The sequence below is a fragment of the Falco punctatus genome (assembly GCF_963210335.1).
Source record: "Falco punctatus genome assembly, chromosome: 3".
NCBI classification, from domain to species: domain Eukaryota; kingdom Metazoa; phylum Chordata; class Aves; order Falconiformes; family Falconidae; genus Falco; species Falco punctatus.
In genome coordinates, this window is record NC_137582.1 from 74,628,189 (window position 1) to 74,916,546 (window position 288,358).

The 288,358-nt window shown below is 40.5% G+C and overlaps 3 protein-coding genes and 3 long non-coding RNA genes across 6 annotated transcripts; 3 read left to right on the forward strand and 3 right to left on the reverse strand.

The window, feature by feature from the left end:
- The first annotated feature begins 59,217 nt into the window (after positions 1-59,217).
- On the forward strand, positions 59,218-120,722 carry IRX4 (iroquois homeobox 4). The gene is made up of 6 exons (XM_080379659.1): positions 59,218-88,765; positions 93,584-93,742; positions 94,589-94,840; positions 95,457-95,563; positions 96,548-96,864; positions 97,055-120,722. Exons 2-6 carry the CDS (start codon positions 93,698-93,700, stop codon positions 97,804-97,806), a joined length of 1,473 nt encoding a protein of 490 aa, XP_080235785.1. The 5' UTR covers positions 59,218-88,765; positions 93,584-93,697; the 3' UTR covers positions 97,807-120,722.
- A 495-nt stretch (positions 120,723-121,217) lies between these two features.
- Positions 121,218-124,834, reverse strand: LOC308060659. The gene is made up of 3 exons (XR_013926824.1): positions 124,704-124,834; positions 121,553-122,369; positions 121,218-121,509 (listed from the first exon to the last, which is right to left on the reverse strand). It is a non-coding gene; the product is annotated as an uncharacterized lncRNA (long non-coding RNA).
- Positions 124,835-124,868: 34 nt separating this feature from the next.
- LOC308060657 lies at positions 124,869-158,031 on the forward strand. Its single transcript, XR_013926822.1, has 2 exons — positions 124,869-124,980; positions 153,821-158,031. It is a non-coding gene; the product is annotated as an uncharacterized lncRNA (long non-coding RNA).
- A 255-nt stretch (positions 158,032-158,286) lies between these two features.
- LOC308060658 lies at positions 158,287-174,362 on the reverse strand. The gene is made up of 3 exons (XR_013926823.1): positions 163,732-174,362; positions 161,644-162,993; positions 158,287-158,617 (listed from the first exon to the last, which is right to left on the reverse strand). It is a non-coding gene; the product is annotated as an uncharacterized lncRNA (long non-coding RNA).
- Positions 174,363-182,611: 8,249 nt separating this feature from the next.
- NDUFS6 (NADH:ubiquinone oxidoreductase subunit S6) lies at positions 182,612-189,810 on the reverse strand. Its single transcript, XM_080378333.1, has 4 exons — positions 189,626-189,810; positions 188,717-188,770; positions 184,678-184,800; positions 182,612-182,756 (listed from the first exon to the last, which is right to left on the reverse strand). The coding sequence occupies exons 1-4, from the start codon at positions 189,770-189,772 to the stop codon at positions 182,691-182,693; spliced, it is 390 nt and encodes a 129-aa protein (XP_080234459.1). The 5' UTR covers positions 189,773-189,810; the 3' UTR covers positions 182,612-182,690.
- MRPL36 (mitochondrial ribosomal protein L36) lies at positions 189,805-190,805 on the forward strand. The gene is made up of 2 exons (XM_080378334.1): positions 189,805-189,929; positions 190,039-190,805. The coding sequence occupies exon 2, from the start codon at positions 190,049-190,051 to the stop codon at positions 190,373-190,375; it is 327 nt and encodes a 108-aa protein (XP_080234460.1). The 5' UTR covers positions 189,805-189,929; positions 190,039-190,048; the 3' UTR covers positions 190,376-190,805.
- Positions 190,806-288,358: the final 97,553 nt, after the last annotated feature.

Consider the following 288,358-nt stretch of genomic DNA (forward strand, 5'->3'; position numbering starts at 1 on the left):
CACATTGTCTTTTTAGACCAGTCTGTAGGCAACATAAGCACGTCCTGGGGCCCCAGCACAATGGTTGGGTTTTTGCTTGGTTTCTAAAGACTCATAAATAGCATCTCAGGCTTTAGTTCCTAATCTGGTAAAAAAAATATAATGGCTTGTACTAAACTGAAACCAAATTATTTAAAAAATGCACAACTGACTTCCCTGCTTTCATTCCTATCAACTTCCCTCTCATGTGGATTATATTAATTATTTGTTGTACACTTATTGCTGCATATTCAAATAAGCCAAGAAGTGGGAAAAGCATAGTCTTAGACCATTTGAGAACTTTTCTGCAGGTAAAAAAAGCAGAAATTGGAAAGAAGCAGTTTCTATTTAGCTAGTACTTTTAAAAACAATTGTAAATAAGTTGATGAAATCTCTTGTGGAGTAGGATTTAAAATTTAAGAAGCCTTTCTTAGCATGGAGGAGTTAGTGTAAGTTTAGACATTGTAAGCCAAAATCCAAAGATGAGTACGTCAATCAAGGAGGAAACTGATTTTTCTAATCCTCTTTCTTAGCAAACCTGGATAGGCTTCTTTGATACAGACAAGGTTTGGCTTGGTATTGAAACCAATCCTTCCTTGAACAAACAAAGAACTATAAAAGATCTAAAAGGGCTACAACACAATAGTGTCAGAGACCTGCAGAAGTCAAGATGCATATGATGTCTCAGCTGCATGAAGCCACAAGGGATGCAGATGCATTCGCTGTGGAGGTAGATGGACCCCTGACTGCAAGGGAGGGAGGAAGAGAGGAAGACCTTCACTCACTCACTGGCTGAGCTCTTTGCAATTTGAGCTGCAGAATGAGGTAGCCCTTTCCAGTATCAGACATGCCTGGAGGCAAGCCCAGAGAAGGAAATCCTGCATGGAAAGAGGGAGAAGGAAGGAAGTAAGGAAGGCTGAAGGTTCTCCTTCAACCAGGAGAACCATATGACTTAATCTAGCAAGCCATTGTAGTTAGAAAATGTTGCCCTTAACCTCTTCTTCCTGGCCGAGAGCTTGACGCTACCTAGGCTGTGACTTTCATCAAAAGGCATCCTTTTAAATTCTTCCATTATTTTCATTGCTGTGCTGTGATTTTTCAGCTCATAACATAATTTTAGTTGTAATGTCTTTATTTTACAGGCTACTCAGAAAGGAGACAAGTTCCTTTTTTCCATTCCTCTGCATTTAAAAAGGCCTATGTTTTTTCTCTTCTCCTTTTCCATATATTCCTTCAAATTACTCCAGGAGCAACAATTTTATTAGCTGATTCATCTGACATCTTACTTAATCTATACTTTTCCTTAGTTCAAAGTAGACATAAAAAATAGGCTAATTATGGGCGCAGAGGTGTTGAAATCACATAAAATTCATATTTATCTCTTGGAATAGCAATAGTTACATCTACAATTCAGGACCCATTCTTCCTGAAAAAAAGATTCTGCATTGACTCCAAACAAGCTACAAAATATTTTCTGCAGATGTGGAGATATACTGGTGTAGGAAGAGTTTGGAGAGATGTGCATAGACCATGTAGAAATGTATGGGATATGGTTCTACTGGTTCATATGTTATACATTTTAGGTGACAGTCTCTGTGTTTCAATAACTGTGGGAGGAAACCTGACTTTAAAAAATGCATCCATCTTCCTAGACAAAAGAAAAGATCAACTTCCCAGAAACTTTTGTCACAGAGTCAATTCTTACACAATGACATGTAATGCTAAATAAATCATTTTTTGAATTACAAATTGTGAATCCATCACCCTGGACAAATGTTATTCATCTGAAAGGGGAAAAAAGGATGACCTAAGAATAATTCTTTACAAGTATTCAAAAGAGAATCTGATTTGTCATTCCCATTTTGGAGTGCCAGTGCTAAAGTTGTGCCAGCTTTTAAAGTCTCTCCTTTGATTTTCAAGTAATGTGTGTGCAGTTAAAAGCCAATTAGGAAATAGTAGTATGATTTGGTGATGCAAGGCAAGTGGCATGGTTTAAAGTGTCGTTAAAAATCTACTGTCTTTACAGACTTAGGTAAGGCCTTTCTTTCCTTTAGCCGTGCTTGGGTGTCCTATTCAGCATACTTACCAGACTGATATTAACAAGAATTAATGTGTAAAAGTAATGTCTTCACTTTGCATTTTCTAACACAGTCTCTTCAAGGTAAGTTTTTTCCAGCTGTTTAAAAAGTGCGATGACTGACTACATATTCAAGCACAAGGAACTGTTCTCTCCAGCCAAAAAATGTGAACCCACCCTCCATCAATGCCCTAACCAGCTGTAAACCAAAGGTCGTATTCTTCCCTCCAGTTCACACTAGCAGAATTTATCTACAAGTGTCAACAGGAAACAGTCAATTTACCTGAAAAAAATCACAAAACAATATTTTGTGTTGTAAAGAAACTTCGGACTCTGCCAATGTATGTATGATGAATCATCAAACAAATATTTGAGGGCATGGGGAAAAAATAAAATCTAGGTTTGGCCCAGATGCCAATCAATCAGAGATTGCCTGAAGAATCACAGAACACATTCAAAGACAAGTAAAAAATTTCTGGACTCAGCCAATCAATCACAGTGTGGCTGATGAATCATGAAACACACTCTGCAGCATGTCAGCACACATACATGGTTGGCACAGTTATCATCATCCTGAGTTTGTCTTGTGGTTAAATTGACTGAAGGTGAGTTGTAGGACTGTTGTTACTCCCACCTACTGACCTCTGCAACCAGCCACTCTTAAATCCCTTTGCCCTGCCCTTCATTAAAAGTGGAGATTCAAGACAAAGGTTCAACACGAGAGCAAATACGGTTTCCATGTCAGATGGGTTGTTAACATGCTGCTGAAAGCTGTTGAACACATATTTTGACAACAGAACAGACACCTACAATGTGGTATTCTCTTCAAAGTTTTCCATGTTGTTTACATGGAAATGTAATGTAATACGTAATGAATATGTAATACAATACATCATTTAAAAAAAAAATGATAGAAAGTAAATCTGGAATTTATGTCATTGTCCCACCAGTAATCTTTTTGTCTAAGCAACAACTATCTCTACAGTGATTCATTACACTAGAAGAAGGTGGGGGACACCATGGCACTGCTATTATTTTTATTCTCATCTCTCAGCCATAATTGTTCAGCACGAAATATTTCTCCTGTGGAACAACTCAACTTTTTACAACTTGTATCAAAATCATCTGGATGAAATTAACATTGTCTGCCAGTCTATTTTCCTTTGTCTTGCGGTCAGCCCCTATTGCAAATGTTGTAATGGTACTCTGCAAAGCATTTTCCCTGATTACATGAATACTCATCTCGTGTGACATTTTCTAGTTAACATAACATTTTTTAATTAAGAAATGTGTGTTTGTAAGAGTAACATTTTTACCAAATCCTAACTCTTGTAGAGTTTGAATACTTATTGTCCCCCCCCTAATATTATTTCAGGGTGTATCTTTCTAGATCAAGGCAGAACTTACCACACCAGCAGCAATGACATTTGCATAAATAACAGTGGCAGTCACTTTTTAAAAAAAAATTAGAAGCAAAGAAAAAGCCTATCCTCAGACCGAATTTTTCCAGCTATAGTCAGCAAGGCTGTGTGGTGAATTGGTGAAAGGTTCTTGCAGGTACTCCAGCAGAGGTGTTCCATTTTTGTATGAAACAGTCAGTTTAATGAAAGAGCAATCTGAGTCCTGATTCCCCATGATGCTATCCAGTTTCTTATGGACTTTCTAACATCATCATCATTTCATTAAAAAAGATTTCTCAAACTTTCCTAATGGCTTGTCAGCATTCATGCAGCATAGCAGAGAGAATCCTGTTGTTCAGATTTCTTGATACAGCATTCCGAATCATCCTAAGGTATGGGAAATTTAACTAAAACTTGTTGTTCAGCCATATATAATATTATAATAAATTTCACAGAAAGAAGTTTGGTTCCTTATGCCAGCAGATGGGAAATCCATTACTAATTTCATAGGAGTATGTAAACAAAAAAGGGATATTTTGAAATAAAAAAAAAATTAATTCTCATTATCAAGTAAGGAAAAATTTGATTTGACTTTTCCTGTAACTTCTGTTACTTCTTAGTACCCAGTGGTGATTTTTTTCCTTTTCTGATGGTTATTAGCATCCTTATGATTTTTCAGAAATTGAAATTTATGGTGGCAACAGGACAAGAAACAGTTTAGGTTGCAAAATGGACTGTTTACAGAAGATTGCACCTAAAATGTAAGTTGGTAATGACAGTTTTTCATTGATGTCAAGTTGATGGTAAGCATGTTGCAAAATTGTATCTGTGAACAATATACTACTATTGGAGGAGGCACCTGGAAAAGATCATAAATTCTGAAAAAATATACATGTATATACATACATACATTCATATACATTCTGAACAGAAGTGTATATATGTCAAAGAGATTTTTTTTTTTAGGAAATCAAAGGATGGGTGATATATTTCATCATTCTTCTTAATAATTAACTCTTGTCATCATTAAGGGCTCCCAAATGCTTGCACATATAGTCCTGTGTCAAGTTAAAAATATGCTGATAAGAATAAATAATGATGGAGAATAAATAATGATAGAGAAATTACATAAAAAGTATTACTTTTGAGTCTTCAGTTTGAGTAAAACTTCACTTTTCACTTTTTGGTAAGGTACATTACAAAATACCCTCCTTCCATCCTATGCTGAGAATACTGGTTAGATAATTAGATGAGGTAAATCACTAGGGCTATGCTGATTGACATTATCAAAGAATACAACCTTTTGTGTTCATTATTTTAAAGAGCAAGGACTTTTCCTACTGTGGTCAGTAAATGTCCATCTCTTTATTTCAAAATGAGTTATGCCACATTGTCAGCCTTGTTTACTTATGCTTCACTGAATTAGGCTGAAGAGGATGCAGAAAAAATGACTGTATAATATTTATGAAATGAAAACCTAGTCCGTTTCTCTCAAGGGTGAAAATGTGCATTATCCTTTAAAGGCATCTGCCAACTCAAAAATACGCTGATTTGCCAGCCACTGCTTGTTAAAGCCACCACTTTTAAATAAACAATAAAACCTGGAAAAGCGAATCCTTCCCAAACCTAAATTTGCAAGGCTTATTGTATACAGATGCTGTTTTATTCCAGAAAATATGTGCCAGATATGCACAGCTGTCTTTCTGTCACTTTTGATCCACCTCAGTATGTCTCCCTTGCTAGTTCTGTCTGTACATTGTTGAATGTCTTAGAAGGAAAAAAGTTCACTTCTCATTTCAAAACTTTCACTTCTCTAATATCCCTCTACCTCATATTTCTGTGAGGCTTTTATGTCTCTGTGATGTGGAAGCCACAAACAGATGAGAAGGTGTTCAAACACTGATCAGATATAAAAGCTTTTATCTGAGTTCCCAATGAAATTAAATAAAAGCCTAAAATAATAATAAGGTGGAGCTGCTAGCCCCTCCTCTAAAAAAGCCAGACACTGATACTTTTCACTTAACTGCCTGAAGCTTATGATTTAAAGGCTTGTTTTCTCAGCTGATAGCCCCAAGCTGTGCCCAGTTTTTCTACAGACAAAAGGATAAGAGATGGTGACACGCAGCCACCCCTTTTATGAATCAGAGAAACAGTGCTCTTCTTGTTCCCCAGGCACCAGCCAGTTGAAACCTGAGCCTCAGTTTTACAGCTTAGCACTCACCAGCTGGCTTTCACGTGAAAGGCTTTTAAAATATATACAAACTACACACACACACACACACACGCTCACACACAGAAAAAAATATTTTTTTTATTTTGATGAGAGTTACGGAAATATAGGAAAAAAGCTCTAAATTTTATTTCTCATTGCGCTGAGGCTCTTTCTATCTTCTCCTGTGCACCTTGGACAGGGAGAACAGATTGTGCCTCTCCTCTTTTCATCAATCTTTTGTGTATTTGAAGGCTAATGTCAGATCTCCCTTCAGACGTTTCTTCTTTAGGATAAATTACTCCAGGTTGTTCAACTTCACCTCATAGCTGGTATTTCCAAGTGGCCCAGGCTAGATAGTTTGTTCCTGCTAATACTTGGAGCATGTTGATAGAACAGAAGGTTTACTTACATATCTTGGCATGGCATTTCCATATTTTATCATCTCAGTGAGTTGAAACAGCCTCACATTGCTTCCTAACCAGTTCATCCAATTTGCTGCCCCCCAGCCAGTCCAGCTCTACGCTTGGTAGAATGGATGAATTCTTTAAGTACTTCCACAGTCAGCCCAGACTGAAACAGGGGAGCCCGCTACATTGAGTTTTCTCTGCTTTCTGGATTTGTTTGGGCAAAACAATACAATAGACTTCCTCTCACTTTGTAGATATTTATATATGAACTAATCATCCAGTATCCCTTTGTGGTTAATGGCAATAAAGAGAAACAGGCAATTCTGTGGTACAACTCATCTCACTCTGCTATACATATCTCATGTAGGTCAAATGAATCACCCACTATCTGATTCAAAAGTCAGGAATGTGAACAAGGAAAACTGGGAAATATGAAAACAGGTTTACCAGGGAAGATGGAGAAAACATTGAGAAGAAGAAAGTGTTAAGGAAAAGACAGGAGGGAAGAAAGTGGATATAAATTAAGAAGGTTTCATTGGTCTTTTATAAATAGTTGCTAAGATCAAGAAAACAAAGGGTGTATTTCAGTATTGAAGGGGGAAAATGCAAAGTGAAAACAAGCTACAAAAAATGTAATAGATTCTGTACATATTAAGAACTTCTCAACTAAGAAACTTGGCTCACATTCTCAACTACTGTTGAGTAGTAGTACTTCCTGTTAAGGAATATAGCATGTCTACTGGAAGAGGAAATTGTTTCATCATGGAAGACACAGGAAAAAGAAATAAAAAGTAGATGCATGCAGGAAGCAAAATTTGGGTCTTTCTGAGCTAGATACTGAGGTGTGAGAAAGAGACAACAGTAGAGAATGGAGGAAAAGTGAAGTGATTCAACTGGAAAAGCATCAGAATAAAGGGAAAAGAAATGCAGAGAGGAAGAGGAAGAGAGGTGTAGAGGAGGAAATGCAAAAGCAAAGCCATGGACTGAACGTGGGTTAAAGAACAGCCAGTCAAATAAGGTTGGATTGTTTTATCTACCTCCAGGAAAAAAAACGTGGAGAAGCATTACATGTAATTACACTGAAAATATGCTTTTGCAAATCACTTTTATTCTTTATGTGAAAAAACAAGAAGCAAATGTATTACAGGAACACTTTTGTACTTGTTCATCTTGAAATATCACAGAACAACATTTTACATTATGATGTCTCTTTTGCAAGATATGTTAAGTAAATGTTTTAAGTGTTCCTTACTCAGACTAGTCCTTAATTAGATTAAAACAGTAGAAAAATATATGAAACCATTGTAAAAATTGTTTTGAGTTCTATGTTTTCATTACTTTAAACACCTTACCTGGAGGTTTTTCTATATTCATCTCATGCACAGAAGAAATTGGCCCAAGAAAAGAAACATTCCTGGATAATGGGAAGCAACATGTGTGTATTTCTAAAAACAGAGAAACTCTTTGAACGTCTTCCAAAAAAGTCCAAGTATATGCACACATTCTTCTAGCTAAAAGGAGAGGTAACACTCACTATCTTCTTACATGTTGCTTTATTTTATCTTTACGTTTTTATATACTCCTGCTTATATCCTGCAGTTGACCCATTAAGCATAGTTTTGGCTGGGTGCCCTTTCCCCCTGCCCCCATCCTTGGTGGATCTTAGGGAGGAATTGTGTCTTAAGGGAGAGGGAAGAAATTTTTTCAGGTAATCCTGTCAGATGGGAAATGGTCACCCCTCATTATAACATGTCTTAATCCTACCATCTCTTATCCTGTCTTCTGGTTCAGCCCAAGAAAGTAGAAAGGAACAAGGATGAGAGCAGTACTTTCCACCCTGTTCCCCCTCCCCATTCATACTGCTCACATTTGAAGAAGTAGGATAGGATCGCTTAAAGAATAGGAGACAGCAATTACAAAAAAAACCACGCTGGAAAGCAACTGCTGTTGTGCTTTCTCCTTTGCTTCTGCAGTCATTTCACACTCACGCTCTCATGGTCAGTGAAAGTGAATGACTTGGAAGCATAATTAATGCCAGGTGTTACCTTCTGACAATAAGTTTTAAATCCTGTCTTATATCAAATTATTTAAATTATCCTCATAGAAACTGGTAAAATGTAACACAGAGGCACAGTTTAAGGAACGAAATTTTGTGACATCTGAAGTAATTCCTTCTCAGAAACAAGTTCAGAGATATCCAAAGAAAGGGGAGCTCCTTCAACCTCAATAAATCATGATCTTGAACAAGAAGCAAATTCAGCAGTTCTAAGAACAGACAGTAAGGGGCCAGGTCGTGGTAGCTATGGTCACATGGCTCCAAAACTTATTCTTGTGGTCAAAATCAGTGTCCCACCAAGGGATATTTAGAATGCAAATATTCCTTAGAAATACTTTAAAGAATCAAGAAGGTCGTTAAAACATTAAAATGAAGGTAAATAAGTCATTCATGGGACAGAGTGCTTTAGAAACAGCATGGATTTTCTCTTCATGCCACTTACTATTTCAGCCAGAGGTGTCTTACAAATGAGAAAGGCAGCCAAAGACAATGGCTCACTTTTACCTCCTCATTTTGGCCACATTTTTATAACTTCAGGAATTGACAATGCAGAAAAAGCGATGCTAATGGAAAGGAATATGGTACATACCATGTATGTTGACAGTTGTGGTTGGAAGTTAGGAGGATACTGAGGAAAGGTGAGAGCGAATTTGAAGGGTCATTGAGGAGCATTTCATAAACAGATGAAGTCAGTTATGTCAAAGAGGTCAGCCATCTGTGTTTTTGTAGATTGTAGGGCAGAGATCTTAAATTTTTATTTAAAAGGCATATGTAATTGTACAGAAAGCACCAGAATAAAGAAGTAAATATCACCTGTACCATATGCAAGACCAGTCTCTCCTTGGAAACTGCAACAGATCTACAAGATGTATAGGAAAAAAAACTTTTTTGTCTTCAACAACAGACTCAACTGGAACCTAACCTGGTATATAGAAATAAACATAAGCCTGCAAAGGCATCCATCTTTCTGGTTGAGTTCTGCCTGGTGAGTTGCTCTGCATTTGGATTTTCAGAAACACCACATATCAATTTCTCCTCTAAACAGAAGATGGGAGAACAAATGGGCCATGCATCACTGGAGGTGTCAGCATAGTTGTGTTCTCATGTCCGGAAATAAATCACCTTATAAAGCTGAGAATCCTCACAGAACTTTCTGTCAGATTTCCTAGTTAAAAGAGGGCTTAACAGATATTGAAGGCTTTCAGATGGTCTCATTAAGGGAAATAGCAGTCTCTGATTATATGCAGTCCTGATCTAATCTAATATTTTGTTTGTTTATTGCAAATTATCTATATTATTTTGCTTTAACTTACTTGGGTGAACATAGAAATACAAATCAAGGCAATATGATTTTTTAAGTTTACTCCAAGTATGAATGAAGCCTCATGTACTCATTCAGAAAATAACATTATGTAAAATCCTGTATCAGCAAATACATAATTTATGCACAACTTCTGTTTGGGAGGTGACTCCTTTAAAAATCTAGTGTCTTTCTAACACTAGTAGGCAGCTCTCACACTTCTTAGAATTTCAGTCATAGCCTAGAACAAAAATATCTATCATTAATGTTAACATTGGAATTGACTGAAAGGTGGCATTGCCAAGACCAAAACAATGCAGGCAGGTGTGTTGGAGAGAATGAAACACAAGGAACACTTCTGTATGTACTCTTTGGCTTCAGTGGATAGACAAAAGAGTTACTTGAAAATGTCCTCAGAGGTAAATTGTAAATGGTTTCAGCAGCAGGTTTTATATCGCCTTAACAATAAGAACTGAGAAAGTAGGTCAGTTGACTCTTACTACAGTTTTAGGGAGAACTTAGTTCAGGATAATCTAGTTAAATTGAGTTTCATTGGTGAGCATGTAACTGAGACATATTGTGAAGTAAGACTCAAGCCTTGTGTTTTGGTTGATTTGGGATTTTGACTTACTGTTTCTTTATGGTTCTGCCACGGCAGTTGAATAAGTTGTTTGAGTTCGTTGTGTCCTTGTTGAACTAAAGAGTTACCAACTGGAATATTTTACCTTCACAGCAAAGAGTTCTGTCTATTTCTATGTCTTGTTATATCAAATGCTTGGGAATATAAATATTTCTCAGTGTAATTATGGAGTTATACATCCTGGTACCCATGGTTTTGTCCCAAAGTGAAGTATTGCAGCACCTGCTCATTGATTTGAATTTTTCTCATCATACTTATACTCTTTAATATATTTTCCTTGTCTGTAAAAAGTTTCAGAAGTGTTTATTCTCTAGGTCAGGTCTTCACATTCTTATTTATCAACTTTTCTTGGTTTCATTATTGTTTTCTTAAATAGTGCTAAATAACTATGCCTGAGGACTCCATCTCCCAATCCTTGTTTCTGCTGCTTTTCCTATTTCATGAGGTTCTTTAATAGACTCCAGTCATGAAGTGATGTGGAAGCATGAGCTTGTCATTTCTGCCCATTAGCTCTCTGGTCACCCACTTCTGTCTTCTGGTCAAAGACATCATTTGCCCTCAGTAATACAATTTGTGTGAGGCCTGCCCATAACAAGGGATATTCCCTCCAGGTGGGAAGGGTACTCAGCTTAATGGAAGAGAAGAGCACCAGAACCGGCTTGCTTTCATTCCCAGTCCCACCTGCCCACCAGTGTAGAGAGCTGGCAGTAGGTCTTTCACTGATTTTCCTCTGTGCCACAAGCCTGCTATTAGGTTACCCAGTTTGAAATGCAGAAGGCAGCACCAGCGCCTTCTAGAAACCATTTAATGTATCAAACAGACACAAGTTGGATTCCAGTTTTGACAGCTTTTCTGTTTGCTGTTATTGGCTGGTTACTTAAATAAAATATTCTCCAAACATGGTGTGTTCCAGCAAAAAATAAACAATGTTCCCTTGAGATGAGGATAATTTGTATACTAAGATGACCAGAATCACTTAGATAAAACAGATCTGTATCAGATCAGACCAATGTTTAATTTAATCCAGTAGATGCTGACAATAGTCAATGGTGTATTCCTAGCCAAGAGTGCAAGTACTGGACAAGCACAGTGGGATTTAACAGTCTTTTCCGTAAAATTGTACAAACACCATTCAAACTATGTGAACTTTTAGCACCCACAATGTTCTATATCAGGGAATTCCAGACTTTAATTCTGTGTTACAAGAAGAATAACCTCTTGTTGTCTGCTTTGCAGTTACTATTTGGTAGTTTTCACTCCTAGGTCTTGTAGAAAAGGAAAAGAGAGGACAGAGAATTCCCCTTCTATTCTCTTACTGGCACTCATGATTTAGTAGACATCTGTTGAGTACCCCCTCAGCCATCTCTCTAGTCTGCTCTGTGGTTCCTGTGTGGCTCAGAAGCCATCCCAGAGTTTCAATTGTCCTTGTTGCCTTTTTCTGAGCCTTTTGCAGTTCTATCATTTTATTTTTGAGATGGAGCAACCAGAAGTACACAGGGTGTTCAAGCTGTACATGCCTCAGGGATTCATCACCATCAAGTGATGGCAGACTAACGTTAGTCTTCTCTTCTGTTTTATATTACTTTCCTCAGAATCCCTAACATTCAATTTCCTTCTTTTTTTTTTTTTTTTTTTTTTTTTTTTGGTCTACTACTGAATGAACCTGTTACCTCCATATTTTCAAGGAGCTACTCCTCAAAACCCCAAGATCTTGTTTCTGGGTGGTAATGGCCAACTCATGACACATGCAACATTAGGATTTTTGTCCCATGTACATTATTTTATATTCATCTATAGTAATTAGCATCTACTAGACAATTGTCTAGTAAACCAGTACTGTGAAATGCTTCTGCACCTCTTTTACAGCTGACTTTTGGTTTCGCTGCCATAAATTATCATCAACAAACCATCACCAGTGTGAATTTTTCTAGATCATTTATAAATCAGTTGAACAGTATAAGCCACACCTTAGCTGCAACTGTGTTAATTCCTAAGTCACCAAGTGATCCACAGAAAGCATGAAATTATATAAAGTCTTTCTTTCTTTCTTTATCCTTATTCTTTTTCTGGATGCATTAGTTCTAGCATTAAGGAGGCATGTTTCAGGTGGTGAAGGCATTGAGGAGCCCAATCTTCATTCTTTTGTGACTCCTATAGGTGTCTCATTTTGGTTTGGGAGGTAAAAAAATAAAGATACATACAATGAAGGAAAAAACAAAGTTCAGAAACAAGAGTTGGAGGTAGAGAGCAAGAGCTTACAACTTAGAGGACTTTGAGATTGAAATAGATGTAAAACTAACATAGCCTAGAACTGCGGGGATGAACAGAGAGAGCTTCAGTACCAGAAACTGGCACAGGGCAAGTGAGGAACAAAAAGGAAGCTGAAAGGAAATAATAAAGGCAGAGGTGTTCTCCAGAAAGATACTTGGTACCGAGGGACAGAAAGGAATATCACCATCCAGAAGTAGAAGAAAACACGGGCAAGGAAAGGAGGAATTCATTTAAAGGACAATTGTCCCCAGTCTTTGCACATAAAACTGTAAAGCACATAATTTAGTTTTGCAAAGAAGACAACTTGAGAGAAAGTAGAGTTCTACAGGGTATAAAATCACCAGTTCTTCCATTTGCCATTACAGCCTAAGACAAATCTCACATCTGCTGGCACTGGCTCTGGTAGAAACTATAGAACAAATGTATGTGTAACTTTGCAGTGCTTTAACAGTTGAGGAAAATAATTTTACAAGAAAGAAAATGGTTACAATTTTTCCTAAATGGCCTCCAAAGGGAATTACCCGTGTTGCATGCTGTATAGACAGTGCTTGTTAGGCAACTTTCTCAGCAAGACCCAATGGATAGAAAGTCTAATTGATACTGTCAAAAAAACGCTGTTGCCACATTTCTAAACTCAAGAGTTGTTCACAAAGCATTGAAATCTGTGCATCTGGCAAAACCTCCCTCTGACCCATAAAATTGCTAGTTCAAACATCATGCTTGTGAGAAACAGTTGAGTGCTGATGTTAAAAGTTCCTATTACAGGGCTTTCTCCAAACTGCAGATGAGGAAGTTATTCAAGAGATGGTAAACTCCAAGTCAGAGTGTACTTCACATTCTGTTTTTTTGTTTCTCATTAGCTGAGTTGATATTTCTTGGCTACTATTTGTATCTGTTTAATTAGTAACAAGCACTAGAGTGATAACTCCAAAGCCTTTGCATCGTCCGCTGTATAGATAGAGTACTGCCAGCAAAAAACAAGATTTCCAATTATGAGCTGCCAAATTCTTTTAGCCCTGTTACAGAAGATCCACTCAGAATGACAAATTAATTCATTTTCCTTGCCAATCTAGTCATTGTCCTCTCCACTGAGACTGTCAATAACTGCCAATTGTGACACTGAAAATTGTGACATTTTATGAGACACTTGGCTTGCTTGCTGGTGGCAAGGGATAAGAAGTAGGTTTGTTAAAATCACCTGGAAATTTGTGATTTGTGCCCTACAAAGCTGGTAAAATCTTGCACCCAAAGAAAAATTTTGCGCCTGAGTGGTGAACAATGACCCCCCTAAAATATATCTTCAAAATAGAAAAGAACTGATTAAAAAAAAAAAAGATGTCTTTTAGAGGTCAGAACTATCAGGATAAAATTATAAAATCATTGACAAAAATGATGCTGTGTTAAATTTTTCGAAGACTATTAGAAAACAAAATTCTTTAGCTGCATGAATTTTTAAAAACTGAGAAAAATAGGAGAGACAATGGTAAGAAGAAAAGGAATGGGAATGAAGTGACAATGAGGTGGAGATTAAAGATAGCTGAAATATGGCTCCCAAACTAAATCAGTAGCCTACCTTAGTTTCTCAAAAATTAATAAGATAAACAATATAATGAGATGGTGAATGGGAATGGGGTTTGCGGAAACAGAAATCACTTCATCTTCAGTGGAAGAAAAACTGAAAGATTTAAATGGGGGAAAGAGTGAGGAAGAAGAAAAATGAACTTTATAATCTCCATTCCAGTATTCTGAGAAAATTAGCACTCACGACTAGCATTTATAGTATCACGGTGTGTTCGGCATAATACCGTCTGATTGGATTACAACATATGTAATGTCTATGTTTGAGGATGAAGGGTGAAATAAGCACCCAGACAAGTCTATGTCCGTTAAGTGATTGCCATAATACATTACACATTAGAACATAGTTTGAAGAAATTAGCGATTAATAAAATGGAGATAAGTAGAAAAGGAGAAAGAATGTAACATGGATTTAGCAAATATACCGCTCTTACTCAGTAGTAGGTACAACTCAGGATGGAAAACTATTAGATAAGTGGAAAAAAGAGAATGATGACTTGAAAAACTAGAAAGGAGGAGGAGTAGGTAAAAGGAAAACAGCAATGAGTAGTATTGAGCATTGAAAGAGAATGTATCTATCTAAAGTGAGGATTAGTATAAAAGTTTGTTATGGATTGGTTCTAGGATAGCTTTCTATTTACTCAGCATTTTCATTAATTGTCTTGGCACAAGAAGCAGGAGTGAGCTAATTAGATGACAAAACATGGGGAAGAACCGTCAGTAAAGAGAAGAATCGGGACTCTGTAGGAACTACTATTTTAATAAAATAAGATGAAATTCAGTAGTGGAGAGTCACAGTGAGTCATTAACAAAGGCAAGGCGTTTCTGCTAGGGCCTGATCACAGCAAGGAGTGAGAGGGAGAAATGCCTGGGTGTATGAGGCAATCACAGTACTTGCCTTAGGAACATGGGGCAGTTTTACAAAAGAGAAATGCAGCTACAGGATGTTCTGGTACTAATGCTATTGATAAAGGCAATTGGAAGGAAATTTTTGTCAAAGCAGACACATTTCTGGCAGGATTGACTAGCATTTTTCAGTGAAATAGGTTTTGTTAGCGCATTTCCACCCTGCTCCAGCAGTGCCACAGTCCTGGGGTGTCAACAGCATTCTCTCTTGGGGTGTCAACGGTAATCTCTTAGCCTCTTCATGATGCTTTTAAATTACTTGAGATAGATGGTGCATCCAAGCTGTACCCACTGGTGAGCTGATGGCATCATTTCACTTCCCAGAGCACACTCAGTAGCTCCTTTTTTGATTGTGTTTGCTGCCATGCTTTCTTAGAGTTTTGTTAGCAAGCACAGGCTGCCAGCTCTGCCTCAGAGCAATAGCTGCAGTTCCTTCTTACCCCCTTCTTCGAGGATTTGTAGCACTAGCTGCTTTGAAGAGCTGGGGCTGTTTGGAAAGAGCACAATATCTAAGTGTTCCTTTGCATTTCCAAATGTTTGTAATTGTATATTATTATTGGCAGTGGCTCAAAGGTTGACAGGACTTCCAACATAAAAATTTCAAGATTGTAGCTCAGCTTAATAAATTCATGGACTTCCTTCACACCTTTTCACATAGGCAGTTCCATAGTGGCTCTTAGACTCTGTCTGGATCAGTCTCTTGGAAGGCAACAGGTGCTTGATAGAGACAGCATTAGTCCCCCTTGGCTACATTTTTCTTGCATTTGGCACTCTTGCTATCTGCTTAAAAATAAGCAGAGTTTTGTCTCTGAATATTGTCATAGAGTAAAACCAATCTAAACTCAGGACTGCACTTCCATGGAAAGGTGCTTCCCACCCCAGGCACTTTATACAAGACTGACAATACATTACAGTTCAGGGCTCAAATGAAAAAATACATGGTGGGAGGAGGGGATTGTCTTTCCTTAATGGAAAATTAAAACATTTCTCTCTTTTCTCTTGAATGATGTAGAGCACAGAGCAATCCTAACTCCTGGGAAGTCTTTGTGCTTACCTAGGACCTGAGGGCAGCTTCCCAGGCAATCCCCAAGGCTGCATGAGCCTTGGAAGTTCCCTGGAGGCACAAGGATCACTCTCCCACCTCAAAGCCCTTGGCTGAGTCCCCAAGAGCTGTGGGAGCATCTGCACTGCCAGAGCAGACATCTCTCATTCACAGCAGACTAAGCTCTCTGCCTTCCCTCCAAAGTGTTTGACAGTACTGTCCAAAAGTGGTGGGTTATCCAGCCTCAAGGGAGTCATCACCTTGGACCTGCAAGCTGTTTGTCTGATCAGAGGCTGAGAAGCCAGACATCAGTTTAATGGCACTTTGCCTTCATCCTCACAAAAGCATTTCAACATGATGTTTTGCTAAAGCCTGGTTTGATTTTGTTGAATTGGTTTTAAAAAAAAAAAAAACTTTATCCAAAAATTCCTAGGCAGCTGTAGGCAATAACTCTTCCCAAAAGCACAGATAACACTGGAATAGCTCTTGGGATAAACTGCTACTTATAGAAATGACGGTATAACCATATGTCATGGTTTAACCCCAAACGGCAACTAAGCACCATGCAGCTGCTCGCTCACTCCCTCCTGGTGGGGTAGGGGAAGAATTGGAAGGGTAAAAGGGAGAAACTTGTGGATTGAGATAAAGACAGTTTAATAGGTAAAGCAAAAAGAATGCACACAAGCAAAGCAAAACAAGGAATTCATTCACCACTTCCCATGGGCGGGCAGGTGTTCAGCCATCCCCAGGAAAGCCGGGCTGCGTCACACCTAAGAGTGACTTGGGAAGACAAAACACCATCACTCCAAACATTCCCCCCTTCCTTCTTCTTCCCCCAGTTTCATATGCTGAGCGTGACACCATGTGGTACGGGATATCCCTTTGGTCAGTTGGGGTCAGCTGTCCCGGCTGTGTCCCCTCCCAGCTTCTTGTGCCCCCCAGCCTGCTCACTGGTGGGTGGGTGAGGAGCAGAAAAGCCCTTGGCTCTGTGCAAGCATGGCTCAGCAGTAACCAAAGCATCCCTGAATTGGCAACACTCTTTCCAGCCCAAATCCAAAACATAGCCCCATACTAGCTGCTACAAAGAAAATTAATTATATGCAAGCCAAAACCAGTGCACAGTACCTGCTAAAGGATGAGCCACAGGTTGTCAGATCTACTCTGTATAGTTCATAGGGAAAAACTAATTCTTAACATAAACAGCAAACTTTTTTTTTTCTTTTTGCCCTGAATAAATCAAGTAGCCAGCCTGCACTCATTTGTAATGTTTTATAACTTATTGCCATTACAGTGCTTAGTGGTTTGGGTTCAGTGCAGATCCTTGAGCTTATCTCTAACCTCTTTTTATCTCTCACCTCTGCTAATGTGAAGATTAGTTTCTGTGAACATTGAGACGCTTTGTCTCTGCAGACTGCTAACTTCTTGTCCCCAATTCCTTGCTTTACAAAGGCTGAATTTTAGAAATTTTGCTGGCTTTTTCCATTTTAATCTCCCTCCCTCACAGTCCATCTCCCTAAAATATATTTCATGCTCTGGCAGGATGCTGGACAACAGAGCTGGTTTTCTCTCACACTGAAGAGGATCTGGTTAGCTGGCATTGCTCACCGCCTAACAGTGGGAGATAATATTGTGTGTGTCACGTATGGTGCTGCCTCTAATTAACCAAATGTCTGTGGTTCCAAAGCCAAATGTGGGTGCTGAGAGCCTCAGCTCTGTGATATAAGTTTCTGTGCCATCTTCAGCATCTTGGTTCTGGGCTTAAGGAAAATGTTTTTCTAATTTCTCATTCTCAGTGGAGTTTCAGTGCTTGTCAAGCAAGATTTGTTTACAATCTGTTGCAGTGTTTCAGGCATTATTCCTGGCAAAAGTTTCTCACTGTCTTCTCAGTGAAAGTGAAAAGCTTTACATTTATGATCACATCTGTATTCACCAATATCAAGATTATTATATACACAAAATATCTTTTTCTTCTTTTGGCTTGTATTTTTGCCTGGAAGACAAGTATACTTTGTCACTGAACTCCCTCCATGCTAATACTGCCTATTTGGTCAAGTTTTAAGGGCTATTTTCCTATTAAATACTCACTTTTTTTCTGTCCTAAATCCTTACAAACCAACCATTGTTACCTTATTTCATGTGACAGAGAGAACTGTGTATTTCAGCAAACTGAACCAGTCTGTGGGCCTATTCAGGTAAGAACACACAGCCTTACAGACTTCTATATGGATCATCATACAACTTTGTAACAAAAAGCCATAGCTAAGTACACCTATGCATTATCAAGCTGTGGACAAGTGGGTCAAAACAATCATGCAGGATGAACTCAGGCATTGGCAGATAACTGACATCCAGCAATGAGATGTATTTTCCCATCACTTTGTTATGGAGGGACTCTGGCATCCCTCAGCACAAGTCAGTTTATCCTGCAGGATAACTTCTCCTTCATTTGGAAATCTGCACTTGTTCCTTGACCTACACCTCTTGCTTAGTACACCTTTGGCTGCACCTTCAAACAGCTTCCTCTTTTTTTTGTGTCCACCCCACTGCTGAAAGTGTCACCAAGGAAGTAAAGTCAGAGAAAGCTTATACCACAGGTATATATATATACAGACGCCTCTGTATCCTGCTGAGGGCATTTGTTTATCTCTCTGATCAAGGCTAAGACTGTAAATAGGGGCAGCTGAGTTGTGACCATATTTGCCCTTTTTGTACATCATATAGGACAAAGAGAGTGGCTGTAACAGACAGCTGATCATTACAGCGTCTTAAATGTCATGGATTAAATATTTCTTTGTATACATCTTCAGTGCTTAGCACCAGTATTGAGGTGTTCTTGAAAAGCTATAGCACAGCTTTCTATGGATTGGAAAATTAAAACTGAACCACAGCATCATACAGTAGGCAATTCAAAAAAGCCCTATCTTTATTAGGAGAGCTATACATGGTAGAGTAAGGAATTCATAATATTCCATTGAAAAGACCATGTTTCCTTCCAACAGTTAGTCATCTTTAATAAAACAATTTAAAACAAAGCTTGTTCTCATTGTTAGCTTGTAGTCCAGATTTAGTACAAACTTTCATTTTGAGAAGCAGTATTTTTTAAACAGACCAGGTGAAGAAGGAAGATAGCACAGTACTGTTATAAAAAATAACAGTAACAGGAGCTAACAAAATAATTCTTAATTATTAATTTTATCCTAGGAACGGATCTTACCAAGTGTTAATAATCTCTTCAAACTGAACTGAGCACTGAGCAGATACCACGTGTGGCTAGCTGCACAAGCAATATCAACAAATTGTTCTACCTTTTTCATTCCAAAATACCGACTTAATCAAACCCAAATCTTTTTCCAGATACATTTTAATTTCAGCATCTTTCCTTTGGATTTGTGATTAAAGTTCTGATCCAAAAGAGAGAGAGTGAAGCAGAAGCTATTCCCCAAGTGACTGTTGAACTGGGACATGGAAGCCACAGGTGCAAGTTCCTGTCTATATCAGACAAAAAGAATTTCACTGTGGTACAAGTATTTCATTTCACATGAGTGCCTCTGGTATTGCTATTCTGAGAATAGCTCTTTTTTCAGGTTTTACACCAAGAAAAATATGCTACAAAGTCTCTTGTTCTTTTCCAATAAGGAATAAAAACAAATTTCAAAATCTCCAATTTTTTTTTTCTCATGAACTCAAATTCTTATTTTTCAACTAGCTCTACAATCACATGGTCCATCCTATATTTTACTGCCAATCTTACACATGTCGTAAACAGAGTCTCCAGCTACAAAATGAATTATTTATAAGAAAGGAGTGAATCCCAGAACGTTGCAAGTTTCCTGCATGAATACTTTTGTGCCTCTCATTTGTCACACACTTCATCCCATATTTGGCTCTTGTCAGATTGAGAGCAAAGGCCCCCAAGTAGCTGCCCCAATAGGAGCATCTGCTCTTCCCCTTTTTTTCCCAGAGCCCAGAGGGGGTAAAAATATGACACTGCTATTCTGGGAGTGTTTTATTGCCCCTTTTGTATCTGCCCTGTCCCTGTGCTTGTAGTCAAGAACAGAAGATGGAAAGATTTCTTCATTCTTAATGGCTTTGCTCATGGGTAGGGTGAGCTCTGGCACATTGGCCACATCTGCCTGACCATGACGATATGGTTTATACAGGTCCGATGTGACTACAGAAGGTAAGTGGAATAGCTTTTATATTCCCACAATTAAATGGGAAGGAGGTTTTCACAGTTTTAATATAATTTTACTATTTGTTAAAGTCTTTTTTTCCCCTGGTTCTATAAAATTATATGATTTAGTGCTCAGAATGCTCATGGGGTGAGTGGTCACCAGCAGACCCTGAGGTGTCAGTTCTTCATAGCATAGAAAGACCATATATATGAATTAGCCTATTTGAATTGCAGAATTCTCCTCCAAAACTACAAATCTGGAAGAGTCTGTAGAGAACAGGAAAATGCATGAACTATGAAAAAAAGGCCTTAATGAAAAGGAATGAACCTGCAGAGAACAATCTTGGGAGGTAAATACAAATTGTGGAGGGTACCTCCTTTCAGCAACACCAGGAGCAAGCCAATATAAATTACATGCAGAAGAGAAATAAATCTAACTGTAATTAGATCACAAGTACATGTGTCTGTAATAATGAGCTTCTCAGATGCTGCTGCATATTAGGCCTGTTAAGTACTACCCTTGCTCCTCCACTTCGATGCTCCTCCCCAGCTCCAGGCTGTGGCTCCAGGTTTTAGATGTGTTTCACCAGGAGCTCCACAACCTGTTGCCTGCAATGGCCCTGGTGCATCTCCAGAAGGCTTTGAGTGCTTTTTGTGCTTTAACTGACAGGAGCAAAGCCTTCTGGGATAATTAGTGCTGCTTCAATTGGACAGGTAGCGGATGGGAAATAAACAGGTTCAAGAGCTCAGGGGACATCCATGTTGCCGTAGGCAGGGAGGCAGTGGAAAATAAATACAGCTAAGCAGTTGGAAAAATATTTATTTATTTATGCTCCTTTCCTTTTGAGATGTGAGATGAGGGCCAGCTCCAATGTGAACGGAGTTTTTTCTGTGCAGTTGTCCCAACTCTCTCCAGCCCTTGAAAATGGCATCCCACATACGTCCATGGCCAGCTACAGTGATGACCCATTTGGAAATGCTTTTCCGTATTGTTAACTGTGAAAGGAGATAATTTGTTACATAAATAATGAATTAGATGTGTATTAATTTAGAAATGCTTGTCTGAATGGCTTGCAAAGCAGCTGTGTGATTTTAGGCAGTCATATGCTGTCAATTAACAACTTATTCTAAGCCAGATCTGTTTAAGCTTATTATGCGTATCACACAGTGTGGAATTTCTTCATAGGTTTTACTAATTCTAGCTGTATACTATTGGCTGCGTAGTAGTCTAAAACTGCTAAAGATTAGTAAAAATCCCAGTTAAATTACTGATGGGCAGAGGGAACTTCCAGCTGCATTCCACCTATTAATCTGCTAGTGATACTTTTCATGTCCTTGAGAGGTTGGGAGACCTCATTAAAATCCCCAGGTTTTCTTTATGGAAAACTTAATGCAAGTCCAGGAAGGCAAAAATAAAACTGAATATTCATAATATATTATTCAATTAAGGGAAGGAGCTTTTCAGTTCATAGTTAAACAAGCAGCATGGCTTATACTTAGAAGTCAGATTGCTCACTGTCTTTTGAAAGGCAGTATGCCCCAAAAATTTCAAAGGACTGATCTTGTGCCATTACAGAATTTGGGAATATCTGAGATGTCAAATTTCAAAAATGTGCTTCTTCTTTAGATGAGATTAATTCAAACCCTTGAAAATTTTCTTTTATTTTTAAGTGTACCATGTATCAAATCAGGAATTCCACATTTTGACTATCCTGACCTTGTTGGAAGATAACATGACCTTCAACAAATCTTGAAGAGCTGCCACTGAACAGTACAATTATTCAAAGCCTCTCTTAACAATGCAAGTTTTCTCCACTCAGTATTTCTAAAAGGGTAATCCTAAAGATGATAGCATGACTGAGCTATGCTCTTTTATACTTGCCATTAGCATTTGCAGTATACAGCACTGTATATTTTGGGCTGAAGTACACAAGGATCACCATGGACCGTTTTCTGCAAAAGTCTCTTCTCATGAATGTGGTCATTCCTAAGAAAAGAAGACCAGCTTTTACCCAAAAGTCCAAGGCACTTTTTGCCACACAAATTTAGTCATGGTCTTCCAAGTATATGGGGCTTTAAGCACTTTCACAGTGAAACTTGTTCCACTAGAAAAATGGTGTAGAAGCTTGGTTAGGAGTCAGGCAAAACTCATGAATATCAAGACTGTGCTTTTCTGTGCTTTCCAGCCTAATGGCTCCCCAGTTTCTCACTTACACTATCTAAGCATGTGACCCTCAGCTGAGAAAGAGAAGGAACAATTCTGTGTCATTGCCAGGAACTGTGTCCTGCTGTAAGGAAATTTTAGGAGTTTCCCTATTAACAATGTTCTCTACTAGTGCTTTGGGGCATCTGCTTCTCTAACCATTGGAAGGAAGCTCTGCTTTTAATACAGTGTGAATACACTCAGTCCTGACTCCTTTATTCTTCTCCATCATGATGCTACTCATGTTCTCCGTTTCCTCTCTTCTCCATCTGACATTTTTCTTCCACTACCTATCCAGTTCCATTTTTCCTCCCTTATCTATCTGCTTCTTCAAAGAAAAATCATGTTTTTTAGATCTGGAATTCAGTATTCCTCCTTTCCAGATACATGGAAAAAAAAGTCCCCTCAAACATGTATTTTCAAAAAAAATGAGTAGGAAAACCTGCAGGAAAAGTTTAATTGTAGTTTAATTGTAAACGTCTTCGGGGTACAACTGCCTGCAGACAAACCATTTCACCAAACTTAGTCAATGAATAATGAGTTTCAGTATCACCACTCTCTGATCCCACCCTCAATAGGGTAATGCAGCTGCAGTTAAATGGGCAAAATTGCTGTTAACATGATAAAAGAGTAAACAGAACTGCCATAAAACTGGGAAGCAATAATTTTAAAACCTGATAAAAGGAAGTCTTTTCTTATGCAGAAAATATTTCACTCACAGTTTTCCTTGGAACATGATAACATTGACACCAAGAGCTTAGAGCAATACAGAGAAATACAGCAATTTCTACAGAGAGTGTGAACATCCAATTACATTAGACAGATATCAGTTCAAGACTTACATGGCTATTATCTAATCTACCAGAGTCAGACAAGAATGAAACTTTCCTAACAGCAGATTATTTTATAGTTTCCCGTAACAGAACTTTCTGAACTTCTGCTGGACCCTTTAGCAACTCAGACAGGTACGGAGAAAAGGTGGTATGCCGAATTAATAGCTTGAGTCTGCTTCATTGAAATCGTAAGCAAAAGAAATAGCATCCTATTAAATCATGTGGATATTTCATTTATGTTAGGAAAAATCACAAAGATTCATCCTGACTTTTTCAGGTCAAAGTTCTTCTTAACTAATCTGAGCTGCTTTTACAGTGCAATTCTTTCAATCTGCTTCCTTCTTTTTCCAGTTTGCCCTTTCTGCCTCTCCATGCCTCTACCTGTGTAGTAAAACCACTTCCTCTCCTTCTTCACTCAAACTGGCAAATTCTGATTCCTCAGCTAAGTTTCTCTAATGAGCCAAGCAGTCAGTAAAATTAATAAGATTTTCATAGCACTTCTTTTTAATTTGTTCTATTGCTCAATTTGCTTATATGATTGTGCAGCTGAAGAAGAGGGATGAAATGTCAGAATATTGTACAGATCCAAACCAGCCCCTTTGAACTCTGATTTTACAGCAGAAGCATCAAAGAAGAATTCCTACTCCAAGGCTTTTTATCAACAGAAACTATAAAAAAGGAATGATAAAAGAACATACATTCTTACCTCAATTTCCCATTCTAAGTTTAGGAAGCTCCTAGTGACTTTGATGGTGTAGGATTAAGCCTTTGGGCCCAGATCCTCAAAGGTACTTAAATGTCGCAAAGCTAACTTTTATTCCTTTTGTAACCTCATGGATTTCTCAACCCAAATACAACTTCCCAGGCAATGAATAGTGAGAGTGAAGGGTTGACTGAAAAAAAATAATAAGTCAGCTGAGTGATGATCACCTAAATCAGTGACAGCTGGAGAGCAGAGTGGGACTAGGCATAGTCATCTGCCTCTGCCTAGACTCAAATGACCTAAATGCTATTCTTCTCCACCTACATTCTCATTTTGGTGTGCAAGGGTGCTTGAAGGCTGTATCTGTGTGACAAAGGCTGACGTGCCTGATCCAACTGGAAATCAGCCATGAATGGAATAGAATGGAACGGAATGGAACGGAACAGAACAGAACAGAATATTTTCAGTTGGAAGGGACCTACAATGATCATCTACTCCAGCTGCCTGACAGATACAGTGGATAGGTCCTGGAACCCATGCAGCGTGCAGGAACCCATCTTATCACACAGGGCTAATTCACCTGGGTGAAACAGCCCTGATGCAGGTATAGAGATTCTGAAGCCAACTTGCTCAGAGTCAAGATACATATCTGTCCACAGAGCTGCACTATTCATTGCAGACCATCCAGGTCTCCTGTTAAAGCCCTTCCACTGTCTACAAATTATTACATGTGGATTGCAAGAGAGCAGGCAACTCATCATGAGAGACCTCACCTGATATGTAGGAAGGTGACATTCAAGCGCTTGACTTAGATTTAATCTAAAACCCAGTTGTGGGCTGAGGCAGGGATCTCAGCCACTGTTAACTTGCAGGTTGGCCTCAGCATTTAGGCTGCGTAGTGTGTGGTCACTGGTCAGCCAACTACAGGATTTAAACACCCATCCAGTCAAGTGGTAGCTTGGCAGAGATTTTGAGCACTTAAATGATGTGGAGGGGTGTATACAGGGATGCTGAAGAAACACCTTTGGGGACCTGGGCCTCAGTTCCACTAGCCTGGATAACATCTTTTTTCTGTTTCCAGCCTACTATGATACTTCAATGACAGGACACTCTTGCCTTGACCATGGACCCACCTCATCATCATGGGCCTGTTGAGATGATGGAGGCTGTGGGTTACTATCACCAGGCAGCTCTAGCCTCCTTGCTGGGGTAGGGCAGGACGGCAGCCTTCAGCAACAGGGCGCTGCCCTCCCATCCCACCACCATACCCTGCCCTTGCAGAGCACCTGCTTCTCCTGCTCCCCAGTGCATGAGACATCAACTAGCAGCACTGCAGAGGAATGAAAGATTTCCAGCTGTATCTATCCTGCTTCTGCCTCTGATTCCCTCCCCAGACGCATTTGTCAGGCCCACCATCTTTCACTGTGCTCCATCACTGCTCACCCTTCTCTCTAGCTCCGGTTTTATAGAAATTAATTTATAAAATGAAGACAGTTATATTTATAATGTAGAGCATGCTGGAATACTTAATCTTTCACTTCATTTTTTTCAAGTGTGCCTTACTCAGACGTGGACTGATAAGATGACAAGTGCTAAAACAATCTGTGAAATGATGCATAGTCTTTTAAGCAAATTAATAAGTGCCTCGGAGCAAAGATATATATAATCACAGAAAAACCTGACTTCTCATAGGAGATATATCCTTGAAATACTGTTTTATCTGGTTAATTAGAGTTAAGGGGTGGAAATGCTGGCTTTCCTGAGATTAAAGAGAAAACTTAAAATATTCAGATGGGAATTTGTTTTATATAATATACTACATACACACTTAAATATTAAAGTTTGATCCTTTAATATTTAACCAATGGACAGTCCACCGAGACATCTCTTTCATTTCCACTGGGGTCCTGGTACAAGCACCAGCTAGTTTTAATAGACATCACACATTTTAAAAAAATAGGCACAGTTAAGTCACAGTTCAGCTAAGAGCCATGGGGCACAATATGTTGCATGGGTCAAAAGCACACATCCTAAAGGAACTAGTGAACTAGAACAGTGTCTTTGTTATTAATCCGGAAATTGCATTTTTAGAACATATATTGCTGACTATATAAGTCTCTTTTTTTTTTTCCAGTATTTTTTTTTCCACATGAACAGAGCAAACATCTCTCTTTGTTCCTTATAAAGATCTTTTAACTGTGCTCCTGTTCCAGCTAGGCAGCAACAATCCCTTATGCATCTTAACATTTATGTTTATGCAGGCTAGAAATGTTCATGTTTATACTCATACTAGACATCTTTAACACACACTTCCATCTGCCAGTGACCTGCCCATGACCTTCTTCAGAAATGCAAGGTAACTTGGCTAGCTCTATTTCTGGTCCTTCTGAAAAAGGATTGTCAGGTCAAATTGTGACAGTTTAAGTGTGATGTCTGATATTGACTGCTGTCCAGCAGGGACTGTAAGCACTGTGTCTCCCACTTCATTCAGGATCTTACTATTGACTTGCACTATCATCTTAAGGTTAGACTTTCATCTCTTCTGCTTCCAGGCAAAGAAAGAAGTGGCACTGGGGCAAACTGCTGTACTGCAGCTCAGGGATACTCCCCTTGTGAAGCTAGTGGTTGCATGACTTCAATGCCCACAAATTAGCTGACCCCTGCACAGTGTGTTGGGGACAGCTGTAATTACTACTAAAGCATATTTCTGTAGCTCACTTTGAAGTAAAATTTCCAAGATATCTCTATGTATGTGTATTTCTGTGTAGGTATACTTTGGAAAACATAGGAAAATTTCATTTTGAAAGGTCCTAAAATGAGGCAGGAATGTAAGTGAGATATCAAAACCCAAGCAAGCAAACAAGAACAAAAAGCCCACTGTTTTTTGCCTTTTCTAACTGTACATTATTGCTGTAATATTATTATTTGACCTTTTTCTTCCCCTTTCCATCCTCCATGGGTGTCAAACCACTTTTGTAACGCCCATATTTGTGCTTGCCAATCCTTTCCAACAGCAGTGCATGGCCTCATGGTGACTTCACTTACAACTCTAATTTTTTGACATTATATTTCACAAAATTAAATGTGGGAGCTTTGAAGTAGTCCTTCTAATAAAGCAGGAAACTGAAAGAGCTCGGGAGTGCAGAGGTTCCCCACTGTTTACTGAACAAGGTCACTAGTAAAAGGGCAGAGGACAGAAACATCTTTATACTCTTACCTTTCTCCTTTTGTTTAGTGGATTTTCTACATAAATAAATCAGTTACAGTTAAAAACTGTATTCAAGAATTACAGCATTCAATTTGGTCTGATCTTTGACCTAATTTAGTTTAACAGTGGAATAACAGACTCTTCAAAATATGTAAATTATTTAAAATTAATAAATGTCTTGCAAATAGACTCAAAAAAATAATTTGTAAATCATTATTATTTCTGTTGTATCTAAGTGGAATGATTATTATTTAGACTGTAGAAAAGCTTGGGTCAATAGGCTATATGTACCTTTTAAGCAGATAGTTGCATCTTCTATCTTTCTGCTGAGTGCCGCAATTGTACTAACTGTATTGACCCAGGACTATTGGAAAGGCTAACTTGTGTGTATCATGATTTCTCACTCACTAAGAAACTTTTTTTGCCTAGGTACCACAGCTTTCTTATTGCCATTTTTTAGTTTGACCAGCAGTGCTTCTGCTGCAAAAGTGCAGAAATTTCAGGAGTCAGAGAATACTTTAAGTTCTCTCCCCTTTTTTCAGAAAAAAAAATGAAAGCAGTTAAAGGAATTTATTCATTAATTGCAAAACAATATTTGTTTCCCTGCTGTATGCAGGGGCAATACAACTTCAGTTTAAGTGGGTGACATTACACCATCTGCCATATTTTATCTCAGGGTAAAAACTACATAAATGTATTCTTCTTGCCCACTTTCCAGGTGCAGTTTCTCACTTGTATTATTCCATGGCTGGAATCTTTTTTCCTCTCCGTCACTTGACATGAAACTCTACCCAAACCCTGAGGAAACATTTACTGAAACAAACACATCAACAGCATTTCTTTTTAAATCTGGATTATAGCAAAAGAAAAGTTGGAAACTCCTGCCTCATTCCACACATGAAAACTTTGTTCAGTGTTGGCTTAGAATAGCTCAGTCTAGTTCAAAGAGATTAGCAACAATGGGGTTTTCAGTTTTTACAATGTTAATCCATGATTAATCTAAACATATTTTAATTCTCCAAGCACAGTATTATTTTCCTGATGCCAAATTTGCCTCATTGATCCCATCCTTGTTTATTTTTCCCACAAAAATTAAATTTATACAAGTCCATAGCTAAAGTCTTTACAGTTTAATCTGATAGTATATTATTATTATTACACTGAATGTAGCCATGAGTCAATAAGCTAGAAAGATAGGCCTTTTACTCTTTCCTGCCCTTCAAACACTACCATCACCCAGAAAAAGTACTGAAATGTGAAGTATTGATGTATATAATTTTTCTGCCTACTTGGTCTTCATGAGTATTTACAAACACTGTACATCTGCCATTTTAAAAAAACAGTTAACAATATACCATACACTGCTTGTTAAAAATTCTGCTCATTAATAGGTGTCAAAAAGGAGAACATACACAAGTTTTCAGAATTATTAGGAGTTTTTCTTGGATTTTTAATTATATCAGGATATTTCCATGAACACTGTTCTCTAATATTTTTTATTTCTTTCAGTGAACAATTTGCTTTACCTGAGGAGTCCTCAGTATCTGAAACAGTAGCAGATCATTAAGAGTGTGATAGTCACAAAATATGCCTTCAGGCTCAGATAATACCTCTAGAAATACAATGGTTTCCCACAATTATTTAAACAATTAAGACCTTTATTAAATAACAAAGGTAGGTTAATACTAAGGTTGATTCATGGATCATGTTGTTTAAAATTAAAAACGTGAAATGGCTTTAAATGTTTCCCATGGCTGATGCCTCATAACATCTGCAACACTCACCAAAACCACTGCAAAGGTCAGAACACAGGCATTATTTAGCCTTTGGGTTTAATTTGCAGGTTGTGAGCAAAGCCAACATCATGAAAACAGCTGAAAGTTTTAAAGAATTCCCTTTGGCTTAAAGTTTCAATGTCCCTTAGTGAAAACTAATCATATCCTTAACTATTAATTTTCCTACCTCCAGACTCCACTCCTTGTCATAAGTAATCTTTATTACTGCTGGAGTCTTTATAATCCCCAGCAACATTTAGGGTACCCAAAACATATTTGTTAACCTTTCCATCTCATCCTATCCCATCCCATCCACCACTACTCCTCCAGTGACTATACAGCTTGTTTTAGCAGGCAGGGTGTTTCAGCAAACTACTGTCCTCTTCAGACTGAGTGTAGCCATGCTACATTTAGCCCCAGATGGCTCTCCAGTGCCATGGTCAGATAGACCATGCGTGACTGTGAGCAGGCAGCTGCCCAGGCTGCCCACCCATTCTCCTGTAGCGAGAAGAGGCAGTGTCCACACACTCCAGCCCGTCCCAAACTTGCCTCCTGTCAGTCTGGCATCCGTGTGACTGAGGCTCCCCTACTTTGCCCATGGAGGACGTCAGAGCTGTCACACCACAACAGAACATCCAGCACCACTTGAGTCAAGCCAGCTGACAGGAAAAAATAAAATGCTGTCTAAATGAAGAAAAAAATCCCTCTCCCACCAGTGGGGGCTATTAACTTTGCTAGTGACTTCCCACACTGAGGTGAACAACGGCACCTCCATGGTTGCCTATTGCTTAGGGGCAATGTTATGGCCCATTCTGTAATTTATTTGCTTTCTACCAACATCTGCTCGTATCCAGGGAGAGGAATAACCTTCAGGGGGCTGTGATACCCTGCCAAAGTTAGTGGCGGTTGTGGGGAGGCTCTGGGCTCTACATGGAGGGTGGGAATGCAAATGACACAATGAGCCAGGCAGAGCCCAGGCAGAGGGTTCTCTCCCTGTCTATACAGAGAGGCCATGCTCACTCTCAGTTATCCCAGCAAAGGCAGCAACCTTCCAATATTCAGATGAGAAATGCCAGCTAAGCCTTGTTAGACCTGGTCAAATTATATTTAAGTGTATAATAGGTTCAGAGTTTTTAGAAATGAAACACATTATTTACAACTAAAAGTAATTATTAATCAAGCTAGTCTATCCATTCTAAAACAATATTTAATGGGTTCTGTATTAAATCCATTTTTTATGAATGTTCAAATAGTTTTGGTTTCTTTTTTCCTCTTGCCAACTAGTTTAACAGCCATGCTGAGATATAGCTTCATGTCACAAATGAGATTTCTGTTTTTCTTCACAGCTCAGAAATATGCTAAAATCAAAATAAATAAATATTTTTTCTGTGCCTTAACACTATTGTTCTTAAAACTCAAAGTAGTGTCTAAGCAAATTACATGTAAAAATGCGTTTAATATTTGATCGCCACATTCAGAGTTCATCTCTTGTATGGCCATTGAGAATGTAAATATCTATCTCACTGTTTTATCAGCTGTAAATGCAAGTGTATTTTATTATGAATTTCAGAAAAATGTTAATAAATATTCCCAATCCAAAAAGAAGCAGCAGCAACTATTTCACATATCAAGAGAAACCTGTAGGAGCTTATAAACCACAGAAGTGCAAAATAGAAGTATAGTGAAATACTCCTAAATGATATGCAGGATGTGAATGAAGAAGTTGCAAGGTCGTTTCCTTTAAAGCTGCTGTGCAGACATGAACTGTAACGAGCCTCTGACCACCAGTGAGATGACTGGCAGAAGGATGACACTTACCACCAGAGTGTGTGCAGAGAAAGCAGTAACTCCTGCCAGTAAGAATAAACAGTACCCTTAGGACCTACCCGTAGCATCAAAGAAGTGCCCACATTTGGAGTCTGTTCCTATAAATGCTCTAAAGAGTCCCTATAAATTTGCCTTTCTCATGTAACTTTCTTCATTTTTCTTCTATGGACAAGAATGGCAATCATGGAGTCTTATTTTCTGCAAATATTCTAAATATTGTATTTCTGCTATTCAACAAAACTGTTAGAATATCAATAAAATGCAAATGCATAGAGGCTATATGCAATGTGGAAAATAATTCACATTAAAAAAAACAAATGCTTTTAAAACAGTGGCTGCAAATATTTTCCTGAATCTATATACTGCAGCATCTTTTTATTAGTTTGTTTGTTTGTTTTCTTGTTTTCTTACTACACTTGTTTTCACATATTTTAATTTGATTGATTGTGCTCAGCACTTTTACTTTTTATCTTGCTTCCTTTTTATTTTAATGTATGAAATATTTGCAGCTGCAGTCTCTTTGGAATATCTTTTCTTCTGAAACAAATAGGATGCAGCATGACCTGCCCAGTGGAACTAAATTTTATGAAATACATTATATATGTAATGTAGGACTAATGTCTCTTTCCTGTTGCAACAAACAGTGCTAAATGTTGGATTATTCCAAGAATCATTTTATTAAAAAATCTCAACCTGATTGAGAGCAATGGTGCAAGTAGTTAACGAGTTTGGTTTATGTTTATTCTGTGAGTACCATTTATTATGTTTTGCTAAAGAGGGCTGGGCAGGAGAAAGGAAAGCAATTTGTCCTGGTTCCTGTGCTCTGGGGACCCTCTAGAGGGAGAACTACACCCTTCCTGGACATGTCCAGCATACAATGCTTCTTGGGCCCAAGCAGGAGTAGGGGCATGGCACTGGAGTCCGCAGGAGGAAAGATCTGGCACAAGTAGGAAACCTGTGTGGAGAAGGGAGCAGACCTATCCCTATGGCATGATGGAAAGAAAAAAAACTTCCTAAGCAAGGGGTTTGAGCAAACTAAGAGCCATTGACTGTTTCTAGTCTGAAAGGCAAATGAAGGGGAGACCTTGCCCTGTAAGGATAAACTGGGCAGGAGATGGGAATTTAGAGATTCGTTTTCAAAACTTCTTACTTAATATGTGTCACCTGACAGATCAGTGATCTCTCTGTACAAATAAATATCTTGTTCTAATTAAGCAGTTTTGATCTCTGATAAAACCTGTCTTTAGAGTCAAGGAGATATTTAGTGCCCCTGGACACACTCATTGAGAAAAGGCAGAGCTTTCCCACACCCTGGCTGTGGATTACAGGTTGGGTTCCTGTAATTCTGTATTTATTCTCAGCAAATGGCTTGCCTGCAATTAATCATGGATATTATTTTGCACCTTACATGCTTCCCAATAAACAAAAAAAGTTGGACAGCAGCATACCTGACATGTCTGTGACAATTTATATGGCTTGTGTTATGTCACAGCTTGTCGTGGAAAAAGCTGAAATGAATGATATACTCAATTCTGATACATTATGTTATTTATTAGAGGGTATATTTTTTATATATGTAAGAGTTTTTTTATACATGTAAGAGCAAAAAGGATGGCTGTTGCTCAGGACCATTTAGACTGTCACAGCGCTTGCATTTCCTAGTCTACCCACCTGCATAAAACCAGCCATATAAATTTATCTGAAGTTATTTGCATCAGACCACAAATTACATAACGCTACTTGCTTCAGACCTAAAAATGCTGACTGAACTGGAGGTTAGAGTGGAGACATATATAGGTTCCCACCCCTTTCCTAAGCTCTTTGTGAAAGCCCTGTTTCTTTGTGAAAGGTGTGTTAGAAAGCCCTGTTCATGGGAAGGAAGCAGCCGTGGGCCAACATAGTCATATTCTGGGTTCTAGTTTGTTGCTGCTCATATTAAAATACATCATATTACTTGATTGCTCCAAAGTTAAGCAAGTTATCCAGCTCAAACAGTAATTTACCCTGATTTACCAAGCCACAAGTCTCAGTATCCTCTGAAAACTTTATAGATATATATATATCTTATATCCTTTTCTTAATATATATATTCTTTCAGAAATTTGATTGAATTACATGGGCCATGCAGTGCTGCAGAATCAACTGCAGTCAAGAGTCCTTCATCCATATATATCAACAAGCAAACTTTTAATCTGTAGAACAATACATGCTCTCACATTTTGACTGCACATAGTAACAGGTTCTTACTGAAAACAACTATTAAGTCTGAAGTCAGCTTGCTGATGGCCAGCTACACTACATCAATGCAGTTGCTTTTATCAGTTGGATTTGTCCCCTCTAAAAAATGGAACTCAAATATTTTCAGGAAAATTTACTTCCACCAAGCTAGGATGGTTGCTAGCAACTCCTGTTCTGTCCTTTGACTCCATGTGTACAAGGTTCGGCATAGCACCATCAGGGTATTCCATCTGGTCCTTGGCCTCAGTGGCTCTTTCTTAGGGCAATGTGGGACTAGATGCATTGTCTTTGCGGCCACCATAGCTTCAGGAATCTCTCAGATGTCTCCCCATCATACCACTGTGCACCTGGAAAGCACTCTACCCTGTGAATATACTGGACAATCAGCATGAAGAGCATATGGTAGGTTTTAGTGCACACTGTAGTACATTCATGGCTTTCATTCTGCACCTTCTAAGTGAACTCACTGTAATACCTTCAGAAAAAACACTATGAATGGGAAGGGAGTGGGCAGTGACTTAGTCCTGAAATCACTGTTTGGGGGCTGTGAAAATTTGCATGTATGTCACTGCTTCACATTACTATATTGTGGAGTACCGTTTTGGCTATTGTCGTATTTTGTCCAGGATGAGCATCCAACTGATTAGCTAATATTAGCTGGTTTCATATTTTTAAGCCACTGTCACTCTTTTTCAGAACCTGTTATAACCCTTTCATCCTCTCTGTTTTCCTTAAAGCAATTGGCAATAGTGCAGTGATAATGAAAGTTCGTAGTTTTTATTTTTCTTAATTATATTCACTGTTATTCATGTTGATTGCTTATTTTACATTTTTAATTCTTTCTATATAAGTTGTACTCTGTTTCATAACTTACAGACATCTTTTTTGGTCACGAAACACAGTGTTTTTAAACAAATTCCACTTTCTGTTTAAGAGTCTGTAAACACCTTTTGTGTTTAAATGTCTGGATATTATGTTCTGATACTAATGCTGGATGATTTTATCTTGGGGTAAAACTAACTCAACCATATCTAAATTACTTTTAATACAGCAGCTACCACATTAACAATTACTTTAGTCTTATTCATTTCCCTTCTGCATAAACTAATTGCAGAAAACTTTTCTGAAGGTTATCAAGAAAGAGATAACATGCCAATATTTGCTAGTACATGCTGTTTCTAATGTAGGCTGCTCAGCACAGAAAGTGTATGCAATGAATGATGGAATGTCATTTGATTCTGCATTTCTGAAGTTTTCCAAGCTACAAGTTGAGTCTTTTGTCCTTTCTGGCTGTTGGCATGAAGGTAGATACACACATACAATTTCCTGTGTTTTTTTCATAAAACATGTCAGAACAGGGGATGATCAGTATAAAGTTGCCGAGCCAATTTCAGCACATCTTGGACAAAATATTTTCCAGGCAGTGCACTGAAATAATGTTTAGGGCTGCTATTGTTTGTTACTCTACACATGTGGATATACATAAGTTTGTTTTTATTTGTGTACATTTGTGGTTACCAGTACATATCTGTTCTATTCCTCTGCTATTACAGGATGCTTTGATACAATATTTTTTCATAACCTTGATGAGTCAATGCTTTATTAATCACAGCCAAAAAGTATATCCTTTCTTTATTATCTTTTTTTTCCTGTGGTTTTCATTTAATACCATGGGTTTTCCTGATTTTTTTTCTATTCTTGAGAAGTGTCTTTCCACCAAAGATATATTTTTATGCTTGAACTTTTGATGCATTCAAAATACGAAGTAAGTTAATGTTAGTTCTTATAATTTCAGTTGATTCATTTGTTCAACAAACACCAATTTAACTGCTATCAGTATATTTCAAGAAAATGTTTGTCAGACAATTGTTTCTAAATAACCTGGTATTTTAAAAACATGCAAGTTTCTAGTCTTACAAAGAAATCACAAAAACATTACAAATACTACTAGAAAATACTTTTTATAGATTTGTGCTACTTTGTTCACTCCTAAATATTCTGTGGGCTGTTTTCAACCATATTTACTGAGATTATCTGTTCTTTTTCCACTGAAATCATGTAGAGCCTCAGTTTTTTGGAACTGCATTTAACTGTGTTAGATTAGTATTAAGAGTTAAGACCAAGCAGTGCGTGATTACCGTTCTGAAAGACACTGATAATAATTGGTATAATAAGTGGTAGAATACACATATCAAGTGATGTCCAAACGTATAGACATTCACAAACTACATCTTATGGTTTGGCTACTGTGTTCAGATGATAGATGCAAGTCCCATCAAAGCAAGCTGAAGTTTGTAGAGTTAGACATCTCTTTCATTCAGTCTTGCTTTATAACTCATTTACTGCATTTGCCACAAGTTCTGCTGAACTCAATGACAATGACACCTGCAAGTCAGGGGAGGGACTGTTCCTATAGTAATTATGAATCGCAATGGAAAGAAATGAGCGATATTTGCTACAATTGCCCACTCATACCTAGACCAAAGCTAAAGCCTTGTCACCAAGAAATGCAGCTGCTGAGACAATAAAAAGGGTGATGCATGAGTCTGCAGGGCATTGCAGTACTTTGCAGTCTGTAAGTAATTAAGAAGGATGTTGAACGCCATCCACAAAGATAAATATCTTAAAAACAGAAGATTCAGAAAATTTTCAGCCAAGAATTCCATAAGAATTAGCTGAAATGCCCTGCTGGCTGATACTCATCTCCACTACAGCCTGCAATAACAAAAAGGTTTCAGATGCCTGGAGAGCATTAATTTTGTGAAAGCTCTCAATAGAAGGGCAAGCAGATGACCTGCATAACTGAAGACCAGCAATCCTGGTATTAATCCAGGATAGATTAATGAAAAAGTCGTGTAGGATTTACATCACAAAGAATTAAAGGATATGTTAATACTACCACCAGTCATCAAAGTATATTGGAAAGTACATCTTGTCAAAAAAATGATTTGATTCTTTGAGGACAATGGCTCACAGACAGGTTTCAAAAAGCTGGGAATCACCTACAGCAGAAGATGTTTCTAGCGGGCTTTGTATTTAGCCTGATGCTAGTAAACACTTTAATCAAATCTGTAGCTGTCACTGATCCTAGCTTAATGGCAAATGAAATTGAGAGGAGGGCAGCCCAGATATCCTGCCAAACTCTAACTAGTTCTGCAGCCAGCTGCTATCAGTACAGGCTGGGGGATGAAGGGTTTGAGAGCAACCCTACAGGGAAGGACTTGGGGCTACTGGCGGATGAAAAGCTGGACATGAGCAAGTAGTGTGCACTTGAAACCCAGAAGGCCAACCATATTCTGGGCTGCATCAAAAGAAGCGTGGCTAGCAGGCCGAGGGAGGTGATTCTGCCCCTCTGCTCTGGTGAGACCCCACCTGGGGTACTTCGTTCAGCTTTGGAGCCCTCAGCACAGGAAAGACATGGACCTGTTGGAGTGGGGGTCCAGAGAAGGGCCACAAAAATTATCAGAGGGACGGAAAACCTCTGCCGTGAGGAAAGGCTGAGAGAGTTGGTGTTGTTCAGCCTGGAGAAGAGAAAGTTTCAGGGAGACCTTATTGCAGCCTTCCAGTACTTAAAGAGGGCTTATATGAAAGATGAGAACAAAATTTTTAGCAGGGCCTGTTGTGCTAGGACAAGGGGTAATGGTTTTAAACTAAAACAGGGCATATTTAGACTAGATGTAAGGGAAGAGATTGTTTACAATGAGGATGGTGAAACACTGGCACAGGTTTCCCAGAGAGGTGGTAGATGCCCCATCCCTGGAAACATTCAAGACCAGGCTGGATGGGGCTCTGAGCAACCTGCTGTAGTTGAAGATGTCCCTGAAGATGACTTTTAAAGGTCCCTTCCAACCCAAACTATTCTATGAAATCATCTAGGAAAAAAGAATGTTGACTACAGCCACAAACTAAGGAATTGCATCCAGCGACAAAAAGAAGTAATAATTAAGGACACCTGAGTACAGAGATTTATGAAGGTAAGCTTCTATTATGGTGACCCAGCAAAAGAGGCATCTATGATCTTCAGATAACACAAAGAGCAATCAGTGGGGCAAAGCCAAGGTGATTTTAGCTACCCCTCATAGCAATGGTGAGACTAATACTGGAACACTTCCTTCAGGTTTGGTGGTCTTATTTAAAGAAGGATGTTGAAGATGCACAGAAAGTGTGACTCCAATTATTTGAGAGCTCAAAGAAAATGTCTTGCATAGAATAAGGAATCTGCTCAGCTTTCAAAAAGCAACAGTGAGAGATGGTTTGCTTACAACATATAAAATATCTACATGATAACAAAATATTGACTATAAAAGGAATTTTAATAAAGCAGGAAAGGCATAACAAAACATAAAAACCACCCAGCAGACAAAAGCTAAGCACAAGGAAATTTAGATGGGGAAATGTTCTAGTTAACTGCAAGAATGATTGATCCCTGGAGCAATGACTAATGGATGAAGTTTCCCCACATCTTAATGCCTTCACATAAAAATTGAAAGCTTTTCTGCAAGAGCTACATAAGTCAGATGCACCATATGCACCAATTAATAGCAAATTATTAATCCCATCAGAAAGGTAGAAGCTCATATTAAACAAGAGATAAGACCAGATGACCTACTGATTCCTTCTCTCCTTCAACCCTACAATTTCATGTAAAAAGCTGAACTCCCCTGTTCCAACCCAACTTTCATGTGTTACTGACGCATGGGTGGTTTATGACTCCTTGCTTCTCACAGAAAGCTCACTGCTGGAGTGACCATGCATGAATTACATTTTAATCCTATACCACTGACTTTCTCTGAGGTACAAGCCATGATGATAAAGCAAGATCAAAATATAATCATTAGGAACTTAATTAAAAATATTTTAATTGCAAATTACTTTCTGCAATGTGTTTGATCAAATAGTATGTTCTGCAGCTGTCAATTAGTTCAGAAGATCCATCATAGCATTATTTTTCTTTTGTATACAAAAGGGTTGTAATGAACCCCATTATGTAACCTGCTAATGAAATAAATATGATTTTACAGAAGGCATTGTAGAATTTGGTACAGGGAAAAAGGACAGACGTGAAGAATCTCTCTTTAACTTACAGTTGGAACTAATGATGACAGACTGTCAGGAAAGAAATATGAAGGTATATAATTATTGGCTGGCATGCCTCAGGCATCACCCAGGTGTTAACAATACATTAAGGCTGGGCATGCAAGGACTAACCTACTCCAAAGGTCCTGTGGTATCTATCCCCCAAATATTTTAATAGTGCCATTTGTTTCACAGTATTTTTGGACTAGCAACAATTGGTTGTAACAGAGTAGTAACAAGCATATACGCATAGAGTCCTTTTTTTTCCAGACATTCTGAGTCCATACTGAAGGGCACTCAAGTTATTAACTAAACTACACAAAAACATAACTTCTGAACACCGTGGGCTAGACTGCCAAGTGTCCCTGCTAAACTGATGGCGAGTAGTTCATAGGAGTGATTCTTTTGATTCAGTAGCACAATTCAAATGAGCAAATGTTACTAACATTACAGAAGGTATGCAACACTTGCTTCCCATTCAAGGAAGACTCACAAAGGGATTGAAATTCAAGTCCTTTAACTGTTGTTTAACTCTGACGTAATTTGATATTCATTGTTCAAACTTCTTAGAAGTTTTAGTTCTCCAAAAGGGAAGCTGAATGCTTACACTGTAAAATTGTTAATTAGCCACCTTAGATGAACAGCCAGTGGTGATACACTACAGCAATCGGTTTATGGACATTCTGCAGTCTGAAAGGTAATCACCCAGATTATTGAATTTAAGCTTACAAATAACAAAGCAGTAGCAGAAATCTGGATCCATTTCTGAGTGATTCATAAGCATGGATGGAAAATATAATCCAAATAACTACCCAACGAGCTTTGACACCCACGGACTGGCATACAGTCCAAAACAGTTCTCGCGGTTGCAAAAGAGTTTCCATTTATTCCCTGCTTTCTAAACTTAAAACTTTCAAAAACATTTCAGGCCAATAATTTATGATGCTTTCTCTTCCATCAGTAGATTTGGGGTATTTTTTGTTCTTAGGGTGGGTTCTTTAGAAAAGTCTGAGAGAAGATACGTAGTCAATTTAAAATAAAAAGAAGCTTAAATATATTTTTTGCATCATTAAAAAATAACTTGTGAAAAGAAAGTTGTCCCATTTCCTTTAAGGCCTGGAGCCAAAAAATTATTTAATTTTAAAATGTCAGCTTAGCAAGAAAATATTTCTCTATATGCACAGTGGGCTTTCCAGAAATATTTGTTTAAGGGCATGATCCACCTCTCATTCACTTCAGACTGATAATGACTTCAAAGACTTTAGCTGAGGCCCTACAGGTACATTTGGACAGTGGTGAGCTTTACCACACATAAATCTGTAGTTAAGTACACACAGAAACGCCAAGTCTCATTAATTACTCTGGTATGGTCAAGGCAACTTTTCAAATGCTTCAGGAAACTCAGGAGCCATCCAAAAGCCCCTCATCTCCTAAGTCAGTCACCTTCTGCAAACAAAATTGCCCTGTGAGCTACAGGGCTAAGCTCTTGAAGATCTCACAACTTTTATTCCTTTTTTTACACTTGGGACTGAACATACTGTTTCTTTGCTTTCACCACACATGCTTAGTTGAGTTAATTAGCTGAAGTACATGTGCTGAATCCAAGGCGTCATTGGGGATGTACTTAAACTCGATAGGCACTGGGCATGAGGAGGTCTAGCTCAGACATTGACAGCAACATAGCCTTAGTGTTGTTCTACTCCCAGACTAAGTGGTGTCACCCCTTGGTTAGCATGGATATATTGCTCCCAGATCTGGAAACATGAGCAGATCCCTGATCAGCACTGTCTGAGGAAGCTGAGAACTCCACATGCAAAAAAACAGCATTTCAACAGAGGATAGCTGGATCATCTTAACAGGTAGCCAAGTGTACATTGCATAGGGAGTGTTAGCCATGTCAACCTGTAACTCACGAGAAGAGTGGAGACAGGACTAGCTACTCACCTTCCTCATCCTTAAATGTACCAGCTAGAGCTCTGCCTTCAGTGCTTTTTTTACCCCCACCTACCATCCTGAACTCCTGCAAAATATATGACTTACCAGATGAAATCTGACATGTAGAAAACAACTTTGCAAGAAAAAAATGTCCTAAATGTTCTGCTAATAGAGTGGTGTCATTCTTCTGAAGGCTACTGAAACTCTTCAGAATTTATATTGTTTCAAATTTCAAAAATGGAATTAATTCTGTAAATTGATTTGCCAATTCCATTTCCAAATAATACTCTATTTGAAAATGTGATTCCTACATATGTCATCACAAAACAGAATTTTAGGAAGAACACATTGATTTATACGTCTCACATATCTCCCTGTGATCTATCCCTGTGATAGATATACGTCTATCAGTTACTTTAAAAGTACTCTCACTTTACATTAAAGGATTGACAAGTTCTGCTTTCTGAAGGAGCCCTGACTCATAAGATTCTAAAGTATATAACACATGCTGTTGTGATGATCCAATTATGAAATCTCCAACATCCTTAAATACCAGTTTTATGCTTCTGTTCTCATTTAAACCAAATTTTTGTTAATTACTTCTGTAGTTGGCTCTATTTGTCAATCTCTATTTTGTATTTTCTACCAAAAGTTTTCTTGAAATGTGAAGAGATCATATGGATTTACTTTTCTATTTCCTACTCTGTGACTACCAGAGCTTGCTTTCAGGCATGTATTTCACATGTAATGTTGATTGAGAAGCACCACACTCTTACGGTTAGTATTAATTCACTACTCTTTTTACTCTGTGTTTCTTTTTCATGTTGAATTTTAATGCATACAAGTGCCTTGAAGTAGATTGGTTGTTGAATTTCATTCAACATATTAAATTTTTAGCTGCTAGTTTAAGCTAAGAATCACAGCTCTTGCATACAGCTTAATGCACCCTCCTTCCTTCCTTCCCTTCCTAAGATCTGTTCGCGCCACTCATGCCCCCTAAGGCACAAGTGTCTGTTGCAACACTTTAATTGCTGTCACTCCCTCATCTATTACTTCATTTTCTCTTTTCTTTCCCCACTTTGTACCCCAGACGGGGTGTGGTGCATTTCTGTAGCAAAACATCTTCAGAAATATTGCTTCTTAGCATTCCTAGAATGGGTTGCAAATCTGCAGCGCCAGACTTCATTCCCCTATAACTCACACCAATTGCCCAACACCCCAGCCTTTGACTCTATACCACATCACATCAGCAGCCACAAATGTGCAACTTATCCCCCACTAAAAATGTGTCTTCCAGCAGTCATACAAGCAAGAGGGTCAATTATGCCTTCCCAGAGCGTGAGTAGTACCAGAAGGAGCTTATCCTGCAGATGTTCAATGCTTCGTATCTGGAGAGAGCCTCTAGCTTTCAGTATGTGCCCCACAATACATATGTTGTAACCCAAGACAGTACAAGCATGCAGTAAACTGTGATGGTCAAATTTAAAAACTCACAGCTTTGCATGCCTGTAAGGGGTGAGACAGTCTTGGTACACAAAATCTCTGCAGGTGCTTTCTCTGAGGGCCAGCTAAATTGAACTATTATATAGCTGCCACAGGCAAAGAACACAAAATTGGGCAGTTAGCACAGCTCAGCTGACGTGTGTTAACTTGCTAGGCTGAATGTGTAAGACTAAACATATCCTATATCTTACAGTACACATCAGATTTACTACACATCAAAAATTACCATGCATCATCTAAATAATCAAACAAAATTTAAAAAAAAAAAAAAGAACTCAAAACACCTTTGGTACAAATTGCCTTTCTGATTACTTGTCCAAGACAGGACAAAGAGAAGCATTCCCAGAATATGCTTAGGATCATGATGTCTGCCATCTGTAGTGAGGAGCAGACAAACCAAGTTTTAACAGATTTATTACAGAATGAAAAAGAGACAGCAAGAATACAGTGCAGTGGCAGCTGCAGCAGCTTAGCATTGCACCCTGGTGACACCTGCATGAAGTGAGGGGCATCTTCGTGCTGCAGAAGCATCTGCAGCCCAGCAGAAACATCAAGATCCCATGAGGTCTTTCCCAGAAAGGAGCACTTTTGGTCACTGTCTACAAATGCAGCATCACTACTTAGCAGTCATCTTCCTTGAGGGATGATGCATGTAAAAAATTCTTGTCATTTCCCCGCCATAAAAATCTTGGGAGACAACTCACTATTTCAGACCTGAGGCCGCTTCAGCAATAGCCCACTGAGATGTATGTGCCAGATCAGCAGGGTACAGCGGAGCCAGAAGCACTGCTGCCATGATAGAGTGGACCATCACCCAAGCTAATTTATCCTGTTTCTCAGATGTTTCCTCCTGGATGATCATCCCTTTTGTCCCTGTTTATCAGAGGTTGTTTCAAAGATGCTTCAAGAATGCTATTGGTGGCAGTTCAGTGCCAGCTCTTAGAGGATTTATGAAATAAGGGTCATGATTTCAGTGCCTGTTAATAACAAGATGAGCAAATAGCATAAGACTAAAGCTACTGATTCAAAATTATGTTCATTAATCTTTCTGCATTAATCACCGTGCTGCATGCTGCACCTTGTAAAGCTTGTATATCTCTTCGTAACTAGCCTCAGACCACTTTGTAGTAGTCCAGACTGGATGGGAAAAAGGCATAAATGACTATGTAAATGATTTGTAATCCATTTATTCCATTTGTTAATTTGTCATTATGCTAAGTACCTGCAAAACAATGTTTGTCAAATGCCACGTGAGTGCAACACATCAATCATGACAATCATGCAGGGCACACAAATGTGCTTTAGGATGTGCTTCAGCCCTCTCTTGCTTAGTCCCTGGGGGGGGGCTTGGTTGGTTATTTGTTTGTTTTCTTAATGGGTGTTGACTACAAGGTCTTTTTTTTTTTTTTAATTCAGGGCACGTTTTGCATTGCTGGGAGTGGTTTGGGTGGGGGTTTTGGTCATCTTTAAACATTCTGTACCTCCAAAATTTCAGAAAAATAAATCATACATGCAAAAATGATCGCATGGCTTTTAAAAAAATACATACTTTTTTTTCCATTTGTGCAATCATTTCAGCACAACATAATTAAAATGCTGTATGGAAAATAATTTCCCAAAATTTCTTTGCTATTAAAGCAGTTTATGGTTTTAATGTGGAATAGAAAGAACCTGTAAATAATCTTCTTACTATTGTAACGAATGCAATTTTAATACTAATTTTCCAGGATTTTAATTAATTAGGTAGTTCATTTTTTTTTTATTTATTCATTACAGTTTCATACTTTACAGTTTTAGGTGAGAGGTATTTGAAGCCTTAGGGAAACAAGTTGCAACACAATCCTACTCAAACCACAGACCAAGTTTCCTGAAGATATACATTTCATTGTCTAGTCCCTACTTACAGTCATAATTACCACTAGAATAAACAGGAGTTAAAGCCACTGTGGGTTTAAGTCTTTGTCCTTTATAAAAAAAGGGAATGAAACTGTCCAGATGTAAGTTGTGGCTGTTACTGTTCTTTCCCTTCCTAATCCTTCCTGCTCAGCTTACATTTCTGAAGTTAGCAGGCATTTAATGAGTATGAAATGTGCTTTTCCTTCTTGTACCTCCTCCTCCTACAGAAGAAAGGCTCAGATCAGTCTTGCTGTGGATTCATCAGTGCATTTCATAACTGTTAATTTATGCACTGCCTTCTAATACTGACATGACAAGAGTTAAAAAATAAAGAGGGTGTTCAGATCCTGAAACACAGACTTCAAGGTCCAGCGGAGCTCCACAAGCAAACGCTCTGGGCAGTGCAGGAGCCACTACAGCAAGCTGTGATACTGCAGTGTGCTTACAGGAGGAGCCATCTACCAGGTCCAGTTAGTCCAATCAACCAGCCTAGTTAACCAGCCACCTGTCCTTGCATGGACACATGCACAATTGCAGAATGGCTGGATTTCACAACTTCTGTTTAAGTTTACTGTGTTTGCTAATAATAATACAAAACCTAATGGGGGGCCCTAAGTACCTGTTAACTCAGAATCTGAGGAAAACTGGGGTGATGTGGTGGTACTCAATGTTGTTCTGTCCTATCATCAGGCATCTTACAAATATTCAGAGAGGGATGTTCCTTCTAGCTCTGCCCAGCTTTTCTTGCCCACTGCAGGTTGTGTACCTATACTTTTGGTCGCTTTGGGTTTTCTTTCAGGGAATATGACCCCGACTCCAGGCTGTTCTTTGGACTCTGGAAAGATACCATTTGGAGAGTTACAAAGAGATGCACAGGGAACTTCAGAGGTATTGTGGAAACACTTGAAAATACGGTTTGTGAATTCAAATTAAGGTGGCTGTGGGACACGTCACGTGGCATCTCTACAGAGGAGACTTATCAACTCAAATAGCAGACAGAAGCCTTGGGGAAGCAAATGTTCTCCTAAATGATTAAGGACCAAAACATTTTTTGCAGAAGCCTCACAGCAAATGCAAAGCTTGCCAAGAGCACTAGCCAACAGCTTGTTTGGAGTAGACAGAAGTCATGGCAGGAATTTGCAAGTCTTGCCAAAACCCTCATAACTCTAAGACTGATAATCAGATATACTCACAGGTGAGAAAGCATTTTCACAGTGGCTTTTAAGAATCTTCCTCTGTTCAATTTGCTCTTGATACACAATAGCTAGGTTTTTACAGTTAGAGAGGGTGTTTTCCCAGCTTGTAACTAGTACTCTTAATTTCTGTATGGATCCCTCTCCTGTTCAGATCCATGTGAACTGCCTCTTTTGAACAACATTCAGACAGTTTTGCTTGTGCTGAAAATTCTTCTTAGGAAATGACTGTTTTACTGCCTAGTTCAACAACCTTCAACACCATGTATTATGAATCATAAAATATTAATCTTGAGTCTTTAACTACACAAATAAGAATCTTGTTTAAACAAGAACAAACAATCATTGAACAGGGTTATGCTACTGTGAATGAAATTCCCATTATTTTGATAGTGCCAGACTTCCTGCTCAGATGTTTTCTTGCTAGTTCTTGAACTTTCAGAAATAAAAATCACAGGAAAAGAGCATAAGAGCATAATTTCATTTTAATTTTCATGATACAAGTGCAGACATTAGCCAAATACACAGATTTCAAGTTTAATTCAGGATCTATTCACTAACACAAAATAATTGAATGCCTTTAACTAATTGTTCTATTTATTTAACTAGTAGCTTGAAGTAATTTTAATATTACTCTAATTTTAAGAAATACTACCCCAAAATACCATAGCAAAAGAAAATTGAAGGGACTTCTAGCCAGCAAAATACATAACAAAGGGAAATGAATTACATTTAAAAGGCATTAGACCTTTAACACATCTGCTAAGCATCAAATCCAGAGAAATAATAAATAATGCACTATAGTTCATGTTAATTCTAATATTATTCATTCATGAATGAACAGGAATAGGTAGCTAACTCAGTAATGGCACTTTTCTAGTATATCCATGGTAATGTAAAAACTATGTTGGCGGTTTGGGTTGGGTTTTTTCCCATAAAATGCGGGTATCGTAAAACAATGTGCAGAGACCTAGCAAGATTGAGGACACTTAAAATAGTGTGAATTTTTTGAGTGAAAGCATGTGGGGATAAAAAAAAGACTGTATTTTCCACAAAGTTTGAATTCAACACAAGAGGCTGTGACAGTATCTCTATAACAGCTCACATTTAAAACCAGCACAGTTTCAAGCAAGTAATATGGACATGACATAAGATGTTTTCAAGCATTTAATAAAGTGGATGCTGGTGTCACGATTTTTAAATGGATAGGTTACCTTTTGTGTTAGCAGCATTGTTATCCACTCTTAGAAGGGTTTATATGTAATGCTAAAATTATAAAATCCCCAGGAATCTTGAACGTTTAGTCACTTGGCTACCTCTTCAAAGTAAGCAGCATTTACATTAAACTGGGAGACCTACTTACTGACTGGCTCATGTGTTATGTTGCACAATGAAATTAAAACATTGGATTTAGAGCATTTTAAAATATTTCCCCTATTTCTTTTCACTGTAATTTTGGGGATTTTTACAGTATGTAAATTTTTGGTTAAACTAATGACAACCTTATAAGATTAGAAGTCCTTATTTTATCCCCTAGTTATTACAAAATAATTCTTTGAATAAGTATAAAACTTCCTTTCTTAGCAACATATTTTCCGGGACCAAACAGCTGCTATAAACGTCAGAAAGAAAACACATACACGTGAACATCAAAGCCACCATTCATGTCACGTTACACTATCATTCTACTTTTTTCGATCCTAGGCCTAAATTTCTTGCATATTCCAAACTACAATTACATTTCTAGGGGCTTTTAAGTGCTCAGAACATGTATTCAACATCTATGTAAAATATAAATAAAAATGGACAGTAAGAGGAAACAACTTTGTGGTCTAAATACTTCCAAGGCTTAACTCAATTTCATTTGAAGGAATTAATAGGCTTTCCGTTAAGTGACATGCAAAACAGGTACTCATTCTTTTCCAGCGTGAGTTTTGCATATACAATGACTGGATGTCCAAGATCAGAAGGCAAATCTTGATCTGTAACACTCTAAATTCTAGTTCAAGACACTCTAAATTATTTTTTATATACATGTTAGTGTTACACAAATGACAAGTAACAAAAACGTGCATTTAGCAAAATTAAGGTGATTATTTCTTTGAGCAAAAGCAAATTCTCACTTTTGTAGAAAATGCTATAATCGGAAAATGTCTCACTAAGCATGGAAAAGTAAATCCATTTTATGGTAACTTAGTTTGCATCTGAAATTCATTATTGCAGTTTTTAAATTGTATAAGAGACTCTATCATTTCTAAAGGAACTGTTTGATTTAATGCCCTAGAAGTTGTGAAGTGTCTTATTCAGGTAGAAATACCAGTCAGATTTTATAGCAAATGACATTCCAATTCCTGGAGAAGTAGAAATTCAACTTAATCATATCATAAAGCTAATTTTTGATAAAAAAGCCACTTTCTGTAGCTGTAATGTAACTTTGAAAAAATGAACAATATAAAACTTTATTCAGACAAGAAAAATCTTTTATTTTATGTTACAGCGCAGTAAACTGCAGGTCCTCAAATATCTTTTCTGATTCCAAAAACATTTTTAGTTTTTATTTTTCCACTCAACCTGAGTGCAGTAAGGCTACGTGCTTTTTCTGCACGGAGGGAAAGTGGGGCTTTAGTGTGACAGATGAGTCTGGCGAATACTTTTGTGAAATAATAAAAATAAATATGTCAGCTTGTCATTAAAAGAAATAGGTTGTCATTTTTTGTTTATTAGTCCTGCCTGCAACCCAGGGTTACCTACTGTGTATAAATAGGTTTGCTAGATAACCTGATTTCCTGTTTCTTTGTAAAAAAAATTTGAAACAATTGGCTCATTTATAACATTTGTTAGGTTAAAAATTTGGGGTTGTATCCCTTAAAATCTGTACATTTTATATAATAGAGGAGATGCTATTCTAATTCTGGTTTATCCTAATATGGTCTATGAGAAAAGTAAGAACAGTGCATAGCAGTAGCTGGTGTGTCAAACAAACTTCATAGCAGAACCCAAAAGAGCCTAAATGAGCACATATATATAAAAAAAATACAATAAAAAAAATAGATTAACAAAACCAGAGAAAGGTCGGTGGTCACCAGAGCCACAGAATTGCTGGATACACTGTAGGCTTCTCCTGAAGCCTAATACAAATGTCTCTATTATAACATACACCTTACAGTGACACTGGTCCCTTTGTTCCTAAATACAGCCTTGTGTAAAGATGGAGCGCTGTAATTAAAGGAAATAACCAAAGTAAATTACTATTTACAGCAAATTGAAGTAATACAGTGCTTATTTTTCAAAATGTGCCTGGCTCAGGCGACTTCATTTAATCCTGATTTCAAATATTTGTGTCACAGACATCTATAGGTTTGATCTGCTAGTAAGAGAGATGTTTTGAGAGCTTGCTCCGTGCCTTTGCTCATGGCACCCAGGGAAATAAACTTAGGACAGCCATTCAAATTATCACTTTCTTCTATACATGGCCAAGCAGGCAAGATACCTCACCCAATTTCCAGTAAGGACAAAAGGAGGAAAGACAACAAGCCCTCATAATGAAAAGCACTGAAAGGTGTTTATTTTTGGACACTGTGTCCCAACCCTGGGACTCTCTCCCTGATGAGATCGTTGTGTGAAAAGGCACAGTGCAGCTTTCAGGCTGCATCTGTACCTTCTGGTGTGCAAGAAGAAGGTAGATTTTGATGCCTCAGTGACCAGATCTCCTTCCAAGTAGTTTGCTAAATTCCCACTGGCTAGGAACAGCAAAGCTGGAAGTGCACTAGATGGAAACCAGGGGCCACGATAATTGTACAAAGGTCTGCTGAGATTTTCCTAACTGCTTCCAGTAAAAGAAAAGAGTCCCCTAGTAACAGTGGTAAGTCCCACAAGAAGGAACAGTACACTATGTTCACTCATATATGAATAACACTTATTTTATCACATGAAGTTATAGATCCAGGTGCCCTAATGGAAAGAGGGCTTAAACAAATACATCACTGGGTAAAAAACTTGCCATTTTCCCTCAGATATGACTTAACTTGCAGTCCTGTGTTGTCTCTGACATAAGGGGTGATTTGTAAGCAATTAGATTCAGGAAGATTATTTATTTTATTTGGTGTCATAACCAACACAAACAGGATTCTGTGAATACCATCTTTTTATTTACACAATCTGGGGAAAAAAAAGGAAATCAGCTTAAAGGTCAATGTGATTGACCATTAAAGGTAGGAGAGTACATTTCTATGACAGGACATTGTGAAAGGAAAACCTGAGGGACCAAATTCTGACCTCCCTTGCACCTTCTTCTGACCTCCCTTGCACCTTCTTATGCTTGTTTATTTATCCCAGGCTCAGTTATAATACTAAATATAAGGTGATTAATCCCCGAAATTGTAATAAAGTTAAAGCTTTCTGATCTTTTTTTACAGTTTTCATTTTTAAAGGCTATGTAGTTTTCTACTACTAGAAAGATAAAATCCCATTGACCACTACCTGACTTCATACACATTTTCACTGCAGGGGGGAATAATCTGAAATCCCAGGAGCAAGAAATAAAAAGCTACCGGAGGTGAAAAGCTGTGCAGACCTAGCTGCAGGGATTCAAGGTACAGCACTGGTTAACCAGGAAATGCCACAAGTATGAATCATCTTTGTGCTCATGGAGTGCCAGATTTTGAGACTGCTGAGCATTAGACAAAGCAGAACTGCAGCTACTAAGTTGGTCTGCACTTAAAGTGTTGCTCTAAGATGAAGGCTAAAAAAAGTATCTTCAGAATGCCTGGTGAGTTCTCAGATGATTGAGCTTACTGTCACACAAGTAAAGGGATAAAAATCTGGAGAAGACAGAAAATGCACCATTCTACGCTCTTATCAGAATTGTTCGAGTATCCGTGTCTCAGTGGAAGAAAACAAAAACAGTGATCATTTTCTGAGGCAAGAAACCTGCACCTGGAACAGACTGAAGAATTATTTATTCCAGCATCACATTCCTAACGGTATCCACCTGAGAAAGGCCATGTGAACAGTGTACACAGTAGGAACGTAAAGAGCAACATCATTAAGTCAGACTGCAGGTCCCACCAATAACTCAGTATCTAGCCTCTAACAATGGTCACTTATTGTCAAGCATGGAGTGAGACTTTCCCTGAACACCCTCTGAGCAGCAGGTGATGCCTACTTTGAGCCAGAAGCATCTTTGCATTCCACATTTGTCAGTCTGGTGGGGTTTTGGTTACTCTAAGTTTGTCCAGTCACTTCCTGAACCTGTCTAAAATGACCTTTCCTTCTCTTACACATCCCACCTTCCAGTACCCTTGAGTTTTTTAAATTATTCTTTTTAATCTGCATTTTTGCATGCAATAGATCTCAATGGTTTTATCTACCATACATGCTGCTTGTCTCCCACTGCTAGAAGTCTACTCCACAAGTGCTAGTTTTTCTTCTCTCTCAAGCTGTACAAATTCTTCTCCTACAATATCTTATTTCTCCCTACAAGTTCTGCTTCTGGTTTTGAGAGAAGGTGAGCAAAATGAAAAGTTCAGAGTGAATCTCACCATAGGATCTCAATTTTGCTTACCCTTGGCTGTGGAAGAACCTGTAGCCCTGCACAGCTGGAAATAAACGTTAATTCACAACAGGAGAGAAAGGTGCCACTAAGCCCAGCTGAACCACAGGGTGACTGTGGAGTAGAGCAGTGGTCACACCATGGGGGTAAGCATAGGAAGATTATCTCATTAAGAGCTTAGATCTGTTGAGTAGGAACATGTGTCTTTGAAGTTATATATAAATTGAACATTTGTGGTATTATCAGAGTTAAATGAGTAGCTGGAAGAGATTATCAGTAACCTTGGATGACTGCAGAGCCGCTATCTTGTCCCTGAAAATCACCAGGTCAAGAGCAATATGGTGGTGCTGGTTAGCGAGCGGGTAGAAGGGGACAGCCAAGCAGCTGGAGGAGCTCAGGACTAAAAGGTGGTGTTTCCTGTGCACAGGACAAATGTGATGCCTGAAACTTCAGCCAGTTCTACTTGCTCCCCAGACATGACATAGCTTATTTCGACCTCTCTTATCTATTTATCTTGAGGGAAGGGTCAATTTTAAAACTAGGAAAAACAATTTTCTAATGCTTTCCCTGTCTGTAGGCTACTTGGAAGAAATTAAAGATGTTAATCAAAATTCTAGCTAAAAAAAGATTTTGGCTAACATTTCTTTTCAGAAAAATATTCCTGGCAAAGGAGGAAGCCATCACATATAAGGCCTCCAGGATCCAAGATCGCTAATTACTGGCATGGTTCCCTAGTCAGCATATCCTTTAACATTCTCCTCTCTGGGACACTTAAAATACTGTATATGAAACACAATACTAGAGAAGGGAGAAGAGAAATCTGTGAAGTATAATTATTTTAGGCATATTTGATTTTGACTTTGCCTCTTCTTCCTGACCTTTCATTGATCTGGATCCTCTGCTCCTAGATAACTTTACTTTCTATATCTATGCCTGCCTTTTATTATTCAAAGGCATGTGAACCATGAAGGCAACTTGAAAAAAAAAAAAAACTCCTTTCACTACTAAAACAAAATCAAATTATTTTCACTGATTATAAAGAAATTTTTACTGCTCAGTTACAAAGCCAGTGAAAAGCTAATTTTAAACTTAGGAGATGTTGATCATTCAAGTAACCTATTCGGGTTTGTGTAATAAGAGCCAGTAGTAGTAATCAGCCTTTCAAATAACTTATTCAGATGCATTTTCATTCAAAATATTTTTATCTCTGTTGAAGAACTCTTAAATGATTATAACTGATAAGTCTGCATTTCATTCAAACCATTAAATGACTGGAAAGTGGATGAAAAAAATCTCAGGGGAACTCAGCACATGAAAAGAACAGTTTGGGAAAAGCTTTTGGAATAGTCCTAAAACCATCTTAAATTGTCATATGATAAACAGCAATATCTGCTCTTCAGCTTTTGTTACTTTTTAGGAAAATTAAAAATAGGGGGAGGTGGGTGAAATCAGAATAAAAGCCGTTCAGACTGAAATTATATTTTGGTATTGCATACTTGAAGCATGTGGTCAGTACTGGTAACCAAGGTTTAAAATGTTCTAATCTAAAAACTCACAAATATTACTATCACATTTTCCTTTTCTACAAAGACAGAAGACTGTCTACAGGACCACAGCAATGAGTCCCTATGAGAAAAGTCAGTGGGAAAAATAGAATAGCAAGAACTGACTGTTAGCAAATAAGTTTCTAGTAAGAGGTCGGCTCCAGGTGGACATCTCTGTGATGAGAGAGATGATTGAAAGAGGGGTTCCAAAAGGCAGTGAAAGTCAGGTGGTGGCAAAGGAGGGGTTTAACTGTACTGATGATGGGATAAAAAGGGAAACTGGTAACTAAGGGGGTGGGGGCAGGATATGGTAATGAGCAGAGATGGGGTACCTGGGTGGATAGATGGTGAAAAATGAAACAAAAAAACCAGCTGGTGCATGTGGGGAAAAGTAAAAAGAAAATTAATAAACTGCATTAATAAAATTGATAGTCCAAAGGCCTGAGGAATGGCAGTCAAACTTGTAGGTACAAGACGTGTTTGATCAGGGGAAGGAACAACCACTCAGGCGTTGAGTAGCAGTGGAAAGGAGGCAGACAGCAGAGAGCACTGCGCACCCCTGCCTACCTCTGCCCCTCCCAGCCCCTGCACCATGAGGAGACTTCGTGTTACCCAGCGGTGGGTGAACTGGCAAGAGTGGGCAGGGGAGGGAGCAGGTGACAGTGACTCCACACTGCAACCAGCTTTGGGGTGAAGTGTGCTCCACCAGCCCTTCCGGGGGGGTTCTTTCAGAAAAGAAGCCAAGGAGCATGTCAAGGCACTGGGTATGCAACGGTGACTGGCATTCTGTTTAAGGCTTGAACCGTAGCTGCGACTGAGCCTGGAAGGAGGAAAATGAAAGCAAGGCAAAGCATGAATTATTAATGTTTCTACATTATTGGTCTTAGAAAGCAATAGCCAGGGAGCTGGATGGAAGGGAAAGGCCTTACAATGGGGAAGCTGGGGGGCTACATGTACCTCAGAAAAGGTGAGGTGTGGAGGTACCATTTTTATTATTACTCTTACAGCTCTGAAAAAAAAGCAATAATCACTTATCCTGGCCAGAAGTATAAATGTAGAAATCAAGCATTATGGAACTGAAGGCTACAGAATAAATTAAGATAGCATCAGAAGCAAGGCAGAGACTTCTTGTGTCTGGAACATTTTGATCTGCAACACAGCATCATAACAGCAAAGAGTTGATCTGGCCAACCTCCTGGAATTTTTCCATTCATGATTTATTTTTCTACGTATGCACTTAATCATAGCTTAAATGCCCAACTGTTTTCCCTACCTTATTACCACTCGAGTGTAGATAGTGATTTTGAACACCATTCAGAAGCATTTGCAACTCTGTGTACTTCATTACATACCCATCATTTGCTGTACTAAGATACTTTTATTGACTAGCATGCTATTTCAGCCAGCCTGAGACTTGCAGACCATGAGTGGGAACTGGGTGGCCATCATATACAAACAAAGATTCTTGAAACAGCAAGACATTTGACAAGCCTGCTCGCCTGCCTGCCTGTTATTTGGCATACTAAGCATAGGCTGTGGAGAGGAAATGTGCCCTCCTGTTTCTCCAGAGAATTTCTGTGGCAGTAGCTTCGTCTGCATCACCACACAGCAATTTTTTTCACATAAGGGAAAAAAAAAAAAGAATGCAATTTATAATATATGTTTTTCACAATAACTAGCAATACGATCAATAACTAGCAATAGAAATGTTCCGCTAGTGGCAAAGAACATTTTATGGTCTCAGCTCCATCAGCTGACATTACTAAGAAATACATGCCATGGTTTCCTTCACAAGACAAACAATATTGCAGCTACAAATTCTCTGTGTTTCTTACAGGCTTGTTGTAATCTTTATTTTCTTTCACATTTTATTTCCTAGGTTATAAACATATGCTTTGTCCCATCCTGCGGCACATCCACAAAACTTAACTGAACATTTTAATTTATATTTCTGCTGAATCACCCCAGTCCAAACTTGCTAATGAAGCTTTGGGAGTGCCTTAAGGAGGAGATATTTAAACCCATCTATAGGTAAGATTGTGTAAATCTAAATCCTCTCTGGCCATTAGGGTCCGGCATTAAGACCCTCTAGTAAGAGCTTTTAGAGCTCTCATGGTTAAAATCAAAGCTTTGTTGACTCAACCATATAATGGATGATGCCAGGTATTCCTGCATGTGTTGGCCTCAGGCAATCAGTGCCCAGACAATGTAGAATCTTGTATAAATGAGCCCAGAAATAGTATAGGAAATAAACAAGGGGGCATGTGATCCCCAGACAAATTGTGTAATGGGTTTCCTTTAAAACATTCTGCCTGTAGTCTCCATGTTAGTTCAAATACAGCTTATAGAGACAAAGGTCTGGAAGGTACCTCAAGAGGTCATCTTGTCCAGCCTCATTCCCTAGAGAAAATTTACTACATTCATGTTATTCTTGACAGGTATTGTCTGGGCTGTGGCACTTTCATCATTGGAGGTCTTTACATACAACCTCTTTAACCAATTTATTCCTCTGTCTATATAAGGAAACGGCTTTTAATGTTTTCCCTATATATTCCTTTCTGAATTTTAAACCCATTACTTTCTGAATCACCCACCACAAATGGAAAAAAAAAAAAACCACGGTGTTTTCATTTTTCTTAGCAAAAGCCTTTGTATATTTGAAGGCTGTTCCCCTTTTCCCCACCCCCAGTCTTCTCTTCTTGTGACAGACTATCTTGCCAAACTCCTAGGCTGGTACATGCTGCAGACCGTGGTTTTGGTCTTTGTTCCCAATTATCCATATTGTGGACCTAACTGAAACTCCAAAGGCTTCGATCAGCTTGCATAGTTGGTTTGCTTTTGTAGGAGTTGAGGCATTTAGGGGCTGACAGGAGGAGAAGGGGGAAGGATGTGACCTGCCCACAGAGACCACAAATAGCTGAGATCTGCAGCCAGACCCTGGGAGGGAAGGAGGACTTTCTGACTCCCACTATGTCCAGTTCCAACGTCCAAGAGCACACACCAAAGGCACCATGGCAAAAAGTGCTGTGGCAAGGTCTGAATTTTATGAGATAAATGCTACTGCAAGATACTATTCAGTGAAAATGACGAAGTTTTGGTCTCTCATGATAGCTCAGGAGATAAAAGTATTTCCTTCATCCAGCTCAGTGTGGATATACAATCCAAAGCTCATAGGCAATCACTATGGCTACACACAAACCAACCTGATTTACCTGCCTGGTTTGAAGAAAAAAAAAAAAAAAAAAAAGAAAAAAAAAAAGGTCAACAACAAACTATTAGCTTGTCTCCCTGGGTTGGTTTACTTTCATTCCTATTACCTGAATTCAATTGACATAAGGAAGACAGCAGGGCTCCGAGGCTGGGAAAGAGACCTGCTTCTTGTGTTGCTAGCAGGATCTTGGATTAACTCCAAGGACAAACTGTAATGTCCCACAGGCTTTCTCCCTGTTCAGTGTGAAGATCACAGGTGCCAGATTTGGTATCTCCTGATACACAAGTCCACATATCAAATGCCCTTTCTCAAGTCAGGAACTTGGCGCTGGGTGTCCCAACCCAGAGCCTCGATGGACAGGAGTCCTTCAGTTAGACTGACCCTGGAGTCACAAAAATGTTCATGTTTCTGAGCACAGCTGATTTCAAATTAATGGAAACTACACTCCCAAATAGCTTTCTGAATCTTATTCCCCCCGTCCACTTAATCTTCTGTCTATTATGCACTGAGAGCTTTTTCACTGCATGTTTGTAGGAGTACTGCCTACTTGGACAGCAGCCATTTGCTGACACATGGAGGGAAGCTCAGATTTGGTATACACACAAAAATTTAAATTTTAACTCATTAGACAGTGGAACTAACTCCAAGCCCTTACGAACAGATTCAAGGAACTAGCACCTGAGCAACAAGTGATTGCAGAGATCACTTGAGATAGTTGTAGGCATCTTTTAATGCTGTGAGAGGAACATATGAAAATATTTCCCAGGAGGATAAGCATGATGGAAAATGGATGGACTGAAAGAAAATTGTAGTTCTGTCATCTTTTCCATGGTGCTTTTGATTTTGAACCAAAAATATAAGTATACAGATTCAAACGACACAATAGGAGACAAAGGACAGAAATTACTGTCAGTGTTTGTTGTTGACTACATTATTTTAACACCCTTTTTTCAATGTCCTGTGCAAACCTAGTGTATAGAAATTAGGTGTGATTACCTTTCTATTTCTGGGACTTACCTCACTCTTTTTTGTTTCATGAATAATAGGTCAAAAAATGTATAAAACCTAATTTCTTCAATGAATTCGGTGGTCTTTCTAAAAAATAAAAATATAAAAGCAGGCATTAACAGGTACAACTACTTTTTATATACCAGGGAATTCTGATAAAACACAGTGTCTGTACATGGAACAAGGCTCTGGAGATATTTGAATGCACGCACCAGTCATTAATTAAATGCTTTATGTTGTTGCTGTAAGACAAATATCAGGAAAGCAACAGCAAAAATTTTGCTGAAAACCAGCCATCAGAAAGCATAAGAATACATACATCCAAAGAAATGCCTAGGAAAATCCCATAATGTTCCCTGTACATATAGCATTACAGCTGTGAGCAGTTACTCCTGCTAAAAAGAAAATTCCAAATTGTTTGTGTAGTGTCTAGCTTTACCCACAGCCTTTCTGAAAGTCTATTCCTTTCAGCTTGCTCCAATATGTTCGAAAGTGAAGAACACAGTGCTGACTACTGAGAATCAATAGAAATTTTTACTGTTGATCAAAGATATGCTCAACAGCTTTTCTTTTAGGACTTCTTGATATATGGTTGCTCTTCTAAAATGTTTTTAAGGTTATATTTTAATAAACTCATTTGGGAAGAGCACTTGTAAGTGCTGAACATCTTCATGGCCTTCATCTGTTTTGTTTCAAGAGAAAGAGTATGATTGAATATGGCAACTGTCAAAGGAAGACAAAAACATAGTAAGGAAATAAACATAAATCTGAAAAATTGCTATAGGTTAATACATTAGAGAAAAACAGTATTTTCCCAGACTTCTAAGTCTTTTGCCATCATTTAAAATGCAACAGAGAAAGCTGTATCAGCAGAGAGAAGATACTGCCCTCCTTCTCAGGCATCAGAATGATTTCAGAAGAAATAAGAAATAAAAAAACCAACAGAAATCTTCCTAGCTCACAATAATCAAAGAAAAACTATCTCACTAGCAGGGGAATGCTGTAGTTCCTCAGTATCTTCTCAAAAAGCAGTTGGTCCTTTCCCCCCTCTCCCCCCCCCCAGTTATTTTGAAATAAACTAGCATTGAGTTTTGGAAATATCTAAGGGTTGAATTTCTCTGTGCACCTGTTCACAAGGTCAGTTTTGGCTACTCCAAAACTCTAAGGGGCATGTACTTCCTCCATCTAGGAAATTACTAAGGGTTTTTTGTTTATTTTGATTCAGTAAGACCTTTATTTAAAATATCTAGATCCATCTATCTCTATATGACTCCCATCTATATCTTTATGACTCAGAACTTAGAAGTTGCCAACACTAATACTGCAGAAAACTAGAAGCCGTACTGCAAAAAGAGCTTCCATTTGATGTTGCTGGTGTAGGAAGAGTACCATCAACTCACTGCTCTACCACAATGGTGTTGAACTTACTAGAACAGAACCCAAAATGTTGCCCACAAGCCCCACCAGCATTGCATGCACACAGCCCCAGGAAATGAAAAGTTAAGACCAGCAATAGGAGCAAAGTCTGATATTCTCCATTGCACATTATTTACTCAGCAGCATTCTTGAATGCTGAAAAGACCACCAGCATGAAGTATTACTCAAAGAACTATAACCGGCAGTTGGTGTCCCTCATAAAAACTTACTTTTGTAAATATGAAGTACTGCAATACCCCAGCAAGGGCTACAGATCTGGCTCCTTTATCTCAAAGGTAAACTGTATGATGAACATGAAAGCCTCTTCTGGGCAGCTCCACATGTGGTCTGCCAGAGCTCCCTAAGCCAGGTGGGCATGTCACCTCCAGTCTTATCATATTATGGCTACATAAATCCCCACAGAAGTGAGGACTGACTGGTTTGAGACAGGCTGATTAGTGAAGGTGCAATGCTGAGTGAACAGGGCTAAGGTGCACCTAGATCTCACCAAGGATCTGCACCAAGTACTGCTGCCCATGTGTCATAAGGGTCATAAGGACTCAGTTTAGCCATCTGCATATTACACTGATGATTCAAACGTGGTACCTGTGTTCCACTGTATGCCCTTCTCTTTACAAATATTGATTTAATCAGGTATATAACTGGCTGACTGCTCATCCCCATGCTAAACACAAGCAGCTTCCCATACTTATGTTCCACAACAATAAAAAAAACCCTTCAGTTTCCCTGTGAAATTCACCAAATCCTCCCACCAATCCCTTAACTTTATTACTTTATTCCATGTGTTTTTTAACACACAGGTGCTACCACTTTGTGATTCATAGACTTTGAGGCCACAACTGTTCAATGACCTATTCTGATACTCTGTGAATATGAAAGTATGTCACAGGCAACAGTTCAAACAGAGAAAAAGAAATCAAGATAAAGTGGTTGGCAAGTGGCAGAGTCTCTACACAAGACAGTGTTGTCCTCATGATTATCTCCCACTCTGTTAGTCTATCAGCAATGGCCTTGTATTAGCTTCACAAACACTGAGGCAAGTGTTACACTGCGCTGAGCACAGTATCTGTCCCTGCAGAAGACCATGAGAAACACCTACACTCAATGATGGCTCTCCATTGACAACTACTTGTGTTACCTGTCAGCTAGGCAGATTTTAATCTATTTAACATATGTTTTATTGACACGGCATTTTTTAAAATCAGAACAGCATGTTGTACAAAGTCAAATGCCTTTTAAATGTCTAAGTGCATCACACCTACTCATTTATCATATCAGCCATATTTAGCATCATCAAGGAATAAAAGCAAGTTTGTTTAAGAAAGATCTGTTTTCTATGAAACCATGCTGACCAGTATTAATTTTATTCAGATCTTTTTGATTATTTATGAGCTACTATGGCCACAGGGTGTTCCCTTAATTTACCATAACATGAAACCCACCCTACTATTTCCCAGGCCTTGTCATACACCCTCTTGGAGTCTCAGGGTAACATGAGGGGCACTCTTTTGTCCTAGAATTTTCCCTAGTTTTCTAAAATGTATTGAAAACAAACATGGCTGAGGACACATAATTTCATTGCTCACTTTGTCAGGTCACTTGCATGCAGGTTTGGAGAATCTGATGACATCGTAGATTGGGTTGGTTTTTTCTATCTTTTGAAGAGAATCTAACTTTCTTCGTTGTAAATCTTAATACATATCACAGCACATCATTTATGCTCTTGTCTATCTAAGCAGCTAAACCCATTTTGATAGCAACGACGATTTGGTCGAGCAATTATGAGGGATAATTAAAAACAAAAAATAAAAAAGCCTGGACTATTTCTATAGGCAAAGTCATCTGCCGTGAAATCTTGCAAGGGGAAAAAAAAAAGTCCGCCCTCCCAGTAACATGGTTCACAAATCCAACACACAAAGGAACTGAGCGGAACAGGTGACTATTGGATTTCTTCTCTCCCACTCTGGGAAAAGGAATCACTAATGCACTAATCAGTGCAACAATAGTAAGTCTGTTCCTATCACAAACTAAGATTTTAAAAAAAAAATAAACATATAAGGAAAAAATGTAATGAAACAATGTTGATTTACTTACAGATTATTTCTCTTTCCTGCATTTTACATCAGTCTTGTGTAACTCCTGATCTGAAAAAGTCTCTGGTCACATGAGTTTAACTTCAACATCAGGAGCAGACCGGCTGAAATAGAGGAAGTTTCTTGCAAGAGAAAAGTTAAATATGTGCACAATTCTTTGCAGGACCAGCACCAGTGTTGTCAGTAACTGACTTCAACTTCACTCATAAAACAAAAAGGAAACATGTATATTTATTTTATAAGATAATTTAAAAATGTAATTTGAAACTAAATCTATGTTCTATGATGTTAATCTTTTAATTATCTGAATCTAGTTTTCTAAATGGAAACAGATTCAACATTAAAAGTTATCCAAAAGAACTGGCATGACACCTCTTGTTCTTAAATAAATTATTTCGGTTAATAAAATGGACTCAGAATCTCTGGTATCTTTGGTTTCTTTAAAAGGGCTATATTTTGGAAAACATTGGCTATCTGTTTGTACAGTACCCAACTCACTATAGCAACAACTAGGATGAGGGCATTGAAATCCAACTATGATATACTTCAGATATGAGCAATAAATTTCATCTAATTAGCCATTATAGTAGCTGACATTTTCCACTTTAAGTTCTTGCAATACATCATGGATTGCTTTTTATATTCTAAAACTGAATTCATAGCCAGCCTTTCAGTCAAAAAAAAAAAAAACCAAAACAAAACACACCAACAAGTGCCAGAGACTATATTTGGCAATAGACAGTACAACCAATCTCTGCCTGATTCATTAAGGTTTCAAAAGAAATCTTTTCAAGAGGAAGCATGGCTTTCAAAAAGGTTTGTTTCAGTAGGTGCAATTTTGAACATCAAGTGAGCTTCAGAATATGAAGGCTCAATGTGCAAAATTAATCCCCAATTATTTTCAATGTTTCATCATTTCTAGAGAAAGGGTATTATTAACATCAAAAACATTAATACCAATGTACATTTTCAAAAACTAGAACAATTACCAGATTTTATTTTGTGATACTTTATCCAGTGAAGTACATAATTCAAATGTACTTTTAAAAAGAAACAATGATCAATTCAAAAGCCTCCTTTTCTCCCTATGAGCAACAAAATTCAAAACAAATACGATGTAAAATCAGTCTAGATATGCTTGTAGTCATAAAAGCGTCTTTATTATTAAGCAGGCACAGCTGCCAAGTATAACATGCTGAGTCTAAAACCAGAGCTGCACACCTTCTTCCAAAGAACTACTCTATTGATTTTGCTATTGTCTCTGAGGCTGCAAAATCACCCACTTTTAAGAATTTACTATGAATATAATAAATGCTGTTATTATCAGGAATATTCTGTTCTGATATTAAAGTTTAAATTGTGGATGTCTTAAAAGCAAATAAAGCTCCTTTCTATTTCTCCTAGAAAAGAAAAAATAGATAGAAAAAATTGTAAACCTTATTTAGATTCCTTGGATTTAATTTTTTCTGATTTCATGGTGGGAGGGAGGGGAGAATCCCACTAGCACTGGTAATTGCATAAATGCTATAGGAAAAAAAAGGAATGGGTGAATAAAAATAATTCAGGCAGTGACGTTTACTACCTGGACCAGATTAGTTTGCTGCAAATCTAATTTGCATGAGATAGCATTAAATATAGGGGGAAATGTAACTAATGCCCAGAACAGCTTATAGATATATAGCTCAACCACTAGTAAAAGGGTATGAATAAGTGAAAATAAGGAAATTATTATTTATGGGCTTTATCTTTAAAAAAGAAGTAATTTTGAGGATGTTACTTTTCATCTTCATTTAATTTCCTTTCCTCCTGTCTTGGATTACTTTTACAGTGTGGAAGTTTGCCTCTTCCAGCAGATGATCTAAGCAGCTTGTGGGCATATATTTTGATCCATTATAAAGTTCTATGCACTTTATTAGAAATTAAAGTAATATTATGAATAATCTCAATAGCAGTGAAATCTCAGCACCTCGAAGAGATCAGCCAAGGTGTACTTCTGATGCACTTACAAGATTACTTATTCATCATGGCTCTATTGAATACAATAAAAAATAAGGTGCATTATGTTAGAAAGCATTTTATTGTCTTCTGTATCTCATTTTATGCCTAAAATAGTAAATGGACTTCTTTCTAATGACATAGCCATGTTATTATCAAAGTGCATATTGTACTGCCCAAGATGAAAGCAGCATGTTTGGAAATCCAATTACAAATTCTTTCAATCAAAAATACTGTGAATGCATTTGAATATTTTGTGACCTAAAAGAATTAGAACTACAGGTATACTATGTATTTTACATGTAGCTGCTTTTTTTGACTTTCCATTTATTTCTAGGTTCACCTGAAAACACAGCTAAGTCAAATTCAAGTAACTTTGGCAGTTCTGAACATAACATTACTTTTCCACAATAGGAAAAACTACTCACTTTTTGCATATGGTGCCCATGAATAAAACACTTGAGACATTAACTGTTCAACCCAGAAATTGCAATTTATCTGTCATTGTCAGGGATGGTGATTCTGTATTGCACAAATCAAGGAAGAAAAGGAATAAAAGAAGGCAGGCATGAAGGAAGCTTGCTTTTCTTCAAATGCCAACGTACAAAATCAAAACTGAAGTGAACACCCATTTGAAGAAGTAAATGTGTAAAAGTAACAATGTGAACACCTAAAGTTTCAGCTTCAAGTGATGGCCATATCAGTGTGTTCAGTCTTAGAGAAAAACTACAACCTTCCAACTGCCAGCCCTGCCAGATTCAAACAGAACGGATGGACAGACCACACTCTTTTCCTCCTCACCAGTAATAATGTTCCTACAAGCCAGGTTAGTGTCTCAGTTACATTTCTTCAGCTCCCCATAACGCTTTCTATTAGATTCTTGGTAACACCTTTGAGTCAATTGCTTCTTGAAACAGTTTGTCCTATCACGGAGAAGGAAAGAAAACTTTTCCTTTGGTCCTGCAGATAGCAGCAGACCATCCATTCACTTTTCTTTTCATGTTCAAACTGGGTATAAAAAGGGCATTTTAAGTCGTGATTGACATGATCTACTTTAGATGTCATTTTTAAAAGGACGTGATCCGAGCCCCTGGAGGTGCACATTTCTCTCCTTTAACTCTAAGAGAAGCCAAAGATGAGGAGCGCAGATGCTTGCATGAATTTGCCTCTGATGACATTCAAGAAGGATAAATCATACAAAAACAAGCACTGAAGGAATTTAAACATGCTATTTTTACTAGTCAATTTAACTGATTTCCAAGCCAAGCAATATAGTTTCCACAGCAGAAAGAGTTTGTTTCTTTAGCAGCTCATACAGGGCTTCTGAAAATCTAAAGGAAAAATAGCTGTAGTTATGAAAGCCAAACACATCAGAATCTGAAAACTCATTTTTCAAAAAGGGAGAAAGACTACGCAATGTAAATTCTTGCTCTCTCCAAAACCACTGTCTGTCTTAGATTTTTCATTTGCCTTACCCATTAAGTGCAAAGTAACCAGAAAGTCAACAGAACCCATATTTGATTAATGTAAAATGAACTATTATGTTGCACACATCTGTAAGGTTTTTCACTTGATGTCTGCTTTCTTCTGGCTATAAAAGCCAGCCACTTGGCTGAAGGAAAAGGCTGTTTGAATGGACCAGTTGTCTCCTGAACTTCTTTACTTACTACAGTGTTTTCTTGAAAGCTGCTGTACCTGGCACAGTGGTAGGGCTTGGGCTGTTCTTTAAGGAGCAGGATGAGAGACATAAATGTAACACAGTGTGATGGTCCTCTGATGGAACAGACACAGTATCAGTACCTTCTGCATTTTGTCCAGTTCTAGTCACCATATCTCAGAAAAGAACAGTGGAAAAAAAGGCTTGACAAATATAACTGGATATTCAGAAACAACCTCATGTTCTTCTTAAACAGCCCATGGGGACCTTCAAAAGAATCCAGGGTCTGCTGAGGGCAAAGATGTCAGTAAGTGGCAAAGATTTAACTCCAGCACCTTTTGTAAATTGTGCTTTTAAGGTATTTTTCAGGTACATTATTCCTCATATGCTGTGTGACTGTAATGCTATTCTGATATTAGCTGTATTTAGGAGACAGCAGGATTAAGTATTTCTACTATTTTTCAGTATCTGAGCAACACAACCAGTAAAGCATCATTGGCTCCACTAGAGAGAGCTCTTGTGCTAACATAATTATATTAATAAACATAATTACTTATTTGAAATCAGTGGAATTATCTGTGGAGGAAGGTGTGTTAGACACACACAAGAAGAGTTAGCAGAATCTGGTGTTGGATGACCAATGTTTCCATGACTTACAAAATACATGATGCAAGATGTTCCCTTTGTGCTCACCTTCAGAAAGTGTTCAAATAGAATGTTTTCTACTTGCATGAAGACCTTTTCAAATTACTTTAGCTTTGGGGGGTGAAAAAAATCCCAGCCAAAAATCTCAAAATACAGACTCTGGCCTGAAATCAAATTATGTCCTTCTAACAAGCATTTGCAGCTTCCCTGACTTAAAGGCCAGTGCACAGCATAAATTCAGATCAAGTTGTTACAGTGACTGAAATCCTATGGAAATTTCATTGAGAATAAGCAATCAAATGGGGGCATAACTGGGTTCAATATGCTGAGGTGGGTCCTACAAAGGCCTGAGTACGCATAAAGCTATGGCAGACAGGATTGGGATCCATGGTCTGGGCTATTTCAAGGAAAAATGCAGAAAACATCACTGAAAATGCAGAAAGAGATTAGGAAAGTTTTGACCTAATCCCAGTGGGGTTTAGATTTTAGCTATAATCACTCATCTGTCCTAATCCTACAAAGTGGCCTGATACAGAAGAATGGAAGGAGAACTACTGAAGCATGTACAAAAGGTACAGAGAGGACTATTGATTGAACTAACCTTCCTTTTCTACTCTGTTTCCCACTGCAATTGTTGTATCTAGTTTTCTGCTTTCAAATCTTAATTTCTTTGTTGAAAATGCACAGATTGGTTTTGCTATTTTTTATGGATGTTTTGGGAAGATGAAGAACTGAATCATAGCCTTCCTTACCTGAAATATCCTGACTTCAGTAAAACTTTGATAACTTACCAGATATAGGACCTAAGATTGAACACACATACTAAAAAGCAAAACTTTTGCATTCCTTCTTACCATATAGCACACCAAAGGTCCATCCAACCTCTTCCATAAATCCGTAACTTTTTGACCAATGTGAGTACTGTTGTATCAAAAGAAGCATTAAATTACCAGTGCACTTTATTCCCCGCACCCCTCCCCTCGTCTTTGTTTCTCCAGTTCTCACTTGCCGCCTAGCTGTGAGCTGAAAGGCTGCTTAACCCATGGCATCCCACTCGTTCTGTTATTTGCTCAACTCCTACTTACCACAATTAAGACTTTGGGGAGTCATCATATCACAGCCTGTTTTCAAACTTATATACACAAGTGCTTTGAGTATCTTATTTCCAATCGAATCTACCATGTTCCCCTAACAGGTACAATCACTGTAAAACAAGATCTCTTAACTTAAAAAAAAAAAAAAAAAAAAAAAAAAAAAAAAAACAACAACCCTGAGTCATTACAGATTTCTTTAGTACATTGACACAAAATACAAATTTATTTGGCTGATTGCTTCTGCTCATGTCTCCTCTTTTAAGAAGCATTAGCATCACATATCACATGTATCAGTCCAGTACCTTTAAATTTACTTTTTACAATCTAGTATGCAAAACCAGCATTTTTCATGCCCCTGTATGTGAACATGAAAGAATGTGACAGCAGATTACATACATCAAATTATTCAACAATTCAAGAATTACTAGCATTTTCAGTTTGCTTTGTAAGGATTTTTCCACAAGTATCCACTGAGGTTCAACATTTATTTATATTCCTGAAATACATATCACAGGGTATTTCATTCCGATAGCTGTTAATCCAATGAGTTTTTTCTAACCTAGAGATCAGAAAAGAAAACCCTAAGTGCTTCTTTCTGTGTTTCTACTATACACTAAGCTGCATAATCTTGTTGCTATGTGAAATTAGCAGTAAAGATCCCTGTGCAAAACAAATCCTAACACATACTGTACATGAGTTACAGTAAGGCAGCTACCTAATCACAGAAAACCAGGTCATACATCCCTGGCTACTACACATAGCTAAGATGTACAGATAATTCCTCCTTCACAGGGTTGCTTTGTCGACAACTGTTACACAGACAGAATTCACAACTTCCTTATTTAATACAAGAGTTTTTCACCTTAATATCTTCAAGTCCTAATCAAGTTACATTAAATAGTAATATTAAATGCAACTTAAAGAGGAGCTTCAGATAGAAAGTTATCCACCGGAGAGTCAAATTTGAGAAGTACCAGCTTATTATTCAACCAGTAGGTTAGTCCTTCATTTCCCAGCCTCAACAAATTATTCTGGGAAACTACAGAGTTAAAGGATTTCAACCTACACAATGATTTAGTACTTGGAAATGGGATATACTGACAAAGGCAGCAAGCCAATAATAAAATACATTAAAAGACAACAACCCTTTTCTTTATACACTCAGATAGGGATTTTCCTGTCTTCTGAGTGTTTAATTAGTTTCCTCAGTGGTCCCTCAAATTTCGCTGCAAGAATCAAAATAGTAGTCCAAAGCAAGCAGTTAACTCACTTCCTAAGCCAAGGTAAAGCAGTTAAAATTGTTCCAAAACCACTAAAAAAAAATGCTGATACCACATTTGATAGAAGTGACAGTGCTTGACCTCTTCCAGAAATTTGTAACACTGTCATCCTTTATTGAAGATAAAAGCAGGCACAAAGCACAATACAGAATATCTACATGTCTATTCTTTCAGCTTCAGACAATAAAACAATTTCTTTTAGGCTTGAGCTTTTTGGTTTTACATTGTGAATTATAGTTTATCTAGGTTTTGTCATCTTTTTGAAGTGCAGTTTTATGATCAGCTGCTAATGGTGAGCTGTAAGCCCAGCTTTTCCTGATAATGTGTTGTTACAGAGTGGCTGCTCATGAGTAAGGGGAACAGTCCTAACAGAAAATACTTAACTGATTTCATTGCATGTTAGGTAGATTGTAAAATATATCAAATTATATTTCACTCAAATTTATCTGGATCTTTGAAATAAGCAAATCAGGTATGGTTTTACTGTTGTTTTTTTCCCAGCAGGCCTCGAAATTTTAGTAAAACTTTACTTTTCCATGGAAACTAGTAGTGAAAGATCATTTGACACAAACATTGCAGGTACTGAACTCTGAGACATACTTATATTTTGATTCTTAAAATATCAGAATATTTTAAAAGTCAAAATTATGTGCTATTTATAACGTGAACTAGATACAAAAAGAGAAAAAAACTATCAGAAAGATTTGCTGAACCATTTCTGTATTTAAATGTTCATCAAACTGTTAAAAATAAATCTTCATTTCTTTTGAGTGTGAGTACTCTGAGCATGCCATGTCATCTCTAATGGAAAAGTCAGGTCATTTACTCAGGTATGATGCACTTGCTACTGAAAAAAACATGATGATTTGTCTCTTTTTATTACATATTATTCAGATAATGCTAAATAATTAAGTTATTTAGAATCGTGGAGTTTGTGACTTTACCAACGTAAACAGAGATAGTAATAGGAAAGAGTTTGGAATATTTTTGCTTAGATTTTTAGTATCCCAAAAGATTTCACAAAAGCAGATGGAAAAATACAAATAATTTTCAAAACTGTTAAAATTTCATTCAGTTAAAAAATGGAATTTTATCATGTTATTCTGAGAGCATTATAAAAGAAAAGACAGCATATGATTTAATTACACATCAGAATTAATTTCCAGATCCTCTGTAGCTGAGGTTACTTTATAATCAGTAGATGACTGTATGCTTTAACTGCAGAAATTACCTTGTCATAGAAAGATTAGATGAAAAACACACCTAAGGCAGGATTCAGCTCTGGACTCTGAAACATCACTTCACATGTTTACAGTAGGTGTCTGCACACAAGCTGAGGGTAGTGGGGTCTCAGCTCACTCTGAAGTGGAAGGAGATTTTGCCAACGTGGCCAATAGCATCTGGAGCCCAAGGCAGGTTCCTGCTACTGAAACCTGCCCGGCCACCAACTGCTGCTCCAGTGGGGCATGGGTATCCCCTACAACTTGTGCTGGATCTGCCAGATCTTTTGGATAAAAGTGATGCCCATGGCAACTTAAATGATGCTGGGTGTCTACATTCAGGCCAATGAACAAGTCCCAAAGCCCAGATGACTCTGAGAGGACTTAGACAATCACTCATATGTGAACATCCCCACTATCAATAGACACTTCTGTTAGTTGTCTGAGTTTGGAAGCTGAATCACACCCACAGTCTCACCCAGCGCATGTACCATAGCTTTCCTTAGCAGGAATACTCTCCTAACTTAAATGTTTAATTACTAAACCATTTTGCAATCTAACGTCTTGATGCTACAATATTTCATATACCTGATTTTTTTCTCACTTTCCTTTTTTTACTCATAATTGCATCTTCTTAAACATATGAATTTCCTGAATATGAAAAATCTCCAGCCATTAAACACTATTAGGATACTGCTCTGTCTTTTTTACCACCTTGCCTCCGTAGTTACCTCTTGACAAAGCCATTCATGCCTGCCTCACTTTTATACTCTGTCTCTATAAACCAATTTTGTCTCCTATTGTTTCGATCTGGATTATTTTTGTTGTTCTCTGAATTTCTCCCAGGGTCTTTTTAGTAATGTGAAATTCAGAACTGAAACAATATCAGCTGCCACCAACAAAGCTGCGTAAAGTGTTGTTTGTACCTGGGAACTCTTCCAGGGCAGAAAACAAAATGCAGGAATTAGAAGTGACAAAAAGCTGATAGTAACTGATGTGCCAACTATTTCAACCATCTGTGCTCTGAATCTTTGTATTTCCAAATTGGTAGGGTCTATAAGAAAGTAATTTTCATCCCTAAGAATAGATTGCCTTAAAAGTAACTTGTGTCTGCTCTCTGCAGGAAATCCATTAATTAATCTTTATTCTATTCAGAGATCATTCTCCCAGTTTCCCTCAGTTTTGTTTACTCTCATAAACTTAAATTATCTGAAATGGCAAAAAGACTGTATTCAGTTGTGGCCCCACAGTCTACTGAAGCGTCCAAGGTAGAATTTTAAAAGCTTGTAAATAATTTAGAAAATTAACCCAAATGTTCAGAAATTAATATGACACTACCAGTATCTCAACACAGGACCAAGAAAACAGACACTTAGTGGATTTTTTAAAATTGCCTGATTTCTGTTACTTTCCGTAGGAATTCAGAAGCTTCAAGCTTTTGAAAACTCCAGTAAGTATGAACAGTCCCATGAGGTAATTTACAGCACCATCCTTTGTATCAAAAGGCCGCTACTTCAAAAAGAGAGATTCTCTGCTACTTGACTATGTAAAAGAAGCTACTGTGACCAGACTCCTTTTTCTAGCTATATTTGGCTAAGAAATAACCATCTTACCTCTGAAACGATGATCACAGTAACTTACCGGCATTTCTAGATCAGAATATTGCCATGAAATCTGTCTGAAGCCACATCTTTATCTTTAAATTTAGTCTCAGACTAAAAACTCATGCACAGATTTATTTTTCAGTGCTCTTCCTGCTTTTGCCAATGGGTTACAAGGTCTACTTCTAGGTGAATATTAAGACACTACTTTTCAGCTGTGCACTGATCAGTATTTTCTACCTAAGACACTGTATGCTTTCCCAGCACACATTCCTGCATTTGAAACCTGTGGACATCTTTCTTTTCAAACACAAGAGGTAAAATCAGCATTTTCTCTTCAAAGACAACTTTAGAGTCAATATCCTCCGCTGGCTCAGAATAACCAAAGACTGTGACTTGCTTCTGTTTAAGGCAGACCTAGAGTAAGGAGCTACCTCCAGCCTTTGCTTAGCAACGATTTCTAATTCAAAACCACCAGCTGATGGTTATTTTTATAGGTAATGGCCCAGGAAACAGGCTACTCCTTTGGCTTTGTGATTATTCCTGTACTGTGTTCCTCACTTAAACAATAGACATAATATTGGAACTCTTTTAAAAATGCAGGGAAATGATTAATTCATTTGTCTATTAATTATTTGGGGAAAGGTGAAGTCCAAGGTGGCATATTCACAAATGTCAAAATAATTAGGTTACTGAAAACCAGGAAGAACTGCATGGCATTCCAGAGGCACTTTAAAAGATAGACAACTGCACAGCCTGACTGCAGTTAAAACTCCATGTTAACAAAGGCATGTTAATGTACAGTGGGAGGTAAAACATTCAATATGATCTGAGCTGACAATACACCTTCACAAGCCCTAAGTGAACGAATTTCATCTGGGAGTTGGGAACAGGAGACAATGCATCATTGTTGGCATCTCTATTAACATAATTATTTGTGTATTTGGGGGACTAAATTTGAAAATGTATAAAAATTAGATTAAAATAATACTTGAAAATGATATCATGCCGTCAACAATCAGATTAGTTGGGTTTGCGCTAACTACTCATAAACCATTTTATTCCCTTGCACACTTCTTTCTCGTTTCTATAATTTATTCACCTTTTTAACATCTGTTTTAAAATTTGATTGGAAGATCTTCCAGGCAAGAGCTCCATGTTTGCACAGTATGCAGCCCAAAGGAACCTTACGCAGTCTGGAGGCTTGTGGACACCAACATGCTACAAATTAACACATACTACTAGAGACCAGTCGTATACCTTCATTTTGAATGTAGTGCTTAAATCTAGTCACCTCATTTAAAATAAATAATAGAGTGCAAATGGAAGGTGTTCACAGAACATAAATCCAAATATAATACCAGATTTTCATGAAATGAAAGCTTTTAGGGATCAGGATTCTTTCCTTTGGAGAGGAAACATGTAAGGCAGGTAATGCATGCAAAGGCAAGAGCAAATGGTGAACTCTTATCGATCTCATTGCAAAAAGCCAAGGAAACAGCCAATAAAATTAAAGGAATATTAATGACCTAGAAAAGGAATTTCATCCTTTTCTCATGCGAAGGGAAGCAGAAGAACTCACTGTGATAGCATACAATTGAGCCCAACAGCTCAAAAATGAACAGGATGGAAGGGGGGCATTCCGTTGCCTGAACATGGCACATAGAGACATTTAACATGATCTAAAGTATCCTAAGAGCTTTGTGTGGCAAATATGATGGAAAACCTACAGGAGACTTGCCCTGTTCTGAAAGCATGTGGAGACCAGTGGGGACATTCAGGACATCCCCATAGAATAAATTTCCTTAAGGACAGAAAACTTAATTCTTCGATGTATAAATCAACAAGTGTCAGACTAAAATTAGAATAGACGATTACCTTCAAAGAAGGTTATTCTTACAGCTTACACTTTATTGATAGATAATAGCCAGTGCCATGAACAGGTTCCTCCTGCACTAGGACAGTAATCTTGCATTTGATTTCTCGGTTTTTATCTGAGACCTCTGTATAGGTTGCTCAAAATTGATCTGGCTTTTCCTGCTTATCATACCTCATCATATGATTGTGCCCAGTTTGATGACAGAAAATTGGACAGTTATTTATCGAAAAGGGGTGTTAACTTAATGTTGCCAGCAAGGATCTGGATGCAAATCTCTTTTTCAAAGCCTACTGGGTAGAGTAAAACTGATTAACCTATGTCACTGCCAGGAAATTCTCTTTAGGTTCTTACTAGAGCAGAGGATTAAAAATTGAGTGAGGTATTTCAGTACTAGATAACAAAGCACGTCTCATGGTCTTTTTTTGTTATTATTGTTCATATAGAATTATGGATATGGTTTGGTGTCATTCATTGCACATAGAGACACCTGTTTCCTGGAAAGCATCTCAGATTCCTAGTCCACAGTCCTCTGGTGAGTTGAATATCAAAAGTAAGGTTTTTTCCCTAGAGACTCTACATGGTCAGAAGCCTGGTCAGAATTTATCATGATTATCAAGTCATTCATAACAACCAGAAAGAGCAGAGGAACATGCCTGCAAATACAGCTTCTTCTCTGGTTGCATAAGCAGCCAGCAAAATAGGAGGCAGTTTTATGCCTGAGGATTTTTCCTCTCAGTTTGCCATTCACTAATGTTGTAACAGGCACTATCTTCTATATTCAATCCAATCTATACTTGCACTTAAAGCCGTTTTATTGTTACACCTGAGGTCTACCTTTAACGCACCTTTGCCAGTAGCTTCAAAGGAGTTGGAAAATCCTTTCAGAAACAGATCTGGGGGAGGCTGCTGGGGAGTACTGCACCAGAAAGAGGAATGATGTTTTCTGCCTTTTGGGAAGTTCGGCAGCTTTGGGACTTTCATTTAACATGACAACAGTCTGGCCTATCTTGTCTTGATGGGAAATATGTTGCCATCCTGATTTGTCCCAGTACAGTATCTTCCATTCTTTTGTTATTAGATACTGAATGTACTTTTCCAGTGAATGCCAGCAGGCAAAGAATTGCAGCATGAAATCAGCATGTGGCAAGTTCAAAATGAGCAAAAGATAATACTTCATACAATAAGCACACAAGTGTTGGAACTCCTTGCCACAGGAAGTTGCAAATGCTGAAATGCAGAGCAAGTAAACAAGGAATCAGAAAATTAATGCAAGGAAAAAAAAATCAGGACCCACTAAACACAGAGGTATTACCTTTATCACAGATCCTGGTCTGAGAATAGTTGGAGCCTGGGAGAACATCACTATATTCTTGCCCTGGTGCTGTGTTAGCATAGGCATCCTCTGTAAACTTCTCAGAAACAAGGTGTGGATGGACCTTTGATCTCTTTCAGGGCTTTTAAATTTATTTCTAAAACATTTCATTTTCAAAGCTGCTCAGAATTTGAAAAATAAGTACAAATTTCAGGCAAAAGTATTTAACGTATATTTTTCAAATAAAAGTGTTTCATAAAACTGTTTTACCAGCTGTATTCACTATTCCCTTTGTTTCCCTTTTGTGATCAGCATTTGCTCTTTTTTCTTTCCCTATCCATATCCTTTTATACTTTGATTTGTAATCGGTGTTTTCCTGAAAGTACTTATTACTCACATTGTAAATCTTTCATTGTTTGTACAAGCCCCGTGTGCAGGCAGGCCTTGAACTCTGAAGTCCTGTAGGCATCTCAATTTGCATAGCAAATGATTGATGGTGACAAAATGTGATGTCATACTGGTTTTCTTTTTCAAACTGTGTTCATGCAAGAGTTTTCAGGAAAAATGTTTCAATTGAAAAGAAACAAGAAAAAGAGTCTTTTAATAACTATCTCAAAATAGTGCTTCAGCACTGTTCTTATTGTTTGATAACAGAATCCCAGAATTTACGGAGAGATTATAAGCATTGCTTACAAAAAGAAAGTGCAGTGAATTTTACCCTGTAAAGACTTGTAACAGGAGAATCCATCTCAATATCTATCAGAAGGGCAGATAAGGTCTGGCAGATACAAATCCTTACACTAATGAAGACTCCAAAAAACTGCAAGCCTGATGTGGTTGGGAACAGCCTCTCAAATAGATACATTCCTTATTAAAAATTGCAGCAATTTCTGTAAAAGGGTTGTACATGATTTAGGCCCCAGGGATAAAAACAATTTTCACCCAGTTTTATGAGACTACAAACTGAAAATCTTGATCATTAAAGTGTTTCAAGAAATAAAAAAATAAAAACAAACAAAAAAATCTTATGTCACTGTATAAATCTAAAGAGAACCAATATGCTGAACACTGTGCACAGGTCTGATTCTGTCCTCCATCCCAAAAAGATGGAAAATGTACATAGCAAGGTAAAAGAAAACATATTTTCATAGCAAGGTGAAAGAAACCATATTTTCACAGCAAGGGGAAAAAAGTCATTTCACATTAGATACAATGGAGAAGCAGAAACCTCCAGGGCACATCCCTAGGACAGGCCAAGGCTGAGCAGGATGTCAGCCACACAGGTAAGGATCAGGATCAGACCTAGTAATGGTAACCAGGACTTCATCATATTGGATGCAGGAAATCCTTGAACCACAGATTGCTGGAGGTTGACAGATTATTCTGCAGAAAAATCTCTGTCGCCTCCTGTTGTGGTTTAACCCCAGCTGGTAATAAAGCACCATACAGCACCACCATCTCCAGATGGGGAGGAGAGTTTGAAAGGAATGTAAAACTCAAGGGTTGAGATAAGATCAATTTAATAATTGAAATAGAATAAAAATGAAAGAATAATAACAATGATGACAACAACAGTTGTAATGAAAAGAGGGAGGGAAAGAATAAAATACAGAGGCAAAGGAAGAAAGGAACATGTGGTACACAATGCAACTGCTCACTACCTGCTGAACGATGCCCAGCCAGTCCCTGTGCCATGACCTGCCCGCCCTGGCCAGCCCCCCAGGTTACATACCAGGCATGACATCCCATGGTATGGAATACCTCTTTGGCTAGTTCAGATCAGCTGACCTGGCTGTGTCCCTTCTCAATCCCTTGTGCCTCTCCAGCCTTCTTGCTAGCAAGGCCTGAGGAACTGAAAACTCTCACATCAAAGCCAAAACACAGCACCACACTAGCTCCTAAGAAGAGAATTAACTCCATCTCAGCTGAAACCAGGACACCTCCTCCTCTTCATATACACTCAGTAGTCAATATCTGCCACTATCTAAGACAGGGATGGCCCAGGACAGCTATCCTCACATTATATTTTAATCATGAAAAAAGATGGAGAAGGGATGGAAGTGGAAAGCATGACTCAACCACTTATTGGGAATGGCATCAGCTGGGCTACACATTAGGTGGAGAATCCAGAATCATTTAAACAGGGCTGGCTATTTTCCAGGTGGAAAAGACTGCCTTTATCTGGCACTGGTGCAGTAAGATGTTAATTTTGCATACTTTTAATGCTGAAGTAGTCAGTTAGTTTAACCAGGGTGAGGTGATTAACTAGAGTGTGAAAAGGTACAAGAAAGGGAAGAAGAGCTTCTTAAGTTGTATAATGAAGTTATCCATCACGTTGCCACACGGGACAGCTCTTCTGCACCTCAGTATAAAAACTGGCTGGCTCTAGAGGTATGATTTTACTTCAAGGTAAACAAATTAGTAACTCACTGAAATGACTGTAAGTCCTTTTTCACAGAATCACACACAGACCATTTTTCTATGGAAAGAATTACTTACTATTAATTCAGTCTACCGTAATCTCCTCCTCCTCCTTTCCAAAGTCCATCTGTAAACAAACACTGCTTATTGCTCACTTTAGTTAAATAACAGTTCCATGGTCTGGAGACAGGGAGTACAAATGACTCTGAGGTACCCAGATTTATCCAGAACAAGTTTACAACCACCTTCTTCAAACCAGAATGTCCAAATCCAACTAGCTGGTTCGAGGAAGGAAAGTAGGTAGGAAAGAGTGTAGAGTAGGAAACAGGAGGTAATGACAACAAAATGATTAGCAAGCACCTCCTTTTTCAAAAATTTCTCTTACCATTCTTATCTGACAAAAATACAAGCCATGTCTTTCCTGTAGCTTAAAACAGACATGAAAATAGAGGATAATAATATTAAAAATCCTTCACATTAAGCTAGTATAGCAGTAAGCAGCAGGGCAGCCATATAGAAAGCCAATATCCCCATTATGTAATTAGAAAATTAATTGTATGTAGGGTTCCAAACATTTGGTTGAGTATAAAGTCATATTCTTCAAATAGAATGTGGACATTTATACATATTCTAGCAGCCATCTCCAAAAAGGCTTCACAGAAAATCTCCTTGGAAGAGAAAATAAATATACCCAAAACATTCAGAAGTAATCACAAAGAAATAAATCTTGTGCTCCAGAACTGTTCCCAGAGAAAGTGAATCAAGGGCAATTTCGAAATGTATTTCTCCTAGCTCTTTCATAATCTAAGAGGAAGGATCCTTCCTGGAAATGAAGGGTGCACTCTGAATCCAGCCTAATCCTGACATCTTCAGGCTAAGCAAATGCATATCATTTGAGCAAGTATTGGAACTTCCACATGGAAGGGTAACGTCATCCTTTGTTATTGAGAGATTGTTGGTCTACAGGGCATCAAAACTTTTGTACATTCTGCTGCAAAGTAAAGTAGCCAAGGCACAGGCATACCTCTGTGCTTCCAAGTTGATGATTACAGTGTCTCACTTGTCTGACAATGCCAGTATCTCAAAATCTGTTTCTTGATACTCAAAAGATGAGAAGGGACCATAACACATGGTAAACCAGGAGGCCCAAATGCTAAGAAACACCTTCTAGAGTAGTCTTTTTAAATGACAGTAAGAACCTTGAATTTATGGCTGAGCCTTCCAAAGAAAGGACAGGTACTGCCTGACCAGGAAGGGGGTGTAAACGAGAGAACAGTAGTTCAATGGTTCTTCAGGATTATAAGGAATCTACAGACCCTGATGAAAAGGAATTCTTGATTTCAGAGTCTGGTCTGATTGTCAGAGGAGGCAATCTACACTGACAAAATACTCCTTAACTGCATGAGGTGGAACGTATTTTTCCTATCACAATAGAAAGGGCAGGTTGGAAACTTTTTGTCACACAACAAACAGAGAATCAGTGCCAAATATTCTGTGGACAGCTTATCAAAGTCTTATTGAACAGCTTTCTGCTTTCAGTGGTAACAACTCTGGGCAAGATAGCAAGCCATATTGCAGTGGTAGAACTGAATGTGCTTTTGCCCAGAAAGGACCATGTATGTGGCCAGTCCTCAGCTAGATTCTTAGGAGTCAAATACTCTTGGTGTTGAAATGCTGTAAATACAGATGCCATCTGATATTAGGTAATGTTAGTGAGAATTTCCAAAGAGCAATTATTCACATTTAAATAATGTAAAGCTACTCAAAGGCTTTTCTTTTATCTTGCAATTTTTAAGTACAATCTTACTTTTTTCAATAGCAGTTTAATGCTTAATAAACTTGCAAAAGATAAAACTGTATTGTGAAAATTACATACGCTGTAAAGTAATACCTAAACTTGGAACATATCAGAGTATACAAGAAGGAAATTAAAGAAACAGATAGCCCTGGAAATAAGAATTTCTCTATCTGAAGAAACTGGAATCTATAGAATAATATACGCGTATTTAGGGAAATTAAGGTCTAATAGTCACAGAATACACAACCAAATGATTCATAACAATGCCTGGGTCAGTGGCTGAGAGTAAGCCTTTACAATATTTATACAAATCCTGTGTTGAAGAATATGAGTGCAAGTGAAATTAGTCAGAAGTGTCCTTTACCTGGTCTATTTGCCACAATATATTCCATGCTACTATCACTTATTAAAAAAAAAAAAAAGCCAGGAAATCCTAATTTGCAGTAAGTACTCCAGAGTTTTTCTTAACCTCCCTTCTAGGAGTTCTCCATTATCTCTGAAGTGGGAAAATAGATCTTTGTCTAAAGTATTGGATTCAGATTAACAACAAAGATCTAAAGGATTTAACCACAGAGACATCAAGTGTTAGAAGAGACAAGAATCCAATTTCTACTTTTTGGTCTTCTAGTTAGGTGCATATCATTAAACTAATGTAATTTGTTCCCATTCCCAGTTGCTACCAGTAAGTTGATATTAAGCACTTAAAGGGGCAAAATAAGTTTTTATCATTTTTTTCCCCTTCTGGCTACTTACCAGATATTTCTGCCTTTTGAAGCATTTTCAACTAAACAATGTCAGGTTTTATTAACTGCAACCAGGTTTGCTTGCTTTTTCCAGCTTAGGGCAGACTGTATTTTCAAGGAAAGATTAACATTTTCTGAGAATTTCCCTAACAAGTTAATTAATTTAAATTGCTTTTGATTCAGTTACATTATAAAACTTTTAGAGCAGTATTTTCAAAGACAGGGATGAAAAATAGTCCTTCCCATTAATATCTATCTCTATCTATGTATGTGTATATGCATATGTAGATACATTTGTTTGAAATCACTCAATTATGCCTGGATTTCAGAAAAGAGAACCTTTCTGCCACATACCTTCCCACTCCACCATTCTTCTGTCATTGTTCAGGCCCTGTGGATGTCTAGAGAGTGCTTGTGTACTCACTATAACTGTTGAAATCAGGCTGCGTATATGTGGATTTAAGTGAAAAGTTCCCTGAAGGGACCAGTTCTGTTCTACCTCTACTCTCAAGGTTTCCAATATGTTTTAAAAAAAAAAAAAAAAAAAAAAAGGAAACACTGTCAGAATTTCCACTTCAGAATTAAAATCTGAATGTTTTGACTGTGGGAAACCATTGACACATGTTCAATCTGACTTACAGAACACTTGAGTTCAGGTTCCTGCCCTGCTCCTTTAGACCTGATTCTTTCATCACAATTGCCTTAAATGCATCAGGGAACACACTGCAAGGGTTTTTTACTTCTAAATGTACTGTCTTAGTCACAAGATAAGACCAATTCTTACTTTGCTTTTGTAACTGTTAAATCTCTAAATGAAATTTCCTTCCTAAATGTGACTTTATGCATCCCTTTCTGCAAACGTTGGCATGAGGAAATGAGTTCCATCCCTTGATACATAAAAGAGTTAAGAGCTTTCTCCAAAGAGAGACCTAGTCAAAGAGACGCTGAGCATCAGCTGTTACTAACCAGAGTGGAAACTGCTGATGCTCAGAAACTGAAAAACTTATTTAGGTTCCTAAATATGTATTTTGACTCCTGGTTTGGTTCAACAGCTAAAGAAAGAATTAACATTGACAGATTCCCAAGAATATATTGCTGCCAGAAGGACAATTTCCTCTAAACTGGTTAACAGAAGTCCACATAAATCTGTCTTCAATGAAAGTTTTAAAAACAAGACCATGAGCAGTGTGTTGGGGTAAATATGCTCGATAATCTTGGCAGTCAAGAAAGGAGAAAGAAAAACTGAATCTGGAAGAAATATGGAAATGGCTATTCTGAAACAGAACTACAGTCTATCCATCAAGTATCCCACTTCTAATACTGACCACTACCATCTGCTACAGAGAAAGACTAAAAAGCAGCTCTTAAAGCAGCTCAAGTTCAGCAGTTGGCTTATGCCCTGAGACATGATCATTTATGTCTTTGCAAATCTTAGCGACAGATGAAGTGAGAGGAAAGATTCTAGGCATTTTATTTACCTACAGAATTACCGTTCTTTTCCAGAATCCTGCTAAATTAAGCTTCTAACTACTTAGGGATAAAAGCTAGACTGCTGTTTATGTGTTTAAAAGTGTTTTGGAACAGGCAATTTTACCACATCATTTTGCTTATTTGATCCATTGCAAACACTATTTATGAAGTTAAATCCAGCAGAGGAAACAAAATCAAATTGGTTGCAAACACAGAACCTGTACCACTTACATAGATCTATATTGTACTAGCACAAACCTTTCCTTCCAAAGAAAAGAAAAATACTGGGCTTACACAGGAGTTTTGATGGGATTCAGTTGCGCTAGAACATGGTTCTGCAATGCCCATGTAAAAGTGGCAGAGAGAAGTGTCTGGTGTGAATGTCCTAGGCCTTCATCTGTCTTGCTGTTTTTCACTATAACCTTTTTATCTTTTTTAATAATTTTCTGGAAAACTCCTTCTAAGTTTTATTTCAGTCAAGCTTCTATATTAGACTGCTTTAAGTTCAATTCCCCTTAGCATTTACTCTGTAGTGTGATTGCTACTTGCAAATGCCATCATTTGCTTGAAGGTAAGTTCTCTGAACTTGATTTTGAAGATAAACAGTATTCTTCTCATTCAGCTTTTCAGAGCATTTCAAAATAGCTTCCAGATCTGAGGTAACGAATGACTACTATCCTTAGCAGAATTCACTAATTACATGATTCATCTGTAACACAAGATTCATTCTTTATTTGTATTGTTACAACTGACTGTTTTTCCTAGTTCTATATAAAATTTTATAAATTGTAATATTGAACAAATTTATCTTGGCACATGCACTTCCATGTGAATAACACAAGTACAAAAAGGAAAAGTGGCATTCAAAACAGATAAAGTTTTTCGTCATCATCCTTTTTCTCAGTGTTTCGTGTGCCTTTTTAATGCAATCAAAGCAAGACAAGAGTAAACTCATGCGGTTCAGTGAAAGAAAGAAATAAAATGAAGAGGGAATTGGGACTGGGTTCCTGAACTGCAGCTTTAATGACTGTATTTTTATAAATTCATAAATTTCCCCCCTGCCTGTCTCTTAGTAATTCTGAAGTGCCTTCGCAAAGCTGGTCTAAATAATTTTAAGTTCTCTAAACTGCAGATGAGCAATGCTGGGGATTGCTTAGCTAGCAAGCCACAGTGCTTTGTAACTCCAGGAAAAAGAAAGAGAGGTTAGAAACCCTAATGAATTTATTGGTGATTACTGAAACACAGATTAAACTAGGTTTCTTGAAAGTAAATATATTGCATTAAGTAGGGAAAAAAAATTACCTTTGGCTTTGCTTCTTCTCTCACACAAAGGTCAACCATTACAGTCACATGACTCACAATTTGCTCAAAAAAAGCTATTTAGGATCACATAACTCAAGGGCCAACATAACATGGGCCAGAGGAACAAGCTGCCCTCCCAGTCCTCCTGCAACCCACTCTGTTTTCAGGAGTGACTGTCATATACCCATCTGCTTTTTCCCAGTGGTGTAATTCACGTAACATATCTTAAATAGGAAAAATTCAGATTTGTAAGTCTTACATTTAATGGAGTCCTCTACATCTATCTATAGCTTTTTCTTTTTCAGATCATCTTGGGGTTTATTCCACCATTCTTTCTGTTTCAAGTCTTTAAGTTTCATGAAAGAGTAGTCAGCTGGGACTGCTGTTTCCAGAAAGTCCTCCTCCCAAATGCTCAGCAAGACTAGAAAGCACTGTCTGAGGCCCAGGACCTGATAGAGTTAGAAGGTATTTCTTTACATGGTAGCGTAAAGTGGCTAACCACCTTTTGGTAAGAAAACCCGATGCAAAACTGCAAGCCAACAACAGTCCCACAGGGAACCACAAAACAGATTTGGCAGCTCAAGGTTACAATTATTGGTTAAAGCTGAAAGTGACAACGTACAAAAAATCAAGGGTCCAGCTGAGCTCCTGCTACTGTGTCTGGGCAAGCCCAGGGGTTGCCTGCATTGCCTGCATTTAGGTAATACTGGAAAAGAACAGATCCCACACTCATCTCACTCAAACTTCTTAACTTGGCTGACTACAGGCAGCTGGCAGCTCACATGACCACCTGGCCAAACTTGCAATAGGTGTGCTTTTACAGCCTGGGTGAGAGCTGGAGAACCTGGAAGTGGCTGTGGTGCTATGGGTTGTCATTGACCTTTGGCTCCATCGTGTTGCCTCAGCTGAAATTTCTTCCAGGTGATGCATGGGCAGCCACAGTAACCACCTTCACCAACATCACTGCTGGCTCTGCTGCATCCCCGACCACGCTGGGTTTGAGCATGGTATTGACATTTGCTTGGTTGCTGGATAAGCAGCTCTTTTCCTACTCTGCTCTGCTTCCACATGGAAAGTAGGCTGGTATGGGAATGGAGCACGGCTGGGAGCCTTGTATGAGGTTTGAAATGTCAAACAACACGCTGTCTGTGGACACGTGCAGCTGCAGATGTCTCTTCATCTTTTACCTCCCACAGTTGTCTCTGGATATGGGCAAAGACAAGAAATGGAGTCATCCCAGGGAAGGTTCTTCCTTTTACATTACTGAGGACTTTGCAGAAATCCCTCAGCTGCCACTGTCTGCGTCCTTAGGACTGATAGCTCTATCTGCTATGAAATCAGGTGCTTGGGCGAGGAGGAGGAGGAGGAGTATTAACTGGGAAATACAGTCCAGATAAAACATAGCACCTTAAGACAAACATGACTACATTTCATATCTTGACTGCATTGACTTTTTGCAAACCTAAAAATTAGAGGTATCAGCATACCTTTGCCTTTATTAATCATATTTAACCTTGCCTGACATGTATTTTCAATGAAATTATTCTACTTTCTAGACAAGTTACCCCAGGTTTACCCAGCTTTAATCTGAAGCCACTATTCTGCCTTGGTTTTTTACTTAGCTCTTCTACATTACTGCAGTTCAACCATTTCACCACAGGTTAAAAAAAAAAAAAAAAAAAAAAAGTTCTAATATTTATTGATTTTCAAAGCAGGAGAGAGAAAAGAGGGAAATGTAGGAATGTCCTAGAGTTTCTCAGAATCTATGGAGATCATATACTCGTGATTCCATGTGTTCTTTTATTAGACAAACAGCCCTTCTGAGATAAACAACCTAACTATTCTGGAAAAAGATCTTTGTACTGCATAGTCTTCAGAAAAGAAAAGCCATTAAATGCTTGTGAGCAGTGAATTGGAGTACTTGGTGGAATAAACATTTAATACAAAGTTCAGGCTTTTTTATGCAGAATTGATTTGGACCTGGCTGCAGGTCGCAGGTGCTAATTTGGTAGCAGTAAGTCTGTTGTGAATATTATGGGTATTTGCCCATCAAAATAAAAATATCAAACTGTCTTCTACATTCCACAGACCCTGATTAAAAGAGTGTCATGGTTAGGCTGTTACCCTTATTAAACAGAGTTCTTTGATGAAACCTGAGTCTTAATGGTGGTTTTAGTCTTGTATTATTACATTCAATCTGAAAATAACTTTTATATAACAACACATGTATTGTCAGCAACTGTATTTCTGCAATAGCAATCTGCTGTGGATGTTTCCATTGCTCAGTGACTCTCCCACCCACGTCACACCTGTGGGGTGCAGAATTACTGCGTGGAGCTACATAAAATTGTTACATTTCCATGACATAACATCAATATTAAATGCTCAAGATTCTTATGATGTTTATGATTTTGAACAACCAAAGAAAAGAAACAGAAGGGATAAAGATGCATTTATCTCTGCAGCATTACTGTCATTTTTTTACTGTCTCAGTTTAAACATTTTAAACATAGAGAAAACGTTAACATGCTACTAAGAAAATTATGAGTGAGTACTGAAAATTGGAAAATACTGTAATTAGTCTTTAACAGAGTATTTTCATTCTTCTCTTGGAATATAGTCCCTTCTCTTCATCCTTTCCCTCTGTGTGTGCACATGTACATACAAATGCACAGACACAGATGTGCATGAATGTACGTGCACACATAATTCTGGTTCCACTATATCTAAACTTTCTGTGCTAAGGAATAATATACGTGCAGTTTAATTATCTCTCATCAGTGAATATTTATAATAAGCAGCCATTTTTCAAAGGTTGGAAATTAACCCTTACCTCTATGGTATGATGACTGTGTGTCCATGATCTGCTTTCATGACCTGGGTACAATCAGGAGCATAGCTATAGACTGAGATTACAGAGGGTAAGGAAGAGCTGCTCTGAATGGAGCATCTCTGCTAAAGCAAATTAACTAGTAGCAACAGTTCAGCTTCTACATATTCTTAACACTTTCCCAGGTTATAAAATCACCTTGCAAATCAGAAAATTGTGACGATTTAAACACTTCTATTTTAAAACAACCTCTGTTGCTCATAAACTACAGGCCAAATGCCAAGGTATTTATTCATAGAGTCAAATCCTACTGAGCATTAGCTGGCATACTGCCGCAGACTACTACCCGCAAAAGCTGAAGGCATGCTATGCCTGTTTGAGATGTTCAGCACCTTGTAAAGCCATGTGGATGTTCAAGTTAGCATGATTAGTCCAAAAAGAAAAAAAAAAAAAAAGGACACAACTGATTTGGCCCATAATCTGATAGCCTGTCAGGTATACATCTGCACACAATACAGATTGCAGGGTGACATCCTGGTTCTACTGAACTCAACAGAAAAATGCTTACTGGCTTTAAGGATAGTTTTAATCCCAGAACCTGAAATATCTCCACAAACCAGTTAAATTTCAGTATAAAATGTCTAAACGTATGTTTTATCAAGCCACTTTTATGTTTCACTGGCCCCTTTATCTTGTGTCAACCAAAAATTCCTAATTCCAATTTTGACTGAAGGCTGGCTTTAATTACAATTTCTTTTACAGGTCTCAACTGCTTTTTGTATCCTGGGAAATGAGAGCAATTCTTTCTATCATATTCAGAAAGAAAATGAAAAGGTTGGTAAATGTATAAGTAATTTTAACTGATTCATTGATCTGAATACTTTTAAAGTAATACAGTAAGTATTTCTGTCACACTTTGAAGTTAAGCTTGGAGCTCAGTTACATCCCTTAGGGTTATTTTATAGCCATTAAGAATGTGTACCTTTTATCTGGTGCCTTCAATTAATTGAATTTCAAAAATATTCTCAAATGTTTTTAGAAAATCATTTAGTTCCTGGAGGACATTCCTGTGTGATTTATTGTTACAGTAATTAAAAGCAGTGAGTATTACACTGGTCACTGTTGGAACTCCTGTCTGCCTTTGGCTATATTTTGGTTTAAGTTAAAACATATAGTGCACTTGAGAGACTTGTGAAGGGAGGCAAGAAAAAAATTAATTCTTTTCAGATTGCTTCAGAATTTTGGCACACTTAGAAATAACGTCTTAAAGTGATCACAGTGATATTTACATGATAATTATATGCAAGCACAATTAAACTTCTATATTAAACAATTAAATAATGCTTTTCCTGCTATGGTGAATTATTCCTGACTACCCATATTAGTAGTCTGTAGTTCTAATCAGTGCCATAAATAATTTTCAGTTTTACACATTCTGCTCTGAAGCAATTATTAAGAGCTCTCAGGAAGAGTTAAAACAGCTAATGAAAATAATTAGCAGGAAAAAAATGATGGTTCATCCTGCATTGAAAGATAACCCTAACTGAAAACTACAAACACAGCTTTAATTGCATCTTTGTTTTCTGAGACACGGTCAGTTCTCTTCTATAATCCCTTTTGTGTAAGAAGTGAGTGCTCACGAGTAGCATTTTATGGAACTGCTCACTGACTGGAAGATCGGTGGGATTAGACCCATGGTCCACTTCTCGTCAGTTGTATAACATGGAGGAAGGAGCTCATTCTTGCACTGCTTCCCTGGAGCTCCACCTCAGTAGCATTGCTCACCTGGGCAAGGTCTGCAGGCTCAGGCTACCCTCCGGGTACAGGCAAAGCTGCAGTGGAGGAGGGAGGACTTGGTGCTGACTCACTCGGTATCTTCTGCCTTTTCAGGGTCTTCAAGGGGGGTTGAAATGGCTAAGCTTTTAAGCCTTTAAAATGGTGCTGTTGTCATCCTAAAATAAAAATTATCTCCACCCATCCACGTATTGATTACACTAAGACAGCCTTAGCTATTTCTCTAAATGTATTACCATTTTTCCCTACCACAGAACAAATACCTTCTCAAAATCATGGGCTCACAAATGGAATTATGGTAACGCTTGCTTAGAAAATTATTTTAAAAATCATTATGAACCTATACCTTTGTGGACTACAAAGGACCCACAAATGACCACAAAGAATCTGAAAATAAACATGTTTTGTTCACTTAGGTGCACATTTATGAATAAAAGTATAGTTGTACAGATTCTGACCAATGCAGGTCAGCACCAGATAAACATTTCACATTTAATTGTACACACTGAAGTCATTGCTCAGAGTAATAACCTATCCTTTTAATAAACCATCCCTTTTACACTGAAATGCCTAAAGGTTTTCTAATGTGTATCAGTCTTTTGAACATCCCGTAATGAATTTAATGTGAGAAAAAGGAAAGAAATGTACCTGTATGGATCCCTGCACATTAAGATAAACCTTGCTGCTCTGAGGCTAGCATAAAACAAACCAGATGAGGACGAAAATAGTTTTAGTGAAAATCTGATTCCTAGCCATGTATTTACTACATTCTGAATTGCATTTGCTTTCCTGTGAAATTACTCCAGTTACGTAAATTATCTGAGAGATTTCATGATTAAGCTAATGCATTTCTAGGACCTTCATAGTGTGCGTGAGTTATGAGACAAGCATTAGTATATTATTCCTTGACTAGATGTGATTTATTAACCTCTCCAGGAAAATAAAGGCCAAAAAAGTAAGAGATCAAGCTAGTGTTTTCTCCCATCTGACCTCTTGGAAAGTAGGTCTTCAAAGAATAGCTATGGTGCTACAAGAATTGACGCTGGCAGTTAAATGGTATTTCCCTTCTGAATGGAAATATGTGGTGCTATCACCAGTGCTGTTTGTCTAATGACATGGAAAATTAAGGTTTTTAACCACTTGGTATCATTTAATGATGGCCTTTTCACAGCAGAGAGGGCATTGATCTAGCTACAGAAAGGGGAAAGAATGCCAAAGAATGCCAGGACAGACAGGACCAACAACATTTCTACAGTGAAAAGAGCACCTTTTAATAGTTTAAAAGCAGTTGAAACCTTAGCATTCATTATTGGTCATTTTTAAAAAGAGAGGGAGAAAGACAATCTTTAACATCGTGAACAACATCAAGCAAAATCTACAAAGGCCCTTCCAGCCATGGGCTCTGGCCCATCATTTTTTGGGAGTGCTGCCCAAAAGCTATTGCTCTGGTTGCAAGCACCTTCCCAGATTCATTGCCGACCAGTGTTCCCCCAGTGGTTGTGTCAGTCATGTCACTATGGCTGACCTGCATGCCAGCCTACTGGGATTTCAGCTCCACTCGGTTTGACCACCCTTTTGCCTGGCCAGGCTGGTCTTCGTCAGAAAGCTGCCGCGCTCTCTGGTGCATAGGTCAAAGTGGCAATGGGTGGCAATTTCCAAGGTGTGCAGGTTGACATGACCAAATTGGAAAAGACAGGCTCAAGACCCTGCTCGCTTCCTTTAACCGTCACTGAAATCATAAAAAATGTTGATCTCATGGAACTGGGGCGGTTGTATTACAGAAGATACCTACTGATGTACTGTTACTGGCGGTAGCTGTTAATACAAAAAATGGTATTTTGAAGCATGTCTGCTACCCTTGAACAGCACAGCAAACTTAAAGGGGGGGCATCTGCATCCAGCAGCCCCCAGCACTTCACCACAGCAGTCCCTCGTGTGTGTCATCGTCCCCCCCGTCCCCTGTGCATCCCCCCCGGGCTCCGGGCCGAGGGGCACCCCCGGCTCCCACCAGCGGCGGCTCTGGGCCCGGGGCGGGGGGGGGGGGAGGGTGCTACGGGGTCCCGGTCCTTCGAAGTACATTTGGGCCGTAGGGGGAGATGTACCTCCGCGGGTAGGTTGGTGTCACCCCACCCTGTAAAACACGGGCTCGGGCGGGCCGGCGGCTGGACCGTGTCGGCGGAGAGGGGCAGAGGGGTCCCCCCCCGCAGGCACGGCGCTGGCCCCGGGGCCCTAGCCCCGTCGGCGCTGGGGCTGCATGCAGCCGAGCAGCCGGGCTAGGAGGCAGCCCGGGGCAGACGCCGGGGACAGCGCCAGCGGGACAGGCCTCCCCTGGGGGGAGGAAAGGCCAGCCCAGATCCGCGGGCCCGGGTCGGGGGCAGCGCACACGCCTCCTGCACTCCCGGGTGACGCGGCGGCGGCCTTAGCTGCCCGGCGGGGTGGCTGCGAAGCGCAGCGATGCCCCGTCCCGAGCCACAGATCCCTGGTCTTCCCGCAAGCAGGCCAGCCCTGGGCGGCCAACCCAGGCATCCACGTCGCCTGGGTTTGTTACTCTGCTTTAAAATGCAAAGGCTCGCTGCATGATTGGCTTTCTGTTTACAAGTGCAGATGGGGAGAAGGCTCATGTTTTCTTTCTCCGTGTGGTTTCCCCGCCTTGGGAGCTGCAAGGACAATTCGAGGAGGGAGAAAGGGGAAAGAGAAAAGGATTTCCCGGTTTCAACATTCATCAGATTTACCCTGTCATTGCACTACAAGGTGCAGCGTGTGTCGAACATTACGAGCACGGGTCCATGCAAATGACACAGGCATGAAAGAGCCCTGGCAAGAATAAATCTGTCGATGTACAGATGTTCCCTATTAACGTTACTGTTCAGCCTTGGTGGTCACGGGGGGAAGACACCGGATTAAAAATTCCCATTGCCACCCCACCTCTCCCGAACCTTTCTACCCACACCTCTTTGTCTTCGCTTAATTAGGGAGGATATAATATTCTCTTTTTCTCCTCCTCTCTCTTATAGAGACGTCTGCCCAAGCTTACGCCTTTAAACAGGAATGATATTGATCCCTCCTCCCCCTTCTGTCAATCCCGATTTGTCCCTTTTCCTGCTGAACAAACAATTAAGGAAAGAAAGTGCCGGCCGTGCCGTAAAACTTGGCGCAGGGCAGGGCCCCGCGGGGCTGCCTGGGCGCTGCGCGGCCCCGGGCTGCGGGCGGGAGCCTGGAGCGGGTCCCGGCGCCCGGGGCTGAGGGAGGGTGCAGGGGGGCTGCGCACCACGAAAGGCATTTAAGACCGAGGGCTCGCTGCCAGCTCGCCCAGCCCCGGGCCCGAGTAACTTCTCCGCGGGAGCCAGCAGCGGCGGCAGCCGCCTGAGGCTGAGACAGGGCGGGCGCAGGAGGACGCGGGGGACAAGCGGGAGCAAGCGCTCCTGCCCCGACCTGCCTGCGGCTGCCGCCAGCGCCTGACCCCCGCTCCGCCGCCCCCGCCCAGGAGGAAGCCCCCGGCGCAGCGCCCAGCGCGGGCGGCGACGGAGGGGCCGGCCCGGGGGCGCTGCCGGGAGCGGGTCCCCGGCGCCGGGCGCCGCCGCGCCCCCCCCCTCCGCCCCCTCCCCGCGGCCGGGGGGCGCTGGCCCCCGCAGCCCCCGTAGGTCCGCGGCGCCCGGCTCCGCCGCGCTGCCCCAGGGCTATGAATAGAGCTAAGGCCGATGGGTGGACAGGTACAGGTGCCCGTCCCCTGCGCGTAGGGCTAGCGCTGGCGTCCCAGCCCGCCTCCTCAAACGGGAGGGAAACAAAGACGGCGAGAGAGGCAGGGAGAGTTGCCTGTAAGTTTAGCGCCTTTCAGTCGTGACTCGCAGAGATAAATGATAGTTTGGAGGTGCGCGCAGTTAATCAACGCTACGGCTGCCTTACAGCGCTGTGCAACCCGCAGATCATTAGGTTAAATGGAGGACATTCGTGTCCTTCCAGAATCAATGCAATTATTGTTGGCAACAAGGACAACAATTGGAGTGGCAACACTGATTTTACTAACCTGCTATTAATTATGGTGTCCCCCACGCCCCAGACGGCGTTTATAACCCGCGGAAGCAAGCGGTGCTTGCTGCTTCTGTTTTAAAACGGGAAAAGTTGGAAGTGGAGTGCCTGGTCGTGTTGGAAAGTGTTAATCAGTAGGAAAGAGTGTGATCAGTGGAGCTATTCACTTAAACGTCACTCTGGTACAGGGGGTTAGTGAAGTGATTGTGGCGCCTGGGGACCGAAGGCACTGTGCCGCTCCGCTCAGGTATCACACTGAGAAATGTCTGCGTTAGTTCTCCGTAGCTCCCTGCAAAGTCAGCCAGCGCAGACGAGAGGAGAGAAGCCCTGCCATGGCACAGCCATCACTACGAGGTTGTAGCCGAAGCCTGGCGTGATCGCAGGTAAAAATTTTCTTCTTGTTTTGATGGTGATGCGCTTGTGTGTGTGTGTGTGTGTCTGTCTGTCTCTCTGTACGGAAGCGGGGGGTGGGGGAGCGGTGGGGTTTATCCCCCCCTCCCCCTTCGGAGCCTGCTTTAGCAGCAAGGCAGCTGAAAACGAACTGCTGGAGGGAAGAGAAACTGTAATGAATCATTTGGCTTTGTGCAATCTTTACCTAGGACAGAGGGCAAATGTATTCTAACATATGTGTGTTATTTCATGGGAAGGGGGTGTGGATATGATATTCAACGAGCGCTAAGGTAAGGTATTGAGTCAAACTTTCTGGATTTTAAGGCAAACTTTAAAAGGCATAGAATATGACCTTGCAAGTAGGAAAGTTTTATCTTCGCAGGGAAGTATGTTGAAGCTGTCCGCTGCCAGAGAGCTCAAAGGCGGTGGCGTTTGAATGCCTACGAGTCTGCGGCGCTGGGGGTACAGGAGCTGGAAGGAGAAACCTTATGCAATCTTTGCTTTGCTAGCGAAAACGTAGTTGCGATGCTCTGCACCTAGCAGGTAAACGTGGACGTCTTGTAGGGTCCATCTAGCCATAGAGCAGCTGCCCAGGTCTTGCTGAAAAGTTTTGTGTCTGTGTGAGAGAGCGAGCTCGTGTGTTGGCTCTAGTTCTTAAGTGTGAAAAGTTAATAAATACAAAGAACAGAATGAGCATGTGAGGCCTTTCTGCTTTAATCTAGATTGTTTGCCAAGAGGATTGGCGACTTACAAAATGAAAGCATTCAAACGGATGGCTTTGAACAACTGATTTTACGTGTAGTTGTAATCTGAGTAACTTAGTTAGCGGCACCTTCTTTTGCAACTGTTAATGTTTGTCATCATAGCTCCACCGATCACAAGCCACTGCGTGGGCTTGTGCAGGTCGGCAGTATCAGCTCGCTGTCCCTCGGTTCAGAGTGCAGGAGATGCAATTACAACTCAGACGGGCTCAGAAAAACACAGTCGTATTTACTGTCGATAGCGACTTTATGGGAGGTAATCTACTTGAAAATGTTTTAGGCTGCCCTCGGTTCCATGTCAGATCACAAATGGGCAACATGTAGAGCTTCACAGCGTTTGTCAGGCGGTGTCAAGGTTGCTTTAAGTCTGTAACGTGGAAACAAAGCAAAGTCGACTGAAAGAGCTCGCTAAAGTCTGTTTAGCCCATAAGCAAATTCCGTCGCTGAAATAGTTCCAGGAGTGGCAATAACCCCTCCAAAAGAGGAGGCGATGAAAATGCAGATAGTAAAAGTGTAGCTGCATTAACTGCCTCCAGATCAGGTCCCTGAAGACGTCCATCAAAGCGTTAGTCCTGAAGAGCTGCTCTGTTTTTCCTGCTGTGGCCTGTTCCAGCACCACAGCGTTTCCTTCTCGTTTCATGCTTTTATGATAAAACTTGTACGAACGTTGGCTCCAGGTTCTCGGGAGAGGAAACACGTAACCCTCGGAGACAGACCTGGTTGGGCTTTGGCTGTAAAATACCTGCTCGTCCGGGTGTGCAGGCTGACTCTCACAGGAGGGGAACTCTCCAGCGTTTCGTATTGATCGCGATGGGTTTACTTGCTGAAACTTTGGAGAAAGCAGTGTGTGTTTCTCTTTCTCGAAAGCTGTTAACTGCTTTGTACAGGAAAGGGGCTTTGACAAGGATCAATTTTTATTGCACAACAAAGACTTGCATTTTCTAAATGCTTAAGGATATAGCCCACAGCATTAAGCGTCTTTGCTTGGATTTGAACAGTGTTACGTTGTTTATGTGCACGAACCACAAAGGTTATTTTAAATCATTGTGGGGCTTATTGCATGTTTGTGCTCTGGCACCAAAAATTCAAGATGAAATATAATTGTGCTGAGTTTCTTATCAACAAAGGGCCATTATTTGTAGATTGTAAGTGAAACAAGACATGAACGCTGGGGGAAGATGTAATGTCAGCTTTTAGCGTCTAAGGTTATTAAGTGTTTAAAGTTGCACAGTTTTTGTTTTTTTGTGGTAGTGGTTTGTGTTTGGTGGTTGTGGTTTGGTTTTTTGGTTTTGGTTTTTTGTTTTGTTTTGTTTTAATGACTGCTTTCTAGGGAATACAGATTGGAACTGGCACAAAGCTGACCGGGTGTAAAGTAATAGAGCAGGCAGGCTGCAAAGAAAAATGACAAATAATTATCATGATTAATACAGGAAAGTTCAGTGCAAAAATGGGCACCAGTGTATCTGCGTGGTGCAGTGAAAGACAACTGTGATATATAAATAGACAAGGATTATAAATATTGAATTTCACCTTGTATTTTAAAGTTTAATAGACTCATCTAAATATCAAAACCTGTAGTGTTCTGTGGGCCACCGCGAAGTTGACATCTACAGTATTATAAAAAAAAGGGAAAGAAAAAACAAAACAAAAAAAAACCCCAAACCCTCAACCCCACGACATCTCCCAGATTGTAGCCTGGAAAACTGAGAGGACTTCTCCAGGCAGTTCTCTAGCTCTCCCAGCTAATTATAGTGCTCTACACCGAGCCGCTCTTGAGATAAGTGCAACTGTTTTCTTCCCTAGCACCGGTGAGTTACACTCCAGGGCTTAAATAAACATCCCCCAGCGCAATCAGCGCAGGAGGCACAGCGAGCAGCACCAAAGGCTGCGTGCAGACCATTGTGTAAACACTGGGTGTCTTTTCTTCCTAAACAATGCGATAGCCCGTCAGCACATCGCGTAGAAGGAAGCTGCTCGTAAGTAGTAGCTAAAAGTGCTGGCAGCACCGGGGCAGCAGGAGGAATAAAGGTGCGTTTCTGCAAAAGAAACCCAATGACTAAGTTATTAATATTCCCAGAAAGAAGAAGGTATTAGCATTTCAGGTGAGGAAGAAAAAAGCGCTTTCTTCCCCTCCAAAAATCAATACAGATTGCAAACCCGATTATTTATGTCATTTGAAGTCCTTTTCTTACACCTTTCTCCCGGCTACAGATACTGAGCTGTCAGAATAATTTGCATGTACTGTATCTGATATCTTTTATTTGCAAACACTCTGAAGCTCCATAAAATGCTGCTCGTTGTAGTCTAACTCAATCCGAGAACTAGTATTTTCATCTGTAAATTAAAGCAATTACGCAGCAGATATTATATTATGTGTACTGTGGTCTCCAGATAGTCATCAATCACCCTCAATCGAGCTGTCAGTGTGGGCAGATTCGTTTCTGGGAGGCAGTCTTCCAGCTGGGGAGAAGAAGAGAACATCATCATTAATTAGAGTGTGACCCTGGGGCTATTCACATGTCTGAACCCAGGAATCTCTCTGAGCAAGTCTGCACACCACGGAGCAGCATTCAACTGCACCGGCAGCCGAGCTCCAGCCTGGGAGCTGGCTCCTCCGCTCCCTCCGCCCGCCCGGCGGCTGCCTGCCTGCGCTGCCCGGCGGTACCTGCCCGGCGGGGGGAGATGCTGGGGTTCAGGCTTCAGCCGTCCCCACCGGCCGGCAGCCCCCGAATCTCCCCGCGACGGCCGGTGTCACGGAAGCTGCCCCCTCCGAGGGTGAAGCAGAGGGAGATGCTGCCCGCTTGTGTGGGGGCCTTCCAGCCCGCAGAGGGTAGGGAGGCTGATGGCAGCGGTGGGGTGGGCTGGGGAGAAGGGGTTGATGAAGACGAGACTCCTTCCCAGGCCCTCCTTCGCTCGGGGATCCCGCCGTAGCCTCGGGGAGCCACCGAGAAAGAGATGTTTATTCTTCGGTGAGAAGCAGCACTTGGCGCATTTGAGTTGGACCCCTCTCCTTAATTCCCTCCCGCCCCCAGCCCCCTCCGCTTTTACACACACACCCCCACCGCGCACCTCGGAGCCCAGGCAGGCTGTATACGGCCCTCCGCCCTGCGAAAGGCTGGCTTTTCCAGCGGAGGTTTGCGATGGGATCAAAGTCGGTTTAACGTGAGAAGTCACGTTCTTTCAATCATTCCCTGGAACATGCTCGTATAGGGTTTTCTACCTGTAATCACACGTCTGGAATAAAAGCCGAGAAGAAAAGCAGGATTGCATGTCATGTGCTTTATTGTCAGCGTTAGCGCTAATTTTAACTGTTGATTAAATCTTAAATGAAGACTCAGTCGTGTGTCCCTTCATATGTCTTGTTTGTAATTGAGACTAATTATTACTGTGGGGTGGGAAGAAGCAGCTGCTCATTAATTAATTTCTAATTAAAAGTGCTTACTAGCCCTTCAGTGACTAAGGAGGGTGGGGGGAATTCTTAGCTGATACAACATTGATCCTTCAGATTAAAACCATTCATTTCCTTCCCTTCCCCACAGAAATATATAGAAATGTTGCAAGCAAGCATAGCTGCTGCCGCAGAGCCTTCCAAACTTTCGCTCCTGTTAGGCAGACTGAAAGGGATGCTGGAGAGTCTGTTTTCCACACCAGGGGAAAGGTTCCCGAAAATAAATGTTAAATTTACAGACATGTTAATTTGAATAGGTTTTGCGTGACGTCAGAGGCTCGCCTCTTTTAAAACAACGTGCTTCTGGACTGATGTATTTGTATCACTTCCCACCCCACCTCTCTGCCCTTTATTTTTCCAAAATATTTTCCAAAAAGGTGCAAAGTATGTATTTCTGCCTACATATTTGCCAACCTTGGAATCTACACGTAACAATTACTTCTGTTTCGTAGCTGTAGAGTGGAAGGTGCTAAAATCACCATACATTCCCCCCCCCCCCCCCCCCCCCCCCGCCTCTCCGCTTCGGTTTTAAAAAAAAAAAAAAAAAAGTTTAAGTCTTCACGTAAATAAATTAAATGTGGTTTTCTGCTTCGTCCTATAAGCATCCAGGGACCTGTGGTTACCAATCAATTGGTACAACAGAGCAGAGCCAGGCTGCAATAGCGTGCAGATCAGACGTCTCGCCTTGTTTCTAGATAACTGGGAGCCTCTGTACCATGTCATATCCTCAGTTTGGCTACCCTTACTCCTCTGCACCCCAGGTAAGATTTTTTGCCTACCAAGGTTAATTGACTGAATTTCAGCCCTTATTGATTACTTCCGTCCAGGGCCAAGAGCGGCGGCGATCCCTTCCAGCATGCGGGAGCGGCAGATCGCCTGCTCGCTCCCCATCCTTCCAAGATGCGCAAGTTGTATCTCGCGCACATATTTTTAAATGGGAAGGAACACGCGGGATTTAGGGTGTTTGGGGGTGTTACTGACGCGTGGGGGAGGATTACAGAGGTGAGAAAGGGAGCTAGAGATCCCCCAGCCCCCCACCCTGCTTCCCCCCCTCCCCCGCGCTTTTTTCTCTTTCCCGATTAAATTCATAGTTTACCAATTAAACAAGAAGGTACTGAGGTCCGCACCGTAGAAGCGTAATGGGATATTCTAAACCAGCAGGTTAATAACAGATGCGTGCGTGGCTGCTACAAATCTGCAGTCAAAATAAATATGCATGAGCGATTTAGAAAAAAGGTTTAAAAACGCAGATGGGAAGCATTGTGCTGCAAGAGGAGAAAACCGGTGTAAACCCAGTCTTGTGAGAACACACCAGAAAAGTTGGTTTTTAAATGTAAAGGGCTGGAGCAACGTATTACGGAGGATTAAACGTCCACAGTCACGGGGCGTTTGTTGTTGAGTTTTTTTCTAAAACTTAAAATACTTGCCCCTCCAGAGCGTTTTTGCCCTGACTGAAGCAAAATACGGAAGGGGAGGGAGGGGGGCGACACCCCAAAGCTGCTACCTGCTTAAAAAAAAGAAACAAACCCAAACCAAACTTGGTTACAGTTTGGGAAGTTCCCCCAGCCCACCCCCGCCTCCCTCAGCGCCGCTCTCTTTCCCTCCAGTTCCTGATGAGCACCAACTCCCTGACGACCTGCTGCGAGTCCAGCGGACGGACGCTGGCTGAGACGGGGGCGGCCGCCTCCGCCCAGACCCCCGTCTATTGCCCGGTGTACGAGAGCCGCCTGCTCGCCACCGCCCGACACGAGCTCAACTCCGCCGCCGCCCTGGGGGTCTACGGCGGCCCCTACGCCGGGCCCCAGGGCTATGGAAACTACGTGACCTACGGCACCGAGGCCCCCGCCTTCTACTCCTTGGTAAGCCGCCGCGGGGGACGCGCCCGCCCGCCCTCCGCGCCGCCCCGCCGGTCCAGCGCTCCCCCCGCGCCCCGGGGGCGGTGGTCGGTCGGCGGGGCCCCTCCGCGGTGGGGGCACGGCCACGGCCGCTGCTACTGCTGCTGCTACTGCTTCGTCGTCTTCTTTGCCGTCCCCCCCTCGATCCGCACGCCGCTCCCCCGCGCCGGCCCGCTTTTGCCGACAGGCGCGGGAGCGCGGCGCGTCCAGCCCCGCGGTCATTAAATATTCAAGCCCGGCACGGTTCTCACGGTAACGCAATTAAAAGTCGCGCTGACGAGCTGGCGGCCGCGTGCGGAGGGCCCGGCCAGGCGGGTGGTTCGGAGCAGCCCCGGACCCCTGCTCGCAAGAAATGATGCGCTCTTCCCAGCCAGCCTTTTTTATTATTATTATTTTTTCTTTCTTGGACCGTAACAGCGCGAGTTAATGTCTCTATTGATCTCGCTGACCGCCGCGGCCAAGGGGTCTCCGGGAAGGTCCGTCGCGTCCCCCCGCAGCCCCGGGGAACGGGGCGGCGGGGCTGGGGCCCGAGCTCTCCCCGCGACGGGGGCTGAGGGCGGCGGCGCGGTGTCTCTTGCAGAACAGTTTGGAGGCGAAGGACGGGAGCGGGTCTGCGCATGCGGGCATCGCCCCGGCGGCTGCCTACTACCCCTACGATCACACCCTCAGCCAGTACCAGTACGACAGGTAAGCGCGCACACACCCCCTGCCCCGCTCGCTGCGCCCCCCTCCCCCGCGATTCCCCCTCCCCCCCCCCCTTCCTCCTCGCCGCGCTGCGGGGCCGAGGCGCGGACCTGCCTCCCCGCAGCCCAGCATCTCCCTCCCGGCCACAGCGATGCCGCCTCCCCTTCCCCAGTGAAACGTCCCTCTCCCGCGGGGACCCAGACGTGGGGTCCTCTGCCCCCCGGACGGGCGGCGGGGGGAGCAGCCCCCCCTCCACGGGGGCGGCAGTTATCTTTTCCTGCGCGGAGCAGTCAGGCTTGGGCGCTGGGCGTCTCTGCTACGTTTATTAGTTTTAAACCAGCGTAAACCCACTTACACACCGTTTGAAGCTCTGAGGCCCGTTGGGTGCCGGTGACCTTTCCTGGAGGATGTGCGTTAAATACTCAGTTGCAGCCCAGTGTCATCGGCGTTAGGTTTCTGCGGTTTCAGAAACAAAAGGGTAGGACAGATTACTAATAAAATGAGTAAGAGGAAATATATTTCTATTAACAGTTACACCCCGGGGTCACCCAGATGTATTCTGTCTGGGGAGGACTGATGAGACAACAGGAAGGTGGGATTTCTGTGCGTTGACAAGCTGCTAGGATTTCCCTGCTGCCCGAAATGTTGACATTGACTTTACCGCGAATAAAGGCAGGCGCTTTCTTCCCTCATTCCATCGCCATTGCCACGGCACAGTGGGGATTTGCATTGCCCGGTGCTGCTGCGGGCTGAACCCTTCCTTGCTTTCTTCCGTGGCCAGAATTCTCGAGGCAGGTCGCCCTCTTAAAGCTGATCTGTCCTCGCCCACCTGCCCCCTCTCTGGCCCAGCCACCCCCCGGGGAGTGCCACAGGCAAGCAGCTGGGGCCGGGGCTTGCCGGGGCCGGGGCCCTGGGCACCCGCGTCGCGCAGGTCCACGGGGGGTGAGGGCGCCGTGTCACAGCGCGGGTGCTCCCCTGTGCCCACAGGTACGGCACGATGGACGGTGGGACGCGGAGGAAAAACGCCACTCGGGAGACAACCAGCACGCTGAAGGCCTGGCTGCAGGAGCACCGCAAGAACCCCTACCCCACCAAGGGCGAGAAGATCATGCTGGCCATCATCACCAAGATGACCCTCACCCAGGTCTCCACCTGGTTCGCCAACGCTCGCCGGCGGCTCAAGAAGGAGAACAAGATGACCTGGCCGCCGCGGAACAAGTGCTCGGACGAGAAGCGGCCCTACGAGGAAGAGGAGGAGGAGGAGGGTTCGCAGGAAGAGGCGATGAAGAGCGGGAAAGCCGAGGGTACCCTGCTAAAAACAGGCACTTAGCGGTTCGGCCGCGGGGGCTCGGCCGCCAGCTCGGCCCTGGGGCGGGCCTCGCTCGTGGGGGCGGCCGCGGGCCTCGCTCGTGGGGGCGGCCGAGGGGCAGCGCGGCGCCGCCAGTGACCGTGTGTCTTGTTTTTGCTGTCCCTTCCCCCGCCCCCACCCCGCAGAGCCCACGGGCAAGGAGGAGAAGGAGCTGGAGCTCAGCGACCTGGAGGACTTGGACGCCGCCGAGTCGGAGAGCTCGGAGTGCGAGCTGAGGCGGCCCTTCCCGCACCCGCTCCCGCACCCGCACCCAGGCGGCAGCCACCCGCCGCGGGCCGCCGAGCCCCCCGCCAAGATGCCGCCGCCGCCGGCCGCCGCCGAGGAGGAGGAGGAGGTGGCGGCGGCGGAGCGGGCGCGGAGCTGCCTGAAGACGGCGGCGGAGGAGTGCGGCCCCGACCTGCTCGGCGCCCGGCAGCGCGGCTGCGAGTCCAAAATGTGCTTCCAGCAGGGGCAGCAGCTGCTGGAGGCGAAGCCCAGGATCTGGTCCCTGGCGCACACCGCCACCTCCCTCAACCAGGCCGAGTACCCCTCCTGCATGCTGAAACGGCAGGGGGGCTCGGCCGCCGCCGCCGTCTCCGCCCCGGTCAGTGTCATCGACAGGCACCAGGATTCGCCGGTCACCAACCTCAGGAACTGGGTGGACGGGGTGTTTCACGACCCCCTGTTCAGACACAGTACTTTGAACCAAGCCCTGAGCAACACGACAGTTTCCTGGGCTACCACCAAAGGAGCCATTCTGGAAACGGGCGCCTTGGGGCGCGCGGTGGGGAACGGCGCCAACGTGCTCAAGGGGCAGCTCTCAAACTTGGCCCACCATGACTCAAACAAAGAGTTTCTGGCGTTTCCCAAATCAGGAAGCAAAATGTTTTGTTCCTAACAGGCCCTCCGAGGGGCGAAGGACGTTCTAACGCTCAAGAGTCAGCTACACTGAAAAGAGACTTGCAGGAATTTAAATTTAAATATAAAACTTTTTTTTTTTTTTTTTTTTTTTAAGCAAAACAACAGAAACGAGGATTTAAAGTTCAGTTTGCTCAGTTCAACGGACAGACTTTGCTCATGGCTGTTCTGAAAAATTTCTCCTGGCTGCGACTTTAAGGGATCAATGTCTTGAAAGTTATTTAATTCCATGTCCAAAAAGCACGTACTATAGCGTAGACATACTTAAAAAGTTTACATCTGAAAGTTTACAAGCGGGAAATTTTAGTTCAGATTTAATTTAAGGCATGCCGATATTAGTTATAAAGACTTCTCGAGAGTTTTTCCTCCTGATTTCCTTGTTAGCATATAATTCACAAACAGCACTTCTACTAAGTTTACACCTACTGCACAAATTTATCTTGACAAAAATATGTTAAAAGGTATGTTTCACTCCAATAAATTGTCTGTTTCAGAGGTAACACAAGTGGTGGCGTTTTGCATTGGGCGACCAACACCTTTTAGATTTCAGACCCCCGCCCTCGGACCCGGTCCCAGTAATTCCAAGGACTGTCAACAGGCTGCCGGGAGACGGGAAAGAAGGCTCAGCGGAGCGTTGCCGCGGGACGATGGATCCGCGGGAGGGATGCTTGGCTGCTCTCCGCGCTTTACCGTACCTCCGCGGTTCAGCGCTGCGCCCGGCGGCGGGGGACGGCAGTGGGGGCGCCGGCTGCCCACTGAGGCAAGGTGGGGCGGGAGGAGCCCCCCCCCCCCCATCCCGCCCCGGCCCCGAGCTGCAGGCGGGCGGGCGGGCGGGGGTCGGCCCCAAAGGGCCGGGCTCGGCCGCAGCGTCGCCTCCGCCGTGCGCGGAGCAATTGATTCACATGGAAAATTCGATCTTTTAAAGAACCGTTTCAGCTTTGCAGCTCCTCTGACAGGATGGAGAAATCGCGGATCCTCCATGAATATTTCAGCACTTCAGGACAGATGCTTTACCGTTTTGACATTAAATAGAGTGCAGCGAACAAAAAGAGAGAGCGCTCTCGACGTGTGATGCAGGAGCACTGGCAGACCATTTACCACTTAGATAACAGGCGTTTAAAAGATTTCCTGTCCTTCCGCGGAACGGGAACAAACTTTGCTGATCCTTGGACCGGGAGAGAGGAAGAACTGCTGGAAAAGAAACGACGATGCAGTAACAGACCCCAGCTTACCTAGACCGGCCTAAACCCCCTGAGCTGCGGCGCCCGGCGCTGCGGGGCACAACCGAAAGCGCCCGAGGGACCGAGCTGACACGGGGCAAGCAGAAGAGCCTGTCTTGCCTCCCAGCCGCCTCGTCCATCCCGCCCCTGCGGCTCTCCGCCAGCCGCACCCCGACCCCGCACTGCCCGCCCCCAATAAATATGAATACAATGCTGGGGGGGGGGGGAGGGAATAAAATATGTATGTGTGTGTGTATATATATATATATGAAAGTAACCGCAACTGAGACAGTACCCAGCCAAAATATACTCCAGCCCGCAAAGTTTCTAGCGAGATCTGTTAGTGCAAGGACTGAATAAAGGAATCCAGGTGCGGAGATCAGATCAAGCCCTTCCCCTCTCTGCGAGCAGCCGTAATTGGATTGTATCCAGTCATATTCCCTGTCATTGTATTGACTTTCGCTCTCTTGGATGATATTATCGAGATCACTGAACCCCTCTGCTGATCTGGCTGTCAAAAGGCTCAGACAGGAGCCCCTGGCCTGGAAAACGTGCATCAGCCGAGATAATTTGAAGTGAAATTTTCATTTTGACAGTAAACCCCTCAATTTCTAAAGGCTCTGCACTCGGAGAGCTCGGTGGCAGGGGGAGGCTTTACAGAAAGCCCACGTCTTAAACTGAAAAGGGCAAAAGAACTCGAATTAGTTGTAATAGATAAAAGGGCAAAAATAAAGAGTCAAGGGTACTTGACAGTAATAGCGAAAGTAGAGTCTCCGGGGAGCCGCGATCTCAGCTAAAGCCTGGGCCGGCAGGAATTTTAATGCAGCCGGGGCGGCCGGCGAGCTTTGCCTCTGAAGCCCTTTAGACAAAGCAAATTATTTTCAGCCAAACTAAGGAGGTGGGGATGAAGGAGGCGAGAAAGAGGGAAGGGAGGAAAGGCGAGTGTTTAAGCTGCCCTCAGACCATTGGCGGAGGCAAGTGGAATGGGGGGGAAAAACCCGCTACCTGCTGCGCGAGTGATTTTAAAGCAAGGAGGTTTGTGTGTGTGCAAGCCTTGCTGCGTGTGCAGGGACCGGGATGGGTGACATCGGGTCTCCCGGTGGGCTTCGGCTTCCGTGCGACAGAGGCTCCCTGGGGAAGAAGGGGACTTCATCCTTGCTCCCAACACAGCGACAGCCGAGTGTGTGTGTGTGAGCCGTGTGTGTGTGCGTGCAAGGAGAGGGCTCCCCCGCTGAGCTGCCAAAAGCCTCCTCCAGCCTTAGAAGCGCCCTGACTTCGGCGGAGGCCGGGCTGTCGCATGCTGTCCCGGGCGGCCGTGGGACGGATCCCACCGCCCGCAGGTACAAATCCTTACTGACCGGCGTCCCGATTATACCCGGTCTTAAAATGCAAGTGATACGGTAACACTGTGAGCAAAACACAGGCACGACGAAATGTTAGAAGCCAAAAGAAATAGCGGGTCAAACCTTTATCTCTTCATTTCCGTGTCATTGTTATAAAACAAGTTGAGTAAGTTTATGTCTGTTACACAGACGAGCAGACCTCTCCGGACGGCGGGCGGGGCCGTGTACCAGATGTGAGGGTACGCGTGTGTCTGTGTGCCCTCACATCAAAACATTAGCGGTCCTAAGACGAGACCGTATAAATTATGGGGGAGGGAAAATAGTTCCTTGCTTTGGTACACGAACCTCATCTCTAGATCAGCCGTCAAATGCAGTGTCTTTCAGAAGGGTTGGTGGTTTGTTTTTGTTTTTAAAGTATGAACAAAACAGTGTGAGAAATTAATTTTGCCATTTGATTCAACAGCACAAGACAAAGATCAGGTTCGGCTGCTTTGGAGGAGGCTACGGGGCTGAAAGGGAAAGCCGTGCAGCTCATATGGCTGTACAAAGCAGAAATATAAAGGCAGACAGAAAGAAGCGGGGTGGGGGTGGGGGGGGGTGTGTGGAATCATAGAGAAACGGCTTGAAACTGAGAGACTCTAAATCATTCAGCCATGGCAAATTCAAACACACAAAGGAGGGGATGCTAAATTAACAGTGCTTTTTACATAGAGCCCAAATAAAACTGTAATCAGCGACGCGTTACTTTTCATTAAGCGAGTTTGACAGGAGCATATTCAGCCTCGACAAGGGAACAGGAGCGAAGAAATATACGGCTCTCCCAGCCCGAGTCATAAGATAATTCCTTAAGCTCCATTAACAACTCTTAGCCGCAGGAAATGGGCTCCCTGAAAACATCTCCAAATCTAAAAGCTTTATCGACCTCTCAAACCTCTGCTGATGGTTCTATTTTTTTTAAAAAACTTAGAGGCGAGACGTCCAGCAAGGTAATAGACTTTGACACAACACCTTCTTAACTAGAGAGAGAGAGGCAGGGAAAACGAGACCTTAAATGATATTTAAAAGGCAGCCAATTAAGATTTAAAATGATTGTCTCCTGAGATTATGCATGCGATTTATGTCATCTACTTTTTTTCTCAGGCATGCATACAAAATTGCAATGGGGCATATTGCCTGTTCCTTTAATAATAATAATAATGGCAATAATAACAATAGAAGAAACAGTAGCAATTAACAATCTGCAACTATCTCGCATAATTGTAAATGCCAATTTAGGAAAGGGCTGGTTTTAGGTAACCTGATTACAGCACACCTTGCAACAGCCAGCTTATTTATAGGTGCTTAATTAAAAGACAGATAGATGAAATGATTCACACATTTTCTGTTGATGTTTAGGACCACGTTTATTTTTACCTTGAGTGCATATTTGACTATTAAAGTTGCATAACCACTTCATAGTCACAGAACTCAGTGTAGCAGCTCCTTCCCATCAGCCACATGGAGAGGTGTCCAAGCAGACTTGGCAAGACTTTGAACATTATGTATTTTAAAGAGATAATGGTTCAGAAGGAGACTCTGACTTACTACAGTCTTTTTGATACACATTTACCTTTTCCATTTAAATTTGACCTTCAAATAATATGAAGGTTTGAATTTGTGAAAGTATATCCAGCTAAATGCCAAGATAAGAGTTAATGCTCACGTTGTACCATTTAACTCAGAAATCCTGGAAAATGTAAGGAAAGATTATAAATCACTGATTTTGTGAGGAACCAGAAACTGTTTCAATGACTGTGATTTGTAGAAGAATGGGGAGGAACAGCATCATTCACGCGCTGTGTTTTGGCCAAATTATTTAGGTACGCCTTTAGATAAAGTTAGTATTGGCCACAAAGCGATGAGCTTGGGTCCAAGTCCTGTGTCTCTTGAGATTTGTGCATGTAATTTGTATGTAAAAAAGTGAAGAATGGAGGGATGTTAATGGTCAAATTATACATTTTTATTTGCCTGGTAAAGAAATTCAAATAATTGTGCTTCCGCCTAAAGAGGAAGCTATATTTAACGGAATAGCTAATGGCCAAAACCCAGATCCTGAAAGCATGACATCTGGCAGGTTTTAACTCACATTTACTGTTAAAGAGGCTGTGAGGTGCTTAGGACTTGTGGGAAGGGTTCTTTTCATACTCCTTGTGAAATGGTGTGACTGCAGAAAATACTTCCAGATTTGTAGGCCGCTCCCCCCCCCCCCCCCCCCCAGCAGTTTTAATATACACAGCAACTGCGTAGGTCTGGGGTAGTTGAATGCAGAAGCCATCGGTTTCCCATCCCATAAGACTATATAGCAAAAGCTTAATGGGGCTGAGAACTTGAAGATGCATTTAACATAACCTGAAGAACCAAGGGAAGAGGAAACACGTGGGAGCAATTCAAAAGCAAAAGATGATAACTGCTTCCCAGTGTCCCCCCACCCCATCGAGAAATGGGACTGGGTTCAAGGAGGAAAGAGAGAAGCCTCCATACAATCTACAAAGAGTATATATATCTGCAAGCCCTGCTGGTATCCTGCTTTCCACAGTGGGGAGCATGGTTTGGGCATGAGAACTGCAGCTGACCTACTTACAAGGCTCAAGAGCTATTTCTTGTCCATCCCAGTTTAAGGAGAGCATGAAAATGAAGAAAATATCTTGAAGGAAAATGTTCTCTTAATGTTCTTTTTTTCCTGACACAACTACATGAATTTTTTTTTTTCTCATTGATTTGGCCAGACAAAAATGAGGGCATAAAAATCTTTTCCTTCTTAATTTTACCTCTATTTCCTTTCTCCAAATCAGCATGTCATTATTTAAATTTTGAAATGGATGGATTTCAGTTGTAGTTGGTGAGTATTTTGTCAGTGGTTTCCATGGGACCATAATTGGGACATTTTTCAAAGAATACCTCAGAAATCCTTTCTGAAATACTGCCAAAGATGACAGTGGCAATGAAATAGAACTGAGGAAACACCTCTCTCCAATATTATTCCTTTGATTTATATGACTCCTGTGGAATGTCAAAAATCAAACAAAATTGAGATCTCATCAAATACTTACCTCCATGTATCCTACTCTTAAATAGGATTAAAACACTTGCTAGAAAATAGGACAAAGCTGAATAATCAACACTTTGTCTGTGTCCTTATGATGGGAGTTGTGTTAGCCAAAGGCTGATGAGTCTTCTAAAGCTTTGTCCTCTTATCATGGTATGTATTGATACTGGGCTTATAACAATCTGACAAGTTATTCTGTTTTCCTCAGTCTGAGGGTTTTCAGCTAACTAATGGGTTCACTATATTAGTATTTTTGCCAGGGAGAGAATTGTTGGAAAGGTAGGATAGTGCCCAGGGAATGAGCTGAAGGGGAACTCTTCCAGGGTAGAAGTGGCCAGGAAATGAATAAAGAGGGGAGTGCTTGGGAATCCTTTGTGGGCAGGGTTCTTCTTCCTTCCTTCCTGTGAATGGGAAAAAATGACCAGGCAGGCCCTTACAGAAGGTATATAAAACACAGCATAATGTTTTTCCTTCTGGCCTGGTTAGGTTACAGCACACGAACAAGAGCGCTATATGTGACAGTGATGTCCTGTAAGTTAGCCCCCATGACATCAGTTGTTGGTAGCCACATGAACAGAATGCTTTGGGTTTGAGGCTTCATGCCATTAGATTGCCCTCTTTCTGAATACACCATCATCTTCTCACTGACCTTCTGACACAAATGGCTGATGACATATTAGGCAGAGAGGGTAGAAGCTGGGAGCTGTTACTGTCACTGCAAGCAAAGGTGACAGATAACTTTTAGCCCAATGTCACATCTGTGATCAAGTACAGATAACATTATTTTTTTGAGTCTTATTTGCCACAAAGTCTGGTGTATGCAATTTAGTTCTTTGATTGCAGCCTTCATAGAGAAAGAAGTGACAACCTGCTCACTTAAAGGAGCAATCTCATAATCTTACAGGTAAATCAGATCTGAACCAACCTGGACAGTTTTCTAGTTTACCACAGGTTTGGCCCACATTAGATAAAATAAACAATAACTAAAAAGTAAGATATTCATGTTGATTTTACTGGGGAAGTAAGGTGGAAAAGTCCTCCCATGACAGAAGACTCAGCAGAGAAAAAGGAGCAGGGGACGAGAGGTTTTTGTGATAGGAATTGATGTTTTTTTATTAAGTCCATGCATTGACCCAGTACCAATTTCGGCCTTCATTTACAACAGATTTAGTCAGCTGTAACTCACATTAACTTCATCAGAGCTTCTTCATACCTATGATACCATATCAGACGGCAGGAAGGATCCTTGTGTATGAAGCTGACTTGGGAAACCTCCTGCTGACACAGTTCCTGCATGTAAACCTGGGGGTTAGCAACACTCACAAAGTACGTGAAGAAATCTCATGCTATGTAACTGGTTTAGATTAAGGATTTTAGACACATGAATGGAATGCTTTACTGAAGCAGGCCAGTTCAAGTGATGTTACTTCTGTATTAAATTGAAGCAAATGGAATCGACAAAATTGGAGGCCAAAAGTCAGATTCCCAAACTTATTGCCAGGTTTACCTTCAAACATTTCCACTAAGCCTCTCTTCTCTTACAGTAACACAGGAGAGAGAAATATCAAGTGTTCTTTTCATCCTCCCATCTGGAGGAGTGCAAAGCCTCTGTAGGTTGACAGATCTGTGAAGGAAAGAAGGACATATGCTCTTCTCCCATCTGCTGCCACATAGTCAGTAAAAAGCCTTCAGGTACAGCTGTTCTTTTGCTATGCACAAATCTTTGCTGCTGCTCTTCCTTTTCCTGAATTTTTCTTTTCTAGGAGAAGTGATGAAAGACAAAGAAAAATCAGGTAGGAAGAAATGTCCTTCACTTGAACCAGAGTCACAGATGCAAGCTCACGCCTATCACTGTGAATGGGACGCATTGTCAATACTGCACTGAATTCTGCAATTGTAAGCAACTGTGTAATACAAAGGGATTAATGGAAACAGCCACAACAACTCCATTCTACACATTTCATGAAATAAAGCTTTGCCAAGATTCTAAAGTAAGACTTCTTAATTAAAATGAAGGACACAACTCAATTATAATGCACAACAAAAAAAACCCCAAGATATACTGCCAGTTTTGGAAGTTGACTGAAGAGTAAGGAACATATAAGAAAATGATCAGGTGATTCTGAGAAATGGGCCTTGTTCCATAGTAAAACCAAAACAGAAGGACACGATCACCAAATTCTGATCCCAAATTATGCATGAAGATGCAAAAACCAAGCCTGAATTTCCCCCTAATACACAATGTCCCATCTTTTCCTGTTGTGAGTCTAATCTCCGTTGCAAAAAAGAAAAGGTGAAAAGCAAGCAAGCAAACAAACAAGACAGAAACCAAGTTATACATCAAGAAAATAGAACTGCCTTGTTGCTGGAAGTGACTGATAGAAGTCTGGGAGAATGGGATTGCACACATATAGTATGAGCAGGAGGAAAGCAAACATGGTAAGCAAATAATGCTGCAGTCTCTTGAAACATGCCCATCAGTGTTTCCTGCAAACACCAAATTCCTGCTTTCAGAAAGGCTTTAATTAGCTATGCACAGTCAATTCCCATGCCATCCTTCTCCAGTTAATAACAACCAAACACACAGGCTTGACATGGTATATGCACAGCAGTACCATTGAACTAATTTATAGCTGCCACTAATTCAGAACTGGTTCCTTAATCCTAAAGAGCATCAGTGGGCCAACTATATCACTGAAAATGCCCAGGTTTTAATCCAGGCAAACTGTATTACAGTATCAGTCTGGAAACCTGAGTCACAATGCATAGGGTATTCAGTTTATTTATTTGCTGTCCTCTCTGATCAGCCTCCCATCAGGACAAACTGTCAAATGTGAGCCTGCTGCTCTGCCTTTCAGAGCTGATCTCCCAGCTGACTATAGCTAAGTCAATATCCCAACCCTTCACAAACAAATACCTCAAGCTCTTCACAACGTAACTTCAGGCCTGGATGTTGAAGAATGAAGAGGCTCATTACTCCTCAGTGTGAGGGACCCATGGAGAGGGAATAACGCGGTGTGTCTCAAAGCCATCTCAGTGCTGCTTCCAGGACCACTACAGAAAGGATGCAGTCCACTCTTGATCAGCTGTGAGTAACTGCTGACATCCTTCTATCTCTAATACCAATGGTAGGGCAGATAGTGACAGAGTGGATTTGGGACATTTTATTTTGTGATGCATCATTTACAGGAGAGTGGTGAAATGCTATGTTCCGTTCACTAAGGGCGTGTTCCCAGATTTGATACAAAGTCAATCAAGCACAGGAACAGATTCTGCAGACCAAGAAATAACAGCAGCTTGTCGTGTCCCAGTGAGTGGCTGCCGTGTGAGGCTATGATTGTGGGAGAGACACAAGGTACAGATGAAGGATTCTTACAAAGATAGTTGCAGAGATTCCCCTTCTGGGCATGCCTCGCTTCAGCTGGTATGCACCTGGCATACCAGTAACATAAAAGTTGCTACTTTTAAGCAGTTCCTGGGATTCTAGATGGCCAGGAGAATGTTCTGGGAAGTATTGTTACAAAGCCTTGATTGCTGCTGTCACAGAGGTAGCTGACTGGTAGACGGATAGCTCTACAAATAGGGAAATGTTAAGAAAAGGATGTGAGGAAGTGTTATTTTCATTCCACTGCTTTTAACTGCTATAAATTCTTCAGGCACTGAGATGTAAGGAGACAAGGTTCTCAGCCTTCATCTTGACTTCTCCTGATTAATGCTCTGCCAGAAGGAAGTAATACATTAATTGTTTTTGATCTGGAAAATGGCAAGTCCCTGACTTGGCATATGGTACCAAAACTCAGTCAGATAATGCTGTCTTAAAGGCAGGCCTTGGCACAGCTCTCACCAGTGAGACTTCCCAAACTAAAGAAGGATGTGTGGCCATGATTATTGCATCCAGCTTCAAATAAAGGATACCTCCTTCTTCAAAGCTGGAGCAAAGAGACTGAATCTACTCCACAAGCAGATTCAAGTGTGGGATAAAAATGGAAGATACTTTAGTGTAGCATACCCCACATCACCAAATCTTTCTGTGGAAATAGTCAGCCCATTAGAGCCATGATCTGAGAAGTAGAGGCTGAATACGCTCAATGACTGCACTCTGCACAGAGACAATATACGCTCTTAATCAGTAACACATTTTCTAACAGCTTCAGCAATGACAGGCTGCCACATGTTTTAGGGGTTTGGATTAAAGGTTAGGCAATTCTCTGAGAAATGGAGTTAATCACTTTTGACTATTTTGCTACCTTCACTTCAGAGCTGTATCTGCAGCACGTTTCACTATATGTTGCTGATGCACTGTGAAGTGGTTAAACAGGTCCTTTATCCTTCTAGATCTGGGTCTCAGCACTTGCATAAATAATACTGTGGAAAAATCTTTGTTCAGACTAGACTAGGGCATCCCTTTCCTCCTTTGTTTCTCTGCAGGGTCCTAAAGCTTCTAAGAAACTGGCTGTTATGCCAACAATATCTATAGGAATTTTGCTTAAAAAGCGCGGAAGTTCAGTATTTTGTTCCTCTTGAATGTTGATTTTTCCAGTCTGATGTTCCTGCCCACCAGATCTTGGCCCTGCCCTTATGAAGAGCGTAGCAAGAAGTAAGGGTCACAGAGGCTGCGCTCTCTCCAGCTGTGACCCGTCATACATGTGATTTGCTTTAAATAACATGGGAACTGAACTTGCTTAATGTGTGCATACATGAATGCCAATCATGGTCTATATTGTTTAGTGCAGGTTGCCAATATTAGAACTACAGCCTAGGAAAGAGGCAAGCTAGTAATTCAGGGTGGGACTGTTGTGCCCCAGGAAAGCAGTATGATAAATCATGCACAGTACTTTATATAACCGTATCTAGTTTAAGCAATACCAATTTCTTGATTACTACAACTATTTATTTTGGTATATGAAGAAAAAACCACTTGCATAATTTCATATATTTGCATGTACATACACCTCTGTAAGTAGAAATAGAAGTGTTTCGGCTAGGCATATTAAAGTTTCTGATTTTTTTTCTCATTCTTTTAACATAAATATTTGAACTTGGTCCCTGACATGTACATGTCAGCAAAAGCTAAATGAATATCAACTAGTTAAGCTGCACATTTTAGCTGTGATAAAACTCAGTACATTTCATTTATTTTTAATACATTTAAGTATGGCATAAGATAAAAACTATCTGTATACTTTAATACATATGGACAGACATATATATTTACAAAGCTTGATTAAGTAGTCTTCTCATTTTCTTTCAAAGTCCCCAAAGGACTCACATGACATATGGCAAGAATTCTTTTAAGGTAATCATATAAGAAAAACGAAGCAGACAGAAATACATGGTTGTTGACTGTAAGATCAAAGATCCCCAGTGAGTCTGTTGTGAACACCCAGTCCATACTGAAATGGAGTTTTATTCTTTCTAATCTGTTTTTTTTTTTTTTTTCCAGTTTTGTACAAGATGTGTGCTTTCCATATTAAAGTAAACATGAAGTATGTGCATGTTGAGTGATAAGGTTATTGGTTTTGAAAACAGAGTTAGAGTAAAAATTCCTATTTCCAAATTTAGGATCAGGTATTTTAAAGTAATAATTATTTGTCTATTAGCAACTCCCAAACTTATAACTGCAATATGATTTGTTCAGCCACAATAGTGCCACCTAAGGCAAAGACACCAGCTACTTCAACTGAAAGTTGAGTCTCTCACTTTTCAGTTAACATATTTGCTTCCTTTTTTAGATCTCTTTGAGGATATAAAACAATAAAAAAGCAGATGGTCTTTTATACTTACCATTTCTAGTCATTTTTCATTCTTCGCTCCTCATGTTTTAGTAATTAGCACATTTCAGACATAGCAATGTTTTTAATGCCTCTAGGAAAGGGAGTATTTAAACTAAAAAAGTTTTAGATGGTTTAATTATAATGCAAATAATCAATAAACCTTTAAAAATTCACATAATTTTCACACAAAAGTAATTTTACAGTGGACTAGTAATAACAGCAGTTCTACTATTATATTTTAAGGGATTGATAATGCAACACCATGACCAAAACTCTTAAAGATTTACCCTTTAGACATTTTCATGTGTACAAGTGATTCACAGTTAGCCTATTTGCCACAGCAAGTTTGATTTTCAAAACTGTAATTTCTTGCAGTTTTACTGGGAGTTTTGCTAAGCCCTGCAACACAATCCCCTATGATGGTGCAGTCACCAGTAGTCAGACTACTGTTTGATTCTACAGAACAATAATCCTCATTAAAGGGTTTCTTCGAATCCCGGCCCATCTTTTTACAAGTACAGTTTGATAAGCTGGAGTACAGCACTTTGGGAATCTGAGGAATGTGAAAATTCAGAGAAATTCAGGCTTTATAGAAATTCACTTCATCCTGATGTATTGTTGACTTTCCATTACATATGTTGCTGGTATTTGACAGTTACACACTGTACATAATTAATATAGTTATTTTCCACATAATGTACATGACCCGATTGTAATTTTGCCAAATTAGATAATTTTTCATAATTATTCATCATATCATTTATGTGAACAAATGTCAGACTATGGTTTGTCTACAAATGCAGAGCTGCATCTCTTGCTATGTACGACTGACCATGTAAATCAACTCCCCCACCCTTTCTCTGAATACCCTTAGCTTTGTAAACGTGAGCAAAGCCAAAAAGTATTTCTAAGGCTTTGAAATTTTAAGGGAAAGCTGAGAGCACTTTAAGCAGAAAAAGGCAGCAAGCACAGGAAGTTTAGGACAGTTTATGATTTTCCTGTCATTTGCAAAACTTTCATTTTTCAAAGGATTCTGTTTGATTACACTCATAGACAGCAGATAAACAAATAGTTTGGTTTCTTTCAGACACATTGAAGTCAATGATTCTAAGTGTTTCAAAAATCTCAGTCTGCTTTGCAGTAACTAAACCAGCAACATAAGTGTCTCATCCTAAGCCAAAGGAAGTAGGTGGCTTACTGCTTGAACTTAGATTTTATTTTTAAAACTTCAGCTTTTCCATTGTGCCCCATAGAGTTTGTTCCTGCTTAATGAGAAGAGTGGGAAACCCAACTGCAAATGAGTAAAAACCCAAGGTATTTCACCTAATCATTTTGAACTCCCTCTATAGCCAGTGGAAAGAGATGTTTCTTATGACAGGTCCTCTGACCTCCAGTATCCATGGGTTAGAGGAATCCCACTCAGGCAGGGTCTTGCTATGAATTTAGTGAAGTACCTTTCAGGACTTTCTTCTTCACTAGCTATTCACCAGCCGTTACTTCATTCCTAATACATTGGTCATGGGTTCAGACTTGACTGAATGCAGGTCTGTTTATTTGACTCTTACTAACAACATCCTGAAGAAAGCCTCAGGACCTGACCTGTACAGGAATAGAAGACCCTGCCAGCATTTGTTGACACTGAAGCTTTGTCTGAACTGAGGAAAAGGCTTGTGCCTTGACTTTCACCGTCCCAGTCCCTTGATTACCCACAGGAGGGGATTGCTCCCACAGATCTTGACTCCCTCCTTGCTTGTTCAGGTTTCCTTCAAGTGCATAACAGGGCACGCAGAAGAAATGTTGATTACTGAGGATTTGTCTTAGCATTCAGGCAAGAGCAGCTCGCTTGGTACCCTAACCTGAGGACCACGGGTAATTCAACCTGGCTAGAGCTTCCTCTCAGCAGCACTGTCAAACTTCCATTAACCCAAACACAGAGCCCTCAGCACTGGTTCAGACAAAATGTCTGAGTATGAAATAAGCTGGACACAAAATGGCCTCTTCTCTGTCTCTTCCTGAACAGCACTCTCTGTTGAGCTGATTTGTGTCTTTTGATCTGGACTTTCCAGAAAGCAATAGTTAAAAGGGAACAGCATTAATCTTCATAAGTAAAGCTGGGAGCTCAATATTCCATGCAACCGTTGAAATACGGGAAACTTTGCTAGCATACCTCTGCATGCTGCAAGGCTTGCCATCAGCGTCATGCAAACATAACTGGCATGCTGCTACTTCTTCCCTTTCTTATTAGTTTGCAACCGTGGTGGCTGCTTAGTCTGTGCAATACAGTGTTTGCTTGCGCAAATACGGCACAAATGTCTTCAAAGTGAAACATACCACAGAATTAGGAAGCGTGGATTGGTTTGCTTCCATGCATCATAATCTTATCTTTCTTCTCCCCTCCTGCATGCCTCTTATCACTCATCCTCGTTCTGCACTGGCACTGTTCCCACTAGCCCTGCTGTTGTTCTTTCTTTCTCTCTCAGTCTCTCACCATCACTGTTCTGCATCCTTTTCTACCTAAGGAAACTTTCCTGCCTCAACCTCATTTCCAACTTCTCCTTTTTTTCCCCCTCAAATTCCATTCAGTCATGTAGCCATAAATAGCTCCCAAAACTTCCAAGTGGCTTCTTAGACATGTCCACTTCCTTAAATGGCTCTGCGCTAATGAAGAAAAAATAAATTTTATATACATCTACCCTGCTCACCATCTGAGGAAAAAGGATACTTTGATGAAAAGGGTACAGAAGAAGGCAAGCAGCGATAAGTGGGAAAACCTGCTACCAGCTCCTGACTGGTGATGTTCTCTTGTGATATCTTCATGCCTCCTACAACTCCAGAGTGTGTGAACAGCCATCACTGCTGCTTATTGTCCACAGGCTGCATTCATTCGCTTTGCACAGATCTGCACACTGAGGCTTTGGAAGATTGGCTAAAGCTTGTTGTGGGATCTCTGAATGTGAGGAGATCACTTCATTAATCTCTGGGATTTAGACTTGGCTCTTAAGTCAGAGTCTTGGTGTGTTGACTGCCTTGTACCTCCTTGAAACACAGGGTTTCTTTGTGAGATCAGTTCAAAAGCAATAGAAGTTAGCCAAATTCTGGATAGTACTGAAAAAAAGCAGATAGCTGGCAAAAGGCTGTACCAGGGCCAAGAAAGGATCACTTCCAGGGATTTTTACTTTGCAAACCAGAATGTCATAGGAGCCTCAGAGTATAAACAGTGACAGGAAGACTCCAACGATGGATCATGGTACAACACCAAGACTTGCAAAGCTGGCAGAAATATCTGCTGTCAGAGAAGCCTGAAATTGCAGCTCACTGGCCACTGAGGAAAACAGCTCCATCAGCTCTTCAGATGAATGGTCACTGCTCAGGGAGGCTGTGACGAATATGTTCTAAGCACCTCCCTTAACTGCTTCTACCACTCTGTTTAAGCAGCAGTGCTGTTATTCTGAATGGCTGATGGCAGGAAGAGCTTAAGTTCAAACATAGTCAAGGATTTTCTTCAAAACAAGGGCTGAGCCCATTACCATTCAGGTGCAACAGAAGCAGCAACCAAACCTTGGTAGGCAACAAAAGGACAAGAAGCAGGCAGTGCACTGCCCCAGCCTCTTCTCCCAGTTGTGCAGGGGGATAGAAGTGTATTGCCCTAACTCAGCCGCTTCTGTGGATCAAAATGCAGAAGGGCAAAGGGTGCTCCAGCATGAGATGATTTAGCCCACCCAACCAGCAGAAAAGGAACTCGTGAAAAAAAAAAAAGATTAAGAGTGTTTTTGTTACTTTAGTGAGCTGTTGTGAATCAGCCAAGGAACCAAGAAGTGCAAAAGCAGGCAGAGGTCCACAGCTGGGAGTGGAGACAGGGAGGAAGGAGCAGGGGAAGGAGGTTAGGAAGTCAGGATGGGGAGTATGACATTTCCTCCTTTTGTCTGCAGTGAGACATTATGGGCTTGACTGCCCATGAAACTGCAGCCTAGGGGTGAAGTTATAGGCAGATTTCTGGTGGATAGAATTTTTCACTGCTGCCAGAAGAAGGAAGTTCTCCCAGCTCCAAGGCCCTACCAGCTTTGCTGGATCCTGTCATTTAGTTGCTTGTAACCCATCTCTCCACTCTTCCTTTCCTCGGGTTTTCTTGTAGAAGATTTCAGAAATCGGATCAGAATGAATTTAACAACAGACACTTTCAGAAAAGGGTTTTTGTGGAGGGGGTAACCTTGCACATTGAGGGTTAATAATGACTTAATAATTCTGCCTGCTTTTCTTTGCAAGTAACAGACATACTGACAGAAGATGACCAACAGGAGAATGTGTAGGAGGACTCTGCGGGAAACGGGAAATCATCACTGATAAGAGCAAAAGAAGGTATACTTTTTTTTTAATTTAAATAGGGGCAGAGAGCTCCACAGTGATGATACAAGGTGGGAATCATATAAACGTCATCAAGCTCCTTAAGATATATTTTTGTTTGTCTTTAAATCTCTGTCTGTTTCTTACAATTTGGATATCTGTCAACTTTTCACTGCTTTGCAAAAAGTCTTTATGGTGTAAGTCTGAAACGCGAAGAAACATCAGAAATGTGTCCTGCTCCTATAAGATGCAGTCCATGGCTGTGTGCTTGTTCCTGGTACTGGGCCAGGCTCCCTGATGCTGCCAAGTTCCCAGGGCAGTCAGGAAGCTGGTTATAGTTTCCTGGTTATCTGAGTCAGCTGCTGTAATATATATACACCAGATGACAATCATCCCCCAAGGGACTGTTCCCCTAGCTAAGAATAGCTGGAGCAGTGAAAAGAGGGGACTATAAGGGAGGAAAGCTGTCCTAGTGTCTATGCTGAATGGGCCAGGTTGCAGCTTGTACGGCTTTATCATAATTAATAACAAAAGTGATAGGGCCGACAGGCTTGTAATCTTGGCAGCCCTTCAGCATCTGATCAGCCTCGTTCGGTATCTTGCAGTAACTCAGATCTAAAGCACTAGAGCAATCAGGCTCCTGTCAGAGGTGAAAGAGGGTGTTTCTGAGTCTGATCAGAATAAAGTTTGGCTCCTTGGAATAATGTCAAGTAAACCTACCAGCTATTGAGCATGAGGAGCCCACCACACCCTTGGGGATGAGCTCAAAACAAAGACTTGCATTGTACCAAAAAGACCCCTGAAAAAAAACTCCTTTCCTGAGACACAGGGGACAGAGCTCAGGGACTTCTGCCTGTACAGGAGCTTTTCTGCTTACAGCTCTCACCAGCACTGATGATACCTTCTCTGCCAGCTGAGCAGCACCACACTCAGCCAGCACAGGCCACCTCATGGCACTGGGACATACCTGCTCCTCCTGCCACCAGATCCAGTTCTTTTGCTTTTTCTCTGTTTCAGTGTCAGCAGTAGCTGTTAAAAAGTTTAAATCTTTTGCTTAAATACCTGAAGCAAACACACATTTACATTCAAGAAGCTTTTTGATAAGGATCTCCTATTTCTTGATACCTTTTGCTCATGTAATTTAGCTCAGTAGATGAACATACACCATGCTTAACTCTTTGAGTCATACAAGTAAATACTTCTATGCCCTCTATATTTTAGACAGTATAAATGGTAATGCTTAGTCTCCAGTGACAATTTCACTCAGGTTTCTGGGCAAGAAAAAACAACTAAACTGTCAAAAAGCTACTCATTAGAAATGGCAAACTTGCACCTTCTAACTTCACATTCACTAAAATACGTTTGCGTGACCAAAGTGTACTTTGAGCATTATGCTATTGTTGTGTGATGTAAAACCTAATTTTCTTCTTTACTATTGGCAAGGCCATTTCTCCCACTCTTCTTTCCCAGGTAACAAAGCCATTAACTTTCTTACTGAGATGCAGCTGAAGTACAACTACTGCAGGTTTTCTAATCCACAGTCACCTTTAATTTATTGTGTTACACCAGTAGTACTAGCTGTAGACTAATTTTACGCATGGCTATACATGTTCTAAACTGTCCGAAGTTACAATGCCAATTCTGAAAAAAATTATGCCTTTTTACAGTGTATTCTTACAAAATTACTTGTGAAACATAATTTGGCTCTTTAATACCTGGGGGGAAAAAAGCATTTCATAACACATATTCTCAGTACAGAGTTCTCTACAAAAGGCACAAGAAAGGAGTCTGAATAAATACTGTGTTGAATAAGAAAAACAGGTAAGATCTCCTTTGAAAGATGGAAATCTTTAGCTCTGAGTGTAGATTCAGGTCTGTGGCCATTTGCAAGCTGTTAGAGGCTTGAGGCAGGAGTTATGGCCTGGGTTATGAACCCAGTCATCCCAGAAACCTGGGATGGCCTTCTGGCATTAAAGTTGGAAAATATAAGTCAAAATATGTCCTTGTATATGTATTTGAAGTTGGAAATCTGTTTTTCTTCACATATCCTGAGATTACTCATTTCTATCCACAAGCAGTAGTAACAGATAATCCAGGTTTCAGCTTTATGGCAGCATTACAACTCATGTTTTTGCAAATGTAGCTATATGTATATTATAATAAATATCTTCAGTATTTTATGCATGAAAACATATTTTCTATTCCTTTGAAGTAGTTGTGATTCTGAGTATTTTTCAATCCCATTCTTATTTGAAGGCAAAAGGGTCTTGTTTTCCTCTTGTTAGCAACCAGCTAGACTGCTCAGTTTGTATCTACTTGCTGAAGTTAATATTTGTGCCTAACATGATCACTGGACTATCATATAAATAGACTGTCACAACTGTTCCTCAGAAAAGCATAAGACTGCGGGGAACATCTGCCAACCACTGCTCCTTCTCAAAGTGGATTTCTTGATTAGTTGATGGATTTTTCACAAGAGATCAGCAATACATATGAATTAAAATTCCTGGCATATGTGTTTAAGATAATTTTTATTTGACTTCACTCATAATTCAAAATCCCCTATTCTTTTCAGTAGTTCATTATATTTTCTTTTGCTTTTCATGTTTTGGTCTACTATTCACAGGTTTCCACTTTTGTCATGTTCCAAGTGGAAAGTAAATATAAGGACTTCTTTGTCATGCCTTGGAATTGTTCAGATGACTCATTAAGATGAGAACACACTCGTTTTCCAAGAGAAAAGAAGACTGCATTTTAGTTTTGATGTTTCCAGCATAAAAATCTCAAAGTGTCATTAATGGTTCTTCTAAGCTCACAAGCAAGAGCTGTTAACAAAATTTTGACATTTTTGTGTTTTCTTTTGACAATTTCCCAGTTAATTGATCATTAAGGCAGAGATCACACTTATGCTCTGTCCCTCACAGACACAGCTCTCTCTATGGCACTAGTCCTCTCAACACAGGCTCACTCTCTCTTTTCAGGGCTCCTTGATCCCCACAAAGACCCATGTTGCCTGAACCACCAGCCCTGGGGCAGGAGGCATTGCCCTGCCTTCCATGTGGGAGCCACTGCATTTGGCAGGGGAGAGATGGACTCAGCAAGGTCTGCTTGGGTGCTCCAGCTGCCCGAGCGGGCCAAGCTGGATGCTGTGCTACAGTGGACCAACAGGAAAAGTACAGGCTTGATCCTTGGCCTGTCCCAGTGCCAGACAAGAAGGCCCTGCCATGGCCTGCAGAGTGCTTCTGCCAACAGTGACTGTGTGAATCCTCACAGACAAAGGAGCGGAGGCAATTTCTTATGCCTGGGTGTGGGTTTGCAGCACCAGGCCATCACAGGACCAAAACACTGGATTTTTTATTTTTTTTTTAGGTTACAGTCCTTTCTTTCAAAAGGTTATAGTCCCAGTCCCTTTGTGTATCCGGGCTGTAGTTTTCAGAATAACCTCCTTGAGGACAGCTAAAATTGTTACTCTGTCTTTACCCATCTAAAGGAAAAGCTCAAGGATTAACGGTACAAAATGAGCTTTCTAGCATTTTTCATTTGCATCACAGTATATTCATGATTTAAAGTTCACAACCATATAGAGCGCTGTGACAACTGTCATGTCTGAGTGTGGCTGCAGTGCCATTGTCAGCCAAGCTAGTTTGCAATGGTTAGGATATGGCCCTGTGCTTTGCATGCATTTGTGTTATTTTTCACATGAATGCCTCCTTTTATAACTATCTGCAGGTTCACACAAAATGCATATGAACATACTTACATACACACAAGACGACATGCACACATGCATATATGTAACCTCCAAATACTTAAAAAAAATGTTTCTTTTAAAAAAACTGTCATCACTACACAGGAACACTATTTTCTACACAGCCGATGAATATAAAATATCAGGTTAATGTGCTGTGTGCTTTACCCATTACTTTGGATTTGACAAATAGGTTACTTCTACTGTTTTTGTTAAAACAACACAAACCTAATTTCTACAAAGTCTGTATTTTTTATGTTTGGAAGTAAGTATCCCTTAAAAACAATCACCTTTTGCAATAATCTTATTTCTTATCTTCTTTCTACTGGGTGGGATGAATTGTTCATGCAGCAGGCAACATTTAGCTCTATGTTTGCATACCCAGCAATGTGGCCAGGTTTCATAATGCCGTGAATACCAAACCATAAAACCGCTTTTCAAAAGCAAATTCACAAATGCACTCATGCATACCTTTTTGAGTTATGAGGTGGCTGCAGATTTGGCAGTGCTGACTTGATGCAGTTTTGACAGGTTAGGTTAAAGGATTAAGTCTAGTCTGTCTTCACTTTGCCCTGGCTCTGACACCCTCTAAAAAAAGTTGTAGGCTGGCTCTGTGCCTAGTATGACCTCCACATCTCCTCAGAGTGACAACACTTCCCTTTAAGGCTCTCCAAAGGTCAAGGCAGATAACTTGTTGAGTCTTCCAGATACTTTCTTATCTGTGGCTCTTCCTCCTAACCTCACACAGTGGAAGAAATATACAAAATCTTGGAGAAGAATAAATCAGGCTTCATACGGAATAACTTGCATTAGATCAAATATATCTATCAACCTTTTCTTTATCATGCAATCTTTATTTACAACAAACATCAAAGATCACAGGTCACTAAAATCAGATACGTGTTCCATACGAAGAGATTTCACCACCCCTCTTCTTTTTGCCCTGGCTAATTTGCAATTGAAAGCAACTTTCAAGCACTTAAAATGAGAGAGCTGGGGAAATAATGATATGATAGAGGAGTTCAATGTTACAAAAAAGCCTGTAATATTTGTTTAACAACTGTTTATTTCTGAGGAAAAAAAATGTGAACAAATAATAATGATAAGCACAGCCTTTTACTCTGGCATTATTTCAAAGACTTTTACAAAGAAGCATTGGTATATGCAAGATTCACAGAGGTTAATAGATTTTTAAGATCAGAATATCATCTGGTTTTCTGTATGAATTAGCAATTTAATTTCATCTAGTATTGAAATTAAGAACTTGTGAATGACTGCAAATTATCCTTGAGGAAAGAGAAAAAAACCTACCATTCCACCTCCATGCAAAAGTTCAAATTAAAAAAAATAAATATTTCTATACATAGTGTTATCACTTTATATTCTGATTGCTGGAATGAGTGCTTTTGTCATCTGAATTCAAGTGCCCTATTAAAAGGAAACACTTTCAGTAGTTAGACACTATATACAGAGCACACACATCTCTTGGAGTATGATTCTTTAAGATACACCAAAAATTTTAGGTGTCCTGTAGGTTTGGTCGTAAGGTGGAATTTCCTGTCTGTAAAATCATTCCTATAGCTCTTCTCTGAAAACTCTCCAAACTTTTATTATCTCTTTGGAAGAAAATATATCAGATTGCATTTTGGCAATGGTGTCAGTTACTTTGTGGACAGAATTAATACAGCTTGCTCCCCCCTTTGATGATTTATTGTTTATGAACCCACAGATTTATAGCAATTCTTTTGGCTGTAGCACCAGATGAGAAAATATTTTCATTGAAAAAGTATTATTACCTTTTCAGGCTCAGTGCTTCTTAAAGTATTGTCTCCCTAATGTCAGATTTTGTACTCTTTATCCCTAGGCATTTGGCCTTGCATTTGGCTATATTAAAATGCATGTTATTTCTTCCCAGTTTACTAAACAATGCAGAGGATCCCATACAAACGATCTGTTGTCGTGATTTTTTTACCATTCCATCTGTTTTTGTGGCATGTGCAAACCTTATCAACAATTATTTCATATATTCTTATGTACTTTTGTCAATGATTTATGGCTGCACTGGAACAAGAACTGGTCTGTGTGAGACCTCACTGGAAACGTGCTTGATTATGATTCTTTAGTAATTACTCTGTTGGACATTTATCATTTGTGTATCACGTATCATATTGTCTTATGATGGTGAGAAATTTCCATGGTAATATGTGGAAAATTGTCGTCATGGTTTAACCCCGGCTGGCAACCAAGCACCACGCAGCTGCTCGCTCACTGGCCCTCACCGGAGGGATGGGGAAGAGGATTGGAAAGAAGTGTCAAACTCAGGGGTTGAGATAAGAACAATTTGACAGGTAAAGCAAAAGCCATGCACACAAGCAAAGCAAAACAAGGAATTCATTCACCACTTCCCATGGGCAGGCAGGTGTTTGGCCATCCCCAGGAAAGCCGGGCTCCATCACATGTAATTACTCGGAAAGACAAACACCATAATGTGCCCCCCTTCCTTCTTCCTTCTCCCCTCTCCTCCCCGGTTTATATACTCAGCATGACATCATATGGTACGGAATACCTCTTTGGCTAGTTTGGGTCACCTGTTCTGGCTGTGTCCCCTCCAGTTTCCTGTGCCCCTCCAGCCCTCTTGCTGGCAGGGCCCAAGAAACTGAAAAGTCCTTGGCTTTTGTATGAACATCACCCAGCAACAACTGAACACCAGTGTGCTATCAACATTGCTCTCACATCAGAGCCAAAACACAGCACTGTACTAGCTACTAAGAAGAAAGCTAACTGTCCCAGCTGAAACCAGAACAATTGTACAGACATTCAGCCTGATCAGGCTAATGAAAGTACAATAATAATAAAAAAAAGATAATAAAGTTAATCAACTCATCATCTCTTAAGAAAAGACGTGAGGCCAGCAAGAACTATTCTATGTAAAAAAATATTAAAAATATCAACAAAATATTAAAAATATCAACTGAAATTGATTATATTTGCATCCTTTATTTTTCGCATCAGTTATCCCATTATTTTGGTAGATTCAGCGTAATCTTTACAGGTTTATTCTAATGATTGATTTAAAATACAAATTTACTTGCCAACTTTTAGAACTTTACTGCCATTCTGAAATTTTAAAGTGTTACCAGGATCAACCCTCACAATCTTTTTAATATGCTTGGATTCAAGTGATCAGGACCCTACTACTTTGTCAAAAAGGCTTGCCTGTTTAGTTTTAGGAGTACAAATGACTTTGTGACCTTTTCTTTTTGTTAGAGAGCACCTGAAGTAAAATATTACCAACTTAGAACATAGCTATAAGCTAAATTATTGTTGTATTGAATTCCTCTATATTTCTTTGAAGATACAAGGGAGTGCCCTCAGTCTTAGGCCAGTTTGGGGTTGGTTTTCCATCTTTTTTTCAGAAGAAGGAGTTCAAGCAGGAGAGGAGGAAGAAAAATCCCACGAGGTTCACCATTTGTGGTTTGGTTTGCTTTTCTGTTTTGGGTTGTTTTTTTTTGAAGTATTGCCAAAGACAATGGGTGGTTCATGGGCTGAAGGAGTGTGGGGAAAAAAAGGTGCCAGTCAGGGCAGGGTGCTGGGACAAGAATGCTCCTGTCTACCCACAAGGCAGGGACACCTATATGCCCCACTCCCAGCGCATTTGGGAGCCGTGCTGCCACCGCTTGCTGCTCTGCCAGGAGCGCAGCCCCAAAAGCCAAATAACTGCAAATTCAACTTCTTGCCCTATTTGTATGTGTTTATCCTTGCTTATTTCATTTAACTATTTTCTTCTGTCTCCATGAATAAAACAGGTCATTATTCCTTTTTAGTGAAAAACATACAGTTTGTTATCCTTGGCAACACATGAGAAGATTTTGTGCTGTGATAAACGATAAAAATAAAAACAATTTTATTTTGGGTTCAATCAATTTAGGTTGAGAAACAATAAGCAAAAACAGTGCTGGGTGCGTGGAGAACTCAATTAGTTCCACCACACGCACACCTGAGTCCTAAAAGCAGCGTCTTTTATGCCCAGATCTTGACCAATCTCTTCTCGCCGGATGTTCATTCAGCTCTTTCCCCATTGGGTCGTTAGGGTACACCTTCTCCTCCTATCGGCTCCTCTTTGGCGCGCTTTTCAAAGTCTCAAGGTCTTTGTCTCCTTTGGCGGGCCTTCCCTGGTGTGGTTTCGCTTTCCTTATCTCCTTTGGTGGGCTTTACTAAGCAGCGATTGCCTCAGGGGAAGGGGGAGCTTTTACATTGACTCAAAGGAGAATCACAAGCGCCCATTCATTACAACTGTGATACAGGTCCCAGATTTACACAGGGTACAACAATTACACTTATCACAGAACATTCTATTTTTGACATGAATCATGGCTGCCTTTATCACAATCCCCCCTTTTGTTTTTGTTTACCTCATTGATTCATGCCTTAGTTTCCAATGCTCAAATCAAACAGGGACGAGTAACAACCCCCCAAATTATTAATCAAGTAAAACATTGAATTAAACAGGGATAAGTAACAACCCCCCAAATATTCCCAAGAGTATAACACAAACAGGGATAAGTAACTACCCTCTGAATATTCACAAAAGTATAACACCCACTTCGGTAACTCAATTGCATACAACAATTGGTACGATTAAATAGGTACCCTTTGTTATATTTTTAACTAGTTTTACAAACACATTTTTAGCAGCTATGGGAACTTCACATTTGACTCCTGTTTTCATCTCATGATAAAACAAGCTAGATAACAAACAATGTTTTTTATCTTCTCCTTTCTTTATCCATCCCTCTGTTTTCTTAATATAAAGTTGGAAAGTATAAAGGGTGTCCACACCTTCCCACAGGGTTCTAATCAGGACTCATATCAAGAGAGGGCTGGTCAGGATCATAATGCTCAGTGGTCACCGCCCCAGGGGTTGCAGCCCTCGGCAGACCTTGTCAGCTGCAGCACCGATTCCCTCCGGTCTTGCCCTCTCCAGTTTTATCAAGGTGTGCGACTCCCAACATAACAAACACCAACAGAGGTCCTGGAAAATTAGGGAAAAGCAGGTTCAATCAGCTACTAAAGATAACATTGGTTCTCTTGTACTTTAAATTTTTCTAAATTCAATTACCCTTTTACGGAAGTCAATAAAAATTTCCCCAGCCATTACATCAAGTTCTTTTAAATTCAATCTTTACATTTTTAATAATAGGAACCCTGAAAAGTTCCCCTGTTGCTCCTACTACCAAAGCTGTATCTCTACTTGCTCGATATCCCAAAGAGATGTGCCGAACTGTAGATCGTTCAGCTCCTGTATCAACAAAAAAACCATTACTTTCTCCTCTTGGGGACCAAGCTTTACATTTATCAAGGGCTCAGATGTTGTTTTTGTCCCCAGAATGTAGAGCCCTGATACCCCTATTCATCTTCATTAAACATCTGTTTGTCCTTCATTCATCTCCTCCGGTCCTTTTTTAAATGTCCCCTCTGCTCATAATGATAACATTCGAGCATTTTCCCTGGGAAATCCTCCATTTGTTGAGTTTCCCGGACTGCCGCTACAAACATTCTTGCTTTCTCTTTTTGTTTTTCCTCATCCCTCCGTATATACACTTTCTGAGCTTCCTTCAACAGTTATTCTAATCCTTGTTCTTGCCAACTGTCCAACTTTTCCAGTTTCTTTCTTATATCCCTCCATGATCTAGCCACAAATTGGATTTTTAGAAATGCTTCTCCAACTGGAGAGGCTGGGTCTAGCCCCAAATACATTTGTAAATTTTTCCTCAGTTTCTCTAACCAATCCACAGAAGACTCGTGCTTTTCCTGTTGTTCACTAACAACCTTATTAATATTCTGCCCCCTTGGGACTGCCTCCTTGATTCCTTGGATACTCAACTCTCTCAAATCTGACATATTTTGTCTATCACGGGCATTTTGGTTATTCCAATTTGGGTTCCGGTTAGGCCATTTCTGTTCTCCGGGAGGGCCTTGTTGAGGCCTTCTTTCCCACATCCGTATCCCTGCCTGTCTAATCATAGATCTTTCTTCAGCTGTAAATAATATTCCTAAGATAGATTGTATTTCTTCCCAGGTATAGATATTAGGACGTAGGAACTGGTTCTAATCGTTCAGAGATTCCCAAAGGATCATCTAATAGATGACCAATTTCTCTTTTTAAAGAGTCTTACATCCCCTGTATTCAAAGGTACCGATACAAATCCAGTTCCTCCTATATCTCCTCCCATCGGTACTTCTCGGAGGGGAGCCAGAGCCACTGCTCCTTCTTTTTTATAAATTTCATCTCTCTCTTTCTGTACTGTTTTACTCCTTGTGTGACTAGAAGGAGAGAGTAGGGAAGTTGAAGGAACAAGGTCAGGAGGCAGTGGGGGAGCTGACGGAACGGGGTCAGGAGGCAGTGGAGGATGTATCCTCTCCTGACGGCCTTCCGCATCCTGCCTTAAATAAGGCCAGGGCAAATTGTCTAATGGCTCCCATGATGACGTGGTTGTTCTAGTTTCAATCTCCCGTGCCTCCCTTTCTCTCTTTTCTCTCAAAGCAAATAATGAAACCAATCTTCCCGTCTCCGACCCTCTCCACAGTGCAGCATATTCACTTCCTCACTAAAGGGCTCTTTATTATTCACATATAAATTTAATGTCTCACACATCCAACCATCAAAACATCCAAATATCAGCCGATATACATAATTGGATTGAATTTCCTCTCTCGTCCACACATTCATACAGTAATGGACCATTTTTGTTTTAGTTTTTCCCTCTTGAGATGGCCAGTGACCCCAATGCCTGAGCATTATTCCTATAGCACTATTCAGGGGAATAATTTTTGGGTATTCCTTTTCCTCCTTTGTTTCCTCTTCAAATCTTGACTCCTGTTGGCCCATTGTATTAGGAATTTTGCGGCAATTCCTATAGCCCTTAGCAACCAAAAAGTGTCTTGCAGGGGTTCTGCGCTCCCTACAATATCCAGGAGTATTACACCCTTGGTTACCGATACCAATGTCTACAGGGGGTTTTGGACCTATCACCCACCCGTGAATCCTAGGACTTTTACAGTGGCTTCCTATCGCCCTTAGTTACCGGTAAGTGTCCTGCAGGGGGCTGAACCCTTCACCCACCCACATACCCTATAGGAGCCGAGATCCCACCCATTAATCCTATAGGAACCGCTTCGGTCCTTCACCAGCCAAGTACCTCATGGGAGTTTGGAACCGCGGTTAGAAGACCTCCACACTCGCCTCGGAACTCAAATCCTGGCTCCAAACCTAGAGTCCATTTCCAGAATTAGGTTCCGTCTCAATCACACTCTTACAAACAAGTAACAAATACCCACCCAACCGAACGGCTTCCCTTATACTCACGACTCCGTCATCTTCATTCGGATCTTCGTGCACCAGAATTACGGGTCCTTTATACTGCAGTTTTTCCCTAGGAGCTCCAATCCATTTTGGTTATTGTTTCTCTTTTGGTCATTGATCTCCGGAGACTGACCTAGACTGCTACTCTCGAGCCACAATCTGTGGGGCGCCCCTCGAAAAGTCACAGTTCAGGAAAGCACAGTGAGATCACGTCGGGGTCACCAAATTGTTATAAACGATAACAATTAAAACAATTTTATTTTGGGTTCAATCAATTTAGGTTGAGAAACAATAAGCAAAACCAGTACTCAATTAGTCCTCAGTACAGGTCCCAGATTTACACAGGGTACAACAATTATTTTTGACATGAATCATGACTACGTTTATCACAGTGCCAAAAGGCAAACCAAGGCATTCCAGTGGCTTTGTCACAGCACCTTGCCCTGTGTAAGCATATGCACCAAATGTAGCATCATATGCAGACTGCCCTCATGGTATAGATTGCTTCCTTGAGTACATTTTATAGTCACTACCTAACAGATACATAGACATCTAGTAAAGTGCTGAGGTTCAATACCATATTTTCTGCTCTTCGCTGTACACCCAGAAAGCTTGAGTGTGAGTTTTAAATTTTTCTGTTTAAAAGAGCTTACACATCCTTAACGCTAATTTTCCTATGGACGTGAAAAACAAGTTGATGAACTTAAGTGCCCATTGATTGTGATTCTAGAGTAGTTGTAAGCAGGCCAGTTCCCACACGGAGTTATTATCCAGCATGCATTACTGAGTGTAAAGAGGACAATGGTTCAACAAGGAATAAAAACGAATTTCATGTTTTAACATTATAGAGAGTAAAGAAGATCATGTATTAATTAAATAACAGACTAAACAGGACAAACCTTTGGAACAACAGACATAACATTTAAGAATAAAATCAACATGGCAGGGTAAAGGGCGAGGAAGATCAAGTAAGAAGCTAATAGTTGTGCTTTTTCCATTTTCTTATCGATCAATATTATGTTTTTCCCAGTGAAAATGCAACAGCAGAGTTATTGCTGACCTTTTCCTCACCCTTCCATTGTGTATAAAATCACAGCAAAATAACAAACAACTTCATAAGCTGCAGAGTTTTTTGAGCCAAAAAGCATATGTCCAGAAAATAATTGTTTCAAAACATGCAGAGAAAAAATGTTCTTTCTATGGTAAAAAGTAATCTACTTCTCTCCTAATTACACATGTGAAAAACTTTGTGCCAGCTTAAAAGTCAATAGTTGCACATCCCTTTTGCAAAATTCAGCAATAAACTTTGTTAGCATTTCAAATAATTGATAGGTCAAATACACTCTCAGTAACAAGAATAGGAATCAAGTGTATATTTCAATAAGGAACAAAATTGGACATGTACATTTTAGTTATTATAATATTTCCCTTGAATTTTAGTTTCTTCCTTTTCATTTTAATGCAACATGGATCAAAATTTTATATATTAATAATTATTACCCATATCGGCATTTTAAAGATTAAGAAAAAGCTTTTGTAAGAACTTTACATCATTACTTACTAATAAGGACATGGATGGCTGCAGTGAGCAATTCAATAAGAAAATTGTTTTTTCTGTTACAGCAAAATAACATTTTCCATTTTCTGCCACTGCCACCAGGAAGAATGACACAGAAACTGAGGCAAAGAATAAGAGAAATTAAAAAAAAAAAGGTAACAAATAATTTATAGTAATTTCACTGTTTCCAAAACAAATAAAGTGAATATTTTATCCCTTTATATATTTTTATTTGGATTGGTTAAGATTAGGAACAGAATAAGAGTTTACATATGGAAAGCTGAACCGATTCATCATTGTGTCAGCATAAAACACAGAGATGCTACGACATACCATAACCACCACTTTCAAGTGAAAGAAGAAATGTTTATATTTTTCTACTGTAAATAGTATTTGCAGATCCATGTATCAGAGATAATAAAAAATAGCTAATCATTTATTGAAAAAGATTCACAGTTGTCCTTTCAAAAAATATATATTGAAAACACCACCAGAAGTTGGTAGCTGCCTAGTAAAAAGTTTATTGCCATTTCAAATGTGCACACGGTGAAGATATAATTGCCTTACATACAAATTAGATAATTGCAGGTTTACCTACATAAAAGTTTGGCTTGATAAACTGTACGGTCCGTGCTTAATGATACAGTAAGGATATGTTTTCTTGCAGAATGTTATACGCTCACTAGGTGTCCCTTTATGTGATATACAGGGTGTGGTGACTTCTGTAGACAAAGGAAGCCTTTGTCTTCATAGAAGTTATAGCTGTTTCCCTTCTTAAAGGACATCAAAGAATAGAAACATACCAGGTAACTTAAATGTCCATGAAAATCTCAATATTACATCAGAGTTCAGAACTTGAACATTGGCTACAAAATATTCAAGATATATATACACACAAAATGCTTTGCAGGAGATTAGAAACCTTGCCAGCTCTCACAGCTTTCTCTGGAGCAGTGCTGTAGTTGAAGTATACTTGGAAGCCATGACCTACAAAGATATGTGATTATTGTGGAAACTCCACCTTTGTTTAGAAAAGCAAGTTGCAGCCAACCTGGCTGCACAAAGATGCATGAAAGTGGGACCTCAGTGTATTCCAAAATACAGATGGCAAATGCAGAGTTCTCAGATGCATTATTTAAATCAAGTCTCATAATTCATTTAATGATGTAATTGTTTTTACAAGCCTGAGTCGTCATTTGTGGCTACCTGAGCGTAGTGACATAGAAACTCCTAATAAAATGTCACTATTGTGCTTTACTGTGCCGCAGCAATTACTGTAGGCAGTATGCAGCTCTTGCTCCCCTCCTATTCACTACCCTTACCTTCTGTACTACATTGAAACTAATGCTGCCTGAAGTTACAGAAAACAACCTCCAACAAGACAGAGGATGTTTTCTTTTCTAACTATTAGCCCAGCAGTTATAATATTCCCTTGAAACACTGGAAACTCACTGAAACTCTGGAACTCCAGACTGGTTCCAGTAAGATCTGTGCAAAAAAGGAAGACAATACAATAAAACACTGTGATGAAGGCATAGGAAAATGCAGAACCTTCTGTACTCCTTTTCTGCTATTTCTTGCTGTAGAGTTACTGCTTCAACCCAGTTTTCCCATAATTTTAACAATCACTACTACCCTACAACAATTCAAAGTTGAAATAAAAAGCACATCACAAGCCTCTACCTGGTAAGACACTGGCTTTGTGTAGGATATTATTGTTTGGATTATCAAACTCTCAAGGTAAATACTTCCTGTTGGTAGGCTACATGGTGGTTCCGAAACGGCTTTTTTTCCCTCATAAAGGTTGCTGTTTAGGGCCACTCTTCCTGGGGTACAATGGCTTTAGAATAAACAGACTTCTCTTTCTACTGACCAAGATGCACAAAAAGGTATTTTCATGACAAGGAACTGCAATATTTCTATTGCAGAAAAGGACCTTTGTGTGCCATAAGACTGCATGGGTTGCAGCTCACTGTGCTGCTCCTTTTGTGCATCTTCTCATATCTTTTGGAGGGTTTTTAACTTCTGTTCCCTTTCCTCTTCCTTCCCAAATTCTTCCTGCAGGTTCTTTATCTGTTCCTACACTCTTCTCATTCTGCTTGATTCCTTCTCAAGCTGCATTTGTTTCATCCACTCTCCACTTTTCTCCCTCAGCTTGACATAATTTTATCACAGATGTGGTGATACCCAGCTAATTTTAGAAGTATCTCTGACTTGTGGGTCATATATTTTCCCTTATTCAAACCGCTTGCTATCTCCTATAATGTTCTGTGGGACTCAGACTCAAGAAAGTGTCTGTGGCAGCAGCTGCATCTTCCTTACACTTCTTGGTGACACTGCAGATTTTGGTTGCCTGGCTAAAGGTGGCTTGGAACTCCTTTTATTTCTTCCTGGAAGGAGTCTTGGAAAGACTTGCATTTGAGTCCTGTGTATAAGAAGCTGAATGGATAGTACAAAGGTGAAAATGTTTGCGTATTTCTAAGTGAAAGGACATGGGAGAAAGAAAACTGTTGCAAGATGTTTGAGAAATAGAACCTCAGTAGCAATGGCAAAGATAGGAAAAGTATGCACAGGGCATTGTGTGTTCTCGGTATTTTTCAAAGGTATGACAGCTGGACTGTATATCCAGAAGTCTTCACAGGACATGGACAGTAGTCACAGAACTGATCTTTGGTGACAGGACAGGGCAAGGCAGAGCATCAGTTGAGCCTGCGAAGCTGGCCCAGGTGACCACAGATCAGATGGGACCCAGCTGGGGGAGACCAGCTTACTTGCAATACTCATTTTTCTCCCTGCAGATTAATTACATTTGTGAATACAGTGGAGGAGATATAAGGACTCTGCTGTTAAAAAGACTCTTGGCCCTAGCTAAACTACGAATGTGCTAAGTGATTCTACAATAGCTTTCCACATTCGCTTTTTTTCAATTTTCCCTGTTACTTTTATCTAATTTTGTAGCTACGTGTTTGTTTGTTTTTTTTCCCAAGAGATGTATGTAATTTTACATTTTCATGGAATTCACACCACTTGACAGAGAAATGCCTGCCTATGAAGGTCAGTAGGAGATTTAAATTCCCCAAATTCTGAAGTGAACAAGGCTTTACTTGGACCCTGGACCAAGCATTTCGTTTTGAGAAGGATTCCTTAAAATAATTGACAATTCTAGCCCTTATTACTGCTGGTGGTTTCTGCCAGAAGAGCTAATGTTTGGAAGAGGGAAATTACAAAATGTATCTTGTATTTAAACCTCAAAAATAAAGAATAAAATCCTGAGGGGTGTGTGTGGAGGTGGGGGCAGAGTGGAAAGAAAAAGAGAAAACATTTTCCAGGAGCAGAAAATGCAACATAGCTGTTAGTGAGCAAGAAATCTAGCACAGTTGCTGTGTGCCCATCAATCAGCAGCTGAGATGAACCCATTTGTAAAAGTTAATAGAGCAAAGTATAATGAAAGACAAATTGGTGTTATTAGTCTAAAGTTTATGGTTCAATTAAACTAATAATATGCAGTAAAGCAAAAAGAATAATTAGAAATTATGATAAATATACATGGGTTTGTAAAAATATGACAAAACCTTATATATTTTGTTCTTCTTTTTGAATATACTATCTTTTTGATAGCTTTATACACAGTTGCCTTGGGGCATACAAGAAAACTGCAACAGTAAGATTTAAAACAGATAATTACTTGAAACCAAATAGTATTAAATATGCAACATAAAATTTACAGCAGGAATTATCCTGAGAGCTGAAGCAATTTGAGATTTTAAAAAATAAAAGGATATTTTAAATTGGTTTTATGAAATTACTTGTTTATCAGCTTTATAAATAGATACATCATAAATATTTTATAGGTAAGGATTACTATTCCGTTCTCTGAACTCACTAATATTTAAAAGACACATACAATAAACTGATCTATCTACCATGAACCAAACCTTTTATGTCCTCAATACTTTTCTTTCTGGAAATGCATTAAGGAAAAAGTCCTTGCCACTTGGCTAGTGCTCAGCATTGTCCCTCCCTTCCTTGCAGTGTGACATCAGGAAGACCAAAGAAACTTGTACCCTTTTCTCCCCAGACAGCCACTTAGAGAAGTAGGAAGCCAGGCCAGGAGACTTGCTTGTTGTTTAAACCACCTTCTTCCCTAACCCTTTTCAGAAATGTCCCGAGAACTGACATGGCAGAGAACTGCCCAGCCTTTCAGCTCCATCAGGCTTTCCAACAAGGCATGGCTCTGCCAGCAAGTACCCAGTTAGCCTGGGGATGCAGTGATTGCTTCTACAAAATTATGGTCTCCTCAGCTCAGGAAAACACTTACTACTTACACATTCATATCTTTGACAAGAGGGCAGATTGGGTGCTACAGCCATGAGCACAGACTGCACAGACACGGTTGGAATCAGCAGGAGCAGCTGAAATTGTGGCTTAGATGGAGAGGGTGAAACTGTATAAACATCAGCCTGATTGACGTTATGCTTAGTCTCACAGCCTCCAAGTTTACAATACTTTTTTTATATAAAAAGGTTATTGGGATGCCAGCAATGTGTTTTGGCTATTGAAAGATGGATGGGGAATTTGCATGAGGAGAATCAAAACACAAATCCTACAGCAATAACCCCAATTTTAAAATTTACATTTAATCTCTATCTGACTTAATCTGCAGTTGGTGGAACAGGAGGCTTTCTTCCATCTAAACGGGGAAGCACAACACTGGAAAGCTGCAGCAGAAAGGACAGTGGAAAACAAGACAGTAAATTTCAGGCTCATAAGAGGAGAGAGGTCAGTTTTGAAACATGGTGTGAATGCTCCTGCAGGATTTTGTTAAACAGACAAAGAAACTAAAGAGAACTTAAGAACAGAAAAGTAAACCAAGTAAAACAAATATTAATTAAAAAATTTCTGAAAAAAGAAGCAAGTCCAAGCCTGTTTGACAAGATATTTTGATATCTTTTATAGGCTTTGAGCACAGAAAGGACCATCATATCATCTTCTTGGTAAAGCTAAATTTCACACAACCTCAATCAGTCAAATATCTTCCCTTAAACCCTGTGGCTGTGACATTTCAGACAGTCAAAGGCAGAGGACAGCAGAGACCAAGACACTTCCAGGATGAGTACCTGATTAGATGTATATTCAACAAATGATCAGTTAACCTCACTGCAAAGAAATGGCATTGTATTTCAGGAAACGATGTCTGGTTTCGGTAGGATCTCTGGATGCTTACTTCAACAAGATTGTAATCCCCTACAGTCAAAGCCTTTTTCCACTATGAAATTCCTGTTGCCACTGATCAAGTTACATCTTGATCTTCTTTTGAAATAAGCTGTGCAAGATGAGCTCTGAAAGCCTCATACCATAGGGCTTGAATATTTTTGATCTCACATGAAGAAATATTTTGAAAGAAAATGTCCCGAAAAAGAGTTTCACACTTTTTCCCAAAATACCCCTATGTATAAGTGACATAACTTACATGAAAATTGCTTTAGACTAGATACTTTTTACTACAATTTAGCCTAGAAAGAAGCAAAACGTTGAGAGGCTCTTACTACTTGTATTTAGCATTTCCATTTTCTTGTTTTTTAGTTGGGTAAATTAATTGCAACAACTTGATCACTACTTATATTCAGAAACTGTAGGTTTTTTCTTTTTTTTGGTATGTTTGTAATTCGAAATTTTATAACAGATATCTTAGGCAAAGTTATTTCAACCTATAAAGTAACACTTGCCATTATCTCACTCAAACTTCTAATTTCCATCTATGACTGATTACTTAAATATGAGAAGACGTTTGGGTATTTTCACTCTTTCTATTAGTTGAGAGACTCTCAAATTTACAAAGAGTTTCCTGCAATAATTTCAATTAGAAGTGAGTAAATAGCCTACATCTAACAATTCAGGAAACGCATTATTCCTTCTTGCTAACTCTGGGGAATGATGTGTTGCTAGCAGGGGTCATTCTTCCCCTTGTTCCCACATACATACAGTTTACAGTATACATACATTTCCCTGAAATATTTAATATTCAAAATTCAAAGTCTTTTGAATGTTTTCACTAATTTTCACAACTGTATTATTATGATGAATTGGTTGAACACAATAGCCAGTGAGGCCTGCACAACCAAAACCATCATGGCAGGCAAACCTTGACCAGCTTTTCCTTCTATTTGCTACGCTTGAACAGCAGCAGAGCTTGAGGAGCACATATTTGAGATGACATTTGTCATTCTCTCTAATACAAGGCAAACCACTTTACATGCCAGCCTTGGACTAATGGATGACAGTCACTTCAGACACCAGAGTGAGAAAGAAAAGGAAGGGAAGAAGTGAAAGAAATTTCTTTGTCTGTTTAGTTTTGGACAGCACAGAAAATTCTGCCTTGCCCATTCCCAGCCAAAAAATGATCCCTCTCCCCAGACTGTCACTCCATTTCTGCCCTCACTCATATTCCTTTACCATGTCCTCAGTGCTCCCATTTAGTCAAGCTAGAGGATCATCTTTGTAGGAGAAACACTAAACACAGTCAAGAGTTAAGGATTAACATTAGCAATAGACTTGTAAGAAAGGGGAAAGTAAGCCTGGAGAGAGGGAGCGTCCCTGAAACAGAGTTTTTCCTGCAGGAAGCACTGGCTGCAACCTCCCTCTGAATTCATTCATTTTAATGAGATTTTGATTCTGCCCTGAAAGTTCTCTTCTCCTTCCCAAATTTCCTTTTGGAAAATCCAAGTATCACCTCAAGACCAGGCCTGGGGTGCTTTTGTTAGAATAACTTAGCTAGTAGAAAATTAAATGGATTGGAGAAGGTTTTATGTTTTCCTGTTGTCGGCTATCAATACAGTCTTTAAAACATTAGCAGAGAACATTTCCGGAGAGAGAGAAAAGCTTTCTGCTTTGTGAGTTTTTATGTTCACTTAAGGGGGTCAAAATTACAATCCTTAACCCCTTGCTCATCTGAGACAACACAAACACACCTGCCTTTGCCTGTGAGCACCTGAAAGTCCCTGGCATCTCATTCACATCTCTAATTCTATCCCCACTGGCAGTCATATTTAAGAAAGCTCCCCGGACTTCTTTGGGGATCTCTGAGAGGCCTGAGGATGTTTCATGTTATACGGAGCAGTTCCTCCACCAAATTTGTGCAGGGCCAGGGACACCTTCTGTTTGTACAGCAGGGAAAGTGTTCACTTTTGTGTAGTAGTACAACTTTTTTGGTTGTAGAAAAGACCAGGGCTCAGTGATGACTTTCCCTCAGCTACCAGGGAGCTTCCTAAATGCCAGGCTCAGGGCTATTCTAAGGCAAAATCAGCCTGACCTTCCTGCCTGTAGAGTCAAAATTTGAACGGTGGTACCATTAAACATGAATTAAGACACAGAGAAGTCAGTGTGAAATGAGAGCCTAGCCTAGCAGTCAGAGCATTTTCTAGGCAGGAAGGAACTCCTGGAGTATCTTTATTGAGTGTTTGATTATTTAAAATATTTATTCAAATAGAAGGTTTAAACCATGCCTTCCCTCACCTTGCTGAGCGCCCCGGCCCACTGACTCAGGAATATGCCTGGGTTTTCACACACCTTTTCCATCTGATCCAGCTGACTTCTTTTTTGTGCAATTCAAAGCATCAGAGCATAAAGGGGAAGGTATGGGCCGGGCTACCTTCTGCTCAAGGGAGCCCACAGCCTCCTGGTGAGGGTTCTTAGGTGCCAGCTTTGATTTTTCTACAGGCGGAGGAAGGGCTTCACACCAGGTGCCCTAAAGACTCAGTCCCCAGTCATGCCAGAAACTGTCAGAAACTCCGAGCTTGAACTAGATGAAAAGGAGTGTTTGATGGGCAAAGAAAACCCCAGCACGTTTCCACAGCCTTTCCTGGTAGATGCCGCTGGCAGGTTCCCACTCCATGCTCTGGCTGCTCAGAGTCCCCTTCTGTGGCCCACAGCCTTCCTGTTGGTCATGCAAGAGCCTCAGGGACCTGCCCAGCCTAAGATACAGTTCCAAGCTATAGCTGTGGCATATACTGCTCAGGACTGCATTGTACCATGAGAAGAAACTGAATTTCAGCCAATGTCAAAATGCTTTCCAGCCTTGGAAAGTCAGTCGCTGCTTTCCAAACCAGAAAGCATCCTGAAGTCTGTGGGAAGCCTGTGTAAACACTGTGACCCTGGTAATTCTGAAGCAGCCACAGATCTGAATCAGCTGAGGGAAATAGTGGTCTGCCTTGAAGCTGGCCATAAAAACATATTTTGTAAGGGCTAATCTTCATGTTGTACTGCTCTTCATGCCCTATTCCTTTCCTGCATTTCAGCCAGAGCCTGAGTCCGTATGTCTTTTCGAACAAACCACAAATAATTTTCCCTCTTGAATTTGTTTGCCATTGTAGTGACACTATTTTACAGTGCACTGAGAATTTCCTGTGTGTTTCAATACTGTAACAATACCTCAGTTTTAATTACTTGAACAAAAGGGTTTCACTTCCGTCAGCGTGCCTTTCAAGGCCCGCGAAGATATTAGCTGATTCCGTAACCAATTACCTACATTTTCCTTTATTTATTGCAAATGTGACCTTTTGTTAGAATTTGATTGCAAGTTTCCTGCTGTGAGTATATAACTATCTGTGTGTCTGAGAATGGCTACCCTCCACTCATGTGATGACTGCTGTTAATTTTAATACACTTTGATGGCTGGAGAACAAATAAGTGTCTGTGACACAGAGCAGAGACATTTGAAGGTGGATAAACTACCACTTTAATGAGTAGAAATCAGCAAGTAAAGAGGCCTTCCAGTGACAAACCAGAAGACCTTCAACCTAAGCAAAGCAAAGTATTTTTCAGTCTGGAAGGGACTAAAAAAAAAATCCTACTTTCTGTATAGACGTAGAGTAACAAAACAACATCATAAACATGATGCAAATTTTAGAAAAGAGGAATACATAAATAAATGCTCTCAAGACGTAATCTATTTCTCTTATAAATGAAACTAAGTGGGAGAAAATATGTCAGAGAAACTATTGCAGTTGTATGTTTTTATTACCTGTTGATAGTAATTCTCTGAGATAAAAAAAATAAAATAAAATTGGTTTGTAGACCTGTTTTCTCCATACTGGCACAGTATTATTGTTTGGGCTTTTTTTTCCTTGACTCCAAAGACAATCCTCGGGCTAGAATCCTACTTGTGAAGAAAAATATACTCACAGATTTCCTGGACTCCAGAGGAGAGCAAGAATGAAAATCAGGAAGTGGAAAGGATTTGCTTGAAAAACAAGATTTTAAAAAAGTTACTTACCCTGACTAAGTAATGATCACGGTGAAACTTATTAATTCTTTATAAATATTTAAATAGTATTAAACCTGAAGAGTGAGAGGAATTAGTTAACAACAGTTAAAGGAGTACTGGGATTTTAGAAAGGTTGTAAGCCATCTAAAAATATGTAGATTGGATTATTTATTGTACGGGGGAAAAAAAAGCAAATTCTTCAAAGAAAATGAAGAAAAAATATTGCATGCTTATGTAAAAAGATAATGGACTAAAGTTTGGCTCTTGAAGCTGCATTCTTTTCTTTACTACTATTTCCACTAAAAATACATAATTGCAGAGAGAGATTCCATTGTGCAAAACCAGGAGACAAACAGAAAAGCCTTGCACCCAGGCTTTTTTTTACTTCCTTTTCTAGTTTTCCTCCACAGTTTGTGGGTGTATTCTGAAACCTAAATACTGACTTGTTATCACTAGTGGAAGAGTTTGCAGAGCTCAGCAATGTCTCTGCTTACATGTGAAGAAGGAGAAGCAAGCAGAAAAGATCCCTGAATACGTTCTTTCCTACTCAGTCACTATTGAATGGTTCCCCAAACTAATGAAATGATCAAATTATCTTCCCTTATGTTCCCAATCACTGATTAAAGAGTCTCATTTATTTTCAGAAAAAATATTTTTATCTCTTTGTCCCCAGAAAGAAATCCCTTTTTTGCACTGACTCCAGAGTCTACCACTCACCAGACCCTTACACCCTTACTAAACACTCTATACAATAATAAGAAAAGTTTCAGATCTGTATGAGCACTTGGGGCCCTCTACAACATTCTAGCTTCACAGCCTATAGCTGACTTGTTTTCTGTTATCACTGTCAATTAAATAAGCAGAGGAGGGGAATTGCCTTTGTTTAAGATGCAAAGTACTTCTCATTTTAAAAGTGGTTTTCATTAATAATAATTTATGCAAATCTCTTAATATTTTGGTCTGGAATTGCCCATGCAGAGTCAGATCACTTTATCCTAGTTGCTGGAAGAGAGAATTTCAGCAAGGAAAACACAGCTGATTCCACAAGTCAGACGAGCATAATTACCATGCTGCTTACATTCAGTGATGGTGTCAGAGGACACCCTGCTGTAGCTGACATTCTTCTCAGAAGTCAGCAGAAAGCTCTTTGTCTGACTCCCATCATCACTAGTTCATCCATGCAATTTTAATAGTCACTTGATGGTCACTAGCATGAAGTGGTCCCACAGTTTGCTGGGACATGCACTGTTGACACAAGCCATCCACAGTGCCACCCAAACCTCAGGGTACTGCTCTCCTTTTTTCCTTTTTATCTAGGTCACTGGGAAAGGGCTGTCTTTGTCCCATTACTTGCATAGCTCCACAGTTGGTAGGTAGCTGGCCTCTACAAAAATTGCCCTTCTACTCTTCTAATGTCAAAAACCTGCCATGATGTGGCTACTAGCTTGCACCAACCTCTTATTCTCCTGACCCCAGGAATGGCCAGCAGTCATCCATAATCTGCCAGTATTATCTTGCCAACTAGTCAATGAATTTTCTCCACTAGCAATAAAGTTTCTCCACATAGGTTCTCCACTAGCAATAAAGTTCTGTATCATTAAATGTTTTTCCAAGGCAGTAATAAATACTCTCTTTCCTTTAGTGCACCAGAATGGAGTCCTCCAGATACCTGATGCACCCATGGCTGTTTGGACAAGAAAGTTTCCAAAGCAGTACTGTAATGGCAAGAGCACAAGGACGGGCAAGGCTTGAGCTGTCAGAGCTATATTGATCATAGGACAGTACTTGAGTGTAAGCTCATTGCCAGCTTGTATCCAAACTTGGCCTTCTTTTACAGCACAACCAGCTGACACAGTACATAGCATTTTGGAATACAAGTATACACACAAGGGTTGAAAATGATCCTGAGGAGGATGAGCAAGTTTTGTGTTCAGACTGAAACTAGCTCATCAGCCAACAGACACAGTCAAAAGAGTTCCAGCACACAAATCCAAAGGCTTGGATGGCATTTCCAAGAGGAATGACTGGTAACAAGTAGTTCCACACCACGTATTAAAAAATCAGGGTTGAATTCATGTTCACACTGAATAGAAACTAACTGTAAAATAAAGGACTTTGTAGAATATTGTTCACAAAAAGGTTCAGTTAGACTTGCTTTTTTGTACCAGTGTGACCTGTGATTTATTTTTTTTTTTCTGGTTCTCAGTATTACTAAAGCAAGCAGGAGGGAGGAAGTGTTTATATTACAATGGATATTTTTTAAATAAAATTTTATTCATGGCCAGTTATATGTCACTCAAGGTCATGTAACCTAGACTGTGAAATCCAGTGAAATAGCAAATCTTACCAATTCTGCTTATATTAAGGGTAAAGATCATTTAAAGTATAAGACAATCAAGATGAATTAGCAATCAGAATGATACAGGATGCAAAGCTGCATGTCTTTCAGAACTGAAAATGCTTGCCATTGGCACACATTGTATTTACACAACATCTTGCAGAATGTCCCTGGTCTGTATCTTTCCCTATTATTTTCCTTGTCTTGTTCTTGTCTTATTATTTTCTAATGGGATGTTATTTATACATTTCAGTCTTTTTTTAACTCTTAGAACTGAATTTGATGTATTTTTTTTCTTTTTTACTAAATCATAACCTTCTAAAATCAATTTAAAAATATTGATAAAACCAGAAAGGAAAATACTAATAGCAAAGAAAAATATGTATTTCCAATACACACCTATTAAAATGCATCCAGTTTTTACAAACCACATCTTAAAAGATGCGCTGTAGACTGTGAAGCTTGTTTATGACCAATACAAAGGAAAGCACGATGCTTTCTATCAGTCAAAAAGTGTTACTGAACCAGCTATGCGACGACAAGGGTTTTCAAATTGATTTATTTTTTGCTCCTTCCCCAGCAACAACAGAACAATTTTAACCACTGTGTAGATTGAGATAGATTGTCACATTAGTAGCTACTGGTCTTGGTGGTGAAGCAGAATGAGAAGAGGTATTGCATTGCTTTCAGAGGCTAGAGGTATCCTATGTGCAAGATGGACGGATAGATGGGGTGGGGTGGGGTGCAGGGGAGAGGGGGATTCAGTTGCCTAAACATTATCACCTCATGCTATCTGAGATGCCCTGGGGCAGCCACAACATCTGCATGGGACTGGCTTCAGGGAGTCAGCCATGAAGGGGACTACCTTCATGAGGCAGGGCTTCAGGGAGATCCGCTCCCTTGCAAAAAAAAACAAGTGGAAGCCAGGCAGGCTTAAAATGTCTGCACCAATACCAAAAGTGATACTTGGCACTCCTGTTTAGGCAACTGAGTCTTCCCCTCCTCCTTGAGTATTCATTAGCTTGACCTCCTTGGAGTGCCTGGTGCTGTAGCTTGCCTTTCACTCCATTCCTACTAGAAAATAGAATTTCTCCAGATTTCACTGAAGCTGAACCTTGTACCCCAAGATTTTGACTCCCCAGTAATTCAGCTGGGAAACTATTGAAAAGATTTTCTGTCTGTGCTTTTCTTCCTCTTCAGGAGTTCACAGAAATTATGGGATGCACTAGCTGAGTCCTAACACCTCACTTTTGGCCACCTTGGGGAACTCCTCCTGGAGGTGTTAGGATTTGCTAAAATTTTTCAATCTCTTTTCAAATTAAATGTCTAAAAAAGCCACATGATCTCTCACAAAATAAATAAAAGCGACCGAAATCTCTGCTTTCTTATAACATTGTTCCGTGGTGAGTGCTCTGTTATGAGGTGAAAGATCTGCTCTGAGATACCTATTAATTTGGAAACAAGGAGATCAGTCCAGTTCTACCAGCCAGGAGACTGCCTGCAGCAGAAAACCACTGAAGAATTGCAGGTGCAGCCTTCCTAGGCTTGACAGAGCTGTTCCATCTCATGTTAATAATTAAATATTCATTGGAGCATGGACCAGAACCTGACTCTCCCACTTCCCAGGTGATAGCCCTAATTACATGCCTATGTCATCAATCTCTGTCTCTGCTGTAATGAATTGTCATTATTTGTATATAGTGGAAGAGTTTTAACAGGAGACAGCTCCCCTCTCTCTTCCCCTCCCCTCTGAATATCTGACAGCCAAGAGGTTGCAGCACTCTTTCTGGCACTGAAAAGCTGGGTACAAGTCTTTCCTCTGAATTACATGGAGTAATAAATCTGAGAAGAGGTGCATGGAGAACAGCCATAGTCAGTGCAAGGTAGCCCTTGAAGGCTCTTCCTTTGGCTAAGCTGAGGGAGACTGAAAGGGGTAGGAATTTGACCGAGGTCATTATGAAGAAAGATCCTGACCAGGTTGGTTGTGGGTATGCATTTTTGTATGTCATTAGCCACTGAACTTGGACTTTAATAGTCTTGCTAGTTCCTTAAGACCACAGTTATGCATCAAAAGGAATGCATGGATGCTTGTCTCTTTGCACATCTACCCTTGTTATCTACAGGATTATCTGCAGAGGTATACATTGCTTCAAACAGTTTTCTAATGAAGGACCGCATCAATATACTGGCTCTATGCTCCTTTCCCTTCAGGTGTCATTACACAGCCCTTGCCACTGACTTGAACAACATAAAGATTTCACATTAAGACTCACACAAAAGATCCTTCAGACTCTATAATCACATATTGCCTCTCCAGGGCATTTTGTACAATGCAATACCATATTTTCATATCCATTACTCACATTCTCTGTAATACTTGCAGCACCAACACTGCTGAAATTACTTGTGCAGGCTTTAAATAGGCTGTTTTTACTACACTAAGTAGGTGTTTACCCAGAGTTTTCCATAGCTAGATGCTTCCTGAAATGCAGTGCAAGAGAATTAGTTTGCCGCAATTTAGGAGTCTGTTAATGCTTACATTTTTCTTGGGTAAACAAATGAGATTAGAACTCATACACTTAGCCCTATTTATAACAGGCTCACTGGTTCTGTGCACCCTCCGTATGTGCAGAAATACTTGCTCTACAGTGTAGAAAGCTTTTTCTACTACACTCCAGTCAAAAGACAGCATGGATTTTTTTACACAACTTCTTTACACATTAACCTCTTTAATATTTTAGCCTCTTTTTAGTGTCTGAGTGGTTTGCCAAGTCAAGCTGAAGCAGGGGCCAATGAGATCCCCACATGACTGCAAAAGGAAAGGGACAGAAGATGAGCTTCACCCCTTGCACACCTGGTCACATACTGGGGCATGATCCTTCTTGCCCCACCTTACACTAGCCAGGACAAGGCTCCGACTTGCCGGCCGCTGCATGGTGTCACAGGTCCCTTTCTGCAATCTGCATCTCCTTCCTGTGACCAAGATGCCAAGGAGAAACTGCAATGCTGTGCTGTGGGTACCCAGGCTCTCAGTGCTGCAGCGAGGAGCTGGAGATGGGGACTGCTGTGCCCTTATCCCTTTCTGTAAATCTGCACTTGCAAATACTGACTGAATTCTATCACAGAAAACATGTTCAGAGCCAAACGAATTCCATACCATCTGTCTTCATTTTTTCCCTGTTGCATCTATCATGTTTGGTTTAAAAGTAATTACTATGCAAGGAAGCATCAATTAAAACATTTCTTTATAAAATTCTGTTGTGGTTTAACTCACGAGAGTGATGATGGAGCAGGGCTCCATCCCGCGTAACAGTTACTCGGGAAGACAAACGCCATAATGCCAGATGTTCCCACCTTCCTTCTTCTTCCCTCAGTTTATATGCTCAGCATGATGTCCCATGGTACGGAATACCTCTTTGGCTAGTTCGGGTCACCTGTCCTGGCTGTGCCCCCTCCCAGTTTCCTGTGCCTCTCCAGCCCTCTCGCTGGCAGGGCCCAGGGAACCGAAAAGTCCTTGATTTAGTATAAACATCACCCAGCAACAAGTAAAACGATCAGTGTCCTATCAACATTGTTCTCACATCAGAGGCAAAACACAGCACTGTACTAACTACTAAGAAGAAAATTAACTCTATCCCAGCGGAAACCAGGACAAATTCATTCAAAATTGTAATTTTGAAAATGGTCCCATGTAAATCTTTGGCACTCCAATTGTGCTTTTGCTAACAGCAGTTACAACATCACCCCAGTAAGTTATCTGGAATTACTCTTAATTTCACCCTAACAGAAGAATCAGGCTTTCTGAATCAGGCTTTAACATGCTCAGAGGGAGAAAAACACTGAAGGCAAAATTGAATTTTTGCTTTGTTAGTGCCAGCATTCAAACATCATGCCCTCATCCCAGTATGGTCTTTATGAAGCCAGAGAGAGATGTGCAGCATGACAAAGTATATTGATTCACAAGGTTTTATGGGAACAAGGAGAAAATTTCACCTGCATCTGTGTATGAAGGAGGGAATGGCACACTGCTAGAGCTTGGATCATACCGTTTCCACAGCAGGAAACAGGAAAGACAGGAAAAGCAGTGAGAACATCGATTAGGACTCAAGTATGCTTTCTGAAGTACTGCTACAAGCACTACTGATTTCATCTTCTTTCATCCATACATGAGAAAGATGAACTTTACCTCTGCTTATCATTGTTTTAGTAATTAAGAAACTAAAAGCCTAGATATGACCTCCCATATATAAGTAAGAAAACAAAATGAAAAATATGAAGAAAAAGGGAAGGGAATAATGTTGGCTGAGCAGTTGACTTGGCTACTGTGCAGAACATACCTCTGCCTTATCACATTATTATTATTATTATTGTGGTGGCTTGCCATGCCATCTAGCAGGGATTCAGGGAACTACGAGTTCTGCAGAAGCAAAAAGGCAAAACATAAAAGCAACACAAGGGAAAAAGTTCTGGATCATATACTTACCAAGAGCAAATATAATCTTTTGCATTTTTCAGATAAAACAATTTCTGAATAAATATTTGCTTCTACAAAAAATATCTTTTACCTTTAATTCTGTAATACAGACTGAGCACTTTCAGAAGTTCACTATACATTATGTATGAAAATACTTTTATGCTTTTAAAAGTCTCATGTTTGCTTATTTTTTCTAATATTAACAAAAAAAATCTGCAACTGGATTTCCAAGCATCATGCAGCATTACTTTTTCACCTCTGTTGTGTTCATTTTCTTAATCTCTTTTCTGATTTTCTTTTTGATGCTTCTTTGAGTTGTATGCCTCATGCTTCTAAACCAATACTGAGACTGCACTCACAGTGGTTGTGAACATGATAAGATACACTACACAACAACGTCTTTATAATGTAGTTGCAGTTTACTCCTTAGTGGCATGCAAAAATGCCTTGCTAGACTTCTCTTTTTTTTAAAGTGGTAATATGCCATTTTTAAAGTTACAGTCATTTCCCATTCAAGAAATTACTAAAACCCATCATATATACCTGTCCTGGTTTCAGCTGGGATGGAGTTAACTTTCTTCTTAGTAGTTCGTACAGTGCTGTATTTTGGCTATGATGTGAGAATGATAACCACAATGATGGTTTTAGTTGTTGTTGGGTAACGTTTAAACTAAGTCAAAGACTTTTTGGTTCCTTGGGCCCTGCCAGCCGGAGTGCTGGAGAGGCACAAGAGACCGGGAAGGGACACAGCCAGGTCAGCTGACTTGAACCAGCAAAGAGGTATTCCATACCATGGGACGTCATGCTTGGTATATAAACTTGGAGGGTTAGCTGTGGGGGATCATTGTTCGGGGACTGGTTGGACATCAGTCAGCAGGTGGTGAGCAGTTGTACTGCGCATCACTTGTTTGTCCTTTTCCCTTTTCCTTTGGATTTTACCATTTCCCCCCACTTTTCCATTATAATTGTTATTACTATTATTGTTATTATTATTGTTCTTACCTCTTTATTAAATTGTTCTTATCTCAACCCTCAAGTTTTACATTCCTTTTTGATTCCCATCCCCACCCCTCTGGGTGCAGGGGAGTGAGCATGGTGCTTGTTTGGTGGCTGGGGTTAAACCACGACAATACCAAATCAAAGCAGTACATTACGGCAAACTTCATCCCTTCAGCTTCCTACTTGAAGAATGTATTTTATATTGCATGGACAAAATTGTATTTCTGTTCTCTTTTTAAGCATTTTCTGAAGCAAGGAAGTTGAATGACAAATATTTTATTTGTTCTTAAAATAAAGTTACAGCCATTCTATCATTTGGCCACACAGGCAAAGCCTTTCCCAATCTTTACATATATATTGTACCATGTTTGCACCAAGCAACTCTTACAAGGACACAAGAATGTGCCTATTGCTGCTCCTCTACCTCTTACTGGCATTGAATAGACATCAATAACCTTGACATTTCTCCTTCATTTTCTTTCCCTTTTCCTCAGTTTCTACTGTATCTATCTTTTATCTCTAGCCTGAATGCCTTACTCTACACACTTTTATTCCATATGCTTTTTCTCCTCACTTTAGCAGTTTTCTTTTGCTTTCTCTCTTGCAACACATCACAGATCCTGGCAAAATGTGGTTATGACCTCTCTTCCAAAAGAGAAGCACTTTGGCTGCATTGTCCCCATTGCAGCTACCAGGATACCACCACTGCCACAGACAGTTCAGAGAAAAAATCTGGACAAGCCAAGATATGCTGTTGACTCTACTGCTATGCTTCCTGCAGTCCCTTCATCCATCAGAATGGGCTGATGGGGAAAAAAGAAGCCCAAGCTCTGACTAAAAGACCCAGCACAGGACTCCAGCTTCACCCAGCTTTGCTGTTGGACATGGACCTATTTTTTCTTGGTCTCCTTGTGAACACAGGGACAACAGTTTCTAGAGTGTGCATTAAGTGTGTCATATTGCTACCTGGCAGAGACTGTATCTGCAGCCACATCTCTTCACATACCATCTAGAAATGCCAGGGTCTATACCCATCCTGACCCTGCATCTGTGGTCTCCAGGTTGCCAGTTCATTCCATTTGAAAATGTACACATGGGAATTAAGAGCTAGGACCCTTCGCCATAGCAACACTCTCCAAGAGACAAAGAAATATTTTTTTCTCCCTGTAGCTGAAGGAACCCTGATGGACAAGAGGGAGAAGGAGAATCTGGTTGCTGGGTCATCTTTGTCCCTTTCAGCATATGGGAAATCGTTAAATCCTACAACCTGTCTGCCCCAGGATACTCATCTCCCAGCTCAATCCTCCCATTGGGCTGTACCAACCTCACTCTCTGCTACCTGCTCTCCTGCCATTACAAGTTACAGATAATGTACTAGCCAGAACATGGTGTCAGAGGGTCTGAGTCCTCACTGACAATACCAGGACTCCCTCTACCAGCTGCATTATTCCACTAAAAAAAATCAGTGTTTTTCTTTGAAATCCTAGGGCACATTTGGAGGAACTGGTTTTGGTCTAGGGGGAAGGCCAGACTTGCAAAGGACTTGCATTGCATCCCTTTCTTTTGTGATGCAATCTGAGAAGTCAGTATAGGTACTGGCTCATGTTTCCTGGAAAAGCACCACTGAACAGCACTTGTTGCCTCCTTACCAGGCACTGCTGAGAGGACTTCACTGATATCTGTCTTTTGTTTATTTGCTTTGGCCTTTTTAGCCTTGTTCCTATCCCTCCCTTCTCAGTTCTCTTCCATAACAACCAGTTGATTGCCTTCTTCTGTAGCCCTGTATCATGTCATCTCTCAATCATCTTTTTTCCAAGTCAAAGAATCAGTCTGTTTAGTTTTGCTTCATGCAAAACTTCTGTACCTCTGACCCTTGCTGCTGTGAAATGCCTTGACACAGGGTTCTACAGATGCTATATGTTTACACACGTTCAAAAATGGATTGAACAAAAAGATCTGTCTGGCACTACTAATTACAAAGATATGACACCAGGAAATCCCTGAGCGATGTGAGTGAAGCATCGCTACAAATAGCCTAGCATCTTTCTTGGGCATCTACTGTTCCCAGCTGTCAGAGACAGGTTACTAGGTCTTTGGTCTGTCCCATGAAGGAAGTTCCTACATTTCTAAATCTTGCCCTGTACTTTCTCTGGTTTTATTGCAACCTTTCAGAGGGGAATGGGAAGTAACAATAATTGCTGGCAGTACTCCAGAGACAAGTGCATTATATTTTATGTGGAGATCTGTGGAACTACAGGCCTGTCAGCCTGACCTTGGTGCTGGGGAAGGTTATGGAGCAGATCACCCTGAGACCATCATGCAGCAAGTGTAAGATGACCAAAGGATCAGGCCCAGCCCGCATGGGTTTATGAAAGGCAAGTCCTGCTTAAAGAACCTTTCTATGAAAAGGTGACATGCCTAGTGGATGAGGGAAAGGCTGTGGATGTTGTCTACCTTGACCGGGAAACTCAGCAAAGGGAACAGCCGAAAATGATCTCAAAAATTCCCAGATCGGAAGGTGAAAGAGGACAGCAGATGATTCCAGGGAAGAGGAGTAAGGACTCCCCTGGGAAAACACCCGAATGTTATTATTGTGGGCAGAAGGGACATTTCAAGAGGGATTGTTCGAAGCAAATGAGGGACAAAAAGATGTTTAAAGGAGAGGAATAGGGGTGTCAGGGGCTATACATTCTGGGGACAAAACCAACATTGGAGCCCTTGATACACTTAAAGATTGGTCCCCAAGGGGAAGAAGTAACGTTTTTAGTTGATACAGGAGCCGAACGATCTACAGTTTGGCACATCCCTTCGGGATGTCAAGCAAGCAAAGATATGGCTTTAGTAGTAGGAGCAAAAGGGGAACCTTTCAGGGTTCCTATTATTAAAAATATAGAGATTGAATCTAAAACCAAAATTTGTGTAGGAGGCTTCATATTAGTGGAAAAAGCAGAAAATAATTTATTACAACGAGATTTGATTACACAATTAGGAATAAAATTGGAAGTGGAAAAAGGAACAATCACAGTAAACCTATATCAATTAACAGAAAAAGATGAAGAATGCATAAACTCCAAGGTTTGGTATAACAAAGAAGAAATAGGAAAATTGGATATTGAACCGCTGGAAGTGGAAATAATAAATCCAAGAGAACCAATTAGAATTAGGCAATATCCTATCTTGTTAGAAGGTAGAAAAGGATTAAAACCAATAATTGAAGACTTACTCCAAAAAGGAGCTTTAGAGCCTTGTATGTCCCCACATAATACACCCATCCTTCCAGTTAAGAAAGCAGACGGTAGTTACTGGCTAGTTCAGGATTTGAGAGCTGTTAACCGAAGAACCATTACTAGGTTCCTGGTAGTGGCAAATCCACACACTTTATTGAATCAAGTAATCCCTGAACATACCTGGTACAGTGTAATAGATTTAAAGGATGCTTTCTGGGCTTGCCCACTATCGGAAGCTAGTAGGGATTATTTTGCATTTGAGTGGGAGGATCCAGACACAGGCAGAAAACAACAGCTAAGGTGGACAGTATTACCTCAAGGTTTTACTGAATCTCCAAATCTGTTTGGACAGGCACTAGAAAAATTACTCACATCCTTTGAAACTAAAGGTGAAGTGAAGCTCCTACAATATGTAGATGATTTATTAATAGCGGGAAAACTGGAAAAGGAGGTTTGGGAAAACACTATAGGTTTATTGAATTTTCTGGGAGAAAGGGGGCTAAAAGTGTCACGGACTAAGTTGCAATTTACTGAGCCGGAGGTAAAATACTTAGGACATTGGATCACTAAAGGAAGAAAGGAATTAGACCTAGACAGGATAGCAGGGATAGTTGCCTTGCCAGCTCCAAAAACAAAAAGAGAAATTCAATAATTATTAGGACTGTTGGGATACTGCCGACAATGGATAGAGGGATTCAGTAAGAAGGTAAAGTTTTTATATGAAAAACTTACCTCGGACGTGATAAAGTGGTCATCACAAGATGATGAAAAATTCCAATGCCTTAAAGATAACCTGGTAACGGCTCCTGTATTGAGCCTCCCGAATCTAAATAAACAATTTCAACTCTTTGTAAACACCAGTAATTACACTGCTTATGGGGTACTCACTCAGGATTGGGCTGGAAGTAAAAAACCTGTTGGATATTTTTTGAAACTATTAGATCCGGTAAACAGAGGAAGGCCAATATGTTTGTAAGCAGGGGTGGCTGTGGCCTTGTTAGTCGAAGAAGCTAGGAAGGTTACATTTGGGGGATCTGTAGTAGTATATGTCCCTCATGACATTAGAGGAATCCTCCAACAGAAAGCAGATAAATGGCTTACCGGCAATAGGTTATTAAAATATGAAGCTATTTTAATTCATTCCTCTGATTTGGATTTAAAGACGACTACAGCACAGAACCCAGCACAGTTTTTGTTTGGGGAATGGGAGGAGGCTTTGATACTTGAACATAACTGTATAGATTTAGTAGAGTTAGCAACAAAAATTAGACCAGATCTAGAGGAAGAAAGAGTTGGAGAAAGGGGAAAAAATGTTTATAGATGGATCTTCACGAGTGATTGAAGGAAAGAGAAAATCAGGATATGCCATCATAGATGGGAGCAACTGGGAAATAATAGAATCTGGGCCACTGAGCACTAGTTGGTCAGCACAAGCATGTGAATTATATGCCCTTTTAAGAGCATTGAAAAGATTACAAAACAAAAAGGGGACAATATTTACAGATTCAAAATATGCTTTTGGAATAGTCCACACATTTGGAAAAATATGGGAAGAAAGGGGTTTAGTAAACACCCAGGGAAAGTGATTAATCCATGAAGAATTAATAAAACAAATATTATAGGCTATATGAGAACCTGAGGTGATAGCTATAACTCATATCAGAGGACACCAAAAAGGGCTACAATTTAGGACTCAGGGAAATAGTTTAGTGGATGAAGAAGCCAAGCGAGTGGCTCTCTTAACCTTGACAACCACCCAACAACCAAGACTGAGAAAGGAACAAACGAATGAACAAAAGGCTTATTCTGAATGCGAAATGTTGGAATAGGAAAAATTAGGAGCTAAACAAAAAGACAACAAATGGATTTTTCCATATGGTAGGGAAATGCTACCAAAAGGATATGCCAGAAGGATATTACAAAGGTTACATCAACAAACACATTGGGGGGCTAGAGCCCTTGTGGACCAATTCCTAAAATTCTATGGGTGTATAGGAATTTTTGAAAATGCAAAACAAGAAGTACAGGGTTGTTTAATTTGTCAGAAAATTAATAAAAAACTAATAAGACAGACACCAAAAGGAGGGAGACCTTTGGCTCACCGACTTTTTGAATGGATACAGGTGGATTTTACTGAATTACCAAAGGTGGGGTGATATAAGTACCTTTTGGTGATCATTGACCAACTAACCCACTGGGTTGAGGCATTTCCTGCTACAAGGGCCACGGCTCAGACAGTAGCAAAACAATTACTTGAAAATATTATTCCCCGATACGGGATGATTAAAGTAATAGACTCGGATCAGGGATCTCATTTCACATCTAAAGTTCTTAAAAATATTATATTAGCCTTGGGAATCCAGTGGGACTACCACACTCCCTGGCATCCCCAAAGTTCTGGACGGGTGGAGAGAGTAAATCAGACTCTAAAACAACAATTATCAAAGCTCATGATTGAGACAAGAATGTCACGGATAAAGTGTCTTCCCTTGGCCCTGTTAAATATCAGAACTACGCCAAACTCAGTAACTGGAATCTCAACTTTTGAAATGTTGTATGGGATGCCTTATACCCAAAGTTTACCAATTGGAGGATATGACTATTCAACATTATATCATAGAATTGAATAAAAATATGCAGGAGCTCAGGGCTGAAGGGCTATTAGCTCAGAGCACCCCTTTAAATTTCACAATACACAAAATTCAACGGGGAGATAAAGTGTTGATAAAAAGCTGAAGAGAAGATAGCCTTAACCCTCGATGGGAAGGACCATTTCTTGTTCTTTTGACTACAGAAACGGCAATAAGGATGGCTGAAAAGGGATGGACACATGTATCAAGGGTAAAGGGACCAATGAAGGAATGGAGGGTTGTAACTGAACCTGGGGATACCAAATTTACCTTTAAAAGAACTTGATGTAACGGCTGGGGGAAATTCATATTGACTTCTGTAAAAGGATAAACTCTAATTGAATTTACAAAAATGTAACGTACGGAGAACCAATGTTATTTTTAGTAGTTGAAGGAACCCACTTTTCTCCACTTTTCCCAAACCTTTGTTTGTGTTGGTTGTGTTGGACATCCTGTACTGAATAAAATAATTCCTATTACTCACGAAGGAAGGAAAGGCACACCTCGGTAAAAAACTGGAGAGGGCAAGACCGGAGGGAATCAGTGCTGGAGCTGACAAAGTCTGCTGAGGGCTGCAACCCTTGGGGCAGTGACCACTGAGCATTATAATCCTGACCAGACCTCTCTTCATATGGGTCCTGATTGGAACCCTGTGGGAAGGTGTGGACACCCTTTCCGACCATTGTAGTGAGTGTATTGCTGTAGCAACGCAGGTGATATAGTCTCCCATACATTGATCTACCATACCCACTACGAATGTAAAGGGCAAATTATGGGTGACTGTGTATATAATCAAACCAAATATAAACTCTGTAAGGATCCTTCAACCAGCAAGATCACGTGTTATGATCCTGAAATACTTCCAACCTTATATTGGATAGAATTGAAAACAGAAGGATGGATAAAGAAAGGAAAAGATAAAGGGAAGTATGATGGGTGGAAAACTTTGGCAGTAAGTAATCAGGTTTATAGTCTTAGTTCCTCAGTATCAACCATTTTTGATGTTTGCCGAGTGGCTGATAGGGACTGGGACTCAGCTGACTGTGGAGATATAAATCAGAGAAAACAATTTGGGATGCCTGAAAAATACATATGTATGAATCATGGAAATTCTTATCTCGCACGCGGGATGTACAGAGGCCACTTGTGTGGAGCTACATGGGAAGCTGTGTGTTGGGACACTGCCAGCTGGGGCTATGAATATCATTGTTCCAGTCTGAAAGCCAAATTGGAAAAGATAAAAGTGAGCCCAACTTGTGGACTTTATGACTGTAGGCTGGTCAATCTAAAGTTTATAGATCTTGGGAATTTGAAAAAGAGAAGGATAACAGATTTTGGAATTAAGATATGGGCCTCCGGTTATGACCCAGGAGCCAAAGTTTGGACAATATATCATGAAAAAGTAAAACAAACCATGCAACATTGTTTGTTATTTAACTTGTTTTATCATGAAATGGAAATGGGAGTCAAATATGAAATTCCCACAGTTGCTAAAAATCTGTTTGTGAACCTTGCTGAAAATATAGCAAAAGCACTAAGAGTAACTAATTGTTATGTGTGTGGTGGGACAAATCAGGGAGAACACTGGCCTTGGGAAGCTTTAGAGAGCAATATAACTGACCATAGAATCTGGAAGATAAATAATCAAGATAGAAGACAACAGTGGATTTTACAAACTAATATAATAGGAAGAAGCTGTTTCCAACACCTAACTAAAGAAGGGGAACTGGTAGGAAATTTAATTTGTGAAGGAGGATATATATGGAATAAAACAAGGAAAGACTGGGGAAAATGGGGGGACCCAATGAATATAAATCCAAGAGTGGCCAACTGGACAGATGGGAACAAGATACCAACTGGTTGGCCTGCACCAGAGGGACACTATTGGATTTGTGGAAAATTAGCATTTGCATTTTTGCCAAATAATTGGGTTGGGTCATGTATAGTAGGTACAATTAGACCTAGCTTCTTCCTGTTGCCAATAAGTAGGGGAGAGCGATTGGGGGTTCCAGTATATACAGAATCTGGTGAGTTACAGAGATACAAGAGAGATTTACAAATTGAGAATTGGAAAGAGAATGAATGGCCTCCAGAGAGAATAATAGCCTATTATAATCCAGCTGCATAGGCAAAGGATGGATCCTGGGGCTACTGAACTCCGATATATATGTTAAACAGGATTATATGGCTACAAGCAGTAGTTGAAACAGTAGTAAACAAAACCGGAGATGATCTTAAGTCTACTTGCAAAACAAAATACAAAAATAAGAACTGCCATATACCAAAATAGTTTAGCATTGGACTACCTGTTGGCACAGGAAGGAGGAGTGTATGGGAAATTTAATCTTACCAATTGTTGTATAAAAATAGATGATGAAGGGCTATAGATGAACTGGTTAGGGGCATGAAGAAAGTAGCCCATATCCCAGTACAAACACAGAATGGATTTAACATCGGGAATTTAGGATCATGGAAGTAATTCTTTAATAGCAATTGGGTTACCAAAGTGGGTATTGTACTCCTGAGAATATCTGGAGGGTTGTCACTTATCCCTTGTATAATTCCATGTTTTATTCGATTAATACGATCAGTGGTGCAGAGTATGCAACTGGAAATAAAGAATGATAAAATGCCATTAATGGTATTGGAAACTAAAACAACCCCAAGTTTAACTGCAGCATGAAAAGCTGTTATCAAATTAGAAACTAAGACACGAATCAATGAGATAAACAAAAACAGAGGGGGGAATTGTGGAAAACATAGGCATGATTTGTGTCAAAATAGAATATGGTGTGATAAGTGTAATTGTTGTACCCTGTGTGGATCCAAAATAATTTGTGATCAATATAACCTATATCACAATTGTGATGAATGTTTGAATCAAATTGAGGACATGTAAAAATAAAATATAGACAAATGTGCTTCTCTCTTAAAACAATGTAACCACCTCTTAGAAACCCCGCCTAGAGCTGATGCAATTGCTGCTTAGAAAAGCCCGCCGAAAGATGAAAGCATGAGACTCTCAGAAGATCCAGTAAGAGAAAAGCCTACCAAGAGACAAAGACCTCGAGACTTCTAAAAGACCCAATAGGAGGAGAAGGCATACCCCAGCAATTCAAATGACCCAATGGAAGAAGAACAAGGCGATTATCTGGTGAGAAAAGATTGGTCAAGATGCTGGTATAAAAGACGCTGCTTTTAGAACTCGGTGTGCATGTGGTGGAGCTAATGGAGGCTCCCCGCTCACCCAGCACTGCTTTGCTTATTGCTTCTCAGCCTAGATTGATTGAATCCAAATAAAATTGTAATTTTTTTTATAAAATTGGATTTCGATTGTTTATAACAGGATCAACAGTGTCAGAAGCTCTGGAGAAAGGGGACGAAGAGGCATCGGGGCTTTTGCCTACATGGCGACTGCTTAGACATGTTGTAGGGGGCTTCAAAAATCCGCAAGACGCAAAAGGGAGCTTGCAAAATCAGCAAAATGCAAGTGGGGGCTTGCAAAATCAGCAAAATACGAGTGGGGTCTTGCAAAATCAGCAAAATGCGAGTAGGGGCTTGCGAAGTCCACCAGACGCAAGTGGGAGCTTGCAAAATCAGCAAAATGTGAATGAGGGTGATTCATTCAAACCTCCCCTGTATCCCCCTCCAGAATGCAGACAAGAGGATGAGGGGGTGGAGGAGGGGGAGAGTCTGTGTCCTTTACCAGACACCACCCACCAATGCCCTGAATACTCTAAATCTCTCCAACTGCATCAACTTATACTTGATACCGATTCCGAGGATGGCAAGCAGAAGCCTTGGCGGACCGATCCCAGCCGCCCTGACACCCCCCGACATTTGTGCCAGCCCACACCCCTTCATCCCTGCCTCAGCCTGCGCAGGATGGAAATGCCGAAAACCAGGATTCGGGTCCAGCTACGACAACGTTATCAGTCACAGGCAATGAAGAAGCTGGAAGCGGAAAAATCCAGTTTCCAGTGGTACGGTAATGCCGCGCGACCCTTGGCTATTTTGGCGGGCTGTGAGAGATGGGGCATTAAGAGAGGGAAACTGGAATTTAGTAGAACAGATAGGCAGACCGCTCCTTGATCTTCCTACTCCTTCCACTGATGCGCCGCACGCATATCCTGTTGTATTGGGAGATGCGGGTGCTGGTAATCCCCATGTTCATACACCATTTGCTTGGAAAGTAGTACAGGACTTGTAAAAAACCGTTTCACAGTACGGGGTGACTGTGTTTTGTCACGCAGAAAAGCTGTTTATAATCTACTGTATTACAGAGGTTGAAATGTATTTTGCTATAAAAAAAAAAAAAAAAGGGAAAAAAAAAAAAAAAGGGAATGAAGGGAATGACCTCAGAGGCACGATTAGAGAAAGCATGTCATGTTTGGAACTTCCTGAAAATCTCTGCTGACCATGTGGTGCCTTCCATTGCGTGGCACTTTGTGTTAATTGGTGACAAGCAGGAAAAGCATAAAGGTGTCTTAGTACGCATGAAAGACCCTTGTACCGGGCATTGGTTTGGATCACATGAATTGTTAACTTGGGAAAGAGGATATGCTTGTGTTCCTAGAGATTGTTATAAATGATAACAATTAAAAAATTTTATTTTGGGTTCAATCAATTTAGGTTGAGAAACAATAAGCAAAAACAGCGCTGGGTGCACAGAGAACTCAATTAGTTTCACCACACGCACACCTGAGTCCTAAAAGCAGCATCTTTTATGCCCGGATCTTGACCAATCTCTTCTCGCCGGATGTTCATTCAGCTCTTTCCCCATTGGGTCGTTAGGGTACACCTTCTCCTCCTATCAGCTCCTCTTTGGCGCGCTTTTTCAAATCTCAAGGTCTTTGTCTCCTTTGGCGGGCTTTCCCTGGCATGCTTTCTTTGTCTCCTTTGGCAGGCTTTCCTAAGCAGCGATTGCCTCAGGGGAAGGGGGAGCTTTTACATTGACTCAAAGGAGAATCACAAGTGCCCATTCGTTACAATTGTGATACAGGTCCCAGATTTACACATGGTACAACAATTACACTTATCACACTATAAATTCTATTTTTGACATGAATCATGGCTGCGTTTATCACAAGATGAATGTCCACGATGGACACCTGCTCGCTGTGTGCAGCCTGAGCTTAGCGTGCCAGACCGTGGGAGCACTGCTGCCGCCAGTGAACCCAACTAATGTGTGGCCTCCTTACTGAACCAGTCCTTGTGTGGTGTGCCCTTCCTTGAAACTGATTTGCAGACATCGTTGCAAAAAAGTGAATGCATGTGGGGAATGACGAATCTTACTGAAAGTCTTGATATTTGGGTAATTGATTACCTCTGTATAATGTTAACCCAAAAGAAGTTGATATTGTTTGCACTTCGAACGTCGATAGTTGTTTTTATGTAGATGCTAATGTAGTAGAAGGCTATGATGGGACCATGACACCCGCAAAAATCAACACGTGAACATTTTGAAAAACATAATGCGCTTAAACGCAATATAACTTTGGATGAATCGTATAATGATGTAGTTGATTTATGGAACTGATGGGAACATACTGCAGCGGTTCTTCTCTTCTCTGGAGTAACAGCAGGGAAAATATTAAAGAGTTAAATCACCTTGTTTGTTAGGCAGTTAAGAATGTGAGTCAAATTTGCCATTATTCCATACAAAACAGAGCAGCTATTGGCTTTTTGTTGTTGGCTCAAGAACATGGCTGTGAGGATTCTGATGGTATGTGCTGCATGGATTTTAGGCGCCCCATTGCAGCAACACGTTGCCAATATCTGAGAAACTGTCAGCCGTTTTGGCATCCATTCACTCAACCGACAGTATTGTTTGTTCGCTATGGCCTTGTTTGCCATCGTGTTTGCAAGGGCCCTGCAGAACATGGCAACCCTGGTACTAGCTGTTCAAAAACAAAAAGGGGGAATTTTTGGGGTCTGCAGCGGGTCTACAGACAAGTTGATTGACTTCAAAGACTTAGTCGTGTACCTTTAAGACAGCCACAAATTGTCAGGTATGTAAACAGGGTGTGAAGAACCGAAACTTAGAACCGCAGCATACGATCACCTACAGCAACAGCAAACAGCAAGCAAGAAGAAGAACACAAAAACCTCTCAGGGTCTGACACATGTACTGTCTAAGATATATAAATATATGTATAAACAACGAAGGTAATTTTGTCTGAACCCAGCCAAGCAGACATAGTGTTTTTTCAGTCCACCTTGACCTGTGTCACCACATGGAACAGCTCCAAAAGCCAAGAAGATGGCTGCCACCTTTACATGGGACACCATAGAGCCAGTTGCCACAAGCGCCAAAGAGGAATGTACTTCCAAGGAGAAGGAGGAAGAGGCACCATAGAAGAACAGGGATAAAGTCACACCTCTGGCTGTGATAGACAGCGATCTCGCTTTGCTGATTGATGGCAAGCAGCACTAGAATATAGGCCCACGATGGAACGGCGTGAAGCCTGGGCCTGTAAACTTGCAATGGAACTGCCCAAGAAGCCAGGCAGATGGCTGCCCACCTCTACATGGGGCACCACAGAGGCAGTTGCCATGAGTGCCAAAGAGGAAGGCACCTCCCAGCAGCCTGCAGCACAGCAATCACTGCAAGAAGAGGATGACAATCATGCCTCTTGCCCCAAGCGACAGCAACTGCACTTTGCTGATTGAGAGAATGCAGTGCTTGACTATAAGCCCACCAGGGAATAGAGTGAAGCCCGGGCCTGTACATTGCCCAGCAACAGCCCCAAAAGTTGGGCAGATGGCTGCCCACCTTTACATGGGACACCACAGAGGCAGGTGCCACAAGCACCAAAGAGGAATGTACTTCCAAGGAGAAGGAGGAAGAGGCACCAGAGGAGGAACAGGGATAAAGTCATACCTCCGGCTGTGATAGACAGCGACTACACTTCGCTGATCAGTGGCAAGCACCGGTTGACAATAGGCCCACCAGGGAAAAGTGTGAGGCCCAGGCCTGTAGACTTGTCATGGAACAGCCGCAGAAGCCAGGCAGATGGCTGCCCACATTTACATGGGACGCCACAGAGGCATTTGCCACAAGTGCCAAAGGCAGCTCCCAGCAACCTGCAGGACAGCAGTCAGTGCAAGAGGAGGATGACAATCACACCTCCTGCCCTAAGCGGCAGCAACTGCACTTCGCTGATTAACGGAATGCAGCGCTTGACTATAGGCCCACGATGGAGGAGCGTGAAGCCCGGGCCTGTACACTTGCCATGGAACAGCCACAGAAGCCACGCAGATGGCTGCTCACCTTTATATGGGGCACCACAGAGGCATTTGCCACAAGCACCAAAGAGGAAGGCACTTTCCCGAAGAGGGTCCCCCGTGGAGAGTCAGCCAAGTCACGACAATCACACCAATATGGCTACATGCTGTGCTCACTAAACAAACAGATCATATTTATAACTTAAGCTGACTGCTACCCGACTTTACACACAGGTGATTGGATAAAAGTCTCCAGGCCACGTGGGGTCCGTGTCGCTGACGGTGAGCATGCTGCAGGTGTCTTATCAGAGTGTGCCGATGAGAGTGTGTTGATTTCGCCGTTCCCAGGACTTGCTCTGCACCTGGCTTCTTGTTTGTGCATAGCTTCTTTTCTTTCTCCCACTGCTTGTTCCCAGGACAATTTAAAGCTGCTCTGCAGCTTCAACTAACAGGCCTGGGTTGTCCAACCCAGACAATGGTTTCACCGTAGATGTTAAACCTTTCTTCAAACAAGAAAATAAACAGCTCAAAACTAAAAACAAGAAAATAAACAGCTCAAAACTAAAAACATTACAACAATGTATTAACAAAGTGTATTCCTTCCATCAATAACGTCTTTAACCAACCTGTTATCCCCAGTCCTCTCAACCATTCATCAAAGGGATTGTCATCAGCAGGAATATGCTTCATGTTTCCCTGCAGTTGTGACAACTTCTTGTGCATCGATATGGAATGATCGTAAAGGTTCATACAACACATCCCTTCAAAATCCTCACAACTGTGTCCATGTGCTAATAACAAAAAATCTATTGCAGCTCTATTTTGTAACGTAGCATGCCTAACACTATCTACATCAAGCAATAACGAATTTAAAATCTGCGATGTAAGATTAAATTGTTTCTCTCCCCAGCATGCTAACCTTTGTATATTTTTAGCATTTAATGCAGCCATTGCCCCGGGCAGAAATATAGAGGCTAGGACATTTGTTGTTACAGACTGTAGATTGACTTGGTCATTACATGTTTCATCAAAGGTGCGCAGTGCCCTCCGTGATCTATGAGATTGTTGAGTCATTTTTAATAAGTCTTTCATATGTGCAGCAAAGTCCAACGCCCTAAATAACATGGTCCACTGACAGGATACAAAGGAATCCCTGGCCACACTCTGTCCCCATATATCAGAAAGACTCCTGGTGGCAACTGATAACCCCCTGATACATCTATATGGAAACCCCCAGTTTCAATTCACCCCAAATAAGTGAACCGGTTAGATTTTGAAACCCTGTATAAAACCCCCATTCACCTTGATGTGTTAGCCATAACTGCCACAGGTCACCAAACCAAATTACTCCAGTTCCATTCACGGGTTGAAGTGGTGATGACATGTGGGTACAGTCTGCCATACCAGTTGCAGTTACATTAACATATTCAACAGGTACAACGCTAGCCAATAGGTCTAACTCCTGCAAAGGTGAATGATGTGGCTGATTTAAATTCTCAATAACCGTCTTCTGCCACGCTGCATTATGCATAGAAGGCCAAACATATTGCTCATTTGGACTCATACATGTACCATTCTGATTGGACGTCAGATCCACTGTTTTAACATTCCAAAAACCATCAAAATTTGTTTCATTCTCTTGCAGGGGAATACCAATTAAACAAGTTCTAAAGGGGTTGTCTGCTTGTTGCAGACTTAAACAAAAGTCTGTTACTCCCATAATATTTGCCCATGTCACCCATATGTTTGTCCTAGGCAAGATGTCAAAAATACTTTGGCCAATGGGTAAAAAATTCATCAAGACCGTAAACCAAGTCCACCACTTAAACATGTTTAGTCCTACAATTTCCACCTTTCCCCCCCCCCCCCCCCCACATTCCACCCCACAAATCTGTGCTTTCACAGATTCTGATGATGTATGCTGTCTCCAATCAGCATGGTATTACACTAGTCGTATGCTTTCTCTTGCTTCATGCCTGGTTACTAATCAAACACATACACTCTTTACACCATTTACATTTAAGCTTTGGCTTACAGAACCGTTTTACCCCACATAGCATACACTGGCACAATAGCCGCGGGTTACATCCCTTACAACATAGACAGTTTATTCCGTCTGCTCGCTCTGAGTCTTCTCTTCCGTCTTCTGATCTTGACATACAGGTTGCACAAACTTGCTAGGGACCCATATAGGTCCTTTATCTGTGGAGATACAAAAATAAACCTCTACCGATAAATAACACCGGATTAGGTCCTTCCCATACACCTGAAGCCATATTTTTATACAGAACATTCAAACCAGGAACTGTAGTTGTTTGGTTCCCTCGTGCTGTTTGGTGATGCATAACAACAGGTGGTCCCTCTCTACCCTCCGTAAGGGAGAGATAGTTTAAGGTAAACAACACCTTAGTCAACCGTTTAGTTACATCTATGTCCTGCGATACTTTCTGTCTCTGAAGATAATCCTTCAGGGTACGGTTTGCCCTTTCAACAAATGCTTGCCCCATTGGGGAGTGAGGAATCCCTTTAACGTGTTTAATTCCCCAAGCTGTCATAAACCTAGCGACTCGTTGACTACTATACGCTGGACCATTGTCTGTCTTTATTTCTACAGGTACTCCCATAACAGCAAAACAAGACAAGTGTCTCTCCACATGTAATGCCTTTTCACCGGTTTGTGCAGTGGCCCATATAAAATGAGAATAGGTGTCAATTGTGACATGCACATACTTAAGCTTCCCAAAGTCAGGTACATGTGTTACATCCATTTGCCAAACCTGAAGTGCCTTCAGACCTTTTGGGTTAGTGCCCACCCCTAAACCAGGTCCATGATGACTACATTGAGAACAGGAGCGGACAATACCCTTTGCATCTGCTATGGGTATTTGATACTGTCGATGTAAAGACTTTGCATTCTGATGAAACATCTCATGGCTGTTACGAGCTTCTTCAAACTTCTTTGTTGGAGGAGTTATTGCCAGACAGCTGACTGCTTCATCAGCTCTAGCATTACCTTCGCCCAACCCAATGGTCCACTGATGACTTCTAATATGCATAATACAAAATTAATGTTTTTTCTGTCAAAGAGTACTACGCAGTTGTATAAACATTTCACCAAGATGTTGGTTCTTTGTCTCTCTCAACAAGGCATCTTCAATGCGCTGTACTACACCAACTACGTACAATGAGTCTGATACTATGTTTACAGGTGTATTGTTCCAGCTTCCCAATGCCCAACACACTGCTTTCAGTACTAAGGTTTGAAGGTTGTCCCGTGGTTCACCGGTAATCACTTGTTTCTGCCACTGATTATTGGATTGCCAAACACACGCAGCCTTCTTCATCTTTCGTCCTGCATCTGTAAACACTGTTGGCCCGTCAACTGGTCTTTTTGAGCATAACGGTCTCGCAATCCACTGATAATGTTCTAACATCTTCCAGAGAGGTCCTTTTGGCCGGTTGTTGTGTACAACACCTGTATAGCCAACAAGGCTTCCTGTATGGCTGTTGAATGTCTCAGGAGCCACTCATAATCATCACCACTGACTGGAATACTGATATCTGCCAGTTCAGTCCCATCAATTTCAACAATCCTGTCTCTTCCTTTTTTCACCAAGGCCCCTACTGCTTCAGGGCGACTTAAAATATGATGTCTGGGTTGCAATGGCAAAAACAACCACTCTAAAATGATTGCTGTATTTTTCCCCTTTTTCTTTTGCCATTGCAAAATAAGGGCAAAAGGTGAAGTGGCAACATTACAAACCAAAAAAGATAACGGATGATTCGCCATTTGGCGACCACGCCAGCCAGTCTGAATCTTGCGGGACACAACTTCTAGGGCAGCCCACTGTTCTGGTGAACAAGTTCAAGGACTGTTGGCTTCGGTGCCATGCAACCAGGATCGGAATGGTTGCAAATCTTCGTTAGTGAGTCTCTTTGTGTGTCACCAGGGTGTAAGGGAATCGTGAAAAAAAAACAGTCTTTCAAGTCTATCACAACAATTTGCCAAATCTGAGGGATCATCATGAAAGGTGGCAGAGCAGGTTGCAACACTCCCATCCCTAAAATCTGATCATTAACCTTCCATAAATTATGTCCCAGTTATGTGCATCAAGATTATTAATCAGTACTGGACAAGCTAACGAGCTGGTCACCTGCCAATCACCCTCCAAAACAGCAACACAAATACACCAGGCCAACGCTGCAGAATCGGATCTTTTCTCAAGTTCAGTATCGGTGGGGTAGTTGGGCTAACTGGAGGAATTACAGGTATTGAAGTAGTAGGCAGGTTCATTTTAACTGGCTTTACCAGGTTTCTTAATTTATCTATTACCTCCTGTAAGGATTTCTCTGTATTGTTATCACAAGACTTCTCCCCGCCTTCCCCCTCAAACCCGTCCGGTGATGTTTCTGGAAGAGGAGGACACGTCATCGGACGGCGCTTTTGCCCGCCCTGATGTGACCTACGAGCTGTCGCCACCCTCCGTTTTGGTCTTGCTCCACCCACAGCTCCGATTGGTGCAGCAGGACCCGCTGCCCCGCCCTCCTGGTGAGGCTCAGCCGCCTCTTCCGGGTTCGGCTCAGTTACAGCAGACTCCCGAGGAGTGTTCGGTGTCTTATCTAAAAGCTCCGGCACTGCTGAACACGCAGGGGCGGATATACCCTTCATAGGACGAGTATGCCCAACTCCGAAAAGTGTAGCCAAGAGAGAAGGCTTAGGTGAATCACCCTTCTGCTCCACCGGCTTTTCTACCACATCTCCCCCCAACGCTTCTAGGGCTGCCGCCGCTACTTTTTTTCCCGCCTTCATAGTTTCCAGAGTGTTAACTATCGACCGCCACGTAGCTCCTAACGCTTTAGCTTCTTTTCCTTCTTTACCTCCCTCGACCGTAGTATCCCAGAGGCAAGTTCCCACTTCTCTCCATTCCGCAATACTAGACAATAACACGGGCTCGGGGATCTTACTCTTTTTTCGTGCCCAGCGAACTAAGGTCTCCACTTCTGCCTCTTTAACGCCCTCCCCTCTCTTAAGGAGGATGCTAGTTAACAGTTTAATTGCCGCGTCTAATTCCATCGCGGTCTTCTCAGAGCTCCCCCCTCCCACAGAAAGGATATCAGCGGGGAAGCCCCGCCACACTCGGTGCGGTCTTCCGTAGTGCCCCCCCCGCCCCCTCACAGAGAGGAATTTAGCGGGGAGCCCCGCCGCGATTTACTCTACGCGGCCTTACCACCGGCGGGGGTGCGATCTGCAGCTCCACACCGAACTCTGGACTCCGCTTTTCGCCTTCCAGGTTCTGCCCACCTCCGACATCTAGCTCCCTAATCGGACAACTTCCCTTCGGGTCCGATGCACGGAGATTCCGCATTTAAATGAACAGCATTTAAGCAAATAAATGGATCCCTGTTCGGGCGCCAGACGAAGAGGGTCCCCCGTGGAGAGTCAGCCAAGTCACGACAATCACACCAATATGGCTACATGCCGTGCTCACTTTATTAAACAAACAGGTCATATTTATAACTTAAACCGACCGCTCACCCGACTTTACACACAGGTGATTGGATAAAAGTCTCCAGGCCACGTGGGGTCCGTGTCGCTGACGGTGAGCATGCTGCAGGTGTCTTATCAGAGTGTACCGATGAGAGTGTGTTGATTTCGCCGTTCCCAGGACTTGCTCTGCACCTGGCTTCTTGTTTGTGCACAGCTTCTTTTCTTTCTCCCACTGCTTGTTCCCAGGACAATTTAAAGCTGCTCTGCAGCTTCAACTAACAGGCCTGGGTTGTCCAACCCAGACAATGGTAACATATGTCCTCGGTCCTTTAAAAATCCCTCTACACCTTCCAGCAGCCTGCAGGACAGCAGTCAGTGCAAGAGGAGGATGACAATCACACCTCCTGCCCTAAGCAGCAGCAACTGCACTTTGCTGATTGACGGAATGCAGCGCTTGACTATAGGCCCACGATGGAAGAATGTGAAGCCCGGGCCTGTACACTTGCCATGGAACAGCCGCAGAAGCCAGGCAGATGGCTGCCCACTGTTACATGGGGCACCACAGAGGCAGTTGCCATAAGCGCCAAAGAGGAAGGCACCTCCCAGCAGCCTGCAGGACAGCAGTTAGTGCAAGAGGTGGAAGACAATCACACCTCCTGCCGTAAGAGACGGTAGCCGTACTTTGCTGGTCAATGCTATGCAGCGCTTGACTATAGGCCCACCAGGGTACAGTGTGAAGGCCGGGCCTGCACACTTGCCATGGAGCAGCCCCAAAAGCTGGGCAGATGGCTGCCCACCTTTACATGGGACACCACAGAGGCAGGTGCCGCAAGCACCAGAGATGAAGGTACTTCCAAGGAGAAAGAGGCAGCAGAGGAGGAACAGGGATAAAATCACACACCTGCTGTGACAGACAGCGACTACACTTCGCTGATCGATGGCAAGCAGCGTTTGACTATAGGCCCACCAGGGAAAAGTGTGAGGCCCGGGCCTGTAGACTTGTCATGGAACAGCCCCAGAAGCCAGGCAGATGGCTGCCCACCTTTACATGGGACGCCACAGGGGCATTTGCCACAAGTGCCAAAGGCAGCTCCCAGCAGCCTGCAGAGGAGGATGACAATCACACCTCCTGCCCTAAGCGGCAGTAGCTCCACTTTGCTGATTGATGCTATGTAGCGTTTGACTATAGGCCCACCAGGGTACAGCGTGAAGCCCGGGCCTGCACACTTGCCATGGAACAGCCCCAGATTCCAGGAAGATGGCTTCCCAGCTTTACATGGGGTGTAACAGAGGCAGTTGCCACAAGTTCCGAAGAGGAATGTACTTTGCAGGAGAAGGAGGAAGAGGCATCGGAGGAGGAACAGGAATAAAGTTACATCTCCTGCTGTGATAGACAGCGACCTCGCTTTACTGATCGATGGCAAGCAGCGCTTGGCTATAGGCCCACCAGGGTACAGTGTGAAGCCTGGGCCTGTAGACTTAACGTGGAACAGCCCTGTAAGTCACACAGATGGCTGCCCGCCTTTACATGGGGCGCCACAGAGGCAGTTACTACAAGCGTTGAAGAGGAAGGCACCTCGCAGCAGCCTGCAGGACAGCAGCAAGTGTAAAAGGAGGAGGAAAGTCACACTTTCTCCTATAAGCGACAGCAACTGCACTTCGCTGATTGAAAGAATGCAGTGCTTGACTATAGGCCCACCAGGGTACAGTGTGAAGCCCGGGCCTGTAGACTTGCCATGGAGCAGCTCCAAAAGCCAGGCAGATGGCTGCCAACCTTTACATGGGGCGCCACAGGGGCAGTTACCACAAGTGCCAAAGGGGAAGGCACCTCCCAGCAGCCTGCAGGACAGCAGTCAGTGCAAGAGGAGGATGACAATCACACCTCCTGCCCTAAGCGACAGTAGCCGTACTTCGCTGATCAATGGCATGCAATGCTCGCCTATAGGCTCACGAGGGAAGAGCATGAAGCCCAGGCCTGTATACTTGCCGAGGAACAGCCCCAGTATCTAGGCAGATGGCACTCAGTGGAAGAGTAGGGGAGGTTGAGAAGGAGAAGTAGGATGAACATCCCACCTCGTGCCATGAGAGCAATGGCCCTCGCTCATGTGACCGACGTTGTTCATCATATAGCTGTGGCCAAACGGTAGAATAGCATTGGGCTGTTTCGTGTCCATCTGCTGTGGTAGGATGTGAGGTCCAGGCATGGCAGCCCACCACAGGACAATGTGGAGCCCATGCAAATTGATCCGCCTCGAGAAGGATCATTGATGGCATTGGGTCCACCTGCCACAGCGATCACTGGGCAGCACCCCATCCATCCAGGCTCCTTTGTGTGACTTGGCGCCAACAGTGTTCCAGGAGTGCCTGGCCGGCTCACTCCGTACCTGCAGCTCAGCCTCCACACCGTCATGACTGGACAATAAACAACAACAAAAGAAGAAAACTGCTGTCGTCCTCTCTTGTTTGGCACTTTGGAGGCTGCCTCTGCACTCCTGGGGTCCTCCTGGCCTCTGACTTTGAGTAGGAGGCTCTTTCTAGAAACTTTCTGTTTCCACGCCCACCGTCCTGTTTTGGTGGTGCCTTACATTCTGAGGGTTTTTAGGCTGCCTAACGTCAGTGGTTTGACAGCCAGATTTTTTTTAAAATGGAGTACAACTACTACCAGGAAAGCCACTGAACCCTAGGAATTTCTTTTTTCCAAAGATGCTAATCTGTTAAGAGTCGTGCATGGTAGTTTTTGAAAAGAAACTTGGTTGCATAGGAATTGCCATATAAAAATGCAGTAGTCTCTTGCCTGGACTTTTACATTTGGTCTGTATCTCAAACCTCAAGTTCTTTCATGTTTACTCTTCATTGTCTCTTGCATTCCACTCAGGGAGGCGTGAGCGAGTGTCTGTGTGTTGTCTCATTTCCAAGTGTGGTGTGTTCTCATTTAAGATGGGATAGAGTTAATTTTCTTCTAGGTCACTAGTACAGTGTTGTGGTTTTGATTTGGTGTGGGAATAGTCTTGTGGGGGTCTCTTTCATTTCCCAGGCCTTGCCAGTGGGAGAGCTGAAGGGGCACAGGACAGTGGGAGAGGCCACAGCCAGGTTGGCTAGCAGGAGAGGTATGCCATACCATGGGACATTATGCTTGGTATATAAAGTGGGGTGGGCTTGGCCAGGCTCACCAGTCATTGCTCAGGGTCTGTCTGGGCATTGGTCAGCAAGCGGTAAGCGGATGCAATGTGCATCACTAATTTGCTTTTCTCCCTTGCCTTTGGATTTCTTTCCTCTGGTCTTCTCCCTCCCTTTTGTTTTAGATGCTATTGTTATTATTATTTTTTTTCTTTGTTTCTCATTTCATTTCAATTATTTTTTTTTTCTCTCAACCCTCAAGTTTTACATTCCTTTCTGATACTCCTTCCCCCCCTCCTGAGTGAGGGGAGCATGAGTGAGTGGCTGCGTGGTACTTAATTACTGGCTGGGGTTAAACCATAACAGGGTTATATCATGAAAATGATGTGTTACAGTTTATGTGCTTGAGGAATGTATGTAATCCAGAGGAATCCTGACAGACTTGAGAAGTAAGCCAGTGTAAACCTCATGAGTCTCAACAAGACTATGTGCAAGTTTTTGTACCTGTGTGGGCAATCTCCAGTATCAGTACAGGTTGTGTGATGAATGGATTTGAGGGGAGCCCTGCAGAGGACTTAGGGATACTGGTGTATGAAAAGGTGGACACGAGCCAGCAATGTGCACTTGCATTCCAGAAAGCTAACCATATCTTGGGCTGCATAAAAAGCGTGGTTAGCAGGTTGAGGTAGGTAATTCTCCCCTTCTACTCCACTTTTGTGATAAAGCCCACCCGGAGTACTGCGTCCAGTCCTGGGGTCCCTAGTAAAAGCACTGACATGTCAAGAGGAAATCCAGGGGAGGGCCACAGATGTGATCAGAGGGCTGGAACACTTCTCCTATGAAGAAAGGCTGGGAGAGGTGGGGTTGTTCAGCCTGGAGAAGACGAGAGTGTGAGGACACCTTATTATGGCCTTCAAATACTTGAAGTGAGCTTGTAAGAAAGGTGGAGAGAAACTTTTTACCAGGGCCTGTAGTGAAGGACAACAGCTTACTGTTTCAAATTGAAAGACAGTAGGTTTAGATGAGATACAAGGAAGAAAAGTTTTATTATTAGGTTGGTGAGACACGGGAACAGGCTGCCCAGAGGAGCTGTGGCTTCCCCATACCTGGAAGTATTGAAGGTCCGGTTAGATGGGGCTTTAAGTGACCTAATCTAGTAGAGCAAGGGTCCTCAAAGTACGGCCTGCGGGCTGGATATGGCCCCCCAGGGTCCTCAATCCGGCGCCCGGTATTTACAGACCCCCCCGCCGGGGGTTGGAGGGGGAAACCCAGCAGCCGCAGATGGCTGCCTGCCACTGCACCTGCGCGCCGGCCTCCGCAGCCCCCAAGCACCCGCCGGGACCGGGCTGGAACCAGCGCCTCGTCCTCGACCTGCCCCCCAGGGGGCGCCTCTGGGCCTCAAACCGCGCCTCCTCCGCCGCCGCCTCCTCTGCGGTGCGCGGCGGGCGAGAGGCGCGGGCATCTCCTCTGCCGGGCAAGCTCAGTCGGCAGCCTCTGCACTGCGAGGTCCAGCCAGCTCGGGCGAATCGCCAGAACCCCGGCGCGGGAAAGTTCCTTCAGTCCCTTCTGGCCACCCTGTCCGGACTGCGCGGCCGGGCTGAGGAGGGGGGCGGTGGCATCAGCGAGGGGGGCGGCTCTCCCATCTCTCCCTCCCTCCCTCCAGCTCCCAGGCAGGACAAGCAAGCCAGCACCAGTAGGAAGCGTGCGCACCATCATGTCAAAAAAAAGAAAAATTGACTCCGAGTGCAGGGTATTCCAAGTAAAGTGGATTTCTGATTATTTTTTTCACAGAGTACAAAGAAAGAGCTGTTTGTCTGATATGCCAGAATTCAGTGTCTGTGTTCAAGGAATACAATTTGCATCGACACTACGAAACTCAGCATAAAGATAAATATAATTATTTGGTTGGACGAGTGAGAGAAGATAAAATATTAAGACTGAAACATGGACTGACAACTCAGCAAAATACTTCTGTGAAGCAAAAGCAGCTCAATATATCATCACTTCGAGCAAGCTATCAAGTTGCCAAGCTCATAGCACGCACTGGCAGAGCATTCATAGAGGGAGAATTTGTTAAAGAATGCCTTCTTTCTGTTGCTAAAGAGATGTGTCCAGAGAAGGCAGATTTATTTAGTACAGTGAGTCTTTCAGGACCTACAATTACACGAAGGATTGAAGAAATGGGGGAAAAATTGAATCTGCAGTTGCAGAACTACTCAAAAAAAACTTTGCTATTTCTCATTGGCACTCGATGAAAGCAATGATGTTCTAATTTTCATTTGTGGGACAAATGATTCTTTCGAAGTCACAGAGGAGCTTGCTGCACTGAAAAGCATCAAAGGAACAACTACAGGAGAGGCTATCTATGAGAAAGTTTGGCAAACTGTGAATGATTTGGAGCTGGACTGGGGTAAACTATTCAGTGTGACAACTGATGGTGCTCCTAGCATGGTGGGGTTCATGAAAGGAGTGGTTGCACGCATTAACAAAGAGATGGACAAATGCAACCATTCACATCCAATAGCCATACACTGCATCATCCACCAACAAGCACTGTGTTGTAAATCACTGAAGCTGGACTTTGTCATGAAAATTGTGGTTTCTTGTGTTAACTTCATTAGAGCTCATGCACTAACCCACAGACAGTTTCAGGAATTTCTGTCTGAGCTAAATGTTGCCTATGAAGATATTCTGTACCACACAGAAGTCTATTGGCTGAGTTGAGGGAGAGTTTTGAAATGATTTTATGCCTTACTTCCACAGGTTTATGATTTTGTGCTTTCTAAAAACAAAGAAGTACCAGAGCTCAAAGATGCAGAATGGAAATGGCACCTTGCGTTTCTGACAGATGTAACAGAGCTACTCAACTATTTCAATGTCCAACTTCAAGGAAAGGGGAAGCTCATCTGTGATATATATTCACATGTGAAAGCATTTCAAGTCAAATTAGACCTGCTCATTAACCAAGTAAAGGAGGAAAACTTCTGCCATCTCCCCATAACTCAAAACCTGTCTGCAGAAAAACCAGCAGTTGCATTCCCAAACAAAACATGTATGGATGTACCAGAAATGTTGCAAAAGGAGTTTCGAATTATCTTTAAAGAGCTTCGTCTCCATGAACAGGACATACAGTTTTTCCGGAACCCATTTTCTGTTGACATTGAAACTGTTGATTCGATTTACCAAATGGAATTGGCCAAACTACAGGCTTGTGACTCGCTGAAAGATGCATTCAAATCAAGCAGCCTTACTAATTTCTATGCATCTCTCCCCTCAGAGACATATCATAATCTCAGGAACCATGCACTCAAAATTGCAACCATCTTTGGCAGCACCTATGTCTGTGAGCAGACTTTTTCCTGAATGAAACATCGGAAATCTCCAATCAGATCCAGACTAACTGATGAACACTTGCATCGCTTGCTACGACTAGCAGTGACAAATATGGAACCTAACACTGACCTTCTCATTAGCCAAAAGCGGGCCCATAGTTCACATTGAAATATTTTTTTGTTGTTGTTGATTACAATTGTTCTTAATTTTAAATATTGCATTCTTTTTCCTGTTTTTTGTGGCCTACTACAAATAAAATATGTGCAGTGTGCATAGGAATTCGTTAATTTTTTTCCAAACAATAGTCCGGCCCCTGGCAGTGTCTAAGGGACAGTGAACCGGCTCCCTGTTTAAAAAGTTTGAGGACCCCTGTAGTAGAGTATGTCCCTGCCCTTGGCAGGAAGATTGGAACTAGATGATCTTTAAAGGTCCCTTTGAACCCAAACCATTCTATAATTTCATGACTAGAATCATTAACCTTATTGAACAGACCAATAAGAAGTGAACACATATCAAACCTCATCAAGTTACATGCAAGAGATTACATCAAAAGGCTGTCACTGGAAGGCGGAATACTTAAAAAGCAATTTCGCTGTTGCTTACACAGTCCATTTCAGCCCCTTGATGTTTCTGCACTGGACTCCAAATGAGGCAAGATGAACAAGGGGGGAAAAAGTTACATATGACCATGCAATTCACAATCAGACTGCAGATGTAGAAAAGAGACACAGGAAGCATGTGCAGATGATTGTAAGCTCAGATGTAGATTTTGAGTATAACAGAAATGTTCTTATAATATAATCCTTTTTTTTTTTTTTTAAAAAAAAAGTAAATTCTTAAGATTGATTCTTTGTTTGCTTCAAGCTTAAGGAAAACAGCCACCAAAATCTGACAGTATTCTGTACAACTGCAGCAGCAGAAACCACTACCTCCAGGCTTCACTACAGTCACATGTCAGCATTTCCAGTGCTGAAGCAGCCACTGTAGTTGCAGTTTTGGGTGCTGCATCATCATCTGTTATTGCCTTGGTAGTAGCACAACCTGGATTTTTCAGATGTTCATCAGTTGTTGACATACTACACACCCCTAATAAGGGTAAATGAAAGGGAAATCTAAATTTTACCACTGTAGAGGAATGAAATTTTCCACAAGAACTAAAAAGGCGCTTCTGCATCCCAAGGCCTTTCCACTTGAAGAATATGATAAGCTGTATTTCAAACACACAATAGAAGTGTGTAATTTTTTCCAGAGGAAACACTTAAAAGCATCCTGTAAAATGTCAAGAAATACATATTCTAAAATATAGGATATTTATCAGATTCTCCTTTGCATTGTAAAGGATATACATAAGATCTATCAGGACCTTCTATTCTACCTTTCACAACAAGGTAGTTAAGACATGTAAAAATAGAAAATGCAATCCCCAAATAAAGACCTTTTCCTCATAAAATGTGCATGGACTGGAGAACTCATTGCTGGAATTATCTGAAGACTCTGGAGGTCTTGGCAAGTTTCCCAGAAGCATACAGAAATATCATGAGGATGTAGAACTATAAATGCTAGTTAATGAAAAAATATATTAAATATAAAATAATGACTGTATTCTTGTTTTTTTAACATGGATTTCAGATATTGATTAAGCAAATCTTGTGGGGTGAGGGGCACTGATTATCCCAACATAGCACCTAAGTAGTTTCACAGCTTCAACCTCAACTATTTGTTGGGATTACTTCCGTGGAAATGACACAAGGAGGGAAATCATTGCGGGTTAGTTTTGGGTTTTTTTTTTTGCTGTGCAAAATGCTCAGTGAGGTCAGGCTCACTTGTTAATAGAATTCCCGAGTCTTTGTCCAGTAACGCTGAAAATACCATTTGGAAACAAAAGGTAGTTCCAGGCAACCTGCCTGTTTCAGTACCTATTGCAAAAGGAGCTGAGTGACACCCAGAAGTGGCCGTTGTTGAATGAAGAGGAATTAAGGGTCTTTGAACAACCATGAATTTTCACACCCGACACTTAAATTCTTCACTAAGTTTGAGACATTGTCTAACCCAGATAAAGAAGCACAGATCAGCCTTTCTGTGTACCCCTTGTTATTGGGGGGAGTTAAAGTGGTAATAGAACAAGGTATGCAGCAAAAAATCAGAAATAAAGACAAATCCTAAAAAACTTTACCCTCACCCCACCCTTCTTCCTGGGCTCAACTTCACTCCTGAATTCTCTGCCTCCTCCCCAGAAGTGTACAGAGGGACAGGAAATAGGCGTAACGGTCAGTTCACCTCGTTGTCTTTGCCGCTCCTTCCTCCTCACACTCTTCCCCTGCTCCAGCATAGGGTCCTACCCACAGGGTTGCAAGTCCTGCCAGGAGCCTGCTCCAGCACAGGCTTTCCACAGGTCACAGCCTCCTTTGGGCATCCACCTGCTCCAGTCTGGCGTCTGCCTCAGGCTGCGGGGGGAGATCTGCTCCACCATGGACCTCCACGGGCTGCAGGGGGACAGCCTGCCTCCCCACTGTCTTCATCATAGGCTGGTACACCTCCTTTCCCTCCTTCTTCACCGACTCTGGTGTCTGCAGAGTTGTTTCTTTCACATGTTCTCACCCCTCTCTGCCGGCTGCTGTTGCCCAGCATTTTTTCCCCTTCTTAAGTATGCTGTCCCAGAGGCGCTACCACTGTTGCTGATGGGCTCAGCCTTGGCCAGCAGTAGGTCCATCTTGCAGTCACTGGCATTGGCTCTGTTGGACATAAGGGAAGCTTCTGGCATTTTCTCACAAAAGCCACCCCTGTAGCCTCCCCATTACCAAAACCTTGCTATGCAAACCCAATACACTGTAACAAAAGTTCCAGAGATTCTTCTAATCACACGGGTTTTTACTCAAACTCTTGCATTTTATCATCTGTCCTAAGGACTGTGCAAACACAATAACATTATAAATGAACTAAGATACCGCACTGTAGACAGATGAACTGCCTGTTGACTACGTGTGAAAAAGCAAATTAAGCGCACAAGTGGAAACTGCTATGACATTAAAGAAAACAGTGGTTAGTGGCATCAAAAATAAGGAACTGGATGTAGTAATAAAAATAATAGTAATAATAATTTTGATCCCATTTCTTCTCCTTGAACACCTAGACTGCTTTGTGGGTAGTTGCCTATGGTACATAGAGTACATACAAGATGCATCTATACAGTAAAGCTCCTTGAGTTTCTCATGGACTACCCAAAGCGTGAGTTTAAGTGGCCTGATTGGCTGAAAAGAGCATCGATAAGAAGGAGGTCAAAAATCAAGAGGCACAGAACCTTCCTGTGGCCTGGAATGAATCTCTGCTCAGACAGCATCTAACCATGAACCTTACCTCTCTGTTCATTCTTAAAGAAAGGGCCAACCTCCTCTTACTCCCACCCTCTGCCATATGTCATTTATAATATTCTTGGCATTTATCTGTCTTGCCTAAAACATATGAGAACGTATGAGGAAGAGGCAGCAGAGGAGGGACAGAAAAGAAGTCACACCTCCTGCCGTAAGCAACAGCGACCTCAAATTCGCTAATCCATGGCAAGCAGCGCTTGACTATAGGCCCACCAGGGAACAGTGTGAAGCCCGGGCCTGCACACTTGCCATGGAACAGCCCCAGCAGCCAGGCAGATGGCTGCCCACCTTTACATGGGACACCACAGGGGCAGTTGCCGTAAGCACCAAAGAGGAAGATACTGCCGAAGAGGAGGATGAGGCAGTAGAGGAGGAACGGGAATAAAGTCACACCTCCTGCCGTGATAGACAGCGACCTTGCTTCGCTGATCGACAAAATGCAGCGCTTGACTATAGGCCCACCATGCATGTGTGCATTGTTCTTATCTCTACCCTTGACTTTTACATTCCTTTCTGATTCTCCTTCCCATCCCTCTGGGTGAGGGGGAGGGAGCAAGCGGCTGCATGGTGTTTGGTTGCCTGCCAGGGTTAAATCACAACACCTTGTTTCAATTAATACACATTTTAGAATATATCAACCTTGAAAGTAAGAGTCAGGAATGCTGCAGAATCTACTGCAGTCCTTAGCAAATAACTCACACTGTGAAGACCTCTTTCCTCATGTCTGAATCTGCTTGTCTATAGCTTCCAGCCACTAGATCTTATCCTTTTTAGCCAGACTAAAGATCCCATTATGAAGGTTTTGTTCCCTGCATTTGTACTGGTAGACTCTGATCAAGTCATCTCTTATCCTCATTTATGAGGAAGTGCAAAGAAGCAGCTTGTTAGATCTTTCACTACACATTTTCTACTCTTGTAATTAGTGCCATGGCTTTCTCTGAACTTTCTGTAATTTAGCCATATTAATTAATGAACACAGGCCTCAAACTGGACAAAGTATTCAAGTAACAAAAGCACTTAAGTCAAATTCAGAAAGATATGCCTACACAATACATCTGTACCTATTCCTTCAGAGTCCATAAAAGTTATTTAAGACACAGAATTGAACTGGAAACCCATAGCCATCTGATGATCAACAGACTCCCCCAGTCAAATCAAATAGTCAACGTTTCCTTTTGCCTGAAGTTATTAAGGCTGCTACTTACACATGATCAACTGCGTCTCACGCTGTTACAGATATCACTTTACAGAACTATGTTTTTAGAATAAATATGGACAGCGTTTTATTTTCCTGTACAGTTCATTGCATTGAAATACATCAGCTTTGTGCCAATTTTGGCTGGGTAAGTGGTGCAAACAGTACCACTGCTGAATCCTCTTCCTTACTTAACAGTGCTTTAACCTTTCAATCCTCAGCAAACCATCCTTAGCTATTAGATAGTTTTTTAGGACACTGATAAGAAGCTAAGTGCCATAGGGTTGAGAAAGGATGTCATTAAGAGCCCAAGAGGAACACATTCTTTCAGCGATGAGTCTCATTTTACACTGACATTTTACACCTAAGAATTAGCTGTCCTTTAATACATGTAAACCATGTGAAGCATTGCTGGCTGATTACACAAGACTTTCATTTATGAACCAACATACGGACTACTAAGTCTAATCTTCACAGAAATCAGAGAGTATCACATTGACACTTTTAGCTTTAGCAACCGTTACTAATTTCGTCAAAAATATATCAAGCTAGCTTGACATTGTCTGGTTATCCTATAACTCATGTGGATTGGCACTAATTATGCAACACTTGTTTAATTCATTAATTAGGTCCCTTATAATTTTGTCTAGAAGTTATGTCAAGCATACAGTTATGTAATTATCCAGGTCATGCCTTTTACCCTCTTTGAATGTTGGCACGTTAGCCATTTTTGTGCTATTTCTCCAGCATTTCAAAGCTTATAAAAAAATCAACATTAATGATCCAGGAAGCTCATTGGACAGCCCTGTTGAAACTAATTATCTGGGCGTGCCAGTTTGAAAACATGTACATTTAGCCACTGCTAAAGAGCAATCCCTTGAGCACCTGTTACTGGAAATTATTTCATTGATTTATTATACAATTACATAATATAACACATACCTTCCCTAGCTTTTTACATCACTTAACAATTATACTACATCCCTCTAACATTAGACCAATACATCTGTTAAGACTCTTTTTGACTGTAAAGTAATTCTGTGCTTCTTATCAACACTGTCAGAAGCTCTGGAGAAAGGAGACAAAGAGGCGTCGAGGCTTTTGCCTACATGGCGACTGCTCAGACATGTTGTAGGGGGCTTCAAAAATCCGCAAGACGCAAAAGGGAGCTTGCAAAATCAGCAAAATGCGAGTGGGGGCTTGCAAAGTCAGCAAGACACGAGGGGGGGCTTGCAAAGTCAGCAAGATGCAAGTAGGGGCTTGCGAAGTCCACCAGACAAAAGTGGGAGCTTGCAAAATCAGCAAAATGCGAGTAGGGGCTTGCAAAATCAGCAAAATGCGAATGAGGGTGATTCATTCAAACCTCCCCTGTATCCCCCTCCAGAATGCAGACAAGCGGATGAGGGGGTGGAGGAGGGGGAGAGTCTGTGTCCTTTACCAGACACCACCCACTTTTGTTGTAATTTCTACAACTATGAACAGTCTTGGGACATTAAATACAAAAGCATTCAGTGCCCTGAATACTCTAAATCTCTCCAACTGCATCAACTTATACTCGATACCGATTCCGAGGACGGCAAGCAGAAGCCTTGGCGGACCGATCCCAGCCACCCTGACACCCCCTGACATTTGTGCCAGCCCACACCCCTTCATCCTCCGCTGCTCTGCCCCAGCCTGCGCAGGATGGAAATGCCGAAAACCAGGATTCGGGTCCAGTTACGACAACGTTATCAGTCACAGGCAATGAAGAAGGTGGAAGCGGAAAAATCCAGTTTCCAGTGGTACGGTAATGCCGCGAGACCCTTGGCGATTTTGGCGGGCTGTGAGAGATGGGGCATTAAGAGAGGGAAACTGGAATTTAGTAGAACAGATAGGCGGACCGCTCCTTGATCTTCCTACTCCTTCCACCGATGCGCCGCACGCATATCCTGTTGTATTGGGAGATGCGGGTGCTGGTAATCCCCATGTTCATACACCATTTGCTTGGAAAGTAGTACAGGACTTGTAAAAAACCATTTCACAGTACGGGGTGACTGTGTTCTGTCACGCAGAAAAGCTGTTTATAATCTACTGTATTACAGAGGTTGAAATGTATTTTGCTATTAAAAAAAAAAAAAAAAAGAAAAAAGGGAATGAAGGGAATGACCGCAGAGGCACGATTAGAGAAAGCATGATATGTTTGGAACTTCCTGAAAATCTCTGCTGACCATGTGGTGCCTTCCATCGCGTGGCACTTTGTGTTAATTGGTGACAAGCAGGAAAAGCATGAAGGTGTCTTAGTACGCATGAAAGACCCTTGTACCGGGCATTGGTTGGGACCACGTGAATTGTTAACTTGGGGGAGAGGATATGCTTGTGTTTCTAGAGATGAAGGTCCATGATGCTCACTGTGTGCAGCCTGAGCTTAGCGTGCCAGACCGTGGGAGCACTGCTGCCGCCAGTGAACCCAACTAATGTGTGGCCTCCTTACTGAACCAGTCCTTGTGTGGTGTGCCCTTCCTTGAAACTGATTTGCAGACATCGTTGCAAAAAAGTGAATGCATGTGGGGAATGACGAATCTTACTGAAAGTCTTGATATTTGGGTAATTGATTACCTCTGTATAATGTTAACCCAAAAGAAGTTGATATTGTTTGCACTTCGAACGTCGATAGTTGTTTTTATGTAGATGCTAATGTAGTAGAAGGCTATGATGGGACCATGACACCCGCAGAAATCAACACGTGAACATTTTGAAAAACATAATGCGCTTAAACGCAACATAACTTTGGATGAATCGTATAATGATGTAGTTGATTCATGGAACTGATGGGAACATACTGCAGCGGTTCTTCTCTTCTCTGGAGTAACAGCAGGGAAAATATTAAAGAGTTAAATCACCTTGTTTGTTAGGCAGTTAAGAATGTGAGTCAAATTTGCCATTATTCCATACAAAACAGAGCAGCTATTGGCTTTTTGTTGTTGGCTCAAGAACATGGCTGTGAGGATTCTGATGGTATGTGCTGCATGGATTTTAGGCGCCCCATTGCAGCAACACGTTGCCAATATCTGAGAAACTGTCAGCCGTTTTGGCATCCATTCACTCAACCGACAGTATTGTTTGTTCGCTATGGCCTTGTTTGCCATCGTGTTTGCAAGGGCCCTGCAGAACATGGCAACCCTGGTACTAGCTGTTCAAAAACAAAAAGGGGGAATTGTTGGGGTCTGCAGACAAGTTAGTTGACTTCAAAGACTTAGTTGTGTACCTTTAAGACAGCCACAAATTGTCAGGTATGTAAATAGGGTGTGAAGAACCGAAACTTAGAACCACAGCAGACGATCACCTACAGCAACAGCAAACAGCAAGCAAGAAGAACACAAAAACCTCTCAGGGTCTTGACACATGTACTGTCTAAGATATATAAATAATTAGTATAAACAATGAAGGCCATTTTGTCTGAACCCAGCCACGCAGACATAGTGTTTTTCTGTCTTCCTCAACCTGCATCACCACAGGCACATCCAAACATTAGGCCCTGTATCTCCCCCCCCCCCCCCACGCATATCACAGCTTGGTTTTCAGGGTTGGCAGAAGCTGGAGTGTGTCCAGTTCTCACTCTAGATGTGCCACTCCTGCAAGTGCTCTGCACAGCTGGTGGGATTTTACAGCTCTGGAGCTGATCAAGAGGACAACTGCTACAATCCCTTTGGCAACTTGAGCCCTTACAGTGCTTCGTTTCAAATGTGCCTGTGCCCTCTTCCCTCAGAGAGGGACCTGGGCTTTTGGGGTCAACAGTGGAATTCTTGCCACATGGAATAGATTTATGGAGGAAAACTCTTTTCTCCCTCTAACAAGCTTTCATTTTCAGTGTCCAACCTCCCTTACACCCAGGCACTCCAAGTTAACAATTAGCTCAGGCAGCTCCCATTTTTCAGTCACACTGCTGTACTTCCAGCATGCCTTCATTACACATTACACAAAAGGGATAATGGCATTCTATTATCTTAAATTTTTAAATTGAAAGCAACTTTATATTAACCAAGGTGTCCTTAACAGCTACCTGATACACTTTCCATATTTACTCATACAGTGCCAAAGAAGTAATTTTTTGTACAGTCTCATTACCCATGTGAAGTACTCAAGAAAACCAACCCAACTAAACACCACCTCACAGTTGGTTACCAAAAGGCACTGAAAGAAAGTCCGTGTCCTTACTATTTCAAGTCAGAGTTCAGAACATAATTTAATATTAGGTTAAGATTTAGGATTGTTAACATGAAATCTGCAGTACACCATCAGTCCTCTCCAATACAACATTACCCTTTTTACTACAGATAATGAACAGATGCTTAGGACTAACAATCTTGTTTCATATCACCTTTTGAGGTTTTCTGCTACAGTCGCTGTTACACCAATTTATTTATAAATCCACTTTTTAGTATTGAAAACATATTTCAGATTTCTTTTCAGCAGTTGATGGCTAAGAACCAGGTCTTGCATTTTGCAAAGTGGAAAAGCTTCCAAAGAATGCTACACAGTCCAAATATTAAGGTACTTCCCCAAGTTTAATTAGGTACTAAATCATAGGTCTGCTACCTATTGCAGACTATTTATAGAAGGCGAAGAAGATGCATCTTATGCTCATTTCTCCTTCCCTTAATCAACAGTTCTTTCTTGAAAACAAAGACCCACCTTACCTGACATATTTTTGAAACTGACTCTTTTCTACAACAAATCAAAGTTTAGTTAGAAGAATATAGATGGCCAGAAAAATCTTTAATTAATTTGCGTATGTTCCTAACTGCATCTTTTAAAAGAAGATGACTGACAAAAGACAACAAAAACATTCTGTCCCAAGTAAATAAACACCAGGCTTCACTGATTTTCTTTGTACCTCCAATAAAGAAAACAGATTTCAATCTTAGAAAATTATTTATAACAAAAGTCAGCGATTTCAATATTTAGACAAAGTTAACACAAGTAGAAATGACTTGTTAAGACAAATCATAAAGGAAGACTAGTAGAGGTTATGCAATATTTTACCAGGTACCTAAAATCTCACATTTCCTCTTAGAGCTTTCTCCTACATTTCTAAATTAGTCCAAAACAAAGAGATCTCATTTTAATCATTAATGACTGTAGTGAAAGCAGTCTAGATTTCTTGGTCCACGTAACATTAAGAGAAAAACTAGCCAAATGCCTGCCTACTTAGATCACTTTATGCTTAGATCAAATTTATGCTTTAGACTAAATGAAAGAGTATCAGAAAGAACAGGCTTTTGTGTTAAGCACCTTTTTATTGAAGTAGGAGATAAGCATTAGAGACTATTCCACAGAGACAGTATTATTATAAGATAACCATTGCTTTGTCAAAGACCTAATCCTTCATAAAGGGATTGGGGGAAGCAACAGAAGCAAGGAAGAGGACAAGAACAAAAACAGGAAGAAATTTAGAAGAAAAAAAAAAAAGGAGAAAATACATCCAGAGCCAAACTTTTTAAAAAAAGGTGGGAAAATACCTACAAAGTTGCAGCTAGTTTTATGAATTCTGTAATGTTCAAATACATTCATATTGCAACTGGATTCACACTGCTTAGGGATAAGAACTTGCTTGAATTCTTGTGCTTACTAAAACAACATCTCCATGAGAAAGTGCTGTTGGTAGCATTTCTCCTGGCATACAGTTGCCAATACATCAGTAAAAATGTACGTACAGAAGGTTGATGGAGAGGGCTTCCTAAAGCAGGATGTTGTATCAGCAGAAGATGTATGAGTAAATGCAGTTATGCATATTCTTACAGCATTTGCATCACACTGAGGGAAAATAGCAGGTCCTTTAAAAAAAAAAATGCAAGGAGTTCTAAGGCAACATTCCCAGTGCTCCATCACATCATTTCCACGTTGCACAGATTACATTCCTGGTTCCTCTGTTGCACTTCTATGATCTGTTCTTCCACATGGCGATTTTTGCTCTGTCAGCTCAACTTTTGACACTGAGGATTTCAGATGGTGATGGACAGCAATGTAAACCTGGAATGACCAATGACTGCTTAACTTTCAGGTGCAGGAAGGTAAGTTCTTCTAACTGTCAGTTAATTTTGCCATATCTCAAACACACCTGAGCTCCATGAACTGCTTTCCACATGGAAAAACTGATAATCATGTTCCACTTGCAACCCCCAGCTGCTACCAGTCAGTAGAAAATGGTTTGGGATCTGGAAAGCCCGGAGTGAAGTTTGTCACTAACTGGGCATGCAAGGTCTTCAAGGTGTGTCTTGTTGCGCGTGCTGCTAACACTAGACAACGCCTGACAATAACAAAAGCATGTGGAAGGATGATCATTCACATCACAGTGACATTTGCAGCAATGACACACAACATGTTTTTAATTCTACTTTTTTGGCCCTACTATATTGCCTCTGATTATAAAAACTGAATTTGCTATTCTTCCCTAGTTACACAAGTTCTGATGGACCTCTGGAAAGAGTGACTCATGATAATTTGCACCATGAACTTTACAGCAAGGTGAATGCAGGGTCATTTCGCCCCGATCAGTCTATTCCATTGGCAAGACTGAATTGCCAGATGTGTTCCTCAAGGATCCCTGGCTTTAAATTAGGACAACATACTCAGAGACCACCACAGAAAGACTTGAATTGCCTGTCAAAACAACATAGACCAACAGCAGGGAAAACACCAAAGAATGCCAACAATGTGACTATTACAAGACCAAACGTTTCTACTGCGATTAAAGGATGTTGTACTTTACCTGATCCTTTGCAATAGCATTGAATAAAAAGTGCAAGTATTACTGGCAGGTCAGAGAGTAGGAAGCACAGAGATACAATATGCTGATTCAGAGAAGCCTGTTACAAGAAGTTTCCAGAGCACAAGCAGAAGCCATAAGACAAAGTTTTCTGGAACGTGCTACTTGCATATTATGCTGTAGTCATAATGCTTTGTGCTCTTGTGAACAAACAGGACTTGCCTTGTAAATTCATTTTAGTTGCTTTTTAATTAGAGGACAGAGAGCTACCAAGTAATATGGGGAAAAAGATGGATGGTCCTTATGTTTTTGAAGTTTAAATACATAGTGATTTTCACCAAGAAAAGCTTAGTTTATGTGGCAGTAAAGGGAAAAGAGCCTACCTGGTTTTAGTAGGTAGAAGCAAGATACAGTTGTTAAGCTACACACCAGTGTAGAATACTTCACGTTTCCATAGTGACAGTATAAACTATGAGTTGTACTCGGGCAACCAGGGTAAGACTATAGTTCCAGCCAGGGATGAATTTTATCTATAGGGAACAAAACAGTGACCGACAGAATTTAAGTCTGAAAGCTTTATTCCGACAGAATTTAAGTCGGAAAGCTTACTAGTCCAAATTTGTTACCCTGAGAACTGTAGTGCTGATTTGGTACTTAGGCATTTTAGTCTATCCTTGCTTTGATACTGATGTTTTAGTCTAGCCTCATAGATCCATTTTCATGTCTACCTGCTTGTGACCACCGTGGTAAAAGTTCCTGCTTTCCCTCGCTACCTTTTGCTGCGGATCAAGGTTGGCCCTTCCACAGGTATGTGGATGGTGTGCCTCAAAGTGCAAGGCTTCACATAAACAGCTGTTCTCAACTAGATCTATAAACTTAACACACAGGAAACAATAAGGAGCAGTCTGAAGTTTTCCCATAAAGATCACCAAAGTGAAATACAGACCTTGTTTCACTGGTGTCAACAGCTTCATATCACAAGTACTTTAAGGAAAATATCCAAGAAGAGCATTCCATAGTTGAGACCAGTGGGATGGGATTTGTCTGGGTCCTCAGCAGATGCTGTGCCAATTTAAACATTGTTAATTCATTGTAAGCAGCAGTGATCCAAGCAGATACATTATTCATAAGAAAATCAAAGACCCAAGGAAGACGGCCACATAAAATTAACTTGGTTTTGGTCGCTTTGAAGAGATGATTGCACCATGAGACAACTGTGCCAGCCAAGACGCTCTACAAACTGGTAGGGTGCCAGACTAAAAAGCAACCAGACATCTACTTAAAGACAGACATTGCAAGTTCAAGTAATTATTTTATATTTAGAGCATGCAATGAACTTACCAGAAGACCATTTATAATGTCACATTTGTGTTCAGTTGACAGATAATTTGCATAAGGTCAGACAGGCTGAATCCAAGTTACTGGGTTTTATGAAAGGATCCTTTGCCATCTCTGTACATGTTCAGATGCTATTCCAAACACAACATACATTAAGCCTTCTTGAACTTGGCCACTGCACTAACATTAAAAAGCTGTAACCATCATAACAGCTCTCTAGCCTCAGTCAGACCCTGGGCTTACAGAAAAGCCAGTGTTCAGTAACCTACACTGAACTTACAATGCATAACTAATATTACTTCCTAAATCTAGGTCATTACAAAGAATTAATTGAAGGCCAGTCAGATGATCACTGAAACCAGCACCAATGGAAAGGAGAAAAAGTGAGGGAAGAAGGGGAAGACAGAAAGGGATGTTAAGCTCTTACAGGTAGAATGAATGAAGAAAGAGGAGGGGCATGTATGTAATTGCAGTATAGCCTCTAACACACAACTTCTACAGAAAGGACAGGTCAGACCTTGCTTTAAGCCTGACTGTGTTGATTCAACTTCATCTATAAATTGACACAAACGAGTTAAGCAGTCATAGGCCTACATAATTTGTTTTACCTTGATACCACCACATCAATTTAACTAAAGCGATATAAACAGCAGGTTTAGAATCACAACCCATTAAACTTTGACCAAGCAGCAGTTACTACCTGGGACCATGTTCCACCACCAGCATTGGGGGGTGGGGGGGAAAAGTCACTTACTGACAACAGATTAAAATGCTCTTCGGAGCAAAGATCAAAGCTCAGACCCTCCTTTTCCAGATACACACTCTGTTTGAGAGTCACGCTTATATGACTGAATGCTATGTAAGTGAAATTAAGCAAGGTAGATGTCCTACAGCCAGCCTCACACAGCCTAGGTGGATGCTGTCATTGTCAGATTATTTGCATTAAAGGAACAGAAGCTGCTACCTGTAATGGAGCAGATCCCACTTCGAGTCTGAGAAGACCCCGTTCCTAAAGTGGTTTGAATCCCAAGCAGAATCAGATACTTAAACTCTGTTCCTATCAGTTGGAGGACAAATGCTTATGTTCTTACCTTTCACGTGTGCTAGCTCAGGTAGTTCTCCAGCTCACACTAACTACCATTCTAAGGCACTGTCCATTTCTTTTAAACCAGTAGCAAGTGTAGCTCCTTAATTCAGGGATGACAATCTTGCTTCCAGGAGTAAGTGTTGTAATCCTGAGGCTCATAATATCTTTGTGCTTCTGTTTGTGAATCTAGCTGTAGGTACCAGGCCATTAACAAACTAAAGAGTGTCAAACAACGCCAAAAGACAAACATCTAGGATAATTAATCTCCAAGTAAACACTTACATCCAATTCAGTGTTGAAAAAATACAAAACTACCCAGTACAAACCAAACCTATGCTGCAGCCAAAAGCCACTTCCAAGCCTGCAAGAAGTCTGCCAAACAAGGCAGGACATTTGTTCTATGAAAACCAATTAAGTACAAAGCAGATATTTTAATACCATTCAGCTCTCAAACACTTGACAAGCTGGGTTTTAAAAAGGTACTAACTGGACTTTCCATAGTTAATAACACCACAAATGCTAATCTTTGATTTCTAAATGTATTGTTTATTTATAGTTAAACATTAATATCTGAACAGAAATCTGCAAGCATGCAGGGATAATCTCAGTGATGTTTTTGTTTAAACTGAAGTCCACAGTAGCCACATGTTCCAGTCTTTGTATCTTTGTCCTGGAAAAATATAAAAATACAAAAGCTGTTAGTTCCCCTTTATAAAACTTCTAGAAATTACAAATATTCTCTTGTATATTTATATGTGCCACCTTAAAAACAGATCAGTATAGCTGAAGTACAAAGTTTAATCTTATTTGAAACACTGAAAGTAAGAACAGCGATATGAGGTTTGTGCTCGATTTCTGTATCCGACACAGCTTCCTTTCTGCCAGCCTTTTAACTACCAGGCCTAATCACAACAACGTTAATTTTAAAGTCAGGTGGTGTCTCTTCAGCAGTAAAAGATCCTCTTAACCAAACTGGACATCTTAAGTCAGTTCAGTCATATCTTTCCAGTGTTCTGAAAAGATCATTTCATAATTAAGGTAATACAGAACAGGATTTGGCATTTCCAAGTTATATATAGACAGGAATTCTGGACAGTAGTATCAGCTGACAGAGTTAGTTGCAGGTAGAAGGAAACTTCAGTAGGATTCTGGGATGCTGAAAGAAAACATTTTGGAGAAAAGTAGCAGTTATTACTGTACAAAATGTTATTCTGCTCTCCAAAAGATACATTTATTTTGGAAAATTTAGAAATATGACTGACTGCGAGCTGTTGTTACAGTACTTCCTAACACAACAAAACACAAAGACAGTTAGATAAACTCTCACGGATCTTCTGTTACTTAACAACACAAACTTTTGGTCATGAAAAAGTAAACTCATGGTTCCCCTTCCTTAATACAGGATTAAAATTGAAAAATCCAGACTACCCTCCACCCCCAAAAGCCTGAATTGAAATTGTTAGGGCTAGAGGAAACAAGCTGGTCTAACACCATTTTCTCTGTTTGCAGGCATTAGCTTTCAAGAGCTAAATCACAGACATTTGTAATTTGATTGTTAAACACAACAGGATCTCAAAATTCACAAAATCTAAAGCATTCTTCAAGAAGAGCATGGCACAGGTCAAACAAATCAACACAAATGCAACTAATCAGCAGTGTACTACAGAAGTTAATTTAAGACTGACAAACACAAGCTTCCCAAGTATTATGAACTAGAACCGCTGAGCGTTTGACTGAATAATATAAAATGAATGACTACTAAGTTCTTACGTTGTTCAAAAAAGTACTTGTGATTATAGCCAGGAGTCACAACACCACTGATACTGAAGGACACTAGCTGTCCCCCATCATTCTTTTGGATATTAAATAAATGCCAATGTTTAGGTGAACAAGCGTTTAGACACCTGCATCTCAGTCTCTCTGCCTGAGAACAGTGCCTAAGCAACAGGTCATCGTTGATTTCACTGAGGCTGTATGTCAGTAGCCTCAGTATTTTTACTCTCTAGAATAACAATACACTGGAAACTATCACTACTGTCAATAGGAGGATAAGACAACACTTAATCTTTGCTGATTTTCTGACCGTGATAGAAACATTCAATCTTCAAAATTACCAAGATTCGCAGAGACTGAAAGAGGGGTTTGTTTGTTTGTTTGGGTTGGGTTTTTTTCCTGTTCTTCCTTGAACTTGCAAGATTCAGAATAAACTGCATATTCCCAAGAATATTACAAATGTATCCTCAATCTACACAGTGGCATTTAAATAGTCAGACTGTCTCAAAACACAGCAAACATGGGGGTTTTTTGTTCTCCAAGCACTGCTTGTTCATATTACTTCAGTTAATTTGTTTAAAAATTTTTTTTTGTCCTATCAAACAAATCAAGATTTAAAAAATAAATTTATGTAACTTCAAATTGAAGCCTTCTAACTCTTCCAATTAAAAAATTCTTAGTTTTATATTAGGCACCAAATAAAACAAGCTTCTCAAATGGTTTACTCCTTTTACTTTGTTAAACTAACATGCCAAAAAGTAGATAATATTACAAACAAGAATTTACAAAGCATGCTATACGCAGAACAAAGTTATTACCAAGTTTATGTATACTTTAGGATGTCCCAAAGCTCCACCACCACCATCGCATGATACCACTCTACTTTCAACTTCACTCACAGGCTGTTCTGCTATCAAATCAATTGCAAAGTTCTTGTTCACCTGTAGGAGAAAAAGAAAACTGTCAGATACCTTCCCCATTCAGACAGAAAGCAATTGTTATTTATCACTTCCCCAAGCAGTTCTACTACAACCATCTTGAGAAGTTCCTGCATAGGCTTTCTCCCACCTCCACCACCAACTCAGGCTGTGCTATAAGCCAGGTCAGTGAACTATGCATGTTAAACTCTGCATAAGTAATCTCCTTCCCCTCATACACAGGCCACATCAGTACTCAGGTTTACAACATGACCTAAGCAGATTCTGCAGAGCAGGAACAAGCAGCCAAGAACAGAAGATATTCAACTGATGTTGCCTCTGTATTGTGCTTCAGCAACTACATGATAAAATTGCAAGAGACTCACTGCTGATAAACTCAAACAATAGTGGGACAAGTAAGGTCAGGAGTGAGATAAAACCACTGCTGGTAATTTAGAGCCTCTCACCGTGTACCTTATCCTATCACTACACAGGAATCTCAGGAAAACATGAACATGGTGCATAACAGAAGTCAGAAGGCAAACTGTTCAGCATTATAAAAAGCAAAATCTCTAAATGTCACTATGCTACTGTGTAAATCCCTCTTAGCACACTTACTGAATATGCACATCACTGACCAAGCAGGGCTTTTTCCTAGAGCACACCTGTGTGGCCCAGCAAACACATCCACCTCCAGACAGGCCTGCGACACAGCAGCTCACACCTCAGCAGGACCTACAGCACCCAGCCACAGCGCTTTCCTCCCTCATCCACACCAGCCTGTTCCAACCCACTCCAAGCCAGCACTGAGCAGACAACTACCCCTACCCCTCAGGTCAACATGCTCCAGGAGAAGCCAGTTTTTTCAAAGGCGATGTTATACATACACAAATATAAAATTATATGCACGCCCAAAGAAGGCACTATCTACTCCTCTGTGGATAAGGTTCATAAACATGCTGGTATTTGAATGAAGATAGGATTCTTAGGAAAAAGATACCTAAATGTCCATTAAATGAATCCTTAAGAACTACAATAGTATGTTTATATAGTTCTAGTGCACAACTTAGGATCTTTCATCAAGCCTTCAATTAAATTTCCCCAAAATTTGCATTTCAGTACAGCACTGGAAAAGTCAGTTTTGCCAACAACTAGATTTTCTTTACCTAAAGAAGATAATAGCCAAAGTTAACAAAAATTTAATTTTTGGTATTGAAGCAAACTGGCAACATCAAGAACCCTACTCCCTGAGGTCTGTGTCCTACAAGTCATATGTAATCTTTGACAACCTGCAAGGATTTTTATTGCTGCTTTTAATAATGCTCAAGATAGTGCGTCCTTCATTTCGTGCTAAAGCAGCAGGGAGTTAGCACCATGATGCACCTCTGCTTCAAGATCAGAAGTCGAACTCCACTCCTCCCAACATTTCTTAACAATAAAGGTATTTGTGGGGAGAGGGGAGAAGCAAGAACTTCTCATTCACTGTACAGCTAGGCCTTGTCTGTGGCTCAGACTACTAAACAAGAAAGTCTATGAACTCACAGGGAATACATGCCAGAAGCAAACAGACTGAGAAAAACTAGGAGGAAAAAACCAAGTCATTTCAAGTTACATCACGTCCCTTCAAATAAAGCACAGTGGTGTTAGTGGGAAGAGGCCATTTCCCTCAGCACATGCAAATGCTCCTTGCCCAATGCACATTCAACGAGGAGGTTTTATCCTGGCCATAGTGCCAATTTGAGAGTCCCATTGCTGCTTCTTTCCACCTACTTGCCTGTGCCAGTACATGGCCTGGGAGACCAAGAGAGAAAACCAAACTTGGAACTGACACAGATCCAAAGATCCAGAGAGGAGGAGGAGACTGTATTTAACCAGACCAGCTCTGAGGTCAGTTCTCCTCACAGCTACAGCTGCTGCACCAGCCCAGCAGAAAGGGTAAAGCCAAAGCAGGAATGGCAGTGTTTAATTAGGTCATGTGGTACCTTAGGGATTGTACAAGGGCAACATGAGCCTAGTCAGACTGCAGCAGATGCAGTTTAACAGTTGCCATGCTCAGTTTTCTGACAGCTACTTGCTTTAGGCCCTTACCAGAGCAGTAATCCCCTGGTTCTGCACAACCAATGCAGAGAACAATGATTTTAGCAAAAACACATGGATTTCATTAATGATTAAGCTGGCAAAACTGAGGGAACAATAGCCACATACTCTGGGCTGTGACCCTGGGCCTGGCCACTGCCCAGAGGGGCAATACACAGCACCCAGGCACAGGCTCAGACATCCTCCCTGAGGGCACTGCATACAGCAGCTGCGTCACCAGACAAGAAAGCTGCCACAGCTGGACTGGGCTAATCACAAGCCAGACCTGACCACCCATAACACTCTGAAGGCAAAGAGAAGAGGTAACCAAGGAAGTACAGTCACCAACTTCACAGGCTAGCTTTAGCTTCAGAAACAAGACAACATTCAGACTGCAGACACAGCTGAAATACCAGCAGCTGAAACACACTGGGGGATAATGGTGAAACCCCTACAGACAGATCTCATTAATAAGAACCAATGAGGATTGTTTTAGTATTTAACAAGAAATTTTGTTCCGATTTCACATTAAAACCTAATACTAAATCTTACTCGGCAGACTTAAAGCTTGTCTTTTGCTGGAGGAGGAGGAGGAACTGGGCCAAAATGAAAACCCTGGTGTTCCTCACCACAGACAGTCTGAAATTGCTGGCAAAGACACATCAGAGGAACCAGTACCCTATGGAGAATTAGGCTTAAGAAGCATTTCCTACAAAGTTATAGAACTAGCACAGAGGCAGACATTGCATTAGAGAGAGACCTACTTTGTCACTATCCTCCCAGAAGTAAACTACTTCATCATTTTAAGTAACATTTTCATTTAACTATTTCCCATGTAGAATCCCCACTTTTGCCACAAAGCACAAGTTAAATTGTACCCATGACACAAGATAAACTCAGTATAAACCCTCAGCAATCAGCATAATTAATTCAGGTTAATTTAGGAGGGGAATAATTATACGTAACTGCATTAAAAATCTACCACACCTGATATTTAATTACTCTACTAAACATTCACACTTAGACACTAATCAGCTGTCCGGGCATCGAGGAATACAATTTACTGAAACAAATTTCTCTCCCAAAAGCCAGCAGATCCTTCATGGAGCTGTGATGTTTGATCCTTAAAGAACTCAGTGCTAAAGGACTTAAAGTTTCACATACCCACGCTATTGACAAACAGCAGCGACAGGCCCACAAGATAATTTCACAGTGGCTATTATTATACATTTGTTGATATTACTAGACTTTGAAGCTTCGTTATTATACTCTAAATCTTAGTTTTGTTACATCACTATTTCAGCAAATGCTTCCTAGACTCTGGAAAGTCTCAAAAACATGTTTTTTAGTGGCCTCAAAAACTCAAGTTTGGGTAAAGATCAAAATTTTAACTATGCAGAAGCAAATTAAGCTTCAGACACACAATTCAGCAGAGCATTTAATTATGGGATTTTTCTGAACACAAAGGGCGCTAAAAACATGCTTAAAGTTTTCTTAAAACAAAAAAATGGTCCAAGTTTAAGATGCTCACGTGCCTACAGCTTTCACAGCCTAAATGTAAGCACTTAACAGATATAGGGCAACTCTTGAATTTTTCAGATTTGCCAAAAGTAGGGAGGTATACAAAAGCTACCACAAGCTGTCTTAAAAGAAGACTTTTCACCACAGTGGAAAAAAAAAACCCACACCAAAAAACAAACTACAGAACAGTTTGGTTTTGGAAAGATTTTTTTATTTGGTTGGTTTTGGTTGATTTATCAGTTGTTTTTTCTTAAATGCCAATCGAGTTGAGGACATCAATATCAGGTATAAAAAACCACCACAAACCATCCCCTCTCCCATGAGTAATAGTAGAAGGACTTACCTCCTTTTGTCGTCCAACAAATCTAACTCTTCTATAATCTTTTTCTTCATATACCTGAAGAATAAAATAACTTGATCTTATTTAAAAAGCAATAACCATAAATAAAGAACACAGAGGCTTGCAGCCCTGTCAAGGCTAAATAGCTTAAATGGTTTCAACCTCAGTTTCAACTATTGACATCATCTTACAAATGCGTAGTGCATAGAAAAAACAGTTTCCATTTCTCTCACACAGGAAAATAAATTTTAGGTAGGAAAGCAGAAAAGAAAAGGGTGGTGGTGTTTAAAGCCAGTAAACAGGAGCTTTATCTCTGATCATAGAGACAAACAGAAAATCTATTACTTGTAATGTTGTTCTTTGATCCCACACTGCCATCTGGAAGGTGAGCTAAACCCGGAAAGTCAAGTTTCATATTTATTTATGTCTGAGTTAAGCAATCACAGTGAGAACCTTCCGACATTAGCTCCACCAGCTGTGCCTCTTTCACATCTCCAAAAGGTACCGCACAAGTCTCCCTTGTTTGCATGCTCAGTTTTTACACTAAAGAACAGATAAAATGGAGTTACGAGGCACTGACACTAGCGTACCTCCCCTCTGTCACCTCCTCAGCTACATCAAACGTTACATTCAGACCACAACACTCGGTAACGGCTTAATGACCCTGTTTCTAATCAACTTTTTTTTTATTTTTTTGAAGCCACACGTACCTTTTACCGAGATATCATCCGACAGCTTGAATTTCCACAGCACGTACTACGTGAACGAGCACAGCAGCGGTGCTGCTATCGGCCCCAGACCCATTCTCCCTCAGGCGCCGGCCCGGCGGCAGGCCCAGCCCGGACGCGCCCGCCCTCCCCGGCAGCGGAGGGGTAGCACCGACCTCCGACCGCCCCAGCCCCACACGCTCACCTGCCCCGTGTGCGTCACCAGCTCGCCGGTACCGGAGACCTGCACACCGTAGGGGCGAACAGAGGCAGCAACCACCGTCACCGGGCGGGACGGCAGCAAACGGCTCAGCGGCAGTAGGCGGCAGAAGGTCGCACCGGGCGCCGCCATTTTGGACCGGCCACGTGACCCCCGCTGGGCGGGCGCAGGCGCACCCCTAGCCCCGCCCCCGCTGCCCCCCGCTCTTCCGCCGGGCCGCGGGCTGCGCGCACGCGCGGAGGTGGCCGCGGGGGTGACCGGCGGGTTGCGGGCCGCGGCGGGGGTGCTGGTCAGTGCCCGGCGCTTTCCGTTAGGGGCTGGGGGCGGTCGGTGGCGGGGAGGGGGGGAAGCGGGAGGAGAGCGGGACGGGTGTCCTCATCGGTGCGTTGTCCCCACAGGGCGCGGAGCATGCTGTCCCTCCTGGCCGGGGCCTCCGGGCCGCTCCGCTCGCTGGGCCGCTCGTCCTTCTGTTCCCTGGCGCCGTGGTGGCGGGCGGCGGCGGCGGCGCTCTCCGCGCCGGTGAGCCGGGCCCAGCCGTTGTGGTGCGGGGCGGCCGCCCCCCGCGCCCTGCTGGCCGTCCCGCCGCCGCCCGGGCTGTTGCCGCCGCTCTGCGCGGGGCTGAAGACGAAAACCTCGTTGAAGAGGCGCTGCAAGGACTGCTTCATCGTCCGGCGGCGCGGCCGGCTGTACGTCTGCTGCAAGAGCCACCCCCGGCACAAGCAGCGGAAGCTCTAGCCCGGGCCGGGGGCGCCGCTGCGGGACCCGAGGGGAGAGAGCTGTTCCGTGTTCGCCTGTCGGGCCTGGAGGCCTGCTTTTTTCGTCCTTGCCACTGGGACCGCTCCCTCTTCCCTGGCTGCCCCGTGACTTCCGAGAGCTGAGTGCTGGGGACGCAAAGCGGTGCAGGTGACAGTGTTTCAAGGAAACACCATCGTAGGGCAAGTTTAGTTCTTGCCGGCCCTTGCTGTAACTTCAGACAAGTTCTTCATGCTGAGAACTGGAATGGGAAGCTGCAGCTTTCGGGACCTCTTGTCAGTCATAAAGCCTTACTTAAAAACACCTCACTGTTAAGTTAGTAAGGGGAAAGCTGAATCATTGGACTCTTGAGATGCATTTGTATTTGTTTAAAGCAAAATGAAAATAAACACTGATGGTCATTATTACAGTACATGATGAATCTTTCTTAAAAATGACGCTGGATGTTGAAAGCTGTGATAACAGAAGCAATGGTTTCAAACTCGGGTGGGCTCTTAGGTGGCAAATAATATTCAATATGTTACATTGAAAGATACTGTGCTAGCTTTTGGCTTGGTTCACAGGTGAGGTGAAAATTTCTTTTGAGTTGCAGCAGACCTAATCCCATGTAGCTTCAGTAATTTCAATGTAAATGGCCCTTGCTGCTTATCACAGTTGGGTTTGGGGGGAAATGGCGGTATTTTAGCATATCCTATCAACACTTATTTTTAAGTTTTAGTGTCTAAAGTAATTGTTTAATGATATATTGACAGTTTTCAGTGTATTTGGAAGTGTTCTCAGTCTCATCTTCCTTTGGAGAAGTCCTCTCTGATGTTTCTGGTGTACCTACTTTTCTACGGTTTCCCAAACCTTAACCCAAATAAAAAGGCAGTAGCTAGGAATTGTTGCTTTTTGGGTGGAGTTTGTAAGCTATTTTGTGTAGGCGTCTATAGCAAAGAAGATAATAGTAATTTCAGATTCTAGCTAATTTGCCTTAAGTTTCTGCAAAGCTTTAGGCTTACTCGCATAAATCCATGAGGTTTTAGAATTATCTTTTCCTCCCTTCCTGTTCCTCCCCCTTTTTTTTTTTTTTTTCAAATACAGCTTTTCCTGTGTCCTTTGAAACAGCTCTCTCCCAAAGAGTGGTATGGAAAATGGATTGGAACAGTTATTGCCTCAGAGGGCACATAGTCAGGTATACTGTTGAATCCAAACTAGCGGAGTGGTACCGGTGGGTTGCAATTAGACAGCCAAATTTGTTACAATCCCCAAAGGTGTTCCTCATGCTTCTGAATGTGGCTGTGCTTGAGGCAGGAGTGTTTGATCTTCCTAAGAACTGCAAGTTCTCAACAGAAGGTACCAAACTAAGCTTTCGGATGGCCATGAAGTTACTGCTACAAGTTTGCCGGAGAGTGTCCCTTGTTTAGAAGAGGTTGAACAGGTTGAGCACTGTGTTTTGACACCAGGTAGTGTGATGTCTTGAACTTTTCTGCCCAGTGATAATCCCACAACTTCAAAATTGCAGTAACTTTTACAATTACATCTGTTTTTTTACTAGGTGCTTGGTGGACAATGAGAAGCTGAGGCTGGGAAGTTGTGGGTAAGCAATGCAGAGGCAATAGTTATCGATTCGTTCCCATGCACTGGGCATGTGTTGTCTTTTTCACCCATCTAGTCACCTAAATGTGGGTTTAGAGAGAGGAGCAGGTTAGTTAACAAACACATCCGTCGTAGGGGGACTTAGAACAAGTTCATGGCAGTGAAGGTGGAGAGAAGTGGCTAGCTTCATCTGAAGACAGACTGATTCAAAATGTAAAAACCTCTTCAAAACCAAAGAACCTGGAAATAGTGGAAAACGCTGTTCCTGGTTTGAAGGAAACCTTCAAAAGGTTTGATTGAATTTTAGGCACTCATGAGTAAGAACAGCTACTTTCTAAATACCTATAGGTTGTGCTTATAAATAAAATGTAAGCCGAGAAATTTCTTGGAAAAGTTTTACACCTTTAACGTGCTTTGCCAGTTAAGTAGCCTAAGCAACTGTAGATTTGAAAAGCTCTGATTCTCAAATAAGAGTTCAAGGTACACATTTCTAGGTGTGTGCTGTGTGTTTTGTTCCAGCAGAAGAAAAGGCCTATATGCTGTGAACCCCTGTGATACCTTGTGAGCATAGATATTAGTACACCTTTAAGGTAAACAGTGTATGTCCAGAAAACCCAGTGATTTCCAGGCTCATCCACTTTCCTGGAGGGTGATGAGGACTGAGCAAGGAATGAGTTTGCCATCAGATGAAGTGAGGGTCTGCAGCATGTGTTTGGGTTTTTTTAGGAAAGATAATTGGCAGCTGGTCTTACTGCCTCCCAAAAGGTTCATCCTGTCCCTTTCTGTCAGAAAAAAAGGCAACTTCCTGGTACAAGACAAACCGTGCTGGTGGGCCACTGAGGTTTTCAAACCAGGACTCCCTTGCAAAGAGCAACATCAGATAGCGAATAGACCTGCAAGTATGGATTGTCAGGGCTAGGAGCAGCAATCGTCTCTGGCCAGACTTTTTGAATGCAATAGTGTGTGGGACTCGGGGACAGATTTACTCATGCCAGGCTAGTGTCTATTAAATAGTCTACACTCAACAACAGGGAGTGATATTTAGGGATAGGATTACTCCACAGCACAGAGGGGCACAAATTGCTATTTTTTCGTCTCGCCGTTAGCCTAAGACTTAAGTTTTTATACAGTGCTGACTCAGCAGCCTATTTCAACAGCTTATAATTAGGAAAAATTGTTTCACAATTAAAGCCATTTAATTTAGTGCTGCTAGTCAGAAGCTTGAGATGTGGAGTAATTTAAATTCAGATGTTCAATATGGCTGTAAATTATTCGTGTGTCACCATCTGAACGGTCAGTTTTGTGAAACCTGGGCTGGAGCGTTCAAAGAATGGCGCATTCACGGCCATCACCAAAACAACATATTTGGTCGTGCTAATATCCTTGGAAAGAGGATTACAGGATTAGAAACTAGAAGGCTCTGAACTGTAATTGTACTTTGCCATTGTCTTGCTGTATAATCTTGGAAAAAGTAATTTTGCCTTTGTCTCAATTTTTCCATGTTAGGCAGGAGTACTGAATCTCATGCTTCAAAGTATCTTTTTTTAGTTGATGTCCACAAAATGTTACAGAAGTGTTCTGAAAAGATATCAGATTCCATAGCTTTCTGTAATTTGTATGACACGAAGGTGACTAGAACTGGTGTATCACACATGTTTATTTTAGGTTTGTTTACAACAGCTACAAAATGAGAAGCTGAAACAGTGTCAGACAGTAGCCTAGTAGGTACTAGCTAAGGGTTCACATCTGTCTTTGTGAGCTTTCTGAATGTTGTGCTGCTTAAACAGCTGTTTTCAAAGGGTAGTGTACACAACTGCTACTTAAGCTACCTGGGCCAAAAATGTAGTCCTGGAATACTAAAAATACCAATCTGTATTGGTTCCATAATTGTATACATTTATGCATTTCTTTTTTACCCCCCTGCCTCCCCATGTTCTGTGGGCAAAAGATGAAAGTGAGGGGAATGGTAAGGAGGGCATAGCTAGAGCGCAAAATGTTTTTTGGGGGGAAATAGGACCCAATGACATTGGAAGAAAAATCCATACACTGGAAACTGAAACAAGGCGCAGGCTCCAATTACATTTTCAGCACCTGGTTTCCTGCTGGTTTTGTGTCTAGGTTACCCCTTCCAGAATTTCTTTATTCTTCTTTAAATCCCCACAGTGGAGCAGAAGTGTGACAACTGATGGCTCCTGTGACTGTCTCCGTCAATTGTACTGTTCTGAGAATCATTTGCAGCTGTGAGTGACTGAACTCGCTTAACTGTTCAGAACTGTTCTAGGGAATGAGACTGTCAAATTCTTGATACGCAACAGGTAGATGTATTTAGGTCAACTGGAGGATAAATCTTAGAGCTCATGTATATTGATGACTGTCAGACTTTGTGGTTGTGTGTATCAGAATTACAGTATTGGTTGCTGAATTCAGGACAATAGCTCTGCAATAATGACAGATGAGGGAGAAGTCTTTGGGAACTGTAATACTAGGGGAGCTGTGTCTGCTCGGATCAAGGCGGTACACACTGAGGTTAGCTGACTGACAAAATGACTTTTCTGGATTCTGATACTACCAAAGTCACTTTCTCAGACTCAGTTAACATAGCTAATTTTTTGCTTCTGTAGACACCATGTTGCTTTTCCAATTATTGTATCATACCATTTACATAAGAAGGAAAAAAAAAAAGGCACAAGGAAGAACAAACCTTAAGAGCAATTGCTAATCCTTTGCAAAGTGTTAACAATTGGAAACCTTCCTTTATTTGCAGAGGTGAAGTAGGTGACTCTTCTCTAGTATCCATGAGTCTAAGACTAGGCAAAGGAAAATGAAAAATTGGAAGTATTATTTTTCAAGAAAAATGAAACGAACATAAATACTCTTAAACAAGGAAAAAGAAAGTGAGAAGCAGGCTACTTTCTCTTCTTTGTTTAACAGTGCAAATGGACAGAACATGCTGTTGCAGGCACTGGTTAGAATACCTTCTCTGTAATGCCAAGGTCTTTTTGGGGTTTCAGCAAGATCCATGTACCTGACATTAGAGAGGTTTCGTTACCAAAGCTAGTTTACGTGTATCTGTAGTATCGCCATGTTCTAAAGTTCTGATTCAATAAGGGTGGATATACCCTGATATACACTGCTGAAGACTATCAAGTGACTTTTAAGATACAAATCAGGGATACAGTACTCCCATTCGGTTTAATAAGGCTGATTATACATTTAAATACTTGAATTCATTCCAGTGCAGCTCATCAGATTAACTTGGAATCTGTACCAGTAGCTTAAACGGAAGGAGTGTGTGTGCGTGTGCTGAACATGTTAGTTCCAGAGACTGAGAAGGGGCTGGGTTCTTTCCCACTAGCTGGGACAGTTTAACTCACTACACCCACGAGGGGTCATGCCCTCACCTGTCTGGTCTCCTGTGCTCTCCAGAACTGAATTTGCCTTCCTGTAGGAATAGCTGAACTGCCCATGAAGCTGTTATTGAACTGTCACACATTGCAGCCCAGTTTATTTAGGTAAGTGGTGGTGCTTTACTTCTATACCTCTGGGAGATAAACTGCAGCAGTTCCGTTATTGCTCCGTATCCCACTCATAGTGGAGGCAGCAATCTTTATAAGAGCTTCATCATTCTTGAAGACATCGAATCTGATCTAAAACTGATGAAAGTGGGTACGAGGAGAATATTGGCACCCAAGATGAAGCTGTCACTTGCTGGAGTTATCCACCTGCCTTCAGAAATGGAAAATTCACCATTTCACCTAGAAGCTTGTGCATCAGACTTCAAAATATGTTGTCTGTAAATGTGAATACAGTGTTGAAAGAGCAGTATTTTTCAAGAAGCCACCTGCTTTTACGTATCACATTGTGCAAAAAGGAAAAAAAAGTGAACTTTGTGAAGTTGTTTCATCTAAAAATACATTGATTCCATTTAGCAATTGTAAGTAAGCAAAGAAACAGGCAAGGAATAATGTAAGCCTCTCAGCTGTACGTGATTGGTGCCTAAATGAGGAAAAGGCTGGGAACAAGCAATCTCAAAGTCTATACAATTTAAAAAGAGACTCATCACTACCAAGTAAACTAGGAAGCTACTCTTTATAAAAAGCAGTGACTGAAATATCTAAAATAGGTCACTTTCATAGGGAGTTCAGGCTGTTGATAAGAACCATTGCATGTAGATTGTGAAGCCAGGTACCTTGCCTTTGCTTTGAATGCTTATCTTGCTATTAAATAACAAGTTGGTTTTATGAAACTTGTTGGTTGTTCATCCTGATCACCAATAGCATAATCACAAAAAAGGGAACTTACTTAATGTATTTAGGTGAATGACAATGCAGTAAATATGAAATTGTAACCTGGGGCTGAATCTGAAAGCTGAAGAATTCTGTCCTCTCAGGGAGAGGTAAAGGCATGAAGCCTGAAACAGGGCTGCAGCCAGAGACCGTGTAGTGGATAGACAAGCAGCAAGTCATGCAACTATAAGTCTGTTCCAAAATGCTGTCACTTCACTGTTAAAAATGTGAGGTCATTTGCTTTAATTTGCAATTACTGAATTTTGTTATGACTTTCATTGTCAGAGTCCTGTATTTTTTTTCTTCAGAAGGTAAGAGTCACTAAATTTGAGTTACCCTTTAGTCTTTTGATAAGATAATCAGATTAATCATCTTAGGTTTCTCACTATAAAATGTTTTTTCTAGCGTTTGGATATTTCTGTTTTCTGTACCAGCCCCCCATTTCTTTTTAATAATATGGACACAGGAACTGTAGGCAGAATCAATGTTATCGATGCTGAACACTGAGGTTAAAATGCTTCTGAATTTTGCACTCTCCAGTCTTCTGCTTCCTTCATCTGAAGATCACATTATTGCTACAGGTTTCCATAAGGAGTTCATGTTTGTTGTCAGTTTTTTATGACCAGTAAACAGGCTTAACCCTTCACAGCCCTCTGTTCTGCAGGTGTAGCTGCAATGTCTGCTTGCTAGGTATGTGACTTTGCATTTGAATGTAACAAACCAAAATTGTTTTGAGTAGGTTCAGTGTGCTGAGCAGCAAAAAATTTTCCTCGTAACTTCATAATCATTATTACCACTTTGCTGATTTTTATTATCCTGAATTTATCAGTGTTTGATCTATATCACTCCCGAATCTCTAATAAAAACACTGGGTATCTATCACTTGTCCTAATATCCCTGAAACTACAGTGAAAGACATTCAAATTTCATGATGGTTCCCACTGCACTTATGTTTTGACATCTGTTACTCAAGCAATTGTTAATTCATATACATACATTAGGATTATTTTTAGAGTTTTGAAACATAAGACACCTCATCAGTCAGTTTGAATAACTCTGGTTTTGCTCCTGCATCTTCTTCACTTGATCATCTGCCCTGCATACATGATGGACTGCTTCCAGCATGCTTTCTTTCCTCAGACAAAACCCAGAAACAGTTCAGTGTCTAGACTAGTCTAGCTTATTCTCATATACAGTATGGCTGGTTCCTCCAGCTCATCCTGGGTCTCCAGTGGTACTACAGCTGGCCTTGATGTCTTACATGACTTCATACTGTGGCCTTCTGCACACAGCCTACATCCTCAGCATCATCCAGCGAAGGCACAAACATGGGAGGCTGCAAATCACCTGTCTCATTGTCTTGGACACATAGTAAGGAAGTGCTATTTTTTTTAAGGAACTTAACATTTATGATGTGTGACATTCAAAGAGTGGTCAGGAGGGAAAACAGGCAAGGAAAGACAAGGAGATTGTGATGGAAGATCCTTTCTGGTGAGCTCTGGGTGCCTCCCTTGATGCTGCTTTAAAAAGTGAAGAGCAAAACCAAATGCATCCCCCGTTAAGGTTCACAGTGAGAGGTGGCGTAGTCGGGTGCTAAGCATGAAATCAGACAATGACTGTGTAAGGTGTGGGCAGCAGGTGAGAGAGCTGTGGTGGTAGGCCTGTGGGTAGGGGCCACAGCAGAGGTCACTGGTGTTAAGACCTGTGAAACATTCAACATTTGGAGTCTCCTTAAGCATTACATAGCCGTAGTGTCTCCAGACATTTTAAAAGATGCTGCCTGTGAGTAGTAAGGTTACAATCAGCTCTAGGACAGTTTGTCAGGAGAATGGTTATCACTGGAAAAAGTCACAAAGGCAATACGTATATATAAACTCCAAATCCCTGCTATTCTGGCAACTACTTAATACAATTATTTAAATAAATTCAGTAAGTTCTAAATTGAAAATTAAGGGTCTTTTGCTAACAACACTCTTTGAAACATCGTCTAGAAATAACTCTTCCTAATCTTCTTCTAACTCCAGCACTACCTTTATTCAGGACTTGTTTATACTTATACCAACATTATCTTTTATGTTAAATAGTACTTCTGTTCCTGGGGAATTTACCCACTTGATACTTGTTTCTAGGCAGCTATCATGTCCTTTCTCAATCTTTGTTTTCCTAAGCTAAAAAAATCATTTTAGCCTTTTCTCATGAAGCAGGCTTTCTGCTCCTTTCATCCCATTAGCCCTTTTGTGTAACTTTTGAATTTGTGAGATAAGGTTTGTAAGGAAAAGTAATATATTTTATTAGATCACTGATATAGTTAGAAAAAATCAGGAAAGCTTTTGAGTATACAAGTCATTCCCACATATGCCCAAAGCTTACCAGCTTTTTTTCCAACTATCTCAATTGTCTAATAAAAGATATTGCCTCTGCCTAGAAGAGTTTCCTCTTATACATTCTTAGACATTATTGGCTATACCATACACCTTTTGAGTTGATCCTGAAATATTTTGTATAAGTCTGTCCTCCCAAGTATTTCTGGTTTTGCCAATGTGACAGATGAATATCTACCTCTGTGTTTCTTGGAAACACACCTCACCCTAGATACTTTAGGACTGCCTTTGAACAGCTCATGGGCCAGCTTACACTGGTGCCTCAGCATCTTTACTTGAGACACCAGTATGAATAGGTTTTTGTCCTACAAGTAACCAGCAGCCTACTTTTCTTCAGTTCATGGGTGATTTTATTCTTCATATACGGTATTTCCATTTCCCCCCTATTGGTTTCCTATTGCTACCTTGCCTGCACATTTGATTGAATATCCCACTTTTTGTGCTAAGTCAGAAGGGACACGCCTCACTTTTAGTCACTTCCCTACCAACCTTAAAATTTATTAGGTAATCCTTTTCTCTGTTTTAATTAACTACATAAATTAACTCATGTTTTCCTGAAGACCTGATAGATTAGGTCTACTGTATTTTCCTCTTCCAGAGTCAAAGAAAGATACTTTTGTTTGACATGATGTACATGTCCTGCATGTTTCATTTAATCCTGTTTTCTGTTTATTTTCAAGTCATTACTATTGTTCTTTATCAAAACCTTTTTATACTGCAGAATTTAGCTTACAGGCTTGTGGTACTTACTTTCAACTGCTGGTACTTCAGTGATTTAAAATATATATGAAATAAATAGGCCAAAAATGTTCTGAGCCAGCTCTTTAAAGTCTCCTGTTCATAAGTTATCTACACCAGGTGCTGTAATGTATTTATGCCTAGAGACACACTAATTGTTATCTGACATCAAGCAGTTTGATTGTGTAAGGCTACTAAAGGACTGAACAACAGCTTGTATTTTGCTTGGGGTTTGTTCTGTTTGAAACAGCAAATAAGAGCTAAGGCTATTTTGCTGTCCTGCCCTGCCCTGCACCCCTCACTGCCCCCACCCCCGCACCTCCCCCTCACGGTTAGACATATATAAGGGATATATAAGGGGTCACGTTTTCACAAAGGAAAACAACGCACCTTTAAAATGCTAGCCAATGTGTACTCAATTCCTCATAAGGACAAGAAAAGTTTAGTTTCAACACATCCTACCAAGGGTGTCAAAAACTACAGGCATTTCTTAGCCACCCAATGCATATGCCATAGAATTCTCTGTGCTTACACAAGGGTTTTTATATCCTTCAAGTAGTATGTGTGATGCAATAAAAAACCCCCTTCATTACCTTTCAAAACGTACATGTACATGAATTTGGATACTGAAATACATTAATACTTGAAAATAAATATTGCACACTATTTTTTTTTAACATTTTAGAATTTCAGTAAAATAGTATGGGCCTGATCTAAACGACACTGAAGTAAGTGGAAAGAAGCTGAGTGACTTAGAGGAGCAAAATACCATGTATATGTTCTCTGCAGAGTACACTTTGTCAGAGGTCTCTTCCCAGAAGAGGGGGTAAAGTGGGAGCTGGGATGTGTGAAGTCTGTCCAGTGATTCATGCCTGTGCAAAACAGCTGATCTAAGGGCTTGGAGAGTCCCTCAAGGACACATAAGCTGCATTTCTAATACAATTTTGAGTGAAGAGGGTTTCCTTTCTGAAAGTCTTCTTATTTGTAGCTCCAAATAATAGATGATCCTGCCAAAATTATATAAAAATTAGATGTCTTATAAAGATGAATGGTATGTTTTGTGGGATATCAAATGTACTACTCTTAAACAGTCTATTTTTAGTGATTTCTTAAGAAATTTTATGCTTGTTTGTATATGTGAAGGTTTGACTGGACTCACCAGTCTTCCTTTTTTTTTTTAATAAACCAGCATAAAGTAGAATTTATTTACATAATGCAATGATCCATGAAGGTTACCATAACATCAAGGGACCATATTAACCGCTTGAATGGAATTCATTAGAAATTAACTACCACTTAAATTAATTTTCCCACATTCACAAGGCTGTAATGGTGGAAAAAGGAGCCGTCCATCAGCATGTACTGACAGGAGAGCTGTCACTGCTTTTATTTATAGGTGAATACATTAACCCATGAAGCAGCCTTTTCAGACCAAATCTTGAGCTTCTGTACAAATAAGCTCCTTCAGAAGACTTTTCTTTTAATAAGTAATCCAGCCTCAGTTAAACAGGAACACATGCTACCTAATGCTTTTGCCACTGGCTATACATGTTGTAGCTCTTTCATAATAACAGTAGAAAAATTTGCTCCTAAAAAATCCAAACTTCACACTGTATATAGTTTATTTTCAATGGATAATACTATCAATTAGATCTAGTTATAGTGATACTGTGTTATCAGTATTGGTAAAACTGTACAAAGGATTGTCCATTTATTATTATTATTCTGTAGTTTGTTACATCGTTTGAATTTTTTAACTCTCTTACAAATGAACACATGTGCAAGTCACCAAACTGTAGGATGAAAATGAATGAGGCTTGTACCCATCTGTGACCTAGGTATACTTTGGGCAAATTTACTGTAGCACACTGTGGTAATCAATTTGAATAAGCTGCAATGGGAAGGAGCTTTGTGTTAGATGACCTAAGTTGTCACAAACCACTACAGCATTAGAGGGAGTCTGTGTTTTATCTATGTAAACCTCATAGCTGAAATGATCTTAGGACAATTTCCTGTAGAGTTTAACCCAAACAATTTTTTTCATGAGTAATTATAGCTCAGAGCTAAAAGCTGGCCCTTACCAATTAATAAGATTTTCTATTTTCTTTTAACAGAGAAAATTCAGTAAGAAAATGATGGCATTGTTAGCTTTTAAGAAATGCCCCCTATCTGTGACAGTTAATATTAAAATAACTGAATAAAATCAATTTTACATATTTTTCTGTTGGATGCTACCATATATAATGAACAGTGGTGACACACCTGTGTGCCAGAAATATTGCTTGCTGAAGTGTTTCACTCTAATTGCTGTCCAGAAAGAGAAAATATGGAAGTTACAGTAAATCTCGTAGTGTTATAAACACTTTCTCTTACACTCCTCCATGGTTTCAATACCTATGTCAAAGGAAGCTTCACCACACAGTTTCTCATATGACAAATTTGGAGGGCCAGTGGCTTTCTCAGGTATTTTTGTGAGTTTATTGCTCTGTTCAGACACTTGGGAGGCACAGCAAAACCGTGAGCTTTTCCTGGGTTGCCCACAAGTCCCTATATTCAAAAGAAACTAAAGGTTGTCCTGTTACTCCAGTGATAAAATAGCATGCTGTTATCTTTTATGTTGTTCCTTCTGAACAGATTCTTTTCAACAGCTTCTCAGAGGTACAGAGATGTTACATGCTTAAGGCTAAAAATATAAACTCAGTAAGTGAAGAGAACATCTTTTACAAGCTTTGCCCCCTAATAATATATGTAGGTTTTAATTTCAATTATTTAAATATGGCTATTCAACTATGCTGAATTAAAAACTCAGTGTCAGTATTACCTAAAAAGACTGTTGATGCAGTTATGTCAGTCTCAGCTTGATGTCACACATCTTAACAAAGAATTTGCTCATGTTTACTTTTCTTACTTTTTATATTATACTTTAACTAGTTTAACTGAAAATCTGTAGGTACTTCTACCAATGGCTTGGAATGCTATTTGTTTACAATACAGGCAAGTGATTCTCTAATGTTCTCATGGCAGCCTGAGGAAAGCTTGTAGCTGGAAGCAGACTAGCCACTCACTCTCCTTCAAAAGTAGCAACTGTCACCAGCACGTCGTATGATTTATTTATTATTTAATGGATTTAGAGTATTTTAAATCCTTACACTCTTTTGTCTAATTCTTCCACATTTTATGTGGCACTGCCTTTTAGTTTGTATGATTTGTATACACTAATGTACACATATAATGTATAATGGGAATGAGTCAGACAAACTAGAAAATTATGCCATTCTACTTAGTCCTCATCAGGGATTGCAGCTAATTTGGTTAATTGATACAATATTGACTAAGTAATGACTCTCACTTCTGTTGACATTTTTACATTTGTTAAATTCCTCTGCCTGATTCTGCTTTTCTGCTTTATTTCCTTTTAAAATTTAAACACCTTAAAAAAAGGCTCTTCTCAATTAATGCAGTTCATGATTGAGGAACACTGAAATTAACTTTTAGCCAATTAAATTTTTACGAGTATTTGCTATTGTCGACAGTAGTAAAAACTTCTGTTTCAGCCACATCAATAATTAATTTAGAAGCACATGCCTGAAATACTTCCCCACATGCAAAGGAGTTGTTATTCTCCCACAGCTTCCCTCACAGTCATCCTGGTGACTCCCTTGGCACTAGTACGCCATTATTTTGTTGGCAGCATTTTGATTTCTGCATGGTTATGATTAACCTGTACAATGTGTTCCTCTTAATGCAAAGCTGTTTTCTTATCCCTTCAATTCTACAAACTGGAAAAAGCATATAGCTGGAGGCCACACAGAATAATACCAGTGTCAAGCTTTAAAAAACATATTTGTTTTGTGTCCTCTAAGGACAAATGATAGACATGTAAAAATGTTTTCTCTATTTTTCTTTCAGGGAATGCTTACTTTAGAATTAACTTCTGTCACAGAAAACATAATTTGAAGCATCTACTATATATTATTTCTGAGCATTTCTTCTATAAAGAGGGAAAATAGTACATTGTGTATGACATGTGTGATTACAAGGTTAGAGAAACTCTTTATGTTTCTCTTGTTGTTATGGTTTCTCCTTAAGAAAGCTTGTCACTGGAAACAGAAGAGCATCCTTCCTTCAAAAGAGGCAAGAATATAGTACTATCAAACAGCACAGTGTAATGAATGTAATTTTTAATTGCTTTATAAGAGTTTAAATTCCTACACCTCTGAAGCACTCGGTGTTCTTCATGCAATCCAGTCATCTATCACTTTTGAAATATTTCAGAGAAAATGGATTTTTATGATACACCCTTCAGTGTTCCGATGACTACACATGCTGTAACCTATTTCTTCATAAACGCATTCCATCTTTAATTTTGTCCCCTTCAAGATACAATCATCCTAGTGTCCTTTTATTCATAAAGATTTTTCTTCTACATACTTTCTGTGTCTTACCTATTTGTTAATTCTGTTTCTCTGTGATATCAAGCATACTTCATTTTATGCTTCATTGTCCAGGTTTTAGTTTCAGCTCCAGTATGTTAAATGTTCCCACCCTTTTGCTCCATATTTTATAGTCCACAGTACAGAAGCGTTAAAAGCCTTTCTCAATCAAAGAGAAAAATGAGTGTTCTTAATGTGGAATTCTCTTCCTTCAGAAACCTGATTGACCCCAAATCTTATGACTCCACAGTCAAGAAAAATAAAACTCATTCAAGGCAAAAAGTATCTCAGGAACACTTCTCTGAAATGAAAATATTAGAGATTTTCTCTTTTCTAGTTATTTCCCACCCCTTCCTCTGAAATAAAGGCAAAACCTATACATTAAAATGAAAAATAAAATCAATTATTAACAGTATATTTTTTGGTTAAGTCTACATATTATTAGGAATTTTTTGTACCCTTGTTTCTGATACCAAACTGGTTTACTTCATTACATTGAAGACTTTTTTTTTTTTTCTTCCCATTTCCTGGCTCAGTTGTTGTAGTGAACCTGGTTACAGAAAAGAATTTCCAGGATCTGAGGAAGGCCTGATAAAAGGAGGGCAGCTTAGATAGGTCTCTTAGAAAACCCTGTGGTGGATGTAAGAGATGCTAATTATAGCAAAGCCCTGAGAGACTGAGGAGATGCTCATAAAATAGTCATTGTTTAGCCTGCCCATCACTTTCTTTTAGCCAAAGGCTAGATGGCCAAATGACAAATAATCCTGATAAGTCAATTAGAGAAGATCTTGGGAACAGCACAGATCATCAAAATAGCTGTGGTACGAGAAAGTTTGGCCTGAATGGATCTCATTCCCCAAGCTGGATCCATGCTGTAGTGAAATGACTTCTCTATGCTATTAAAAATCACGGCAAGAAGTCGTATGCAGCACCCAGTCAGCCCATGAAGGCTGGCCTTCAGCTGCAGAGTGAGCACAGCCCACCTCCCTGGGAGAAGGAACATGCGGTTTCCTGAGGACTTGGTTAGAAACATGAGGTGCCCTGAGCTGAAGATCCACGGTCGGTACCCAGGGATTTACTGGTGAGCACCCAAGGGAGCACCTCCAAGTGTTTGGCCTGAGAGGGAAGTAGTCCTTTCAGGTAGTCCTGGTCACATTGACTCACTGGGGAACCAAAAGCCATCGGTGAGAGTCCTTCCTCAGTCTCCTCTTCACAGGACTCCAGCGGGGGAGCCACAGCAATGGCTTGGCCAGCTAGGCCTGGTGGATCTCATCAAGGCATGCGGCAGAGGGCCCAGCAGCAGCCTCAGCTGTTGTGCAGGATAATTCTCTTTCCAAAATGAAAGGAAACTGAGCCCTGGCTTGTGCTTTCCTTCCTTTGCCTAGAAGAGAAAGTCTCTGCATTTGTTGTCAGAGGGTCTGGAAGCAGTCAGATGGCAACAGCATGCAGGGCAAAATGGTCTTCCCCCTTCAGACAGCCTGCTCTCATAAATTCCTACAGCCTCTTCCAGCCGTCGTTGGCACCCTCATGTTAGTAGGGCAGGCATCCATAGGCCAATGCCCTTCTGCATATTTTGGGAGCCAAGCAGTCCCCTGTGCTGTCCCTAGCTGAGGAGCTGCCCAGGGGAACAGCCCAGCATCCCTCCATACTGGTGGTACCTGCATGGACTTGCCTGCAGCAGGGAGCCCCCTGAAGCTGAGCTAAAGGCAGCCAAAGGGCAGTCTGTGAGGGCAGTACTGGGGAGAAGCAGTGGGGCAGAGGTGAGACTTCCTTTGTTGTTTGCACAGCAGAATGACTTCTGTAGCTGTAGATCCCTATTCCCTCTCTAATATCTGTTGTATGGTGTGCCAGCCCTTCTCCAGGGTGCTTTTGTCTGTTTTGTGCCCTTTGTCTGTTCCATAACGTCTTTTTTCCTTACAACAATTAAATTTTCCACAACTTTCTCTCTTCAGTTGGAAAACATTCTGCAGATTTTCTGCCTAGAGTGGAATTGCAAGAGATTTCTGAATGTTTTTGACACAGATACATTTTAGTTACATGTAAAATTCCAGCAGTTGTTGAAATATTGTCTAAGTCTTGTGTTCAGCTAGGTTTTGGAGAACACACTGGAAAACAGTGACAAAGAGTAGTTAAACAAAGAAAGAAATACCAAGAACTGCAAGAAGTAACAACTTAAAAATAGAGAAAAGTTGATAATAACAGGTGAAGCTGAGAATATCAGCATTAAAATCCTGAAACAACATAATTTTAATACAGCAGAATAAAAAATGCAAACCAATCAGCTATATAGATCTTAGTTGTCAGCTGAAATGCTTCAAACAGGACTGTAGAAAATGTAGATTTTATCTTTATTTTGCCTTGTGAACTAATTCTTCAGAATTAAAGGAAGATAGTATCGTGGTTATGGTACCAGGATAGAACAGAAAGAAGCATGTGTTCTCCCTGATCATGATCCCACAGTAGTAATTAAAAATGAAGAGGAAAGGAAAGATTCTTAATAGTTGGCCTCATTAACATATCAGCTACTTCTTCTTTGATTTAATGGAATATCAAACAGGTTGTGCTCCCCCATAGTCATCAGGCTTGAAGTGCCGATTGCTGCATATTCAAGGCCTCCCGGCTACTCTGTGGCAATGTCACAAGGAATACCCACAGGTGTCTTTCTTACTGTTCAACAGTTGCATTTGAATGTGCATTAAAAATCTAATTAATTTGTCAATGAACAAAGCTGATTTCTGGGCAGGTTCAAAAAATTTTATTTACATATATATATATACACTTTTAAAAATTTCTAGGTCAAAACTTCTCCATATATTTTAATGATTTAAAGCCACACTTACACTTTTTAGCACACTTTCTTTCCTGTACACATCCTTGAAAAATTTTATAAATAAAAACGTGAGAATTCATTTAAGTTGACAGTGGTTTTCCATTATTTTGGGACAGCGACTCAGAGATTGAAGTAAATTGTTCCTTATAATTATAGCTGATCTTGGAAAAATTTATCACTGGAATTTCTTCACTGATCAACTGTGTTGTATGGGCTACACCACTCTCTGCTGTTCAGACATTTCAATTCACTTTGACAGGAAATATATCACCCATTTTGGTGGCAAAATAAGAGTTTTACCTTCCCTTTAATTGTTAATTTACCCTTAATGAAAGGACTGTGAGCCTTGTTACGACGTTTCTGTTTGTAAAATGAACTAAATGGCACACTTTACTGTTTCTGCTTGGACCAGCACGATAAGGTGTGGCACAGAGTTTACAGCAGTGAGTGCCACAGATAAATGCCTACTGACGAGCATCATCTGTTGGTGGTTCTAAAAATACCCTTCCTTTGAAGGCACAATAGTCTCTGTTGGGGAGCTACGGAGTTCAGAACCCTAAAATGCCTTGAGCACTAACTCATGCATCTGTTGAATACACCAGCAAAAGAAGATTGTGGAAGTGCTTGGGTGGTGTTTTCATTTGGCTTTTATGTGATTCCAGTGTGGCAATTAGTAATTTTAGAGAATAAACAAGATGACAACTGCTTAGCAGCAGAAGGCAGAAAGAAAGAACTCATCAGTGCTGCCATACTCCCACTCCTGTTGTCCCATTCACATTATCTCAGTCACACACCGTAATTGGAAGTTAAGGCAGCAGCTCTTTTTTACACAGCATAAAGATATACAAATAACAAGCATTAAATAAGAAACATCGCACCACATCAAGATTAACAAAAGTAATAATGCTGACCTTGCTAGCACTCAAGTCTTTTCAACTGTGAATAATCTGCCATCCTGACAGGAAAGAGCAAGACACCTAATCCTCTAGCATGTTCATGATAGAAGAACTGCCACTCCTTCCCAATTAATCATTATCTGAGACAGTTCCCTTATACCTGAAAAGATTATTCCTTAGCCCATTGCCAGCTAAGGTTCTCCTTGTACAGAGAACAGCCAGCCAGAGGTCTCTTAACTTTCCTCCAGTGATAACCCTTGCATTTCAGATCTAACATGTTGTATTTCCCCAGGCCCAAATGCCCCTTAAATGGCTGACAGGTGCCCTTGCCTCAGTATCTTAAAGAAAAGCATTTCCAAATATTTTTGAGGCTTTCTACAGATCAAAACTAATGTCTGTTTGCAGGTTTTGTGAACACATTTTGGGTAGAGCTTTAGCACAGTATGAAGATTAATAATGAAGAAAATGAAGAGGAGGCCTGCAGGTTTCATTTGTATTCTCTGTGCTGTTTTCACACTTTCAGAAAGCAGTGCTGAACTTCTGAACCACTTTGTCAACCTTGTTAATTTGACAGTGATTTACATCTCTCTTAATTCATACTGGAATATCTTCAGCTGTAGCTATTTGTTAGTTATTCCACTCAGGAGGGGAAATCCTGGAGACTCATTGCCACAGCACAAGGTCTCAGCACACCCAGCTGTGTAAATGACCTTGACTAAAAGCACCCATTTTTTCAGCCCATGTTAATATCTGAGTGTGTGTACAGTAGAAGTCAGATGCATTGTGTATTCCGTTTCCATTTGTCACTCGGGACCTAGGTCTCTAAGATCTTTCTCTTCCTTCCTGAATGGAGGAGAAAGAGGATCCCTATTCCTAGAGAAGTAAATATGTACAGGCAGATGAGACAGTCAACAGTGTTTATATTCATGTCATTTTTGTATAACTAGAAAAAAAAGTTGGGAGTTCAAGGTTATGCCTAATGAAATTCTTGCAAAAGCTGATGCAGTTACACCTGTGGTTAAAATTATTCAGTGTACTCTGACAGTGTAGACAAACAACGTCCAGCACCTCAATTCTACAAAGCCGTACTGGCCCTTCCCTGGAGGTACTGAGTGTCTCTGGAAGGACTAGTTTCTAACCCAACAAGCTGCAAAAACATCTGCAGCTGCTGCCAACTTTGATGAACTGTGTTTCCTATGGGAGAAAAGGCTAAAACGAGGGTGATGACCCCATAAGGCACCATCAGTTTTAAAGAAGTTATGTTTGAGGGAATTTCTATTAATAATATCCACATGCCTTTTAAGACCATGGAGCACTAGGATACAGATGCTGTCAGCTGGAGGGTGATCTCAATATTGCACCTCCTTAAACTTACTCTCTCTTCCTTTTTTACATATATTGAAAAAGTAGATCTCTCCCTGCAAGGTCAGATTAGCCGTCTGTAGGGCACCATTACATTCTATTTTTTTAGGCAAGGATGAGCAAGCTCAGCTCCACGTTACAGTGTATCTTATGGCCACATGGCTCTAGTTAGTACTTTTTTAAGAGCAGTCAAAAAGCCTTGAGCAAGAAAAAATGTATTGACTTTGTCTCAGCAGTGCATTAATGCTGGTAACTGATTTTTGCTTGATTTGGAACATGGGCTAAGTGGTATGGATAATATCTATCTGTGAAGGACTATAAAAATATACTCTTAGCCTCAGCCTTGGACAGAAGGGTTCAAGTTCAATTGGTTATTCATAGCTGAACACAAATGCTTCTGAGTTGCTGCTTCCTAATACATGGCGTTTTCTTGTCCTGTAAAATGACACTGTACCGTCCTCATCATATTGTATGGGATAAGTGATGTGTATTATACTTCTCTGAGCTAAAACATGTAATGATAATTTGCTCCCAAATTTTGGGGAAATCCAGTTTTTCCATGTGGGCACCTTATTTACAGTTCCATCAATACTGAGGTAACCTGTGTTATGGACAATATATCCATTTGATTATGTCTTGTCATTTACAACTACCATTTGAGATCAACAGACTGTAATAAATTCTGTTACTACTGTTATGTCGATTTGGTTTGATGTTAACTCTTTTACCAGAAATTATGTCTACCTGTTGCTACAAACAGCTAACTTATTTTCAAAAGGTTTGGAATGAAGCACAACCCACCCCACCCCACCCCACCCCACCTGCTGCTTTAGGATGAGGTAACCAAACCCTGTCATAACTTTAACATGCTTTATTCTAAGCAATCTGAAGCTTTTTAGATTATGTGATCTGCTACAATATCAAAAACTTTGAAGAAATTCTGCTGTTACTTCAGATGTGATTAGCTCTTTCACATTTTTATCCTTAATCCAGTGTATCTAAATGCCTTTTTTTCTCTTTTTTTTTTTTTTTTTTTTTCACTTTAAGGGACTATTGGAGTATATGTTTTTCATTTCTGGATACTTTTTCAGGTGGTAGAAGAACACATAGAGAGGCCCAGGCTGTGGATGATAAGAATTTAAGCATTTTAGTTTCCATCTTTAGGAATTTATGGCACCTAGAGGCCTATAGACTTCCATGAAGTTTGTCCTTAGAAATTGGTGTGTCCTACCAAATGCTTACAAGGACAAGAACTGAGGATGCATCTGGATGAAATAATTTTAGGAACATCATTGTTCCTAACATGTAAATGTAACATGTAAATCTAAGGCAAACTACATGTATGTCTAAGGGCTTTTTTGGATGTCGAAGTTGCTAGTATAGATCTACTGCCAAGACTGGTAAAGAAAGTTGATATGTCTTAACAGACCAGCTGAAATTATTGCAGACAACTGACATCTTCTATCTCAAACTCTCTAGCCAGATCTGACAAGAAGCAACAAATTCTTGACAAACTCCAGGTGAGACACAACTGCTGTTCTGCTGTGGTGCCTTCACTGGAAGTGTCCAGCATTGATACTGGCTGAGGTATCTTCCTCTCTTTTCTCCCTTGCTGCATGCTTTCCTGCCAGCTCATTGGTGCTGTGCTAGCCTAGATGGTTTTGCTTATAGTATGCGAGCATCCTTTGATGAGGAAACACCAACAGGAAGCTTATAAGAGGCAACAACAGTCTGTATTTCTAAGCCTGTATTTTAAGCCTGAGAATGATAAACACAGTAATTTTATTATGTTGACAGTTTCCCCACAAAAGAAAATAAAATAACTTCTGAATTTTATATTTTTTCCACTTGAATTTTCACAACCGTGTAATAATTTTTACTCTTTGAAGGAACTTGCTCTGTTTTAACATTCTTTAAAAGTGTGGACTTACATGAGAATGTAGTATTTGTTTAAAGGAAACTACTTTCCATATACTCTACTGTCTGTTATATTTCTCTAGAATAAGCATTGCCTTTAATATTCAACTATTTAAATTTCTGTGTGAGTTAGGGTTATGAGCACTAGTAATAATTATATGAATTGTAACAGAAAAGTAAATTTTCATGAAATACACATTGCTTTCCTGGATTGTATATTTTAAATTCAGTTAATTGTCTAAGTGCTAATTATAAATATTGCTACAGACCATTTTCTTTATTCACTGAAGGAGACTTGCCATATAATGGTTACTTACATTATTTTTTAAATCACTACATTTAAAAAAAATTCATTCCTTAATACTGTTCTCCCTTTCAAGGAACAAAATCAACAAAAGCATTAGTTGCTTCACATGGTATATGTATTTCAAAACTGTAAGTGTCTATGAAGTTACTTACACTTACAATTTATGCTTTAGGAAACTGCAGGAAACTGAGAAAAGACTCTGCAAGTTTGTTTTTATTTTAAACATTATGCTCTTTTGCATTAATCTTAATCAAGCATTACGTAAAATCAGTGAGAATTTGAATTAAGAAATTGGATATCAGAAGAAACTCCCTGTAAGGGCCTTTTTCATCAATAGGAATCTGAAGGCATTTTCTAGTAGGCATAGTTGTTTGTTTGGTTGTTTTTTTCTGTATTTTTAATTTATGAGAGAAAGATTACCAGTTTCAGAGAGACTGCAAAACAGTGTAAGCACTGATCACCAGCAATTGTGGATCCAGTTTTGAAATTCAAATACCAAGCCAAAAATACGCATAACTTGAGAAAGCTTCTCTGGATGCTTTCAGGGAGAGCTGAAAGACACCTCTACAAGCAGAAAAAGAATAGGTCTTCAAATGCACCAAATCATTATTGCTATTAATTTAATGCATTGCATCAGCATAGGCCAAGGATAGAATTAGTGTTAAAAATAGTAATAACACCTCAGAAAAGACAGAATTGTTCAGCAAATATTTCTTACCTGTTCCAGCCTGTCTGTGGTTAGCATGGAGATCCCTACAGTCCTCCCTTTCTCCTACCAGCCCTATGAAGCATCTTAATCTGGTGGGGTGGGGGGTATTTTGAGTGTATATTGACATCCCACTAAAATAGGAAGAACAAGCTTGCACAAAATGTTGGGCCAGAGAGGCAACTTAATTCAATTTCCATGTACTGGGTGAATGGTCTACTTGCCAGATTAAAAAACAGGTCTGTAACCAGGTGATAGTTTTTCTTCAGTATGGGTTTTTTTTTTGTCTGACTGTTTTAAATGGGTGCAGCTATATTTTTGGCTACCAAATCTATACCAAATTTGGCTACCAATCTGTAGAGAGGCCCCGAGACTACAGCTGAGCAACCTCCCAGGTGGCATGGGCAGAGAAGCAGATAGTTTCACAGTCCAGCTCAAGCGTGAGCATAAACAAGCAGAGCTGGAGCAGGAAAGTCCCTTCTACTTGGAGAATTGGCAGATGTAAGATGCTTTGCTCCTCAAAGTTTTCAAGGTCCTCAAAGTTTTCAAGGTCAAAGATGGGGGCATCTAGGAACTTTAATTTCTTCAGGAATGAACTGAACAGGAATTTGTAGGATTGCAGCTTGGCTTGTCCTCTGTCTAGCACCTCTTCCAATCTTTCACCCTCCTTGTGTGCATGACCCAAATCAGCTAAGCTATGGTTGCTTGACTAACTTTATAACACCAACTAGTTTTGCAGTTTACAGCTGCTGTAGCCAACAGAGAAGGCAATGCCCCTCTATAAACTGGGAATAACAATTCTCTTTTCCCTTCCAAATGTTTTGAAATATACGGATGAAAGTCTTATGCAGCAAGTAAGTTCCTATTTTAAAACAAGCCTGCAATATTGTTTGCCTGCAAAGAAACAAAGATTACATGTTTCAAAAGTTTGCACAGTAAGTACTTACAAGCTGCACATTGTTTTTCATTACCAATTATTTGTTTTCTTGCAGAACAACTTCTTCTAAAATATTAAACATAGTCAAAGTGACTAATGCATTTTTTTAATCTAAGAATTGCTCAATTAAAAATTTACAAGGCACGCAATTTTGATTTCTGCCATCAATAGTCAAAACTTGTGTATAAAGATTAATTACTTATAAAGTAAAACACATCTTTTAAAAACTGACATTAAATTTGCATCTGCACTGTATGTTGGATTTTATTCCAGTCTCTTTAGGCCAAGGACTTCTAGTAAAACTGCTGATGGAAATGCATTGTATGAATTGACTAGTGCTTGAACCAGCTAAAACAGAGAAGCAAACCATATTTTGTACTTTTGGTTCTGATGCATTCGTTATACCCTGTGAATATAATAAAATATAAAAACATACTGACAATAACAAGATTAAAAATATACTGATTTTTAAAATACATTATTGTGAATTATTATCTTACATAAAAAGGTATTCATATTTCATATAAAATTAAACAACTTCGCTAAAATCTTCTTTAAAAACAGTTGCACTTTTTAAAACTATAACCCTTTGTACTGACTCTACATGATTGAGGTTTCTAATGACATAAAAATATATATTTCTTTTACTATACCAAGACTGCCCTCTAGAGTCTCATTGGGCCAAATTAATCTCTGGTGTAACTGCTCTCTCCAGATTAGCTTTGAAATGTACACATCTTTTCAGGCCCCATTATGCAGTGTTCCAATTTGAATGATACAATGTTTGCTTGAAAAAGCAGGTAATAGAATTTCAAGACAAATATGGGATTTTTTTTTTCACTTGCTACGAGCTCTGATAATTCATTACAAAAAATTACTTACAGCCTCTTTACTACACAAATTTCGCATTCTAATTGGATCATAAAGTATTAGGAAAATGATGAAAGAGAGAACAGTTTTAATCTCTTCCTAAAACCATGGGAGATGTGTATGTCTATAAAAGATGACAGAGGAAATGCATGCAGGATAACCGAATTAGGCTGGCACTTGTTCTTCCTTTACAAGTGTTAAAAAGCAGCACTTCTGCCCTCTGAGGGTTGGATTAAGCTTCCACTGAAGCCAATGGCAAACCTTAAGTAATCAAGGAAACAGAATTATTGCACTGATTGCCAGAAGCGTTTATATTCAGTTGTTAAATTAATAATGGGTATCTGGTTCAATAAACAGTTGTGTTTCCCATTAAATTGTAGCTGCAGTGTTGCTTCTTATTACTTACCAATATATTATGCAAAAAAAGGCAGGGAAAAGAGGACAGATATAAAGTAAACAGACATACACAATATGGTTTTAAAATATACAATGCAATGAAATGAACTCTTAGCACACACTTTAAACTATGCACCACTTTATATCCCTGAAAGAGAGACTAATTTTCAGATTACAAGAACGTAATTCTTAATTACAACTGTGTAATTTAAATCAAATAATATAATTTTTAAAAAAGATATTTTTTTCTTCCCTCAAATAACTGATTTTTCACTTTTTTTTGCTGTTTCCCAGCTCCCAGTAGGAACAGCTCATTCAAGTGAGGTTACACTTTGCATTTATTATATATTCTGAGGCAAATCTGGGATAAATAGCCCCAGCAAGCTAACTGAAATTTGCTTCACTTAGATAAAGCAAAAAGAATTTGGCCCTATTTGGATCACAATAAATGATGCAGAACTAGTAATTGATTTTTTTCACTATTATATTGTTGAGAATAAACCCCAGTTGCTTCATCGTTCTGAATTATATGGTGGTCCTATGTTTTAGCAAAGTAACTGCACCAGTATCTGTCTTACCAGGGAAATCCGAGACCATTCTCTTGTGAGCAGCAGTGCACAGTTAATTCTTGGTTGCTGTGACAGCCACATGAAGAGTTACAGGTGGTTATTTTGCACAGCTAGGACCAATTTCACATACTGCAGGCAAGGCATGCAGGAGTAGGTTGTGTGCAACCTGGGAAGTATTTTCTTTGTATAACAATGCAAAAAATTACAAACATAATGTTAAACATTATAGACCTAATACCAAATAAACTAAAATAAACTTTTTTTTCTTTTCATCCAGAAGAAATGTTTGAAGTTTAATCTGAAGGCTGCTGTGGTCAGTGGAAGTTTTTCCATTGACATGAGTTGTCTTCTTACCTGTTCCTTCTTTTCCTCTGTATACTTTAGATGGCAGGAATCAATTTAGATTGTCTCCTAAACACATCTACACAATCTAATGATCACACGACACCGGATGAAGAACACAAAAGCCTCATACATCTCCCTGCTGTTCCAGGAAACCAGTTTTGATATCACTTTCTTCACTACTTTCCTTGGTAATAGTGGATAAATATTCTACATTTCTCATTATCTCTTCTAAATTGGAATAGGTTTCCTATTATTCTTTATAGTTTGGATCCTCTTTTTCTGACTATGCTTTGGAAATACTTGCAGTCATTCCCAACATAAAGATATGCTTTTATCTTTTAGGGAGTATTGATTTTTTTAATCTTCTAATCTTGTTGCCTTCGAGCTGATCATTTTTCACTATTAGGCCACTTTTTCACTAAAGCAGAAACACACAGCAAAAAAGAGGCATTTAAAAAAAAACAAACCTCACTGCTGATTTTGTTGAAAGTCACATCAAACATTTTTCCCCACCCAGGCCCATTACAATCATTATTTCACAAATAATGGGTAGTTCATTGGATTTGGGTGCTAAACAAAAGAGTTGTTATATTTGCACTGTTTAGAAAGAGAAGAGGCATTTTATATAACCACCTGTTATATGTAATACATGCATGAGGGATGTGAGCTAGAGTTTTGTACTCGGTTGACGAGCATCCTAACCATTAGCCTACAATTCACTTTGAGACACTGCTTTCCTGGTGTCCCCAGTTGGAGCAGCTTCACTTTCTCTGAAATTACTGTGATAAAGAATGAGCTTGTGAGATGACTCCACTGCTTGGTATTGAGGGTGCTTGCCTGCATAGTGGAACTGTATATAGTGTTCACATCATTCTCACCTGCTTTTAAAAGTCTTTGAGTATGCTAGAAAAGGAAATGCTGTAAAGAGAAGAAATAAGGAATTTGTCCTTTCTCCTTTTTCCCAATAGTCCTTCTCTTAGTGATTAGGACAGCGTTGAAGAGTAAAACTGGTCTGTACTCCCCACAGTAGGAGAAAGGAATTGTGTGAACATGACCAGTTGCCAAAGTCAATGACTAAACCACTGCAGATGGGGGTCTGTGGACATTTCATCTGATCTGGTGGTGATGCAGAACCAAGAGCACATTTCTGTTCTGTGCCTTGCACTGTTACTTATTCAAACAGCTGATTAACCAGTTCCCGCTGAAACCTTACAAAAATAGAGATTAAGTTTTGGGAAGATCAGCTTGCAGAAAAGAATTGCCTCTGCACATGCAAAGGAGTAGAATGAATGCATGGCATGCAGCTGACATGGAGAGTGGTACAGCTTTAGTAGAATAGTGCCTGAAATATTTTGGGCAGAATGAATAGCCTGTGGTTGGTGTAAGAGGTGTTCTAGTTCCTGCTCTTCTTCTTCTTCATATTTGCCCACAGATAGTTTTCTAATCCCATATTTCAATACTGAAATAAGTATCTTGCCTTTAAAATTGCTGATGATTCAGATGTCCTCAAAGACATGCTTGGACTACATTAACAATTTAACAAGAAAGTTCAGTTAGAAACTAAACTACAAATGTATCTGTGGAGAAATAACACCAAAACATTTTTCAAGCAGGAAAATCACACATTCCTCCCCACCTCACCCACCCCACCCCCCTTATAATGGCTTCCCCATATTATTTTCAATGCTAACATCTTCATATTAAATATTTCTTCAAGAAGGGATATATGAAAAGGAAAATAACTCAAACACAAGTAGTAGAATCTCAATTATTCTGTCAAAACTTTCTTTCTTCTACTTATTTTCTCCTTCCAGAATACCTTTCATTTAGCCAAACATGTTTCCTTTTACATCTTGGCATTACCAAATTCATCCTCTCACTCTAACATCTATTAACACATACAAGAACTCTTTTGTCTGTTTTGGAAGGAAACTGCCATTTGCATGATTGACTGACAAATTCCACTCCATCTCTGATTATTTTTTTAACTTTTAAAAAAGTGAGTATTTCCAATCCTAAATCCAGTGTGAAAGAGGAATAATCATAGCATATGAGATGCCTAACCATACCATTGTAAAGATATTATCATATTTACACTGGTAGACAAGAAAATAGAATTGCATGCATCCAATTGTGGGTGTATTCATTTCAACAGATGTCTATATAGCTAAATTAAGAAAGAAAAATGTCTATGCATTTTTTTCCTAGACTTTAAATTTCTTGCTCTTGCATCATAATATTGATGTCAGGTAAAGATTAAAGATATGGTGTTTCTTCTATAATGCAGAACAGCAATACTCTAGTTCTTCTAAAGTAAATTCTGAATTTGGAATGCATTCTTCACATATAAATGCTAAAGGCACAACACCATCCTGACTGCTGTCCCAAAAAGGAAACCACAATACAAATTGATTTTTTTTCCCTGCGTGGTGGATGAGCCTTGCTGGTTCCCGAGCACAGGAGGTGCATGTAGAAGCCATATGTCTGGAGGCAATGACATGTATTGCTCTTACTTCCCTGTCAGTCTGCACCAGTGGTATTGGAATTAAGCCAGATCTTGGAGTGATTAAAGCTTATAAATTTGAAATTAATTTTGTAAAAGCAGCTTGAAATAGTTACTTAGAAACTCGCAAGGTTTTGAGATATTCTGTTGAGCTGGCATGTCTCATTCTGAATTATAATATCTCCCCAGTAAATTTTGAAGTATCTTCAGAACTTCCTTCAAGCTTTCTTTAAGGATCTTACAGAATGATTCACTGTAATTAGGGTCATCAAGATAACATATAATTTACTCTTTGTATTTCTCATTCCATTACTCTTTGGATCCCTGAGGATACACTGGTTACTGTCCTTAGTAGTCCCTCACAGCTGATACTGACTTTATAGTCCCCACAACTTCTCACAATACCTTCACTGCATGAAAGGCAAACTACAAATAATCCCCACTCTGTACTTCATTCTGGTGCTTTTCCACTGGCTGTAACATTATATATGTCACAAGCCTAGCTATAAAAGATACAGGAACTGCATCATCAGCCACAACTGGCCCCAGAGTTCCTACTTTCTGCTAAATGTATGTCTGTGCTAAACATCTCCATCTGATATTACCCTTATGCTCCCCAGTCCTGTCCTAACTTTGTAGCCATTTTTTTCTTGATGTGGAACAAACTCCTACTACAAATAATTCCAAAAGTCAAGAAATACATTTATAAGCTGCAGTCGCAGGAAGCGTGGCAGAGACTGCATGCCTTTGGTACTAAATGCACTTTTGTTAGCCTTATTCGCACCCTGGAAAAAAATAAATCTACTTTTGTCCCTGTATAATTGCAGGTGCTTATACTTCTAGAAACACAGAGGAAGATGCATATAAATGCTGTCCTGTAGCCATAACTCTGTTTCTGTAACTGGAAAAGATCTTTAATATGATTCCCTGGAACACAGGACTAGGACCTTTCTTGAGTCCTGGCCCTTGGTATCTCAAACAACTAAACCTGATTTAATAGATGTATTTGGTTTCATTTGAAAGCTAGGTCTTTTTAATTGCAATGACTTCTCTGGAAGAACTAGGATAATGCTTAGGAACCTTTTAATTTCAGGTCTCAATGCATTTATAATCTTCTTATGTCTGTTTCTTCCTATGCCAACATTGCCTTTTAATTTAAATAGTTATTTCCCCTCACTGTGTTGACACCCTTGATATATTCATAGATCGCAATCATAATCTTCCCTGCACTACAATCTACTTAGATAAACAAGTCAGCCTTCTGCAATGTCCTTTCCATAAAGATGTGTTCTCTGTTTTTCTGGTCTTCCTAGTAGCCTCTCTGTGCACCTGATCCAGTTCCAGTTCATTGCTTCTGGGCATGGATAAGAAGAATTGCCTGCAGTATGCTAGGCAAAGCCTTGCAATGTCAACAGGCAATGTCCCCATGCAATGTCACTAGCCCTTCTCCATCTCTATTGCTGTCCTGCTTCCAGCTGTTTGGTGGTGCACTTCTCCCCTTTCTCTCAGCTGTCCTACGACCTTGGGAGGTGCCGGCTAGGCCTTAGTGCCTTCAGTAATGAGTTGGGCAGTTAAGCACCCCTTGACTGTGTCAACAGACCTTACTCAGCCAGGGCAGAGAAATTGTTGTAACCCATGATTTGAGTTGCATGTTATAGGAATTACTGTAACAGGAACTACCTGAACCAGTGGAGGACAGGACTTAGACGAAGCAGTGCAAGTGCAGCAGTGACCAACCTGAGCTGGCTTTGGTGCCCAATAACCCCATGCAACACACCACCTCTTCTGTCCTGAGTGACCACCAAAACAGATGGAGCCCAAAGTCATGGACTAAATGGATTCAATGGACATTTTGTGGACATTTTACAGACATTTTTACAGGGGTGGTCCATAGACTAGGGGAATGATATCTGTATATTATATTGAAGGATGGGAAGGGTGATGGTGGTTAATGAGGCTGTACTGAAGTGTGGCACGATGTCTAATTTTTTTTTTATTTTCGATATTTTTTTATCTGTTCTTCCAGAAATTCTTACAAAGTATAATATACTCTTGAGATGAAGTTTCCAAGCCTGCAATTGGTTTAAATCACATTTTTTAAATTCTGTAAAATAGGTACTACATTCACTATATTTTAATCATGTTCTCCATCATCCCAACACCCATTCATACCAATATACTTCTCATCCGATTGCAAGACTGGAAAAATCTCTCTTGTGATGCTTTAATTGGAGATTCCTTTGCTAGTTCTTTCAGGTTATTTGGTCTCCCCCGACTTGAATGCAATAATTTTTCTTGAGTGTTATTCTTGTCTCAGTTGAAGCAGTTTGCTTCAATACTTCTATTAACATTTTCCATCTTCCTTTTGCTCCCACTGAAACATCACACTATTAGGAACTGAATCAAAGTATTCACTTAGTTTTGAGGCTGAAACAAAAATGCCTTCCATCTAGAGGATAAATAGTACCATGTAGCAACTTCACTTCTCCTTTAGTTCTTTGTTGTCCTTTGTTTTACTGTTCTTTGCAAGGTCTGCTTCGTGTTGAGTCTCTGCTTGCTCCTATCATCCTTCTTGAAATGACTATTCATCCAGTTAGCTCTGAAGTCCTTTCCCATGATTTTTTTCTCGTTTATTTGAGACAGATTTTAATAACATTGGCACCTTGGATTTGATGGTGAAGGCCCTGAGACTTCATTCTACCTGGATTCATTATTCATTTTACTTTGTTTATTCAGGTTATCCTTCTTACTTAGCTGCAGGTCTGCTCATATTTAGCCTTACATTTAGCTAAAACTGAATTGACTTGTGATCACTAAACTGAGTTTCTTTTTTGTTTTCTATTTTGCTTAAATGTCCTTATCATTAACCAAAATGAAGCCCAAGATGGTATCATCTCCTTTTTTAACAGTGATGCTTTGGTGGAAGAGATTGACTGCTTCTGTGTAACATGGAATATCTGTATCATACCATACTAATTACTGTTTATTTAGCTATTTCTACATTTTTGTCGCTTATCTTCTGCAAAACTGTTCAAACCTCTGTTTCGTCTCGTCTGTACCACATTCTGGTTCCTGACAGAAATCACCAGCTTTGTTGCACTAGGATTTACACTGTAGCAGATGTGCGTAGATGCCATGATTCAGTAAGAAAATCTTATTAAAATGTAAGCACATTTAAATTTACTATTATTAAAATGTAAGCATGTTTAATTTACAAGTGTAACCAGTAATGTTTTTTAAAAGATTCCCACTTCAGTTACATAGGAACAACTGAGCTCCTCTTCAACTTCCTCAACTCTGTCAGCCTCAGAAATGTTAAGACTATTAGGAATTATGTGATGTTCCTCCTATAGCTCCAACATAAGGTGCTGAAATTTGATCCACTTAACTCTCTCTCAAGATATTTCCTGTGTAACGACAGAATATTTTTATGGAATTCATAAATATTGGATGTGAAGATGGAGAATCCATTGCTTTCTGTGGTAATTTGAATTTGCCTGGTTTTAACTCTCATTTTTTTATTACATGGTTATACACTGGACTTTACAAAATTCTTTTTTACTGGATATTTTCTCACTTTAATCATATTGCCTTCATATCACTTCTCAGCCTTCTTTTTCATAAACTAATGGAGCCCTTCAAATTTCATATTTTACAGCAATTTTTTTCCTGCTGTTGAATTTGATTGTTTTCTCCAGTTTCCCCATGTCCTTTCAAAAATATGGACAGCATAAGTGGAGATAATAAAGCAGTATGAGTCTTAGCGCTACCTCCATTTCTAGTCCAACTTGCTCTTTTCCTATTCATTTATACTGAACAGCCTTACTAGCTGTTTTTTTCCTCGAAGATTTGCAGGAGATTAGCAAATCATTACCATTATTGGCATGCGTGTGAGAGGGGAGCACTAGGGTTGTCAGCATGCCCAGATAAAAGAGTGATATTACTTTGGCCTTGCCCCCCACAAAACACAAATTATCAGTCACAAACGGTGCTGATGTGCTGCACTTCCATGCTGATCCAGACTTTCTAAGATTTATTTTCAAAACAGTGCATGCACACACACACATGTAAATTCACATGCACATGCATGCACAGACACTACTGTTGCCTTGGGGGAAGAAAGAGCAGTGAGGGAATGGGACGTAAATCTGGAGGGATTGTCTATCTCTGTTGTGCAATCTGAGAGTAAAATTAGGAATTGGACATTGCACCATGCTGCTGCTTGGCTGCACTGCTGACTATCATATTCTTGGAAGAGAAACATTAATGTGGTCCCTGATAGGTGACTCACCTGAATGAAGGAAAAGTACTGTGACAGTAACATCTAGTGAGTGTGAGTCAAAATTAATATTGCAGAATAAGACATCTACTTTCTTGAATTTATAATTGGTTAGCAATGAAAATAGGAGATTACAATTGTCAGATACTCTGCTTTTCCTTTCTTAGTCTTGCTATAATTTTCAGTGCTCACAATTTGAAATTAAAATTCAGGAATTGAAAACTCAAATGTCAATGGAGTTTTAAAGTGTCCTGTTACTAAAACTAAACTATATAAACCATGATTTTAAGAAAGCACAATAAAAAGAACAACAGAATAATCCTGAAACAGAAAACCATTTGTCTGATGCGTCTGTGTAACAGAATATTACTTCTAGATGCACCAGTTTCTGTCAAATAAAAAAACAGACTACTGTTCTATGAGAAGATAGCACTCTGGGCCTCTCTGTTAAGTTTAACAGCATAAAAATATCAGTACACAAAGTAGTGTTTAAACCCTTCTGCAAGAAAACTTTCCCACATGGCGCTTTTTTGACCTGTGTTTGTTGTTTTGAAGACCACAAGCTCTATACACTTTTTAGTACTTAAAACATTGGTTTTGCATGTTCTGGACACTATAGACAGCTGTCCCTACACTGAAAATATTTCATCACAAACAAAAACCTTAACCCTGCCCACCCCCATGTAGTGGAAATACTGTCTGGTGGGGGCGGGGGGGGGGTGTGTGTCACCACAAGAGCTGCCTGTCACTTCCTTACCGGTACACATACCCGTGCCAGTACTTAAAATAGGACAGAATAACTTATTCTCACTGGCCCTCTCTAAGGGCTTCATTTTAGTCTCTAAATGCACCCATGCAGTCTCAAGTTCTTCAGGGTGAAAGAGGTGAATTTCTATGAAAAGTCTTTTGAAGTTTGCGTAGGCTATCGCTGACTTAGCAGCTGAGCGATGTACGGCACCTTCTTCATTGTGCAGCTGTTGGAAAATCTCAGAAACAATAACGTTTTTGTCCGCTGCACTTTTCTGTGTTTTCAAAGAAGCAACATGACTTACCTTATGTTTATCTGCAAAGTATAAGTGCAGTCTGTAACAAATAAATGTAAGCGGTGTAGGCTGGAGCCCTGGGACACATATTACTTATACATATCTTGTTGGTAACAGAACATAAATACTTCACTAAAGTCTCCATTTGTAATTTGTGCTGAACATTTCTGAACATATGAAATATGAATTACATTTTGTAATGGCCCTTTGTGTTGAGGTCTAGCGGGAAAATACTGTTCTCCATGAGACAAAGTAAATTGCAATGATTCCTGAAGGGACTTGACTTTTGTACAAGAAAATACATTTAATCTGACATAGTTACTCTAATGATCTCTCATGTTATCTTTTATTGAACACAAAATGAGGTACAGCCATCAATGTTTAGCATGCTGCTGAATGCACCATCATTAGATTACCAATATGGAGCTAAAGGGAATTTACTCAGCTCTACACACTTTTAGGGACTCAAGTTTAGTAGAATGGTCTGTACCACCTGGTATTTAAAGGAGGAAGGCTTGCAAAATGTAGTTTTAGAAACATATACACCTAAAAAGAGTTAGAAACAATCATTCTCTCTTCACATGTATGAGGCATCAAGGGTTGTCTTAAGAAGAGAGGGCTAAGAGGCGAACTATTGCTGACTTTACCTACCAGGATGTTACAGAGAAGGCAGAGCCAGACTCTTCTCAGAGGTGGACAGCAAAAGGACAATGGGTGACAGGCTTAAGTTGAAAGAAGGAAGATTCCAGTTTGATATTAGGAAAACAATTTCACAGTGAGGTGATCAGGCATCAGAAGAGGTTGCCCAGGGAGGTCGTGGAATTTCCTTCTTTAAGGGATGCTCCAAACTCAACCAGAAAGGGTTGTATGCAACCTGATCAAACTTCAGAACTAGATCTCACTTCAAAGTCAACACTGCTCTGGGCAGGAGTTTGGCCTAGATGACACCAGAGGTTCTTTGTGACCTACATTATTGCACGATTCTATGATCTTATTCTAGGTTTTATCATAATTATAATGCATCTATTATGTGGAAACTTATTTCATATGTAACATGGAGTATATTCATCTGTGACAATGTTCTGAAGAATACAAATACAGTGCAGTTCCATATGAAGAATACGAAATTACTATTGTCTTGTATTATAAATATGACTAATAATAATTCTTTATGTTTAAGATCTGCTTCCAGTTATATAAGAATGAATCAGCTTCAGCAGAGGGTTTTATTAGCTTTTAACAGAATAACTGATAGCATAATCAGACTTTTTATTATTTTGCTATTCTTAATATACAAATTATTTTTATAGATAAACTTCATAACTATTTTGTTATGTCCATGATATCCCTTTCTTCATCTGATTACTATTCCTAATCTCAGCACAGGATGAGAGGGCACTGTGGAGAAATGGTGGGGTGGGGGGAGAATTCTAAGATATGTAAATGAAACCTGCTGAAGCTACATTTTAGAGTCTCTTGTTTATTTTATACAGTTTGGTTGGGTGTATCTTTCTCCTTAAAGAGGGGTCAGTCATTATTTTTTAATATTCTCATTTTAAAAGCTTTTGCAAACAACTGGTTTTTGAGGGTTTTTTAAACCCAGAAATGACAGCTCCAATATCAAAGCATGCTCAGAGGAAAAGCTGTACCCTGTACGTTGATTTTACTTAAACTAGCACAGAGAAAAATGTTCCTGATACTTGCAAAGGCCTTTTGCAAAATCCAGCATGAAGTTTGATAGTCTACAGTTTCTTTCTAGCTTTTGATGCTTTCAAAAAGAATTTGTGAAACTATATAGCCTGTAGTGACGTTTACCATCACATTAAAGATTAATCTCAGTTCTATCATGATATTCTAATACAGAGCTCAGCAAAAGTTTGTGGCATTCATGCACATTTTTATGCCTTCACAGATCTGACTTTATTTCATGTATGATAGTGGCAATTAAGTATTTTAAGATTATAATGCCTGTTTTCATTATTATATCCTTTTAATGTGTTAAATATATGCTCAACTTTAACTTTTCATGATTGTTTTTTTGGGGTAGAGTTGGTTTGGGGTCTCTATTTTCATACTGGAAGATAAAGAAATGAGTAAAGTGAAATTTTTCAAGCATAGAAAAGCTGTTACTTGTGCAGAACTTTGTCTTACTCAGCACATACCTTTTGAGAAGCTGGGGGTAATTAAAAATTGTCTTTAGCAGCTTGATGTAGCCTTTTGTAGTAGTTGCTTTTTCTTAGTTACTTTTCAAGATACTAAGGAATTTCAAGGGTTAGGATGAACATTGAAAGAAAATAGATAGGCAGGAAGCAGGTGTATCAGTTAAAGAGGCATAGTTAATTGAGGAGATGCACAACTGTTACTTCATTCTGTTTTTCAATATAAATATAATACTCTGGAGAAGAATAATCAGAGACAGAAGCCTTTCTATTTACATTGCAATCGGTTTCCATTATAAAGCTTTATTTATATTTCTTCATAATACTCTCTGACTACGTATTTTAGTTGAATGTTGTTTTTTCTTAATCTGAAAGCAAAAGTAAGGAGTTTTGCATATTTAAAAAATAAATTAAGACATGCTATCTTGGTCATTTTTAAATAAGCTCATTTAAAAGCTTGACCTATCTATAAGTTTCCTGGAAGAATTTTACTTATAAAATTTCTCATTATTTTATGAACTTTTAATATAAATTGCAATAGCAGATTTCTTTCATAGTTCCTCCAACCTTCACATGCCAATGTCATGCAGAGAGGTTCTACTTAAACAGAGTATAGCGTTAATTAGTTATAGATGATTTCAAGCCCTGCTGTGCTGCTACTGAAATGTTACTTGGAATTTGGTCCTTTATTCCAGAAAAATGAATCTGAGCTGGACCAGGTACATGCTGGGTTGTTTCAGGAAGTAAAAAAAAAACATAGCGGCCTATAAGCCACTGAGTCATTGCGGTCTCTTAGGCCAATTAACACAGCATAACCTGCCATCTCTCTACAGACTGTTCCTCTTCACATGCCATAGCACGTGGAGTTATATCTGCCTTGGTACATACCCCAGGGTCCCTTTTGCTTGCTCACTGCCACACCTGGGCACATCACTATCAAGGCTTATGAACCCTGCACCTTGCACACAACCGATGCCTGAGACTCCAGAAGGTGACACCTGGGTCTCTTTAATGTTCACACTGTCAATACCATGCCAACTGCTGCCGCATCTGCTGACACTGCATTTGCTGCTGTGGTCGGTCACATTTGACATCTTCTCACAGTGTTTCCAGCCCACTGGCAGCCTGCTTCTTTCTCTGGCATGGAGCATCACTCAATGAAGTTAGTGTCTGCGTGGTAGGACCACTGTCCTAACACCGCTGGGACACAGGGTACTCTTGCCAGAGACTTGGGAGGCCAGAGGCTGCAGCCCTCTGGTTTCTGTGTGCCCAGTCCAGCACCAACATCAACAGCAGATCAGGAAGGTAAGACATCAAGCATACACAAGACCAGCAAGTGCCAAAAGAGCATCAGAGCAGAATTTCCGCAAACGCTTGACACTATGAAAATTAAAAAAAAATCTGATTTACATCTGCTTTTCTCCCCTTTCCCTGCACTCAGTTAACACAGGTAATAGCAGTCTCTTCTTCTTTCCCTGCACATTATCCAGGCAGGCAGTGTCTGTCCATAGAAAAACCATTGATGACAAAAGATATATGTAGGCTGCCTCTAATCAAGAGGCTTATCCCACTCCCAGAGCAGGATTGTGGGCATTGACCAAGGATCTCCAAGAGTCATCATCTCCACTGCTTTCTCCTCACTCCTGCCTTCCCCCCATCATAAATCCCAGAGCTGCCCTACCCAAGCTGTTTCTGGTTTTGGTGCTGGTTTTCCTGCCAGGTGACCCATGTCTCTGTGAGATTACCACTGCCTTACTCCAAAAGGGATCCTGGGAGCAAAGAGGGCACTATGGAAGGTGATGGAATCAGAACTGGTGAGTGAAACAGGGAGTGAGCCGAGCTCACAGCACTGAGTCACCCAACAGGATTCTCTGCAAGCTTGTACGTGGTGAGTCCTGGAACCATGGATTCACATCATGGTATCCAGCTAGTGATTGCCTGCCTAATCTGGTGATGTTTCCCCTGAATATTTCCCTGGTATCTTAAAATTTGCAGCTTAGAAACTTCATGAGCTAGAGGTGATAATTTTTTTTTATTTAGTAGCCCCTGTGAGATTTTCCCTCCAAGACTTTGTCTAAAAACTTTTTGAACCTTTGCAAAATTATGGCATTTAGAACACCCATCCATTTACACCATGTGGCAATGAATTCAACAGTTAACAAAACTCGCTATCTGCCCAGATTGCAGTATTTCTTTGAAAACGGAATAGTTTCTCTTCCTACATCATGACCATGACCCATTTACTCCCATGGCCAGCTCAAAAAATGTTCTTTTAATATTTAATGAAATAATTTTAAAAAAATATTAAATGATAGTTTAGCAATTATTTAAAGTTATTTGACGACCAAGAATACTATTTAAACAAAACTGATACTTTTCTGTAACCCTGACAACGTAACAGCACAGGCAGGATGAGGTTTGTGGAAGAAATATAGAGCAACAAATCTAGTCCCACTGTTCTAATTGATTACTTACAAATCTTATCCTGCTGACTGAACCAAGGATAATTTAAAATTTTACAGCTTAGGTCACTTCTAGATATGTTTTTCTAGTGTCATGTTTGTTTCTCATTTTAAAATGTGCCAGACTTTTCTGTCATTAAAGTATAGAGGAGGCAATATATAAAAGAATAGCTTTCTTTTACCAAGAGTAAAATGAAGCTTAACAACTTTCCACACACACAAACGGGAATTCCAGAGGGTTCAGGCCTTTTTCACCATGCATTTCTGAGATGGAGATAACAAGAAATGGAAAGTTTGTGATTCATCACATGCAGCAAAAATTCACAAATCTTGAAGCACCATCTTGCCAGAAGATACTAATTATCCACCAGAGAATTCACCAGACTAATTCATATTTCTCGGCTCAGCCCAATTCAGCAGCCCTTCTTCTTGTCTACAAAGCACATAACACACTCAACTTCACTTACATGTCATATTATGTAATTAAAATAAAGCATGTCTAAATTATTTGAGACTTCAATTAGTCAACTAGTAAAAAGGCTAGCATCCTAATGCTAGAAATATGTTTGAACAAAAAATAATGGAAAACAGAATTCCAGCAAGAAAGTATGAATGAAAATCGATACCACTAAACTCAAAATGCCATCAAAAAGCTGTAATTCATCAGTAATTGAATAGTTCTGCTGATATGACAAAATCAGCCATACAATATAAAACACTGATAAACAAGTAATAAAAAAGCACTAATTAATTAATAATGTATGTTTTATACTAAGAAACTTAACTGCCAAGGGATACAGGTATACTAAGAATGCATCAATGAAGGTTTTATTATAATCTGCTTTCAGGACAAAAACTTACAATTTTAACAATCCAGCAGTAGCAAAATAAATCCCAGTAACCATTACAAATTCATTTCTATCGTGACAGAACTTGAAAATGTCAATGGATAGTCAGAAGTATAACACTTAGGGGCTTTGTTTTAAAGGCAGAAGAGAAATAATTACCAAATCTTTGAGTTCATGTCGTGGTATTTAACATTATCTAAAGCCAACATTAAAAAATATTATCTACTGAACTTACACATGGAATTAGCAGCTCTTACAGTTTTCACATAGATTTTCAAGGCACTGCCTGGAGAGCAATAACTGACACTATTTTTTAATAACTTTAATAACTTCTGAAACTGTAATGGAAGTGCTGAGAACATAGGGAAAATCACTGTTGTATGGTTATTTTCAAAGGGGAAGTGTAATGATCTGAATTACAAGCTAGTAAGTCTGTAAGCTTACGAGCTTACAAGCTAGTAAGTCTGATGTTGATAACAGGCACAATAACACAGCCATCATTGTGGGAGTATTACCAATAAGGAACGAAAGATCAGACATAATGGAGACACATCTGTGATACAGAACCAATCTACGTCACTTTGGCCAGCAGCACTGCATGGTTATGCTAACATGAACTCAACTTTCTTCACTTTGTAAAGGTTTTCCATCATGGAAGTGCGGTCAAAGCCCACCAGAAATAACTCCAAAACAAAGCAACCTGAAAGGAGCCGGTGACTCTGCTATGGTTTTGGAAAAGAAATCTGCCCCGGGGGAGTCTCCGTGATCCTGCACAGGTGTATGCTGTGCAGTGTGTTGCTGAAACACTGCATAACAATGGCTGGTGGTTGGTCCATGGAGAATAAACATAAAACAAATTAAATACCAAAATAAGCAAAAAGATTTCATGTAAGTTAATAAAAACTTGGTTTATTGTATTTTTGTTTCAAACCTATATTAAACTGCTACAAACCAAAGCTTCTGAGCTAAAATATCAGAGGTATGGGGAACTTTGTTACAGAATATAGTTGGGTCCCTGACTATTGGTAATATCTGACACTTCTACAAAGGTTTTATGCTTTTCCTGCACAATAACTGTTCTTACAAAGAGAAGAATTTTGGCTGTAAACACTCTCAAAACTGCTTTCCTTTCAAATAGGCAAAAGACAATGCAAAGTGATGCGCTGGGGTGCCATATCTAAATTTTATCCGTTTCTGCAGCTGTGATGCTTATATATCAAATCTGCTTTCAAAAATAATGGGATGAATACTGTTCTGTTGCGACATGTCTTCTTGTTGTGTTTTTTGTTTGGTTTTTTTTTTTTTTATTTGAGCCAGAAGAAATTTTACACTGGCTTAAAAATGTAAACAAATTATTTGGAGGTAGTGGGAAATGCTTTCTTTTGTGGTGGAAAATGTAATATTTTACAGAATTATTAGATTACAGAAATAACAAAAAGAAGGACAAGAACTGTAAGAATTTCATCCTACTGCTGCCACTGGTACCAGGGGTGCTGTAGGCAGGCATCTTTTGTGCACTCTGAGTGGTTGTGCTTTTGAATCTAAAAGTTTTGATCATCACTATTCCCTAGTACTAACAGAAACTTTAAAACACTATTAAAAATATTACCAGAAACAGAATTTGTCTGAAGAAACCAGCCCGAGTTGTTCAACAAGATAGTTGCAATGTCTACCCGCATTGCAATCAAATTAGGCATGTGGCTCACGGGTTCAGTTCAACGACAGAAGTGCTCAACAGAGTAAGAATTTGCTTATCCTTAGTGATAAATATGTATTCTGACCCTCTGTTGTCTAGCAAAACACAGAGGATGGATAACATTGCATGTAAATGCCTAATGACAATAGTCAGGATTAATGCAACTAAGCCTGGCAGTGAGATAGACCTGCTTGCTGCATATTCTGCTAATGGATCAAAAGAAGAATTGTACTTGCACAACGAGTTGCAGCAAAGGTTAATGCATCTTGTAGAAAAAAGGAAGATCCCAATCTCCTAACAACAGCTTATAGGAAAAAACTCTCTCTTTGACTATTCCTAGGACAATTATATTTACAAACTAGTTGTTGGGGTTTGCTTCAGTTCAGAATATAACAAGTGCTTACATCGTGTGCAAGTAATTTGTTGTTCAACAGAAATATCACTCATTTTATTAGTTGTATCTCATAAAAATCAGTAACTGTACCTGTGCATGTGAAGGTACAAGAAAGTTTTGGTTTATAATTTGACTTGTTTATAGGCAGCCTTCAAATGCCTTGTGTGAAAGAGGTGGGGTTTGGTGGTTTTTCACTTTTATTTGCTAAAGAGTGCTTCCTCAACCTTTTAGTATAAATGAATATTCAAATTTTTTCAGCCTAATTTTTTATTCAGGAGATGATCCATCTCAGTGAGAGAGAACATTTGTTACATTTAAAATTTATCACCACATTCTTTGTGTGAAACACAGCTGTGCTAGGAACAAACCATTTTGAGCACCGTGGCAGATCTGCCTTTTCATACCCCTGTCTATAGAGAGGAAGGATGTGAAAGTATGGCATCCTGCCATGGTCGTGCACAGTGGTCTCAGGAGGAGGACAGATGATGTCACCTTCCTGAAAAGAGAAAGCGGCCAAAGGGGTGTGAGGATGGGTATGAGCTCTGCAGGCATGAGGATATGATAGTGTGGGTTTGGGGACATTTACTGACCCTCATGCCTATGCCTTCTCAGGAAGGCGCTCACTGACTCCATCCTTTGTCTTCACCCATCATGGGGGGCACTGTCTCAAAAAAAGGCTCTGAAGATCATCTTCTAGGAGTTTCCCATGTCACTTGATCTCAGCCAGAGGCAGGACTCAACTGGAAAGCTGGCCGCCTCCTGGCAGCGAAGGTCTGCCTGAAGGGAGGGGACCTCGCAGGGCGTGCTCCAGGGCTATGCTGTATTTCCAAATGTGGGGCTGCCCCCCACAGACTGTAGCCTGGCTTCATGAACCAGCCAACAGAGCAAGACAGAGATGGGTAGGCTGAGATGCCATGCCTCTGAGAGTCAGATCTATATGACCTCGATACTTTTGGTTACGGCAATACAGTATCGCTTCTTTGTCCCTTTGAGTATGACATCTTTCTGGCCCAATAGCTCTGACTTCTCCAGACTTGAACTTCTCAGCCAATGCTGATGTTAACTGCTGTTTATTTGATATCTTCTGCCCTGTTCCTTTCAATTTCAACACCCCTCAGCTCACAGCCCTCTAGCGAGACCCTTCTCTGTCATGGCATCTGGCAGCCAGTCAAGTTCACTGCTGGCATTCACTAGCACAAGCGTACTTCACATTTTCCCATGACAAATGTCACTGTTTCAGGGTTGCACAGGAGCTCATATGGCTAAAGAAAGATCTCATTGTATTGTGGTTTGATAATGTTTTTGTATTGCTGGAGGCCTCTAACAGACAGCATCTGCCTTCTCTGCAGCTGACTAATGGGAGCTGTGCTCTCCAGAGGAGTGCCAGCTACTACTTTCAGTTTTTTCAGTCTCTGTTAAACCGCATATACTTAAACGCCAGCTAGCAGAGCGGGTGGGAAAAGAGCCCTATGTTAGGTAACTGAGGTTGCTAGTCACAGTATAATGTAAATGGTTCTGCAAGCCCTGGTGCTAGCAGTTCAGTATACTGCTTCCCTATGTGGAGCAGGATGCGCAGCCAAATGGCTGCACTTAGGCAACATTGTGAAAATTAATCCCGGAAGGAGGCCCAGTGCCATTGCTCACAGGATCCACAACAGCTACCAAATACTCAGCATCTGCAGAAAGATTCTCCGGTTTCTACCACTGAATATTGCTCTTTCACAGTGTCCACACTTTGATATGATCTCTTACATTTACACAAACACACACACACATTTCTCCCCATAGGTGAGGAAGGCTGTGCAAGGAGACTTTCTATTCACAAGAACACCTGCAGAACTTCAGTCCAAAAGCCCATTTCACTCTGTATTGTGCCTCTAACTGGCCATGAATGGGTGCTTAAAGAGAAAGCATCAAAGGAAAGGATGGGGTAGTAACTCCCTGCAGTATCTCACCCAGCTTCCAACAATTTGTAATACAAGGCTAGTTAATCTCTTCTTGTATAGAAATCATTACTTACTTCAGACCCCATTCCTGTCACTGTTCTCTGCACATTTTCCAGTTTTATAATATCCTTTTTTTTTTTTATGATGAAGAGGGCCAGACCTGCACACGATATCCCTGGGCACACCAGTGTTTTATATAATGACATGATAATGCTTTCTATGTTGTTCTCTACTTCTGTCCCAAGAGTTCCTACTGTTCTACTTGCCTTTGGATAACAGTGAAGCACTGAACAGATTTTTCCAGAAATCTTCCACGAAGTCCTTTCCTCATTAATATATATTAAAAAAATAATCAACAACCCTCCCAAAACCCACAAGCAAAACAGGAGAGTTATATGTGTCTAATTAGGAAAGTGTACATTTTCTCTTTGCCCAAAGAATAAAAGGAAAGTGTTGCACAGTACAGTCCTTAAAATACAAATGAATTAATCTTTCTGGAATATTTTTTTCTGGCCATTCACTAAGGTTGGATGAGTTCATTATATCCATCTACCAAGCTCTAAGTCTTGGGCATTCAAGCTGTCATTCTAGATGTTTCATGTGCACTGTCCTCTGTGTGCTTCCTGCTCACACTATGAACTTACTGAAGTGAAACAGTCCAATTAAGCAAGAAAGCCTCTTAGGTTCCCTGCACATGTATTATTAGGGTTGTTGGTATTAACTTCATACTGATGACTTTCCATTAAAGAAATATTTGAAACCTTTCCAACATTTTCAATGTTTGAAAGAGACCTGCTTTGTAACTGAGTAATTGAGGTAGGGAGGATGCTTTTGAAATAAGTTAATTTAAATCCAGTTTTGACTGGCTATGAAATACTGAAAACTTACCAGTCACTGGCTTTGAACAGCTTGATAGTATCAACAAGATAAATATATATACATATTTTTGTATCTATATATACACACACATATAAAAAAGTATCTTCTTACTCAAAAGAGCATGACTGGGAAAACAGGTAGTAGAGGTTCATCCTTGCAACTCTGGGGAACTTCAGAACATCCCCTGTTCCCCACTCTGTATTTTGATGATGTCATGGGAGGTGGGCTGAAAAGCAGTTCTGAAACTCAAATGATGACAGCTTTCATGAGGGTTTTCAGGCTGAGCTTGACTAAACACTCTGCAAAATCATGCAGCGTACAGAGGAGCCCTGGAAAGCACAGGACAACCACAAGATAGCTGCATAAAACAGAAGGGGTATTCCTTATCATATGTTTTTCTGGTCAATGAGGAGAAGGGGAAGTAATTGCTTAACTCTGTAAACTAGATGTGTATGGTGCCACGTTAGATGTTAGTAAGTTTCATATGGCTAGGGATACAAGATATCTTAATGGGGTATTCAACTTCCAGTAGCATAGATTTCAGACACAGGGAGACAGCTGTGATCATGGTCTACTCCAAGCCAAAGAACAAGGCAGAGGACCAACTCTTAAGGCTGCAACACTGCAATTCTTTGGCAGCCAGACATGCAAAACTGATGAACCTCTGTGCTCCTTGTACTCCGCTTAGATTGGCCTGTCAACATGGAAAGTTTAGGTGAGTCCTCGGCCAAAGATTTCCAGCACATTATAACCCTTTGTCCATCCCAGCAATTGTGTGAGATTTACCTAGTATGAGCTTTTGAAGAGATGCCAGAGAAGATGGTAACCATGCAGTCTGTGACGTCAAATTCATTTTATGAGACCCTGAGACGTGACTGACTACTCTTTCTGGAGAGAAGAGATCTCCTTCCTCCGTCAACCCCACATTTTTCTAAAACACCAACCACTCTTACTCGCTCTCTGAATAGTTTGCCAATCAAAAAAAGCCAACCCCAACCCTCCCAAAAAACAAAACAACAAAAACCAAATCCGAATGAAAACAAGCCAAACCACCAAAAAACCCACCTCCTACTCCACCATTAATCAGGAACACCCAATCCAATGCTATGTATGTTTTGCTGCATACTTTCATTTGTCTCCAAGGTCCAGCCAAAGAAAATCCATTTTCCTGCCTAGACAAATAAGATTGTTCTGGACTAGAAGTGCTTTCCAAAACAGGTTATTTCACACAGAAAGTATCCTATTACGTCCTCCATCTACAGTATACAAAGGGGAAGCAGGCAGTAATAACTTCAGCAAAGTATTTAGGAATAAGAAAAAGCCTCTTAGGCTAGGCTTGGGCCAGGATTTTAAAAAGGTCAATATCAAAAATCTGTAAGATCTACTTGGGAGACATAAGGAAATACTGAAGGACCCTGGGCATCATGTAACTTCTCAGAATAGTTGTCCAGGTAGTTACATAACATTTGGGTCCCAAATAAGATAATCAAGGTGTGTGCTACAGGAATTTCAGCTAACATATTTAACTTTGCAAGTAAACAGGAGAGGAACACTCAAAAGCCACCGAAAGCTGGAAGGTGGTATGCCACCTTCTTTTTTTGACTTTCAGGTTGAATTTCTGCATAACTCACTGCCATTATATCCACCCTGCGTACAGATGTGTGAACAGATCAGAAGAGAAGCCAGCCCAGACACCTGTTTTTTCTTGAGGCCTAAACCCCAATGCAGAGGCATCATAGTCGAGGTTTGGGCACCTGGAGGTATGGGGACATGTGAGAAACTCCACCTTAACTTTAAACAGGTACATTTTTATACCTCATACTGTGGGGAATGAATTATATGTGTCTTCTGTTCACCCTAAATTTTCTAAAACTAGAGTGCAGGTAAACCCCAGGTTCTTCTTTCATCCAGTTCTTACTTTTGAAGCCAAAATAATTATTTCTGAGCAAGCTAACTCATTATTTTGGATTTCTGTTGCTAATGCCATGCCACAAAAAACAGGTTAGGGCTTGGTAATGAGCCTTTAGGAGTTGGGCAGAAACCTTCCACCAAACAGCAGCAGCAATAGCAGGAGGACCCAAAGCAATTCCACAAAAATAAGTGTGATGGTGGAGGGCAAATACTTGGCTTGTCCTTTTCTCCTTCTGTACCAGACTGTTCCTAGAAGTGGGATCAAACAAAACAGTTTTACCCATGGAACTCAGGGCACTTTCTCAGACTTACCGAATGGATTCTGCTGCAATGTCCAGGGTGATGATTCACAGTGTCAGTGACTACAATTACTGTTAGAGCTCTGAAATTTTAACACCCCCCCCCCCCACCTAGCTAAAATGTCAATTATATGCTTGTGATTCAACTCAAGACCAATAATTGTTTAATAAAAGCAAAGAAAACTCAGATTTCCTCTCAAGAAAATGAGAATCTTTTAAAACTTCCTTAATTTCCATTTCCCCCTGACAGTAATTTTTTCCATTTATTTGACTGGCAAAATTTTCTTGTCGGAATTGTACTACTTTTGCCAAACGCCACTTTAAATGCAATTTTCTGACCAAGATAACACTGAAAGATTTCAGTCAGCTGTAATAATTTGTTTTTATGTCTGTAATGGTGCTTATTGGGTCTAATTACATTGCTCTAGGCATTGTGCACGCTCATAAATAACAGTCCATTCACCATGTCTGCTCTCCAGCTTCTGCTGTGCCCACCCCTACTGTTGATCACCGCTATGATGACCATAGCAAGGCAACCTTCTAGCACTACCTAGCACTGTCATCCAGTGAGACTGGGTGATGAGAGAAGCAAAATATCTAAGCTTCTCCTTACCATTCAGCTCCCAGCAAGTAAAGAGAGTTCTTAGAAAGCTTAAAAGAAGGGATGAAAAATACACATGGGGAAAACTTGGTAGGAAGAATCTCTAGATATTTTTTTTCCAAAGTAAAGAATGACTTCATAAAAGATAAAATGCATGAAGCCAATTCAGCTTTTTGGAAGAGAAAGATTAAAAACTCACTCAGGCTTGACTCAGCCTAGCAGAGAGTAAGGACTGTTAAGAAAACTACACCATGATAATCACAGTCAACATGCAGAGGACTGGACCCAGAAGACCTAAGAAGTAAAGCTGAAGTTAAGGTTTCAAGAGTCACCCATCCTTGTGGAGGCCAGACACCAACCCATATGAAAATTGGGTGATCCTCTGTTAAATTAAGGTATGGGTAGGTTTTATGCAATGTTGGAATGACGCCTGCTGCTAGAGAGGCCAGCAAGGCCCAGAGCCTTTGTCCTTCGTTGATGATCTTCTCCATCTTGGATCTTTCCAAGTAAGAAGAGGACATGGTTTACTGGTAATGGGTAGGTCAGGGAAACAAACAAAACTGCTGGACAAAGAGACCGGGAGGATTTATCTGCAAGGAGGTGTTACCTCAAAGAAGAGAGTAGTCCTCAGCAACTTTAAAAACTATGTTTGGATTGTGAACAAAACAGTCTCTATTTGGAGAAAAAAATAGGAAGAAAAGGTTAGGGAAGAATTACTTGCTCATAGTTTTATTACTGTTCTATAGATACTTTTATTCAGAGACGTTAGACAAAGCAGCATGTTCTAGCCTGCAGTATTATGAATAAACAAATGATTTTTTATGAACTGAGCAATCTTTTCATAAGGTAGGAAAGAATGAAGGAAAATTGTCCCAACTGAAGGAAATGGCAGCATTAGGGAAATTTGATGTGAATTTTAGCTTTCTGAGTCCTGAGAGGCCTTTCAGAGATTAAAACAAATTGCCTTGGCATACAATCTGCACTTTATTAAATTCAGATGACTGGAGGGAGAAAATCTGGATTTTGATACCTGCATTCACCCAAAGAAACATCTCAGAAAAGGGACAGCAGCCTGATTTAAAAGAAACAAAGTAAAACCAGCCATCCTATATATGTAAAAAACCTCATGAGCCTGCCAAAAAGAAGACATTTTTTCCCTTGCATTTGTTTAGTTGGAAGCAAATTCCCTAAGCATAGCTTGAAAATGTGAAATGGTTAAGAACTCCATTATCATTCATGCTTCAGCAACTTCATTATGTACACAGGCCCAGTCTTTTACAGGCTAAAAGAGCAAACCTGATCCATGCTGCATGCCATCTATAACGTAGCCTTGCTGAAATACCCATACTACTAACATCTGTCTTGTGCAATGTTAAAAGAAAAAAGAAAGGGGGAAAGATTCCCATAGATAAAATGCACATGAGAATGACAAAAAAGGAAAATACAAAAACCTATGACAGACAAATTTTATTAATGGCTTGACCATATGCATCCAGGGCATAATTAACTATTCACAGGTGAAATTAGCAGATAGGAGTGTCTGTCGCAAGCAAATTGAATAGACCCTGATTATATCAATAGTTTTCAACCAGTGTCCCCTGGTTATCAAACTATCAAATAAATTTGTCCACTCTCTCCTTTTCTGGGAGGAGGGGGTTAGAAGGGAGGGAAACTTTAATTATCTGGCCACGGTATATGGCAGGTCATTAATAAAACCTAGTTATCTGGCTGCAGGTTTTATAGTTTTACTGTTATCTATCTTTTATCTAAATAAACATTTGGAAAATGTCCTTAAAATTACTGGAGATACTTTGCCCCTTCTCCACCAGTTATTTGAAAATGAAACTTTGCTGGATTTTACTATACAATTCATGGCGTCACCTCAAAGACTCCCACCTTCTTCCTCCTACAACTATAATGGAATTATAGAGTTTGGCGGTACATACATTGATGGATCTAACCAACCTGCAAATGCAGATAAGGGTAAAATCACTTGATGGGTTAGTTCTCCTTAATGTATATTTACTCAGCCTTTATGTTATGTATGCATTTTTTATTTTCGTGCCACATATATCAATGACAAATGTAAGAATTGAAAAGCCAGTAATAACATAAAAGAACAGCATTTTTTTCCTCTATGGTGCAATTGCCAGAGACAATATCTTTTCATTTGAATAAAGAATAGTAGGGAATTAACATTTTTGGGTCCTGGTCCTGATTCTGTTCCAAGTCAATCCAATTTCTAAACTCAAACTGACTTCTACGATACAGCAAAGGTTTCCAATAATAAAAGCCTTACATTTCATTTACACCGTATTTTTCAACAATGAGTATTATAATGATGTTTCTCATAAAGGCATATGAATGTTTATTTTATATAAATTTATACAAGCTCAGTATGGAAATGGCCCATGTAAAAATGTTTCTTTTGAAAATAATAAATTTATAGATACACTTTCCCATCTGTAGTTTTCTGTATTTTCTCTTCTGTCTACAGGATATAATATATATTATCTGGTTTTTAATGTTTCCTATTTCCTTTTCCTATTGACCTTCAGAAATATGAAAACATAACATTCTATTAATTAAGAAATATCTTGGTTATCCAGTAACTTAAGAGGGGCTATATATTCTGCTTTCATTTTTGGGGGGTTGGGTTTTTTTTACATATATGATCTTTCATAATTCTGGGAAAATTTTTCTACAGCTTTTATGTTAAAAAAAAATCTAAATAAAACAGGAGCTTGGTGAAAGCAACTTAATTCCCATTTTCAAAAAATGTAAGCCTCAAGCACTTATATGGCAGGCTTCATTGATAGAATTATTAATTCTGATGAGTACTTTCCATGTGACTTGGAGGAAACTGACATAGGCACACTATTGGGACAGGATGTGACAGAAAAGCTGATGTACTGAAGTCCCTTTACAAGTAAATCAGGATTACAGAAAACCTCCATGTCAATCCTCTATTAGAAGAACAAAAATTGTAGTGAGACATTTCTATGATTTTAAAGCACTACAATTCCTTTCAATACAGTAAGATTACTCCTGATTTAAAGAATAAAAACAACGATGAAGGTGTGAAAAAATTGTCTTCCTGATAAACCTCTGTAGCAGCAAGAGCTTGTGTTCACAGCAAGGGCCTTGGTAGGAGCAGAAGAGCATGTCTACTTGGAGGAGTCACACTTCTTTTTTGTACTGGAACTTGGAAGAGGTTTTTATATACTTTTTCCAGCTGGCATATGACAGTTCATATTTAACATCAAAAGCACAGGCAAATATAAGTAATAAATACGTCTGAATTAATGTAGTTTTATTGAAGTCAAAGGAACTGTTAACTTGTTGAAGGCTTAGCCCTTTGGGAGTTTTTTATCTACATAGTACAGAAATGCAGAAACAAAAAAGTACAGGACTGTCACAAAAGAAAAGGAAAAAACATCCACAAGTAACAATGCATTATTTACAGTTTCTAAAGAATAAGTTTCTTGACAGATGTAGTAAACTTGTAATTATTTGTTGGCTGAGGTAAGTTAATCACATCCCCCCCCCCCTTTTTTTTTTAAATACATCAATCTGAAACAAATCTTTAAATAGTGATTATGTCAAGGAACTTACCCTTATATCAGTTTTACTATTTGTATCTTGGCATTATTCTGTATTGACTTTATATTATAAGCAAAGATTTTCTACCTTTGCAATTACAGTTGCTCTATTTTCCATACATTGAGCTTTGGTGGTGATATAATTAAAAAGTGGTGCTCTGCATAGGCAGCATTGCACATGGTGAAAAATGTTAGCTATTTCCACACTCCACAGATCCAGCTGCTATGAGCATTAAAAATTACTTAAAACACAAATCTATCACATTGTGATTACAATGGATTGTGTTGTTATATATTAATTGAATTGTAAATTGCTGTTTTAAATTAAAACACAGCTTATTAAGAATGGCAAGAGAATAATAAGGGATGAAGTAATGTTTCATGTAATGGCCAAAATAAAATAAAAAATCTGAAGAGAGAGAGGGGGAAATATGTTCCAGACAACTACCACTGGTGAAAAATTGCCCTGGAGCTATTGATGGACTGTATGTTTGAGGTTCTTCAGTGAATAACAGCCTTTAGTCTTAGAACTTAAGGAACTTTTTGTAGCAACATAATAATAAGCCTGGAGATGAACTATCTGCAGATAAAACACCATTTATGTAGGTAGTCGGGAAGATTATAGGAAAGTGTGGGGAAAATGCCACCAAATGCAAAAAGAAAACACTTTCAGGCTGACATAACCTCTGCATGTGGGGTCATCCAAGAAGAGGATGACAAAGAGAAGCATCCACAGAAGAGCAGCAAATCTGGTAAAGGATCTAGAAAACAAGTATTATGAAGAGCAGCTGAGGGGACTGGGGTTGTTTAGTCTGGAGAAAGGATGCTTAGGGGAGACATTACCACTCTCAACAACTACTTGAAAGGAGTAGCAAGGTTGATGTTAGTCTCTTTTCCCAGGTAAGAAGTGATAGGACAAGAGGAAATGGCTTCAGGTTGTGACAAGGGAGGTTTAGAACAGATATTCAGAAAAGTTTCTTCACCAAAAGGATTGTCAAGTACTGGAACAGGCTGCCCAGGGAAGTGGTTAAGTCACTGTCCCTGGAAACTTTTGGATGTTGTCGCAGCACTATCAAAAGTAGCTGGCTGCAACAAGGCTTTTACCATCCCATACCAGGTTAACTTCAATAAGTAGTTCCCACACCTTGCCCCAGCACAGCCAACAAGCCCCCACAAGGTTTCAAAACTTCACCTACTGTCTATGCTGATTCTTCATCCTCTTCAGGCCAGTCCACCCTACTTCTTGCCTCCACTGCATCCAGAGGCTTCTTTCTCCAGGCTCCTTGCCCAGCCAGCCTATCCTCATCCGGGCCCCCTGCTTCTCTAAGCGCCTCTCCATAGCTCTCCTACATCCAGGACACTCTCCCTCTGCTTCTTCTAGGTCTCTCTTCATCCAGTGCTCCTTTGCCATACCCCTTAGAGCTATTTAACTACTTAGCAGGAACCAGCCACAGCTGTACATTATCCACTTCAAACAACCCACCACCCCTGAAGCAAGCCCACAGCTGTATTTTATCAATGTTAATTAACCTGCCTTCATTCCTCTGTAATTCCTCAACAAAAAGAAATGTAGATGGGGTGTTTAGGGACATGGTTTAGTGGTGGACTTGGCAATGCTAAGTTAATGGTTGGACTTAATGGTTTTAAGGGTCTTTTCCAACCTTAATGATTCTGTGATTCTACATACACTCTGTAAACATGAAAAGAAGGTGGACCTAAGTCAGTAAAATTCAGGAACACTGTCAATAAATAAAGTTCTTTTTTATTAGGAAATGTAAAAATGGGCAACTAAACTAATTCCAAATATGATGTATCTCTATACAACTCTAAGGAAGGTTATGGAGATGAACCAGGATTGCCAGATTTTAAACAACCTAGCAGAAGAAAGAGTAGGCTATTGCAATTAGTTGGCTGTAGATCAAGCTAGCTTGTGAACAAGTGGCTTTCTAGATTTAAAATGTAGACTTAAATAAGGCAAAGTCATTAAACATATAAATAAATATCATATAAGTATGGATCTGAATTCCATGTCTGTTTAAAGAAAATATTATGTTGGAACTATATTACAGACAACCTACCACAATGTTCATTAAAGGTGACGTGTTATGAAAGATTAGGGAAGTTTTAATGAGAGAAAACTTGGAAATAATGGATGAGTTCACTTACTCCTTGGTAAACTGGATTAATTGTGCACAGTGGCACGATGTGTGCTGAATTTTAGACACAAAGGGATGGCTGGTTCTTGGTGCAGTCAGTCAGAGAATGCACAAGACAAAAAAAAGGCCATGGTGCATTAGTAACCATAATATATGCAAATTCAACATCCCATGGGAATGAACAAGCCCCAGAATTTCAGTATATAAAAATAAAGATGCTTTTGAAAAGGAATTTAAAACAAGTTTCTAAAATAAAAATGTTTGTAAGAGGCACGTATATTGTTTTCAAGACATCATATTAAAATTCTGGTGTAAAAAGGCATCACTTCTCTGGTGTGAAAAGGAAAATATCACATAACTTAAAAGCCATTAGCAAAAAGCTAAAGCTAGCAGGGCTACCAATCTAGTGATTGTACATGAGGATGTCCAAGCAAGAGACATTCTTTAGCAGATTGTCTTCTAGAAGGACTATTTGGACAAAAGCTGAGAAGAGACAATGAAGAAAGATTTTATATGTATATACACACATATATGCATACAATTAGATAGTAAAGAGTTAGCTACAAATGACAGAAAGTCTCCAGCTCTGCAACAACTTACAGATTAGCTTTGCTTAAAGGAAAAAGGATAAGGGAGATAAGAATAGCTGGTCATGTCACTTTGACTCTGTATTTTGAGCAGTGAATGGATCAACCCCCCTGTGCTGTTTTCAGTGTCCCTCCCTGTCACATCTGAGATGAGCAGTGAGCTGAGCTTCTGCTGGTCACCATCCAGTTCCTCAGCAATACCTAGGAGTAGGTTGCTTGTTGAGCTACCAGCACAGGTCAAGTAGACGTGGACTACCCCTACTGTTGCACACCAACCTAAAGCACTTGCCAAAGGCAAAGTCAGAGTATTTCCTATTCCAGGCAGATCTGCATCTGAGTTGCCATGACCAGAAAGTCTCATGGTCAGAGGCCAAATAGCTTTGAGTGAGGGTAGGGGAAAACATCTTGTGTTTCCTGGATATGCCATACCTAATGCTAGTCCTGGGTCTGCAGCCGGCTCTACACAAGGAAGCCTAACAACTGACTAAAATGACATATATATTGTGACGTTCGTGGGTCATGTGCTACAACCTACCTAGGAAACCAGCCTTCTGTTGGTGGAGTAAGCCACCAGAGTATGTGGACATTCCCCAGAACTGGGGATGAAAGGTGGAAAAAAGTGAGTGCAATGGAAAAGAGGTGATAAAATATAAGGGGAGTGTTGGGAGCACAGTGTTGTGAACACTTACTTCATCTTGGTTGCTAAACTTCTGTCACTCTAGCAACAAATGGTGATGCTAATGATATGTGTGTGAAGTATTCCTAGCAAACATGGGAAATCTCACTGTACCATTTAGCTGTGGAAATGTGTAGAGAAATTATAGAGGAATGAAGGCAAGTTAATTAACATTGATAAAATACAGCTGTGGGCTTGCTTCAGGGGTGGTGGGTTGTTTGAAGTGGATAATGTACAGCTGTGGCTGGTTCCTGCTAAGTAGTTAAATAGCTCTAAGGGGTATGGCAAAGGAACACTAGATGAAGAGAGACCTAGAAGAAGCAGAGGGAGAGTGTCCTGGATGTAGGAGAGCTATGGAGAGGCGCTTAGAGAAGCAGGGGGCCCGGATGAGGATAGGCTGGCTGGGCAAGGAGCCTGGAGAAAGAAGCCTCTGGATGCAGTGGAGGCAAGAAGTAGGGTGGACTGGCCTGAAGAGGATGAAGAATCAGCATAGACAGTAGGTGAAGTTTTGAAACCTTGTGGGGGCTTGTTGGCTGTGCTGGGGCAAGGTGTGGGAACTACTTATTGAAGTTAACCTGGTATGGGATGGTAAAAGCCTTGTTGCAGCCAGCTACTTTTGATAGTGCTGCAACTGAAATATCCACCTACAGAAGTTTCTCAGAGTTGACTTTTGCTTGAGAAGCTTTTATGCATTCCTTAGAGCTGTAGTCATGCATCCCAGTAGTTTCCACTCTCAAGCCAGCCTGAAGCATAATCATTTGGTCTATGGACTCATAGAATCACAGTACCGTAGTATGGTTTGGGCTGGAAGGGACCTTTAAAGTTCATCTAGTCCACACCTACCTGCTATAGGCAGGCATATCTTTCAGTAGATCTGCTTGCTTAAAGCCCTGTCGAACCTGACTTTGAACACCTCTAATGATGAGGCGTCCACAACTTCCCTGCGCAACCTCTTCCATTGTCTCACTACCCTCGTCATAAAAAAAAAATCTTCCCTATGTCCAATCTAAAACTACCTTCTTTCAGTTGAAAGCCATTGCCCCTTGTCCTGTCACTACAGGAACTGTCTTGTGCTTAGCTGTCAACAAGGGCATGGATGCCCTTGCACTTGGAGAGTCTACCATTCTGCTTGTGTGGGGGTGGTACTTGACAGGGAGCCACCAGCTGACACCGAAATGGAACCTCCTTCAGGCTGCTAGGACCTTGTTTTCCCCAGATTCAGGCTGCCAAAGCCTTCCTACTGTTACATAGCTCGTGTCCCCCAACACAGCTGTGTTTGTCCCATCTCAGTAAGTGTAAAAATAATAAGATGCTCACATGAAGGTAAGCTCCTATTGCCTGCTAGAGAGCCTTTTCTCAGAGTCCTTTAGAGTGTTGAAATACAGCTGCAAAGAGAAGGTAAAGTGATGATGTGGCTTTGTGCAGGTAGACATTCCCTGTACAGGTACTTGCAATTCAGTATGCTAGAGGCACTGAGAGTCAATGCCAAGATTTTAGCCGTGGCAAATGCTCTTCTATAGAGAGATAGACCAGCCTACGCCATCAATAGATGCAAGGCTGTTATGGGGTGATACCTTTTCATGTTAGTGCTCATCACAGTACCTCATTTCTGCGATGATGCAGCCCACTCAGGAATGGCATTTCAACTTCCTTCTCACAGATTCAAGGCTGACATAGTGGATGTCTGTCTTGGCTGTGAAATTACTCAGTTGCATTTTGGGCAGGGTCCTAGGAAGATAGAGTGTTACAGAGGATACAGAGTGGTGACCTTCTCCCTTACAGCCCAAACAAAACAATCCTGTCTCTTCTGTGAAAAGCCATGGTGACTGCTTGTCCATTTCAGCACAGAAATATGGATCCAGATGGCTCTCAACCACTGAACAGCGTTCCTTAACACCAGAGTGGGATATTCTTCTTTATTGTTGGAGGGATTTCACAACACTCAGTTAATGAGGTAGACCTGCTTTACAATGAGAACTTTTCACGCCGAAGTGGAGTCTCCTGGATTTCAAAGAAGGTTATCTCTCCATTCAATTTACTGTACTGTAATCTCCTGCCAGTCAGTAGCTTTTGGAAGACAGAACTGAAGTGGTTCAAAGCGACAGACTTTTTCTGCAGTCCTGTTTAAACATATTGCTCAGGATTCTGCTAGAACTCATGTAAGTCTTTGAAGACTTGCTCTTTGGGTTATCGTTCCATGAAGATGGTGTTTTGAGTAGGCAGTACCTCAGGACAGCAGGGAAAATTCTTCCTATGGAGCCTTCTCACTAACTTTGTACAAATCTTTTTACCAGAGCTGCTGCTGTGTTTCGTTTATGGCAGATGATCAGTGCCCTCACATGTTTCATAAATAGATCTGAGGTGTCACACACTGCATGTGGAAAAAAGTCTCTTCACTGACTCAAGAAATACCCATTTATATAACCTCTCATGTCTTAGCATTAGCTGAAACCTCCTAGAGCCCCACATCCTCTGCATGAGAGGAGTCTAGCAGGATAACTGTCTCAGCATATATGAAGACACCTGACTGTGGGTTTACTCTCTGAGCGCAGCCTTCCCTACAGAGATCACAAAGAACAGCTCAACAGCAGATGAGTCTAAGGAGGTACTTGCAAAACTAGTCATTCATACATGTTTCAAGCATTAAACTTTCACAAGGGTGTCTAGGTTTGATGCTGTATTTGATCAGTCAGGCTTGCTGTTCACCTGAAGACTTTTAAATCTAGTTACTGATAAAGGAGAGGCTATTTGGACTCAATATAAAGTGACTGTGCATCCTGTTGAAAAAGAAATTTAAAAAACCAACTCCCTCAACTACCAAAAAACCCAAACCCAACAAACTCAAAAGCTAAAAATATCAAAATAACAAAGTCAGCTTTGGAAAGAAAGTGATGCTACCCAAGCTGTGTTTGTTCTTACAGATATTCATCAGCTATCCTCCTTTCCCCTCCATCAGAGTTCTTGTATACTAATGGGAGTTGGATTTTTATGGTCTGTATATGAGTCTCCTTAAGTACAGGAAGGATTTGAACCTTGGCCCTGTACATTTTGGGTGCTTTAAGAAATTTATAATCTAAATCCAAAGGAGAACAGCTCCTTCTTGACAGTGCAAGGCAGATGGAGACCCATACCCTGAGTGGTTGGCACCTACTGCTACCAAAGGGAGATGAGTGGAGAGAGGGGCCAATATCCGTGTCTGTTTCCAACCATTTTTCACATTCTGCTGTATTTGAAGAGGCTTCTCCAACAGCATAAATATATTCCAGGAAGTTGAAATAGTAATGGCAGTAATGTGTGAAAAGCACCGGCAATAAAACTATACCTGGACTTACCTCTGACAAGCAATCGCTCTAACTCATGCAAGAGTTCACTCCCTGGGATGAAGAACTACTACACACCTTGAGAAGCAGTGACTCCAGTGAGAATGTGCTTTTTTCTGTAACAATATCTGAACATAGATACTAAATGCCGTGGTATTCCTGCTAGGAGCCGAGCCTAGTGAAGAGTAGAAAGTTACTTCAGTGTGGCAGGAGTGGCTAGCCAGAACTGCAAGCCTAGCACAAAGTGTCTAGCAAGGGACTCTTGACAGATCTGTTGTCATCTGCAGCTCCAGTAGGGATCTTCATCCAGCAGCCTAAACTAGGATTGGGGTGAGAGATGTGGCATTTAATACAAAATAGATTGCAAGGTAATATGCCTATGCGAGGTAGCAGGTGCAGCAACTCCTTCTTCCTTCTCCTGTCCCTCCCCTACTTCTTCACTACAAGAAGCAAGCACTTTATGTACTCCATGGAATAGATTGTTCATTGTCTGTTTCTCTTGTTTTGCAACCCTCTGACATTTTCCTCCCTCATTTCCATAAACACTGCTTCACTAAACCTATTTGGCTCAAGTATCTTGTGTTACGCCTTTTTCACATGAAAACCTAGGAGGAAAAAAAAAAAGATCTAATTGTTTACTACAGTCTATTAAGGTTTTTTGTAGTATTAGCTATATATTTACACTTTTTAGTATAGAGTAAATATTGGCAATTCTATTAAAGAGTGAGGATATCAACAATTCTGGTCAAGGAATAATTTAAAAAAAGAGGTTGTGAATGTACTAAAATTTAGTGGAATTAATGCATTATACGACATAAGAGGTATGTGTTCATTTTTTTTAATATTTGCCTCCTAATCTTTTAAAAGTTAGTTCACTATTTTTTAGCCTACATTTCCCCAATCAGTATAAACAGCAACCCAACTCATTCTTCTTCCTTCTTTTTATTCTTGTTCTCTAGTATTGCGTGGTTTTACAACCTGAATCATAGGATATACTTAAAAGATGTTATATCACAGACATTCTAAGTAGATGAATGTTTTAAGTTTCCACATTTTTTCACCAGGACATATATCTAGCACTGTAAACACACGAATGCACAGAATGATGGCCCTGTAGTAGATTTCTAATACACAGCTACTTCTAAGGATAGCACTAGTATTGTCAGAGTATGGCTTCATAATTTTAGGGGACTTATATCTCGTATAGTACTCAAAACCAGGATTCACAGCATTATGAGATGATCGGGGGGGGGGGGGGGGGGGGGAAGAGATAATTTGCCAAACAAAGTATTTTAAATAAAATTTGAAATATGAATGCTTTATATAAGGCCCTGGTAAGACCCTCCACAAATTATTATACACATTTCTGGCCACTCATTGCAAAACAAGAGGAATTATTTAAATAGGAATAGGCACAAAAAAGGTCAGGGAAGATGGCTAAGTGAGCAGACAGCCTAGAGTACAAGAGGAAATATAAAAGTTGCCTTTTTGAGCCTAGAAAAATGAAAGGTAAAAGGAGTTCAGACTGTACTGTACAATTCGGCAGGTGGCTATATGCCACAGAAGGAAATGAGCTATTTAAGAAAAAGATAATGTTAACAAAGAACAAATTAGTATAAACCAGTCATGAATAAAATTAGACTGGAAATTAGAAAAAGGTTTCTAAGTACCAGAGAAGCAAGGTTCTGGAACAGCCCTCTAATAGGAGTTGTGGAGGGCAAAACACCTATATAATGTTAAAACAGAGCCTGAAATAGGTGTTAATAAGGGTATCTGGTGTAACTGTCTACAGTGTGGAGAACTGTCTTGGTAACCTGTCAGTTTTCTGCCAGTTTTTCACCCTATGTGGCTAAATTATTGACTGAAAGATCAAAGATCCTAGATCTTAGATCGAAGGTCAACATTGCAAACTTGATTTTTTCTTTAAAATTGAAACCATAATAGAATATAAAGATATGCCCACAGAGGCTGGAAATATATAAAAAAATCTTCCTTTCTAGGCGAGAGGAAAAAAGGTGGTTGTTTCTAGCCTTCCTGGCTGCAGAAAAGAATTAAAAACCTAAGTATATCTTAAAAGCTTAATAAAAAGGGGCATATAAAACCCCTAGTATTTTTAGCTGATCTAAAAATTTTGGGCTATCAATAAGTTCTCATTGTCATTGAATTCCAGCTTCCTTCCCTGAACCATTACTATCCTCAGTACTTTATAGCATGGTATGAACTGCTTTTCCCCCACCCCAAAAATCCTCTGTGCATCGCTCAAGCTATGGCCCCAAGCAGGCCTTTCTTACCCTCTCCAAATGAAAGGTTTGAGCTCTAGACTTATTTTACTGGTACAGATGTCACCTGTATCACCGTGCGCATCATCTCAGATAGTTCATTGGCAGTTCAGACTAAAGGAAAAGAGGCTTTAGAGACAGTCTTTGAGGAAGTTTTGTCAATCATTCCTTCCTATTTTCACTTCTTAAGGAAGGATATGATGGCACTTCATCAGTGTCTATCTGGCAGCACTGTCCCTTATCTGTGGGCACCACACTGCAAAGAGCCAAGTGTCACTGGAAGCCACCAGCTTTGTGGCTGCACTGAACAAGTCAGTGATGTTTCTGGTTGGTTTGTTGGGTTGTCCAGCTTTCAGCCAGTCACCTGAGCTCCAGCTGTTAATGAAATCAAAATCCATTAGTGAGGTGGAATTTGAAATAAGCCACATAGAATACACCTGTTAACTACTTTTCTTCATAGCATCCACCATAGGCTACATTCTTAGCAGGTTAGACACTCGGTGACTTACACTATATCGAATCTTCTAAAGCTATCTGGTCTTGCTGATTTGAAAGCCTGACTACAGTCTTGAATAATGGCCACTGTTGGGATGTAATATGTTCAGGTATTGCCTACATGAATAGCAGAACCCCCCATGTGTCTTGTCTGGCCACAGTGATTACTCTCAGCTACATTTTTCACCCAGTGCTCTCACGCCACAGATGACAGACCCTCTCTTGTTTCAGCATGCCAGCCACTATGCTATGACATGCAGTGAATCTGTGGTACAATTTACAGCTCCATGGTAAATTCTTCAGCAGAGTCACTCTTGACATTCTGAGAAAATATCTGTTTCTCATAAATGAAGTTTCAGGAGATCAAGTACTTAACAGACTTTTAGAAATTCCATTTTATGATTTCTTTAGTCACCTGGTTTAAAGCACAATTTCATCCCTCAAATACAGGAAAGTGTCAGTGTGTTCCTCTCCCAGTGTGCTCAGGCAGCAAGCCTGAAAAATATCTCAGCTACTGCATACCTTTGCAGTTCAAACAGGAACCTTTTGAGAAGTTGTTCTCAAAGCTTTTTCATCTCTGTGATCCCCATGCCATGCTGTCATCCTTTTAAAAACACTTAAATTAAACTTATCTGCACAGCTCTGCCTGTGCAAGTAGCATTCATTCACCTCTGAGTCACAAGGAGAAGATGGTGAAAAAATTACTTTCATGGGAAAAGAATTGGTAAAAATAGAAACAACAGTGGTGTTAACCATACATGTTATCAGGACAAATGTACAGTAAAGGTTTTTCTGACTCTGGAGTGGGAAGAAGCCTGAGTCATCCTATATTTGTAATTAATACTTAAGAACTCATTAAAGGTATAGCAGTATCTCTAATGATTCGGGACAGCCTGTGTGGATTTTAAATAAGTTTCCCATGAAAATCAGGCTTCTGTGATCTTCCCATCCATCAGGTTATCCCTCCTGCCACAGAACATGTTACTCCATCATAGCTTCCATTCTGCTGGTCCATTTCAGCCAAATCTCACACTTAAAGTGGTCCATGCACCTCTTTTGTGCTTCTCCAGCCTCCATCCCCAAGATAAGCACCACTGTCTTTCCCAGGGCTTTTTGCTCGACAGACCTTCGGACAACAGAAGGGGACATGGGTTCCACAAAGGTAAAAAAAGCTATCTTTGCACTTCCTCCCACCTCTGGCACTGGCAGAAGAAATGTAGCAGTATTGCTTCCTCCAGTGCTGCTGGTACATTTTTTGATTTGCTCCCAAATCCGTAAGGAAGATCAGTGTATAAGAGCAAGCTGCAGAGACTGGATGGGAGATGACTTTCAGCATGGCTTTTTACTGTCCCTACAAGGCTGCAGGCAAGACACGGTCACCTTTGCTGTGGATTAAAGCCAAAACTGACCTGAGCAGTTCTAATGATGGCAAGTCATGGGCCAAACTGAGTGCAGTTAGTGTGCTAGTGCTTGCAGCTGTTGAGTATTTACACCATGAGAGCAATTTTATAATGACATAAGCACACATTAGGTGATGAGGTGTAACAAGCTTTTTCGCAAGGAGCCAGTGAATAAATTTAAAACTGTAAAAGCTACAGTTTTCTTCTAGGTACAATTATTGTAACTAATTCTGCAATGCAGATGAACCTTTCCCCTTTTTGCCCCTTTTAATCATACATGTTGAAAAGTGGTGGAGGTGAAATTCAGAGGAAAACACACAAAATGAATGCATGTTAGCATCATATGCTTGTTTAATCTCCAGTACTACTGGAGTTGCAGAGTTGAAATGAGAATCTGTACCAGCCATAGTGGGGAGGGAGAGCAGTTGGCAACCCTCTGCTCAGGGCTGCTGGAGCAGGGTCCTTCTCTAGAGCTATGAGGCTCTGCCAAACTCTTGTCAAAGCATTAAGCGTCGTATAGAGGAGCTGTAGGCAGGGAAAAATCTTTCTTTCTCATCCCCTTTCTTTTTCTCATCGTCATTTTGCATGTCACTTGCAATATTCTGTGGGCAGATGAACTACATACTAAAGCTGTGATGAGTCTTCATCACAGCTTTAGTATGTACCTAAAGTTAACAGACCCAAAGACCATTAACTTTGTTTTGCTCTTCACACTTTTTCTATGTGTACTTTCTCTTTGGTGAGGCAGTATCTATTCCACCTTAGTCAATTTCCCAATATTTGCTTTCGCTGGTGCTCTCTGGTGGATAGTTTTCTAAACTACTGTGTATCTGAATAGATAAAATGATTAAATGACATTAAATCATTTCAAAAGGAAGCATCCTCCTGATTTGCATGTGATGCAGATCAGTCTTTTTACAGCTTAATGTGTTAGCATGATAATACTGCAAGAGAAATTGTCCATGGATTATCAGGAGAGAGGTAAAGACCATCCAGCCTTTCTCAGGCAGGGTGTCACGTTACTTATCAGCGCATTCCCACCATGTAGCCTGCATTCCTTCCTTATCAAGTGTTCATATTCCTGCTGCAAACCAGCAGATGCCAAGTAAGGAAAAAAAAAAAAAGCCCTGATGATTTGATATAAGAAAAGATGCCTGTCTTGCACAAAGCATAACAGTAACCTAAATACTTATACAGCATCGTTTCTACCTGAGCAGCCTACTCTCTGGTTAAAGTACTAATATTCACAAATCAGTTCACTAATCTTTCTGGTGTGTTTCTGATTTCAAGTTTTACCTTCTACAATCCTCTACAGCAATGCATTCTAATATTTAATTATGTGTTATGAAAAAAACTTTTGCTTTAAATGCTTCCTGATAACTTAGTTTGGTTGTCACTGGGTTCTTTGACATGGCAAAACAATAATTTTCCCCTGCTACACTTTATTTCTTTTGTTGTCCAAGCTGAGGATTCTTAGTTTATTTTTGAATGCCTTCACATGAAAGCTGTTCTAAACCATTGATTCTCCTTGTCTTGTTTCTCTGGAGTATTTCTAGGTCTCCTGGATCAGCCCCAGCACATTTCGTTGCCACCTTCCCGCTCTTGGGAACCTCTGCTCGTAGTAGCAAGAGGCAGATGATATCTCATAAAATGTTGGTGAAAACCTTTCTTCTCTGTCCGTAATCCCAGAGGATTCTAACAGCAACTTTTTAAAATACCCACAGTTTCAGCAAGTCTGGAACACGTGGCTCCCAGGAGTGTTGCAAGGCAGAACTGAGGAACCCCTAGGTCATTCTCAGCAGTAGCTGGAAGGCAGATTCCTCCCAGCCCTCCAGCATTCCTAGTATTGTGCTGCTGCTTTAAAATGCGAGTCCAGACAGATCAGTTAACAGGCCTGTTAGTCTGACCTTATCCTAAGGAAAATAAAGGACTGATTAAAATGGTCCTGTGATAAAGACTTTTAGAAGTATGCTGCTCTTGAAAAATTGGCTTCAGCTCCTGGTGCCCTTCTTGCATCTCCTTGTTTAAAATGATATCTGTAATTTTTAAACAATAGTTGTTGCTACGTGCCATCTTTGCAAGTTCTGCTAGACCATCGTAGGTGAGTTAAAAGCATAACTTAAACCTGTGCTACTTGATGAAGCTGTGTAACATTACATTCTTTTACTATTCAGAACTTGTCCAATTCAAGAACAAGCTGTGAAATCTTATGACAGCCCCATATATTCAACGGTGTTTGGGACGTGGGTTTGCTTTGGACTTCTTGCTCACATGCAAAATTGTCTGGGGAGTGCCAGTCTACAGAAAACCATTTTCAGAAGAGGATGGCGAGGAGACTTCCATCATCAGAGTTCCCAGAAAGACATCACTCAGCAGTTTGAAACCCACAGAAGTGATGACAGCCTCCTGAGCTCCAGGCTCAGCGTGTGCTGGGGATCTCTTGGTTGCTGTAGCTTCAGCAGCTGCAGTATTCACTAAGTAACTCACTAACCAGTGGTTAAGCCTGGTGGCAGATACTAATAGCAGCAGCCTCTTTCCATTTCTCAAGTCCATTTTGAATTAATAAGAATGTTCCCCTTCTGTTTTTCATCCACAGAGAGACCCCCTTCGCATATTAATTTAATGTTAAATTGATGGATTAAATTATACCAAGCTCAAAATCAATTCTGCGCATATTCATTAGAACAGACTAAATCCCTTAGTAAGAATAAAGCACAGAAAATGCATTTAGAGACACTGATAAGTCCAGGTCCATTATATGTCACTTTAAACAAAGAGCAAAAAAAAGCCCCTTTGGAGACGCTCTATCAGCTATTAAACAGAGACATTGCATGCACAGGGAGATTGATGATTAGCATTTCCATTCTCAGAACGGCTCTCCCTGGGCTGATGATAACAAGTAAATGCCTCTTCATGTCTTTGTCACAGTTCACAGAGAAGCAGATGCCTAGCCTAAGCTCTTCTCCTTTGTCTTTCCTCTTGTGCAATCAGTTAACAAGTGAAAAAGCACAACACTTTCCCCTATTTGCTGGAATTCTTAGATCAAAGAATTGGTAGGATCAGGTGGCTGTTAAACCTCTTTTTCTATTTTCCTGTACTGGCCATTTCTTTCTGTAAGCGGCCCTGATTGTAAGTCCATTACATTAATCACTAGCATGGGAGGTCTCTCATTTGGTAACATGCGACAGACCATCTTTTACGTGGTCAGGGGAACCTTTTCAGTTTACAGAAACCCAAGCCCAAGCTGCACGCTTCTCTTCAGCTTTCAGCATTCCAACACTCAGCTTTGAACCTGAATCCAGGTTTCATAGATGGGTCCTGTTTCTAAAAATGAATTCTCTAAATCTGAATTGTCTAAAGCTGAGAATTTCAGAAACTTGTACACATCTACATTTGTACCTAAGGTCTGTTACCTACTTCAGTTTTACCAAGGTTGGGATTTTTCTTGAGATTTTGGTTCATCTTGCAGTCAATGTCTCCCATGAAAGAGGTACTATCCCTTTGACAAATATTGGGCCTGTTTGAGGAAAACCTCTTCACTTCCAGGTGCCTGTCTTCTGGACAAAGCAGTTATCTAGGCTGCTTAGGAAGCAAGCAGGGCAGTCCTGTCTTTCTTCTGCTTGGCAATGAGATGCGTTCTCACAAAGTCAGTTGAAAGGATGGGGAGGAGCAGCTTCCTAACGTTCATTAGCGTCCCATCTTGTGCATTTCCCAGATATGGCCCCTACAGACTGCCCTGCCTTGGGCTGAACTATGGAGATGGAGAACAGAGCCATGTTAGAGAATATTTGTTAGGCACAAGTAAATATCAAAAGCAGGTAGGACTACCTCACGCAGAGAAAAGGGCAGGGAAAGGAGGTAAAATAATACCAAGAAATTACTGAAGATGATTCTTTGATAATTTTTTTTTTACATCTTTCTGGGTTGGAGACAATGACCTTTTGTTGTTTTCCTTTTTTCTTTCTGTCTTTTTTTTTTTTTTATGTTAAGCTCAGATTCACAACATCTGCTGTTTTGAAGCTGGCAGTACTTTACCCCTGTTCCAACTCACTTAGCCCCCACTGCCTCTCCACAACAGAAGGCTGAGGATCATGATCATAGTGTAACATATGATCTCTTATTTTTTTTTTTTTAGTTTAACCTGCAATGACTTATAGTACAAAGGGGAAGAAGGAAGACTGTAACTATGTACAAACTGAGTTAATAATGATATTCAAAGGATGAAAATGTCTCTGAAATCCTGTGTGTTTTCAGAATGTGTGTAATTCAATGGATTCGATCCCATTTTACAGGTATGGAATTTCATAGTGATCAGTTTTACAGCTCATTGTATGAAACCAGATTTGATAGGAAGAGAAAAGGCATAGAGCATTGTGTGCCTTACATCAATTCACAGAGTAGTTATAGAGATCGTCCTTGTTATGCATGACATTTTAAATTTTTGTAAGGAAAGGCACAACTTTCTGACTAATGGGCCACTTTCTGAAAAATTTTTTGGTATGCCCAGCATTGGGCAGTATGTGAGGTGAAATGTCAAAATTGCTAACTAATTTTTATGCCTAATCCCTGCTGTAGGAAGTGAAATTATGATAGATGGTTGCTGTACTCATTACTCCTTTATTCACAATGAGTAATGATTTACCATTAAATCCCACTAAAAAGAATGTATCTATTCATATAACAAGGTTCATTCAATGTAACCAAGAAATCTGGTCTTTATTTTGTCAGGAGGCCTATATTTCAAATACATAAAATTGAGCTAATAGTATTAATTTACCTACACATCCAAGCCTGCAGACAACTTGAATCCACTACATTTTTACCTGTAATTGCCTGTCTTTTACGTAGAAAGAAAGAACATATTACGTATGGTCTTAGGCCATGAGGATCTCTCTTCTAGGCCTGGCTCTAATGTTAATTTGCTATGAAATATGATGGAATTCTCTAAAGTTGACCTCAGTGAAAGAAGATGACCTTCTATCTTATAACTAAAAATGACTGAAAAATTCTAGATCAAAATACTATTTATGACAAAGGTGGGAGAGTAAACTTAATTCCATGAATAATGCAATGGATCATGGGGTTTCATAGCATGTTTGGTGTTATTGAATTGAAATGTTAATGGATAAAAAAGTATTCTGATTTTTTCTATTGAAAAAAACTCGTAGTTTCTAATACAAAAAGCATATTTTGCATCTTTTTTTTAAGAATTAGCAAAACTAAGCCACACATAATGCATGCTGCATCACCACAATATCTAATACTCTATTAATTATTTTTATCAATTGAAATATAGTGGGAAAACAATTACTTTTGCTAGAGGGTTAAATTTTGATTTACAAGAAATACCTACTTATGATTTTATGTCATGCTATAAATATTTCAGTGTTTATTCTAAGTGAGTAAATATAATCTTTTTCTAAACATACAGTCTTTGTTGCTACATTGTAAGGGCTGTTAATCACTTGGAGCTGGTTTTGGTTAGACAATTGTTGTTAAAACAGTTTGAGCTGAATGACCAATTTTCTTTCAAGAAACAAATTGGAAGCAGACACATCAAATCTTAAATGGCGTATTTCATTGGAAACTTCAGCACCTCATGACTGGAGAACGACCTAGAGGGGGACTGCTCTTTGACCTCCAAAAAAAAGAAATTTATTGTTCTGAGATCTTACAGCTACATTTGACAGGCCTAGTGATTTCATGTCATGGTCCTATTTTTCTCTTCTTCATGCACCATCTCTTGTGATGTACTGTGACAGACACAGAGCTGCCTACTATTTACCTTCCCATACCACTGTGGACCACAGGCTTTTGTAAGCAAACCTCAGCTGCAAAGGAACAGAAAAGGCAGAAAATATTCAATGTATACTGCCCATCAAGCAATACCTCAGAGGTAAATTTTCATGGAATTTTTCTGAGTTTCAGTGAGGAAAAAAAGAGGGAAAATTCAAAGAAGAGAGAAAGGAGGGAAAAGAGAGAAGGGAGATAAAAGAGAGGGGAGGGGAGGAGAGAGAGAGAAGAAAGAGGAGGGAGGAGAGAAGAGAGAGGAGAGAAGAGAGAGAGAAGAAAGAGGAGGCAGGAGAGTAGAGGTGAAGAGAGGAGAGAAGCCTTTTCCTGCCTTACTTCCCCACAAAATATTACTTAGTGTTAGGATTATTAGTACCTTGTTCTGGTTTTCATGAGATATTTTAATTTGAAATTTAGTATCTACTTTGTAAACAAGTAAACTGATAAATCACAAAAATTAAAGAAACACACACACACCCTGCAAACTTGGTGTTTAAAGAGAATGTGTCAGTCCATTTATTTAGGTGCACAGGCAAAGCATTATTTCATGACCAGCTGTTTTTTCTGAAGGGAATGATTTGTGCCTTTTTAATTTCAGAAATTATATCAATATTCAATGTGTACAAAGGAGTGTATCTCTGATTTTCTATTTGAAGATGATACATTTGGGCTTGATTCACAAGGACCCTTGGATGTTCAGCACTGCAGCATTTGGCCTCCAGCCAGTTTTGCCTCACGAAGCTCACAGCTGTGATTTAGGCAGAAGCAGGTTCTTTGTATAAAACACAGTGAGACTAAAGTGTCTGGGAATGGCAAATGCAGAAACCAGCATGCCAACAAGAACCTAAAGATGCTGATAAAAAAAATGCTGATAGGAAGGCTGTGGGTTAAGATGTTTATCTCCATTTGGCCTTACTCCTGCAATTAGGTATTGAGGTTTTCTTCCAAGCCTTGAGGATAGCGTAGTCTCTTCTTTCTCAACAAACCAAAAAGTGGCAGAGCTAATACTGCAGAATCCCCTTCTCCTCTGTTCCCTTTCCACTCCCTCCCCTCTGTCTCTGTATTTCTGTTTTAACCCAGTATCCTTGTTGTTAGATCATTTTCCATTATCAACATAAGACAGGGTCAAGTCTCTGCACAGGGATACACCTGAGTCCAGTTTTCTTGCTTTATATGGCTCAGGCTAGCACATGGTATGAGCAGAGGATGTCTCCCCTGTAGATCTTGGTGGGATCCTGAGTTACATACTAAGCAATCTGGCAGTTCTATGACTTGGTCAGCTGTGCATATCACTCATTAAATTTCTAGTGATAACAGGATCTGCTGTTCAGCCTGAGCAGGTAATGTGATTTAACCCACCTGTTTTTCACTGTGAGCTGGGTTAATTCCAATTATTTCATCTACCTAAAGCTAGGAGTAGACAAGAATGATTACAGATATTTGGCTAATGTGATAATTTGATCATGTTTTAAAGTAGTAAATCCCTGTTCACTTATTTGTGAAAGCAGTGTTTTTTCTTCTTTTCATGTTGTGGACTGGAGGAGTGTGGTTGGCTTCCCACATTCAGTGGTCAAACACCGTATCAGTAAAAACCTGACTCTTTCTTATATATATCTTGTAAAACACCAAGTAATGTTTTCATGCGTTTGAGTGGTTTTGGTAGAAAGTTCAGCATTAACACTACTGAGGCAATTGTATTTGTATCCTCTGTTGAAATGCATGATTCTACTTTTAGTCCTTAATGTAAACAGAACACCTGCATCTTTCAATTACTTCTTAACAATTTAGCACTGAAATAACTAAGCATTTCCCTTGTAACTATTCTCCTTTTTAAGTTGCGATTTTCCAGTAGGTTTGTCATGTAATGGTAGTTGTTTTTAATGACAAGTTTTTGATCAGCACTAATGTCCAGCAACACCTTGGGCACATGGTTACCTTGAGACACTGCTAGAAGTTGACTGGAGTCAGCAGGACTGCTTGCAGAGAGTACAGCTCTTTTCAAAACTGGTGTCCTAGGTGTGGTTTGAAAATGCTATCTTCTTTCTGCTTTGGCCTTCATTTTTTCCTCTTATAATTTTTCTAATAATCTGCATGACAAATTCATCCCATTTCAGTAGTTATACACAAACCAGTCATTGCATCAGAATTGTTACAGGTGAAGAGCTGAAGAATATGTGGCCCAACACATATAATTTTTACTGTAGCAGCAAACAAGCTTCTAAGGAATAAGTTTGAGTATCAGATTACTCGACAACCTGTCTAAATCAAGATTTGGGAACAAAGCATTAAGCTGCTGCTTTTGAAAAGATTAGTCTAACTAAAAGACATCCAGTCTCATGTAAACATTTTATATTACTAGAATACAAGAAAATGTGCAGAAAGGGCCCTATACCCTCTAATATAACTAGGACTGTGATCTGCTGTGCTGATCAGTGAACCATATTGCAATGTTACTTCATTTTGTCTTTTGAAATGCCAATTACAACTGGGAATCCCACCACCCAAACATCCTAGTCATGCCTCAAAGCTGGGAAACTCATAACAGTGAATGTTTTCACCAGTATTTTATTTTTACATAGGATTTTTCCATGTTTTATAAGTAACCTGATTCTTCAAGCAGTGGTAGAGGCAATATTTTTCAGGTACATTAGTGCTGAATTCCTTTCCTGACAGTTGATATATTGCCCCCAATATATAGTCTTTGATATCCACATGTTAGTTTTGCTGATTTTTTTTTCCTGTTCTGAAGTCTATGGATACTAAACTGTGTAACCTGCTTAACAGCTGGCAGATTCTTGATGTTAATACTGAAAACTTTTAACTTTTGAACACTAGCTATTTCTACTACCTCTTTCACTCACATATTTCCATCTATGTCAGGCTTCTTGATATAGATCTCTCCTGTATCTTTTTCAGCAACAGACTGCAATGGTTTTATTTTTATCCAGCAGGTGTCCACCATAAAACATAAAAACCATCAAAGGGAAGGTTAGCAAACCCCAGGACTTCCTGCTTCTAACCAGGCACCCAAACTATGGGAGTCGTGAGACTTCTTCCTGCCATGCAACTTCACCTTCTGGGAGGCATGATGGCCCAGCACCAGTGGGAGGGGGATGACTGTGATCCTGTGCTCTACAGGGATGAAGGACTGAGCGTACTGCTAGCATGCAGGAGAAGCAACTTGGACCAGAACAGCCTTTCAGTCCTAGCCTGATGCAAAAAGTAGTCGTCTTTCTCTCCTGGGGACTGTGCTTGCGCTTGGGTGCTTTAGTCTGTGAATCACCAATTTTTGAAGGCACTCAGATTGAGACAGGACCATTACTTCCATATTTGCTGCCATCCTGGTGCTCAGTGATACAAGGTAGCTTCCATGTTTCCAGGACTACAGCAGGCTCCAGCTGTTTTGTAGTCCCTGGGGCTGTCTCCCCATCAAGTTTGTGGCTGCAGAGCAGACCTTGGATTGCCAACAGTGCTGTTCCTGCTGTGGAAGCTCTGAAAACGTGCCTTTCCTTCACCATGTGGTTTCCCTACTCAGGATGGTTGCTCAGCTATCTCTTCAAGCTGTTTGCTTAAGGCTGCCGTTCTGGCTTTCTCTTGAATAACTTCCAGTAGCTAAGGTGAAGAAGCAGCAAGGGCTTTCTGCCAACCCATGTAGTAGCAGCCTCTTTCTTGCAGAACAGCTCAATGATTAGTGAGGAAATAAATTCCTTTCCCTGCCTGAGACCTTCCAGCTCCACATCTCCTGCCTCTGAGATGAGTGCTGCATCCATGGGTCTCTGTGCTATCTGACAAGGGGAACATACCTGTCTGAGTTGAGAGAGAGAGAGGATGTGATTTTGTAGTCCACTAGTTGTGTGGTCACATCTGAGAAAGAAGAGAGAGTTTACAGTTCCTGCTCCAGAGTTTATACATGCCATTTATGCAATGTACATGTAAATTAGGAAGTTAATTCAATTATTGTGGCACAAATTAGAACCCAGGACTCACTCCTTCTACATAAATGCCATAATCATTCCTCTGCAGCATCGTGTCTCTCCTTCTGGCTCAGTCAACTCCCGAACAAAGTCATAGAACTATAGATGAGCCCTGGTTGGAAGGGACCTCAAAAGACCATCGGGTCAAATATTTCATGGGAAAGGGAGCCTAGATGAGATTATCTAGCACCCTGTCCAATTGCATCTTGAAAAACTCCAGCAATGGGGAATCTATCAAATCCCTCTACTGAAGTCAAGTCACTTCAACAGGAACCAGTTAACAATACAGAGTTGATAGGAGGAGAGAGAGAGAGTTAAATTCATGGAGGAAGAAAAGGGTGAGTGAGGTGTCCCCTGGGCCTCTGGATGAAAGGGGATGCAGCTGTATCTCCCCTTCCAGTCATGCTCTCAAAGAAAGGAGTTACCCAACCTGAAGGACAGCATTTGCTTTACTTGCTTGTTCTCAGTTTTTTAATTTTGTGTATTTATGAGAGTGGCGTCCCACTTGCCCTTGCTCTAGAGCACTTTCTAGGGGCAGAAGCGTTCATGCAGTGGGATGTGGTGGGGAGACAAAGGGCGCGGCTGACACAGGAGCTGGAGGTTGCCAGCATAGCAGGGACTGAGGGGCTGCTGAAGGAAGCAGGATGCCAGCCAGGCATGCTCCAGGGGCAGCACAGTCTTTCTAGGGACTGGAATGGCCTGCTTCAAATTTCCTGTGATTCAGAAAGCTACCAGGTTGACTGAAGCAAAGACTGGAAGCAGAGACTGCTGTGCCAAGGACACAGTAGAAGGGCTTTTTCATCCTTGCATTTAGGAGCAGAGAGGAGCTCCCCAGACTTGGTGTCCAGACTTGGTGTCTAAATTTAATTTCCTTCCATGTGTAACAGCTCCATAATACCTTGAATCATCAAGGCTTTATAACATTTTCTGGCAATATTCTAATTCTTTGACTATAACATAGACCTTTGGTGAGTACCCGAGTACTTAGACTGTAACAGGAACAGGATTTGGGATGATTAGACACTACATTGGGAAGAAGCATTAAGCCCACCTCCATTTTTGCTGATGTCAGAAGCACGATCTATTAATTTTCTGCTGTGTTTCTTTTCCAGTTTCTATGCCTGTGATTTAGATGATGGCTTTATGAATCTCAAAAACAGGTCAAAACCCAGATTATATTAAAGCATACACTATTTCTGAGGTTGTGTTTGGTTTCAGATCTGCAAATTTTTATCTTCAATAGCTCATATGCATTTATTGGCCCACTCTTTGAAGTCTATTTCTGACTGATGCAACTACAAATTTCCAAAAGCAGGATAACCGTCAATTGATTCTGACAGTTCATTTCCTGATTCAATCCTGACTGTAATCATACTGATTTGATGCATCACTTGTTGGCAGGAACATGATTCAGTATTCAATTGTAATGCAATGTTTTGATGAAAAGTTCTCTATACAGTAAAATATAATTGTAGTACAATGTATTTAACTGCCCATTTCTGTTGCAAGAATATGTTGTCTTAGGATTTCTCCTAGGAAAACTATTTAGTCAGACATACTGAATGTTAATAACTGCTGCTAGATCAGGACAGAGTTAACATAATTGTCACTTAATGTGATTTAATTTAACCAGTGCTAATGCATGAAAGAATAATTAACCAGAGGTTCAATATGTATAAATTGTGTCCTTTAGCTTTTACAACAGAAGCAGCTAAGTAAAGATAAATCCTGTAAAGTTCACTCCTTGTTAAATAGACCTTAGTGAAGAGTAAAGGATTTCTGAGGTGCATTATTCGAGGACAGCTTGATTATAAAAGGATCAGTCAAAAATTTTTTGTCCATATTTGGAATGGTAACATTCAGGAGGTTTTCTAACATTCTTTACTCTACACACAGACAAATCCCTTGCCTTATATTTTCAGTATCTATGAATATTTATTTGCAAAACACCTTCTGAGAAACCAGAGTAAAAAAATAGTGCTCTAGGACATCGGTTACAAGGATACTGAGTACCCGAGAGTATGAAAATAGCAAGTATTATTTACACAATCACATTCTGTTTCGCAAGTGTAATCTGTGCAATAACAATATATTCAGAAGTGCAACATCAGAGTTTATACAGTCCATGCTGAACATTTTGATATTTTCTGGGTTTGAAGGTCTTTATTTGTGGTAACTCTCTTTCAGCATACAAAGAGAAAACAGACTAAATATATGTGCAAAGCTAGCTTATGTCTCATCAATGCTGATATTCCATGTACAATACTTTGCAAACTAATCTCTTTGACAGTTTACAGGGCTGCATCTTCAGCTGTAGCATACTATACACTTTGCATCACTGTAGGACCGAGCCCTATATATTTTATTTAGGAAAAAAATTATGAAGTGAATTATCTTAATAAACATTGAAGAGACTAGAGGAAGATGTATCATGGGTTGAAAAGGCATAGCTAATGAGGTTTGACAGCTTAACTTCCCCGGAATTTGCCTAGGGTATCCCCTCAAGAAGTAAGAGATTTCAAAATCAACATCCTTGAGTGAGCTTCTGCATAAGCTTTACCTTTCTCCTCCTGAGTGTTACAGGGGGAAAAAAGTTAAGTGTCTGTAAAAGCAAATAAAGAGAAATTTTAAGGGCAGATAAAGAGATCCAATAGCATGTTCCCAGAGGAAATGTGAAAGGAGAGCACAAATGAATCTTTCTATAGGCAAATGGAAATGAAATTTTGTCTGGTTTCATTAGCAGTGGGTATAGCTGGTACTCATAAGATTAGCATGGTGCCAGCTTGTCTATAGCTATAGGTCCATATATATTGCAGTTAGCATGAATGTGACAGCTAGGGAGTGCCCTGTGGTAGAAAGAAACTAAGCCTGCTGCAAACTAGTTAGCTTAGTACCAGTAGCCACCTATGATGGCAGAACAGACATGAATGGGCTCTGCAAAACCAACATAACAGGAAGGGAAAATTACCCTGAAATCAGAAATAACCATCCAAATTGAAGTTTAATAGAAAATTAAAAGGAAATAGTTTCTGCTCTTTAGGAGAACTGAGCAATTCAAGGTAACTGTTCGTCTCAAGCTTCTGTGGACCCTAATAGCCGCTAAAAGGCTTGGTCCTGGCCACCAGCCATTGGTGCATTGATCTTAGAATTTCTACATGAGAAATATGTGAAGATATCTGCAGAGATACTGGTCTGGCAAAAGCTGAACAGTTTTCACATCTACTTGCTCTGCTTTGTAGTGCTGCAGCATCAAAGTAAGTTAACCAGCCGTTTCCCATCTCTCAATCATTTGCATCCATTGCAAGAAGTGAGTTAATATGCAGAATAATGTTAAAATAATTCATCAACCTGAAACCAAAGGCTCAAGTGTAGCCCCAGAAATAATAACGTATACTTCAGTTTAATATAAATTACACTTAGCTGTATTGAAAACTTCATAATCATCTAATTTAAAGCACAGCACCACAGGGGGGAAATCCTTCCAGACAGCTATTTAGACTGGTTTTCTCTGACATTAGCAGAGATGGAAACTGATGGAATGGATCTAAATGCCTCCTTCCAAGCCACTGACTCTAATGAAGACCCCAAATCCACTTCCAACTAAGCACCTTCCAGTTATAATGTCGAATTACATTTCAGTCATTTTTCATAAAAGATGAGAAACATAATTGAGGCATTTTATCACTACAGTATAGTTTCTTGTCATAAGGAGTTATTAAAACCACAGCGCAGTCTGCTCCAGTTGAAGATTTTGAAAAATTAGAAACTTTGCAGCATCTGAAATCCAGAGGCCCCCTGAGAGCCGGCCCCCCCTCCAGCGCAGAGGCTGCTGCTCCTAAGACCAGTCTGCAAGTGCTACCTGGGAAACTGCTGTAGAATTAGGTTTGCAAATATAGGTTTTCTTTTCAAAAGAGAAGTTCAAATGCTTTCCAAGCTTCTTTTGTTTATGAGAGATGAACTGAAATATTTGTCACTAGTTCAGTTTAAGAGCAGCAGCATCCTGATTATCTACCTAGATTTTTAGAAAGGATTCAGCAGTAGCTTCTACACATGTTCATACAGTTTTCTGGCAATGTCTGATCATTTTTTAAATCCTGTCACATCACTTATACAATGCTTCCTCCCCCTTTGCTTCAGGAAACAGTCACAAAAGTAACAATTAAACCACACTGACTGACAGAAACTCTTTTGCAGCAAGTCAGTCAGAGACTCAAACTAAACCAAGTGTCTATCTATTCTAAATCTATTCCAGTCAGCTTCAGGAGAGCACTCGGGCTGCATCGCCGAGTTAGTCACTTCCAGGAGTACAGACTGTGTGCAAAGTGTTATAAGACTGGCAAAGACTGCAGTGCTGTGCACCCTGCAGCCCCTTTAACAATGAGCCCTTAAAAAACCCCACACCTGTAGTTACAACTGCAGTAAGACTAAATCACAAATTATATGCTGCTTCAAATATAAAGACTCTTCAGCAGGTTATATGGGTGGATCCTCTAAGGTCTGAGGAGACCCAGTGCTAAAACCCCATCCATTACTCTTGCTGAGGAACGACAGAGGCAGACGTTATTTGATGACAAGCAGTCACTCCCACCTGAAGAAAAACAGAATGGCAAAGGAGAAATGGAGAGGGAAACCTTTCCTGGTTGGCCTGCTTCCATACAGCTGCTCAAAACCAAATTGCGCTGAAATGATCCATGTTGTTTGGCATTAGCTGCGAGTTCCCTTGCAAGTTGGAAGGCTGGATTTGAGGGCATGTGAGGCTTCTATTTTGTTTTGAGTTTCTGCTGTGTGGGACAATTTACAGTCAAATTATCAACCACTTTGTGCAATGGAAAGACCAGGACATGTTAGTTAATCTGCCACATAATTAGTGTCTTACTAACTATTACATGGTGGTTGCATACCCCAAGCATAACTTGCAGGCATGTGAAATATAACTCAGATCTTTTGGCCCCAAATCTGTAAGATTGTCAGCAGCTGAGGTAGAAATAGCTGGTACTGAGGCTGTGGCATTGGCAGTGTAACACAGGTTTGTGCTTTTGTATGTATTACTATGACTGGGGAGAAAGTCTGACCGGGGTTTTTTTCCTACAGTAGGCAGGTGTAGCTGGATAGATATGTAAACCTGCGCACACACATATTTCCCACAAAAATACATATTAGCATCTTTATGTTTAAGGATCTAGAAAATAAATAGCTCTAGCAGTCACATACAATTTCATTGTCTGTGTTCCAAAACGATAGCTGTGTGGAATAATTTATTTCTAAGCCTTTTAACCCTGTCATTAGTGCTTCATTTGAAATGAAAAAAAAATATATTTATTAGGAACAGAACTCTGAAAAGTATTCAAATAAAGATTTGTACAAAAGCAATTCTAGGAAATCTAACTAAAATTCTGGTTTGGGTGATGGTCTTACAAAACCTATTACTTTTATACTTTCTTTTCTGAGATAGTTTTGCAAAGTTCTAGTGAGTGATCTGGACTGCTCTATTGAAAACACTACAAAAACTGAGTGCATTAGAAAATCCATAGCTTTTTTCTTTACCATCTAAAAATTAATATTAAAATACAAAATTGATTTTTTTCCCTTACCAAGTTAAAACATTAAATGTTACACATGAACAGAATCTTTAAATTAAAAAAAATTATCAAATAAGCTACATTTAACTCTAGTTTATGCCAATTTCAGAAAATTTTTCTAGAATCAGGAGCATACTTTAGCCACCCTTTCTGATATAGCTGCCTTTTAAGAAAAATTTTAGTCTTTTTAGCTATAATGCATTTCTGTTCTCCACGGGCATCCCTTTAACAGACAGAACTGTTCCTTCAGCAGTCCTACAGTTTAAAACAGGCATGTGCTTTGCCAGCTCCTTTCTGCATCAGCTTGGGAGTAGGGCAATGACCATCCCCATTTCTCAAAGCAACAGCGCCACCATTTGCTGGCCGGGCGCAGTGCATCCTACCGGAGGAGAAAGAAAGAAACTGAAGCCGGAGAGTTTTAGTAAAAGGCAGAGTCACATTGCAGAGGCGATGTGTACATGCGTTTCTCAGGATTAACTGTGCAATAAACTCAACGCTGTAGAATTGCTGCTCCAAAAACTCTGTCACTGCAGGACAAAGTCTTATTTTTCACAGTGCTGGGGGCAGAAAAAGCTGTGGAAAGGGAGCAGGTCACTGCGACTTGCGCATCTTAAGCAGCACATGCTGCAGCATCCTTGCCTGGAGCCAAGTGACCAGGACCATGATGGCATGCAGGGAGAGGGATGCTGGCACTGCCATGCCTTAGGCAGCAGCAGCATGGGGCATGTGTATACTAGCGGCAACCAGAATTTCCCAGCTTTGTGGCATTTTGAAATGTCTATATAGAACAGAACTGAAAGGCCAGCAGCCATTTCTGTTTTTTTCTCGAAGTCCATTCAGTTTTCAACAAAATGTACAGATTGCAGGAACTGAAGAGTATGAAGTTTTAAGCAGAGACCAGAGCAAATATGGTGTCGTAGAAAACTGTTTCAAAGGAAGAGTGAACTCAAGATAGCATCACATAACGTACAATGAGTCTTCCTAGGGCAGTAAAACTGAAAAATTACATGCAAACACTAGATTATGCTTTGAGCAGTTTTCCATAGTCCTGACAATATTATAATTACCAAACTACAGACTCTGTAAATTAAACAGTTGGTTTTGGTGTTTAAGGAAGAATTTCAGTTTCCCTAAGAATAATGGACCCAAAGTGAACCTTCTGCTTTTCCACAATGTTTCCAGACCGTGTACATCTGAATTTCACGATATTAGTATTATAACCTCACACTTTCATCAAAGAGCAGGAATTGATGCAGTGATCCCCTCAGGCAGCTCCAAAGCAGGCACCATAATCTCAGTCACTCAGGAATTCAGCTCACATACTTGAGGGACTGAAGAAACTGTGATGATTACCAGGTCCGACCCACATAACGGGAGCCACACAATTTCCCTCAGTAACTTTTCCTGCCTTATACCAAACATTTTCCTGTCTATCTTATACCCTGTGTGCTTGTACAGTATAGACTGAGTTCACATGTTATGACGTGAACTTTTATGGGCAGAGGGGCAAGGGGCAGAGAGAGACCGACAGACACAGAGGCAGAGGGAGTCTGCTGTCGCCACTCTCACCCATCCTGCCTTTTCTGCCTCTGCAGGAGTGACCCCTGTACCTTCCTGAGGGCTTTACATGGTCTTCTGATGTATGTCAATTCGTTACTACTGTACGTTTGTGTATTAATGTGTATGTATAGATAAGTCTGTGTGCATATAGACATGCACATGTCCATATAGCTCTGCATACATTACTAAGTATGGATATTATAATCTAGCTATAGATCATGCCTTACATTACATATTACATATTATATATAACATGGGATGTTATACGAGCCAATCTTCATCTAAAGTTTAGAAATACTTTGAGCATGTTTATTCTTAAAGCCATAGATTAATTTACAAGGGTAAGGGACTGTTGGAGGCCCAGCAGCACTGGTGGCTGCTGCACCCAGACTCCAACAGCTTGTGGTGTGGCTGAGGCCATATTTCCAAAGGACTCCCCACTTTGTCCAGGATCATGTCCTTTTCCAGGTGATAGTCTCCCATGAAACATGAATAAGCATATAATGCATTCATTCTTCCTATGGTATAATTGAAAGCATATCTGAAGCCCTGTGCATCAATGATTTAGAAAGAATATTTTCAAATTCAGTGTGATGCAGAAAAAAACTACAAAAGTTGCCCTACTTTTGGAAATCTTTCAGTCCAGTGAGAAGCTGAAGAAACTGCAAAGAACGGCAAAAGCTTTTACAAGAAAATTAATGAGAAAATTCCTACTGAACTACCTGCTCCATAATTAAAGAAATGAGAAATGTTTTCTTTGGGCATTGACTAATGAAACAAAATTAAAAAATCCATAAAATCACAAAAGATTGTAATACAAATACATTAATAATTCAGAAACCTTGGTAATACTCTACAAAGGAGACAAGTGTGATCAGCTTGAGAGTACTTATAGGTTTCTAAATGTTTAAAATAAAAGTAATGTCTGTAATAGGAATGAAAAAAAAAAAACCACAATTATTTTTTATGGACATGCCATGATCCTCTGGAATCCTGGAAAGGCTTCTAGATGACAACAGCTTTTAACAAATGGTGAATCTATGTGAGGACACCTATATTGTTTTGCCATTCTAGTGCAGGAAATATACAGCAATGTCATCTTATACTTTTCATTTGCACCTTCAAGCCATATCCTTCTGGGTTTTTGATACATGACAAGGAGTCAGAATTGTTCTCACAAGACTGGCAGGTCACTTAAACTTGCATAATATAAGAACAATGCATTTATTACCATAAGTTACTAATAAATAAAACAGAATATTTCTAGAGTCAAATTCTTTTGTGCTTTTTTTTCCTCTTGGGAGAAGGAGAAGGGTGGAATGTCACACTGTTGTGACAAATGAAGATGACCTGAGCCCTTGTGCTTTTATGATCTGTCAATATCTTTCTGGTAATAAGATGCCCATAACTGAACACAGCATTTCAAGAGCATGTTGTGCATCCTAAAACCACATAAAGAAAGATTATTAGCTTCCTGCTCCAATATATTATGATAGGGTGCCTGGTGAATGCAACCCAAAACCACATTGACCTTTTTTTCATAGGCACAACATATTGGAAGCTCATGTCTAATTTGTTACTTAATATCCCTTGGGTTTTTTTAAAATTGGAGTGGAAAAAACACAAGGAAAATGATGAGTCTCACTTCAGCAAATGGATGGAGTTTTTATTTTAAAGATCCTTTTCTTTCTGTTTTCTATTAGCTTTTATTATAATTTCAAAACATGATTTTACAAATATAAATCCACACTGAATGACTGTTCATTGTATTTCCAGTGGATTGCTTTATATGACCCAAATCCCGATTGCTTTGGTATATATGATGTGAGCCCTAAAATCAAAGTTACTAGTTCAGTGCATTAAGTAACCAGGAGCTGGCTGTAGATTTGCAGCAAATGGAGACGTAAGATACAAGCAGTGAGTAAATAATTTTTCAGAAATTAAAATTTCTATTAAACATGTACAATTTTAATATCACATTAATTAAAGGCACAAGCAACATAATTAAAGAGACTGTATTTTTTCTAAATTTAGCCAGCTGAAAGTTTTTTTCCAAGTGAGTGTTCATCTCTTTTAACTGCTATTGCTGAACCCTGAGTGTTCAACACAAGTCAGTTGCCTTTGTTTAATGTTAGGAGAGCCTGGTGCCCTAAGTTTGTTTCCCTAAAGAGAGTGTGTAATGCAGCTGGAATGCTAATGGGTGACATGTTGCAGGAAAGAGGAAACAGGTTATCATATTCAGGACATTGACAACTCAAAGTGTTGGGTGATACTAAACAACAATACTCACTTGACTAGCACGATAGCATTAGAAAAGCCAAGTCCTGACCTGTAAGTAAGATATGTCATGCTCAGAAAGTGGTTTAAGTTCAAAATGAAATGTCCTGAATAAAAAAGAAAACGTCCCAAACAACAAGATTCAGGGTCGATATTATAAATTTGGAATAATAAGGCAGTGGATGCAACTTATCTCTACGGTTACAAACGCAGCTCTGCAATGGCCGGTCCGTCTACTTTCTTACTGGTATCTTTGTTGATACCTTCTTCTTAGGAAACAGAAAATAAAAAACACTGTTCTAGAAAGTATATAAAACTGCAAGATGTTAGTTTTAAGTACTCACATATAGTCATAGTGGGAGAGCAAAAGCAGTAGTAAGTTTCCACGAGCAGCACCCAGCCCGGTATGAGTGTGCTGCAATGCAGGCAGGGCAGCGCAGCTGGATAGACCTCAGCGCCCTTCATCTCAGAGCTGCAGCCACCCTCGGAGAAGCAATCCCCCACTGGAGGGGCTGCAGAAAGCTTCTTGCCTACAGGAAGAAAATAGCTGCTGTCACCAATCTGCACCTTGTTGCACCAGGTGATTTAGACCTTTGCAACCATCATGTGAAGATGCCTACAATATACAAGCATCTCCTAGACACACCATAGATTGTATTGGCTTTTTAATACCGTTCATCCATAAAGAAACTGTGCAAGAGTTAGAACAAAATAGAATATTTATTGTAACAGAATAAAATAGTGGGGGGCTGGGGGTTTAGGATGATCTCCTTTTTCAGCAAGAGGATTCCTTTTTTCTCCCACAAAGCCAGACCAGTCCACATGTGCCCCCCCTGCCTTTTTCTTGGTTATGTTTTAATCTTCTAATTACATAATTCATATAACAAAATAACAGGACACAAATAATATGAGCAAAGGTCTATCAGGAACCTGTGATTTCAAGGCCTGTGTACAGTAGCTTTCAGCTAGTCTCATATTGCCTTAAGCTTTCAGGTTTGAAAAGCTAGGAATAGTAGTATTTGATCACCCACTTCAGAAGGACATTTTGAGGCTTTGCATTGCTTAATATTTCGTGAAATCTAAAGGTATACATACAGAAGTTGTATTGCTCTAGGCTAATGTACTTCATGTGTCTAATACGGATACAACAGTTCCTTGATGAGACAGTAGTCCAGATTTTTATGTGGTTCTACAATAAAACCTTTCATTTCATCATGGGACAAGCACCCTTCTTTTACAATACCCACACTTGCATCAAACCAGGCTTCAACCATACTAGCACCTTCTTCACACGTCCATCTAATGGAGCTGAAAAGCATAGTAACTATGTCTAATTTAGATGGTGACTAATTATCATTAGACCTCAACAGTCATTAATGAGAAAATATCATAGCACACATTCTTTTCCCAGTAAAGTAAAACAAATATCAGTGTTAAGTCTAACTGTTTAACATTGTCATATGTTTAAAAAACAAAATCAGCGATGACAAAGGTATGGTGATCACAGGCAACTTAGCAGTGCGTTAGGTGATACTGAGGACCAGCCAGTTACACAGTAATCTAGATTGCTTGGCAAGATCATAAAACTCAAGACTGGAAGGGTTTTCAAATGGCCGTCTAGTTCGTTCCCAATTCCCAAACTACGATTAGGGATGCCTGTGTCACACTTACAGAAGCCTGCATGACCTGAATTTAAATACCTCCCAAGAGGGAGGCTTTGTGGCATGCTGAGGGAATCTCTTCCAGTGTTTCACTGTCCTTACAGCGCAAAAGCTTCTCCTGGTGTCTAAGCCAAGTCTACTGACATGCAATTCGAACTGTTCATTCTTATGCAGTTCTCCATGCATCTGCTATCTATCTCCCCTATACTGACCTTTAGCTGATTTAAAGGCTGTCAGCATAGTTTAATGCTGCCTTCTTTTCTTTATGCTACCCGCTTGCTCAAACTTCCCTCACAGAGGATGTTTTCCAGACCTCTGATCATTTCTAGTTTCTTTCTCCAGTTTGTCAGGACCTTATAATTTCAAGCTGTGCCTTCCTCCATAGTCCTCATCTCTTCATACCGTCTGCAACCTTCACAGACATCTCCTTTATCCCGTCCTCTCGGTAATCTGTAAAACTACTGAGCAGCTGTAGACACAAGGTAGACCCTGTCTGTTTTCACAGTGATGTAAGCCATAAACAATCTTTGAGCATAGTTTTCCAAACAATTTCTACCATTTCATTGCAGTTTTTCCAGAGAGTGCTTCCCTTCCTCAGCTGTCAGCGTATCACATGACGCAGTGATGAACATCACCAACTTCTCATCTGACCAGCGGATTCATCATCTTGCTGCACAGGTTTAACAAATTGACACAACTTCTTTCTGACAAATCAGTGCTGTTTGTAACCCATTTTATTGCTTTCATAGAGGTGCTCGCAAGTATTGGTTCCTATGGGTTTTTTTCATTAAATTATCGCCCTGGAGCAGGGCAGGGCTGTGGGGAGCTGGAGACTGGCCCCACTGCAAGGGGGTCCTGGGACATGGGCAGGGGGGGAGCCACAACACACTGAGCAGGGACAGTCAGGGCTGGCAGTGCCCTCATGGCCCTGAAAGTTGGATTACTTTCCTTCAGAACAATGAAAACCTCATAATTTAGCTGCATTGCTCTCTTCTGACATTATCTGCCTCTTTTTACCTCCACAAAACAGTTTGCGGTGGTGCCATTAGTACTGCTCCTCCTATAGCCACTGGCATCTCTGAATCTAGCCTTCCTGACGCCACTGCATGTGTTTTGTCATTCTTCCTCCATCCTTTCTGAGGGACTGTGAATCCGACCGCTCTCAATGAAGTCATCTTCCACCATCACATCCCCAGCTGTTGATCCACCATCCCTGTTGAAGAGGATCAGCCCTTGGAGACAGTCCTTCTCACTGCTGCTCGCTTTTGCAGGGTCCCAAACTGAGAAATCTCACCCCTGCATACGAAGGAATGCTGAGTGCTCTTAGTCCTCTCCTAGTCCTCTCTCAGCAGCTGTCTGACTTGCTGAAAAATCCTGTTATCTTCAGATTGCCTGCTTGGCTTGATTCTGCCAGTAGTTGCTCATCTAGCTGTTGTCATTCCTGGGTTTGTTGCTTGATTTCCTCCATGAAAGTAGACATGTGCTTGTCCCTTCTGCCAACAGGCAAGAGATTTCTCACAGCAGGTCAGCCTGGCTTTCAGTTTGAGGGCTTCAAAGTGTTTTTGTTAAGCCTTTCTCTTATCTGTTCTCACAAAACAAGGTTTTTGTATTAGTAGACTAATTGATGCCACTGCAAGACAGAGACAACCACACGAGGTCATCCAATATAGCCAGTGCTGTTTACCCTTTCTCTCCATGCAGCTGCTTGGATGTCAATGGGAAGGGCTCCTGCCCATGTCCTGGCAGTACCATCACTGAGGCTTTATACTGAGCTACTGTCAGGGGCCAGACCCTTCCTCACTTTCATCCCCACTTCCATAGCACTTCCCCAGCCAGTCCCCACTCCCTCTGCATGCCTCCCTTCCCACAGAGGAGCCCCCCTCCTCTTTCACCCCTTCTCCAGCTGCTGCTCTGAAGCCTGCCCTTGACCAGCACAGAGCCCTCTCTCCACTCATTGGTGCTTAACAGAAGCATCAGAGATGAAGGAAGGCTGGGCTGTGGCCAAACCAAATGCATCCAAAGCTGGCTGTCCATCAGAGACCTTACCACTCAGGGAAGGCAGTATCAGGGAAACCTAGTTTGATGTTCTCATAAAATTGACATAAAATTAATGCCCCATGAATAAGGAAAAAATAAGTTACCTTGTAATGTCCTTGCAAATAGCAAAATAAGCTTTGGCCTATACTACCACAGAGTCAGCTGGATCCAGTTCTATGTGAATTATTCCAGCAATTCTCTTACACCAAGTAAATCATCATGTTGGGCGTTTATTAAAATTTTCTCTATTTTTATTTATGCTTCAGGTGTCTTGCTTTAGTTTACAAGTATCTTAAGATGGCCCACTGTCCTTTTCCTTGTGTCTTCCAGTATTCTGTTAAAATAAATATATGCGTTAACAGTTTTATACGCTTGTCTGGCTCACTTATAATCTTACTTCCTAATAGGCTTATTGCACCTATCCCTTATCCTGGGTTGAAGCTCTTCCCACTAAGTTAGCAAGCTGACATGTAAAACTGTTCACTCCTTTTGTGTGTTTGTGTGTGAGGCAAACTCTTATCCTTGCTTCTCAGCTTTTGGAAAAACATCCCACAGCTGAGAAAACCTAAAAGCCTGCTGCCAACACCAGATAGGAAATCGTGTACTTCTCTCCAGGATGCCTCCACCCCTGCCAGTGCCTTGACTGCAGAGGCTGGCAGGAATGCCATTTGTGCCCCTACATCTGTGCCCTGCTCCTGCCAGAGCCTCAGAGTCATTTTGTCTCTGCTTTGGACTTTCCCAACCAGCACCACCATGCATGTTCACAGCGATGTGCAGCATGGACGACTGATCTGGTGGCCAGCTGAGACTTGATAACTGCTCAGCAACATCTCTGTTACCTCCTCTGTGACCTCACAGCAGCCTCCACATGGTCCTTACACCCATTCCTCTGGGAACTCATCTATCACTAGGTTGGTAGGATCCAGCCACCACCATTGCCCTTTTTTATCTCCACAGAATGCTCACCATCATACTGTGGTCCTCAAGACATGTGTTCTTCCTTTCTGAAGGGTCTGGGTACTCACTGCTTCACACACTGCAGTCTACATGTGCTTGGTTTCAGCAGGAGACAACTGTGAGTGAACATTAAAGTCACTTGGCCTCCTCTGCTGAAATGGTAAAAAAAGTATTTTGCTGTGATGGCCAGTAGCCACAATTCCCTAAGAAACTTCTGCTTTTTGAAAGAAGTCCTGTTTTTTTTTCAGCTAGTAGCTGTGAGTAATCCCAGGAAAGTTTCACATTGCTCCATGTGATTTTCAGCTTAATCTTTCAAAAAAAAAAAAAAAAAAGAATTGTAAACGCAAAACTTAGTTCATTCAAATTTTGAAAAGTAAAATAGTTACAAGAAGCAGATGAGATTCACAGGCTTAGATAAATCTCACTTACCTTTCTAAAGGGAAAGGATAAAAGTCCATGAAACTGGGAAAAAAAACCCTAGAATGTGAAAAGAGGTAACAATAACTTCTGGATTTAATTTTTTTTATTTTTATGTGCACTGTTAAGTACAATATGAATTTATTGAACTGTTGGATTTTTTGACAAGTCTTATATTCTAGGTCATTTTGTAATGCAGCAAGTCACTCCAGAGCAGCTAATTATGGTGGTGAAAAATTGTTTCTTTGGTGACTGCAGTAAACAGCCTTATGCCTAATAAATCTAAGGGAACAGAAAAAGTCATGGTGCTCAGTTACAGCAAGAGATTAGCCCTGTGCTCCAGAGGTACCACATCCTGCCCAGCCACCCGGGTCCAGGCCTGCTTCCCAGCTCACAGTCACGCTGGGCTCTGTCATTCAGTCATGATTTATTTACACAGACTGTTAAGTTGTCCTGGCATTTCCACAAGAACTTGTAATGGATATGTAGCTGGCAGAGGGCATGTGTACACAGCACAACGCCGTGCAGTGTCGGAGATACCCATCTGGCTGGGAGGGAGCCAGCACACCTACATGGAACAGCAGAGCACGCTGCAAAAATACAAACCTGAAATCCCCATCCATGTTTAAGTACATAAGGGAATTAGCTCAGCTCAGCACTGCACATGCATGGCTTACGTTCCCCAGCCTAGCAGGATCAGGGCCAGTAGAGCGATCTTCATGCTGATCTCTGCTGCATAAGGTTGGTATCCCCCACAGAGGTGGCTGCACTGCCTTCTCCTGGTGGCAGAACGAGCTCTTCTCTCAGCCTCTTGTGTAGCAAATGCAGAAATATCATCTGCTCTTTCCTCCTCCTTCTTACTGAGCAGCAGCTACAACCAAGACAACCTTTTGTCAAATTATACTTATGATCCTATTTATGTCTTGAATTGTTGACTGACCTTGTCAAATAACGGTTTTACATCCCTCCTAGTTGAGGTATGAAATCCAAACCTGTTTTATAAGTCACGGCACTTCATATGCCATTGAATTAATTTAGGAGTCATTGAACTGATTTATATATTGAGCTCTTGAATTATAAATCATGATTGTATTCTACATTTCCTGTAACTTGTTTGTAATCCAGCACTTTCCACTTTCTTTATAATATTTTCTTTTCTAACTTGTCCATACAAATAGAAAAAAAGTGCCAAGCTTAATGAGCTAAAGCTCTAGGATGTACTTCACAATGCACAGGGCACCTATAGCACCACCTGTCTCATCATTCCAGGCAAAACTATTCCAGCCCTTGTATAACCACACCACACACAATCCCATGGAGCATTCTGCAGCCCTGCAAAGGTCATTGCTCAACTCAAACCAATAACTTTGAGGCTGGCCTGGTTTGAACCACTGGATCCCTAGGTCTGTGTTTGTATTATGCAAATATCTTAAGGGCAAGTGTCAAGAGGATGGGACCAGCAGTGCCAAGCAACAGGACGAGAAGCAACAGGCACAAACTGCAACACAGGAAATTCCACCTGAATATGAGGAAAAAACTCCTTACCTTGAGTGAGACAGAGCACTGGAACAGGCTGCCCAGAGAAGTTGTGTAGTCTCCTTCTCTAGAGACATACAAAACCCACCTGGACACGATTCTGTGCAACCTGCTTTAGAAGAACCTGCTTTACCAGGGGGTTGGACTAGATCTCCAGAGGTCCCTTCCAACCCTGACCATTCTGTGATTCTGCAATTGGCTTTGTGATTCTGTGATTGTGTCTGACAACCCACACGGGGAAAACAGCCAGCGTCCATTAGTAAAGGCTCAGTGCACCTGAACTGAGTGCTGGGTGCCTTTCTCCAGGATGAGCTGAATCTCCTTCTGTACTGATCAGGTTTCATTGACTATTTTTCAAGCTTATTTTTGATCTCATTTTTTTTTTCTTTGGCCTCTGGGGTTCCTCCACTGTATCAAAAGTGCATCCTTACTATGAGGAGGAAAACTTAAAAGAGTGCCACATGAACGTCCTGATCATCCCCACATAAAACCTCAATTTTCTTGCCCCACAAACACATGTAGTATGGCCATTGGCGTTATTACTACAGGCCAAGCTCTGTAGCCCTACAGACAGGGCAATGGAGGATGCAGCAGAGGAACTCCCTCGCAGAAGGTGAGTTCCCCCATTAGGACAAAGAGCACCTCAGCACCTTTTCCTTGGCCATTTGCTCTGTTGCCATCTGTGCCCACCCACTGCAAACTCCAAACTTTCATCCCACCATGGAAACAGGGAGTTGAGGCCACTCTCTGCTCTGGGATTACACAACAAAGAGGTTGTGGAACGAGGAGAGCACAGGCTGGCAGGGCAGCTTGGGCTGAGCACAGAGAGAGAGGCCTGCAAAGCAGGTCTCACGGGGAAGGCTGCCAAGCCCAGAATGCTAACACAATCCCAGAAAGATGGCAAGCCACTAAAACCAGAGGTTTTTCATGAGGGGGAGTCAGACAACTAGTACTGCCTATACTGCACACACTTCAAACATTAAAATTATGAGTTAATATCTGAGTGGTTTGTTTGTTACTTCTTCTTATAAGTATCTCATGCTTTTAGCAGAAACTGAATAGGTAATAGTCTTAAAGAGAAAATAAAAGGAGTGATCACAGCCAATGCATGTGCAATTACCTTCCCTAAATTTTCTGTTTAAAACAGATGGAAAGTTCAGCAGGTTACTGGAGATGAAGACCTGTCTTTGCATTTGATGGCACGGTATCTCTTGGGAGCTAGGATGGGAAACCCAGGCATGATGTTATCTGCTGTTGTCTATATAGTCTCTATAGTGGTCAGGTATTTCTTTTCAGGAAAAATGGCTTGTGTCACTCATTTGTGGCTTTGTCAATTGCATTTCAGAAAAAGTAGGAAGAATTTAATACCAGCAGATTACAAAAGCAAGGTCAGCTACAATAACCCGTGTTCAAAGAAGCAAAAAGGAAACCTCTGTCATCAGTTTCAGTAACAACTGGGTATTTCTTTATTCACAACAAAATTGTTCGTGTGGATGAAAACAGCCAAAGTCCTAAGGTAGGCATCTACTTCTTACTCCCTTTGCTCCCTCTGTACTCAGCGTAGCATACAGCCCTCAGCTGTCCTTTTACAGCAGTTTTGTGACTGTGCACTAGGGACTGAGCAAGCACAGTAGACAAGGTCACTGAAAAGCCTTTAAAGACGTGTATATGTTTAGCTCTTTATTTGAACCCTGTGACTAAACCAGATGTGGGAGCACTGACCAAAAAATAAGAAGTGCCAACAATTCTGTTCCAAAAAACAAAATGATGGCTGAGAGATCATTACTGTCACCACTTTGTATTGACATTTCCACTCCCACAGCGAGTTTCTGTGAATGCTTAACCTGTGTGTTACAAGTTTGGAAGTAAGCAGTTTGCATGTAACACACAATAACCTTCTAGATGTCCCCATGATATGCATTAGAAAAATAAGCAAACTGTTTAAAAAGCACTGCCGGGAGCAAAGCAAAGGCTGCAGAAACTTAAGTCATAGTATTTTGTGTTACAATAAAATTTCCAGTCTGTATTTTCCACCCTCAGCCAACTCTGCAGAGGGCTAAGGAGACAGTCTTGCTGTTGTATTGTCAATATTGTTCCCTTAACACATGCACATAGGTGCCCTGTACTTGCAGCAACTGCTCTGAAAAGCTCTGAAAAGAGTGCAATAGCAAAGTGTTTCATATAAAGGGCAAGGAAAGGCTGTGATTACAGCAGACCAATAATTTTGGCAATGAAAACTAATTACTTTGGTGTAGCCCTGTTAGTACCAAGTGGTTTAAAGTGCATTCTACATGAGAAAGATCTACCACATGCTACTCCAGGGCCATACTGAAGCTTTTCAGTAGAAGCCAACTGGTGCATTCAAAAATGGACAGAGGATGCAATGGACTTCAATACATATAAAAACTATATGTAGAGCATGTTTCTAAAAGGGCTGCCTTACCTAAGGCAAACAATTACCAAGAAGGGGATTTCCAGTATAGAGAAAGATATACTTTATAGATACAGCAGAAGCAGCACAGACCTGGGCAATTCCTCAGACTAGCAGACACAATATTTTATAGTTCCCTTTGTATGCAATGTTTGGGGGTGGGTGTTGCTTTGGGGAGTTTTCTGCTAGGTATTGCCAAAAGGCTAAATGGTTTGAATGAAAAAAGGATTTAAAAGAAATCTTCCTCCCATTCCTTTCTCAGCTAATGTTTCAGACTCCTTTTATTTAAGTGCAGATGGCAGCACTTGTAGATGACGAACAGTACTGGCATATGTCCTGGTTTCTGCTGGCATAGAGTTAATTTTCCTCTTAGTAGCTGTTACAGTGCTGTGTTTTGAATTTAGTAAGAAAATGACAGTGATAACACACTGAAGTTTTAGTTGTTGTGAAGTAGTGCTTACTCTAAATCAAGGACTTTTCAAGTTTCCCGTGCTCTGTCAGTGAGGAGGTGCACAAGAAGCTGGGAGGGAGCAAGCCAGGACAGTTGACCCAAACTAGCCAAAGGGATATTCCATACTATACAACGTCATGCTCAGTATATAAACTGTGGGGAGCTGACTGGGAAGGGCCAACTGCTGCTTGCAGGCTTCCAGGGCATCAGTCGGCAGGTGGCAAGCAATTGTGTTGTGCATCACTTGGTTGGTTTTTTTCCTTTGGGCTTTGTTCCCCTCTCTTTCTCCCTCATTTTCATTACACTTGTCACTGTTGTTAGTATATTATATTTCAGGTATTAAATTGTTCTTATCTCAACCCATGAGTTTTACCTTTTTCCCAGTTCTCCTCCTCAACCCACCAGGAGAGCGGGGGGGAAATAAGGGAGCAGTTGCATAGTACTTAGTTGCCAGATGGGATTAAACCATGACACGTAAGAGCAAAGATCATGAGAGGCTTAGGATTTATTGGAGCAGGTGTCTAGGGTCTTTTAAGAGAAATTATTCTCCCAGAAGAAACATATTCTTTAATGATTACACTGAAAAATTTTATTTTTCATTCTCCATTTATATAAGCTTTAGAAATCAAAGTTTGAGAAGTTCCAACTAGAAATGCAAATTGTTATGTAAGTGTGGCTAGCAATATTTCTCTTCTATGCAGGTGTCCCATTTTGTCTCAGATGCTAGTGAATTTCACCCAGTGTTTGCTAAGTCTAAGGGAATATGCCGCAACGGTGTTTATACAGCCTACTACTCCTTTTTTTTTTAAGATAATAACTAGTTCAGGCTTGGTATAATGTATGGTGGCTAGCTTTGATTGTATCAAGTCTTTAAAGAACTAGCAACAAGAATATTTTGCCTGCTTCAGTCTCTTATGGAGTTGTTGTTCCCTGGGAAACCTATGTTTGTATGGGTCTAAGATTTCTGAAAGAAAGCGCTAACCGACATGCTATTTAGTCACCACCAGTCCTGAGTTGGTGTTTATGGTTAAATAAATCAAGCTGCAAACAAGTTTGCAGACCCTTTTTTCTACACTGAGTAGCTGCCTGTAAGGACTCTTCTTGAGTGCCACCCTGGCATGAGGGCAAAAATAGAATTTTTAGGTGATTATCCTTGTCTCTAAAAATTCATTAGAGGAAAAATAGTGAATAGATCTTTAAAAATTAATAAATTTCAGTCATGAATAATTTCAAAATAAACATTTCTAAATTAACCATTGTATTACATCCATTCAGGGCTACTTGCATCTGCTATGACCTACAGGCTGAAGGTCAGCTCTTTTCTCAGATCAAGACAAGCAGCAGAGAAGAACTGGGTCATCTCCATGTTTTGACAGTTTTTTTCTGCTGTGTAGCCATACACCTGAAATAAAACTGCTGGAGGTGATCTGCTGAAGATATTCAACTCTTAATATACAGAGACGATGACCCCTTTCATCACTGAATTCCACTGCATGGGGTAAGAGTTGGTCCCTAGAACAGAGAAATGGGCACACACACTGATAACACCCACAGCTCATTTCCTTGGCAAGCCAGGTTAACATCCTTGTTTGGTGCAGGCACTGGGCAGCATTCAGAAAGGAAAATCAGGGCCCATCTGTTGACTAATCAAAATAAAAATACATTTTAAAAGCAGCTTTAATCGGGTAGAGCTATCACTTTTGTGTGGTGGATGAGGCAGTGAACCTGCGGAAAAAGCAAAGTGTATCATAAATTTTTGTGTTAGGTACCCAAATTCAGCCTGCATTTCAACACAAATAAATAAAAATGCAAACCCACCAGTCATATTTTTGTTGTGGTGACTGAACACCAAATATTTCTAAGGAATAATCTAAGTCAGTGTATGCATCATGGCATGATCTTTAATTACAGTTACAGTTGTATCGCTCAAAAAGAATTGGGAAATTTGGCTTTCGTATCCACAAGTGACTGATTTTCTGAAATTATCACTTTTCAGCATTCTAGAGGTGATGCTTTTTGAAATCCAAAGTTCTGTTGTAGTTCTAATGATTCGAAAACTGTCATTAACATGGGCAAATTTTACAGAATAAATGTTTAATGCACAATATAACAAAGAATCTGCATTCTTACATGTGCTCATTGCCAAAGTACAAGATAATAGCACAAAACGAAAGATTTGATGGACTGTGCCTTGCTGGGCCAAGAAAAGCTGAAATGTATCCAGTGTCTGCAAGAATCAGTTTGCTTAGTTGTTGTAACTGCAATCATTCTGTTTTGCTAGACTGCTGCAAACATTCCTATCAGAAGCACTATTTCAATAAGCAAAAAATTGCTTACTGATATTATAACCTGGTTTAAGAACTGATACTTAATTCTCAAAGCTGCATGCAAAATCTGTGCATGATACATTTGCTGTGATATTTCATCCTCTTTGGTGAATCCAGCAGGAAGCAAACTGTTGGCAGCTCTGCGTGTGCCAAATTCCAAGTCTGCTTTTGAGGTAATTTGCCTGCCAAAGCTGGAACATCTCACTTAAAATATTCTTCATCATTGCTGGCTGATAAGATCTTCCTTTCCAGCAAACAGTAGCTGTCCCTGCCTACTGGCTGTAGTGTGAGGTGATGAGAAAACAAATTCAAGCACTAATATTTGCCATAGAAGTTGCATCATTAGCCCCAGAAACACTTTACTTCCTGAGAAGGCATCTGATCACCTGCACATCAGACAAACACCCTGCAGACAGCACTGCCAGTGTGGGTCTTTTTATTTTCTGTGTAAGAGATGGACAAGCACTTAGCTTTTCCTTTTTGCAAGTGCAAATCCTTTCCTCTACAGGTCCCAAATTCTTTTCACTCATCAGTTCTACCCAGATGGTGCTGTTTGAGGTTGTGCTCAGTACTGATGGTGGGACTGAATCAACCAGAGCTTTGAGGTGGAACTGCTCCACATATCTCTGAAATGAGCAAACCAGAAGATACCATCTGCCTCCAGCTTTTAAAGCAGGATTTATTAGAATTCGGCAACAAATACTGGTGCAAAATAACTTGTCAGGTAAAGAAATCTTATGAACTAAATTACGTAAATTTTGATATATAAGTATTTAAACAGGTCTCTTGTTCCCTGAAGCCTTGTAGGGAATGTCCCTCCCTCAGGGCTGCTGCGTGCCTCACCTTGCCCCTCTCTCCACCTGCTCAGGCTCACTGCCCTCAGGGCAGCAGCAGGCTCCCTTCCCTGTTTAACAGAACATACATAGGAAACAGGCTGCCCCAAACTGCCTCAAATTGCAACCACACAAGCCAAACAACAAACACTATGAGCAACAATTGTGTTCCTCTTGTCTCGGTGACAATTTACTATTACCTGTCATTTTATAAACAAGACCTGCCTTCTCTGTACCACAAATTTCCCAGGGTTGATTCATGGAGGAATGAAAGCAACATTTCCAACCTTGAACCTCCTCTTCCAGTAGTGCTTTGAGATCACCATGGTCTGTCTTCAGCTGATTCATGTGCTGCAGTGACAGTCAAAGCTGCCAGGAAGCAGATAAGGAATCTCGCTGGCAGACCTTGCCGGCCAGCACCAAGTTACCAAACTCCTGAATAAGTGCATCCCCATGTGACTGCTCAGTGCCATGTCCATTTTTTTCCAATCTGTTCAAAACATTGCTTGGTTTTGCACCAAGCATGGCATCAGGATGTTTTCCTGACTTATCATCAGACCACTGAAGGACCTGTTCAGCACACTAGGTTGCTTATCTGTAGGTATCTCCTGTTCAGCTTCCAATTTCTTGCTCCATGCAAGACTTAAGCCTTTCCACTCATCGTTATTGTTGTTGAAAGGTTAAGTATTTAGCTCGTAGCAGCCCTGCTGACTGCTTGCCATCTGACTAACATGGCCACTGACACAGGGGGCTTTAAATTCACGGGGTGTCTGCAGCCCGTAACCCAGTGTTTAAGCTGACATATTGGTCTTTTAAATACCAAGATTTAATTGGGATGAAATTCTATTGTTATTTAGTGTGTGTGCACATTTGTAATAACAAGTTCTGCCTTAACAAGTAACAAATAATCCGAACTCTCTTATGTACAAATCAGAAGGGTTGTGGCAGACAGTCTCTGTACCAAAAAATAAGGCAATAGCAGTGATTTATCCGAGAGACAGATAAACCAGATTTACTGTATGTGTGTATGTGCAACTTCTCCTGAATGACTCCTATGTCATATACCGTACAGGTCAGAAGTGCAGGAGAGCTGGAATGACAGCTAAAGAGTAACTGTAAATTTGGCATTTCCTGCCTTATGCACAGCAAGACAGACCTATTCTTTTAATCATTTTGGCATGTGAATTTATTGATTTAGCCTGACACCCTGCATTTCCCTGGGGAAAACAAGCTAGGAAAAAATCTTTTTGCACCATTTCATATCTCTAAAAAGTCTGAGTGGAATTTGGTACGCCAAAAAGAAGTCACTGAAGTTCATGATTTGAGCAGTGCAGAAATTCTCAGCATATATTTGTACTCTGTCTACATGATTTTGCAGTCTTACAAGCACAAGAGTGAAAGTGGTGCTCGGGCATCTGATCTTTGTTGGGAGACTGAGGTGAGAAGCCGTGTGTTTGTGCATGTGGTAGCACCTGGCTGACCATCTAGGTCTGTCTTGGAGGCGAGTGACATTTTAATAAGTTTTTGATTAGCAAAAACCTGAGCGATGATGTAGCTAGTTGCTATGTGGAAGTGTTCTTCCAATGATTCAGGGTTGTCAGGGTGCAGGAGGCTACATCAAAGTCTTCTTCACTCCTGAGTGGGGATGAGTGGAGAGAATAAGAGGATAAGGAGAAAGGGTCTTCTGTAAGCCTGAACAAAGTGTTGACAAAGGAGTACATGCACCAGAGGCATTGCCTCACTCCATTCCAAGTGTCCCTGTAATCCCTGCAGACATGATGGCAGGAAAAGCAAGTTGATATGGCATCCCCAGAAGACAGCTTTTCCCCTCCATCCTTGTGTCGCTTCTTTCAGGGCCAAGAGGATCAAAATATAGGTCAGGCTCCTCCAAAGCTTAGTATGGAGCACGGGCCCCAAACCTGTTAGACTGTACTTAACCTGGCCACTTCAGCAGGTGACTGTGATAGTCCTGATTTCTTTAGATGACTCCATGAGCCCAGGTGTTATTTCATGGGTTAAACACAAAGGCAGAGATTGAAAATGAGCCAGATACTTGAAATCATAAGAAGTTACTGACATGCTGTCATGGTTGCACCCTTATACCAGGTGGTGGAAAGTCTGCCAGAAACATGCTGGGACATGTTTGCGAGGTTGTATGGGAGTCTATTAAAGTGAGGTGCAAGTGATTGAAGTGAGATGGTGCTGGAGGACCAGTCTTAAACATTTTTGCATCTGTGTCTCCCTTTTCTGCAGGGTGCAGAAATAGTACAGTAAACTATTCTTTCAAGCATGCCTGGGATTCCTACTGGGTGGACCTACATGGCTGGCTACAGATGGGGACGCTACTATTCTAGCATGTATGCAGTGTAAGCTATCAAGGAATCGGAGCCCTGGAGCAAACCAAGGAGCAAAACAGGCCAGTATAAGGAGTAGTTTGTTGGTTGGGGAACAACAGTGTGTTGCTTCCCACAAAGACTGATTAGTGGCAAGACAGCTTTACTCATATAACTGAGTTGTGGGTCAGGATCATAAAAAAATCTAATGAATAAAACAGGTGACACTAGTAAAACCACCTCAGCCTACATGAACAGATTTTGGCTCCATTACTCGGCCACAAGGTTGCAGAGTCTGTTTTATTTAAAACTATGAGACAGCTCAGGCAGTAAGACTGCCTGAGACACCTTGTTTTCTCTTTAAGAGTATGAAGGATCAGGTGTATCTTTCAAATACAAGTCCTGGGGTGGGGAAGAGTAGATCACAGGTCACTCACAAAACTGTTATTTCTGAGTCTGGAGAAATAACCTTCCCAACATTAAACAAGTCTCATAAGACAGAAAGGAAAGGAAAAGAGGAAAACATAACTTAGAGCAAAGAGGTAGTGTATGTGGTGTTATAAAAGGAGAGGGGGAAAGTGTGTGTCTGAAAAGGACTTGGAAAATGACTTGGTAGAAAAATATTTTTCCTCAAAAAAGTTGACACCGCAAAAAATTTATTTATGTAAATGATATGTCTTTTGTGAAAAAGCCATATTTATAAATATAATACACTAGGGAATATCATATTTATATCAGTGTGTTGGATAATCATCTCTGCTTTTTATTTTATATACTGTTAAGTAGAGGAGACTGAGCTGGGAACTGATGATGTATTCAGTGTCTGAAAGTCCATCAAGCAACACAAAAATTGAAATTTTGGAACAACTTTTTCCCAAAACATCCCAATAAAGGTGCTTGATGAGACTCTGGGCATATGTGAGAGTGCATTTTCAAACAATGGTTTCTGGAAGGTTGGTTAGAGATCTGGGAAGCTTGGTTGCCAACACATAACAGCTATTCATGTTGTTAATGCAAAGAATATTGCAGATTCATAAGAAAACCCTGGAGCAAAACAGTTAATAATATCATGTAAACATTTTCCATACAGAGGTCACATATGACTGACACACAGCACTACCAATTTGACAAAACACTTTTGTAGACTAAAACAACATAAGCCAGGCTGTCACTCATTTTAGCCTTAAGCCTCAAGGCTTATTTAAGATATAGAAATGAAAACGAAGTGTATTTTACTGGTACTCTCTCCTGTTTCTTTTCCACTGGTGCTGGAAGGACCAGTAGGAGTTCAGTACATGTTGGAGGAAATTGTGGTACCTATTGGTGAATGACACTGCTATTTGTACTCTGTGCCCTACATGACCCAATCAATTCTCTGCTGCAATAAACACCACTGCCTGACTAAAGAATTTAACCACAGAAATACTTAACCCAAAATAAATGCCATTTGACCTGGACTGGATTTTTTTCGTTTGTTCATTAAAATTGTTCATAAGGTTCCATTTCTGAGGCAAACCAAGGGCAACAGAAGCAGAGATACATAACTAAACATAATGATCGTATATTGAAACATCAGTGCTCAGCTACTGCCATACATCTTATTTACGCTGCTGTACTCAAACATGCAAATTAACAGTTCCAACCAGAAATTCATAAATATGAAAGCTTACTAAAAAAGCCTACCTTCTTTGTTTACCCCTATTGTATTACTATACAATAGGCACTCTACCCTAGCTCAGGATTTAGAAATGACAGGTTTGCACCTAAACTTAGTTTTTGACTGATACGACAGCAGACTACTCCTGTGTTTTCATGCCCCTTGTGTAAAAAAGATCTGTTCCTAGAGGGAAATACGTGGTGTTACTGCAACTGGCTATCTGGGTGAAGAGTTTCCATGCTGTATCACAATCAGCTTCTCAGGATGCTTTCGCTCATTCAACCTTATGCCTAAAGTAAGAACAAAACTAAACTTGAGCCTGGTAGAGACTAAAACAAGAGTATTTTTCTCAGTCCTTGCTTATGTAGGTATCTAGAAAGGTTTAGGAATCATCCCCTTGATATCAGCTTGCAGGCTAGTTGTCTAACTTAGTGTAGTGAAGGAAACCACAGAGCTGGGTGACTGATCTATTAGCTAAATAAATATTTTGTCAACCTACTCCAGCAGTTTGAAGGACAGTAAGCCCAAAAAAGAAACCCATACGTGTCCCATGGAGAAGGAAGCACATAATGAAAGCTATCAGAAAATTACAGTTGCGGCCGGGTAGTGCACAGGACCATACTTCCCTGGGCCTAATTTTGGAATAGCTGTAGTACTTCCAGCTATGTGAGAGAGATGGACAAGGGCTTTCTACACTGATGCCACTAAGAAGGGAGCAATGCCAACACTTGAAAAAGACTGTAAACTTTATGTTGCTGTAAGTTGAGTCAACTCCCTCTCCAGACGAACCCTCAGCAATATATGTGTCATCCCCTACCAGTGGAGGGAAACTCATCATGGGACTGAAACAAATATGTTAAGACTATGAAGATTAGTGAAAATATTGGATGACATTGATGAAGATGAGTTAGTCCTTGTGCAGAGAAGGTATGCGCCATAACTGATACGCACAGAGATTTTGCTGATTTACTGAAAACTTCTGGAGAAAGTGTCATTGCATTATCCAGCAGGAGGCTGTTTATTCCAAAGACAATGTTTTAGTGTATGTTTCAATCTGTGCTAATTGCCTTATCATCTGTTGCTTTAAGCCCTGAAGACTTTCGTAATTTATTTAATGAAAATTAAGAGCAAAGAGCAAGAGGGTTCCATTATAGGGCTCCCTGGTTCTCAGAGAGAAATATCATAAAAAAGTCTTGAGAATTCAGAAAACTGATGCTAAGGTGTTTTGAAAAAGAGTTGTTTCAGTTACTGAAAGACAAAGGCTACCTATACAATCTTGCTTTACAGACGTAATGTTTTATGTCAGCACACACAGTGAATTGGTGTTATGGTAGCTCTGATGGTTGAAGGACATTAGCATGGCAAGATCTGTAATCATCATCCCTTATTAGACCAACTCTTACTTGGAAAAAAATGTTGGATTTTTGGGCACAGAGGCTCCAATGTATGTAAAACTTTGTCTTCATTTTCCATCATTTGATAATGTTGGGGATATACATAATGAAAAATACAACAGCGCAGTTTCTTCAATGTTAAGCTTTTTGGAATCTGTATTTGAAGAGTCTCAGGCAAAAAAAGAGGTTTTTATTGCCAGCCTCATCACTGCTATAAATGCTGTGATTGACTCCGGGTTGTTAGTTCATTTTGATCTTGGGGGTAAATCCAAATGAGTGGCATGAGTCCACTTTGGATCAGGATTTGACATCACTGTGAAGATCTGTCATGAAAATGGATTAGCTGTCACTTTAATGTTTGGCATGCATGATGAAATTCTATTTGTGTTGCACACACAGCAGTGCAAATTTGAGCGGGCACTTTCTTATAAAAAGATGGAATCCCATGGTCACAAATTTGATACCTTGGTGACTCCCTCTAGGGTCAGTGAATCTGATTTCAGGGACTGATGACTTCATGACAAAAAAGACATTGAGAAATTTCCCTAGAATGTCATTGCAACACATTGATTGTGTCCAATTTCAATCTGCATTGAATTTCAGTACATTTTTATTAGTACTAGTGTTGAGCATAGCTATATAAATAAGCTTTGTCCCTGAAGATT

Bases quoted from the DNA above. Each gene is read 5' to 3' on its own strand.
- IRX4 (XM_080379659.1), top strand. From the start codon at position 93,698: ATGTCATATCCTCAGTTTGGCTACCCTTACTCCTCTGCACCCCAG. The intron at 94,841-95,456 runs GTAAGCCGCCGC...TGTCTCTTGCAG, and splicing joins CCCCCGCCTTCTACTCCTTG to AACAGTTTGGAGGCGAAGGA. The intron at 95,564-96,547 runs GTAAGCGCGCAC...CTGTGCCCACAG, and splicing joins AGCCAGTACCAGTACGACAG to GTACGGCACGATGGACGGTG.
- NDUFS6 (XM_080378333.1), bottom strand. From the start codon at position 189,772: ATGGCGGCGCCCGGTGCGACCTTCTGCCGCCTACTGCCGCTGAGCCGT. The intron at 188,771-189,625 runs GTGAGCGTGTGG...TTTATTCTTCAG, and splicing joins TGGTGACGCACACGGGGCAG to GTATATGAAGAAAAAGATTA. The intron at 184,801-188,716 runs GTAAGTCCTTCT...TTTCTCCTACAG, and splicing joins TTGTTGGACGACAAAAGGAG to GTGAACAAGAACTTTGCAAT.
- MRPL36 (XM_080378334.1), top strand. From the start codon at position 190,049: ATGCTGTCCCTCCTGGCCGGGGCCTCCGGGCCGCTCCGCTCGCTGGGC.